Source organism: Prionailurus viverrinus, chromosome D3, assembly GCF_022837055.1.
Source record: "Prionailurus viverrinus isolate Anna chromosome D3, UM_Priviv_1.0, whole genome shotgun sequence".
NCBI lineage: Eukaryota > Metazoa > Chordata > Mammalia > Carnivora > Felidae > Prionailurus > Prionailurus viverrinus.
This window is the reverse complement of record NC_062572.1, coordinates 27,383,496-27,634,892: the sequence shown is the minus strand read 5'-3', so window position 1 is coordinate 27,634,892 and position 251,397 is coordinate 27,383,496. Positions and strand designations below refer to the sequence as shown.

The 251,397-nt window shown below is 50.9% G+C and overlaps 1 protein-coding gene across 1 annotated transcript; it reads left to right on the top strand.

Annotated features, from left to right (window-relative positions):
• Positions 1–8,463: 8,463 nt before the first annotated feature.
• MYO18B (myosin XVIIIB) lies at positions 8,464–251,106 on the top strand. Its single transcript, XM_047828294.1, has 44 exons — positions 8,464–8,579; positions 8,835–9,054; positions 14,530–15,780; positions 16,287–16,353; positions 16,640–16,752; positions 18,043–18,219; positions 22,471–22,669; positions 24,680–24,822; positions 25,619–25,719; positions 26,051–26,114; positions 36,292–36,436; positions 59,406–59,579; positions 62,534–62,624; positions 63,746–63,938; positions 67,357–67,437; positions 69,435–69,582; positions 76,639–76,798; positions 79,747–79,930; positions 80,765–80,987; positions 85,159–85,268; positions 96,090–96,155; positions 101,055–101,183; positions 103,171–103,314; positions 104,276–104,365; positions 118,949–119,068; positions 119,382–119,490; positions 123,618–123,742; positions 128,387–128,541; positions 132,691–132,814; positions 133,609–133,809; positions 138,258–138,368; positions 143,046–143,150; positions 150,469–150,621; positions 170,851–170,964; positions 171,870–171,950; positions 172,251–172,367; positions 175,091–175,174; positions 176,244–176,381; positions 179,139–179,324; positions 212,924–213,054; positions 222,668–222,712; positions 224,087–224,224; positions 247,225–248,473; positions 250,926–251,106. The coding sequence occupies exons 1-43, from the start codon at positions 8,464–8,466 to the stop codon at positions 248,459–248,461; spliced, it is 7,863 nt and encodes a 2,620-aa protein (XP_047684250.1). The 3' UTR covers positions 248,462–248,473; positions 250,926–251,106.
• The last annotated feature ends 291 nt before the right edge of the window (positions 251,107–251,397 follow it).

Below are 251,397 nucleotides of genomic sequence, written 5' to 3'. Positions count from 1 at the left end.
TTCTCTTTCTCCCTCTCTCTCTCTCTCTCAAAAATAAAAAAAACATTGAAAAATGAAAAAAAAAATTTAAAAGTAGATAGCAAAGGTGCACCATTCCACCTTCCATGCCCAGGGCAGACATTAATAATCAATCAGAGCATTCTTTTCCACTGAGCCCAGGTAAAAGTTCAGAGTCCTTCCCATATATCACTCCGGGCAGAAACTAACCATCTGTCAGAGGTGATAGTGAGCAAGTGATACTTGCCCCCCTGGCCGTATTGGCCAGGGTCTTACCAGGAGACCGCATACCCAGCTGGTGAATTGGAGAGCCTTTTGAATGAAGGAACTCTTCCGAGAGTGGGTGCAGCGTTAAGGAAACCAACAAAGCGTGCTGAAGCATCCAGAGAGGACAGTGGTGGGCTATTAGCCTTGGGCCTGATGCAAGGCACGGAAGGTTAATAGAGGAGCCTGGGGGGTAACTGCAGTCTGTCCATGGAGAGGGACCTCTCCAAGGGGCTTGTGGCCGTAGATAGAGAAACACAGCCTTTCCCCAAACTAGGGGCCAGGGAAGCAGGGCCAGCAAGGGGATAAATACTCTACCGTTTGTGGTTCCCATATGCAGGTCTCATTCCAGAGCCTTCCACTGACCAAACTCAACAGGAGGCCAGAAAGCCAGGGAACCCTGGGGGCTGCAACCCTAGTGGTCAGCACCCCAGAGGACAGAGCGGTCTAAAGATGGGAGTGGGGTGTTATGAGACACAGAAAGATGAACCAAGCGTCCACTCTTCCCTCCCCCAACAGCTTTCATAGACTTGAGGCCCTTCCCTTTGGGAAATGGCCCCAGACCTGGCTGCCTGGCAAGCAGAGCCTGAAGAGGTCGTCAAACTCAGCAAGCAGCATGGATGTTGGTAGCCTTGACCTTGTCCTTCCAGATTTGGCCAGGGCCACATCCAGCTCTTGGCCCCGTTTAAAGAATAAAGTTGCACTGACACAGCCACGCCCGTTCATTTACATATCACCCAGGGCTGCCTCAGCAATGCAAAGGCAGAGCTGAGTAGTGGAGGGAGAACCTGTGCCCTCAGTGCTTGAAGGACTTACTATCCCGTCCTTTGCAAGAAAATTTGCTGACCTCTCCCGGGTGCAGCATGCCGGGACCAGCCGCAGGAGGAGCTGCTATTTCCTCCAGGACCAAGGAGGCAGGGGAGGGACCCGCCACCAGAGCAGGAGTGGGTAGCCAGAGGAAGGGGCGGCCCGAGGGGAGGGTGCCTTCCGCTGGAGGGAGGCAGCCAACCCGTGGCCCCCAAGCAGGGAGGGCGCGGGTGCCCTCTGATCTCTGCCAGCGGGGGGATTGCCGTGACCTTGAACCCACTTGGAAGCTGGAAGGTTGTGGAAGATGTGTCTAAGGGGCAAATGGAAGGCACCCACCTCAGGGGCATCTTCCTCTCCCCACGGTCTTCTGATCCTGGCATGCCCGGCCTCCCGTGTGACCGTCAGACCAGATGTCGAGCACCCTAGCCTCGCCCTGGCTCTCACAGCAGCCAACACCTCTGCCTGCCTCCAGGCGCCTGGTGAGCTAGCTGGGGCGTAAATACACTCACCAGTCACACTGTGGGCAAGACCGATTCCAAATGGAAGTCAAAACGAAGAAAGACCCTGTGGTGACATAAGGTGTGTGGCCAGTGGAGCGAAGGGCAGGGTGATGGGGGTGATTGGGTGGAGCGGGCAGGAGGCTGTGACCGCTGGGAGGGTGGCATGGGCTGGCACGGTCAGGAAGGCAGCCTGGAGGAGGTGGCCCAACGCGCTAGTGAAAGACGGAGGCTAGGAGAAAGGAACAAGAAGCTGCTGTGGGCCAGACACAGGGATGGAGAACCTGGAAACCCCCGGGTGCTATAGCGACCGTGGGCTCTGAAGTCAGACCGTCTGGGTCCATCAGGCAGCTTCGCCGCTTCCTGGCTGGGAGCAAGGCACGTCCCCTCCCTCTGACACGGGGTCACTCACAGAATCCACCTTATAATCCGGTGGCTCGTGACCATAAAAGACGTGAACGCTTGAGTTCTCAGCACCGAGCAGCGCCCAGATCTTAGTGGCACTGTCATCAACGGTCTTGCTTGCGTTGCCTCCCTTCTGGGGTCAGGGGGCAGAGACCTCAGGGTGGACGGAAGGAGGAGGGATTTAGGCAACTGGGTCATCCCCACTCCTTCCCGTGTGGCCTCGAGCGAATTTGTTAACCCCCTCGATTCTCAAGCTATGACAGACCTGGTGCCGGGACTAACACCCAACAGGTGCCAACCAAATAGCAGAGCACACACAGTGCTACCCCCGGATGTACCTACTTGAGCCAACTTCCTGGGGTTCCACAACGTGCCGCCAGGACATAGGGTGCCTCTGAGCCCCAACCTGGCGGCCCCAGGTTGGCCCCCACTTATCACGGCCAGTGTGAGGCTGAGATGAGAGTGGGGCACGGGTAGGAGGAGAGGGACACATCCTGGGGAGCAGGTCTCAGCTTGACGTTTTAGCTGGGTGACCCTGGGCAAGTGCCTCAACCTCTCTGAGTCACTGTCTGCTCTATGGGAGAGATGCCAACCGCCTTGTGCCGCGGTGGGGGTGAATGAGATAACAGCTCTTAAGATAAAGAAATTCCAGGTCCGGCAGGAATTTAAGGGGGGGCCGGGGGGCAGTGGATGCTGGGTTCCCCAGGCCAGCTTTGACCCGTGGAGTGAAATAAAAATGAAAATATGATCGACAGCAGTTACTGGGGATCGGGCATGTGCGTGGTGTGGGCGTGGCTTATTTTACCGCTGAGAAAACAGGCTCAGAGAATTTCCTGGGGTCCCGCCTTGTGATGGTGGTGGCAGAGCCATGATATCATGCCGCCCGCCCTCCCCTCCCCTCCCCTGCCCCGTGGATGCCGACAGCACAGGAGGGATGTCAGGAGTCCCTGCCACAGGCTTGCTTGCTGAGGGCCCGCTCCGTCCCTCGTGCGCTTTACTCCTGATCGTTACCCACCCCTGCATTCAGTCACTCATTCTCACACATTCACGGAGAGCTAAGCGCGTGCCAGGCACTGTTCTAGGCACTGGGGCTACATAAGGGGACAGAACACACGGAGCTTCAGGCCCTCACAGGACCATGTTCTGCAGGGTGAGTCAGAAGCTAAACAAAAAATACACAGCATGATGGACAGTGATAGCAGTAAATGCTGTGGGAAAGAAAGGACGGGATAAAATGATGGGTGGTGCCGGGATGCGGGGGTGGGGGGGCGGCTATGCCTCCATTTAAATAGGGAAGGGAGTCTCATTGATGAGGTGACGCTGAGCAACGGCTTGAAGGAGGTGATGGTGTGAGCCACACAGAGGGACAAGCATTTGAAGCAGAGGGAACAGAATGTGCAAAGGCCCTGAGGCGGCAATCTGCGCAGAAGGTGCCTCCAGAAGGTCGGTGTGCCTGGAAAGGAGGAGCGAGCGGGAGAGGCTTTAGGGCAGTTGGTTGTGAGGGCCACGTAGGCGTCTCTAAAGACTTGGGAACTTGTGTTTTGAGACAGGGGAAGTCACCGGAGTCCTGGCCGCTGTGTCAGGACTGGACATTTGGGGAGGTGAGAGGGAAGGCCTTGAGGGCCCCGTGGGGCCACTCAGATCCAACATGTGTTCAGGAAAAACTGTCTCAAGCTGTCCCTGGCTTTGGGGATCACCTTTCCCTTCACCAGCCTCTCCCACCCCTAAGGGGGAGACTCAAGACGTTAATACCATGAATTCTGAGCATCTGGGGCCTCCTCATGGGCTTAAAACAGAAGCTGATGAGGCAGGTGTGAGTTTTAGACCTGGAAGGGAACGTGGTGATAAGAACACTTACTTAAATTAAGGCTTGACAAAGCCTTCCCAGGAGCACTGGCTCCTGGCCCTGGGTCACTGGGACTGGCCTGATGCCTCCGAGGGGCAGGACGCGGAGAGTGATGGCTTTCTCACTGTCCCCCTATGCTGTGGGCCTCTGGGCAGGCCAGCAGCCCCGGCTGAGGACAACCCATACTGACAGCCAGGATTCTCCCTGGAGTCTTGAAGCCGAGGGTGATCCTTGGGAAGCCGCCACTGGCCTGGCCAGGCCTCGGCTGGATGGGGAGCCGGCGGCTGGGGGGGGCGGGGTTGGTGGCCAGGCTACCTCACGTCAGGCCTATTCATAACCTGGGCTCTGCTTCCCAGGCGCATAGAAGAGCGGAGTCTGGCTATGAGTCACTCGGGGGCCTCCCCAGGGTCTCCCCTCCCCTTCCCCTGCCCCTCTCCCCAGAGATCTGATCTTGTGCCCATTCTCCATCCCATCGTGTGCCTTTGCAAGCTGGAGAGGCCACGCTGTGAGGAACTTTCTTCTCAAGGCAAAGACTGGGCCGTCTGCCCCGGGACATGTTTCCGGGGTCTCCCTGTGGGCTCATGACCTCATCAGAGCTGCAAGGTCCCTTCTTGGATCTTTGGATCTCGAGATTTCCTTTTAGCCAGGCCCCACAGGGGCCCCGGGGTCTCATCCAGGGATGTGCTGGTAAACGTTTAATGGCCAGCTCCCGGAACAAAAGCCCTGATCTGACGCATTTGCCCATTTCTGGGGTGTAAATACTCCCATAGCCAATTTCAAGCCCTTCAGGTGACGTCACGGAACACGGAGTTGGAAAGAGGTGGCCACAGGGGGCCCCTGTGAGATGATGGGAGCCGGTTTCAGCCCAGCCCGGTCCGCCTCACCAGCTTCCAGGACGTACGGCATCCTGACAGACAGACAGCTGTCTGTGTGACACGCGGGATCACCTTGAACTCTGTGCGAACCATCTTCTTATGGACAAGTCACTGAAAGAGGCTTCCCACAGACCGACCATGAACACTCTGGCTTTCAATGGTGATGGCGGTTCTGACAGCTGGGAAGGGGGGCATCTTCCAGAAGGGACTGGGAGGGAGGGGCGGTGTGGGGGGACACTGCTCCGAGGGCAACGCCCAGCACAGATGTGCCGAAAGTCGGAGGGAGGAGAAGACGCCCACTCCTTCACTCCTGACCACTTCCTTGAAGACCTTGGTGTACTTCCTTCCACTCTTGGCTTTCTGTGGAGTGCTTTGGGTTTTGCCCCTTTGGGAGAGTTTAGTGTGTGCAATGCTGAGCTCTGCCTTCCAATCTCTACGAGGGAACACAGACACCTTCCAGTATCACTGTGTTATGGAGCACGCATCCCGATCGAGCCTCACACACTGCGGGTGGCCCACGGGGGACAGTGTAGCCACTTGGGAAAACAGCCTGGCCGGGGCTTAAACAGTCAAACAAAGCGTCACCCTGTAGGCTTAGCACTGCGACCCTCAGGGATCTACCCAAGAGAAATGGAAACGTAGGCGCGCGATGATTTACGTGGCTGTTCAGAGCAGCGCCATTCATCCTGACCCCATAAATGAGAGCTGATAGTTAGCTCGTCTGCACAACAGTGCGGACGAACCTCGAAGACATTATGCAGAGCGAAAGAAGCACAAAGGACCGCATGTGCTAGGGTTCCATTTATAGAGAATGTCCAGAAAAGGCGATCAATTTAGCCATAGACAGAGACGTAGTGGTGGCCTGGGGCTGAGGGTGCACACAGCTAGTGGCTGCAAATGGCCTTTTTCTTCTTTTTAAAGTTTACTTATTTTGAGAGAGAGACAGAGAGAGTGAGCAGGGGAGGGATAGAGAGAGAGAGACAGAGAGAGAGAATCCCAAGCAGGCTCTGCACGGTCAGGACAGAGCCCGGCATGGGGCTTGAACTCACGAACCATGAGATCACGACCTGAGCCGAAACCAAGAGTCGGACGCCAACTGAGCCGCCCAGGCACCCTGCAGCGGGTCTTGGAAGGGTCTTTTGGGGGTGATGGGACTGAGGTTCTGGTGGCAAAACTCTAAAACTTTTCAGAGATCATCACTGCATGTTTACAAATGGGCGAGTCTTCTGTCTAGCATAGAAATGATGCCTCCGTGAAGCAGTTTCTAAAATGCTGCCTACGTACCCTTCTCAATGGATTCATGGCATATTCCTTCAAGTCAGACGGGCTCTAGTCTACTCGACCTCCTCTAGTTCCTGGCCACGCGGGCTGTGTCTCTGGGGTTGGGGGCTACCAGCCCCCCAGTGATGAACTTCTCTGCTTTAGAATCACTTGCTCGAGCTTGTTATCCACAAGGGGCCTTGCTAGGTCAAAAGTCGTGAACATTTGGCAAGCCTCTCAATCAGATGCTGAATATACTAAATCGTCTCCCCCAAAGCACCAGCCCAATGAATACTTTTGGTTCCCTGTCCTTTCCTAACACGCGTGATCCAATTATGGAGCCCGCGGCGCCCTCACAAAAGAAAAACACACTATTCTATGGTGTTACAAGTCAGGAGAGTGGTTGCCCTGAGGGGGGGGATGGGGGGGGAGAGTAACTTTAGACGGGGGTGTGAGGGAGGGTCAGGGGGGCTGTAATGTTTTCCAGTACAGAGCCCAACGCGGGTCTCGATCTCACAAACGTAGGTCATGACCCGAGCCCAACTTAAGAGTCAGACGCTCGACTGGCTGAGCCCCCCAGGCTCGCCTTTCATTCTTTTTTTTTTTTTTAAGTTTATTTATTTACTTTGATTTTTTTTTTTTTATTTGAGGGAGAGAGAGAGAGAGAGGGAGTGTGTATGAGTTGAGAGGAGGGAGCAGAGGGAACCTTAAGTAGGCTCTGCTCTCAGTGCTCAGCACAGAGCCCGACGCGGGTCTCCATCCTGCAACCCTGGGATCGTGACCTGAGCCGAAATCGAGAGTTGGGCGTTGGGCCGACTGAGCCGCTCGGGTGTCCCTGTTTCGTTTATTTTTGAATTGAGACAGGATTGACATCCAGCGAGTGAGTTGTACAGCTGGATGAATTCTTTCATACGACGCACTCGTGTGGCCCCCTCCCGGGTCAAGATACAGAACAGTTCCATCACCCCAGGAAGTTCCCTCCTGCCCCTTTCCAGCCAAAAGCTAACAGGTCCTCCGACCTTCATCACTATAGATTAGATGTGCTTGTCCTCGAACTTGTAACAAATAAAATAAGATGTTTTAATCTTCATCAGGGTGCTGGTTAAATAGGTCTATTCTTTAGGGGAGAATAGCCGCTTAGCTGTATGCTTAGGTCCTCTTCTGATATATGTTATGTCCCAATGACAAGTTAAAGTGCGGGGTTAAGGGTAAAGGATCTGGGGGGCGCTGTCCGCTCCATGGCCAGGGGCCTCCATGCTGGTCGTGGTCCTTTCAGTGGGCCGTGCCCAGCCACGTGACCTTGGTTCTTGGCGTTGGCGGGGGCGGGAGCAGGGCTGTGTCCAAGAGCTAACCTGTATCTCTCTTCTCTCCACCCCTCCCCGTGTCTCCGTGTGTCAGTCTTGTGTCTGTTCACCTCACGTGCCCTGTGTGTCCATAAAGCCACATTTCGTGCTGTCTGCGGAGAGCCCCGCGTCATCTCATCTCAGCCTTGACACTGTCTCAGCATGGCCATCTCATCACGCCTCGCCCTGTGGGAGCAGAAGGAAAGTAACACTCAGGGCCCAGGCTGGATCCTCAGGGCCGACTTGACCCTCGGAGGGCAAGTCAACGTGGGTGGCCCAGGCTGCTCCCTGTGGCACCTTCCATTTCCCCTGAGCCGGCTCGGTTAGCCGCGGCCCCCCTAACCCAGTCCGTGAACTCCTTGAACTCCTCTCACGACTGCCGGGTCTTTTCCTGTTCCTCAGTAGGCCGTGGGGGCAATGAGGGTAGACCAGCTGTCCCATCTGGATCGTCACGGCAGTTCTGATGAGTGCTGGGACAGAGGCAGAGCTCTTGGCTGCCAGACTTGTGCCGTGGGGATGGCTTTCTGGGGTCCCTGCCTCCTGTCACCATGGAGAACTGGAATCAGGCCCTTCTTCCGAGTTATTCATTTCCCTTTTGTTGTTTCCCACGAGATACCATGAAGGGCTGTTTCTTTCTCTGACGCCTGCTATCTCCTTTACCCCGCATCCCACCATTCATCCCCTTTACCCCACCGTCTCCCATTCATCAAATCGTGCATGATTTGATGAATTGGAAGGCTGAGGAGTGGGGTGGTCGAGAAGCTTCTCCCCGGCTGCCTCCTGGTTGCCTTTGCCCCTCCCACACTGATCTGGTTTATCGCACGAGGACAGCATCTGCTGAGCGGGCCTTAAGACTCCCCTCTCTCTCATGACATGGCTTCAGCCTCCATCGAGAGAGAGAGGCGTGGGGTCAACCAGCCCCTCAACTTCCCTGCTTTTCTCTCCCCGGACGGAGGTCTGCACCAACTTACCTTATCCCCTGGCCTCCGCTTTGTCTCCTCGTCTTTCCTACCTCCTTTGGATTCCCCTTTACTCAGCCGGGCTGGGGCGATCAGGTCCTTGCCAGCCACCCACCGAGGACCTTGATAAGGAGCTTATTTAAACCAGGGTATAGCTCTTCCATAGAAAGCGCTATACGTTTTCACTCCCCTCCGTGAGTAGTCACGGTGATGCCGGTTAAAGATGTACACCCCGGTCGGCCAGAGCGGGTGGGCTTGCATCAGTCCCCAAGGTCGCTGCGGTTCGCAGAGGAGTCTCTGCTGCCCCCTGACCCCAGCTGGCTCGGGTCTAGGCTCTGCTTCTGGTGTAGAATGCCAGCGTCCAGCCCCTGGCGGCCTGGGTCCTGGTTTAAGGGCCATCAGGAAGCCACAGCCCTGGGTCAGTGGAGTGGGCTATAGCCACAGGGTTGGATTTTTACAGAAACCCCCCAGAGCCCCGCCGAACCTCATCCGCTTTGCCACTGCCGCTCACGCATGCGCTTGAGTCATGTATGTCCTCCCTGGGGTCCCCTCCCCCGGGTTCCACTGTGAGCATCTTAAAGGGCCACTTGCTTCCACTGGTTCACTCACGGAGCTGTCTCCTTCTTTGCTTCTGCAAAACAGATTCGGGAGGAGGACAAGAGCCCTCCACCTTCCTCGCCCCCTCCCCTGTTCTCTGTCATCCCAGGAGGCTTCATTAGGCAACTGGTCCGGGAGACTGAGAAAGAGTCCAAGGAAGCAAGACTGAGGAAACAGGCAGCGCTTGGCTCTCCTGAACAAGAGGTAAGTGGTCCCACGGGAAGGGGGACGAGGTGCCTGTCGATACCCATCGTCCTGTCCTATGAGATTCCCCAGCCACTTGTCATCCTGCCTTTATTCCTGTTCTCCCCGCTTTGAGGAACATCCTTTCTTCAGTTGATCGATGGAACTCTTACGCATCCTTCAAAACCCAGCTCAAATGGGACCTCTCTGGAACATCCCTGGAAAGCTCTCCCGTTGCCCTCTTTCCTCCGATTCCCCCAGCACCCTCTGTGTTTGTCTTCACTGTGGTCGACATAGTTAAATATTTGATCGTGGGGCTTATCAGACTAGCAGTTCCTTAAGCGCAATAGTTCTCTCTCCCCGTCCACTCTGTATTGAGAACCTCTCGTAGAACTTGGCCCATAGCGAGTACTCAGCAAATGTTTAATGAATGAATGAAGGATATTGGCTGATGTACGATGGTGGGGATCGTTTTACCCCTCTTTTTGCAGAAAGGGAAACCTAGATGTTACCTAAGGATGTGTAGTTGGCTTACTTTAAGCGGAAAAGATATCCAGTTACTGGTTATAGGTGTACCGGTTGTTAAAATCCTGAAACCTCTCCACACCGTGTGGTAAACGGCCACGGCCCCGGCCAACCCCCGCTCCGGTGCCCTCCGGCTTCCCCTCCCCTGAATGCCTTGGAATGGCCACATGGCAATAATCAAAGGGTTAGTGCTTGGCCCAAGAAGGGACCTCAGTCCCTCGGTGCAGCTGACGTTCTTTCTGATTGGTTGGTGTCCACTAAATCCCTTCATTATTCTGAATAGCTCTGCTGGATTGAAGCAGTCATTGGACACGATGCAGTCCCTGTGCTTTAAGACCTTGCAGAGTTATCCCTGACGGCGGCCAGAGCTGCCTCCCTCCTTGTCCCCAGCCGCTCAGCCGGGGACCCCAGGCAGGATGGACGAGGCTGGACACCAGGCAGGTGGGCTTGGAGTGCACCGTGGGCGGATCGCTGTCAGGCAGACAGGCCATGGCTTCGGGTCTCTCTGGCGCCCCCTTGAGGTGGGGTGAATACCGCAGGGGTTGGGCTGAGAGATCTGGTCGCCTCCCGGCCGGGAGTCAGCTCCAATCCAGTGACAACCTCAGCTCCACCTCCCACCCCCCTTCAGCTGTTGTTTGCCTGTCCGATCCCCCACGTGCCCGCACCTGTCCAATTACAATGACTTAGCTGCCTCAGAGAAGTTCTCTGGCAGCTGAACGGCAGCAGCTGTTGAACACATCCCCGCCACGTCTTTGTGGGGGAGGATGACAGGGAGGACGGGCTCGGCCCCCACCCCTCCCTGACCCAGGCATAAGCGAGGGCCAAAGTCAACCTCCGTAGGCTGCTGTTGGATCACGATGCAAAGTGACTGGAGGCCGTTCATCACTAGACAAGGTTCACTCTGCCTCTCCTGGGCTCCTTTGATCCCCGCCCTCCCCCGCCACCCCGCGGCAATGGGGTGGATCAGATGATACCCACTTAGCAGAGGTGGAGACTGAAGTTCAGAGGGGTCGAGCAACTTGCTCAAGGTCATGAGACCAGATAGCGGCAGAGCGAGGGCAAGAGTCTGTGTGCTCACTGCACTGGCGAGCTGCCTGGGAAAGGGCTAGTCTGGGGAGCAAGGTGGCCGATGTGGCCACAGAGGCCTGGGAAGGAAAATGTTCCATGAGGCCGCAGGCCGTGCTGGCATCACCGCGCACAAGTTAAGAAGCAGAGCCGAGCATAGGATGGGGACAAACTGTCGCCCCAGGGCCTAGGCAGAGCCTCAGAGCCAAGATGCAGGATGGACAGGCCTCAGAGCACAACAGGTGTCTGGACCTTGGGCCAAGATGTTCCTGGGGCTGGAGCACGGCCGCCCCGGGACATGTTTCTGCGACACAGCAAGCTCTGGCTGGTTCTTGCCAATTTGATTTTCTCGTCCCGATTGGTAAATAACCAGACTCTTTCTCCTTACCCCAGCACAACTGCTTTATTTGGCCCCCATCTAATCCTTGCACGGAGCCGTTAGACTCCACCACCAGTTTGCAGGGATGTAAAACGAAGCTCAGAGAGGCGGCTTGGATTTCCAAAGGCCCCCGAGCCAGCGAGAGACCGGAAGAGGCTGGAATCACACGGGGCAGAAAGAGACCCACGTCAAATGTCGGGAGAACTGGGCTCTCGCTCTGACCCCACCGCTCTGTGTGGTCCAGGCCAAAGCCCTTCCCCTCTTTTGGCCTCAGCTTGCCCATCTGTAAAATGGATGCGCTGTGAGTTTCCTCTTGGCCCCAGTGATTCTACAGGCACCTCCTCCCCGTATACTGAGAAGGCTTCAGAGCGGACTGAGGGCTTTGGTGACTGAGAAAATCCAAAGGATTTGGGTGAGGGAGGGTAGGGCCGGTTACCTCGTGTGGCTCAAATTCATGTCACTGTTTCTGCTGTGGTGGTTTGGTTAGAAAATAAGGCACTGACTCACTTTTTAAAATGGTATAGACAGTGGAGAGATGTGCTAAGTGCAGCCAATCCTCTTTCCAAGGCTGTGTCCTGCCTGGCCCCGAGAAGGTCAGACTGAGCCACTAGGCCATGGGCACCGGAGCAGGTTTTCTCAGTCCTAGCTACACTCTGGAATCACTGGGGCAGCCACAGCCCAGGCCAACTCCATCTGACTGTCTGCGATTGGGGCCAAAGCATCGTTCTTCTTCTTCTTCTTCTTCAGATAGACAGAACATGAGGAGTGGGAGAAGGAGACAGAGGGAGAGAGAAAAAATCACAAGCAGAGAGAATCTCAGTGCAGAGCCTGACTCCACAACCCTGGGGGTCATGACGTGAGCCAAAATCGAGAGTCAGATGCTCAACTGACTAAGCCACCTAGGCACCCCAGAATCACTGTTTTCTTAAAGCTCCCAGGAGATTCTAGGGGCGCCTGGGTGGCTCAGTCGGTGAAACGTCTGACTTCGGCTCAGGTCATGATCTCAAGGATTGTGGAGCCCCGCGTTGGGCTCTGTGCTGACAGCTCAGAGCCTGGACCCTGCTCTGGATTCTGTGTCTCCTTCTCTCTCTGCCCCTCCCCTGCTTGCACTCTGTCTCTCCCTGCCTCTCAAAAATAAATAAATGTAAAAAAAAAAAAAAAAAAAAGGAAAAGAAAAAAGGTCCCAGGAGATTCTAGTGAGTCCTGGGGACAAGTAAGGCTGTGACTATGCTTCAATTAAGGGCACTGACTTTAGACTCCCAGAGGCCTGTATGACTTTCCATTCCGGCTTTGTCTCTCAGGCCACCTGATAGCCTTGTGTTCACTTCTTTATCCATAGAATGGGGGCGGAGTTCAGAACCTACTTCGGTGGGTTCTTACGAGGGTTAAATAGGGTGTGATGGTCCTGTAGGACCCACTGCAAAGTGATCTGTGCATGATGGTTGTTATAATTACCATCAGCATCATCATCGTGACAAAGCCGTGGAGACCGTGCCCTTGAGGCCTCCACCACCTGAAACGGGGCAGAGACACAAGTCAAAGCCAGACTGGGGTGCAGAATGTGGTCATTGCTGCTGATGGTGCACCTGCACAGTGCCCTGGGACCTCATGGGTGCGTGAGACAGGTTCTGAGCGAGGCCTGCAGGCACAGATTTGCAGAGGGGTGGCATTTGAGCTGGGTATAGAAAGATGAGTACAACATCGACAAGCGAAGAGGGGGAAAGAACATTCCGGGCAGCGAGCTGATGTGGACAGAAGCATGGAAGCAGAGAAGCATCAGATGTGGTAAGAGATGCCCCTGCGTGGCTCAGGCATGGGGACACACAGGGACTATAAGGCCAGAATGGAGGGTGGTGACTCCTCATTGAGGGTTTTGAATGGCAGGTGATGGCAGGGAATGACTTTCCCATAGGCTGGGGGCCACTGCCAAAATCTTTTGATCAGGTTTCAAATGACTGTGGCAGCAGATTCAAAGGCCACCAGTTCGGGGACTGTGACTGTGGCCCAAATGAACGCAGACCCGGGCTTGGGAAGGGAGACAAAAGTGTGACGCCGGGCAGGTGGAATCGACATGATCTGGGGGCTGGTTTGGGTGCAAGAAGAAGGTGAGAAACTGAGTCCTGGGCCCAGGTGTGTGGGGAGGAGGCCAACATGGTCCCAGATGCAGAACCCAGACCTGGGCAGGCGGAGAAGCCAGGCATCAGGATGGACCTCCCACCTGCACCCCCCAGCTCTCTTTCTGTAGAAGCAGCGGCCCAGGTGGCCCTGTGAGCAGTTCAGGCCACAGCCAGGCTGGTTTGAGGACAAAACTCGGGGTGGGGCTGACGCCACAAGGCAGCAGAAGAGCCTGGGAGAGGAGCCTGCAGGGGGCGTCGGAGATCAGATGTCCAGGCCAGGCGAGGGGGTGGGGTGGGGGGTAGGTGGGCTGGGAGGACTTCGGCCAGGAGTAGGGGTGGGGGGAGGACCACCGAGGGGGGCAGGGTCCGGGGAAGACCGTGGGGGACATGCCAGGGCTCTCACCTGGCATGGGGAGTGCATCCGGACGGCAAAAGTCGCAACAACTCCGTTCAGCTCTCTGCCACTTCCAAAGCGCTTTTCCACATCTCACTCCACCAAAACTCTGGATGGTCAGGTGACCCTGGCCTTGCATGGAGGGAAAACCGAGGCTCAGAGAGGTTAGGTGGTGTCGTTCACCGTCACCCAGCTGGAAAGCGTCCCAGCCAAGACTAGAACAGGTCCTCTGCTCTAGTCCCCAAGCCCCTTCCCTCTTCTTGGCCCAGCAGGAAGACTCAAGGCAGAAATAATAGTAATAATAGCAGTGACACAGCAAAAGTACCAATGACAGCAGAGGGAGCTACTGTTACCAAGGACGAATTCTGCACTGGGCTCAGTTTCTGTGCATTATCACGAACCCTAACGCTCTCTCTGTGACGTAGGCCATTATGAAACTCATTTTATTGTTTTTTTTTAAACATTTTTCTAACGTTTATTTATTTTTGAGACAGAGAGAGACAGAGCTTGAACAGGGGAGGGTCAGAGAGAGAGGGAGACACAGAATCTGAAACAGGCTCCAGGCTCTGAGCTGTCAGCACAGAGCCCGACGCGGGGCTCGAACTCACAGACCACGAGATCATGACCTGAGCCGAAGTCGGACGCTTAACCGACTGAGCCACCCAGGCGCCCCGAAACTCATTTTATTGTTAAGGAAATAGGCTCAGAGAGGGGAAGCCATTTACCCAAGGCCACACAGCTGGCGAATGGCAGAGTGAGAAGCTGAACTTGGGTCTGTCGGGCTCCAAAGTCGACTCTCTTTCCACTCCTTCGCTTGGTTTTGAGGTGCTGGGCCAAGGTCCAGGGTGTTGGGGTTCAGTTCACTGCCTGGCACAGGGCCTGTCCAGTCCTGTGTCCCATCGGTGCCTGGGGGTCTCTGGATGGGTGAATGGCTGGGTGCATGAGTGAGTGAGTGACTGAGTGACAAGGCTGTCTGGTCAGCGAGCAGCTAAGTGTGGCTGTGGCCTCTCTCCTAGACCCCAGAAACTTCTGCTGGCCAACCCAAGGGCAAGTCCAACAGTGGCACCAAATCTGGAAACCAGCAAATCCCCCAAGGCAGCCAGTCAGGCTCTCCGCAGAACTCAAACATTCCGGGCAAGGAGAGCCAGGAGGCCGGCCCCACAGACCCCGTGCTGATGACCAGCATCAATGGTGAGAAGCCCCAGGAGCCGGGCCCCAGTGGGACCCCAGCCAGAAAACCCCTGCCCTTCAAGAGAGGTGTGAGGAGGGGTGACGTGCTGCTGATGGTGGCCAAGCTGGACCCGGACTCAGCCAAGCCGGAGCAGAGGACCCAGCCCCATGACGCCCCCACCTGTAAGACCCCACCCCCAGCCACAGACCCTGGAGGGGAACAGAAGGGGGGGACTCCAGGGACTCATGGCACTAAGGACACAGCCCCGAAGGCTGAGAAGACCCAGACCGAGGGCGTTGTGGACCCAGGAACGCAAGGCGTGGTGGGGAAAGGGGGCAGGGACCCCCAGACCAAAGGGCTGAAAGGGGGTGAACTCCAGGGCAGAGAGGGGCCAGGCGAAGGGGGACGGTCAGCTACAGCAGAGAAGGGGGCAGGGGACCCCCCAAACAAGATGGCAAAGGGGAACCTCTCCAAGGATTTGGGGGGCAACGGCAAGCCCGCTGGGGCCCAGATCCAGGTGAGAAAGTGGGGAGTCTCCCTGGGCAGCAGGAGCAAATGGGATGGTCCCCGGAGTAAGAAGGATAAAGAAGGTTCGCTGCTGAGTAAGGCAGAGAAGACAGAGGAGCCTCAGGTCAAGGCAGAGAAGATGAGCAAGGTTCAGGGGAAGCCCGGGAAGGTGGGGGGAGCTCCCGGAGGGGTGGAGAAAGCAGGCCAGCCTCTGAGAAGGACAGAGAAGGCAGGGGAGCCCCAGACCAAGGTAGGAGAGGAAGGGCGGCCTCAGAGTGAGCCCGGGGAGGCAGGTAGAGCCGGGGGGGAGAGAGAGAAGGGCTGTGAAACCCCCAAGGAGGTGGGTGCATGCAGGGAGAACCCAGCGGCGGCTGGGAAGGAGGGCCGGCCAGAGAGCAGAGGACAGAATGCCCGGGAGCCCCGTGCGGGAATGGATGACGCGACAGAGACCCTGGAGACGGAGCTGGAAAGGGCCGGACCACCTGCTCTGGAGGGCCATGCAGACAGTCCTCAGGATCGGAAGGAGGGTGAAGAGGGGCTGGCCCTGCCGGAGGGGAGCAGAGGAGGACAGAGCAGAGACTTGGATCAGGTGAGGGGCTCCAGCCCCCGGAGTGGGGGAGGGGCAGGAGGGAGCCTTCCGAGGTTGGGGGGATGGGCAAGAGTTGCTCCTGGGGGCATCCTCCTTGATGCGTAGGGATCTTGGGGCCCCCACTGCACCGATCCTGGGGTAAGAGTCTCCACGGCATGACGGAGGTCCCAAGACGGAGATGTCCTGTCATGGCTGAGCTTACTCACAGAGTTCTCAAACTCGGGGCTGCGTAAATAGCAGATTGCTCAGAATGCAGATTCCCGGGCCCTGTCTTAGCGGTTCCACTCCAGGGGCCAGGGGTGGGGCCGAGGCATCTGCCTGTAAATAATCGCCACCCCACTTGCCCTCCCTTGGGGGAGATTCTGACTTCAGTGGGCCCAGATCACACCGTGAGAAACTCCCATGTGAAGGGTTCACTCCGGACAAGGGGGTGGGGTGGGGGTGGTGGGGGCGGAGGGAGGGCAGCGTCCCCCTGGTCACCTGATTCATGTGATCTTTGCTGTCAGGCTCCTGAGGACAGATGGTACGAGGCAGAGAAAGTGTGGCTGGTTCAGAAGGATGGATTTACTCTTGGTAATTAGGGGTGTTAGCCCATCTGGGAGGGTCTAAGTCTTTTCTTCCTGCACCCCCTCTGTTGCTGGCCGTATTTGCCAGATCAGAGTCTGGGGGGAAGGGTGAGGGGCATGCCGCGTCCATGGGGCACTTGGGTGGCTCATTTGGTTAAACGTCTGACTTTGGCTCAAATCACGATCTCACAGTGCATGGGTTCGAGCCCCATGTTGGACTCTGTTCTGACAGCTCAGCTTCAGATTCTGGGTCTCTCTCTCTCTCTCTCTCTGTCTCTCGGGGCTATCATCAGCAACTGTCCTGAAGCCGGATGAGGGAACAGCCGACCTGCCGGCAGGAAGGGTGCGAGTTTGCATCGATGCTGACAAAACCGTGACTGAGGTGGACGAGGAGTGTGTTCATAGGGTGAGCCCCCCGTCTCTCTCCCCGCCTGCCCCGCACCGTCTTTCCCCACCCTTGCAAGAGATTTCCTTGCACTTGACTGCACAGGCTGCTTTGGCTTGATGCCCTGGAGGGAGTTGTAAGGAAGGCCATCTTGGAACTCACTGCTCTGCTGGAGGCGTATCGTCAGGAGGTCATTTCTCTCTCTCGGGGTTCTCTTGATACAGACACATTCACAAACATGTTTGTCGTTCTGCCCGATCCAGGAATGTGACCGCTTTTCATTTTACGGACATTGCAGATCATGCCACAGGGTGGGTTTCCCTTTTCACCCTGGCTGCCAGGGGATTCAGAGCCAAATTTGCAGCTTGTCATCAACTGTAGCCGAGGTTTCGATGGACTATTGTTTGGGGTTTTATTGCGGTGGGCTTGTGTCCTTGACAAAAAGGCTGACCCACGAGAGAGCTCAGGCTTGGCCCAAACCCCAGAGCAGTAGGCCCTGAAAACTCCTTGAGGCTGGAAAGAATGGTAGGAAGGCTTTTAGAAGGGACGTCCCAAGGAGAAGCTGCAATCATTCCTCGCTTCTGGAAGAGTTTGGGCATATTTCCAAGGGATCAGTGCACGATGGGCTGTCAGAGAAATGGGGCTGTTTGGCCATTGGCCTTCACCCTCGAGGGTCACAGAACACGTGTAGAGCTCCCTGGCAAGACCCAGAGAGGAGGCAACAGCCACTCTAGAACACCACCCTTCTCATAGTGTTTGAGAAGGCTCTCTGAATCTTGCTGTGTCCGTCTCAGGAATCTGTCCCCTCCTGGGGCAGTGAGTTCAGGAGGGAGGACCGGTGTGAAGAGACAGGTGGCAGGGGCGCCTGGGTGGCTCAGTCAGTCAAGCGTCTGACTCTTGGTTTCGGCTCAGGTCATGATCTCACGGTTTGTGAGATTGAGCCCTGCGTCGGGCTCTGTGCTGACGTCATGGAGCCTGCTTGGGATTCTCTCCCTCCCTCTCTTTCTCCTCCTCCCCTCTTCTCTCTCTCTCTCTCTCTCCAAATAAATTAATGAGAGAGAGAGAGAGAGAGAGAGAGAGAGACAGGTGGCTCTCAGGCTATGCAAAGGGCAAACGAGTTTTATACGGATTTGTTTCTCTCTCTCCAGAGTCTTTGTGTTCTGTCCTGGTCTGTGGCAAATAGCTCTCCCAAAAGAGGTCACTGGGGCTGTGTGTGTGTGTGTGTGTGTGTGCGTGTGTGTGCGCGTACGGGTGGTGGTGCTGGTATGGAGGCCCAGGAGGCCAGAGGACACTTTGTGTGATGCTTCACAGGCCAACCCCCCCGAGCTGGACCAGGCTGAGGACCTGGCCTCCCTGGTCAGTGTCAACGAATCAAGTGTCCTGAACACGCTTCTGCACCGCTACCGGGCTCAGCTGCCCCACACCTTCACCGGGCCAGACCTGATCGCCCTCCAGCCCCGGAGGCCCCCGGCGCCCTCTGCAGGCAAGGTGAGGGGGACCATGGGAACATGTGCTCGCCGCGGCGGTGGGGCGTCCCCTGTGCCTCTCAGGGGAGAGCAGGGCAGCCAAAGCCCCCTGCAAACCTGTCTGTGAGTAGCATCCTGCCAGATAAAAAGGTCTGGGGTATTGTGGGCATCGCGGGGGCATCGAGGACCACGTGATTCCCCCCTCCATCGAGGGGGACCTTGAGTCATGGATAGAAATAACAGGGGCGTTACACACAATAATAATGAGAAGATATTGAGCAAATATCATTTCTGCACCAGCCACTGCTTCTAGCACCTTACATATCATCTCAACTAATGCTCACACCCACCTGGAAAGATCGGGCCCTCTCCTAGCCCCGTTTTACAGATGAGGTGTTCTGGGGCCAGCCCTTGTGTTCAGCAAGGGGGACAGCGGGGGTAAAACCCAGGCCACCAGCCTTTCTGTGCTCTGAACCCCATACTGCCTACTCGAGAGTCCCAGACACCCACATACCTCGGGAAACAGAAGCCTCCCTTCTGTTTAATTTTTTTTCCCTGCCAAGTGTGGAAATGGCCAGTTTGTGTCAAGACAAAGCAAAGGAGATCTCTCAGCGCCACCTGGTGGCGGGTCCTGCAGCCACGACTGAGCCGTTCGAGCTGGATTCTCTCTTTGATCCCATTCATTGGTCCCATTGATTGAGATACTGACAAGAGGGTCTCCTCTATGCCCCGCATGGAGGAAAGAGCAGGGAGGAAGACCGATAAGCCTGCCCCGGTGGGCGTTCCATTCTCGAGGGGGAAGACAGGCCCCCAGTAATAAAGATAACAGTGGGGAGAGCAGCTGGTGTGGAGGAGGAGACAGTGAGGAGGCCAGGACAAGTGGGGTCTGGATCGCAGCAGGTCTTCTATGTGGTCATGATGTTCCCGGCTGTTGCTCCGAGCATGATGCCAGCTTGGGGGATCTTCGGCAGAGGGGTGAGATGGTCTGACGTGTGCTGGAAAGGGCTCCCCTGGGCTCCTGGGTGGATAGGGGAAAGCGGGCAAAAGAGGAGGCAGGGAGGCCTGACGGAGGTGCTGCTGGGAGGACTGGGGAAGTCGCAGGCCTTTGGAGCCGCTGCCGATGCCCCTCGAGTGCCTTGGAAAGACCACGACACCTCTCTGGCCTCAGCGTTCTCATCCGCCAATTGGGGATGAAAAGCTGCATCTCGCCCTCTGGAGTACCATGGGGCAAACCCATCCGTAGCCCCCAAATGAGGCTAAGGTCCATTTAGAAAGGGACAGTGGCTCTGAGTCTGCCTCTAAGACTTCTCTTCTCCAGGACACTCCCCTCCCCCGTTGCTTCCTGCCCAACCTGGCTGTCCATAAGGGCACCTGCTCTCGCCCCTCCCTTGCTGTGAGGGCTACATTCGGGCTACTGCAGCCCAAGGCCGCTGAGCCTTCCAAGATGCCGGGTCACTTGTCTTGCTCCTTCAAAGCCCCCGGGGAGGGAGATTTAGCACAGACTCCTACGGTAAGGCCGGCTTCTCACCGGCCATCCTGGATCGAGGCATCCGTTGCAGAGCCTGGGATGTCCAGTAGCTGGAATACGCCCTGTAACAAAGAATTTGAGTGAGGTGATCCCCCAAGCCCCCTGTAACCCCTCAAAGCATCCAGCTTCCCACACCCAAACCCGAAACCACCTTCTATACGCTTTGGCTGAGTCACGTCTGGCTCCTCAAATGGCCACCAGGTGGGAGCATAGACCTGCGATGGCATCTTGAAGCCGGACTTGGTGGGACCTGGGGCTGGGCTGGGGGCTTCTCTCACTGGGAGCCTGGCCCACCTGGCGGCGGCTGGGAGCTGGGTGTGTGCCTGGGGGTGCAGGTCTGCGTGGCTGTGAGCACGGGTGTGAATGTGTGGGGTATAGACAGGTACAGCTCTGAGTCGCTGGGGCCTCTGCGACTCTTGGGTGCGTGCCCGTGAGCACGCGTGTGTGCGTACAAGCAAGGCACGTGTGCACGCATGCACCTGTATGTGTGCACAGGGGCCTGGGTTTGAAGGATTCCCCTTTTCCCTTCCGGCCCGCTGGGGAGATTGACAGATGGGACGGCCTGTCCCCTGGACCTCAGTGTTCCCAGAGTGGGAGGTGGCTCCAGGGCTCAGACCCCAGGACCCTCTGCCTCTGCTGCATGCCCTAAGGCTGTGTCCAGCCAGCGTGGGGGCTGGTCCCACTTTGACCAGCTTTGGGGTCCTCCCGAGCCCTGGAACCTTGTGTTTTGTGTCAGGACAGGGATTCATTATTGTTGCGGGACGTCTCGGGCAGGAAGGGCGGCCCTGAGCCCCAGGCAGGAGGTGCAGGCTGGGGGAAAAGCCGCCATTCTGAGGTTTGTGCCCCTGGCCCTGCTAAGGCACGGAATAGGGCAGGTGGGGCCTTTCTGGGCCCAGTCGTCGCCTGCTTATCACTCCAGGACATTTGGATGTCCTCGTCTGGCCGGGCCGGCTACCCTGCCCACCTTGGTGCCCCTCCACTGACCACTCTGTCTCCAGGTGCCCTCCTCCCTTCTACCCCAAGGCCACGCTAAGCAGACTTTCGTCAAGGTCACCGGTGGTTTCCACGCTGCCAAACTCATTTGTCAAATGTTCAAGTCTCTGATTTCCCCTGACTTGACCCTCAGTATAGCGTTTGGTGTGGCCAAGCTCCTCCTGCAAATGCTCCCAGGACTCCCTGTCCTGCTTTTCCGTCTGTCCCACTGGCCTCTCCTCCTCAGCCTCCTTTGCGGGTCTCCCTGACCTCTCCAAGGCGGTTGCCCTGCCCCCCCATACCTCTTCCCTCCTCTTTAAATACCCCCTTCCTTGGTGATCTCATTCAGGCTTTAAAATGTCTCCGGATAGTTTCATTCTTTCGTTTGCTTCTCATCTGTCTCTTCGCAACAGAAAGCAGGCTCGACTCCGTAGGCAGGGCTGTTTTAAGGCAGAGTTATTAAGGTATGATTTGCAGTTGGTTCGATTCACCCCTTTTAGCGGACAGTCCTGTAAGTTTCTGACAAACGCGTACCGTTATGCAACACCTTCCACCGTGAATTACAGGACTGTTCCCATGCCATTGCCCCCTAGAAGTTCTCTGGAACCTTGGTTGTCACCCCGCCCGCCTCCCGGGTCCTGCCCTTGGCAGCCACTGATCTGTTCTTTTTGTCCCTATACTTTGGCCTTTTCTGAAAAAGTCACGTAATTGGAATCATACGGCAGGTAACCTTTGAATCGGCTTCTTCCACTTGCCACGATGCGTTCGTTCGACACTCACCCCTATTACAGCAGCGATTGGCCATTTATTGTATGCGGCGTGCCCTGGTTTATGCATTCAGTAGGGTGACCAGTTGTCCCAGTTTTCCCAGTTAGAGGGGTTTCCCGGGATATGGGACCTACAGTGCTAAAACCACGGTGTTTGGTTACCGTCGTTCACTAGTTACAAGGCATTTGGGTTGTTTCTAGTTTTCGATGACTTTGAATATATATTTAATAGGACCAGTGACATTGAAGGTTGTTTTTTGTGTGTGTGTGTGTGTGGACATAACGGCTCATTTCTCTTGGGTAAATACCTAAGAATGGGATTGCCAGGTTGTATGATGAATGTACCTCTCACTGTTTCCCAGAGCGACTGTGTCATTTGTCCTTCTTACCAGCATTGCATGGGCATTCCAGTCACTCTGTGCCTTCGCCACACCTTGGTAGTGAGTGTTACAAAAATTTAAAACCTGTTTTTAGCCATCTAATATGTATAAAATGGTATCTCCTCATGGTTGGTAGGGATTCCCTTTATCCGTTTTGGGTAGCGCTGTGCCCGCAATAATATTTTGTGTATTGAATGAAGAATAAATGAATGGATGAATGGAGTGGAAGTCCTCAGGTATTACCTAAAACTGTCATGGCCAATGCATGGCATATGTACCACCATCTACCCTGTGCTTCGTTCTGTTTCCATGGCAGACATCACTAATCAATCTTGCCAGTCTATCCAGCTGCCTCATTCCGGGCAAGTACTATCCAATAATGAGCTAACACAAGCCTCTTAAGGGTTAAAGAGGAGACCCAGGTTCAGAGTAGACCCAGAGGTGGTCCAAGGGCTCACGGTGAGCCAGGGGCAGGAGTAGACCCCAAGGCTGGGCTTTTCCCAGTAAAATTCGACTTGTCTGATAAGGTTGGGGTAGGATGACAGGCAGGGGTGGGCTGGGCTCGAGGCTGGGGTGGGACACCGCCTTGGGTGGGAAGACCGATGTCGAGGATCGTCTTCCTGTAGGTGCCCAGGCGCCGCCGGGATGGCCTGCCGGCTCACGTTGGCTCCCTGGCCCAGCGGGCATACTGGGCGCTGCTGAGCCAGCGGAGGGACCAGAGCATCGTGGCCCTGGGGCGCAGCGGTGCTGGGAAGACCGCCTGTTGCGAGCAGGTCCTGGAGCACCTGGTGGCGATGGCAGGCAGTGTGGATGGCAGGGTCTCAGGTACAGTGGTCTCCAGGTGGCATGTGTTGGGGGCGGGCTGTGGGGGAGGGTGGGGAGAGTTGGAGGGGACGCTGGGTTGCTTCTCCTTGTACCCATTCAGCTAGCATTCACTGAGCACCCATGTGCAGACTCTGTGCTTGCTTCTTTCTAGGCAGGGCCACCCATAGTTCATTGCATGCCTCTGTGCAAGTTAGAAAAAGGTACTCCTTCCTCAAGACATCCACAGCTGCCTGCAGAGCAATCATCATGCACTGACATTGTCAGAACCATACCCTTGACCACCATGTTCTGGGAAACCGTCCTGACAGATATACAAACCTGTACTTGTATGATGTAAACAGCGTGTCCCTTCGACATGGTGTCCTTGTGCGGTGCACAACCTGCTGCACCGTACAGAGGACCCAGTAGGTAAAGACAGAAGGGCAGGGCCTATGCTCATGAGGAGTCGACAGCCAGAAGGGAAACTGAACTTCACATATGTGCCAAACTCCAGTGCTCTGCACAAAGGGCTGGCAGAGCTGGTTAGGAGAGAGTCACGGGGAGCTCGGAGGAGAGGAGTTCAGGGGGCTTCCTCGAAGACGTGATGTCTGCCTGGGTGGCTCAGTTGGTTAAACGTCCGACTCTTGATTTCAGCTCAGGTCATGATCTCGCCACTCATGAGTTCAAGCCCTGCCTCGGGCTCCGTCCATGCTTACGGAGCAGAGCAGGCTTGGGATTCTCTCCCTTCCTCTTTCTCCCTGCCCCTCTCCTGCTCATGCTCTTCCCCACCGCCCCCAAGGTAAATAAATAAGACTTAAAAAACTTAAAAAAAAAGGAAATGATGTTTGAACTAGGCTTTAAAACGTGCCAATTAATAATAATAATAATAACCATAGTAAACATTTGCTGAGGACTTACATGCTGAGCCCTATTCCAAGCATATTAACTCATTTATTATTTAAAACAGTTCTATAAGGTAGATATTATTATTCAAACGTTATAGATGAGGACATTAAGACTCAGGTTAACTCGCTTGCCCTAGGCCACACAACTAAAACATCCTAGAGCTGAGAGTCCAACCCAGACAGTCTGGCTTTGGAGCTATAACCCCTGGGCCCGTGTTCTTAATGCTTCTTTCACTTTTGCCCCCCTAAGGAGCTTTCTCAGACACCCCCCACCCCCCAATCATCCCCCACTGTGAAATTTTACTGCCATAGATATACCATGATCTCTTCATGCAGTTTATGCACATCTGTCCTTTATACATAAGAAAACAAAATCCCCCCTACCCACAAGAATCAGCTTTTGCCCTCTTGGGGGCAATACATAGCCTAGGCCATGAGAGGTTAACTGATTTGCCCCAAATGAGCTAACTAGCAAAGGCAGAGCCCATGTTCAAATTCCCTTAACCACCGTGTGTGCTGCTGCTTTGCTGGGGTTATTCTAGAGCTTTATTGATCACCTACTCTCCACCTAACCCCCGGGAGGGCCTGGGGATACAGCGGGGAGAGGCACCAGTCTTGGCTCTCCCCAAATGTAGCTCTGCCGTGAGTGCGTGTACTTGAGGGTGGGAGTCAGGAAAGGCTGTATCCAGCACCTAGCACAGTGCCTGGCGCATAGTAGGTGCCTAAGAAATAACTGTGGCGAGCATGCAGGGCTTTTCAAGGCTGTGGCTACTCTGTGAGCTCCCTCAGAGCAGGTCTGAGAATGTTAAGGCCCTGTCTTCCTTCATCAGGCCCTGGAGGCCCCTGTCACTGGACTGTAGCTATCCTGACCCTGTGTCTCGACTCAGTCTTCTTGACTCAGTCTTCTTCCCCCTGCACTCTGCTTGCAGTACACAGCCAGGGCAGCAGTGAAATGTGTGTGGTCTAGTGCAGAGTTGGGGGTGGGGGTGGCGGGGAGCCTGCTGGGGGTGTTGGGAACAGATGGGCTTGGACCAGTGCAGGTGCCAGTGGGGAAGGTGGTCCTGTGAGAGGTGGGGGTGGCAGCTCCAGGGCCATGGGTGACTCGCTGCCCCGTGCCCCCCAACAGTGGAGAAGATCCGAGCTACCTTCACCGTCCTCCGGGCTTTTGGCTCTGTGCCCACCGGCCATAGCTGCAACGCCACCCGGTTTGCCATGGTGATGTCGCTCGATTTCAATGCCACGGGGAAAGTCACGGCCGCTCAGCTCCAGGTGAGTGCTCTGGGAGGACGTGCTGCAGCGTCCCCAGGTCCACTCAGCAGAGGCCGCATATTCCCCCGGGACCCTGGAATGTGTCTAAGTGGTTGTGGCTCCCCCGGCGGTGGCCACCTCCTCCCCGACGCACTCAGCGCCCCGGACCATCGCCAGCCTGTCTGCACCTCGGAATGTCACGGGGATGAACTATTCATGAGTAAATACATACCTCAGCCGCTCATTAGCTGGGTGTTAAAAGCATAAGCTGAAATCAAACAGACGCTCGCTGGCCTTCCGCGAACGTCCGCGTGTAACCAACACATGGCTTGTTTGTTCCTATCTCCACAATCACCCGTGCCGATTCCCTGAACCTCAAACAGGCTGTTTAGGCAGAAAATAGGATTAGGTTGTTAGAAGGGTCGTTTGTACATTGAGCCGGGATGACGTCCAGGCTCCAGGAAAACTCCTCGGTGCCCAGAAGTCCCTCTTCTGTCCCGGCCCTGCAATTCTACCATCAATCACCACTTGGGGCAGCTTAGTAAGCTTCTGTTAAATAAGAATATGTTGGAGAGTGGCTCTGGTTGATTGTGATTACCTTCGGATGCTTTCATCGGAATGAGTCTGTTGTGTCAGTTGAGTCCCTGGATGGGCTCTGGATCAGCGAGATAAATGAGCAGTTTCGATGCGGACGTGTCTGGCAGAGCGTGGACCTGAGCCGTGGCCCCAAAGAGTGCATCGGGGCGGGGGACACCCCAACAGGCCCTCTGGGTAGCTGGCCACCCGGCTGACCGTGTCCCGTCCACTCCCATTGCAGACGATGCTCTTGGAGAAGAGCCACGTGGCCCGACAGCCAGAAGGGGAAGGCAATTTTGAGGTTTTCTCCCAGATGCTAGCTGGGTTAGACCTGGATCTCAGGTGAGTGACGGAGACCTCAGCAGACGGCAAGGACTCATTCAGACTGACTGTTCTAATATTACCCAGGAGCGAGTTCACACAGCCCATTAGCAGAAAACCTGGAGGCAGACCCACTCCCCTGGGTTTAGTTTGTGATTCTTTGTGCCAGAAAACACTTAGGAAAGAGCCATGGACGGGCAGTGAGTGAGGGATATTCCAGAAACGGGCCTGGGGCCGGCAATGGGACTGTCCGGGCCACGGGGTGGAGCCCTGTGTCACGATGTCCCCTCGATCTGCCAGGTCGCTGATGTGGGCGGTCCTTCCCTTACTTCTGTCCCTTCTCTGCTTCCAGGACAGAGCTATACCTACACCAGACGGCAGACAGCAGCTCCTTCGGCATGGGCGTGTGGCCTAAGGTAAGGAGAAGGTCCTTCTGGGCTGTGTGTGGATGTGACCAGGGGACAGAGGATGCGAGGGTGATGCAGGGTTCCCTGTGCAACTCTTTTCCTTTACCAGTGAGGTTGCTGGCTGGCAAGGACTGGCCATGGGGGCGGGCCTGGGCTTGTAGGGTGTCTGAGACTCGCACACATAAAGGGAAGCAGGAGGTGGGACGCAGAGAGGTAAGAGTGTGGGCTCTTGCCTCAAATCCTGGCCCTGATATTTACTAGACACGTGATCCCAGGCCGTATTATTGGTGATTCAGGTGGGTAGGTGCGGTCAGGGGTGGCTTTCCCGGAAGACGTGGTCTGTGAGCAGACTTTGAGAGATGGAGTCCACTTCAAAAAGGCCAGGTGTTTGCTTGTTTGTTTACTCTTTTATTCTTTTGTTTATACCTCAACAATTGTTTTCTGAGTCACTCCCCACCCCACTACACCCACCACCAGCTCCCGTGCCAGGCCTGTGCCAAGTGCTGGGGTTATGGCCTCCATCCGTGGGGTTTTACTCCATCAGGAGAGACGATATGGGCATTAACGCAGTCATGTGGGCTATAAATGTGGCAGGGGTTGCACAAGATGCCGTGGGCACAAAGGACAGTTGAAAGAGCTACTTGGTCTCAGACAGAGAAGGCTTCCTAGCTAGGGTGACATTTGACTGGGTTTTGAGGAATGAATAGGAGTTCACCATGTAAGGGAGGGGCGATGATTTCCACACCCAAGCCTTTCAACAAACATATGATCCGGGAAAGAAAGAGTGCTGGAATTATGGGGTATCTTCAGGTCCAGAATGAATTGCAATAGACAACCTCGCACCAGACAGAAATTAACAAAGAATGGAGTATAGGCCCAAATGTAAAACCTAAAACCATGAAATTTCTACAAGAAAACAAGGGGAAAATTTCTCCAACTTTGTTTTAGGTGAAGGTTTTTCAGATGTGACGCCAAATGCACAGGTTATAAGAGGACAAATAGAGAAATTGCATTTCATCAAAATTAAAAAACTTCTGCTTTTTTTAAAAAAAAGTTTATTTATTTATTTTGAGAGAGAGAGAGAGAGTGAGTGTGAGCAGGGGAGGGGCAGAGACAGAAGGAGAGAGAATCCCAAGCAGGCTCCTTACTGTCAGCGTAGAGCCCAATGTGGGGCTCGAACCCAGGAACCGTGAGATCATGACCTGAGCCAAAATCAAGATTTGGACGCTTAACCGACTGAGCCACCCAGGTGCCCCAAGAACTTCCGCTCTTTGAAAGGCACCGTTAATATGAAAATACAAGCCACAGACTGGGGAAAAAATATTTTCAAATCACCTATCTGATGAAGTTTTGAATCCAGACTATATAGACGACTCTCTAAACTCATAAATGCAACCTGACAAAGAAGGTGGGCAAAAGATTCCAACATACACTTTGCCAAAGAAGACACGTGCATGGTCGATAACGTACACAAAAACATGCTCCACATCATTAAAGAAATTCCAAGTAAAACACAGCACCCTGCCACTACACAATCACCGAATTATCTGCAGTTGAAAAGATTGGTCACACCACGTGCTGGTGAGAACTGGGGCCGCTGGAGCTCTCACACCTGGCTGGTGGGGATGTGAGACAGCACACCTGTTTGGGAAAACAGTTTCTTACAAAAGGTACATGTTCACCTTCTCTATAATACGCTAGTCTACTCTGGGCTTTTGATGCAGGAAAATAAAGGTGCATGTTCAGACAAAGGTGTTTATGTGACAGTTCGTAGTTTCATTTGTAATAACAGGGGCATGGATGTAGAGTACCCATAAAGGTGGCATGATAGCCGTGAAAGTGAACGAGAGGCTGGCGTATACAAGGGGGCGATGGCTCAAAATCATTACGCTGAGTGAAAGCTCTCAGATGAAAGAGAGACTAACTGTATGAGCCCACGTATGTGACGCTCGAGGAATTGCAAACTAACCCACAGTGGCAGAAAACAGGGCAATGGTTGCCTGGGCATTGGGTGTGGGCAGGAGGAGGGGAGAGAGGATTTATAAAAGGAAACTTCTGGACCGTGGTATGGATGTTGTCTTCATTGTGGCAATAGTTTCATATGTGTACACATCAAAGCTTATCAAGTTTATTTATTTTTTAATTTTTATTTAAAAAAGTTTTAACGTTTACTTATTTTTGAGAGACAGACGGACAGAGAATGGGTGGGGGAGGGGGAGAGAGAGAGAGAGAGAGAGAGAGAGACAGAATCCGAAGCAGGCTCCAGGTTCTGAGCTGTCAGCACAGAACCTGATGCGGGGCTTGAACCCACGAACCGCGAGATCATGACCTGAGCCGAAGTCGGTTGCTCAAATGACTGAGCCACCAGGGCGCCCCCAAGGTGCCTCTGTACCTTTTAAAGAGGAATAGTTTATTCTTTGTCAATTATACCTTGATAAAGCTGTTCACACACACACACACACACACACACACACACACACTGCTAGGGACCCTCCACAGAGCTGCTGATTCAGCAGGTCTGGGGCAGGTCCTGGGAGTCTGCATTCCTCAGAAGCTCCCAGGTGATGTTGATGTTGCTGGTCCAGGGACCGCACCCCTGCTCTAAGAACCACTGACATAGAGTTTATTTCTGCAGTAGGAGTAAGATGATACGGCTATTCCCTCTTTGTTTTTTTTTTTTAAGTTGATTTATTTATTTTGAGAGAGAGAGCGGGGGAGAGAGAGAGATGAGGGGAGGGGCAGAGACGGAGAGGGAGAGAGAGAATCCCAAGCAGGCTTTGTGCTGTCAGTGCAGAGACTGATGCGGGGCCAGAACTCACGAACCATGAGATCGCGACCTGAGCCGAGATCAAGAGCTGGATGTGTAGCTCAGTGAACAACTCAGGAGCCGCACAGCGATTCCATCCTTACGTTCTGGGGGCTAATCCACTCTTCTTCTGACACCCCGTGTCACTGGCGGGCACCCGCGGTATGGCTTTCTTTCATCCCCCGTGACTGGGGACTATTAGGATCCCAGCCCTTGACCGTGACAGCACAGGATGAGAGTCTCATCCAGCCCTGCGTCTTCCCGTCTGTTTAAATGAAATCTGGCCAAGTGGATCCATGGGAGTCTGCAAGAAGGTTGTTGTTTTGGAGGAGAAGGGCCCCAGCGGGGTCCCTGTGAGCTCTCCCCAGCCTGAATTTTTGTTAACAGTCCGCACACACGAGAATGGGTCACAGCGGGGAATCCGTGTCAGGGAGGCTTTTGAAGTAGTTTTCTTCTTTTGTGTTTCTGGGGGGTGTTTTTGTTTTTGTTTTTTTTTTAGTCCAGTTGATTTGTGGGAACGGGTGGGGGCAGCCTTTGTTCTCTCCCCGCTACCTGGCAGGTATCCAGGGAAGGTTTTCTCAGTGTGCTAAGAGCAAAAATAAAGTCTGAAAAGTCACCGGTCCTCCATGCCAGCCTGGGCGAGTTATCTGGGGTTGGGTGGTCCCGGGACTGCCTCCGTAAGGGAACTTGGTGGTCGGGAAGTCCCCCCAAGCATGGGAGTTGCTACGTACAAGCTCCCAAAGCTGCCAGACGGAGCTAATAGAAATGCAGCATGCCTAGAACTTCTGTATCTCAAAACGGACCCAATGTACAGCAAGGTGACTGTAGGTAAAGACAGTGTTTGTTCTGTACGTCAGATTTCTTAGGAGAGTGGATCTTACGTGTTCTCACCACACGCAAAAAACGGTAACTAGGTGGAGTGATGGATGCATTAATTAACTTCATTGTGGCCATCATTTCAGAACATGCTTCTATCAAATCATCACATTGCACACCTAACAAGGTGTCATTTTTATCTGTCATTAGAACTCAGTGAAACTTAAAAAAAAAAAAAAAACAACCCACAGGTTGTCCAGTGAAGTCTGAATTTCAGATAAAAGTGGAATAATTTGTTTAGTATAATTCTGCCCCAAATACTGCGTGGGCAGGCCTGGAGGGTTGGGGTCATATCAGAGAGGGCTGCCTGGAGGAGGTGAGCCCAGAGAGTGCCCAGTGAGGATGGACAGGGGTAGTGAGTCCCGCATCCCTGCTCCGCCAGACGTTGTAGGGAAATGTACTTATACTAGAACAGTACCCATCGTTCATCAGAGATTCCAGTTGAACTATGTGTCCTGCCTTTCACCTGGCAGCTCTAGAGCCCAGTTCATCCCTGGCCGAGCCTTCCTCCTCCTCCTCCTCGCCAGTCTTGTTGCTCTGATCAGGCATGCTTCGTCTTTATCTGTAACCGTCGCTTTCGTTGTCCCCTGAGAATTCATTGATGACAACGGTTAAGAAATGGGTTCTGGAGTCTGACAAATCCAGGTGCGAACCCCAGCAGCCGTCGGGTGGCCTTATGGAAGGTGACTCCATTTCCGTGGGCCTCAATTTCCTAACTGGTAAAACTGGGATGCTGATATTCCCCCTGGCTCCCAGGTTAAATGAGATACAGCCTACCAAGTGCTCGGACTCTTAGCTTTTATGATTATGATTTATTGGCATTCTTCACTGTTACCTTGTATGGCAGCGCTGGACCAGTTGGGGGAGGCAAGGCCTCAGTGGCCTGCGAGCCCCCCAATCCATGCTTCTTAGCAGTACACCCCATGTTTTTTTTGTCTCATTGGCCTTATGTCTATTCCCTGGTGTATGTATGTGTGTGTGTGTGTGTGTATTAAATTTTTTTAATGTTTATTTATTTTTGAGAGACAGAGAGAGAAAAGTGGGGGATGGGCAGAGAGAGAGGGAGAGATAATCCCAACTGGGCTCTATGCTGACAGCAGACAGCCTGACTCAGGGCTTGAACTCATGAACTGTGAGATCATGGCCTGAGCTGAAGTCAGATGCTTAACTGACTGAGCCACCCAGGCGCCCCCTTGGTCTACATTTTTAATACGACATTATTTTTAGGGGCACCTGCCTGGCTCAGTCTGTCTTCTATGAATATTTTGTACAGTTCGTAACAAACTGGAGGTCATTAACACTTTCACGAACAATGCTTTTCATGACCAGATGTTCAGAGTGGAGTCATGATTCCCCAAACTGTTTCTCGAATGTTGTCCATTTACTGAAAAGGTTCTCAACTCTTTTGGTAGCTCTCAATAAGGAGATGATAAACACCTTTGTGCATCTATCCTGGGCTTTTGTGCCAGCGTGAGTGTCCCCAGCTTCCCAGTCCTCTGTCCAGGGAGAGACCTCCTTTTAATGTGTGTGTGTGTGTGTGTGTGTGTGTGTGTGGTCTTGATAACAATCTCTCATTGTCTTTGACACTCTTTGTTTGCTTATTATCGATCTGCCTACCACCCTAAGGTCCAAGAAGATGAGGGTCTTCTGTGTCCTGTTCACTGCTCGTGTATTTCACAATGCCTAACGCTGAGCCAGGCACACAGCAAGTGCTCCACAAATGTTTGTTGAGTGAATAAATGAACGAGCGGACCCCACTCACCTCAACTTGGCTAAACTTTTCTCAATTTTCCTGCCGCAGTAGCAGAACTGCATTAATTACACTTGAATTTAGCCCGCCGTGTCTTTAAAGGCATGGGCTGTGGAGACCTTGTATGTTTCCTTGGCTCCATTGCCTGGATCCTGGGAGCTGGGGTCGTTTGCTGGGAGGCACAGAGTACCCCAGAGAAGGGAATTCGCGAGTTTGAGGCTCTCCTTCCTCAGCCAGCCTGGCCTCTGGGGTCCTTGAATATGGGATTAGCAGCGCCGTGGGCCTGGCTCAGTAGGTGGACAAACTCAACCTCGGCATCAATGGCCCTCATTCAGGGACAGTAACTGGCAGCTTATTGACATTCACTCCTCAATGGATATTTACTGATCTCGTTACATCCCAGGCACCGGCACAGAGAGATAACTCAGCTGGGTCTCAGGCACAAGGAGCCCATATGTTAGGAGGCAGGTGGGGGCTGCCACGGCCATATTGCAGACCATTCGAAGCCAGAATGATAGGTGCTTGAATAGAGGTGTGTGTGGGCTGAGACCAGGCTGCAGGGGTAGAGGCATATCAAGGAAGGCTGCCCAGAGGAGGTGAGAGGGAAGTCGGGCAGGTGCACTGAGGCCAGCGTTCCTGCTCCAGGGAGCACCTGATGCAAAGGTGAAGGTGGAGAGACCTCAAACAGTGCAGGTGAAGAGTACAGGATGAGGTGCAGGGGGAAGGGGGGCAGTCGGCTGGAGCAGGTGCTCAGGGGGGAAAGCGCCGAGACCCGCGGGTGGTGCCGGCCCTCGGTGGCGCCTCCGCTCGCTGTCAGTGTCCACCCCCTGGTCCCTGCACTGTGCCCTTGCTGCCTGCCACTTTCAGCTTTTAAATGGAACTTATTTGAGATCAGTCAGGGCACCAGGACCCATTTGAAATCACAAAGCTTTCATATTATTCTCTTCTTCTCTGTAATTTATTTTTTTGCAACGTAGCCTGATTTTTTTTTTTTTTAAAAGTGCCCAGCAGCAGTGATAATAATAATAATCTTTGCCTCCCAGCAGTTGGCTTCTGGCTGTTACCTTCTGGGCTTTGGCCCGAGGCACATTTATTTTTTTATGACCCGGTTGTCAACTGTGGAGGAATGGTCTCCAAACAGAAATGGGGGATTGTGCGCTCTTGCCGGGGGCTCTGCCCAGAGCCTCCACTTCCTTAATCCTCCTAATGGTCCTTTGAGGTGAGGGATTATTATCACATCTGATTTCAGGAGTAGTAACCAGGCTCAGAGAGGTGAGGTTACTTGCCTAAGAGCACACAGCTTGTAAATGTCAACCCTGTGTCGTGGCTGAAGATCCTGTGCCCTGGGTTCTGACCCGCTGTGCCCTCCTGGGTCATTTATGTCCTCTCAGCCTCGGGTTTTGCAACTGTGGAATGGGCAGAGCCATACCCAGCTTCTTGGTCTGCTCCTAGGACTGGAGGCTTGGAATTCTTCCTGCCCCACCCCAGTACTCACATCACCTCACTCATTCTGTTTGCTTCACGCACCACTACTTTCTGGAAGCCTCTGACCCTCCCCAGAGTCTCCCAGCCCGCTCCCCCTCACCCCTGTCTCCAGGACAGCGCCACGCCTGGTTCACTTTCCGTGGAGCGTTGGGCATGCACTTGGGCAGCAGTGGGGAAAGGTGTCCCGGAAAGCGGAACAGTCTGGACAAAGGCATGGCCAGAGAGACGCAGTGGTGTGTGGGAACCAGCATTTATTTGGCACCATTGCGTGCAGGGCTGGGTGCTCCATACACGACTCATTCATTCCTCACAATGGCCCTCGGAGGAAGGTAGGCTACGATTTCTGTTCTACAGAAGCAGAAACTGAGCCCCAGTGCAAGGGCAGGAGATCTGTACAAAGTCACCCTGCTGGGGAGCATTGAGTCATGGAAACGTCCAGTTCTGTCTGACTCCAAATCCAAACCTGGCCTCTCTCTCTCTCTGCACTGTAGGGATCTCCTGGGTGCTCTAAGCACAGCCCAGTCTAATGTGGAGAGAACATTTTGGATTTTTTTCCCCCACTAAATTACCTGCAGTCTTTGGTTGACCTTGAGTCTTTGCATCAGATAAACCCTGGGCGTCTTGTGAGTTGATTTTTTTTCCCATTAATTTTTTTTTTAATTGTGGTGAGACAACTAATTTTAAGCCTCCAACTCAGTGATGAATATATTCTTTATTTTTTTGTCGTTTATTTATTTGAGAGAGAGAGAGAAAGAGAGAGAGAATGAGCAGGGGAGGGGCAGAGAGAGAGAGGGAGACAGAGGATCTGAAGCAGGCTCTACAGTGACGTGGGGCTCGAACTCACACACTGCGAGATCATAACCTGAGCTGAAGTCAGACACTTAACCGACTGAGCCACCCAGGCTCCCCCCAGTGATGACTATATTCTCAAATGCACCCGTAGCCACACCCCAGATCAACACCTGGAACATTTGTGACGAAGGCTCCCTTGAGTCTCTTTCCGATCAGGGCCGTCCCTCCTGTCCCAGCATTACCAAAATGACTTTTCTTACTGTAGGTTGGCTCGGCTCATGCTTGAACCTCACGGAGAGGGAGTCATACAGTGCAGAGTCTTTGGTTCTCTGGCTCACGTGGTCTGTGGGATTCGTGCCCGTGGATGCACGGATCTGTGGCTCGTTCTTTTTCATTCCCTTGTAGCACTCCACCGCAGTTCCCTGCGACACTGCCCTTTAGTGTACTCAGTCTCCTGTTGATAGACATTTGGGCTGCGGGCTGATCTCCACATTCACGATCTTGCTGGAAGGGGTGGCTTTCGTGACAGCATTAGGCAGAGGTGTTTGGCTCCCTGGAAATTTAAGCAACTATAAACATCTTCCTGATCCTAATTGTTTGGATCAGAAACATATACATTTGCCTCTCTCTATTTTCTGTTGCAACAGAGACGTGGGCGGTGGAGGGGGAGGCGGTGGGGAGGGAGGGGAAGAGAAACAGATTAAGCTTTGGGGAAAGTTTCTCCTTCTTTTCGCATGAGCTAAGTGGCAGATGATGGAGTCCGCCTGTAATTTAAATTCAAATGCTCAGAGCTGACAGTGGGAGCCATAATAAATGTGTTGCCACTGTCCTTTCGGTGTCCTTTCTGTGCCGCTTTGAAATCTCATAAATAACCGAGAACATGTTGGTAAGATGCCTTCCTTCCCTCCGTGTGCTCCAGTGGAGCAGCTGCGGTTGCTAGGTTGAGCTCCTGGTTGCTAGGGATTTTGTGGTCCTGTGGTGGCCCAGAAATATGATGGATCAGTGGAACATGCTTTTGCTATTAATTGAAATATTTTCACAGCGAATCTCTCAATGTCACTGCATGCTTTGACGTCGGCCCGGTTGGTTGCTGATTCTCGCAGCCTTCTTTGCTAGTTAGACGTAGCTGGAGTGGAGGGGACAAGCGGCCTGGACAGGGAGTCAGAAAAGCCTGATCCTAGTTCTGTATCGGATGCTAATTTGCTGTGTGACCTAGGGCAAGTGTTATCCCCTCTCTGGGCGTTGGATTCCACAAAATTTAAGAACCTGCCAGCTTTACCAGCCTACAGTTCATCACCCACGCTCTGTAAGAGGGCCAAGTGCAAATCAGTTCCTCATTATCTGCTGGTGGATTAGTGACAAAAGAATTCTTGTCCCTAGCTCACTTTCTCTCAACCCATCAGGTTTCTGGGCTGAGTCTCCTCGGCCAGATGGTGTGTGTGTGCACGCAGGAGTTTCAGGCTAATTTTAATATTCAATCAAACATAATTGGGATCATAAATCTGAAAAAGAAAAAAACAACACCCTACAACCCATAAACATCTGATCATGTCACTTTCTCTTTCCTCCTGCTTAAAATCCTTGGGCAGTTTCCCATCCCTTGCCCTGGTGAGATCATACAGATTTCACTTCCTGTTGTTGAGGCAGATCAGTTGGTGGCGGCTGCAGGGGGTGGGGTCCTGGAAACAGTGGGGACTCGCTGGCTTGCTGTGGCATCTCGATCGATTAATGATGTCTGCCACAGGTCCAGGAGTATAGACAGGCGTGTGTATTTGCCAGGCCTGGCTGGAATCCAGAGCCCGTGCCTCTAACATCATACGTGAGGCCATCCCAAGTGACACCTGCCAGCTTCTCAAGCTTTCTCTCTTCTCTGTCAGCCCCACCTCCAAAAATACCTGCTTCTGTGCCCGCATTCAGTTGACCACCTGTTGTCCCCCGAGATCTCCTTTGGTCACGTTGTTCCCTCTGCTTGTAGGGACTTACTGCATTAAATTGGTCAGTGACGCCTATGCCTCTTCCAAACTCCAACCTCAGTGTTGTCTCGCCTTCTAGGACAACCTCTATGACAATTTTGAGGGGGATTCATTGACGCCTTCCTGCCTCTGCCCAGACCCCGCCACTTAGCCTGCGTCACACTAAGTTTTATGTCTCTTTCCACGGCTAACCTCGAGAGGCCCTCCAAAGTCAAGTTCTGGGGTTCCTCGGCTTTGCGCCCTCTGGGCCCCGTACACAGCAGACCCTCAAAAACTCTACCCAGGGAACCCACGGGTGAATGAGAATCACAGTGCATTCCAGAGACAGATAGGAACGACTTACTTTCCCCGCAGTCTGACTCTGGGCGTCAACACTCCACAGCCTAATTGTGGGTAATTTACTGTGGTTACAAAGCGACCGCATTGTTCCCCCCACCGCCCCCGAGTCTAAGCTTTTCATTCTCGCCACCCTGACGGCCTCTTCCTCTCTCCCTTTGCTCGCAGCCCGAAGACAAGCAGAAGGCGGCAGCCGCCTTTGCCCATCTCCAGAGCGCCATGGAGACACTGGGCATCTCGGAGGGCGAGCAGCGAGCCATTTGGCGGGTGCTGGCAGCCATCTACCACCTCGGCGTAGCGGGAGCCTGCAAAGGTGAGTCCTTCCTGCCGAGCTCACCTGCACCGCCAGCTGTCTGCCTTGGCAGGTGCCTGACGAGCCCCTTCTCTCCATGAGGCGGGACAGGATCAATCTGTCATCCTCTGTGTCTCCGGGACCGGTGTCTGGGAGGCCGCCGGACCAGGCGCCGTGAGATGGAAACAGGCCTGGGTTTTTCAAGCAAACCTCGTAGACCGGCGGCGGTGCCCCCCGGAGCTCTCCGTGATGATGGAGATGTTCTCCATCCGTGCGGTCCAGACCCAGCCCCTCGCTGCGGGTGGCCGTTGAGGACTTGACATGCAGCTAGTGCACCTGAGGAATTAAAGTTTTAATTGCATTACATTTTAATTAACATAAATTTAAATAGCTATATGTGACGAGCAGCCAGTGTCCTGAGCGCAGAAGGTCTCGGACATTTGAGAGAGAGTTGGGTCCAAGCAATAAAGGTGCTGTGTTTTGATCTCGACATCTTGGAGATGCTCCCCACCATATGTGGTGAAGCTCACCCAGCCATCCTTGTCCTCCTGAGTCTGTCCCTGCTCTTAATGGTCTGTTTACTGATCATCCTTACTTCACCTTGTTTCCCCAAGGTGGTTCTGGTCTTCTCTCTGGCCCTTGCCCCTCCCTAGCCAATCTTTATTCACCTTGCCCTGTAGATGATCTCTGTGACAGCATTTCTGTCTGTGTTTCTCTATTCCTACTGTTTGCCAGTCTTTTTCTTTTCTTTTTCTTTTTTTTTTAAATTGTTGCTCGGACGATTGCAGTAGTCTCATTGCTAATGACTACCTTCCTCCCTCTGTCCATCCTCATTGTGACCTTTGGGGTCTTTTCTAAAAAAACCACAAGCCTATTGTGTGCCATTCCCCTGCTTAGAATCCTCCCAAGTTTCTCCCTTGCCTGCTAAATCAAGTAAACTTCGTTGACTTGGCATTCAAGGCTCCTCCCTTCTCTAACCAATTTCTTTGATTTCTTTTGACATTGTAAAAGGTCCTGGGGAGAGTAGGGATCAAGATCAGTGTGGTTCCTGCCTTCTTGAGGATTATGGTGTCTTGTATTGTGATTGTGTCCTTGTCTAGCTCTTTCTAGTAGGGAGTGACTTCCTTGGGGCCCAGGACATAGAGCTGGGATTTACTTGTTGAATGAATACATGTGAATTGAAGGCTGTCCTCTGAGGGCTATGTACTGACTCTGGATGACATTCTGGGTCATTTGTCTGTGGGCAGCAGACTTCTGGAATATTCTGGCATGTCATTCCTGCCATCCCCACACTCCTGGGCCTTGGGGCTCATTCTGTTGATTCTCATACACGTGAGCTGCATATATTTGGCCCACTGATTTGATTTTGGAAGTTTCTAGGAGTTATGCTGAGTCAGAAATAAGTAAGGTGGGGACTCCACAGTTAGTCCAAACCAAGGACAGACATGGTGAAAAATCAAATGCCACTCGCCTTTCCGAAACTCAGTCGTGGGCCATGCTTGACCCCTTGGCCATTGGGGCACCACCATCCTTTTGTCCACGGGACTGTAATGTGTCCCAGCCTCCTCGCCACTGAGACCAGCCTGAGTCACGCACACCATGGTGTGAGAACGTGGCCCCATCTCTGACCTGGGCTGCATTTCTTTTCCTGCAAAGCTCTAATCATCTGGTAAAATCCCCACCTCTGTATCTGACTCTGTCATCCCGAGGGTCAGCAAAGCATAGCTTGTGGGCTAAATCCCGTCGGCTGTGTTTCTGGATAACAGCAGGCTAAAAATGGTTTTTGTACTTCAATTAGATGAAGATCTATCTATCTATGTGTAATATTTTGGGATGTATGAACATTTATTTTTTTAATGTTTACTATTTATTTTGAGAGAGAGAGAGAGCAAGCAGGGGAGGGGACAGAGAGAGAGGGAGTCAGAGAATCCGAAGCAGGCTTCACACAGTCAGTGCAGAGCCCGATGTGGGGCTTGAACTCACGAACTGTGAGGTCATGACCTGCGCTGAAGCCAAGAGTCGGCTGTTTAACCGACTGAGCCACCCAGGGGCCCCAGGATGTGTGCGAATTGTATGGCGTTGAAATGATGGCATCCGTAATTAAAGTTTTATTGGAACATGGTCGTGCCCCTTCATTCACATGCCCGTGGCTGCGTTCCTGCCACAGTGGCAGAGTTGAGTAGTTGAGGCAAAGATTGTGTGGCCTGCAAAGCTCCAACTAATTGTTATACAGCCCTTTACAGAAAAAGCTGGCCCCTCGTCACGGAACGTCATAGCAAGGGGGGATCTTCGTGCCTCTGCAGGGCCTGTTTATGCTGTGAGAAAACTCCTCGGTCCTCTTTAGACCCAAGCCAAGCCAGAGAGAGGATGTTAGGAATCTGGCTCTGCCCTCAACCGGACGTGTGACCTTGAACAAGTTCCCCTGTCTCTCTCTGGTCACCGTTTTGTCAGATGTGAAATTCTGCGGTCGGGCCAGATTACAGGTTCTTAATCTTGGGAGCTTGTTTCCTGACGGTTCTGGAGGCTAGAAGCTCAGGTTCAAGGTCAAGGTGCCTGGCAGGGTTGGTTTCTCCTGAGGCCTCTCTCCTACGCTAGGAGAGGGCTGCCTTCCTGCCACGTCCTCACATGGCCTGCCCTCCATTCATGGGTCTGTCTGTGTCCTGACCTCCTCTTCTTGTAGGACACCAATCACACTGGATCAGGGCCCACCCAGATGACCTCATGTTACCTTAATTATCTCGTTAAAGCCTCAGTCAACAAATACAGTCACAATTTAAAGTACCAGGCATTAGTACTTTAACATACGAATTTGGGGAGGACGTAATTCAGCCCACAATACATGCCAGTCCCTGAGATGAGCCAACGTCTACCCTGTGCCCGGGCCTGGCAGGGGGAGGGATGCGGGGGGCTATGAGACTACTGTCCCGTCTTGAGAATTTATCATCTTATTAGGAGACACGAGACTTCCAAACTGGGACCAGCTTTGTGAACAGGTTGGGCTGAGGGAAGGATTGCAGAGGTCAGACCAGGAAAGCCCTGAAGGTTCAGAGTCGGGGCGCCTGTGGTTGGGGAAGAGCCAAAGGAAGCAAGCCTATTGTACAGAACGGAAAACCGAGGCTCTTGGTGCAATTAACCAGGATCGAGAACCAGACTTGTCTGAGCTTTGGTGGTCTCCTCTTTGATGGGCAGAACATGGGGTTGATGCGTGGATTAAACGGAATTTGGAAGAGGAAGCTGAACGGGGCTGGGTTCCACAAAGCAGACGCTGAGACAAAGATTTGGGTGCACGTGGCTCTTCTGGGAGGGGATCGCCCGTAGGGGAGGGAGACAGGGAAGGGAAGATGGGTGACAGTGATACTACGTACTTTAACGAGCACGTCACCTGTGGGCAACTGGAACCAGTTTCACTGGGAACCTCTGGGCGACTCTGAGGACCATGGCTCCCAGTGGTATTGCCTGGAGACAAAGGAGCTGGAATATTTACCCACTACCTCCTGCTTCTCCATGGTTGGAGGTTGCATGAACACCTGCCCTTCCAGACTGTGCTGGGCTTGAGCGAAGCATGTGCCTGCAGCCAGCGACAGCAGAGAGGCACAGTCAGGTGCCGCAGTGACAGACCAGGGACACGTATGGGATAGGAGGTATGGGATGGCCGGGGCAAGGGCTGGTGCACAGGTCCTCGGTAGCAGCCAGCTCGAGGCAATCCTTCAGTAAAAGGCAAGTCTAGGATTTTGTTGTTGATCCCAGCCTAGGTGACCCTCCCAAGGTGGCCCAGCCGGTTGCCTCTTGGCTGCACTTAGCTGACACAGGATCGCTCCCACCAAGGCACTCTATAAGCCCTGCAGACAGGTGGGACCTGCCTCCCGATTTCCACAGTCAACGTCAGCCCTCTCTGCCTCCAGTGTGACAAAACAGAGGCTGACAGAGCCCTCTGATCTGTTGACCTGTCACCAGAGGAGTTTGGTGGTGGAATTTCTCTTCTGGGGGCATGTGGGATCCCCCCTCTGATGTGGGCCCCGGGGACCTGACCCACACCTGTCGCTGCCTGTAATGATAAAAGGAAAAGTCACATTTATAAATATTTTATTAATACATGATTATGGCAATAATTTCTCCCAGCCTTCCTCCCCCCCTCCCCCCCCCCCACCCACACCTTATAAATTATTTTAAGAGGAGCTGCCGTCAGTCAGCCCGGGAGGCCCTGCCCGATGATTTACTTACTATATATGCTGCTTTAGAAGATTTCATAATAGGTTGCTCTAAAATCAGCTATTAAGAATTTCAAAGTCATATATAAATGTCTTTGCTTTGTGTCATAACAGATCATTTTGAAATATATTAAGAATCATTTCCATTAATCAGGATTTTTTTTATTAAAATGATGATCTCCTCCCAGCGCGCCTGGCTTCCGTAATTTATTTTGAGGGTCCTGATCTTTTTTTTTTCTTTTTAGTTTTTTTTATGTTGTATTTATTTTTTAGAGAGAGAGAGAGAGGGAGAGCGAGCACAGGAGGGACAGAGAGAGAGAGGGAGACACAGAATCCGAAGACAGGCTCCAGACTCTGAGCTAGCTGTCAGCACAGAGCTTGACGCGGGGCTCGACCCCACAAACCGTGAAATCATGACCTGAGCCGAAGTCGGACGCTTAACCGACTGAGCCACCCAGGCGCCCCTGCCGTGATCGTATTTTAAAGACCAAGATCAGTCCCTAAAGGAACATTTTGGGCCTTATAACCGGACTCAGGGTGTCTAAACCTTTACGATGATAACAACCACCACCAAGGGATTGGCTTCGGGTTTGACAGTTTCAAAAGCAACTTGTGCTGCGGTCACGCCTCTTGATCTGATTCGATTCAGGCGGTCATCTGGTGAGGACTCAAGAGTCGGCCTGCTGGGTGCGAGCTTTGACTTGGCCACGTTGAGCCTCGGTTTTCTCCTCTATAAAATGGAGCGGCTAATGGCACCCATCTTGCAGACTCATTGTGAGGATCCACTGAGTCAGTGCCCAAGAGTGTGGAGCACAGGACTTCGCTCATAAAGTGTCGGTTCAGAAGTATTTGCTTTCGTTCATCACCGTCTGATAGATGAAAAAACAGAGACTTAGATTAAGTACATGATGTACCCGATGTCACACAGCTAGTATGTTCCAGAGTGAGATTTGGAAGCTCAGTTGGTCTCCCTACAAATACCCCTCCGCTGTCCTTCCTTGGCAACAGGCTGTTGCCATCTCCTAATGGGGAATCGGCTTGTTTTTCTGGGCCCTGGGCTGAGTGGTTGTGGATACAGTGATGTCATTGCAGCCTTAGGCCAGCCTGGGAGGAGTGAGGTCTATTACGATGCCCATTTTATAGATACGGAAACTGAGGCTCGCCGGAGAACTTCATCCATCTCCCTCATGGCGCATAACTAAAGTCAGAGGTGGGATTTGGACCCAGGGCCTCCCAAGCTCCGAGCCCAAACTTGGGGGCCACACGTCCCGCCTCTCTTGCCCCGCGAGCTCCCACTTCTGTCCTCACAGGCTCCCGGAGGGCTGACAAAGTCACTTTCTCGTCAGTGCACTTTCCAATACCAAATGCGTGGGTTTTCCTGACACCAACCAGTTTTCTGATTCTCCAGGCACCAATGGGGGGGTCCAATTCAGTTCAGCTCAATTCAGACACTGGAGTTCAAACAGACCCCACGGGTTAAGGGCTCGGTCCCACAAGACTGTCCGACCTCAGATACCAGCCATCCATTTGGGCCACCTGTACTTCTGACCGACCGGTTGCAAAGTTGGTAATTTTCCAGAAAAGCTCACGGGACCCAGAAAGGCACTTTAGTTACTATTATCCCAGGGGCGCCTGGGTGGCTCAGTCGGTTAAGTGTTTGACTTCAGCTCAGGTCATGATGTCTGTGTTCCCGGAATTTGAGCCTCACATCAGGCTCTGTGCTGACAGCTCGGATTCTGTGTCTCCCTCTCTCTCTGCCTCGCCCCTGCTCATGCTATGTGTGCGTGCGTGTGTGTGTGTGTGTGTCAAGACAATAAGCATTAAAAAAATAAGAATAAAGGATACAGCTCAGGAACAGCCAAATGGAAGAGACGTGTAGTGCAAGGCATGGGGAAGGGACTTCCCTGCCCTCTCTGGTCCGACCGTCCCAGCACCTTGATGTGTTTACTGACCCGGAAGCTCTCCGTGTTCTGTAGTTTAGGGCTTTTAAGGCAGCGGGTGATTAATCAACCTCCAGCCCCTCTCCCCTCCCCGGAGGTCAGGGGGTGAGGCTGAAAGTTCTAAGCTTCTAATCATGCCTTGGTCTTTCTGGCCATCAGCCCCTGTCCTGAAGCTATAGAGCACCACCCCCCCCCCCCCCGCCCCCCGCAGGAAGCCGGTCATTCATTAGTGAACAAAAGACCCTCCTCACTTCAGAGATGCCAAGGGTTTTGGGAGTTGTGGACCAGGGACCGGGGACAAAGACCAAATGTGTGCTTATCACAGGTGCCAAGCTTTGAGCAGGAAGCCCACTGGGCGCATGTGGGTGGTTCCAGGCGGATGGCACCCCAGGTTCTCAGCTCACTATGGGGTCCCAGTGTGCTCATGGCCCCTGCTTCGTTTGAGCCTTCTGCGCCTACATCATACACGGCCGCAGCATAACTCCTTGGGGCTGCTCTGAGCCGCCTCCTTTGGGGGGCTCATATCCTATGCAGGTCCCCGCTGACCCCTGAGTTCCTGCAGGGAAGTATGCCTCCTCCCCACACCCTTCTCAATCCCATTGGCCCCTGTGACATGGTGGCCTTTATCCCAGGAAGCTGGCTGCCTGTGGGGAGGAGGGGGGCGGGCTGCCCTGTCATGAGCTCTGCCTGCCCCCCCCTCCCCCCGTCAGTCGCAAAGTCAGAGGCATGCCAGGACGTGGAGGGGAAAGGACATGGAAGTTTTGCAGTCAGCCGGTTCAGATTTCAGCCTGGCCTTTTATCAGCGGGCTGTGACCTTGGCCAAGTTATGGAAGCTGCCTGAGCCTCAGGTGGGGGAGGAGGGGTGGAGGGGGGACAAAGGATGTCTTAGAGCTATCTGGAGACTCCCCCAAGGTTGCAATGCTAATAACGCTCTGACTCTGGGCCACTTCCCATGCACAGGCAAGGTGACTCCTGGCTCGGTTGGTTCATTAGATAGTGACTTGTTCTGGGGCGCGTGGGTGGCTCAGTCAGTTAAGCCTCCGACTTCGGCTCAGGTCATGATCTCGCGGTTCGTGGGTTTCAGCCCCAAGTTGGGCTCTGTGCTGACAGCTCAGAGCCTGGAGCCTGCTTTGGATTCTGTGTCTCCCTCTCTCTCTCTGCCCCTCCCCCGTTCACTCTCTGTCTCTCTCTCTGTCTCAAAAAATGAAAAAACGTTTAAAAAAAATTTTTTTTAAAGTGACTTGTTTGAAGAGGTCAGCCATAACTGGCTGTTGGGTCTTAGGGAATGTGTTCTAATGGTGGCAGGAGGGTCCAGAACTTTCCCTCCTTTGCACCGTGGTTCCGCCTCCCTTCTGTCTCTCAGACTTGCTGTCCCAGACTGGTCCCTTGGGAAGCCGGGGGGAGGACGCTCTGGAGGCTGGCTCCACTTGGCAGGCAGAAAACCCTGGGTGATTTGACATCGAGGTTGGTTTGCTGTTGACCAAGGCTCGTGGCCCGGGCCATCCCTCAGGAGCCATCAGGGAACCATTCATCCAACCTTGTGGTTCTTTCCTTTGGCAAAGGTGGCCCCTAGAACAATTAGCTGGTGGCTGTGTGTATGTTTTTTTCCCTTTTATTTATTTATTTATTTATTTATTTTGATGTTTGTTTAATTTTGAGAAAGAGGTACAGAGAGACAGAGCATGAGGAGGGGAGGGGCAGAGAGAGAGAGGGAGACACAGAATCCGAAGCAGGCTCCAGGCTCCGAGCTGTCAGCACAGAGCCTGACGCGGGGCTCGAACTCATGAACTGCAAGACCGTGACCTGAGCTGAAGTCGGACGCTTAACCGACTGAGCCACCTAGGCGCCCTCCTGTGTGTTTCAAAGGCAGCAAATGGATGCTCTCTGGAACTCACTTGATAAGGCGAGAGAGGGGGAGAAGGAAATAGCAGGGGCTCTGGTATTTGAACCCAGGCTCCCCCCCGCCCCCTCCTGACTGTGTGATTTAACTTGTGGACAGTGATTTCCCCTCTCTGGACTCAGCTTCGGTGTCTGTGAAATGGCCATAAATCTGCCTACCTTCTCCGAGCATTTGATAGAGAGACTGGATGCGTGACACCTGGCACATAGGAGGTATTCAGCAAGCCGTGACTTCCTGCTCTGTGCAAAGTACTTTTGTTGCGGGTGGTTTCTGTCGGTGTTAAAGCCCGCCCATGAGGGGGGCTGGGTGGTAAGTTGAAAGCCCGTTGGGTAGGTGGGTGAAGAACCCAGGCCTCTAAATGGAGACGCTCCTCTCCGAAGGGCGCACTGTGAGACTTCTGTACTAACGAATGGCCGGTTCCGAACCAGAATCCAGCTCTGGACTCACAGTCCAGTGCTCTGTCCACAGCTTAGCAGAAGGTCCCCAGGGCCAAGGACAGTGCAGGGCAGTACTGAGAGCAGCCAGGAGTGACACAGACCTGGGCTCACGTCGACGCGAGGACTCGAACAACTTGCCAGCTTTGGGACTGGTCAGGTGACCGTGCTGCGTAACACGCCAGCCCCAACCCCCCCGTGCCTTGCACGACAGTCGTTTCATTATCTCCTGGAAGGGCTCCCTTCCCTGTCCCCTTGGAAGGGCTCAGCTGGCGGTTCGGGTTGGAGGCTTGTCCTACGGTCGCAGTCACATGGTGGAAGCAGGTGGAGGAGGCTGGGGCTGGCTGGGCATCTTTCTGTCCCGCGCGGTCTGTGGCCTCCCCGCGTGAGCTTCTTTGGGTGGCTTCTCGGCGTGGCGGCTTCAAGTGCAACCTGCAAGCTGTGTCCCCTTTTCTGAGCTGGCTTCGGATATCATGCAGCGTCCCTCCTGCCATCTTCTACTGGTGATGAGCCTTTGACAGCTTTGAGGCCCAGGGGAACCAGACTCCATCCCCAGAGGGGGCAGCAAGAAGGTTCTAGAACACGGGGGCTGAGAGATAACTGGGTTGGCCATGTGTAGCCACAGTGGCTTTGAGCAAGTCACTTAAGCTTTCTGAGGCTTAGTGTTCTGGCCTGTACAATGGGACCGAGAAGGGCAGTGACTTCACATGTCCGCTGTACGGATGAACCAAGAAGCCGTATGTCAGGGGCCGAGCACAGAGCCAGGCACATGGTAAGTTCTGGCGTTTGGAAGGTACGATGGCATAAAGCTTGTCAAATTCCACAGCCAAGGCTTCCCTGCTCCCTGCTGACGTGGCAAGAAGACACTTCTGCTCCCTGCTTTTATTACCAGGGCTTTCCCTGTTCCCCGCCACTGTCCTGTGATGTCCCCTAAGGACCCCCTTCCCACAGGAGAGTAAATGAAGGATGAACTCAGTGCCCTCTTTGCGGCGAGAAACCATTTCTGTGTCTTGGGTCCCCCTGTCTGTGGGACAGTAGAACCAGACGCAACGGTCTGCCCGGGAATGATCTCCATGCACAAAACCCTCTCAGAGTCCCCTGTTCTCCACCTCAGCCCAGGACCGGGGGACCCCTTCACCTGCGCTCTCGCTTTGAATCCTCCCAGCACCCATAACAGATAGGGAAGGAATTCCCATTTTGCAGTTGAGGAATGCAGAGGCTCAGAGAGGCTATGTGACCTTGCCAAAGTCACACAGCATCACGTGGTGGATCCAAGATTAGAGTCATTGCCTGCCTGCCTCCCGGATCCCTGCCCTTCGCTATTTTCTCTGCCACCCAGCTGGCCTAATCCTCGTGTGCATTCTGGGCGCCCGGATGGTCGTCTCTCCCCTAAGAGCTTCTCCGCTCCGCCTAATCTCCATCCGTGGCTGTGTCCACTCTCCAATCCCTATTCCCCCATCTGGAAGGTTATGCCGTTAAGCAGAATTAAGGTTGGAGAGCTCACGAAAGGCATGGGTTCTGGGACCAGGCTGATCCGCGTTCAATCCCTGTTCTCCTGCGTGATCTTGGGGACTCCTTTGACCTCTTGAGACTCGGTGTCCTCATCTGTAAGATGGGAATAACAATAGTGCCTGCCTCCTAGGGTTCTCGTGAGGCTCACGTCATTTAATCTGAGTATGAAAAACTTTGTCATTGTGGTTATTTTATCGCTGTATTATTATTAACGGAAAGTCTGTCCACCTCCAGGGAGCATTCCCCTGCAAAGGTGGAGTTCCCGAGGCTGATGCGGGCTGGTCTTTCAGCCTCTCCGACCCCTGTGGTCCTGTCGCTACAAGAGAAAGCCCGAGACTGTCAGTCTGCCTGCTCTCTCTCGTTATTTCAGAGCGATGACAATAATGTCCGGAATCCAAAATAGCCACAGGACGAGTGATGCCTGTCTGGATGGCCGCATTGCTTCGTTTTCCTTTTTCTCTGAAGGCCAATGGGAGGGTTAATTTACTATTCTTTCACTAAATTTGCCAGTCTACTTGCTGCTGACCCCATGGCCTAATAGATGACACTACCAGGCCCATATATAACCCAAGGGGGGGTCTCATAATGGGGTGATGAAGGGAGGTTGCCAATCAGCTGCTAACTCCCCAGACGCTATAATAAAGATGTCAGTCCCTGAATGGATGAGGTCGTAACTTGGGGCGCCCGGGGGTGGGGGGGCGGGGCCTGCGGGAAGGAGAGAGGCCCAGCACCCCCACCCCCACCCCCCACAGCCCCGCCTTCTCCTGCGACGCCCTGACTTCCAGTGGCCAGATCCAAGGACAGGAGGAGGTGACCAGACGTGCCCCTGGCCAGGGCGAGACCCTGCGCGCAGAAGGCCGGTGACCCCACCAGCACAAAGCACCTTGTGAAGTGCTTTACTCTTTCTGTTTCAAAACCACTCTGCACACGTAATACCGTAGAGTCGTCTTCCTGTCGAAAGCGGAAACCATACAGAAGACGGTGGAGTAACAAAGGGTCCCTCCCTGCCCCGTCAGACCCCTCGGCCCTCCAAGGGGATCGTTGTTAAGGGCGTAAAGGAGCAGTGATTGCAAGCGATGAGCCCACGCGGACACGTTGCGATCAACTAAAGTCCGCCGTCTCCATTCGGGCTCACCCTTGGAGTTGTCCATCCCGTGGGTTTTGACAAATGCGCACTGTCACATTCCACTGTGACCGTGTCATACAGGATAGGTCACTGCCCTACAGCCTGGGTTTTTGTTTTTGCTTTTTTTTTCCTCTCTTAACTTTTCGGTTTGAAGTCATTGTAGACTCATAGGAGGTCGGAGCACCTATGCAGCCCCATGAACCCTCTCCAAGCGTGGCTGGTCCGCAGCAGCGGTGACTGACGTGGGTGTTTTACTGCCACCTAAACCACCAGCCGTAGGGTCAGGCCCTTACACACTGCGCATTTAGCAGCATCTCTGCGTGTAACAAATATACAGGCGGGCGGTTTGCTTGGATGTTGTTTGAATATCACCTCAACTCTGTCTGCGCCTGTAAGGAGCCGGCCCGTGTCCTTGACCTCTTTTTTTATTTTAATTTTTTTAATGTTTATTTATTTTTGAGAGAGAGAGACAGAGCGTGAGCAGGGGAGGGGCAGAGAGCGAGGGAGACACAGAATCTGAAACAGGCTCCAGGCTCCGAGCTGTCAGCACAGAGCCCGACGCGGGGCTCGAACTCACGGACCGTGAGATCATGACCTGAGCCGAAGTCGGCCGCTCGACCAACTGAACCACCCAGTGACCCTGTCCTTGATCTCTTTGCGCGCTGAGTCATAGGGGTGACCCTAATCTTCTCTGTTGACCGCAGGGACCTGCCCATTATGGGGGGAGGGGAGGGGCTCTGTATCTGTAGCCGCGTTCCTGCAGGCCATTCGGGTTGTTTTCGGGTTTTGGGGGGCCTAGACAACACCGCCCTGAACACCCGTGTAGGAATGAGCATTTTGGAGGCATGGTTTCCTGAACACATATCTGCTGGGTCAAAGAGCGTGTTCTAGGCCTGACGTCTCGATGCACCCGGCCTGGTTCGCATCCCCGGGGTGTTACATGGGTTGGCTCACTGAACCCTCACTAGACTGTGGGGCAGGTACTGATGTTGTTTCCACTTGGAGGCGGGAAGCCTAGGCTCTGAGGGGTGAAGTCACGAGAGCTCAGGGTCACACAGCTCTAAGTGGCACAAAGCTGGACCTCCTGTCTGCTGGGCACTCTGTCCGTCGGGGGCAGAGGGAGGCCTGGAGTTTCAGAATGGATCCACTGTCCCCGCTTTGGGGACGCCCCCTCTGCCCGCCACTCCTGTCCTCTCCTCACTTGTCCGCGCTCACTTCTGTTTCCATAGGGGAAGCATGCAGGCCCCCAGGTGCCTCGCTCCCCTGCCCCGAGAGGGGTTCCTACCTGCGCGTCTCCCTGTCCCCGAGGACACAAGCTGCACATTTGCAGCAAGGTGTTTAGAGCCCAGCGTACCCGCACCTCCTTTGTATTTCCCCCCAAAGTGCTGATTAGGGTTGGCATCCGGGCCCCAGCTGGCGGGGGCCGGGGTCGTTCACTCCTCCGGGCTCTGGACGAGGGGACATCACGAGTCACCGAGTCGGGCCCGCTAGAGTCTGGGCCTGCATGGTTTCTCCTTGCCTCAGATGGCAAGTTCAGTCTCTCACAGCCTGGACCCACCTGCCTGGCTCTGTGAACACCCTGGGCTGGGGAGGACAGAGAACCACCTGCCTCGAAGGGACTAAGATCACGCCAGGCCCAAGCCCCTATTTGTACCGGGTGGGGGCAGAGGATCAGAGAGGGGAAGGGCCTTGCTCAGGGTCACACAGCAAGGCTGTGGGGGAGGTGGGACTAGAGCCCGAGTGTCTGGGCTCCTGGGCCATTTCTGTGTTCATTTTGCTCAGCCCTTCCTTTCCTCTCCGCTCCCTCCTCCTCTTCCTCCTTCTCTCCTCCTTTCCTGTCTTCTCCACTGTGCCTTGGCTGCCCAGGGACACCATCCTTACTTTCCAAGACAAAATTTCAGTCCGATCAAGGGAGATAGACCCAGATCAGGGCATGGAGGAAGCCCGGAGAATACTGTAGGCAGGAGACACTCTGAATTCAAAGTGGTCAGCCCCATCCAAGGGGCCTACCATCCTAGGGGACCCTTGAGGTGAATCTCCAAAGCTGAGAAGAAATTGGAAAGGGTGCTTCAGGGAGAGGAGCCTCCCCGAGCAACGGTATGGTGGTTTCAGCAAAGCCTCCGTGTTCCCATCTGCAAGGTGCCAACCTAAGGGGTGATGCTGGGTCGAAACGGGGCTCTGACGAAGAGATTGCCACGTGGCCCTACAACCTAGAGATGGCGCTGAAGTGTCCTTGGACCCAGCATCCCCGAGGCCCGTCCCCCTCCTGGGACCCGTCCCACCCGCCTGCCTTTGTGTAGACACAGACCCCGCATCCTCAGCCCTGCCCCAGCTGGTGGCTTGGCTCCTTGCCCGACAGCTGGTGCAGCCGGGCCTATTCTGGGCCACAGGCAAGGATTTATTCTGCGTTTTCTGAGCATATTGAATTCATTCATTAAGCCGAAATGGCTGCTCGGGGATGTAAACAATTATATTTTTAAAAAGCCCACAAAACCCTGAAGTGGCCGACGCTAGAAGGCATCGCTTGCGGGCAGCCCCACGCCGTGGGAGGGCGGGGTGGGGAGGCTGAGACCCCCCCCCCCGGGCCAGCAGGTTTCACATAGGGTGAGCTACTCCCTTGCCGGATAGCCCTGTCAAGGCCCCTTCCAGCTTCGTAGCCTCAGTTTCCCATAAATGATAACAGGAGCTGATATCTTTCCAGTGTTTACTATGTACCAGGCACTATTCTAAGAGCTTTGGCCACTTCTTATCCCATTTTACAGATGAGGAAACTGAGGCTCAGAGAGCAGAAAGGCTTACCTAATGGGGGTGGACCAGAGGCCCTCAGGGCTCTCTATAAGCCTTGATCACCAGAGCCCCTACTAACCTATAGCTGGAGGTGGGGAGATGTAAGAGGTAAGGTAAGTTATGTAAGGTCATGGACGTGGGAAGCGGAGGAGCCCAATTTTGGGTTGTAGAGTTCCATCCTTAAAGATTTCCCTCCTATTCATTTTTTTAAAGTTTATTTGTTTTGAGAGAGAGAGAGAGAGAGAGAGAGGAGAGACAGAGGGAGAGAAAGAATCCCAAGCAGGCTCTGCACTCTTGGCACAGAGCCAGACTCGGGGCTCGATCCCACGAACTGTGAGATGATGACCTGAGCTGAGCCCAGGAGTCGGACCCTCAACCCACTGAGCCCCCCCAGGCGCCCCTAAAGCCTTCTGTCCTATTCTTTATGCCACGTTATGTCGTAGGGTCCGGGCGCCATCATTAAATGCAAGCAGTAATGAGACCTTTTCACATGGCTACAGTAATGGCAACAGTAATGAGACCTTTTCACATGGGGAGACCAGGTGTGGATTTAGCACAAGGTCAGGCGTGTGGTGAGCATTCAGGAGACACCGCCTGCTGGCTGGGCTTTCCTCGGGACCCAGGAAGCAGCTCCAAAGGGAGCAGCATGATAGGCTGAGGGACGCCGGAAGGGGGCTGCTCCAGTCCTGGCTTCTGCCTCACTAGCTGTGCAGCCTCAGGCAAGTCTCACACCTGCTGCTGGCCCTGCCCCTGAGCCCTTGCTCCTGGAGTGCCCTGGAGGGAGCAGAGTAATGTGGCAAGTCTCCCCTTCCACCGGCTCCTCAGCAAAGATCACCAGCTCTGCGGGCTTCACATCCAATGTCTCATTTCATCCTTCCTTCAAACAACCCTCTGGGAGAAGAGCCACCCATCTCACGGATTTGGAAACTGATGCTCAGAGAGGGGACATCTCCTGCTGGAGATCTCGCCGCCAGGCCAGTCTGCCTTTGGATGTCCAGCCTCCGCTTTCTTTCCCTAGTTGCCACCGCCCCAAAGATGCCACGTCTGCCTTTTCCCTCCAGCCTCGTGATGGAGTTAGCTCGGGAGACTCCTCCTCCGGCTCCCCTTCTCTTGTAAATTCCTGATGCTCGTTGGTATACTCGAGGCTCTGAGAAGTCCTGCACGAAAGCGGCCATTTTCCTTGGTTTACTCTGATGCTGCCCCAACTGATTTGTCTAGTGAGACTTCTTTTTTTCCCCCAAACACCTGCTCATACTCCCCAGAGCGCTGGGAGTGGTCTGTACATTGCCTTCTAGGCAATGTGAGCTGCGATCCAGTTGGGTTATAGATGGCTTATTGACCAGGCCTTACAGGGAGCACTGACTGTGCATACGCAGAAAGGTGCTGGGGCAGACGGCAACTTTGTCCGAAGCCGGACAGGTGGGACAGTATGTCCAGGTGTGTAGGGCTGTCTGGCACCTGGGGCAGCAGGGACATACAGTAGCAGCGATAAGAAGCAGGCAGAACTTTGAAGTTCTAGCCCGTAAGAGGGTTGCCTTTTCCATGGTCCCAACACTAGAACCTTGCTGGTCACCCCTGCGCAGAAAGCCACAGCTGCCTGAATTGAGTTGGTTCCCGGGGTTTCTCTTTCTGACCCATCCGTCCCCTGGAAGGGCAGAAATCTCAGAGCGTGATCATAATCGTAGGAGCTGACATTCACAGGACGGACCCTGTACTAAACGATCTGCACAGATAACCTCACTGAGGCTCCCCAAGTGCTTCATGGGGGTAGATTCCCACTTTACAGAAGAGGAAATGGAGGCTCTAGGAGGTGACAGGACCTCCCCCACACCACGGGGCTTTAGGCGGGAGAGGTGGGATTCGAACCCAGGCAGCCTGTCTGTGGAGTGACACTGCCTCGTCTTCTAGCATCTCTAGACTTTCAGGCTTATCTCTTCCCTGCAGGTCACATCCTTCCTCGCAGGGCTCTGGATTGTGAACCGCTGTGTGAGATGTGACCCAGATGCACTAGCGTTATAAATAAGTCACATAATGCTTGGTAATTCAGCGACAGCACGGCTATTGTTGGAAGTTGTTGGAAGGAGAAGTAACTTGGTTATTAATAAATGCAGGAGGCCTCAGTAATTGATAGCAATTGAACTCCTGGTGCACAGGGGAAAGCTGTTGTGTTATTATTTCATCTCTCTCTCTCTCTCTTTTTTGGATCGAACATAAAGGGAAAAACCTGCTTTTGCAGGTGGATTTGAGCCTCTCAGAAACTGTAGTCCGTTTACATTTCCTTGGTCCTTCCTTTTTTTCTGGCTCTCGTTTTCGTCCTTTCTATTCAAATCCCAACCTGCCTCTTACCAGCATAGTGACCTTGGTAGGTGATTCAGGTAAGGCAATTTGTCCAGGGTCACCTGGTTAATTGAAGGGTCTTTCTGCTAAATCAGTGTTTCCTAAACTAGTGTCTCATGGGACATCAGACCTGCAAGGTGCTCCTAAAAGTATTCTCAGGCCTAATATTTCTGAACAGAATGTCCTCTTCTTGGAGATTCATAAGATATACTTTAAAGGCTCTGAGAAGTCCCGCAGTTTAAGAAACTTGTTTCACCAAGCAATGATCAGCTTGATATGATACAGGATTCATTTCTTCCCAGTGACACTGATGAACGACATGGAATGACAGCTATGAGGAACGCCTTTGGGGGAACTGAGCCCCCAGCTGTCTGGCTGCTCTGCCCTGTTCCATACCGCTCTGCCACATGGGGAGTTTCTGACTCAGCCCTGCCCTTGGTGGCACACTGGCTGGAGCTGGGCCTCACCCCGGAAGTTGCAAATGGCTTCAGAGGAACAAAGACACAAAGAAATAGCAGCCTACCAAACCTTGGGTCTCTTTCAGGCCCAATTCTTGGCCTCAATAATTGAAGGGGAATGCAAACCAAACCTTGCTAAGTGTGACCAGCCTCGAAGGCCGTCTTGGAGTCTTAGCACCTGACGTGGGTACAGCTGCTGATGCAGGCATTCAAGGGCAAGATGGTTCACGTGGGAGGTGATCCCAGGATGTACTGTGGGGAAGGAAGGCAGCCTTGAAGGGTGTGTTAGCAAGCCAGCTATCGCTGTGCGCAACTGGGGTTCAGTCCCGCTAGAGACCTCTGGGGGGCAGCATAGAGCACACACACACGGAGTTAACTCACTCAGAGGGCATCACCTTCCGTCATTGGTTGAGAGCTGAGGATTTCAATTCCATGGCACTTCCAGCTCCCCTGGCATGAGCAAGTGCCACTGGGAGAGACCGCCCTCAGCAGGAGGGAGCACAGCAAGCCCCCCGGGGGGTGGGGGTGGAGCTCTGACGGCCCCCTTGCAGGTCCCCCCCACCCCCATGTTGCCAGGAGAAGTCTGTCCCTGTTTCCTTTTGACTTGACCTACGTACAGCCCACGTGTATGTTCAAACTCAGCCTAAAACGGGATGCAGGGAGGTACCAGAACCGCCGCTAATCAGGGGTCAGGGACCTGGACTCAAGTTCTAGCTTGGCCACTTACATGCTGGGTGACTTAGGGCAGGGCAATATCCCCTCCTGTGTCTCAGCAGCTTGTACCGTAAAATCAGGCTTAAACAACACTCAGCCTGCAGGCCCTGCAAGGCAGTTGGGAGCTCGGCCAAGGTCACACAACTGTCCTCTCCCTCAGTGTAGACACACTCAGTGTTCATCCTTCAGGCCATGGCGAGGCGCACGGACCCTTTGTCACTAAGGCTAAGAGAAGAATTGGTCCTTGCAAAAAATCTTTAGAACAGATCCACGGGTGGGTGGTTCCTATGACACGTGCGTTGTATTTATGCAAATCCCGCCATACATGCAAGGCAAACACAAAGCTAGGGGTTACAGGTGCGCGTCTTTTCAAAAGTCCTGGCCGCTAGAGGCAAGCCATCCATTGTGTGTGTGTGTGTGTTCTGTTGGAGGCAAAGCCTTCTGTGTTGGACTTGTAGAGAGGAGAAGCCATTTACGGGCCATTTGAGATTCTCCAGGGCAATCTTAAGGGCACTTGACTTTAGACTGAGACTCACTGTGAGGCGAGGCCCCTCTGCACCAGCGCCATGGTTAGGATATTGAGTGCTGGAGTCAGGAGGCCTGGATTCAAATCCTACCTCTGCCCCTTCCCAGCCGCGTGGCCTTGGAAGGCCACCCTGTGGTCCGGTGTTTTCCTAAGCCAAGTGGTGATGTTACGGTTGGCCCCTGGGGCCGCGGGGAGGATTCAATGAGGCAGCAGCAGTGTTTGGTGCTGAGTCCAGCGCCTGGCGTGGGAAGGTGCATGGCACGTGCTGCTGGCTGAAGTTAGGATATTCAGGTGGCCTTTGTGATATCGTCAAACATTGGCCTTCTGGTTTCTTCTTCTTGGGTGAGCGAGACAGAGGAGGAGTGACAGGTGGGCCACCAGGGAGCATTTCCTGCTTACAGCTCAGCATCACGTGTCCTGTGCGACGCTTGCAGAAGAGGGAGCAGGTCCCTGCATGGTGTGTGCAGAAGCCAGACTGCGGTCCTACCTGCCACGGGGCCCTGTGTCCCGCCAGGGACCGGCAGAAGGGCTGACAGCCAAGTGCACTGGCCTGAGATGATCTCTGCGTGTGGCTTTGGCGTTATTCTGGGCACAGGCTCCTTGCCTCCTGGTGGGTGGGGAGAAAGCACCTGGGTTGAGTCGCATGACCCCCTTTGGAGGGGGCTAGAGGCAGGGAGGAATCCACAAACCCGCCCCACAAAGAGTCCCCTCCGAGGAGCTGGCTCCATCCTGTCTGTCCGTCTCACTTCTGTGTTGTCTTTTATTTGATCTTCCCTGTTAGAAAAGGCGGTCTCTAAGGTTCAGATGGCGGGTTCCGTGGGGGAGAGGAGAACACAGAGACTCTCCCTCCCCAGTCTTGGAGAAGCGGCGAGGGAAAGCAGGTGGGGCTGGCCGTCATCGAGAAGCGTGCATTCCACTCTCCACTCCTTCCGCCATGTAATTACCCACTTTACAAATGTTTGTTGAGCACTTCCTGGTGCCAGCTCTGATCGGGATAGAGCAGCGGCCATACAGACTCTGCCCGAGCACACCAGCAGGTGGCTTCTGCGCCCTCTGCAATCCGCACACAAGGGTGGGAATCCCGCTCTGCCACTCACTCCCTGGACCAGAAACTAGACCTTGCCGGGTCTGTTCCACATCTTTGAATTACCTCAGAGGCTTTTTATGAGCGCAAAGAAGAGGGTGAGGAAACACATCGCACAGTGCCCGGCACATGCCGATGCTTGATGGCTGTCCTTGTTCAGTAAGTGATGGCTTTTCAGGAGAAGGAAACATCGCATAAATGAACATCACTTGGGTGGGAATCTCCAGCCCCGGTGGCATTCCGAGGACAGCTTTGTGCTTGGCTTTGGGGTCGGTTGGTAGGAGGTGCTGAGCCCATGTGTGTCTGCCTTTCCGTGGAAGAGAAATGACCTCAGTTGGCTCAGAATTTCTGGGGCGTGGCCCAAATCTGAAGGGCGCCGATTCATTATCCATCCCCCAAATCCTCTCCTGAAGCCAGAGACAGATCTGCAGGAGGAGTCCCTGCAGCCGCCAGGACGGAACAATCCCGGTCGGGTGAGTGGTGCCCTCTTTGATTTCACAGGTGGAGAAGGGAATAGACATTTATTGAACACCTTCTCAGGGCCAGACGCTCTGTTGGGTATCTCCCGCGTAAGTGTAACCATCTCACCCAGTCCTTGCAGCCCTGTGACGAAGTGCTTGGGGTTTTATGACTCCATTTTACAGATGAGGAAACTGAGGCTCAAAAAGGCTGTGCACCTCACCCAAAGACCGGCAGCTGAGAATGGCAGAAGCGGGGATAAGGACCCAGATCCTGTCTGGTCCAGTGTCCATGTTCCTGTCTCTGCCTCGGGTGCCCCCCAGTTCTCTGTCTTCCACCCATGTCTGAACAAATATAGGGGAACCCATGGGGTTGGATCTTGTGCACCAACCAGTCTTTAGGGAACTGGAAGCAAAACACGCATTTTCCTGGCAAAGCTCCCTGTGTGTCCCCCCCCACCCCCACCCCCACCCCCTGGATGCTGCCACCAGCAGGATGCTGCACTGGGCCCTGGGAAATATCCCCCTTGTCAGGCAGGATTTAGAGTCAGATCGAGCCTGTTCACTGCTCCTCTTTTCAGAAAGAGCCATGGCTGATTCCCCTCCTGACTCAGCGAGGTACCGAAGGTCACTGCAGGCAGAGTGTAGGGGAATATTTTGGAGAGTGGCAGAGGAGGGTTGACAGGGCAGGAGAGAGACAGGACATCGCCTACCTAGAACATTATCTCCTATTTAATTGCCTTTCAACCCCCAACACAGGGGGAAAGAAGACTCACTCGGGGCTAACAGCCTTTAAAATCTCTAACCGTCACTAATCTTCCATTTTGACACAGAGCAGACCTCCGGCTCCCAGGTAACTGTGTCTAATTAGCATCTATTGATACTTTTGTGCTCATATTGTGTTTATTTCTGCTATCTGTTTGTGACAAGTGATAATGGTGTTGGTTTGCAAACTGGCCCCAGCTCACCCAGGGCACAGGGAGACCAAAGACAGAAACAGATCACTCCAGATTGGTAGCCAGCAGGTGTAATAAGCAAGGGAATTTACATAGGAGCCTTGTCTCTGCTGGCCAGCCCTGTACATCCCTGCACCCACCCACCTGAATCTTAAAAGTGTATACAGCATATTCAATCCAGATGGTCTAAACAACACCCTACTCACTCAAGGCTAAGTCCTTGAAGACAGCTCCCCCACCCGCTATGGGAACGTGGGCAGAATGTACGTTTCACAGAGAGGGGAGGGGGGTGAGGAGCCCAGGGCCAACTCCAGGGTCAATGGGCGGTCACATCCTCTCGATGGCCTCCTCCAACAAGTGGGTTTTCGTTTAAGATGAGGCTGTAATATTTCTCCTCACAACATATTTAGTTAAGTGAAAAAGATAAATGAGTCCGTGTTAAGGAAAGTCTCACCTAGGGTCCCAAGGATACGGCAAATTTCTTAAAAGTGGGTATCTGAGGGACTGATTTTGGTGAAATGGTAGTTCTTGTATTTAGTGTCCATCTGATTTCTGGTGGCTTCTCTGAATCAGCTTTTTCATCTGTAAAATGGGCTGAGTAGCTGGCATGGAGGAGGATGCCAATGAGCAGGGGCTATTGTGGCCCCTCGGTGACCTGGGGGCAGGGCTCCTTCCCTTGGGTGGCACCCAAGTATCACATAAAATCTTTTTCCGAATTTCCACCAGACTGATTCTTCGAGACGTCTTCTTGAAGCCCTGTGATCTCTTTCTGATGGATTGAGAAACCTAGGGCAACTGTGTTTTTTATTTCAAAGAGGGAAACACTTATGGGAAGATAAGTAATGGAAGAAATTATTTAAGGATGGCACTCGTATTTGTTTTCATCAGCCATTAATTTTTTATTCGGATTATAAAATTAGTACACAAGCACCATAGAAAATTTAGAAAATACAAAATCCCCTTACCCAGCTATGACTGCTAATATTTGGACATATTTCCTTTTTACTATTTTTAAATTTTTAAAAATGTTTGTATTTATTTTTTGAGAGAGAGACAGGACACAAGTGGGCGAGGGGCAGAGAGAGAGAGAGAGGGAGACACAGAATCAGAAGCAGACTCCGCGTTGTCAGCACAGAGTCCGACGCGGGGCTTGAACTCGCGAACTGCGAGATCGTGACCTGAGCCGAAGTCGGACGCTCACTGACTGAGCCACCCACGCGCCCTGCTTTTTACTATTGTTGTTTTTTTACAGCACTTTAGAATGATTTACACAGTTGACATCATACTCTGGTACAGTTCTCTAATTTGCTTTTTACTTAATGTTTGGCTGTAAGCATTGTTTGTGTTGTACGGTCTTTGTTGTTGATCCTAAATGGCCTTATAATAGGTCATAGTGTGGTTCCCCATTGCTCCTTCAACCTCATTTGGCTCCTCCTCATCCCCCTCCCCCGCCTTACCTTCCAGCCACCTGGCCTTCTTGGCATTTCTCTAATACACTATGCTTATTTCTGCCTCAGGACCTTTGCACAGTCGCCTCCTCCCCTCTCTAAAGCTCTTTCCTACTTCTTTTTTTTTTTTTTAATTTTTTTTTCAACGTTTATTTATTTTTGGGACAGAGAGAGACAGAGCATGAACGGGGGAGGGGCAGAGAGAGAGGGAGACACAGAATCGGAAACAGGCTCCAGGCTCTGAGCCATCAGCCCAGAGCCCGACGCGGGGCTCGAACTCACGGAGTGCGAGATCGTGACCTGGCTGAAGTCGGACGCTTAACCGACTGTGCCACCCAGGCGCCCCATCTTTCCTACTTCTTTAGGAAGCCACTTCCTTCTCACCTTTTATAACCCAGCTCAGACATCACATCCTCAGACAGAGCCCTCTCTGACTACTATGGATCCACAGGGATGCTCTTAGTTTCTCTTGATCTCATCTCTTGGCTTTATTTTCTCCTTAAAGGGGAATCACTTTATAATTCTATCAACTGAAGTTATCTTGTTCATCTATTTGTTTTCTTATTTATTGTCTAATTCCCTCAATAGATTGTAGGCTCCACGAGGACAGGCACCTTGTCTGTCGTGCCCATCATTGATTTCTCTGTGGCAGACACAGTGCCTGTCACGTAGTAGGATCTCAATACGTGTGTTTTGAATAAACGGATGGATAGTCAGGTGGTCGGATGTGTGGCTGGGTGGGTAGTTGAATGGATGGGTAGGTGGGTGGCAGGGGGCAGTGGGTGGGTGGATGGATAGGTAAGTGGATACATAGGTGGACAACTCATACTTTTTTTACTATCAATTCCCCAATTCCACATTTAGAATGTCCACATGATCATTGTAATTGCTTTGAAAAAGTGAACAATGCAAATGCAAGGAAGCAGGAAAAGCATATGTCTTGGGAAACCTGACCCCTGCCTGGGGCGGTTGTTGGGGTTCCCCACTGAGGGCGGGTGGCCCAGCGGGTGGGAGGTGGCGAGATCCCTGAGGTCCTCTTGGGAGCCCACACACTCCATGCCCAGGGGTTCACCACCGTCCTTCTGCTTTGTCCCTCTTGCAGTTGGCCGGAAGCAGTTCATGCGGTTCGAGTGGGCAAACCACGCAGCGGAGGCCCTGGGCTGCGAGTATGAGGAGCTGAACACGGCCACCTTCAAGCACCACTTGCGACAGATCATCGAGCAAGTGACGTCTGGGCCGGGCCGACGGAGACCTGAGGGCGAGGAGACCAGCTCAGGTGCCGCACTGCTGCCTCTCTGGGTGGGCCAGCCCCTGGGGACACTACAACACACGTTCACCTGCTCATCAGGACACACTATATGCAGATCTTCCAGGTGCAAGGGAAGCCCTTGTGGGCGGAAGTGGACATGGGTCCCACCTGCAAGGTGCTTCTGGCCAAGTAGCGCTGTCCAGGGTCCTGAAGTCTCTGCCGCAACCCAGCAGGACGCCCTGGGCTATGGAGGGGGGATGCTGTGAGTTCTGCCAAGGGACCAACACTTTTCCATTGGCTATTACGTTTGTTGAGCCCCTACCTGTCGGGGGAAGCCTGGCCTTCCAGTGTGAGGAACCAAAATAAGGCCGGGATGGCAAAAGGGACTGGGAGAATAGTAGATGAGGCTGAAGAGCTGGGGTGGGAGGTGGTCAGCTCACATAAGACTCTATTTTTTGTTTTTTGTTTTTACGCTCAGGCCCATGAGAAGCCTTGCAGGGGCACAGGCGGGGAATGCCATGATGTGACTTGTTCTTCAAATGGCTCAGCCGGTGGAGGGGGGAAGACAGGGGAATGGGTGGGAGAAGGGAGGACACACAGGAACTTACACAGTCACTTAGTGAGATGATGGTGGTTGCACAAGGGAGGCAATGGTAGACATGTTCAAGGTCTACTCTTGTACAAATAGAGATGATAACATGGGCCCTAGTGGAGAAGCAAGGGATTGGGATGGCTTCTAGGATTTTGGCCTGAGTGGTTGGAGGAGCAGAGGTGCCTCGGACTGATGTGGGGGGTGGGGGGAAGCTGAAGGGCTTCGTATGGCACCTGCTGGAGTGTGATCGGCTGGGTCCCAGATCTGCAGCCTCCACCAGCCAGATGCTTTGGCTGCAGAAAGTGAGGACAGAGGGACCTCCTGGAGCCCCAGGAGTCTCTGAGAACTAAGAGTGGTTGTCTCAGAGACTGCAGAGTCCGGCATCAGTGGGTAGCACTGTTTCGAATTGTGGTATGGGGACCCATCTCTTCGAGGCCCCTCAGATCCTCAGAGCTGCCGCACCTCTAAGGACTTCTGCTTGATGACTAATGTCACCTGGATGCCACTAGCCTTTTGTCTGCTTCTGGGTCCAGGTGTGAGCTGTAGTCTGCTTGTGGTCACTCCTCCTCTCTGAAACGCACACACGCGCCCCACAGTCACACACATGCATGTGCACACACACACCACAGGCCCACAGACTCACACTACACACGCACATGCACAGGTGCACAGACATTCACCACACACACGCACAGGCACGCAGAAAACACACCAGTGTGCACAGACACATGAGCATATGTGCACACACATTCCGACATCAGCGCTAATTACATCTCAGGCCAAGGTATCAAGAGTAGATGTGAAGCAGACAGGGGACCAGCAAGCTTTGGAGAGATGTGGAGAGGCTGTGGGTTGCCTAGCAACAGCCCAGGTTGGGAGTGGAGCTGCAGGAGGGTTGGGAAGTGCCTTGGGGCTGCACTGGGGCTGCCTGGAATGTACAAACAGAATTGTATCTCCAGGCACAGCACAGATTTGAAAATCGTGTTTCCGATTCTGCGGATGGACCTGAAACCTGAGGGTCAAGATTTACAATCTGACCCTCCCGTTGCAAATTCTCACTCTGCTTCATTCAAGGCACCCTAATCAGGGCTAACTATTTTAATGGGACGTGTGTGTGTGTGTGTGTGTGTGTGTGTGTGTTTAAACAAAATTGAGACCGTGACTGTATTAATAGTTTGCTAAGCCTTTTCATTCCTCCTAACATCACAAGTAGGCACTTTTCCATCTCTCTCCAAATTCATCTCTGCCTGACTTCAAGCACTCCTTTGCACAGACTACAAATTATCTAACCCCATTTGCTACTGTTGGATATCCAAGTTGCTTCAAAAAAGTGATTTTCATCCAATGTAATCAACAATCAGGAGAACATATGTACCCAGAGATCTTTGTTCCTCTGAATATTTCATTAGGATTAAAAGCCCAGGAGTGAAATTATTAAGTCCAAGTGTACGAACATTTTATGGCCTCTGCCACAGGATTGCCAAAGTTCCCTCCAGAAAGAGGGAACAACAAAAATTTACTGAGTGCCTACTATGCGTCAGGCACTGTGGATCTGGGAGCCAAGACACCCAGAGACGGTCCCCATCCTCTGGTCACTCCCGGCCTGCTGCCGGGCACGGGCGTGGGGGGAGGTTGTTAATAAAATAACTACACAGTAAAGATATACTGAGCTCAGTGCTCTAAGAGCAGGGTACCTTTGTCCTTCTGTGTCTGGCCTATTTCACGTAGCATAATGTCCTCTGGGTTCATCCGTGTTGTAGTGAGTGACTGGATTTCCTTTTTTTACAACTGAATGACACACTTCACGTTCCCAATTATAGGTGGACTCTAACACAGTCACACTCATAGAAGCAGAGAGTAGGGTGGGGGTTACCCGGGGCTGGGGGGAGGGGAAATGGGAGAGAATGAGTGAAGGGTATACAGTTTCATTCGTGCAAGATGAGAAAAGCCTAGAGCCCAGACAAATAAATGGATGGACACAATGACCAGCAGACAGATATGTCCACTGTGCAGCCTAAGAACCTGTGGCTACCAATGCTGTCTTGTATACTAACAGTTCTCTTGAGGGGGTAGATTGCCTGAGAATTGGCTTAACACAGTGGTGGTCAAGGCAGGCTGCCCTGGGAGGTGACACTGAGTTGATCCCAAGCGATGAGAAGGAGCGCTCATTAGAGAAGACGTAGGGCAGGTTACTCAGAACCCCGTAAGTCCCGATAAGACACTTGGACTTAGTCCTAAGAGTGTGGGTACACAATTTCGGCAGTGGAGGGAGGTATGTGAGTGGAGTAGGGGTTCTCGAAGGCCAGCAGTGATGCCTGTGGAGTGTGGTCCTTGGCCCCAGGCAAGGTCCTGACCACGGATGTCTGCCTTTGCCTCTTTTCCACTCCAGGGCTCAAGATGACGGGCGTGGAGTGCGTGGAGGGGATGGCCTCGGGCCTGTACCAAGAGCTCTTTGCGGCTGTGGTCTCACTCATCAACAGGTAACAGCGGCCTCTTTGCAGGCACACAGATGAGCCCAAGCAGGGGGCGCTTTAGCAGTTTTGTTTGTTTGTTTGTTTGTTTTTTGTTTGTTTTGTTTGTTTCTTAGCAAGAGAAGAGTGAGTTTTTGAGCCGGGCAGTGCTGGGTTTGAATTCCACCTTGGCCACCCAAGGCATAGCTGTTCATCTCTCGGACCTCCCCTCTGCACCTGCGAAATAGCTCTGTCCCCCAGGGTCATTGTGAGGACTAAAAGAAAGAATGTATTTAAGCAATTCTTACTAATGGTGATCATAAGATACCAGCAATAAAAATTAACAATTTGGGGGGACCCGCTAAGTCAGGACAAGGGCCTGTGCTAATTGGTTCCCTCGCCTTGTGACATTTAAAATATATTTTTTAAGCTTTTAAAATTCATTTATTTTGAGAGAGACAGAGCGAGCAGGGGAGGGACAGAGAGAGAGAGACAGAGACAGACAGACAGAAGATCCAAAGCAGGCTCTGTGATGACAGCAGTGAGCATGATGAGGGAATCGAACTCACAAACCGTGAGATCATGACCTGAGCCAGTTGGCCACTCAACCGAATGAGCACCCAGGCACCCCTTTGAAAGGGCTTGTTTTTAAAATTTTTTAAAAATGTTTATTCATTTTTGAGAGACGGAGACAGAGCATGAGTGGGGGAGGGGCGGAGAGAGAGGGAGACACAGAATCGGAAGCAGGCTCCAGGCTCTGAGCTGTCGGCACAGAGCCCAACGCGGGGCTCGAACTCACCGACTGCAAGATCATGACCTGAGCTGAAGTCGGACACTCAACCGACTGAGCCACCCAGGTGCTCCTGACTCCCTTGATCCTTACTGTATCCCCTGGGATCATCTTATTCATCCTACTGTCATTTAAGAGTTGGGGAAACCTTAGCTCAGAGAGGTTAATTAACCTGCCTCAGGTCACACACCCTGGAATCGGTATTGAGCCTCGTTTTGGCGCTAGATCGGCTGGATCCCCATATCCACCCAGCATGCTGCCTCAGTTTCTCCACGTTTGTGATGGGGGGAGTGGGAGAGACTTGGACCAGCAGGGCCGGAAGGTTCCATGTGGCCTCGGGGCCTCGCCCCTCTCTCCCCAGGTCCTTCTCTTCCTGCCACCTCTCCATGGCCTCCATCATGGTGGTGGACCCCCCGGGCTTTCAGAACCCGAGGCACCAGTGCAAGGACCGGGCGGCCACCTTCGAGGAGCTGTGCCGCAATTATGCCCATGAGCGATTACAGCTGCTTTTCTACCAGCGGACCTTCGTCTCTGCGCTGGAGCGATACCGACAGGTGTGACAGGCCTTCCGCGGGGCTTAGCGGCGGGTGTGAGGCCAGCCGGGGCTGGGGGTGGGGGAGGGGGAATGGTCTGGTCCTTCGGTAACCCTTGGTTTCATCCTGTTTGGCCCGCCACCGAACAAAGCCCTAATTCCAGACCCCGGTTCCCCGGGGCCTCTGCTGCCTCCCCATCTCCATGCACGGCCCCCCATGCCCTCCCGTCCACAGACACCAGGGAACTCGGGGCTCCCCAGGCCTTGCTCCCCTGGCTGTCCCTTCATTGCTGTGACCTGTTCCTCTTGCATTTTCCCGGTGGAAAGCCCTTTGTGCTCAGTGGGTGGGTGAAAACACTGGACGTAAGGAGACACACAGCCCTTTGGATCCTAGCGTGGTAATATCTAAGAAAGCCCAAGGTGCACTTCTCTAGGGGCATGAACCAGGAAACATGTACAGGTACTTTCCTTGCCAGCCCTTCTCTTCTTGCTTTTTTTTTTTTTTTTTAAAAAGCAGCTTAAATTGAAATATAACATTCACACAGAAAATGCATAAAGCAGGGGAGTCCAGCTCAGTGAATTTATCCCAATGAACATACTCATGCATGTGTCACCCAAGGCGAAAGGGGCACACTGCCAGCACCCAGGACGCCCCCGGCCTATCCACCCCCTCCTTCCTCCCTGAAGGGGACCGCGTCGACTCCAGCAAGTGCTAGTGGCGAAATGTTAGAAATGATCATCTTGCGTATCAGTAGGATAACGGGCGTTGAAATTATGGTTTGTTTTTTGTTGTTTTGCTTTTGGTTGATTTTTGTTTTTTGTTGTTTTTGGCTGGAGCCTGGACAGCAATGAACATGAAAGCATCAGCATGGATAAATCTCAAATGCGTGACGCTGATGATAAGCCCTGGCATCTGACTCTAACTCTGTCACTTATTGGCTGTGCGGCCTTAGGAGAGGCACGTGCCCTCTCTGATCCTTGGTTCCGTCACATGTAAACTAGAAATAGCAATATTCCTGTATCAGTTATCAACTGCCACAATAGTGCTACATAATAAAGTGCCCCCAGAATCTAGTGGCTTTAAAAAATTACCTCTTGTTATTGCCTATAAGTCTCTGGATTGCCTGGGCAGTTCTCTGGTCTTGGCTGAGCCAGCTCCTGTGTCTGTGGGCAGATGCAGGGTGGGTGGGTGGCTCTGATGGTCCTGGCTGGTGCTTTCCTGTGTCTGGGGGTCAGATGGCCGTGAGCTGATCCGGGCAGGCCTTGGCTGGGATCACTCCTCTGTGAGCCAGGAATGGAATGTCCTATCCTCCGGCAGGCTAGCCCAGGCTGCTCTCATGGCACTGGGCAGGGTTCCAAGAGATGAGCACGCATGTGCTGGGCCCCTCGAGTCCTCAACTTGGACCTGGCAATGTCCCTTATGTATTCAGTTGGTCACGGCGGGTCCGGGGCTAAGCCCTGACTCAAGGGGTGGGGAAATAGGTTCCCCTTCTTGATGGCAGAAACTGCAAGAGCGAGAGACACAGAAGGGGAGACAACAGGGGCTATTTTTAAAATCATTTTTACCACACCACCTGAAAGGGCTGCTTTGAGTATCTTATGAAGTAGGATAGAAAACGTCCAGGCTGTATTAGGTATTCAGTACATGACAGCAGCTCCCACAATATCTCAAGTTATTTCTGATGATCAAAGCAATACGTGTTCTTTATTCAAAAACTGGAAAGCACATAGAAGTGTCTGTAAGCAGAAAACCTAATCTCCTTTAGCCCCACCGGCCACAGGCGACCATTGTGACTGCTGTCTGTATTTTATACCACTTATTTTCCATTTATCGTCTTCTCTGCAGATTTCTGATCCTTCCCTGTACAGGATGTCGTTGTCTGCTGGTTTCCGCCCACCAACATGCTATTCACGTGTCTTCCTTCCATGTGCAGCTTTTAGTAATCTTGCATTTCAGTGGTTAGGTCCAATTCTGTCTCCACCCTCCTTTGCACGTCTGGCTGTTTTCCACGATTAAGCTATTGTAAACAGCACTGCGATGAACATCGTGGTGCATAGCCGTGCCCGCACATTTCTGGTGACTTTTGTATTGCAGGCGACTGTCATTAGCCCTAGTTTACGCTTGCTCCCTCGGGCACCCAGTGTTCAGCCCAGCGCTCATTAGCTACTCGGTAAATCCTAGAAAAGTTTGGATTGAATGACCAGCTCCTGATAAAGCTGTCACCACGATTGCTGACAGCCCGCCAGGATGAACAAGGTCAGGATGTTATTGGAATGTCGGTCTCCAACCCTTCTTCTCATACAAAGGCCATGGGGTGTTGAGAGACACATACGGACGACCCGCTTGAAAAAAGGGCAAAGGATTTGAACAGATACTTTTCCAAAAAAGATATACAAATGGCCGATAAGCCCATGAAATTTAGGGAAGTGCAAAGCAAAACATTGAGATATCACTTAATACCCAGTAGTGTGGTTACTATCAAAACATAAACGAAACCAAAAACAGAACACAGCAAATGTTGGTGAAGATGTGGAGAAATGGGAACCTGTGTGTTGCTGGTGAGAATCTAAAACGGTGCAGCTGTTGTGAAAAACAGGACGCTGGTTTTGGAAAAAATAAAAAAAAAAAAATAGAATTACCATGTGACCCAGCAATTCTCCCTCTGGGTATCTACCCGCAAAGAATTGAAAGCAAGGTCTCGAAGAGATATTTGCACCCATGTGCACAGCAGCATTATTCGTAATGGCTAAAAGTTAGAAGCAACCCACGTGTCCGTCAGCGGATGGTGAATTCCTGCGTAAATAAGTGTCCACACAATAGGCCGTTATTCAACCATAGAAAGGAGGGAAGTTCTGATCCTTTGCAACGTGGATGAACCCTGAGGACATTATACTGAGTGCAAAATAAGCCAGTCACCAAGGGACAGATCCCGTATGACTCTGCTCATGTGAGATGCTCACGAGAAGTCAAATTCCTAGAGACAGAAAGTGGAACAGTGGTTGCCAGGGGCTGGCGGCGGAGGAGGGGGGACGGGGAGCCTGTGTTTACTGGGGACAGAGTTTCTGTTTTGCAAGATGACAAAGTCCAGGAGGTGGGGGGTCGTGACGGTTGCACAACCTGTGAGTCTACTTAATGCCTCTAGCTCTACACTTAAAAAGGTAGATTTTTATGCCGTGTGTATTTTACCACAATTAAGAAAACGATAATAGGAAGGAGCCTGGCTTGCCCGGTCAGTGGAGCACGTGACTCTTGATCTCAGGGTTGTGAGTTCAAGCCCCATGTTGGGTGTAGAGATTACTTTAAAAAACTATTTTAAAAATGATAATAAGAAAAAAGTTAAGGAAAGGCAAAAGGCTTCACTTCTCTTTTCTCCTCTAGAAGTTTTCCACCCCGGTCAGCTCACGGAAGGAACTAATGTTGACCTTTTGTGACTTTGCAGGAAGGTATTCCCGTGCCCTTTGACCTCCCGGAGCCTTCCCCAGGGACCACGGTGGCTGTCGTGGACCAGAATCTTTCCCAGGTAACGCGGGGCCCAGCCGACTGAGGCTCTGAGATGCCACGGAGGTTTTAATTGAAATACTAGATGACTCGAGTCTTGAAGCCACTGGTTCTCAATGCTGTCTGTCCCTGGAATGGCCCAGGGGTTGTTAAAGACACTGAAGCTGGTGACCCACTCCCAGACTGATCCGAGGGTATGGCCCCGGGGCAACGAATCTTCAAATCCCCTCAGGTTGAGGACCACCCCTCTACTTGATGTCTGAATCTGTGCTCGGTGCTAAGCTGAGCGGGGCTCAGGTCCAGTGCCCAGTGGATGGATGCTCTTCTGGAAAGGTCAGGAGCTCAGACTCAAGTGCAAAGTCCAGAAGACACAGGAAGAATAGGGGCCACTGGGGGATGAGAGTGGGGGCAATGGTGGGTCCAGGCATCAATGGCCTTCAGTTTGGGGGATACCTGAGTCTTCACTTTTCTCTCCTATCCCAAGAGCCCGCGTGGCTGGCCCCAGACCTGCATACCTCTGCTCAACCCCCTCTCAGAACTCCTCTGGGCCATTTCACTCAACTTGCCAGATTCGGGGCCGATCCTGGTGACCTTGATCATATCCCATCGCCTCTCTGGGCTCAGTTTTCTCATCTCCAAAATGGGAACGGTGGTCTCCCCTGGGGCGGCTGTGAATGTTGATGAGATCCGGCATCTAAAGTGGCTGGCAGGCTGCTGGGTGCATGCGAGGTGGCCTGCAGGTCACATGTTTCTCCTGCCGGGTGATACCACAGGCGGCCACTTTTCTCATTCTTTGTCTCCTGCCGGCCCGGGGTGGGTTCCAAGCCTTTTCTTGGCTCATAGTGGCCTGCACCTGTCCCCGCAAAGCTGCCTTGTCCGTGAGCCCTACCGGCCATTGCCTGTTTATGCTTCCTGTTGGCCCCTCTTGGGCTGATCCCCCTTCACTTTCATGCTTCCTGGCCTGGAGGGATGACCCAGGCAGGGTGAGGAGGGAGGGGCGGTGGGGTCCCCTGGACGCCTGTACAGCGGCTGGGAATAGCTACCTTCCCAGCTGAGGATGGGCTGGCTGTCACTTTCAACCCCCATAAAGAAAGGCGAGGTGAAGGCTTGGGATAGCTGGGATCCAGCTCTGGTTCTGCCCCGGTGCCGCTCCGTGTGACCCTGGGTGTGTGTCCCTTCCCCTCTCTGGCCCTCCGAGCGGGGTGGGTGGGGCACCCAACCATCCTGGTTTTCTGGCTTCAGCGCTGAAATGCTCATGTCCTGGGAGGTGCCGCAGTCCCAGTCACCAGGGGACATCTGGTCACCGCACGCGTCACATTTCCACCATAAGCACTTGGGGCCAGTTCGGTGGTGTCCACTCACTGTGGGCCCTCAGATAAGCAGCTTAGACTCTCCAGGTCTCTCTCTGTCATTGTGAACGAAACTTCAGAGTTACCTAGATGGCTTCTGAAGCTCGTGGCTCGATTTAAAATTCCGTGCTGTGCTATGAAGCCAAGTTCACCTTCTCCTCTAGAACATTCTCCGGGCGCTCCCCTCCCCCTCTTAAGAGTTTAGTTTAAAAAAACGCAGATTTCTAAGAGAAAGCGATATGAATGGGATTAATCCTTTGATGTGTGGCTGTGCACAAATACACCCAGCTGCCTGTTTGCCTCTGGAATGTGTAATTTACAGAGTGCTCTCCCTTGTTAATTCCTCACTGCAGCCCTCTGAGGAAGGTATTGCCAGTCTCTAGTTTCCATAAAAGGAAATGAGGCTCAGAGTGGTGCAGTAAGTTACCCAAGGTCACACAGGAAGTGAGGACAGAGGCCGGAATGTACCTCCTGAAACTGAGAGCTTGTTAAGGTTTGAGGTTCCCACACTGAGCATCTGGGGGTGGGAGGGATCATGGCTCCGGGCCAGCATGTCTGAGCCATGATGCCTGGGACTCAGATCCCCCGACTCCTGTAGGTAGGAAAAGAAGCCTAGGACTGACCTCTGTCAGGGATCAGGGCTCCTCGGTGATCCTGGGTTTTCCGCCAGGTCCGCTTACCAGCTGTTGGAGGTGCTGAGGACTCCAGGGGCCTTTTCTGGCTCTTGGATGAGGAATTCCGGATGGAGGGCTCCAGTGACAGCATGGTGCTCGAGCGTCTCTGTGCAGCCTTTGAGAAGAAAGGGGCTGAGGCCGAAGGTAAGGGAGTAGGGTGAAAGATGAAGGGAGAAGGGTGCTGAGTCCAGCCTGGGACTTGGAATCTGTCCTTGTCTGCTGCAGGAAAAGCCCTGACAAGGCCTGCATGAGGCGGGGTGGGGGTGGGGGTCTGAGCGCCCAGATGTCTGTGCACATGCCTGCGTGTGCTTTGATTCATTTACGTGTTCATTCGTTCGTGTAGTCAACAAATACATTGAGTGGCTACCTTTTTTAAAAATATTTTTAACGTTTATTCATTTTGAGAGACAGAGAGACACAGAGTGCAAACTGGAGTGGGGCAGAGAGAGAGGGAGACACAGAATCCAAAGCAGGCTCCAGGCTCTGAGCGGTCAGCACAGAGCCCGACGCGGGGCTCGAACTCACAGACCGTGAGATCGTGACCCGAGCTGAAGTCAGATGCTCAACCGACTGAGCCACCCAGGCGCCCCTTTGAGTGGCTACCTTGTTCTGAGAGCCATGCTATGCAACGATGCGCCAGCCTGGTGTGGCCTGTGTCGTCGTAGGGAGGACGTGGGTAGAGACTGTGGACAAGCTAACAGATAAGCACATCATCTGGTGAACCTAGGAGGACAGACCCGCTTGATGGTGTGCGTCAGGCGGACCTAATTCTTCCGCGATCCAGGGAGTCAGGACAAGGTTGGAGATGTCATCTGGGCTCAGACTGCCAGAGGCTCTTGTGGCCCCCCCCCCCAAAACATTAGTCTCAACCCCAGAACTATGAGAAGCCATGAAGCATTCTAGGCAGCAGGAGGTAAGGTCAGATTCAAGTTCTGGAAAGTTCGTGGAAGGCGGCCAGGGCGGTGAGAGAGAAGGTGGGCAAGCTATGGAGGTATTCAGCAGGCAGAACACACAGCGTTTGGTGATGGGCTGGGTTGGTGGGGGAGAGAGAATCAAGAGGAGAGATTGAGACATCCAGAAGGAACCATGAGGTCGGAGGTCATGGGCCTTGGCTTCATTCAGCCCCAGGTTCCAGTCCGGCTGTCCGTGCTTCGGCAGGGCGACTCTGAGCAGACCTCAAATAACCCCGGGTGGGGTGTTCACACAGTAAGAATAGGGGTCACCCCTGCCTCTCTCTCACCAGAATTTCTGCTACAGTGATTGGGTCAGAGACGTAGCAGCTTTGTTACGGGCAGCTGAGGGTCACAAGTACTGATCAACAAGGACAGGGCTGTTGATGGCCATGAAGAATGGGACTCCCGTCTTCTAAGGGGTTGGAGAAATCTGTCATGTATCTGGTGGTTGGTATTCTTACCCTCCAAGCTGAGGACTCTCAGCTCCAGACAGATGCTGGTAGAGGTGTCTAAGATCGCCCAGAGTGTGAGTGTCAGAAGGCAGATGGCAAATGCTCTCTGTCCGGATCAAAATCTCTTGCGACGCGCCCCCCTCCACCTGGATGCCCTCAGGCTTTTACAAAGGCAGATCCGCTTTGAGATCTTACAGTTCCCGCTGGCATGGCGGGAGGGCCCGGGGCTCATTCCTTCAACAACATTTATGGAGCACCTCCTACGTGGCAGCCATGTCCTAGGCTGGGAGACCCATCCCCGAACAAGACAAATGTCTCCGCCGCCATGGGGCTGACATTCTAGCAGAGGATGATAAAGCGAGTAAATGTGTAAGAAGACTGAGGACCACGCTTCTGGGTCCGATCACCAAGGGAATCCAGGCTGGCAGAGAAGATGGCAGAGCCAATGTCAAGGCCCAGGGTCAAGGCCAGTCACCGGCAAATGCAACAGGAGGGGTGGCCAGGGAGGTAGGAAGGAAGCCGGGAGAATGTGGCACTCTGGACGCCACCGGAGGAGGGAAGGTGCTGACCTCATCTTAGAGGTCAGGTGAGGCATGGCTGAGGATGGCCATCGATGTGGCCACGTGGAGGTCCCTGGCAACGGAGACCCGTGCCATTTCGATGGAATGTTTGGGGTGGACGCCCACCTGGAGTAGTTTACAGGAAATTGGGAGGACATTTGGAGAAAGACGTTATGACAGCTCTCATCGCAGTCATCCGCTGGGCTGGCGATGGCAGAAGCCTGCCCCACGGGGACCAGCTGAGGCCTCTGTCCCGGACATTCACGGAACGTTCCTGTACTCGCCATCGGGACAAGATTTTCTGAGCAGAAGCAGCAGCGGCATGTGATGGCTCCGGCAGCCCTCCCTGGCCCAAGCTCGGAGCATCAGGACCCAAATGAGTCCCAGAGGATTTAGCTCCTCAGTGACCAGCCCGGGTCAGCTTCCCCAGACACAGTGCTTTTAGGGGCCCACGCAGATGTTTTAATTTCTGTTAAAGGCAGAAGAAAAAAAATGAACTATATGATATACGTGGGGACGCCCGGGTGGCTTAGTCAGGTAAGCGTCCAACTTCGGCTCAGGTCATGATCTCACAGTTCGTGAGTTTGGGCCCCGCGTCGGGTTCTCAGCCTTCAGTGCACAGCCTGCTTCGAATCCTATGTCTCCTTCTCTCTACCCCTCCCCCGCTCTCTCTCTCAAAAATAAACATTTAAAAATAGGTTATACATGTATTTGTATGTATGTTTAAACATTTTTTTTTTTACCGTTTATTTATTTTTGAGAGAGAGAGAGAGAGAGAGCGTGAGTGGAGGAAGGACAGAGAGGGAGACACAGAATCTCAAGCAGGCTCCAGGCTCCGAGCTGTCAGCACAGAGCCCGACGCAGGGCTCGAACTCACGAACCATGAGATCATAAGCTGAGCCAAAGTCAGACGCTAACTGACTGAGCCTCCCAGGAGGCCCTGTATGCCTGTAAGTTATGAGCTGACTTGTATCCCACCGCACATTCACGTGTTGAAGTCCTAGCTTCCAGGAGTTCCGAATGTGCTGTATTTGCTGTATTTAGGGAGAAGGTTTTTAAAACGGTCATTAGGGTTAACTGGGGTCATTGCTGTGGGTCCTAATTTCATATGGCTGGTGGCCTGACAAGAAGAGATTAGGACTCAGATGTGCACAGAGCAAAGATGGCCGGCTACAAGCCCAGGAGAGAGGCCTCAGGGGAAACCAGCCCTGCCCACACCTTGACCTTGGACTTCCAGCTCCAGGACTTTGAGTAAAACACATGTCCGTTGTTTAAACCCCACAGCTATGGTACTTTGTTATGGTAGCCACAGCAAACTGATACAGTGTGCTTATATATTATTAATACTATTTGCCCTTGTACCAACATAGCCATGAATATAATCATATAAATATATATAATAGCAGAAGGGGTCTGTGAAAACAAAAGTGCCGAGTGAGGGCCCAGGACGGGCAGGATGCAACCCTGGACAGCCTTCGCCCTGCAGGGTCCTAGTGCTTGCCTGACTCCTGGCAGTGATTACCTCTGTTGTCCCAGGGTCATCTGTGTTCTCTAAAGTACTTCTGCCCCTTGGCCAGCTGGTGGACAAGGACGGAGGGGCAGAGGGAACGGTTATTTGTGGAGCCTGGGACTGTGGGTTCTATTACCTCCCACCTATGGCGGGGTCAGTGAGGCCTCAGAGAGGCCAGGTGGCTTCCGGGGCCCTGTAGGCACCTGAGAGCAGAGACAGGGCTGAGCCTGGGAGTCCTCTCCCCAGAGGCCAGGCAGACCCCCATCCCTTGTCTGGGCTCCGAAGGTGGCCCCTGTGTTCAGGGAACGGCCCCAGGGCTTGGGAGTGGTTTTGTGGGGTGGAGGGAGACCCTCTCTCAGATCCACAGGAAAATGGACGCAGAGCTCTTAAAAGCTCACCCAGGCTTTGCACCCCCGAGATTTGGGCTGGATCCTGGCTCCACCGCTAAACTGCAATGTGTGTGACTTGTGCAAAGTCACTTCCCCCGTCTGTCAGGGGGCTCGTGTGAGGACGGATGAGCTAAGGTGTGCAAGAGATTTCTACATCTTCCTCCCTCGCCTTTGTGCCTTGTCCTCCTCAGAGACCTTCTGGACCCCTGTCTGAAGCTGTCCCCTCTGCAGCCCCTCTGACCCACCCTGACCTCCTGGTTATTTCCTTCAGGGGCCTCTCTAGGTTCTGGAATGTTTGCTTCTTCCCTGGCTTCTCCTCCGTCCCCCAACTACCCTGTATGATCGATGAGGGTGCAGGGCGCCCCTCTGTCTTGTTCTCGGCTATCTCTCTTATGCCTGGGACCCAGCAAGCCCTCCGTGGACATCTGCCATTTTCCCTTCCCCTCTCCTCCATCGCTCTGTTCCAGTCACTGTTCCAGTCACACCACGCTCTCGGCTGCTTCTGAAACACCCCAAGCACACTCCCGCCTCAGGGCCTTTGCACTGGCAGTTCCCTCTGCCTAGAATGCTTCCCGTTCTCTGTTTTTCCCTTCTCCCTTGCAGCCCTCCCACTGGACATCACGCATCTGTCCTCATGGGAATGTCAGGCTCGAGAGGACAGGGGCTGGGTGGTCACCTCTGCCTGCGTCAGCCAGGATGATGCCGGCCCAAAGACTACAATGAATCCTTGATACAGAATGGATGTATATGTGAAAACCCAATGATCCGGAGTCGAATGAAATGGATTCCTCGAATGGAATGTTTTCTGGATCCTGACTTTTAGGCGAATGACACCCGAGTCGGGTCGGAGGGATAAGGTGCCATGTAGGGCATGGCTAGGGCAGGAGGGGATTCAGGGACATCTGTGGCACCTGCTCCTTCTCCCATGAGGTCTGACGTGCCGATCCCAGACACCCCGAGCAGGCTGTCCTGAGGCTTGTCAGTTTCCAAGGGAGACAATGTTCCAGTCCTGGCCCGACCGAGATAGACCCATTAATTCAGATATTTTGGTGACAAATAAAAAGGTCTTTTGTCTCTAGGGCTTTCTGGGGAGCTCAGAGTTAATGAGAATGTTCAATCAGGCAGAACACGTGGGGCTTTCTGGCTAACACGGTGCTTTTGCTGTTACTTCTCAACGAAGGTGTCTTTGCCGTGCCAGCAGGCAGCCCCCACGGAGCCCAGGCCGGCAGACAGGCGACAGGCATTCACAGTGCAGACATAGAGGGTGGCTGCTGGGATCGCAGGGGCCCGAGAGTCCCCTACCCCAGTCTGGGGGCTCGGGCTTCTGGGAGAGACATGAGGGAGGTGCACCGAGTCAGGTTCTGTCTTACAGCCGTTTCCTTGGGGCTCCTGAAAGCGAGAGCAGCCCCCGCAGTGCTTGGATGGACAACACTGTGGTTGAAATCACCTCTGAAGAAGGGGGAAGGTGAGAGGACCCAGCGGGCCCCCTGGGAGCCTGGGAGTGGCTTCCCGGGGCTGTGATGCCTCCACGTACCCATCCACCACCCGGATGAACACAGGCTTTGGGCCAGCAGACCCGTATCCTCCCCCCAGCTCTGCCCACACGCGCTATGCAACTTCAGCCGAGCTGTCTCATCTCTGGACCTCCCTGTCACCTTCTTGAAAACCAGCCCAGCGATGTTCACTTGACAGACCTGAGCGGGATCGAGGGACATCATGCACATAGTATGTGCAGCAGAAGCTGGCTGGGGCTTAGCAAACACGAACGTCCTTTCTTCTCTCTTGCCTTTGCTTCCTCCTCCTCCCCCAATGGTCTTGGGGTCCTCATTCAGAGCCCAGCTCTGTGCTGGCTGCTAGACATAACTGTGGATGAACGTGGTCCCTGCCCTCAAGCTGCTTCCAGTCAAGATGCTTTGTCATTGCTTTCATTGGAAGGTGACCCCTTGAGGGCAGGGACTGCATGGCCCTGGAGGCCTCACAGGAAGCACTTGAGGAAGAAAGACTTGACTTCATCACAAGTGCCCTTTGCTGGTGACCTCGGTCAGCCCTGGGGTATTGAACACAAAGGGCCTCTCAGAAGCCACACACGAATGCAGAAGCCACGTCCCCTCCTCATCTGCAGACCCTCAGAGTCTGTTGACTGCATACAGAATTCCGGGAAATGCAGGTTTCCTGTTTCCTAGCTCACGGCAGCCGAGCGGTGGAAAATCAGCCTTTGAGGGAAGGACTCAGGACCCTGGGACAGTAGGAGGAAGGGAACTCACAGAAATTCGGAATACGTGGAAGAACCAAAACAATACTACCGCTCCTGATGGTAATTGGTCCGGGTCCGGTCCATTTCTCAACCTGAGAGCTCACCGCAGTCAGAGTGACGTGATTGACTCATGACTAGGATTCGCTCATTCATTTCTTCCACAAGCACTTCCGGGCTCCATTCGCGTCTACCAGGCACCAGACGCCGAATATTGGGAATACGGAGATAAATGCTTTGTGGCTCCAGAACATCCGCACAAGGTCAACTGCAGGAAGTGGCTGGGACGCCCACTACGGCTTACTGAGCAACTACTGTGTGCCAGGCACACTGCCAACATGCTTTACGCACGTTATCTCTTTTAAGATTTATGTCACCCCGGGAGGTATGTATAATTTGCATTTCACGGAGGAAGAGACAGAGGGTCAGAGACTTAAGAGGTTTGGCCCCTGACACACGGTAGTAGCAGGAAGAGTCAGGATTTGAACGCAGACCTTCTCTCGAAGCTCCAAGCGCCTCGGGCTCCCCCGCGCTGCCCCTTGTGACCAAGTGCCAGTCAGCGTCTCCCAAGTGTAGGCTGTGCACTTATTTGGTTGATGCCATTTCAAAATGATTTTCAAAATACTTAATAATTATGTATCTATTTCCACGAGTATTAGAAAATATAGCATGGGGTGCCGGGTGGCTCAGTCGGTTGAGCGTCTTGACTCTTGGTTTTGGCTCAGGTCACGATCTCAAGGTCCGTGAGTCCCAGCCCTGCGTCGGGCTCTGTGCCGACAGCTCGGAGCCCGGAGCCTGCATCGGATTCTGTGTCTCCCTCTCTCTCTCTGCCCCTGCCCTGCTCACCTTCTGTCTCTCTCTCAAAAATAAATAAACATTAAAAAATTGTTTTTAGAAAGGCAATAACGCGCAGACGTACATCCGTACCTACGTATAGCAGGCGAGATGTTGGTGCCCAGCACCGGTAGCTTAGCTGTCTGGAAACATAGTTACATGGAGAAAGTGTGTTCTGGGGGATGTCAAGCACCTCCCAAGTGTCCTCCCTGCCTGAGCCCCCAACGCTCACGTGCTCTGTCTGCTTTCAGGGACCTCTGCCCTTCGGGCCTGTGAGCAGCCCCTCCAGTTCGAGATTTTCCACCAGCTGGGACAGGACCCCGTGCGCTATGACCTCACGGGCTGGCTGCATAGAGGCAAACCCAACCTCTCGGCCCTGGACGCCCCTTCGGTGCTGCAGCAGTCAAAGAGGTGAGCCTGGCGGGGATCGGAGCCAGCCAGAGGCATTCGGTGCCCTGCGGTTCCCTCCTCCCCCGGGGCCATGCAGTGGCCACAACCCAGTGAGTGAGGGAACCCCATCCCTCCGGGGTAGTGTGTCCCTGGGACCAGCGTGAGTCTAGCCAAAGAGAAAAGCTAGCTTCTGGGGCAGGTGGCACAAAAGCAGAAAAAAAAAAAAAAAAGAGGCAGAGACTTCTTATTTTGGCCTTGTGCCTTTCATTAAGTATCTGGGAGATGCTGTGACTGGAACGATTTTATGAACATCCTAGGACTCGGGGGTCATAAAACTGAAGTGATAACGTTTTGTGGTGTTAGAAAAGGAAAGCGGCCCATTGCAATCCCTGACGGCTCTGCTCAGGAGTGCTGACAGCCACGGCTGCTTGCAGCCCGCCGTTACTGGAAAATGCTGCCCTGTGCCTGTGCGCGCACGCACGCAAATATGCATCCCGATCCTCCCTGCTCCACCGCTCCCGCCCTGTGGGGGCAGGGCTCGGACACAGAAGAGAAGCTGAGAGAACCAGAGGGGTGCTGGGGGCGTGGGGATGGGGAGGAGACACTTAGGGACCACCCGCTGTGCACCCTGCATCAGGATAAACGGTTGATAAGCCTCTGGTTACTCCTGGCAACCACACTGCCTCCTTAGCCCCATTTCACAGATGAGAAAACCGAGGCCCCAGTCAGTGAACGGCCCCCCTGTGATCACACAGCAAAAGAGTGGCAGAGCTGGGACACGCTCGGGGTCTAGATCGTCCCTGTAGAAGTTCTATGCACATTATGGTCCCAGTTGACTGGAAAGCCCAGTGTGCTTGCAGGTTCAAGGGCACACAGGTCCTGAAAGGAGATCAAGTCAGGGAGTAGGGGCACAAGGAAGGTCAGTGAGCACACAGAGGACAGCATGGAGGACCAGGGGGCCAGGGTCAGGTCCTAGCCCTGCCCTCCCCACCGGGGTGACCGTGGGCAGTCACTTTCTCTCCCTTGGGTCTATTTGTTTGTTTGTTTGTTTGTTTTGTTTCCTCTTCCATAAAATAAGTGTTTATTGGACGAGGCTGCAAGATCCGTGGATATTGCACAGATTTGAGGTCAGGCAAATGTTCAAATTCTGCTTTCACCTCGTTTAGGCTGCATGACGTGGGCCTCAGTTCCATACTCCAAGAAGTGGGAGCGATAGGGCCAGGCTTACGTGTTTGACGTGACACTTTGGTGGCATAGCATCACGGATGGCTCATTAAGGAGCCTGGTTCGTAGCAGGCCCTCAACACGCATCTGTGGCCCCTGTGTCACTTCTTGCTCTAATATCCCGTGGCTCTGGTCCCCTAGAAAGAGGGAAGCCAGATTTTGTTGGCCTGATGGCCTGGCGAGGGAGGGACACTGTGGGAAGAAGGAACAGTGTGTATAAGGCCGTGGCCCTTGGGGGCGGAGAAAGACAGCAACTTCGAGGATAAGTGCCGTTAGGGTGTCTTGTGTGTTTGAAAGCCAAGCATTGGTGGTTTTTGAGAGCAAACAGTGCTTTTTTTAGAGTGTGCTTCCGCCCCCAAGAGTGTCAGATTTACCGGATTCACTGCTGGTCTAACATTCCGATTCCTGGGCCCCACTTGATCTCTCTGGGGACTTGTTTTGCTGACAAGCACACTCAAGTTTCACTGCTGCGGTCAAAGCATTTTGTTCCATATATATATTGATCTCCAGCTGTGGCCCAAAGCAGACATGACCTGCCCAAGGGCACACCTCCCGTTGAACACCAGAAGTCAGATCTACTAGCCCCAGAGATGGGGCAATCCACATACGGGGGGGGGGCAGGGTCATGGGCACAGCCTCTTCTCCCTGTACCGGGGGGGGGGGTGGTGGTGCCCACATGCCCCAGGGCCCTGACCTCTCCTCGCGGGGCTCCTGCTTCCAGTAGGAGGGGCTCATACAGCTTCCTCCCCCAGATTTTTATTTCAACACCAGGATAGTGAAGCCGGTGTTAATCTTTGTGCTCTGCCAGGCACTTAACCACTTGAAATACCTTTGGATCGTTTGGACAAGACGGTTCCTTAATAGTTTGGATAGTTCGGTGAGGCACGGAGGGAGGGAGGTAATGTGGCTTCAGGGCTGGGGCTGGCATGCAGCCTGGACTTGCAGAGAGCGACAGAAATTGCCTGCGTCCTTTGACTGGAAGGGATGGGGCAGAGGGGATGCGGGAGGCCAGAGGCTCCCTCTGGGTCCCAGCCTCCTCCGAGGGCACAGCAGGGTGTGCCCAGCCTTCCTAGTCCTTATTGGCCCCGACAAGAAGGCAGGGCCGTTCAGGTTTATCAGAGCAGACGCTTAAGGAGTCCTGGGCCTGCACCTGAGTGTTACAGGAGTGCCGAGGAGGACACTGTCCTCTGCTGGCCATTGGGTGGGACATTTCACCCACGGGACCTCGCAGGTCCAGAAACTGCCTGCTGAGCCCGTCAGTTACTCATTCTGGCATGAATTGTATCCTCAGCACCCGCTATGAGCTGGGCCTGTTCTAGGGAGAACCAAGATGACTTCGCTAAGAAAAGCACAGGCAGGGTGCCTGGGTGGCTCTGTCTGGATTTCGGCTCGGGTCATGATCTCGCGGTTTGTGGGTTCGAGCCCCGCGTCGGGCACCGGGCTGACGGTGTGGAGCCTGCTTGGGATTCTCTCTCTGTCCCTCTGAAAGTGCAGGCTCAGTGGGATCCCTGCAGGTGTATCAGTGACAAGACCGTCCGTTAGATCTTCCTGTTGCTATGGAGAAAGAAGCTGGCGTTTGCCACGAAGCGAAGGCTCGCCTGGCAGGAGGCCCCGTGGATGAAAGCATAGCAGCTAGGATGTGTGATTCAAGGGGATGGTTCGGGAAGCAGATTAGCAAGAAGCAAGGTGGGCCCATCCCCCACGAGCCCCTAAAGTCCCTCTCTCTTTTGCCTCCTGCCCGCCAGGGAGGATCTGAGGAGTCTGTTCCAGGCCCGGGCCAAGCTGCCCCCCGTGTGCCGGGCCGTGGCCGGCCTGGAGGGCACCTCCCAGCAGGCCCTACAGAGGAGCTGCACGGTGAGGAAGGCGTTTGCCAGCAGCTTCGCCGCGGTCAAGAGGAAAGCGCCGTGCTCCCAGATCAAGCTGCAGATGGTGAGCGGCAGCCCTGTCCCCACGGAGCCTGGGCCTCCACTGCCACGTTCCCTGCCCTCCTCCGGGATGAATTGTCGACCCGAATCACCTCTAGCCAACTCTGCAAGCCTGGAGGGGCAGGCGTCCCCCTGCGCTCCACAGAAGGGGAAGCTGAGGCTCAGAGCACCGAAGGAACATCTGCCGTCACATCCCTGGGGCCGGGGGTGATCTGTCCAAGTCTGAGGCCAAAGCCTGGCCTACTTGGGGTTGCCTTGAGCAGCTCTGGGAAGTTCCCAGGGACCAGGAATACCCTCTTGACCAGAGTGACAAATATCACAGCCAGACCAGCCCCGCCTCCCAAATGCTTATGTTTTCACCACGTGGCTCTCCCTGGGGGAGGGCTGCAGGATCTCGCACTGGCTGGAAATACGGGACCTAGATACACGAATCCGACAGCAGACGAGAGCACTTCGATTGGTCAGTGGCCAGACTGAGTCCAGAAAGTGGGATGTGGAAGGACAAGTTCTGGAAAAATCCTCGTGGCAGATTATACAGGAAAAGCCTGTAGGAGTAGGTCCTGGGTTCTAGCCCGCCTCTTCTGCTAGTGGTCTGTGTGACCTGGGGCCGTCTTGTGTTTGCCTTCTGTATGCCTCAGTTTCCCCATCGGTTATAGGGGCTGTGATAAAGTTCCCCTATTTCTCATGAGTGAATCAGGCCATAAATAGGAGGTCCTTGGTGTAGGACACAGGGACCCCCAAAGGTGCCCAGGCTAGGCTGAATGTATGTTGGGGGAGCGTCCCTGTCCATCTTACCCTGAGACAGCAGGCCTTTAACCCCCTATCCTCTTGTTCTTAGGATGCACTAACCAGCATGATCAGACGGTCTCAGATACACTTCATCCACTGCCTTGTGCCGGGCCCCATAGGGGAGAGCAGAGGCGGGCAGGGGTCTCTGACCCCACCGCAGCCTGGTGGAGATAAGCCCGGAACAGGCGGACCTCTGCCCTTGGACATCCCTGCGCTGAGGGTGCAGCTTGCGGGGTCCTGCGTCCTGGAGGCACTGCGTCTGCACAGGGCAGGTAAGAGACGGCCAGGGAGCAAGCACCTTATGTCTGACCTCTCAGACGTGCCAACTAACTGGTGGCAGCCAAGGAACTCCCAGGAGCACCAACAATGTGCCAGAACTTTCCATACAGCATCCCTTTTATTCTGTGAAATAATAAGTCTGTGAAAGGGGAGTTATGATTTCAGATGGAAAAACGGAAGCTCCGAGAGGTGGGGGACTTGCTCAGGGTCACATAGTTGGGTCAAGGCAGAGCCTCGATCGGACCTAGATCTTGAATCCGAAGCCTGTCTTATTTCCTGAATGGCGTGTGCACCCCTGGAAGGCTGGGGCTGTGACCTGCTCATCTTCCTTTCTAGAGCAAATGTCCAGGGAGCTTCTGTCTAGGAATAGAAAATGAAATTCCCACAATGAGCAATACCTTGGTCTTCAAGATGCTCAGCGTGGTTTGGGAGGTCAGAGTGGGGACATGTGACGGGGGCCTGCATTGTCACATGGGGATGCAGGAGGTACCAGATGTATAGAAGAGGGAGCCCTGTGCTCTCATTGGAGAGACTGGGTAAACCTCTGGAAGAGGTAACATCTTACTTGGGTCTCAATGGAAAGCAAGCAGCTCATGTCTGGAGTGGAATGCTAGGCAGACAGATCAGCATATGCAAAGGTCCTGAGCCAGGGAAGAGCCTGGATTTTCAGGGACTGGGGTTCAAAATGAGTGGGGCGGTCATGGCTGATGAGGCAGGTTGTTCACTTTTGGAGGTCTGGCTTTCCCTGGATCGAGCTGAAGAGATAAGGAGGTGGCAAGGAGAAGACGAGGGTTCAATCAGAGGAATGAACTCTTTAGGTCTATATTACAGAAGGCAACCCTGCGCCCAAGGTCTCCACATAGCTCATCTTAGGAGTCGAGTTCTCTCTGAATCCTTCTGATTCTTTTCACCCTCTCGGACCCCAGCGGCCGCTGCATGGATCCCCATCCCTGACATTTGAAACGGCTCACGCATGGTCATTGTCTCTGCAGAGGATGGGGTGATGGGCCAGTGGGGAGGCTGGCTTGGCCGGCCCCTGCTCGTTAAACCTCTGTGGTCGCTGACACCTGGCTTGTGGCCACGGCCCCATCTCCTCCTGCCGTGTTAGTAACCCCACCCCGGGCACCAGACATTTGACAGAATGGCTGGAAGCAGCTGGAAGCAAAGACGAGACCCTCACTTCTCTGAGCGCCTCATTGATTTTTCCTCCTGCCCGCGCAACCACAGTCGAGGGGTGACAGATAATGTCACAGGGGAAGCGCAAAATGGTCACAGTGGTGGCCGATCGATTCTGGCTGGCTGGCTGGCAGGGGGTTCTGGGCCTTTGAAGACACCCTGGTCCGCCCATTTGAACCCCTGCGTGCCTGCTTAGCTCAGCCGTCCCCGTCCTCGACCTTGGGTCTCACTGTGGTGGGCTTCTGCCCTCTTCATTCTTGGTGTGGCCTGCCTGGGGCAGGACGAATTTTCCAACTAAGTAAAGATTTGAGGTCTCGTGATAAAACCGTTCAGTTTCTGCCTCCCAGGCTTGGTCATTTCCTCTTTTTTTTTTTTTTTTTTTTTTTTTTCTGCTCAAACTGGCTTCTGTCTCTCTTACACCATAGAAGAAATATTTGCGTGCACACATGGATGCATACACATGTCAAATATTTATGATTTCAAATTCATGCACATATAATTCATGCATGCATATGCGTGCACACATAATACACACAAATGTATGCAATGTATGCAAGATATTGAGTACCTATGACGTGCTGGCATTGTGTCATTATACATACCAACTGACGTCATTCTTTTTTTTTTTTTTCTTAATGTTTATTATTTGAGAAAGAGACCGAGAACAAGCAGGGGAGGGGCAGAGAGAGAGGGAGACACAGAATCGGAAGCAGGCTGCAGGCTCTGAGCTGTCAGCACAAAGCCCGATGTGGGGCTCAAACTCACAGACCGCGAGATCAGGACCTGAGCTGAAGTCGGCCGCCCAACCGACTGAGCCACCCAGGCGCCCCACTAACTGACATCATTCTTACCAAGCTCTTAGCACAGCGCCTGGCATATAATAAATGCTCATTAAACCTTACATATTGTACAGCTTGGTGGGCGTGGCTCAGGCCCTGGAGGCGGCTGGCCTGCCCTTGACTGTGGCCAACAGCAGGCAAGTCCCTAGATCATGTCCCTCTTTCCTCTGCCTTAATAGCTCAGGTGTCAGAGAGCTGATGAGCAGTGTGTGAGTTAATAAGAGGCTAGCACCTAGAAGAGTTGCCTGGATATGGAACAGCATCAATCCGTGTTAGTATCTGTTACTCTGTCAGTCATCTGTTTCAATCCTTAGAGTGACCCCTTGCCCAGAACTTGTTATCCTCACCTGACAAATGAAGAACTTGAATCTCAAAGAGATGGGGTCACTTGATGAGGGCAGAAATGGGATGTGAACCCAGATCATTCTGTCTCGAAAGGGCACGCGTGTAACCTCGTATCTCTGTGCAGTCAGCATCCTGGGAACCTGGCCTGACATATCCTCTTCCCCCAGGAAGGCACCCTGGATTCATCACATGTACCTACCACCATCACCCTTCTTCGTGGTTCGTGCATTTGTGGAGTCTTAGAGTGGAGTCAGATTTCACCAGACCTTCACTCATCTGGCCAGTGAAGGGGTCTTTTTGAGGCAACCAAGGGTCCACCATGCCCCTTGTCTTCAGGACGAAGTCCAAACCTTGAGGCCTGCAATTTGACTTCAAGTCCCTCTGGGATCTGGTCCCCGCTCATCTTTGACCTCACTATTGGCTACTGCCCCCTGGATTGGTTATAGTCTCTGTCCGGGTCTGAATCCCAGATGGGAGAGTTACTATCCATGCTGCTTTGGGCTAGGCAACTTGAACTCTTTGAGCCTCATTCTCCACATCTATAAAATGGGCATAATGATAGAGGCCCCTGACTGCCTATAACACAAGGAAGTTGTTAATCTAGTGTCTTGTGCTCAGCAAATGCTGGTTTCTGCTATGACCGAGGAGCCAGCCTTGGGTCACCCCTCTCTGGCTCCCTCTGCCCAGACTCCCCTTCCACACCCAATCCTGTGACAAACTCTTACGGCTCCTGCAGAGGCCGTCTGTAATGTCACCTTCTCTCGGGAGCTTTCCAGAGAACTTTCCAGCAAACTCTCGGGAGTTTCCACACAGAGGGGTACTCCTGTGTCCATCCTGCATGTTAGATTTTTTTAAAAAAACCCTTAGAAAATACTCAATGCAGCATTTCCCACAAGTGGGGTGGGCATAAGTATTGGACAAAAAACATTTTTTTCCCCTGTGGTCAAGTAGGTTCTAAGCGAAACCGATCCCACATCTTCCTGCGGTGGTTCACAGAGCCTTGGGCATTGATGCTGGCCCACAATGTGACCCAGAGGGCAGATCACAGTGCTGCTTTTCCATATGTTCAGTGGAACACTTTTTAAAATTTTTTTAACGTTTTATATATATATATATTTTTTTAATTTTTTTTAATGTTTATTTATTTTTGAAAGAAAGAGAGAGAGACAGTGTGAATGGGGGAGGAGGGGCAGAGAGAGAGGGAGACACAGAATCTGAAGCAGGCTCCAGGTTTTTGAGCTGTCAGCACAGAGCCCAATGCAGGGCTCAAACTCATGACCTGTGAGATCATGACTTGAGCTGAAGTCGGACGCTCAACCGACTAAGCCACCCAGGCACCCTGGGAGGATTCAGTGGAACACTTTTTAAAAAAAAGTTTATTTATTTACTTTGAGAGAGAGAGAGAGCATGAGTGGGGAAGGGGCAGAAGAGAGAGGGAGAGAGAGAATCTCAAGCAGGATCCGTGCTGTCAGAGCAGAGGCAGACACGGGTCTCAAACCCGCGAACCCTGCGATCAAGTCCTGAGCATGAAAACAAGATTCAGACACTTAACCAACAGAACCAAGCCCCCAGGTGCCCTTCAGTGGAGCACTTTATAGGGTTGGTGTTCTAGGGAACATATTTGAGAAATGCTGATTGAATTCGATCTCTTAACAAATGGGGAAACTGAGGCCCCAGAAGGGAGTTTGCCCAGCAAAAGAGCCGCAAGGCTGGGAGCAGGGCGGGGGCTGCCTGTGAATCCAGGCCCCGGGCTGCCCTTCTCACCTGGACTTCACGTTCTGCTTGCTCCCTACCCCACCCCCAGGCTATGCTGACCATGTGGGGCTCGCTCAATTCCGCCGGAGATTCCAGGTGCTGGACCCTGTCCTCATGAAGAAGCTCACGTCGGCCTCCGAGGGCATAGACGAGAGGAAGGTATGTGGGGCAGTGGGGGAGGCGAGGAGGGGGGATCTGGACCCGTGGGCATCTGAGGCCCGGGCCCTGGGGGCAAAGATGAGGGCCAAGTGAGCTTTTTTTTTTTTTAAGTTTATTTATTTATTTTGAGAGGGAGAGCATGCACAGGGGAGGGGCAGAGAGAGAGAGAGAGAGGGAGAGAGACAGAGAATCTCAAGCAGGCTCCACACGGTTAGCACAGAGCCTGAAGTGGGGCTCGAGCCCACGAACCGTGAGATCATGGCCTGAGCCAAAACTAAGAGTCGAGCACTTAACCGACTGAGCCACCCAGGCGCCCCGAGGGCGGTGTGAGGTTTGTCTCAGACCTCTGCTCCCGACTGCCCCCCCCCCCCCCCCACCGCCCTGTCACTTAGGAATGGCCCTCCTGAAGCCCTGCATGACGGACTGCAGGAAAAGAACGCGGGCATGTGCCACTAGGAGGGCCCCTAGGAAGGTGCGAAGCCATCATTTTCAAAAGGAGTTCCAACTCAGCGCTGGCACTGTTCCCAGAGTAGTCCATGAAAGGAGAGCTTCATGGTCCCCAATATTCAGGACGTGTTTCATACCGGAGCCCATACTTCTTTTTTTTTTTTTTTTTAATTTTTTTTTTCAACATTTATTTATTTTTGGGACAGAGAGAGACAGAGCATGAATGGGGGAGGGGCAGAGAGAGAGGGAGACACAGAATCGGAAACAGGCTCCAGGCTCTGAGCCGTCAGCCCAGAGCCTGACGCGGGGCTCGAACTCACAGACCGCGAGATCGTGACCTGGCTGAAGTCGGATGCTCAACCGACTGTGCCACCCAGGCGCCCCATGGAGCCCATACTTCTTAGGGAATCGCCGTGAACACCACCTCAGGGCCTTTGCACTGGCTGTTCACGCTGCCTGGAGCACACTTCCCTCAGTGTTTTGTGTGGCTAGTGTCATCTTGCTTTTCAGATGCCGGCTCAGAGCTTAGCCTCGTGATATCATCCTGTTCTAATGTGTGTGTAGTACTTCCCTTGTCTGAAATTATTTACCTGTCTTATGCGTTTTCTGGGTCTTAGCAAGGGCTCAGTCCATTGTTGGATGAATGCATGAATGAATGCATGAATGAATGAATGAAAACAAATGCCTAACCTTGTATTTCTGCTCCTGTGTATCTCCTGTCTGCACTTCCACCATAAACTCCTATTCCCCTGTGGCTGGGACCTTGTCTTTACCCCAGTGTCAAACCATCAATAAATATTTCCACTGAGAACGGCCACTGGCCTATCAACGGTTACAGAGCCCTTTAGAATCTGCAAAGCCCTGTGTCCTCCCAGTAGCCCTGCAAAGTGAGCGCTATTGTATCCTTTTTTGCAGATGAGAAAGTGATTTTCTCAGAGAGATGAATGGATTCCCCTGAGGCCACACAGCCAAGTGTTGTTGTGGGTTTTGTCCTTGAACCTGAGTTTCTGGCTTCCAGGGAGGGCAGTTGAGAAAGCACGGCTCCAGAGTCAAACAGACCTGCAGGTGACTCCTAGCTGGGGCCGTGTGCATGTAAGCAAGCGACATCATCTTTCTGCCTCGGTTATGGCATCTGTGAGGTGGGCACGACATCAGTGGCCACATGCAGAAGGTGTTGGAGGATCACACGCAATAGTGGAGTTCACATGCTTGACACAGGGCCGGGTTCAGAGTGAGGGCTCCGTGTATGTAAACTACTGATGACAGTTTGAGTATCAGCATCAGTTTGAGTATCAGCATCCTCTTAAGGCCAGAGCAATGGTATCCAAGACACCCAGACTCCATGTTCACAACCGCGTTGAGACTCCGCCTCCAGGCGAGTGTGCCCGTGCGTGTCCGAGATCATCAGCACGGGGATCTTCCATCAGGGAGTCATGAGGAAAGAAGGGTAAACAAAGTCACAGTTCTTAGGCCCCTTTTTGGCTCTTCTCTGCAGTGAGGACCAGGGCACGGGTCACCTCCTGCAGACAGGGCAGTACCTTCTATGTAGACCTCCTCACCCACCATGGGTGGGTGGGGGGGCATCAGACCCAGCTCGTATGCTGCTGCAGGGGCATCCTCTCCCTTGGTGGCAGCCCAGTCTGGAAGTCATGAGACTGCCTGGCTCGATGCCACTGTCCAGTCTGGACCAGTCTTCATTCGGGGTTCCTTATCCTGGCTCACCCCAAACTTGATCTCTGTTCAGAGCATCTGGAGGGAAGCTACGGAAAGGGTCTGGGGCTCGTCTGCCATCCAAAACAGCACAGAAGTGGGGTGTGGGGGAGTTTTCTGCGGGGGCAATAGGTACAGCATATGGGACGATTCTATTCTGGACGACTCAGCAGTTCTCTCCTGTAGCCAAACTGAAACCACCTCCATACACATGCTGGAGGGCCTCGGAAAATGGAAAATTACAAGTGGAATGGACTTGGCTGGGAGTTTTCGCTCCTTCTTATTCTCTTTTTATTTGCTCACAAATTTCATTTGCTACAGCATAGAATTTTGGTAGCAACAAAAGGAAACACCATCCTGCCTCTTATGAAAAAGCTGATAAATATTCATTTGCCAGGCAACGTGATACACCATGAATTATACATGAACACGTGCTTGGGTGGCCCAACTGTCAGCCTCTGTGTGCAAAGCAGTTAAGACCTCAGGATTTAAGACCACGAGTTTGACAGCCAGAGAAGGTCAATATGGTCATGAGACACTAGATGGCAGCAGAGAGAATTGATTGTCAGGGTGTAAGCCGGGCCTTGATGAAGTCCCCTGTGTGCCTAATACGTGCCTCTCGTTGACCCAAGGGTGCCGTCTTTCCTAATGAGGTACGCTCATTAGGTGGGCACCCGCTGGATACTTTGTGCCTTTTATGTGCCAACTCTGATCACAGAGCAGGCACGATGTGAAAAAGTTCCAGATCCTTCACCTGAAACGGACCTCAAAAGATAAAGCCTTCCCACTCTGGGAATTAGCCCCATTTTATAGCGGAGGCGACTGAGGCCGTCGCCGCCCAGCCAGGTTCTGGTGGAGCTGGGATTCGAACTCAGGCTCTCGGATTCTGCACGCAGGGCTTTTGCGCTATTCGTTGTGGTGGAATATACCCAGCCTAACATTTATCATCTTAACCGTTCTTAAGCGCAGAGTTCAGCAGCATGGAGTAGCATGATTGATCCCTCATTGAACAGGAGCCTTGCGAGGATAGGCAAGGTATCTGGTGAATTTCTGTACCGAATGTGCCTTCCGTGATGTTAATTTAAAGTCGTTATCCTTGATTCCACCGAGCTTTGACCAAGTGGCTGCTTTGCACCAGGCTCTGTGCTGGGTGCCAGAGATACAGGGATGGACAGAAGACAGTCTCGCTGGGTGAGGGAAAGGCTAAAACAGGCAATTTCCATACAGAGGGATGGCTTTGGGACACCCCAGGGAACACCTCACTAAAACATTTGGGGTGAGAGTGTAGCATTCATGGAAGACACCTCAGAGGAGGTGACGATTGAATTGAACCCTATGGGACGATTTGGAGGTATTAGGTGAGAGAAAGAGCGAAGGGCAACCCGTGCTGGGTACAGCACGTGCAGAGATCAGTAACGAGGTTGCATGGGTAGTTTAGCGTGGCTGGAGCACAAAAGATGCCGAGCGTCATGAACAGGGGCTGAGGATGTTGGCAGAGGCCAGGCCACGGGTCACTGTTGGCAGAACAAGAGAGTCTGGGCTTTAACAGGTGGTCGGTGACGGTCAACTGAGAAGTCATTGGCAGGGGTGTGGCATGGAAAGCCGACCTTCATTACTTGAACTGGCTTAAGCAAGATCACGAAGGAAGTCCAGTCTGCTTTGTCCTTCCGTGGTCTTCTCCAGGGCGCAGTATCCTCACCCCCATCGCCAGCTGTTCAAGACGCCCTTCTAGACACCCAGGCACGTGCTCCGGTCTCCAGAATAACCCCGTCCCCAGCTCTGATCACTGGGTCCCGTTCTTCTGTCCCCGCTTATCCCGTCTGGCTAAGACTGTGCATGCACCTGCACGGAAGCCCACCCAGAGTGACTATAATGGTGGAATTTCAGGCAGGTCCGCTCACCTTGGCCATGTCTCAGATTCTGGTCTCTTCAATCTCTCTGCTGCTCAGGCAGGACTTGCCAAGTCTCCCCGATCGATGCGAGGAAACCCTAGGGCCTGCCCTCTTCGCAGAGTGCCTACAGCACTGATTGATTTGAGCCAACAAAATCTCTGTCCCTGGGGACTCGATCTGAAGAACACAATCAAGGGATGTCAATCTATCTTCTTGAAGGCCCCTCTTGTTCCATCTCAGACCCTTGTGGATACCCCCCGTCGCCCGTGAATCTGTCCAAGCCCCTTTCCTCCGGGGAGGGGCCCCTAGGAGCCCACGGCTGGGAGGGGGAGCTGTCCACTCGCAGCGTGCTGACTCATGATTCAGGGGTTCCCGTGGCCTTAGCCTCCGCAATGTATTTACCATCCTTTTCTTCCTCCCTTCAGTGTCTTCCTCCAGTTCAGGTTTACTGCCCTAATAATTGTACACGTTTTACATTCAGTGTTGACCAACCCAATTGCGTGTGTGTGTGTGTGTGTGTGTGTGTGTGTGTGCATTCTATTTACAGTTCTGAGCATATGGAGTTAAACCTCACTGACATAGTCCCACCCTTAAGGGAGAGCTTCAGTGGCTGAAAGCATGTGGGTTCGAGTCAGACAGACTTATATTCCAATCCTCCTTTCTGCCATCTCTCTTTCCACTCACCCACACCCCTTGATATTCAATAGCTACGCGACCACAGGCAACCTGTAACAGGGCATAACAAAGCGCTCGGCACATGGCAGGTATGCGACAAATGGCAGCCATTGGGCCGTGGTGGCCTTTGGGTCATGGTGTGGGTTTCAGGGAGGAGGTGCCATGCTCACAGCAGCCACGTGGTCCTCTGGGTAAGCATTCAGTTCCACACACACGGATGCTTTTCCCCACACCACTCACCTAGGAGCGAGTTGGAGAAGAATTCCCAGCTGCGGGTCTCCATTATTCCTGGAGTCTCTCACTGACTGCTTGAGATGTGAGACCACATCCTTGTTGAACATTGAAGAGGGAGCTCTTTGCAAAATTCTAGGACCCAGAGGGGCTCTGTCAGTGGGGGCATGAGCTGGGCTTCTCCCACATGCAGTCAAGGAGCCTAGAGGGGTGGAGGCGAGGGGTGCGTTATCACTGCAGTGCCCAAGGGGGCCTCATAACCTCAGACCCCCCCCACCACTTATTAGTACTTACTGAAACGTAGCAGGCGCTGGGCATGACAGTGAGCATTGTGCGTGCAATGTGATAGCTGCTTGACTATCTGTGTTAAGTCCACGCGTAAGCCCACAAAGGGTTTCTAGTGACTGATTCACTTGTTCGTTTCCTTGAGGGTACGTCACACTTTCCAGTTTCTTTGTATGCCTGTGTGTGCGTGTGTGTGTGTGTGTGTGTGTGTGTGTGTATTGCTGAAAACTGGACACTATCGATAATATATCATAGAATCTCCAGATTCTAATCTTTCCCCCAATTATTTAGCCACTTATCTGGACTAGATGTATAGTCTGTCTCCTCCGCAGTAAGAGATTACTGATGTCTCCACTCGGGTTTTTCATTCCTGTCTTTATTATAAATCCTGGATTCTCAAGGGTTTCCTTTTGTTAGCATGGCTTAGCGGTCAGCACAGCACCTTGAATTTTCGAGCCTTTACCTAATTCAAATGGAGCTACATGCGGGTTGGGAAATGTCATCTGATCGGACACTTACACTTGTGCCCCAGATTTTACTCTTTGGCTTCTCATAGATGTTCCGCCCATGTATGTGGCCTTACCTTTATTTATTTATTAATTTTTTAGGTTTTTTTTTAATTTATGTTTGAGAGAAAGAGAAAGAGTACTAGCAGAGGAGAGGCAGAGAGAGAGGGAGACCCAGAGTCCGAAGCAGGCTCCAGGCTCTGAGCTGCCAGCACAGAGCCCTACACGGGGCTCGAACCCCCGAGCTATGAAATCATGGCCTGAGCCAAAGTCAGACGCTTAACCGATTGAGCCACCCAGGCGCCCGGGCCTTATGTTTGAATAGAGACGTCTAGATAGCTAAGGGCTCGGTCAGTGTCTCCTGTCCTGCGTGGAGCCCCGAGCACGTGTGTTTCCCTCCAGATTGCCCAAGAGTATGTGGGGGCTTATCAAGGCCCACATGACTGTCCATTCCCTGTATCTCCTCGTCAAGTTTCTGGCTGGTCAATGCCCATTTCCGGCCCCAATCCTGATGATAATATCAGGCTAGCTGTGCCACTGACCTTCTCCGTTTCCTTGCTGCCAAGATCACCACTGTTTCTAACAACGATCCTGGGTGTGGGACTTGCCCGTACGTCCCTCTATGCAAGTGGGCCCCTTCTGAGAGCAAAGTCACTGGTTTTCACAGCTTGCCTCCTCCTGGTGGGATTACCACACTGCCAGAGTTTGATGGGGACCGGAGCAGCCCAGGTCAAGGTTGTCACAGTCTCTGACTGCTCTTACCGGAGATTCGATAGTTTCTCTTGCACAAATGCTTCCCTGTTGTATGCCCTTGCTCAATTTCCAGAGTATGGAACTTGTTGTTTCTGAAGATTGTATCCATTTTTATCACTATTTTTTTTTTGGTGGGGCGGGGGGCAGAGAATTTATCAAGTTCCTTCCTTCACCATTCCGTAAATCTTACGCCTACATGCTACCTTTGTGACCTTAAATCTCCACTCCATCCTTGGAGGATAGGGATAGGCATGATTACCCCATATCCTAGAAGAGGGTACGGAGGAGCAGAGAGCAGGTGTGGCTTGCTCAAGGCCACACAGCCACTGAGTAGTGGAGCTGGACAGGATCGTAGCATCAGAGGGCCGAGAACAAACTCAAGAATCTGATTCCCTGGAGTTGTGTCTCCCTCCACCATTTCCTAGTGCGTAATTTTTGGCGGGTCACTTCATTCAACTGGACCTCGCTCTCCTTGTCTGTAAAACGAGCATGAATTTGTACCTGTCGCAGACGTTTGAAAATAAAATGAGGTGTGTGTAAAGCACTGAGAGCCATGCTCAGGCTCAAAAGCACAAGAGGAAACCATTTAACTGTTTCCTCGGGACAGGATGGCCAACATTGTAGGCAGCATTCCATATGGGGAGGGGCAGACCTCAAATATCTGAACAATTAGGGTAGGATCGCTGATTCCAGAAAGATGTGGGACCAGGGAGAGGTTTGTCACAGTAATCCGAATTCTTGCCCTGTCTTCCACCAACTGGCTGTTGGACAATGATTTACATTATGTAGAAACAAATGCAATCGCTGATAATTGACCTACATATGTGCCCATTTCATAAAGTTCCATCTGAGAGTAATACTCATTAGGATAACAATAACAGCAATTAAGTGCAACATCGCTTACAAAGACCTTTACGCATATTCTCAATGAATTGTCCCAACACCGTAACGTCTAGGCAGGGAACCTTATTGCCATATTGCAGGAAAATGAGGGTCAGAAGCATTGTTCAATGACTGCAGCCACCCGGGGGCTCTATCACTTGGGACGTAAGCTTTCTTACCTGTAATATCAGGTCAGTGGAACAGAATGTCTTTGTTAGGCCTGATCTTCTTGGCTTTGCCATCTACAGGGCTCTAAGAAAGAGAGGGTACAGGCAAGAATCCTCGGATATTGGATGGCTGGGTGTGTGTTTTGGCAGTGTTTGGGTGTGCCCGAGAAATAGAAGCTTGGTTTATGTTCCATAGCACCTCTACCAAGTTTTGACCAAGACGGAGCCAGTGGGACTAGCTCAAGGTCATTAGGACTAGCTCATCATGTTTACTGAGCACTTACTATACGGTATGGAGCTCGCTGCAGGAGCAGCCACAGAATCTTCTGAAGCAGATGTGATCATTTCTTCCCCATCGTTCTGAAGAGAGACCCAGAGCTCCAAGTAAAGTGCTTATCCAAGGTCGCACAGTTCATGAGTGGTAAAACCAGGATCTCAGCCAAGGTGGATCTCCCTACAGGTCCTGAGTGTTCCCCCTCCCCAAACATCTACTCTGGATGCTACGTCCAAGGTCAACTTAGAAAAATTTCAGAAATTCACTGGCTGTAGCTTTCATTTAGTTTTCCTCCATCTGTCTTGTTTTCAGTCAATTTTTATTTTGTTTTGCTCTTGTGCAGAGAGGAAAGATGCTGTGTTTTGGATATATTGGTTTTTATGCATTTTGCTGCCTATAGCTCCCTTGGAACACTTTTTGGCTAACATGTCATAAGTGAAACCACTGAATTTTGGAAGGAGCATTATGGAATGTTCTTCCAGGAGGTCAGAGGAGGAAAATTGCTCCTAGATTATAGTCTTGGACCAGACTTTTAATATGCTTTTTTTTTAAGCATCTTAGGAAATTTTCTGTGATGCTGACGACCCACGGAATTGAAACTCATCTACTAAATTACACCAGGCCCATAATACCTTTTGTTTCCTGAGTGTGGCAATTACTTTCCTGACAGTTTGTTCTGAAAATAGACTGATTTTCAGCGAATGGAAGGTCCATGAGGGGTGGTGTGGAGGTGGACTAGGAGGGGAATCGGAGGCCCAAAGGAACCAGGTGTGACCCGCATTTTTCTGAGGGCACAAATCTCCCCCCAGCGTTGTTTCAGACCCCGCAGACCTTGATGACAAAGGAAAATCCCATTAAGTGGCTGTGCTGTGGCCGATGCCATATTCAGGAAATCTCCCCCCGGTTGAATTTGTTTCTCCTGTGTGGGTCTGCCCTTCCCCCTCCATCCCGCACCCCTTCCACCTCTGCGGGATCCCTCGTTTGTTTGCTCACTCAGCGATCGTATTCATTGAGCTCCTGCTGTATGCATAGACCGGTACCAGGTGCAGCAGAGGGAAATAAGGGATGAAGTGCAGGCTTCCCCCTAGACTCAAGGTCAGGCACGCGAGGTTAACAGCCATGTCATTTATTCAGCTGATATCTGTGAACGTGAGGCAGAGTCTTGGGCAAGAACAGCGAGGAAGGGACAGAGTGCTGGGGAGGCTGCTGCAGCCAACCTCAGTGACACAGCGCGTGAAGTTCCTAGTGTCCCTCTGAAGTTCCTGGGGTCCCTCTGGAGCCACCCTGGGCGTGTGAAGGGGTGATGTCATTGAGGTTGCCATGTGGCTCTACTGACCTTGATTCCAATCTGGCTCTGCCCGCATGTGACTTATAACCTTGGGGAAATGCCTTCGTGTTTTTTTTTTTTTAATTTTTTAAGTTTACTTATTTGTTTATTTTGAGAGAGATGGAGACAGCGTGAGTGGGGGAGGCGCAGGGAGAGAAGGAGAGAGAGAATGCCAGGCGCTCTCCGTGCTGTCAGCGCAGAGCCCGACGTGGGACTTGAACTCACAAAACTGCGAGATCACGCCCTGAGCTAAAACCAAGAGTCGCACGCTCACCCGGCTGAGCCATCCGGCGCCCCATCATTTTTTTTAATTTATTTATTTATTTTGAGAGAGGGAGAGAGACCGTGCGCGTGAGCAAGTGGGGGCAGGCAGAGAGAGAGGGAGAGAGAATCCCGAGCAGACTCTGAGCTGTCAGTACAGAGCCCGACGCGGGGCTCGAACCCACAAACCACGAGATCATGACCTGAGCCGAAATCGGATGCTTAACCGACCGAGCCACCCAGGCGTCCCTGCCTTCGTGTTTTAAAAATTGTGGTAAAATTTACATAACATGAAATGTGTCGTTTTAACTATTCTGAAATGTGCAGTTCGGGGGTATCAGGTACATTCACAGTGTTTGCACCCAGCACTATGGTCCACCTCCATGACACCTCATCTCGCAAGACTGGAACTCTGTCCCAGTAAACACTAACTCCCCACTCCCCCTCCCCAGCCCGTGGCACCAGCGTTCTACTTTCTGTGTCCGTGAGTTTGATTAGCTAGGCACCTCGTGTAATGGGATCATCTGTCTTTGTTTGACTGGCTTATTTCAGTTAGCATCCTGCCCTCAGGGTTCATCCATGTTGCAGCAGGTGACAGAATCTCCTTCCCATTTAAAGCTGATTAATACCCCATTGGGTGTATATCCCACATTGTGTGAATCCATTCGCCTGTGGATGGACACTGGGTTACTTTCACCTTTTGGCTGTTGTGCATAACTCTGCCATGAACGCGGGTGTATCTGTTCAAGTCCCTGTTTTCACTCTTCTTGGGTATATACTCAGAAGGGGAATTGTTGGATCCCACTATAATTCTAGGTGTAATTAAAAATTTTTTTTAATGTGTATCATTTATTTTTGAGAGAGAGAGAGAGCACGAGAAGGGGAGGGATAGAGAGATAGAGAGAGAGGGAGACACAGATTCTGAAGCAGGCTCCAGGCTCTGAGCGGTCAGCACAGAACCCAACGCGGGGATAGAACTCACAGACCGTGAGATCATGACCTGAGCCGAAGTCAGACGCTTAACCAGCTGAGCTCCCCCAGGTGCCCCTCGAGGTTTAGTTTTTAGAGGAACTGCCATACCATCTTCCATAGCAGACACATCCTTCATTTATTCTTGTGTCTTTGGTTTTTTTCCTCTGTACGCGGGCACAGTAGTATGAGGACCCACCTCGGGTTGCTAGGGAGATGCCAGGAGATGGTATCCATGGTGTCCCAGCATGGGAGTGGATGGCATACAGTAGGCACTCAATACATGCTCATCTTTTGTCCTTGCCCGGGTGAGGTGGGGCTCAGTTGCTCAGACTCAAAGACACGTGGAGCCGTCCTCTTTCCCAAGGCACCAGCCATCCAGCCAACCTGACTCCCACTTTGGGAGCCTGCCTCATTCTGTCCGTCTAACTTTTCTCCCCAGGCTGTGGACGAGCTCCTACAGACCCTGGATCTGGAGAAGAAGGCGGTGGTTGTTGGGCACAGCCAGGTGAGTAGAGCTTCCTTTTTATGTCACTCTGCTCATCCCATCAGGGACCCAGGTGAACCCCGATTCTGGTCCTACTGCATCATCCACTACCTGTGTGGGCCTCCTTTTCACCCAACTGACGACAGGGCTAGCGACTTTCTGCCCTGCCCGTCTTACAAGGCCAGGAAGATAAAGTGGTATTACGTGGGAGGCAACAACATTGGGGAATATCATTTGTTAGAGGTTACACTCCCAGGGACCTCAGCAGTCTGGAAGAGTTCACATCCTGGACCTCAGCAGGGATTTCTGAGCCTTAGAAAGAGCTGCCGTAAAAGCCGAGAAGAAGCACTCACCTTCACCCGGAGCCTGGTTAACTTTTACTTGGCAACCGACAGTACCCCAGCGAATAGTCCCAGCTGATTAGCAGCAGTAAGTGAAAAGTTAGGGCTCCACGAGAAGGCACATGACATTAACGTTGAGAGAAATAACTTTCTTCAAACTGGTGTTGAGCCCAAGGCTTTTCCAATAACGCTTCAACATTTAGAGAAGAGGTTCACAGAGTCCGGATGTGCCTGTATAGCCTCCAAGTTTTCAAGCGGGAAAATATTGTATTTAGGGCTTCCCAAGGGGGGTCCCATCCTTTTGTGTTTGTGGAAGATCCCTTACCAGCTCCTGGAGCTAGTGTCCCATGGGCTCTGCTTTGGGAAGTAAACTCAAGGACCATGCGGCAGGCAGGGAGAATCGCAAAGTATAGAAACAGAAACTGGGGAGAAAACTGACCAAAGGGAAAATTGCCCTCCCACCCTCATCCCCTGATTGACTAACATCAACCAATAAACCTTTGTCGATCTCCTGCCACCTCCAGGCGCGAGGTGCTGGGGAAGGGCCCCGGTTCTCCGGAAACCCACCATGGTGGCATCATTGACCATTAGTCATTCTGGGGCCCCTGAGTAGCGTGTCCCATTGCACCTGCCTTGGCGAGCTCACGGGTTTTCATATAGTCATTGCCCCATAGACACGCAAGCCTCTTAGTCTACTGGCGTCTCAACCTGATTTATTCCACCCGGAGCTGGCAGCGACTGGGACTTCGCAGACCTTTCCAGTAGAAGGAAGGAACCTGTCAGTTGCTGGGCTTCCGCTTCACACATTGTTCCTCCTTTCCCTCAAAAGCTCCTGGGAGATAATTAGTAAATCCCTTCTTTCCAGGAGGGGAAGGTGCACCTCTGGGAAGTAAGCCCCCTTTCAAGGCCTTACGCTTATCTAGAAGACCAGTTACAGCTCCCATGAAAGCCCGTATGGCCCTGGATCCATACACTCAAACACACACTCTTTACACACACTCTTTACACACACTCTTTACACACACGTCGGTATGGCCCAGATTCAGAGGCCTTGTCCTTCAGCTCCAAGAACTTTATCCACGTAGACCAGCCGTTCTCAAAATACAGTCTCTAGACCAGCAGGATCCCCTGAGAGCTTGCTAGAAGCATAAACATTCAGCTACCCCCAGCGCAGACCTAGTGAATCTGAAACTCTGGGGGTAGGACCCAGAAGTCTGGGTTGCAGCAAACCCTCCCCGGGACTCCAGCACATGTTCAAGTTTGACAACCACTGGTCTAGATAACGACTCCGTTATTTCATGAATACAAAAATCAGTCTCTATGAGCCCGGCCGCTATTGTAGAGCAAGGAAGAAAACAGAGTCAAGAGAAGTCTTTGTACATACTTTCACAGAGTGAGGGCAAGAAAATTAGAAGCCGAAACATCCCAATTACAAACAAAACCAACACTGTTGTTCTCAAGTAATGCTCGGTGTTCATTAAAACAGCAGTTGAGAGCAAATTAAAGTCAGCGTATCCTTTGGAAGCTAGGCTATTTTGCAATCTTTCAGGGCAGAGGAGGCACGGCAGGACTGGGCACTTCTTTTTTCTTTTCAAATATGTATTTATTTTGAGAGAGAAGAGAGAGCACCGGTGGGGAATGGGCTGACAGAGAATCCCAAGCACAGAGCCTGATGCTGGGCTTAAACTCACGAACCGTGAGATCATGACCTGAGCTGAAACCGAGAGTCGGACACTTAACTGCCTGGGCCACCCACCTGCCCCTCTGCTCCCCCGCTTTCTAATTATGAATCTCTAGGGACTGATTTAGCCTCTCTGAGCTCTGTTCCCTCATCTGTAAAATGGAGCCACTGCTCCCCACCCCCCAGGTTGGCTGTGGGAAAGCAGTCTGTTGTCATCTACGTGTTGAATGCGTTTGTCACTGGGACAAGACGCCTATCAAATAGGATAAGATTTGAATGTTTCGAGAAGGAAACCCCTCTAATCCGGAAAATTACTAGGACAAAAACTAATTCCTCAGCAGTCCCAGATATGGGAGCTTCTGCCATATCAGAATTTTGAACCTTGGTCCTCAGTGTTTTTAGAGGAAAAACAGTTTGCATCGCGGTGGCCCCCGTAGATTTCCTTAAATGTGAGGATGTTGAGATGTTACACTCTGCTTGCGTCTGATAAGCCGCCGGACCCACGAAAGGCGAATAATTTAGACTTTTCTTTGTGATTCTCAGCCCCTGGTGCCTTATCGAGGCCTGTGCTGAGGGCCATGACATTTATGAAAAAGGTGGAATCCCACATGCAGTTGGCCTTCTGGTTGGCAATATGCTCTTTAAAGGGAAAAAAAAATCAAGATAAGATTCTGCAGAGCCGATGACTTATTCCCATTGTGTGTATGGTCGCTTCCAATTATCTTTTTAATGAAAGCTTCATACTTAATCAATAGTGGTTTTGGAAGCACCCGCCGCCTTTTGTAATATACGAACTAGGGCTGTCATCATTTTGATCATTGATTTTTTTTTTATAGCAGCTTTTGGGACTCACTAGCTTGTGAAATTAATACAGTCATTATTGAGACAATCTGATAGGTAATGAGTCAGTCGTGTCTTTATTTCAGTGAGGCTAATTGTCTCGGTGGCTCTGGCTGATAGGAAGTGTCCTGTAAAGCCAGGGAAGGTTGCAAAACAGAGTTGGCACCGACTGGGCGTGCAGATTCTCATCCTCGCCTTGAGGAAGGGCTCTCTGTGGGACGGGCGGGGTGGCTGCCATTACAGCAAATAGGTTTAAGGGAATGGACAATCGATTGAGACCCTTTGTGCACCTGGAATCAAATTGCAATTCAACCCCAAACTTCAGGCATTTGTACGATAGCCAGTGAAGAAACGAAGCCTCGTGTTGACGTTGAGAATGGGTGCTGGAGGTGAACTTGGCTTTGTTGATCGCCTGCTGGGTGAACTTGAGTCAGTTACATAATCTCCCTGGGCCAATAGATTCCTCATAAGGTTGTTTTTATTATAATGGGACAGAGGAGAAAGAGCTTTGAAAAATCTAGATGCCATGCAAATGTTAATTGTATTCAGTGATAACTATAGTCCCGTCTGGAGTCAGACGGAGGGAAACATTTCTGCTGTTTCCGCTTGCTAGGGGAGGGTCATGGGGGAAATGCCATTGTCAGCCTTAGTCTTTCCTTCCATAAAATGGGGGGATCTCAATAACTACCCTACAGGATGATGTACATTCAGTATCCCCATCTGCACATATCAGGTGAAGTGGTTGGTTCCGATCTGCAACACTGATTGATAACGTCCCCAATTACTTGATAATATCACTAAGATGCAGCCATCCAGTGCCCCTAGAAAATTGCACATCTTTGGGGTGAGAAGCCACGTTTGGCAGAGAAACACGGCAGGCTGGTCATAGACATTAGCTTGACGAGGGCATGTGAAAAGCGTCCCCTGCCCCCGTCACCGACTCAAGTCCCAAGCTGCTAGGGCATCTTTCCTTTGACTCCGGGGAGGTAAGACTGACAGTAACCACCCTACCAGGTGGGCAGAGCAGGCCTGGCCCCAAAGCGTTAGGTTCTCAGAAAATCCTTCTGTGTGCCCCGCAGTATGTTGAAGGCGGCCCTGCGGGGTGTCAAGGAGGCATTGATCACTTTGCTGCGGAAGGCCTCCATCCATTATGCATGAGCAGAGGCCTGGAAATCGTGGACCGCAAGCTGTTTTCCGTTAGGATGCCTGACCACCTTCTGTGGGTGGCACCAGCCTGACCCCCTCCTCCCCTGGCCGAGGAGGGCCACCCTCACTCCCTCCACATTCTCCGCCCCTCCTTATAAGGCAGGACCGAATATTTCCAGGGCACTGCTTCTCTCAGGGGGCCAGCGACACTTATCGGAAAGAACGTACAATCGCAGGCCTGCCACTAAATCCACGGATTCAGCCTTTCCTGGGGTGAAGCCTGGGAATCTGCATCTTCCACTGTCTGCAAAGCAATTCTGGTGCAGAGATGTTTAGGCAGGTCCCTCCTGACAGTGGTTTTGAAATGAAGGTGTGCATGGTTCCCCTGAGGGTCACATTACAGTGTCGCTCTGATTCAGCAGGTGGGGTCCCAGATTCAGCATTTCTAACAAGCTCCCCGGTGGTGACAATGCCACTCCTGGGGACCGTGCTCTGAGCACCCAAGGGCTAGAAGAAGGAAAAGAGGACTCTTGAGGAGATAAGATGTTTTGACAATTTATGTTTTTGTTTTATTTTTGAGAGAGACAGAGCACAAGTGGGGGAGGGGTAGAGAGAGAGGGAGACACAGAATCCAAAGCAGGCTCCAGGCCCCGAGCTGTCAGCACAGAGCCTGACGCAGGGCTCGAACTCACAGAGTGCGAGATCATAACCTGAGCCGAAAGGACGCCCGAACAACTGAGCCACCCGGGGACCCCTGTTTTGACAATTTAGACCCTAAGTTGCAGGCAGCTGCTAACAAATATCTCGGTGGGGGAGGGGCGCAAGAAAACTGGGTTGAGTGGCAACCCCCTCTCTCTTCAGACCATCTGATTCAGCCGCACAGGAGTCACCGGTCACCTTTTGTGCCTCCAGGTTTTCCTCAAGGCAGGCGTGGTCTCCAGGCTTGAGAAGCAGCGGGAGAAGCTGGCGTCTCACAGCATCATTTTATTCCAGGCAGCTTGTAAGGGCTTTCTGTCCCGGCAGGAATTCAAGAAGCTGAAGGTATGGCACCCAGTGAGCCTCGTCACCCCTGCAGAGGTGTGAGATCCCAGAAAAGCAGCATCCGAGCTGATCTGGGTGCGGTAACCTCGTGCTTCGCACACTCACGCTTGGGCATGAAACCCTGTGGGATATTTCAGCATGCAGTTCCAGATCCAGTGGGTCTGGGGTGACCATGGGGCGGGGGAGGGGTGGTGGTCTGCAGGTCTCCCATGATGGTGCCAGTGCTGTCGGTCCATAGGCTCACCCCGAATGGGAGGACTTTAAAGTGACATTTTGCAAGATGTGATGATTGTTTCTAGGACGTTGACATCAAATGACCAATGATGTCAGACTTGATCTAGGTATCATGGGGGTGTCCAAGCCCTCCCGGGTCCGTTATGGTTTCAACCTGTTCCATCTCTGGAGAACTTGGCTCTCATGGGCCAGCAGACAGGACATGACAGGACCTGGCCATTGAGGCTTTCAGGACTGAAGAGGCAGCTCAGAGTCCGCAGTCCTGAGCCACCCTGGAGACTGCATTTCCTTCCTCCCTGTAGCTTGTGCAGTAGAGAAATGTGTGCATGGTTCCCCTGAGCATCACATTATAGAGCACAGCTCTGGAGACGAACAGTGGAGACCCACCCCTTAGGAGCTGGGTCAAGGTGAAATGAGGTCATGCGTTCCGAGTCTAGTCCGTGCCCCAGACTGGCACACTGTTCAACAAATGCCAGCTCCTGTTACCTCCAGGTCCTCATTATTAAGTACTACCACTAGCATGGGGTCTCATTACATGTGCCCCCAGTTGATGCGAATTCATAAATTCAAGTACACGCGCTTGGCAAAAGCAGAAAAAGGCGAGAACGTTAATAATTAAAATATTGTGGGCAACCCCACTGGCCCACTGCCTTCCAGTAGCTTATGCCTCAGAATGATTTAGAAGACAGGTTCATTAATGCCCTGGATTCTGTCTGCATCCAGACTTGCGGGGTTTCAAATCCCAACCCCACCACCGGGAAGCTGTGTGATATTGAGCAGGTGACTGGGGTTGGGGGGAAGGGGCGTCTCTGTGGCTCAGTTTCCCCATCTGTACCGGTGGTTCTCAAAGTATGGTCCCCAGACCAACAGCATCCACGCCAACTGGGCACTCGTTAGCCGTGCAAATTCTCCGGCCCCACCCCGACTTCCTGAATCAGACCGTCTGGGGGGTGGGGCCCAGCACTGGAGCTTTATTAAGCGCTCACTCAGGCTTGAGCAGCATGGGGTTCGTATTTAAATAACACTTAAAGTGATACCTGTCCCCTAAATATCAACCGGCAACACAATCATGGCCTTTGGATCTTGCGGGCAATTTCAGGGATTTTCAAGGATCGTTTATTTATTTATTTTTTGTCTTTCGCGGTGATTTTGCGTCTGATGCCCTTACGAGAGGTGACCCTATTCCCTCCACCTCCGCTTCTCCTTCTTCTTAGGTCATGCAAGATTACGTTGTGGTATAATGTCTGAGGCCCAGAGCCCGATTCCATTGAAAGCTCTCAAAAAATATTTTTAATTAAAAAAAAAAAGTGTGCATTTACTTGTTTTTTGAGTACAGTTGACACAATGTGACAGTTTCAGGGGCACAGCCTAGTGATTGGACAAGTCTACACGTGACGCTGTGCTCACATGGGCAGCTAGCTACTGGCCGTCACCAGATAATACTATTACAATACCATTGCAAAGAAGCTTCTTTTTTATCTTTTATATTAAATATAATTTATTGTCGAATTGGTTTCCATACAACACCCAGTGCTCGTCCCAACAGGTGCCCTCCTCCCTGCCCATCGCCCACTTTCCCCTCCCCCCCACCCCCCGTCAAAGAAGCTTTTTAAATGTGTGAGTTACCCAACCTCTTCCGTTAAGATATGGAACTCGCTTTTTCCAACCCCTTTCCCACCCCCTTTGCTCTCTTTCCTTTGCCTTTACCGGGTTGGGAAGGACCCCTCAAGTTTCTGGTTTCCCTTCCCCACAGATTCGCCGCCTGGCTGCGCGGTGCATCCAGAAGAACGTGGCTGTGTTCCTGGCGGTCAAGGACTGGTCCTGGTGGCGGCTCCTCGGTTCCCTCCGGCCCCTGCTGAGTGCCACCATTGGGGATGAGCAGCTCCGCACCAAGGAGGTTGGTCCATGTGGCAGGCAAGACGCGGGGTGGCCCCGTCCTCACACCCCCATAGTAACGCTTGCTTCCAGACTCAGTGCCTCCACTCTGCGGATTCGTGATCCAGAAACGCTCTGCTCGGAAGCCTTGCTGCCGCCTTCCAGATACCACTCTGCTGTCATTAACACAGACATAGACCACCCTCCGTCCCACGTCCAGCTCTACACTGGGCTTGTGGGTGCTGGTCAGATACCCCATCACTACCCAGGGGCACACGAGCACTGACCGTGATGCTGGTCGTCCCAGGGAGACGTGGTGGTGGCATCTTGAGCCTTTTAACTTCTTACCTCTCCGAGAGGTGCTGACTGTCCCTTCCACCCCGGTGGCGCCCGCCTTCTGCAGGGAAACCGTTTTAATCGGTTTCTGGTTTATCCTGGCTGTTGTCTATTCTTGCAAAATTAGCCACTTCACACACATGCGCACAATGGCTTTGCACAGAGGTCTTCCTGATTCTCTTTCCGTGACAGCCTCCTACTCCTTTTTTTTGTGCGCATTCCATAGTTCATCCCAGGGGTCTGCTGTGGGGGAGGGGGGGCATTTAGGCTGTGCCTAACGACAGTACCGAAAGCATAACGCAGAGCCACTGGCAGAGTGGTGGTCTTGGGGAGGAGGAAGAGCCAAGCTCCCCATGCCGCTCAGGCATACGCAGTCTTGGGTCGAGTAATGGACTCATTCTGAGGATCTGCGTTCCACCCCTTGACTGGGATGCTCATGCAAGCCCGGTGGCCCCAGACTTGCACGAGCAGAGACGCTGATATTCCGAAATGGGGAAAGAAAAAGTCCCTTGTGGGAACTTAGCATCTGGGCATCGTCACAGAGAGGCTGGCAGAATCCCTCGCTCTGTTCCCCCGGGACTCTTAACACATGCGGAAGCCCTGCCTCTGATCCAGGATGGCTTCTGTTAAGGTGTTTGCTTTTATAGGAGGAGCTCACAATGCTGAGACAGAAGCTAGAAAAATCGGAGAAGTCACGGAATGAACTCCGGCAGAATGCAGACCTGCTAGAGAGCAAGGTACCCTGTCCCTTCTGTGTGGGGTCCCCTGTGTGGGGTGACGTGTGTTGAAGGGGCAGATTATGATGTGCCTGACACTGTGCTAAGTGCTTTACAAAATAGCCTCAAATAAAGGGTTTACAAATAACCCCTCAAAATAACCCTGTGGGGGCATACTGTCCTTGTCCCCATTTTACAGAGGAGGAGACTGAGGCTCTGGGATATTAAGTATCTCCCCAAGACCACACAACTAGCATGCATAGTACTGAGATTCAAACCCATATCATCTGACTCCAAAGGGAAGAATTTCTGGCATAAGTCACAAAAGCACAAATGGCGAGGAGAAAAAATGATACATTTGACTATATTAAAGTAATCAACTTCTGTTTATCCAAGCATAAAGGGAAGACACACTACATACTGGGCAGGGAAATTTACAACATGTGTAACCGGCAAAGGGTATTTGGACATATAAAGAGCTTTCTTAAATCAACTGGAAAAAGAGAAACACTCCAGTAGAAAAAAAAAAAAATGGGCAAAAAGAGGAATTGGCAACTCCCAAGAGGAGAACTCTTATTTCAAGAGTTCAAATGTTCTGGGCACCTGGGTGGCTCAGTCTGTTGAGCATCTGACTTCAGCTCAGGTCATGATTTCACAGTTTGTGGATTCAACCCCTGCATCGGCTCTGTGTAAACAGCTCAGAGCCTGGAGCCTGCTTCGGATTCTGTGTCTCCCTCTCTCTCTGCCCACACTCTCCCTCTCTCTATCAAAAATAAGTAAACATTAAAAAAAAAAAGAGTTCAAATGTTCAGGAATCCAAATGGCCAATAGACTCATGAGCAGATGTTCAACCTAATTACCAATCAGGAAATGCAAATTAACACCACCCTAGGTACGGTTTTGCACCTAGGATTGGCAAAATCGAAGTCTGATGTAGCCACGTATCGGCAAGGACGTGTAGCAGCAGGAAACCATATGCTGCCGTGGGAGTGTAATTCGATATTTGATCTCTTCACCCTTGAACAACTTAGGCTTGTCTCTGAAAGCTGACCCTGTCCATACTGTGTGCTCCAGCAATTCTGTGTGGAATATATTCTCACATATGTAAGAAAAGCCAAGAAGTATACAGGAACAGCATTGTCGTGTTGAAGAAATCTGAACCCCCAAATGGGAGTCTATCAATAAGAGAATGAATGAACCCATGTTGTTGTATTAAAGATTGAGCTGCCAAATAAACTCGAATAAAGAGGCAGGAAAACAATGGCCCAGGAGGCAGACCCAGTTTTCCACCTTTTTCTTTGTAAATAAAGTTTTATTGGCATACGGCCGCGCCCACCCATTCGTGTGCAGTCTCCGGCAGCTTTCATGCTACGATGGCAGAGCTGAGTAGCTGTGACAGAGGCTCTGTGATGTACAAAGCCCAGAAGTATCGAACTCTTTATGGAAAAAGTTTCCTGACCCCTCAGCTAGAGATAGGTGACTCTACGTGGATTGCCCTCAAAAACATAACGCTGGAGAAAGATTATTTAAGTCAGGAAAGAATATTTGAAACATGATATCAAACATAATAATTTTTTAAAAATGCAGGCTGATACTGTATATTGCGTGGGGCATATACCGTATGATTGTAGTGTAAAGATATTTCCATGGGAATAATAACACCAGCTTTGGAGTAGTGGTCGCCTCTCGTGGGTGGAGAGGAACATGTGATTGGAGATTACATCGGTGGGGATGGGGGTGTGATCACCGTGCTGAGGTCTTATTGTCTTTAGTTGGGTGTTGAGTTCACAGACTGGGGATGAGGACGGGAGCCAGAGAGTCCCTGCCCCCAGGGGACTACTGCAAATTTCAGATTCCTAAGCAAATTCATGCAGTGTAATGTGAGATGTGGTCGGGGAGCTGTGGGTAGATCACGGAAGAGCTGTGCACGGTAACTTGCTGTTCCGCTTAGTTTTTCAGGGCCAGGACTCTAGTAAGTCACTCGCCTGGGGCATGAAATTTAAAGGGGTGCCAGAAACTCAGCAAGAGAAATCATATTTCAATGCAGTGTCTTTTAAAATGTAAATGAATGCAAAAAAAAAAAAAATCCACGATGAGCCAAATACCAAAATTTCAAATAAAGGAAGGACTGGTGGGCCGGGATTAAGGTGAGGGGTAAGTGAGAGAGTATGCACAGTGGGATCCTGTCTTCATTTAAATTTTTGATGTTTTATTCATCGCGGATTTTTGGCATGAATTTTGACTTTCTTAAATATTGCATTAGAATGCTATTTAATCTTGGTTTCTGGGTTTCTTGGCACTCCCTGAAATTCCGCACCCTGGGTGAGGGCTTTGCCCGTCTCGTCCTTAGTCTCAGCTGACTTTTGAAGCCCTGGGCACCTCACAGGGTCCTGCTGAAGCTCAACTGTAGTCCAGTTTTATTCGCCTATTCAGCAAATGAGTATGAGCATCTCCCAGGCAGCAAGCATTCAGCTGGCCACCTCAAATGCAGCTAGGCAGAAGGCAAAGTCCCTGTCCTCATGAGGTCTCCAGGCCAATCGAGGGAGACAGACCACAGTTAATAAAAAAGCAAGCTGCTTTTTGATGGTCAAGTGCTACAGATAATAAGCAGAGGGAGGTGACAGTGAGGGGGCTATTTTTGCCTGAGCGGTCTGAGAAAGCTTCCACGGATTGAGTCTAGGTCTGAGTCATCTGGCACAGTCATCTATGCGCAGATCTAGGGAATCGAGTCGAAATGGCAAATGCAAAGGTCCTGAGGCAGCATGGGATAATATTTGTCAGTTTGGAGCAAAACTAGAGCTTTCCACACCTGCGAACCCGTGGTGCTATCGTGACTGATAACATTGCTTGGTTTGCTAGACGGACGGTGGGGGCTATAATTGGGTTCATGATCAAGCCAATGGAACACATTCTGCTTCCTGTATTGACAGCCCAAGTTGAGCCTGGCTGGCTCCCGTGGGGACATGGAATGAAGTTTGGGGTAGGGGCTATCTCTTTTCCACCTCTTCTCATTCTCCTTGTCATCGTGTCCACTCTCTCCACCAAGGGTTCTCTGTCTCACTCCCACAGACAAGGAAGAGTCAGAGGCTCCTGGAAGGGGACAGTCACGTCACATAGAGTTAGGAGAGTCAGGGTGGAAAAGGCTCCACCATGGGCCTCTGCCCTCTTATAGAAAATACCATAAGGAGGAGAAGAAATGACACCCAAGTGTCATTCAAGGCTCTAGAGAGCACCCAGCCTGACCTCTCCCACAGGAAGTAGCAATGACAGAGCAGCAGAAGCGAGCAATCAGAGAGCCATGCGTGGGCTGGGAATATCGGTGACTCCCCTGCAGAAACTCCTTCCCGCTGAGCTGACATTTGATACAGTAATTCATCACACACTGTCGAGTAGGACGTGGTCACTTGGGGTGCCTCAGCGGCCGGGGGAGCCGGGGAGACAGTGAGGAGGGGAACATCATTAGCATCTGGCTATACAGCTCACGCCGCACTGGGAGAAGGAAGAGAAGGGGCCAGGCTGCTGAGACCTGGACCAGGCGTTCAAGCGTCCGCACCTCCGAAAAGACGTCCGGGGCCTGGAAAAAAAAATAAGACAAAATTTCAAAGCTAAGAAAGGCAGAACAACGGGAAATAAGAGGTTGAAGAGTGTACCAAAGGGGGGAGGGTGAGAATTAGAAATAGAGATTTACCGTGAGCCTTGGACTCGCTCTCACTTCAGACTTTGCATCTGCTGTTGCCTCTGCCTGGAGTATTTCCCTCCACCCTCCTCAGCTGGTTAATGCCTGGTCGTCCCTTGTCACCCAGTTCCGGTGGTACTTCTTCCAAGAAGCCTTTGTTAACCTTTTAGGGATGGGTTGGGCCCCTACAGTTGGCGATCCTGGGCCCTGAGCTTCCTGTTACTGCATTGATGGAGGTGTTCTCACCCCCTCTGGCACGCCTGTGCCCTGGCTTGGTGAGGCCCCAAGGGCAGGGAGGATGTCTTGCCCATCACGTTGGCCGAGCCCCTGGTACAGAATAGACATCCAATGGACCAATGATGCCATGAAAGGTCAGCTGAAATGTTGACACTGAGCTTCCTAGCAACCAAAGCAAAGAGGGAAGCAAGAGATTACATGGACTTGTCCCCAGCTTAAACACACACGCACACCTGTTGCTTGAGATAATACTCATTCTTCCAAGTATTGAGCTATCAGAGAAGTTTCTTCCATGAGTCCTCGTGAAAAGGGGCACCAAGTAACGTGGCAAAGTACAACCTCAGTAATATTCGTCCAGGAAGTAGAAGAGGTGACCTCTAGGAGGGCTTTGGCGGGCCTCGTCCTGAACTGCAAGACAAGGGCAAGACATCAATTCCCTAAAAAACTCAGTTAGGAGGCAAAGCAGAGCTTTATCCAGGAAGCACGTTCAGGTGACTGAGTGCTGTGATTTCTTTCCCCTCCCCCTCCCCCCTCTCCTCCTCTTCCTCCACTTCCTCCTTTTTAAACTTTATAGCAAGGTCCAACATACAAAAAAGTGCACAGGTTGTTAAGTATATACGTCTTCATGAATTTTCACAAACTGAACGCACCAAGGCATGAACACTCATATGGAGACACAGAACATTCCCAGATTCCCCCCAAGTCCCCCTCATGGCCCTTTCAGCCATGACCTTCCAAGGGTAACCATAAACTGACCTCTAGCACTATAGATTGGGTTCCCCCCCCCCATTTTTTAACTTTACCGAAATGCAATCAAATGCCTTTCATATGACATTGTGACATTCCTCCGTGTTGGGGGCGGCTGTGGCCCATCCGTTGTCATTGCTGTGTAGTTTTCCATCATGGGTACAGAGCACTCTATTCATTCTACTCTACATGAGAATTTGGTTGTTTCCAGCTTTAACCTGTGATGAATGTGCCTGCTGTGAACATCCTTCCATATGTCTTTTGGTACAGGTATCATACATTTCCATTAGGAATGCACTGGGAATGGAATTGCTGGGTTCCAAGTTCTCTCTGTGTTGGGTTTTAATGGATACAAACAGCTTGCTCAAGTGATCGAATCAGTTTACCCTCCTACAGCAGTCCACCCCCTTACCAGCGCTTGATATTGTCCTTTCCATTTATTGATTGTTTTGGGCGCCCTGTGATCCCACACCGTTATTTTAATTTGCGCCTTTTCTCGTGTTGTTGGCTGTTATTCTCTTTGGCGAAGCGGTCTTTCAAGTCCCTTGGCCACTTACTACTGCTTTCTTATTGGTTTGTAGCAACTCTTTATATACCGTGGATTTAAGTTCAGTTGTTGGATATATGTGGCACAGATCTCTTCCTCCAATCTGTGGCTTTCCCTTTTCTTTAAAAAAAAATTTTTTTTCAATGTTTATTTATTTTTGGGACAGAGAGAGACAGAGCATGAACGGGGGAAGGGCAGAGAGAGAGGGAGACACAGAATCGGAAACAGGCTCCAGGCTCTGAGCCATCAGCCCAGAGCCCGATGCGGGGCTCGAACTCACGGACCGCGAGATCGTGACCTGGCTGAAGTCGGACGCTTAACCGACTGCGCCACCCAGGCGCCCCGGCTTTCCCTTTTCGATGAAGTAATTGGAAGTATTTTCTGAAGCTCCGAGTCTCTTCAGACCTGCCCAGGGGCTAGGAAGAGGTCAAAGGGCTCCAGAATCCCCCAACCTGTATCAGTGGCCATAGATGCCCTTCTTTAGTTTCATTCTGTATTTGATTGATTTTTTTGGACTCCCATTATTTTCCACCTTTCTGCGTCTCTGGAATTGCACTGCGTTCCACAATCACGCGTCTTACACTAAAAAATGACAGCACTTTCTTTTCTTTTGTTCCATAATGGTGCAGCTTATAATCAGAGGCAGCTCAGATTTGGTGAAACGTAGTATCCTGGGGCCCAAGTAAGATTTTATTTGAAGACAGGTCTCTAATTCTTTCCCCTCCACCAAAAAGCCACTTTGATTTTTTTTTTCTGGTTGCTTTTATACTTCACGGAACATCAGGATCACCTGGGGGAGCTGTGTCCCCTGTAGCTTCCCCATCCCATCTCCCGAGGATTCGACCCAGGAGGGAATCTCGGGGAGGGGAACTCTTCCCTGCTTCTTTTAACAAGCCCCAAGGTGAACCTGAACGCAGCATCGTGCCATGTGAGACTCGTGGTTCTCGTGCTCGAAAGCGTGTCAAAATCCCCGGGAGGATGTGTTAGAATATAGCGGGCTGGTCCCCAGCCCTAGAGATTCTGAGTCAGGAGGCTTGGGGCAGCCCTGGAGAATCTGCATTCCCCACGAGCTGTGTCAGGTGATGCCGAACCCGCTGGTCTGGGGTCCACGCTTTGAGGAACAGATAGAAGGGACCCCCTTCTATGCAGTTCTCTTTTCTTAGAAGAGTTTCTGCCAACAGTTGGGAGGCAGACACTCCCACGGGCCATGCATCACGCAGACACTCCTGGCCCCGGTTCGTGGCCTCTGCACCCCGCCCGCTTGTCTCGGTTGGTGGGGAAGCAACGGATAGAAATGTTGCTAAAACATGTTGTGCCTCATCAGTGAAAACTCCATTTGACTAGGCTTATTAAAAAGACAACATTATTGCAAAATGATTTAAGTGCTTCATTTGCGAAGGAGCAGAAGAGGAGATGAGACGCCTCCAGGAAGCTGGCTATAAATATTCCTCAAGCGTGCAAAATCTGCCTTGATGCAAAGTGGGGTTTTTTATTTTCACGAGAAGGCAGGGCTTGTCCTCTTATAGGGACTTCCTATATGGCTGCGGGAGCACATGGGGGGTAAAAATGACAAGGGGGTGTTTTCTTCCCTCCGTGGCATGTCATCTAGGTTTTTCCCAAGAATTTAGTCATCGCGGGCCCCGGGCACTCTGGATGTCTGGCCTCATCGGCATGACAAGTTTTCACTTTTTGGTAAGGGACGGCCGAGAAGACAGAACCCACCAGCCTGGGGCGGGAACCGGAGATTCAGGTCAGAAAGTCCGTTTGCAAAGTGCTGGGGTGTTTGGCCCGGGACGTTATGATGTGTGGCCGGCCACTGATCTCTGGAGGGAAGGGAAGCGACTTTCCAAGGGCTGTGTGGCCTAGTGGTGACTGAGTCTGGAACATATACCGGGCCTCCTGACTGCTACCACGGTACCACGGCACCGTGCCTCTGGAGACTGGATGTGGTATGTCCATGACCCATCCCCAAGAGAGTAAGACAGACTGATTGCCTAACTAACTCAGGGTGTCAGGGTCTCTTGGGTCTCAGCTGCTGGGGCATGGTGGGGAGAGTGCCCCTCCGGCAGAAAGCTGACTGCAGAGGTTCTATGGCCATCGTGTGGGCGTGCTCACAGATGACCACAGCTAAGGCCCCCCAGAGGAGTGCACAGCTGGAATGTTCTGCATGCCTCAGTTTCCCCGTATGAAAATCCAGGCCATAATGCCTTCTGTACCTACTTTGTAACGCCCATGAGGAAGCTGGGGACTGTGCAAGGGATGGGTATGACAGCCCGACCCGGGATGTCTGGTCCAGGAGCAGAGAGGGTGAGTCAGGACGGTTGGCTCTGGGTCCTCATTGCAGTGGGACCGTGGGCAACTCCTTCCAGGCTCTGAGCCTTTGTGTGGTTGTTGGCAGAATGGTGACAGTGGTGGTTCCACATTCCTCTCTACAGGGGCGCCTGGGTGGCTCAGTCGGTCGAGCGTCCGACTTCGGCTCAGGTCATGATCTCATGGCTCGTGGGTTCGAGCCCCGCGTCAGGCTCTCTGCTGTCAGTGCAGAGCCCGTTTCGGATCCTCTGTCCCCCTCTCTCCCTGCCCCTCCCCAGCTCATGCTCCCTCTCTCTCAGAAACAAATGAACATTTTTTAAAAAAGGAAAGTAATTATTACACTGGTTCTTACAGAGTCTTTCCGCATCTCCGCTGTTGCTAACATATATGTGATTACATCTTGGCTATTCCTACACCCCTCAGAGCACTCAGTGCCAACTGCATGAGTAAAGGCGATAATGTTGAATTTAGTAATTCAAGTAATATTTAACGAGCGACGTGTCTGTGCTGGCTGCCGTGACACATCCTTCGCCTGCTTTATCTCGTTTTACCTTCAAATCAAACTGTGAGGACGGTGTCATTCATACCCCAAGTTCTAGATGAAGACAGTGAAGACCAGAGAGGTGGAGCGATTTGTCCAATATCACACAGCCGGCGAGTAGCAGAGCTGGGCTTTGACCCGGCGTCTGGCTGACTCCAAACAGGCTGTGAAAGAGGAGGCTGGAGTGGCTCATCCTTTAAGACGACCCGGAGCTAGCCAGGTGACAAGGTGGGGAGGCTGTGCGTTCCAGGTAGAGGGCACAGCAAGAACAGAGAGAGAGACCGGGGACCTGGGCTGGCACCCACAGTCCTCGCCGTTGGAAGGTCTCATGCGTGTGGGGAGATTTTGGGGTAGGGTCAGTCGCCGAGGCTGGGCCAGATCCCAGGGGCTGTGAGAACCACGTGAGAGGTTTGAACTCCGTCCTGAAGGTGGGGGCCAGAGAGAGAGAGAGAGAGAGAGAGAGAGAGAGAGAGAGAAAGTGTGCCCATGAGCTCAAGTGAGCCAGGGGAGGGGCAGAGAGGGAGAGAGAGACAGAGAGAATCCCGTGCAGACTCCCAACGTGGGCTCAAACTCCCGCGACCTGAGTCGAGATCAAGAGTCAGACGCTTTACCCACTGAGCCACCCGCGTGCCCCTAAAAACCATTTTCAAGGTGGGATATGTGGGTGACAGCATCAGAGGGGTTATTTCCTCTTTAGGGGGGTGCTGTGGGACCTTGAAGACCGCTTCTAAAGCTCACGAAAGTCCATAGCTTCTGCTTCTCCCACCCAAGGCCAGTCGGTGATGTGTTGTCCTGTGTGTCCCTCTCTGATGCATGACATATGTCCCAGCACACCTGCAAGTGTGGTCCCCATTCCCGCCAACCTGCCGGAAGCTGTGGATCCCTCCCTCCCTCCTTGGCTCCCGGATACATTATTAATTCACTTGGCGTATATTCTTGGAGCCCCCAAGAGGCAGTTTGAAGGTATGGCTACGAGTAAAGGCTCTGGAGCCAGGCTGCCTTGATTTGCATCCAGCTCCGCCACTGGCCGGCTGTGTGTCCTTGGGCGAATGTCCACACCCCAGTGCCTCAGGTCCCCATCTGCAACGCAGAGGTATCAGTCCCCAGCTCTCAGTGTCTCTGTGAAGGTTCTGTGGGTTACCCTGTGCCGGACCCATGGTAAGCACCCTCTGTGATAGTGATTATTATTTTTTATTAAATTTATTTATGTTATTTTGTGTGTGTGTGTGTGAGAGAGAGAGAGAGAGAGAGAGAGCAGGAAAGAGGCAGAGAGAAAGGGAGAGTGGGAATCCCAAGCAGGCTCCATGCTGTCAGCAAAGAGCCTGACTTGGGGCTCGATCCCACAGACCGTGAGATCCTGACCTGAGCTGAAGTCAAGAGTTGGAGCCTCAACCGACTGAGCCACCCAGACGCTCCTGTGGTCATGATTATTATTAAGGGAACTATTACCATCACTTAGTAGCAGCTGGGAAGAGAAGTACACAGGGCGGTCCCTGAACGGGTGCCCAGAGTGAGTCTCTGGAGCCCTGGAGCCCGCCAGTAAGCTAGAGATTTGTTCTGAATTTCCCCTCATGACCCAGGCAGCTTCGAGGGAAGATACCGTGAGATTGAAGCCCAAAGCGGCCAGCTGGCTCTGCAGCTGGACAGACCCTCTGCCTATTGATTTATTTTCTCCCCATCCCCTCTTTTTCTGCTTTCATTTTCCATCTTTTCTCTTAATTGCTCAGGTTGACAGGGGTGGGGCTTCACTTCCGCGGGGGCTCCATAAAGCTCCCTTTGGTCATGGCCCCTCGGGGGTGGGTGGCCTTGCCTTTGAACCACACCCAGCTGTCTGTTTCGCCTCCTTTCCCCCACCCACTACCTCCCGGTCTGCCCCAGGTACACCAAGGCTCCTGTACTGCTGACCCCCAGCGTTGAGTCAGGTGGCAGATGTGGGACAGGATGGCCCTGAAATTACGAGTCAGGACCTGGGATTCAGGCTGCTCAGCTGGACTCCCCCGTGTGACTTATCAGCCATGACGTTGAACAAATCATTTCACCGCTCAATGCCTCAGTTTTCCGTTCTGTGGAAAGGAAATAAAAATCCTCTCCTTATAAGGCACTTGACAGGCACACAGCAAGAGATTAGCACATGTCTCTCCCTAGCATCCGATGAGTATGAGCTATTTCTCCTGCAAGGGCTTCTAAGGAACCAATGCTTTTCCTTACATTGAAAAGTGCACAGTGAAAGGCCACTGCTTGCTCTCTGTAGACCAGACAATTTGGGGAGTTTTGAGAACTCTTGAATATAAGAGCCAAGGACAGGGTTGGGCTCAGACATGTGGGTTTATCTCCCCAGCTCAACAGAAAGATCCTTGAAGGCAGGGCCTGGCACACAGTCGGTGCTCATATAATGAATGATAAGCGGCAGTGACACTGACAGCCCAAAGGGTCGCACATGTGCTCAGCATTTAATGCCCATCAAATGTTTTGTTGCCATCTCCCTCAGGCTGCCGTGATGCCAGGGCACGGGATATGGAGTATTTCTATTTGACTCTATGCCACATGTACGGCACATTTATTTGTTTCTGTCCCCTTCTCTCCGGCAGACTTTTGGAGTCATGGTCCCTGAGTAGAAAGAGAGTTTCTGATGATTTGGCTTAAGTGGTGGATCCAGGGAGGTTTTCAGAATAATTTCTAGTTAATTGGTGCCTGAGTAATCGGCAAGGACCCTTCTGGGTTTGCAAACCAGGCTCTTCCCTCATTAAACCGGTTTTCATTTTGCACTCACCTAATAACTCTGGGCATGGTGCCCACCTCTCACCTCTGTGAATAAAGCCCTTGGACCCTGAAATGTGGGAAGGGAGAGGGATTTGTGGGGCTAGGGGAAGGCCGGGGGCTACTCGTCTCTGGGAAAAGCGTCTGTCATTTCCCTAATCTGAGAGGACTAATTGTCCTTTGGACTCCAGACTTGGATTGTGTAGAACTCAAAATTAATGCATTAAATTAATGTTGTGCTCCCTTTGCTCAGGCTGATTAGCACAAATGAAATTTCGTACTAATTGTCTAAGGCGGAGAGAACACGATCCGGGTGTTTAGGATCGATGCTGGTGGTGGGGATGGGAAGGCGGGGATCAGGGACATGATCTGGGCATTCCTGGATCGTACCAGCCTGTGTTCAGAGCCAAGTGCAAACGATCGCTCCCCCAGTGCCGGTGCTGTTGTGTGCCCGTAAGGAAATCTAACCCATCTAAAGCCAGGTGTGAGGCCAAGATTAGGAAGAGATTCTGGCAATTTCTATGCCAGCAGTTCTTTTTTCAAAGTTTACTTACTTATTAAATTTTTTTTTGAGAGAGAGAGAGAGAGAGAATCCCAAGCAGGCTCCAGCTCTCAGCACGGAGCCCAACGCGGGGCTCGAACCCACGAACCTCAAGATCAAGACCTGAGCCGAAACCAAGAGTTGGCCACTTAATTGACTGAGCCACCCAGGGCCTCTATGGCAGTAATTCTTAAGCTTGGTTGTGCTTAAGGACAACCATGGAGTGTGTTGAACTTCAGATCCCTGGGTCCCACCACAGAGGTTACGGTGTGGGCGTTCTGGGAATACTGAGGAATATACTGGGAATATTTTAACAGCCATCCCAGGGGACTGCAGCGCAAATGTTTCCGCCAGATCACTTTAAAGATGACAGTGGGAGGAACAGCAAATGGAATCCCCACCCCAGAGACAGCCCGGTGCACCCTGGGAGAGCCCCTGGCTTGTTAAGTGGCGGTTACTTGGACCAGAGGGATCTGGGCTCCCGTCCCAGCTCTGCCACTCACTTGCTGTGTGACTTCAGAATGCTCCCCCTAAGCCTCTCCCCCCCCCCAATTTCTATAAAAGGCACATGTAGGTCTGAGCAGCTACTGGTGTGGTCACCAAGACGGGAAGCCAATGGGCAGGTGGAGGGGAGAAAAAGGGGGGCAGCATAGAACGTGCAGAGCAGCAGCTCTGGTTTATTTGTTTGCAGCTCAATTTGGGGGGACTATTTTTTTTAAGATATTTGTTTTGCGCTCTTCTGATTATCAGCAGTGCAGAGATGCATCGTAAAGAAACCGGAGTCCCCTGTGAGCCCACACCCTTCTAGGAAAACAAGAAAAACATCCCTATTAACAGTTCGAGAGTGCCTTTTTCTGTACAAGTAGAAAGAAAACAAAAACGAGCACAGGCCAAACGTCCTATTCTGCCACTTTGCTTTTCTCCCCCACCGTTGGCCATGTATCTTGTTTTTGCTTTTGTTTTTCATGTCGAAACATACAGATCTTCATCTGCCTTCTTCATGGGGCGGAGGAATGAGTTTTGAGACCACCTATGAGCTGATGGTATTGATGGGAACTAGCTTGGGGGGCGGGGCAGGTGGATTCCACGCCGGAAGGGCCCCTTGGTGTCTGTGACAACACCCCACAGCCGCTCCTTGGTGCCACACACAGGGTCTCATGGGAGAGTGAAGCGTGTAGACATCTTCAGTCATGACAGTTGTGGCATCGGATGGGAATGCCAGCAGGACAATGGATATTCCTTAATGCAGGGCGTTTCACAGCTCAAGAGAAGGGATTTGTCCAAGGTCACGCAGTGTGTCTGGACTTGAACCCCATGCCTTACTTCTATTGTTTTCTTTTCCTTCCTTGTCTTGACTTTGACCACTGCCCCCATAGAGGGAGTCTCCGTTTCCTGAGCGACCCTGCTGCGTAAGGTCATTTCTAAGCCTCTTGGTCATAAAAGTCCACTTCCCGGGTTCTTGCCTCATTTGCTTTGGCAAAGCCTTGAACCTGGAAGGCTGCACTTTGGGACAATAATAACACAGAAGCCTTGACCCATTTGGCATCTGTAGTTGGTCACTGATGGGGGGAAAAGTCAGTGCAAGTTGGATTTCATTAAGATATAAACATTTTTATTTTTGCCCCTGAACGTGACTACAACTCACGCTATTTCTGGACCACAGCCTTCAGAGTATGAGCACCTGACTTGAGACATTCTTCCTTTCTTAAACCATGCCCCTAACACGTGACCGTGTGATTTCCAGCTTTGATATCATTAAAGCAGAGCAAATGGAAAAGTAGTTTGAATGCATAAGCCGAATTTTTTAATTTCCTTTTTTAAAAATAAGTTTGGCACCTGAAACTGTTTGACGAGACACATGCATTTTAAAAATTAGAATTTTAAGAGTTTGGGGGCACCTGGGTGGCTCATGTCGGTTGAGTGTCCGACTCTTGATATCTGTTCCGGTCTGGTCTTGTGGTCTTGAGATTGAGCCCTGTGTTGGGGTCTGTGCTGAGCGTGGAACCTGCTTGGGATTCTCTCTCTCCCTCTCTCTCTGCCCCTCTTCCACTTGCACTCTGTCTCCATTCTCTCAAGAAAAAATAAACATTAAAAAAACAAATTTTAAGAGTTTTTTTAATTTTTTTTTTTTTTTTAGACAGAGAGAGGAGGAGGAGGAGGAGGAGGAGGGAGAGAGAGAGAGAGAGAGAGAGAGAGGGAGACGGGATCTGAAGCGGGTTCTGTGCTGATAGCAGGGATCTGGATGCGGAGCTCGAACTCATGAACCGTGAGAGCATGACCGGAGCTGAAGTTGAAAGCTTAACCGACTGAGCCACCCAGGTGCCCCACAGATTTTAAGAGTTTTGAGAAACAACTCGTATTATTTCTTCCAACGCGTTCCATTTAGTTTTCGTGGAAACTCCTGGCCTGGTCGTGTTTTATAGGTATATACAAGAGCTAATTGAATCGGTAATTACAGCAGAAATGTGACAGGCATAAATGGGTGGGGAACACGCACAACCAGTACTGGGTGTGCATGGCTGTCCCCTGGTGGAGGCAGGTAGATCACGGGGAGCCACAGAGAGGTTTCCTAGCTGAGGGTGTTCTTGTGTGGTGAGCACCTGCATGTCTTACCAAGGGGAGCCCATTGATCCGTCCAGCAAAATGGCTCGCTGAAGGATGGGTAAGGAGAGCTTCTGCTAGAATAACTTTTTTTTTTTTTAACTTCTATTTTTCTTAAGAGAGAGAGCAAGCAGGGGGAGGGACAGAGGGAGAGAGAGAATATTAAGCAGGCTCCCCACTCAGCGTGGAGCCCCGTGTGGGGCTCAATCCCACCACCCTGGGATCATGACCTGAGCTGAAATCAAGGGTTGGACGCCCAGCCGACTGAGCCACCCAGGATAACTTCCTTTAATTGAACATTTACTACGTGCCAGCACTGCGCTAACTTTATGTGGATTATCTCACTTACTTGTCAAGACAATTCTCTAAGTCATGCCCCACCCCTTAAAGCTGAGGAAACCGAGAATCAGACAGGCATCCTGCGTGGGGCAGTCACACAGCTAGTGAGCATTGGGCCAAGAATTCTAACACATTGGGACCAATAACATTCTGACCATCACACCCCGAACCGCCTCATTACACGGAGATGCCCTTTTGCCACAAGAGCCCGTGATTTGTCCAGGCTGGTCCTGTGGAGGGTGCCCGGGGGGAGAAGAGTTGACGTCCCCTCAACCACGAGTGACTCTGCTGTAACCCTCCTATTCCAGGTTGCTGAACTGACCGCGGAGCTGGCTGATGAGCACTTCAGGGGGGACGTGGCCTGCCAGGTGCTAGAGAGTGAGCGGGCAGAGCGGCTGCGGGCCTTCCGGGAGGTCCAGGAGCTGAAGGTGGGTGCCCCAGGGGTGGTGGCGGGTGTGGCTGAGCAGGGTGGCTGGGAGCCTTTGGGTCTACCCGCCTCCTTGTCTGCTCACATGTGGGAGCCGGAAGCCTATAAGCAAGAGGCAGTGGCTTACTGACTCTCATGTTCAAGGTCCTGGAGGACATTTGTGTCTTCCTAAGCCTTTACCTTGGAGGTGCCTTGGATGAGGACTATGTAAAGGGTAGACAGTCCTTGGTTACCAAGCCACCATGGGGGGTGGGGGATGGCCAGGCCCAGGCTGCACTGGGCTCCAGTTTGACACCCTGGGGCCTTTCTTCCAGAGCAAGTATGAGCAAGTCCAGAAGAATTTGGGAGAAGTGCAGAAGCAGTTGGGAGAAGCGCAGCAGAAAATTCAGTTGGGTGACTTGGAAAGGAGCCACACAGGAGGAGGTAAGCAAACCGGGACTCTCGGAATTAGACAGGGGTGAAAAACATGCCGTCCTTTTGTTCCATTCATTCGTTTGTTCATGCAGTCGTTCGCCCTGAGCACTTAGTATGCCCCAGAGGCTGCATCAGGGGCTGTCATTTTGTCAGAGCAAACGGCCACAGCCCTGCCCTCCTGGAGCTTCCGGTCTGGTGCAGACATTAAACAGAGAACCCAACAATATCCCAGATAGTCCTTTATCAAGGTGACAGGTACAGGTCAGTAATAACACAAAGAACGACCCAAACAACAGTGACTCTATGGCAAGGCCCCTTTACAATTACATGAATAGTTTTGATATAGACGACGTGGATTTTAGGTTAAGGCATTTTGGTGGTTACACGCAGCCATCTGTGAAATGGCATTTCTGGATTTGAATCTGGACTTGAATCTCTTTGAGGTGGGTGGCTTTTGGGCAGAGAAATGTGTGCTTTGGCTCCCTCGTCTTTCAGATGGATGGATTGATAGGAAAGACGGTTGATGGAAAGTGGTTAACGCCACGTGCATGGCGACTTTATTTACTGCTAATGCTGTAGTGGGGTCATCATCCATCCGTGTTCGTAGGCTGTGGCACAGAAACTACTACCCTCCCCATTTTGAAAAATGTTTATTTATTTTTGAGAGAGAGAGAGAGAGCAGGGGAGGGGCAGAGACAGAAAGAGAGAGAGAATCTCAAGCAGGCTCCTCACCGTTAGCGCAGAGCCCAACGCGGGGCTCGAATTCAGGAACCGTGAGATCATGACCTGGGCCAAAATCAAGACTGAGCCACCCACGTGCCCCATACCATCCCCATTTGAGAGCGGTGCCAGGCGCTCAGCAGTTACTGGATGGAGAGAAGGCGAGGCCCCTGAATTACCCAGAGGTTAGGTGTGCTCAGCAGAGCCGGGGTTTTCTGGTGGAGCCGGGCTTCTGGAGTTGCCTGGGGGCTCACATCTCATGGTTCAACGGGCATGGTGACATCTCCGTCAGCTCCTCTCCCCAGCCTAAATGAGTCAGGGGACAAGGATGCCTGGTGTGTCTGTCAGCTTTTATAAAACGTTGACATTCTTTCTTCCATGCCCCCAGAGGATGTCTGCCCTAGAAACGTCAGGGACGCTCAGAGGAACGGAGGTCAGGAGGCGGTGAAGAGGCAAAGTGTGTTTGCTTTTCACTCCCCTCTTGCTTCCTGTCTTCCTGCCCCCCACCCCCACCCCCAGGGCAGGCATCTACAGAGGAGTTTCGGGGTTCTCTGGCACACGACACTCAGTACAAGCAGGGAGAGAGGAAATGGGTTTTTACAGAACCAGGAGGTAGGACAGCAAAGTTTCCCCCAGAAGAGCATGGCCCCAGTTCCATCCCAACTGGGACTGAGACCCCCCATGCTAGTCCCCAGTTCGTTTTTCTCTGGGAAGATCTGGGAACTGGATGGGAGGGGGAGGTGTGCTTAGCTCACGAGCACATTCGTCATGATGCTATAGAGGCTCTCAGCCCTAGAGGCTCATTCCAGGAAGCCAATCCACAAATATTTTGTTTTCCATTAGGAAAGCAATACATGCTCATTACAGGAAAAAATGTTAAATATAGGAAAGTCAAAAGGAGCAATAAAACACTTTAATCACACCCGAGCAATGCCACCACAGCTCCTCAATGGATGGAGCTGGAGTATCAATTATGAAAAACGTAGCTGGTTTCCCACCATGCATGGTGGGGTATCTGAAGAGGCCCTTTTATGGTGTCTCCGACTCTTGATGTCGACTCAGGTCATGATCTCATGGTCTGTGGGCTCGAAGTCCCACCGGGGACCCTACACTGACTGCGAGGGGCCTGCTTGGGAATCTCTCTCCCTCTTTCTCTGCCCTTCTTCCCCTGCTCATGTGCTCTCTCTCTCTCAAAATAAATAAATAAACATTAAAAAATTATTTTAAAGAAAAGAATGCACCCCCCCTGCCCCCAGGGAGGGACGTTGGCAGGAGAAAGCAGCGTTGAAGAATGGAGAATGGTTTTCCCCTCTGCTCATGTTGACAACTCCTACCACCTGCTCTGTAGCACATCTTAGCGCAGAACACATGCACAGGTGCGGAAATGCTTTCTGCTTTCTCCTCCTTTTGCAGCTATCTGCTGTTTCAGTTTTTTTTTAATCCTGGTCGGGAGACAGGATACTTTTCCACCATGATATTATTTACCTTAGTGGAAACTTGAACAAGCTCTAACTCCTTACAACTATATCATCCTGGTTGGGTTACTTATGTGGGAGTCCCTATTGGGGTCACCTCTTCTAAGACCTCAGTCCTACCATCTATCCAAGAGTCTTTCCTTCCTTCCTTCCTTCCTTCCATCTGTCCATCCCAGTACTGACCTATCCATCCACCCTAATATCCATCACCTATCCAGTGAAAGTTATGAGGCATTTATGATATGCTAGGCATTGTAGTAAGTCCTGTGGACACAATGATGAACAAAAACATTTGCTGCTTTAATAAGTTTGAATTCTCTTCTGGAGTTCCCTAAGCTTGCCTTACGAGAGCTCTGATCATTCTAGATTGCAGCTGTCTTTTTGTATGTTGTCTCCCCCACTAGATTTCTGCTGGAAGATACAGTGGTTTCTTATTTGTTTCATTATCCTTTGTGCCTGGTATGAAGTAGTGTTGCTCAGTGGGCATTTCAGTGCATGGTAAATTGAATAATGTATGATGGATGGATGATGGACAGGTGATGGATGGATGGATGGATGGATGGATGGATGGATGAAGAGATGGATGGATGGACAGGTGGATGGATGGAGAGATGGATAGATGGATGGATGGATGGATGGATGGTGAGAGGAATGCATGGATGGACAGGTGGATGGATGGATGGATGGATGGATGAAGAGATGGGTGGATGGAGAGATGGGATGGATGGATGGATGGATGGATGGATGGATGGGATGGATGGGATGGATGGATGGATGGATGGGATGGATGGGATGGATGAATGGAGAGATGGATGGATGGATGGATGGATGGATGAATGGAGAGATGGATGGATGGAGAGATGGGATGGATGGATGATGGATGGATGGATGAATGGATAGATGGTGAGAGGAATGGGTGGATGGATGGATGGAAGATGGTATGGATGGATGGATGGATGGATGGGATGGATGAATGGAAAGATGGATGGATGGATGGATGGATGGGTGGATGGATGGGATGGATGGGATGGATGGATGGATGGGATGGATGGGATGGATGAATGGAGAGATGGATGGATGGATGGATGGATGGATGATGGATGGATGGATGAATGGATAGATGGTGAGAGGAATGGGTGGATGGATGGATGGAAGAAGGTATGGATGGATGGAGAGATGGATGGGTGGACGGATAAAAAGATGAATGAAGTAGTCTCTATCTTCAGCTGTCCACATATGGAATGTCTCCCACAGCTCCATTACCTTAAGGGGCATTACTCTATTACTCAGAAAATCCAAAGACATCCTAACCTGGTCTATCCCATTCTATTCATGCAAACAGTTTTCATCACTTCAGCAAGTGATTTTTTTTTAACTAAATCAAGGGATTGTTCTCTTATAGAGGCAACTTGGGACCAATGCCTCTGTTGCTATGTATTCAGTAGATTCCTTAATTATTATTAAATGTTTATTTATTAAATAATTTAACCAAAAGTCACTGCGTATGTACTATCCCATCCAAGGTGGTTGGCCAGTAAGGTGATTCCAGTTGGTGAACTTGTATCATCACATATGGGGAAATATTCTGTGTGGGTAGGGGACACTCTTAGAGGGTGTTGAGGATCTATACATGACTAAAACATCTCTCCGGTCCTTGAAGGTCATGGGATTTCCTTGGAAGAAGGAAAGTATATGTATGCTTGTAGGGGAATTGAACGGTATGACTTTAGACAACCAGAAGTGGTCAGGACAGGCTTCCTGGAAGAAGTGTTTTTTAAAAAAAAAACTTGGACTTAAAGCAGAATTTCTTAACCTAAAGTCCAAGATCAAGCCTCAGGAACTCTATACTGTGAAATTATGATCAAAGAGCTAAGAGAGTGTGAGAGAACCACCCTGATTCACCTAGCCTCCCATCCTGGCCTCCCTGACTTTGTCAAATAGCAGATGAATGGATGATGCGGTTCGACTGTGCTCAGATGGAGAACAACTTCCTGCGGAAGCGTCTACAGCAATTTGAGGAGAGGCTGGACTCCGAGTTGACATCCAGGAAAGAGCTGGAGCAGAAGGTAAGAGGTCATAGCTAGTCTGGGTCCCAAGAATGTCAGATTGGGCAGGTTCCTACCTCCACCGTTCAAGGTATTGGCTGAACCTGGGGAGGGAGAAAGAGAGCACCCCCATTTCATGTTTTGGCACCTCCACTGTTGTTACAAATGCGATTGCTGTGGGAGGTGGGAAATACTTTGTCTACGTGTGCGTGTTCTGCATGGGGAAAGAATACTCTGGAATAAAGAACCTCAGATCTTGGGCCTCAGATCTTCTCTTCTATAAAATGATTTTAATAAGCCCTTAGAATAGTCAAATCTTATCCATTCCCTTTGCGTCAATCTGCCACCTCCATCTCTCATCTAGACCAGAGCAACAGCCTCCTGCTTGGTCTCCTTGCCTCCAGCCTCTCCCCTCAACCACCTGCCACACTGCGGCCAAGAGATCTTTCAGAGTCTCTTTCAGACTGTTCTGTCTTTGCAAATTACGCTGACTCTCAGGGTGGATCGTTTTCTTGAGTGTTTTGTCAGTTTTGATTGTGAGCTCATCTTCAACATGCCCCTCTACTCCTGCCACGGGAACCCCAGGTGGTCCGCATGGTGGAATGTTCCTTTTGCTTCCTGTCTTACGGTGAATTGTGCGTGTGTGTGTGTGTGTGTGTGTGTTTCATTATTTTGTATTGTCAGTTGGTCTTACTTTGAAATTTTTAAAAACTTTTTACTGCTTTTCATGGCAGTTCTGTTTACAGGGTTGTGGGTGTCTCTCTCGAGACGGGACACTTTTGCCTTGTCTTCTACAGCAGCCCCTGAGACTATGTGACATTCTCTCCATTTCAGACTGTTGCAACTTGTGCCAGGTGCCACTTGGAGCTTTAAACGCCCCTGAGGCACAGATCTGGGGTTTGGATTTCTAAGGGGAATACTTTCTCCCCCACTCAGAGCCAGAGTGCACCAGGTTTTCTGACCACCTTCCAGGCCAGTGGGTGGATCATTTCCTGTCCCCTTGCCCCAAGGCCCAGGTCTTTGAGGGTCCTGAATGAATGCAGGGGTATTCATTCCAACTTTTCATCTTCTGTGCCCCCGAGGCTTTGTCTCTCGTCCCTGTCTGGCCATTCAAACACAGCCATTATCTTCAGTGTTATTTCTGGATCTTTCCGCTGCTCGTCTTCTCCTCCACCCTGTCTGCCAGAGTATCAGCATCTACGATTACTGCTTTCGTTTTGTGTCCTTTGCATTTTGGATATCCCCAAATTTTCCTTTCTTTCTTGAATGTGCAGCTGGATGTTACAAATATAGTGTATTTGTCCCTCGTGTTCTCTAGGTGAATGGAGGGATAGTTTGACCTCTTTGCCTGTGTTGCATTGTCTCCAACTACCCCTATTTGTACATTCTGACCAGTCTACCCTTCAACTAGCGGTGTGCTGGCAACTGGCCCTCTGAAAATAAACACCCCGATGGGTAGCATTTGCCAATTTCCAATGTCCATGGCATAAATATTCCCACAGGGGACAGTTTCCACCTACCATTGTGATATCACTGGGTGTGGAACTTGGAGGAGAATCCACTCTCCTAAGTGGGTATACCAGCCCTAGCGCACCAGGTCCAACCACACTCACGTGTTTAAAGCTCATAGCCAAATAGAGTGGAAGGTACTTTCCCATGATTCCCCTTTATAGCCTCCTGCATGGTCAACATCCCCCACCAGAGTGGTCCACTTGATACAATGGATGAACCTACATTAACACATCATCATCACCCAAAGTCCATAGTTTACGTTGGGTTCCCTCCTGTCGTATGTTCTGTGGGTTTAGACAAATGTATAATGGCATGTATCCACCATCGTAGCTTTATAGAGTATTTTCACTACCATAAAAATCCTCTCTGCTTTATCAGTACACCCCTCTACCAATTAATCCCTCCATACTTTTGCCTTTTCCAGAACGTCCTAAAGTTGGAATCCTACAGCATGTAAACTTTTTAGACTGGCTCCTTTCACTTAGTAATGTGCATTTAAGTTGCCTCCACGTCCTTCCGTGGCTTGATGGCTCATTTAAAAAAAATTTTTTTTGAGAGTGAGAGCAGGGGAGAAGGGCAGAGAGAGAGAGAGAGAGAGAGAGAATCCCAAGCAGGTTCCATGCTTAGTGCAGAGCCCCATGCGGGGCTCGATCCCAGGATCGTGAGCTGAGCCTAAATCGAGTTGGATGCTCAACCAACGGAGCCACCTAGGCACCCCGATAGCTCATTTCTTTCTACCGCTAAGATCTTTGTCCCATTTTAAAAATTGAGTTGTTTTCTTGTTGGATTTAAGTGTTCTTTGTATAATTCGGATAACAATCCTCTATCTGACGGGCTTTTTTGCAAATATTTTCTCCCAGTCTGTGGCTTGTCTTTTCATTTTCTTGATTGTGTCTTTTGCAGCATGGAATTTTTTTTAAATTTTAATGAAGTCCAGCTTATAAACTTTCTTTCATGGGTCATGGCTTTTGTGCATTTCTAAAAAGTCACTGCCAGGGGTGCCTGGGTGGCTCAGTCGGTTAAGCATCCAACTTCAACTCAGGTCATGATCTCGAACTCCATGAGTTCAAGCCCTGTGTCAGGCTCTGTGCTGACAGATCAGAGCCTGGAGACTGCTTCAGATTCTTTCTCTCTCTCTCTCTCTCTCTCTCTCTGCCCTTCCACTGCTCATGCTCTGTGTCTGTCACTCAAAAATAAACATTAAAAATGTTTTTTAAGTCATTGCCAAACCTAAGGTCATAAAGGTTTTCTTCTACATTATCTTCTGGGAACTTCAAGGTTTTGCATTTTACATTTAGGTCTATGATCCATTTTGAGTTAATTTTTGTGAAGGGTGTGAGATCTGTGTTAAGATTCTTTTTTTTGCATGTGGATGACCAAGTTGTCCCAGTATCGTTTGTTGAAAAGACTGTTTGGCTCATTGTATCAGCTTTACCCCTTTGTGAAAGACCACTTGTCTAGATTTCTCTGAGTCTATTTCTGGGCTGTCTATCCTGTTCCATTGCACTGCCTTGTTCTTCCTCACCTCTGGGCCTTTGCACATGCTGTTTCCTTTTCCTAGAATATTCTCTCTCCCCTACCTGGATACTTTCAACTATCTTTAAGATCTGAGCTTACATGTCCTTCCTGCCAGAAAGTCTCCCCTGATACGGATTGTTTGGGTGCCTCTGAATTGGGTCCCCAAGTATAAACCTCATCATGGTGTATTGTAATTATCTGCTTACTTCTTGGTCCCTCCCCACCTTTAGTGGTAAGTGCCTTGAAAATGGAGGCCATATTTGCCTGTCTTGCCATTATCTGTATCTATATCTAATCTATATCTATCTCCTCAGTGTGAGAGAAAAGCGTTGTGTAATCACCTGCAGAGGTGGGCCAGGGTGAGATCACATGGGATTTGATAAATAATGGCAGTGAAATTCAGGATCCTCCATGGTGTTGATGGTTTTAGTGGTCACTTCCCAGAAGGGCATTATGTCTACTCCCCAAGAACATCCTGAGCTGTGGCTAAACCCAACTACAGGAAAATAGCACAGTTCTTTAATAACAAATTATAAAGGCGGGTCAGGTTCCCCAAGGAATGGGGGGGGGGGCGGGCTATTCATGCTGCATTAAAAAGTAATAAAGCTGCAACCTTTCCTGAGCAGCAGAATATAAGAAAACATTCCATTTGCCATCAAATACTGAATTTAGAATTACAGGCTTCATTAACTCAGAGTTTTGCTTATTTAAAGAAATTCTTTAATGAGGCCATTTCTTCAAAGCGAGTGTGCTGAGTTGTCCTCTCTCCCAGATTCAAACGAGAACATTTGGGGGGGGGGTTCCTTGAGAAAGATGCAAGAGGCTTTGCTTTTCTGTTTGTTCACGGTCATGTGTATCCCCGTGTAATTCAGCCCGTCGGAAGGGCCATTTACTGCTCTAACCTTCAGAGCCCATCTCTCAGGTTTCCTGGCCAGATCTTCTACGGCCGCCATTTTGGCTGCTCCATGGCTAATCCCCACATGGGCTCTGGGATGATGCCGGCTGATGGGGTTATTAGGTATACAGTCCTCAGTCTTCTTGTGGAGGCAGGGCTTGTAAAGACTCTATGGGGCACCTTGGCAGGAAGATTATTGAGTAAAATTAAAAACAACCTTGAGAGACTGATGGAATCATCCTCCCCCCCGCCCCCATTCTCACCTCTTGAGCAGACGGGGTCAGAGAAGTAGCTTCCTTCCTGGGAAACAGGCAGAAAGTGGTCAAGACAGGGTCTCTCCAACCCTAGTACCTTTCTCTTTCCCACTGTGCTCACCTCAGAAATGGCAGCTGCCTGAAATAAGAAGTAGACAAGGGAAGGGAAACAAAAATAATATAAAAACAGGGAGGGGGACAAAACAGAAGAGGCTCATACATATGGAGAACAAACTGAGGGTTGCTGGAGGGATAGTGGGAGGGGGGATGGGCTAAACGGGCAAGGGGCACTAAGGAATCTACTCCTGAAATCATTATGGCACTAGATGCTAACTAATTTGGATGTAAATTTTAAAAAATAAAAAATGAAATTAAACATAAATAAATAAAAACGCTGTTGTGATTAAAGAAAAGAAGAAGAAGAAGAGGAAAGCCCGTCCAGTGCGGGCGGAGAGGGGTAGCTCATTCTGTGACTCACTCCCACAGCTCGGGGAGCTGCAGAGCGCTTATGAGGGGGCCAAGAAAATGGCTCACCAGCTAAAGAGGAAGTGCCACCATCTGACCTGTGACCTGGAGGACACCCGCCTCCAGCTGGAGGACCAGCAAAGCCGAAGTCACGAGCTCGAGAAGAAGCAGAAGAAGTGAGTTACGTTTCACGCCGTCGCTGGGCTCCAGGGTGGGCTGCGTCAATGCTGAGGCCTCCTGGGGGTCTCCAGGTTCTCCTCCTCAGCCCCCTCACTCCTGTCGGGGCTCCTCATCCACAAGGTGGAACCCCTCACCCCTCGTTCTGCTCCCATTTTCCTCCCCACCCCTCACACTTACTCCTGTAGGCTTCTCCCAAGCATGCAGCAAAAAGCCATTCTTTTCTGTTCCCCAGTCTCGCTCTACAACCAATCTACCGTGTGACCTTGGGGAGCTTTCTTGGCCTCTCTGGGCCTCAGCACCCCCCTTTGACAAGTGAAGAGATGGCCGTGGAGGGCGAGGACACCCGAGCACGGTGGGCGGGAGAGCAAGGGCTGATGTCAGACCACCCCAGTTCAAGTCCGAGCTGTGCCTCTCTCTAGTTGTATGACCTTGGAGAAGTCATCCAACCCCCTCAGCCTCAGTTCCTTACCCTTAGGTGGGGGATGGCAATACCCCATTGTAGCGAGGACTAAGTGATGGGGTTGGTAGGCTCGACAGACTGAATCCCGGCTCCTAGCCCCGTGGCGGAAAATGGGGCCAGAGAATGGGGGAGGCCCCAAATCGACTCACTTCCCTTTTCAGTCGGCACTTAGGCTCTCCAATCACATGAGCACTTCTGGCGTAGGCAGGGCCCTGTGCATGAACGAGATGCCAGCCTTGAAGCTGCACCCTGCACTCTGGTTCCCACGCTTGCTTTCCCGTCGGGATGTGGTCATAGCTCAGCAAATGGTTGAGCCTAGATTGGCACCCATGAGTTTGCACATGTGAAACCTCAGTGCCTGTGCTCATCTAATCCCTGGACACCCTGGCTGTGCCTGAGTTCTGCAGCTTTGCTGGTGAGGGTGATGGTGTGCAGGGAGGGGTCCCGTCTGGAGTCAGACCACCTCTAATGATAGACGAGACACAGTCTCTTTCAGACAGTCTGGACTAAAAATACTGGAAAATGTGACTGGGATGTGGTTTTGCTCAAGGCACTTCTTTTCCAAGAGGTGGCACGCTGAATTATATTTTCATGGGAGGGGCACGGATTTTGAACTTGGGTCTGCATAATTAAATATTCTTCCTGTATGGGGCGCCTGGGTGGCTCAGCCGGTTGAGCGTCCGACTTCGGCTTGGGTCATGATCTCGAGGTCTGGGAGTTCGAGCCCCGCGTCGGGCTCTGTGCTGACAGCTGGGAGCCTGCTTCTGATTCTGTGTCTCCCTCTCTCTCTGCCCCTCCCCCGCTCACGCTCTGTCTCTCTCTCTCCTTCAAAAATAAATAAACATTAAAAAAATTTTTTTAAATATTCTTTCTCTCACTCTGAGCTTTTCTTTTTTCTTTTTTTTAAAGTTCATTTATTTTGAGAGAGAGAGAGCACGAGCAGGGGAGGACAGAGAGAGGGAGAGAGAATCCCAAGCAGGCTCCGAACTCTCAGTGCTAACCCAGGCACGGGGCTAAGACCCACAGACTACAAGATCATGACCTGAGCCGAAACTGAGAGTCAGATGCTTAACTGACTGAGCCACCCAGGTGCCCTATCACTTTGATCTTTTCTGAGCTGACTTCTTCATGTGAAAACAAAAAGTTTTGGGGGAGTTGTTAGCATGCCCCCCTCAAATGAGAGAGGTTATTTAATCTTTTATTGATAATCTGACTCTGTTTCCTTTTCCACCTGCCTGGGTATTCTGGCTGAACCTTGTCCTTGCAGTGGGGAAAATGGCTTTGTCTTTCCTTGGCCAGTTCCTGTGTGACCTTGTCAAATGATACCACCTCTCTGGGCCAGAGAGACTGATGTTTCAGAGGAGTCCTTGACTTAAGCAGGCCACCTGTTGCTGAATAATAGCTCCGACAGACCCTATCTGCAAACTGAGAGGTGGGGGCTCTAACATCCCCTGAGTTTCTGCCAGCTGTGACAACATTGGCTTTCATCTGTGGCTTCTGTTCCTGTTCTGAGAGGCTCTAGGTAGGGTTTCTGCTCTCTGAGGGGCCCGGGGGCTCTCTGTGGAGGTTATGCAGCCAGAAAATTCCGTCTCTCTGGTCATTCCCGACCCCCTGGGTCAGAATCTTTCATTCCAGGCTCTCAAGAACCTCCCCATGGGGCCCTCCTGGGAAAGATCCCATTTCTTCCTTCCAAGACTTACCTGTCCTGTGATGTTTCCCTACCCCTCTACCATCCCCTGGCAGAAGTTAATTCATGTTTTGACCCTCGTTGCAAATGGGAGCCATTTTCCTTCTAGGTGGTCCAGCAATATAGCAGGGAGGCTAGAGGCCTAAGTAGGAATCCGGGCAAAATAACCATAGGGAGGGAAAGATCTAGAAGTCAGCAATACTTCTTCATAATCTCTCCAACTTTAATCAAATCGTAGAGGTAGCCGCCTCCTTAGTTTGCTGAGCCCTGGATGGACTGATGTCTCCATGCAGGGGAGTTCCCTGTCCCCAGCGTGGTTTCCAAGTTCAGAGTGGCCCAAAGTGGCTCCATCTGGGATCGTTGCCACGGTTACCCCATGGGTCACAGAGCTCGGTTCCGAGGGCCGATGGAGTTCCGAGCCTGTCTCCTTGGGGTGGGGCCTGCGCTAGGCTCACCAACTCCCACACATACTGGAAGTTAGACCCCAGGCCTGCTTCTAGTGGGGTGAGGCATGTGTGTGAATCCCTCTGGCCTTAGGCAGGCGGTCTTTCGGTGTGTTCCAGAAGCTGGAGTCCATAGGAGCCATTCTTTGGCATTGGGTGGCCTGTTAAGTCAAGGTCTCCTCTGAAACATCGGTCACTGTCTGGCCCCCACTGCCTCATCCCACCTGCCCCAGTTAGATGGGGGACTAGCTGAGACAGTAGAGAAGCTGGGCTCAAGCCCACCTCGGCCACTTTGGAATTTAGGGGCGAATCACTCTGCCTCTCTGAACTTCAGTTTCCTCTTCTATAAAATGGATATCATTACATGTTTCTTGCTGAATTGTTATAAAGACCACATGGACCCCAGCCCAGAGCCCGGCACCTTGGGACTCCTGGGTCATTATCACCATCACAATGTTTCCATTCACAGGGGCGGCCGGGGGCGCCTCTTGAATGATGTCACCAACGGCCAATCAGAAAACTCCTGGGCTCTTCCAACAGGAGGACCCCATCCTGTGACCCATGATCGGCTTTCTCAGGAGTCTGAGGCTTTGAATGACCATCTAGCTTTAAGATACATTGGATAATCTTGTAACAAGGGGGACTTTCTTCTCACTAAGACCCCAACCCCATGCCCAGTTTAACCCTTCTGGCCATACCAAGGTCCCTGGAGCAGTGGCACTTTCTGTGTGGGCCAAGGGCAGGTGACCAAGATCACATCTTATTGAGGCTTGCCAAAGCCTCCTGTACTGATCTCCTCATCTGTGATAGGGATATAGGGCCAAGGAAACTGCATGGAATGATATCGAATCCAGGAAGTTCTTCTCACCTAGTGGTCACCATCCTGGAGGGGCAGGGAGGCCCCAAATGAGGCATTTCCTAATTCCCTGGCCAGCCCCCAAGAGGACAGGCTTGTCTTTGTGTTTTTTTTTTTCTGAGATGACAAATGAGGACCACACCGAATGTATTAATGTCCAACCTTTTATCAGTAATTACGGTGCTCTAATGCAACGTATGCGTGCCTAAACCAGATGATATAGAGGGGGTGAAATGTAAAATATCTCTTGTTTGTGCAGATATATGCATTCACTCCTTCACGGGTCAATGAGTGCGAGACCCACCCCCCCCCCCAACCTAGGTCTTGTAGATTTAACTATTTCCTGGCATATATGGGCAAACCAGATAGGTGCAATTTTTCTATCGCTCTGTAAGTTTTTTTTTTAACTCTTTTCCCGTATCTGTATATACTTTTATTCTATTATTTTTACTTATGCATGTTGTGTTTTATGTAAGTCTCCACTACTTTTGCCGAAACTCCACGTGAACCCTAAAAGTTGCTCTCTGGCGTTGCAAATTTCAACCGCACGTCCGCAACCTTACGCAAAAGCACAGAGCAAAACCTCCCGTCGTCTGGGGCCCCCTCTCTCTGCCTCACGGTTCTCAGCAAGCTAACCACCTCTCTCCAGCCCTCCTCGTCCTCCGCCCCAGTGCCATGACATCTGCTCTGCTTGAACAGGTTTGACATGCAGCTGGCCCAGGCCCTGGGTGAGTCTGTGTTTGAGAAGGGTCTTCGAGAAAAAGTGACCCAGGAGAACACCAGTGTCCGATGGGAACTGGGCCAGCTTCAGCAGCAGTTGAAGGTAAGGGATGGGGTGGAGTTGGCGGGGGGGGGCACATGGAGCCATCTTGGCTCTTAGTTGCTGGCTTCCGGGAACCTCCCCTGCCCCCGCCATTCCCTGCCATGCACCTGCAGTAAATAGTGACGGGGGGGTATGCTGGTCTGCCCGCCAGCTGGGGTCATGGATCCCAGGGTGCCCTAACACAACAAAAAGTAGTTGAGATATTGATAATGAGATCTCCCTAGCACTCTCAAGGTGCCCACCTGGCAGGAGGGAGAAGCTGGGCAAAGAAGGAGGTCGTTGTCGCCCCACCCAGGGGCACGATGCAGGCTTCCAGCACAGAGGGGTTTTATTAAAGTACAACACAGGCACCTTACTCATTTGTTCCTCACCCTTCTGTGGCTCCCTGATACCCCTAAAAGAGCTCTCAGCCTGGAATTCAGCTCCCTCTTGATCTAGCCCAAAGTTCTTTGGCCTCGGAGCTGACTTTCTAACCTGAACGAGTCATTTCTGGACACCTTGCCTCTCTGCCCCTATGTCTGCATCCCAGCCTCGGCAGATACCCAGCTTACAAATGTACAAACACTCCCTTTATGTGCTTTGAGGCCCAACTCTGGGGGGGTGGTAACTGCTCCCCCAAAAAGCCTCCACCCGTGGTGTGTGAGCTGTCCCAGGGAGTAGCCCTTGGTGTCCCATGGCGGGGCGGGGGGGGGCGCTGCTGGGGCTGCTAGGCCAAGGTAGGGATGTCAGGCGGTTTCCTGGTGGATGGGGCGTGTGGTCACATGACTCTAGATCTCTGCCCCCTTGGTCTCCAGCAAAAAGAGCAGGAAACCTCGCAGCTGAAGCAGGAGGTGGAGACGTTGCAGGCCCATAAGCGGGAGCTCTTGGGGTTGTCCTCTCTGGGAGAAAACTGTGTCGCTGGCTTGAAGGAGAGGCTCTGGAATCTGGAATCCAGCGCCCTGGAGCATGAGAAAATCCAGAGTCAGCAAGAAAACACCATCAAGCAGCTGGAGCAGGTAGGAAAGCCCTGTCCCAGGCCGATGCCCTGTCCCATGCTGGCTCCTGTGCAGTAGGGGGTTGTTGGAAGGCAACACCAACGCCTCACCTCATTCAGCTGCTCCTCATTCTTCTATGGCTCCCGATTACCCCCGAGACTCTCTCAACCTCCAAGTTTGGCATTCGGGTCCTCCATGATGTAGCCCACTCCTCCTATCCTGCAAAGCGTCAAGGTCAACTCAGAGAAGCTTGCCCTGATCACCTTCTTGAAAGCAGCCCCACCCCCACCCCATGTCCACTTCCCATGCCCTTAGCTGCTGTCTTCTCCTTTACAGTATCTGTCATCTTCTTCGATAGTATTTAAAAAAAAATTCCTCCATGCTGCTCTCCCCCATTAGAATGTTTCATGAAGGCGGGGTGCTTTGTTGATGTTACTGATCAGGCTTCCCCAGAGCCTAGAATGAGCCCAGGTACTTAGCTGGTGCTCAAGAAATAACTGTTGGCCTGGTATCTGAGGCTTACTAAGTGCCGTCTGCACACCAGACTCAGCCCTTGGCTCATATCTCAGGAATCTCCCCCAGAACCTTAGATGGTCAGATGTCAGTATATCCCCACTTCACAGATGTGGAAGCTGAGGCTCAGAGACAGAGAGAGAGGGTGCCAGGGAACTGGGGCCTGTGCCCTATGACTCCGTTGCACCCAGAACACCTGTTACGTGCACAGCCTCAAGGAAGATTGGAGCACTAGCTCTTTGGGAACCACAAAATAACTAAGGGGAAGTAGGCAGAAATATCAAGTACTCTATCTAGTTCCAGCACCCTTTGTGAGGTGAGGATTTTATTTGTTGGCTTGTCTGTTGATATGCCCACCCCATTCCACAAAGGAACTGATTCAAGCAGCATATAGAATGTCTGCATAATAAAACAGAAACATTATATACATTTTTCATGTTTATTTATTTTTGAGAGAGAGAGACAGAGCATGAGCAGGCGGAAGGGAGAGAGAGAGGGGGAGACACAGAATCCGAATCAGGCTCCAGGCTCTGAGCTGTCAGCACAGAGCCTGGGGCAGGGCTGGAACCCATGAACCCCAAGATCATGGCCTGAGCCGAAGTCGGATGCTCAACCGACTGAGCCACCCGGGCACCCCTAAAACAGAAACATTATAAATAAAGCAATCCAAGCCAGAGAAACACACACTAAAGCAGACACTAAGGAGTTTGGGGGACAGCAAATGCATAAACAGAACCACAAAGCATACGATCTTACAGCCTTCATGTTTCCTGCTCTAAAATTCCTGGTGGCCAGAGAGAAAAAGGAAATGTGAGCTGCCTGCTCTTTATTACCCCAAGGCAGAAACAAACCAGCTTTTCAAGGGGGAAGCAAAGCTGTTTCCTGATGCTTCTCTGGGAAGCGATGTCTCCTGGGGCATTTCTCAGGCTGCCGTGATTTCAAAGTGGTTATAAGTTGGGGACCCCCTTTTCAAGAAAGTGTGACTAGGTAGCATGAATATATACTTTTTTGAAACGTTTATTTACTTATTTTTGATGCCGGGGGTGGGGGGGGGAGGGCGAGGGAGGGGCAGAGAGAGGGAGAGAGAGAGAGAATCCCAAGCAGGCTCCATGCTGTCAGCACAGAACCCGATGCGGGGCTTGAACTCACAAACTATGAGATCATGACCCGAGCTGAAATCAAGAGTTGGACACTTAGCTGCTGAGCTGCCCAGGGGCCCCAGGTATAGCATGAATATGTAAAGCAGATGAAGCCTGAGCAGCTCTGGGTAAGTGAGGAACAGGAGTGGTGGTTCGGGGGGCAAGGAGGAGAGGGAGCACCGGGGCGCGTACCCTTGCTTCTCACTTACCCTCACTCCCTTGGCGTGGAGCCCAGGCTTGTGGTGGGCATGGAGGGACAGAGTCCGAAGCAATTCAGGAAGCAGAGTCCCTTCACTCACTCAGCCAGCAGGAATTTATCAAGCGCCTACTTTGCATCATGCGATGTAGCTGTAGACAAGACAGATGTGGTCTCTGCCTTCTGGAAGTTTGGAGTCGTGCTGAGTGTTAAGAGGAAGTTTAACTTGCCATCTGGTTTTGGGAGCGGGGGTGGGGTGGGGGAGGAACAATCAGGGAAGACTTCCTGGAGGAAGTGGCATTTACCGGAGGAAGTGACATTTATGGAAGGGTGAGTGCAAGTTGGCACGGAGAGAGTTCCGGGCAGGAGGAACAGCCAGTACAAAAGCCTAGAGGCAGGAAAGGTCTGTGGCTGAAGTATGGTCGCATCCACATGGGGTCCTCAAGGCAGCTCAGTCGATGTGACCTTAGGCAAGCCCCCTGTTTTCTCTAGACTTCAGTCTCCTCATCTGTACCCCGAAACGGGAGGCTTTTCAACCCCCTGGCTTTCCCCAGCTCCAGCGAGGAATCCATGGAGGTGCACGAAGGAGGTGGGATGTCTGTGTAGATTGTTAAGGGATATGGAAGATCGCGCAGCTCCCATAGCCACCCAGCGTCAGGAATAAAGTGGGCACTTTGGAAAATTGTGTCGGTTCTTTAAGATGTCACCGGCACCCCTCGGCGCTCAGCAGCGGAAATGTGCTCCTGTGACCGCAGGGACCCGAAAGTTAATGCAACTTTCCTAATTCGCCACCCTCAACCTACACAGGAGGCAAGGCTGACTCAACACTTCCATCCGTCTTTAGCTTCGCCCAGAACCCCACGCGGTGTTGTGCCCTTGCAGACATCCAGGAGATATTTATGGATTACAATATAGCACTTTCCCCGGGGAATTTTATGTTCACTCATATAGCCTTGACATAAATGGTATTGCAGATGTCAGGAGTGTCCAAGAGGCTAGGGGAAAAAAAAGAAAAGGAAATATTATATTTACTTGCTTAAGCTCCTCGTTTTGGATTATCTCCCCATAACCTGTCATTTTAAAAGGAGGCGAGGAAGGAGGTTGACATTTAATGTGAGCTTACTTTATGCCAGGAGCTGTAATAAGGGCTCTGTGGTACACTATCCTTTTGCCTCACCACCACAGTAGAGAAAGGTGGAAAGTATAGATTCTTGGAGCCTGGACCCTGGAGATTCTGATGCGGTAGGTCAAGGGGGAAGCCCTAAAGATGCAAATTTTTTTTACAAATTGCATTGTTCAATTCTAACACACCATAGAATTTGAGGAGCAGGGGCTTGGGTCAATCCCTCATGGATCAAAGATCAAAAAAGGAAAATCTCGAACTGCAACAGGAACCTGTGATGGCTGCTTCCAATTCTAGAACCTTCTAGACAGCACCATACAGCTTAGACATCATGCGCCGCAGCTCTTTGTCGGCTGCGAGCAAGTTTTGGAGGCTCTTATTGAAAAGACTCACCTCCTTCGCGGGACACAGCTGTTCGTTACGTCTTCCAGGAGGGAGGGGGGCCGTCCTCTGTGTTTTCAAAAGACAAAGTCAGATTCGTGCACCAGGCGATGTGCTAGGTGCTTTACGCGGGCCATCTCACTGAATTCTCATAACGCATTTTAAGGTGATTGTTTTCCGCAGAGAAGAGTGATCAGAGGCAAAGTGAATTGTCCAAGGTGACATTCTGGGCAAGTGATCTCCCCCTGGAGGCTTTCGTACCTTCATACATAAACTCGTTTTATCATCCAGCCGCCCACCTACCCACTCATTCAAAACACCATCACGGATGCTTACTCCAGGGAGGACACATATGCTTCATTTTTTTTTTTTTTTTTACTTTTTTATGTTATTTTATTTTTGAGAGAGAGAGACAGAGCATGAGTGGGGGAGGGCCAGAAAGAGGGCGAGGCACAGAATCCGAAGCAGCTTCCAGGCTCCAAGCCGTCAGCACAGAGCCGGGCGGGGGGCTCGAACTCCCGAACCCTGAGATCATGACTTGAGCCGAAGTCAGACACCTAACAGACTGAGTCACCCAGGTGCCCCCCCCACCCCCGTTTAAAATTTTTTTATGATATCTGCCTCATGTTAAAAGTGTTGAGAAGCAGGTTCTTAGGTGGCTCAGTCAGTTAAGCATCTGACGCTTGATTTCGGCTCAGATCGTGACCTCACGGTGTGTGGGATCGAGCCCCACCCAAGGCTCTGGGCCGATGGTGCGGAATCTGCTCCGGATTCTCTCTCTCCGTCTCTCTCTGCCCTTCCCCTGCTTGCGCTTTCTCTCTCTTTCTCTCAAAATAAGTAAACAAACTTAAACAATTGTCGAGAAGGATTCCGAAGCATTCTTCCATCTAAACTCGGCAGAAAGTAGCCTGACAGATTAGTGATGTTTGTAGTGACCACAGGAGGGGATAGAGGCGGCATGTGGGCTATTTATCTACCGTTTCTGACCTCCCTGGGGACCTGTGGGGGGCTACTAGACTCTCACCCCTGCATCCCAGAAAGGAAGAATGCAGCTGGAGTACCACAGATGACATGGTTGGTGTGGGTCACCCTCATGTGCTGTCCTTGCTGTCCCCAGCTCCGCCAGCGGTTTGAGCTGGAGATCGAGCGGATGAAACAGATGCACCAGAAGGACCGTGAGGACCAGGAGGAGGAGCTGGAAGATGTCCGCCAGTCCTGCCAGAAGCGGGTAAGTGCCCTTTGGGCCCTGGCAGGTCCAGTCTTGGGTGCCATTTTCCTTTGAGTGGGGGGGGGGGCAGTGCACTCCAGAGCCTGGGGACCGACTTTTTGTATCCACCTAAGGCCTTAGCTGTCAAGGCTGCTAGAGCAGAAGTACCTCTCTTAAATATGGTTCTGGAGCTTCCAGAAGCCTCTGGAACTGTCAAACATAATCACCCCCAGATTTCTGCCCAAAGCCCACAGTTCCATGTGACTTAGGCCTTGGGGAAGGCCTTCCATGTTTCAAGAAGGGGACCAGTCCTTTCTGGCTGTTTCCTTTGCAGACAATTTCCTAACGCGTCATCCGAGCTCCTGCAGACCTTTCAAACAGTGGATAAGAAAGCAATAAACCCTTGAAATCTTACCATCCAAAAACCATCATTACCACTATTTTACAAGCCAATTCGTATCTCTCTGTCATGGGACACACACACGTAACATATTTGTTGAGATACCGTTTCACCCGAATGGGGCCATGCTTTCTTGAAGCCTTTCACAAGCGTTTTGTCCTTGGCCTCTTTCCTCTTTCCATGTCAGTAAATACCGGTCTGATGTACATAGTTAAGAGCTTCAAAGCAGTCCATGTTAGGCACGTGCTGTAATTTGTTCAACAAGCCTCCTGGGGCTGGGCATTCAGGATTTTCAGATCTTCTGTTATTATAACCAGTGCTGAGATACACACCCTTACAGATGCATTGACTGACGTGAATGTAAGAGGAGTCCTTTCAGTGGAGTGGCTGGAAAGCTGTGGGGTATGGCTCAGTTAATAGGTTTTCTCGCTGCGGGACCCTTGCAGATCTTTCACGGCTTTGTGTACATTTGACTCTCCAAGAAAGGGCTGAGGAGCATTTCCTAAAACTGACTCCTGCTATTAGCTCCCAGGGCGGTCTGTCTATGGAGACCTCCAGACTGTAGGGCTTGAGGGTCTGGGTGTTGGAATTTGCAGACTCTTTGTCTGAATCTTTGCTTTTCCACCTTAACAACTGTGCCATCTTAGGAAAGTGATTTAAAAGCTTCAACTATTACTAAAATCCACGCTATTCCCTGACTCCTTGCTCTGTATCCAGCGCTGGTCACTCAAGGCCAGTTTATAAGACGCACAAGAAAGCCAATGTCGCTGCTTTCCTTGGAGTCATGGAGGCTTGGGTCAAGTCCCAACGTCATCAACTACCGAGTGTGGGGCATTGGAGAAACCCTGTAACCTTGCTAGGAAGCGTCACTGTCCTCATCTGTAAAACAGGAGACTATGGCTGCTTGTAGGATCACCGTGAAGGCTCAGGGAGATCTCAGATGGGGAAGTGTTGCATGATTTGGTAATGTGATCCTTGTAATGGACTCTTAACAAGCAATACTGGTGAGTGTGGATTTCTAGGCAGTGGCCCTTTGGAGGAGCCCATGAACCAGCCAGGTGGTTGACTTGCTCCTGGGTGTGATTAATCCATCCAAGAGAAGCAGGGGGTGGGGACTTGGCATCCCACAGAGCTCACAGCTAAGCGCATCGCCCGGGGCAGGGCTGAAGGGCGCCTCAGTGATTGGCAGAGCTTTGGTAGGAGACGGGAGGCTAGCTGAGCACATCCTTGGGCGGATCTGACCGCCGTGGTGCCCTGCCCTTACTCCAGGGGGGTGTTTGAGAACTGAGCCCATTCTTCACCCCCAGTGGGTGATGTTACTGTATCTGCTGCCTGTCTTTGTCTCCAAATATGCTTTTTGTGGGTCTCGTGAAAGCTCAGTCCCTCTGGGGGTTCACATCTAGAGGAACCAAGTGCATTCCTTCCCAAACTCCCCAGGGCTGGAAAGAGTCCAATGATTTTGGACTCCTCCGGACCTCGATGTCCCATAACCTCCCTGAGACTCAGTTTTCTCATCTGTAAAATCAGAGCAACGATAGAAAATGTTCTACCTTCCTGTGCTATTGTGAAGAAGAGAGAAAAGAATGAGAAGTACCCTGCAAACTGGAAAGTGCTGGGGGTTCGCATTGAGGGACCAGTTTTTCCTCCTTTTCCATGATCCACATATCTGGGAGAAACGGATGGGAGTCTTTGAACACCCAGTGGGTGCCACACGCCAGGCTGGGTTCTTTATGCCCCACTTCTTTGCCCCTCTCTAGGGCTCTGTAACATCGATTGTCCTGGTTTGCAGATGAGGAAACCAGAGTTCACGAAGGTGAAGTGCGTTGCCCAAAGTTACCCAGCCGGGAAGTAGCCCAGCTAGGACCTGTCTCCTGCCAAAGCCCAGTCTCTTAACCAAAATGCTAGATTTGAATTTTTTTTTCTTTTGCAAACATTTGGACCCTGGAAGGCCATTTTAGGAAGCATTGATAGAAGGTAGCCTTGGGCAATGCTGCTGCCTCTATTAGAGCTTCCTGCACACAAACTTGCCAAAGGCTCTGATAAGTCTTGCACTGAAGAAATGATACACTCAGTGATTCTGGCGTGGACTTTCCTCCGTCCTCCACCTACATACCCATCACACTTGTGAATGCCAAGGGGAAGCATCCCACAGAGCACACTCCAGGAAACTTGGCCTTGCTTGATATATAGTTCTTATTATTTTGTGTATTTTTCTTTTTTCTTTATTTTTTATTAAAATTTACAAAAATGTAATGCTTTGTTATTCTTGAGAGAGAGAGAGATACAGAGCACGGGTAGGGGAGGGGCAGAGAGAGACATGGAATCAGAAGCAGGTTCCAGGCTCTGAGCTGTCAGCACACAGCCTGATGCAGGACCTCGAACCCACGGGTTGCGAGATCATGACCTGAGCCAAAGTTGGAGGCCCAAGCGACTGAGCCACCCTGGCGCCCCTCTTTTGTGTATTTTTCAAATATGAATTTTTCAAAATGAGTTTTAGCTTTGCCTGTCTTCCCTCTACAAGCAGATACAAACAGAGTGCCTTGTTTCTCTCACTGTTAAAAGAAAGTTCTGAAATGAACTTGCTTTCTACGTAAGTGACCATCAATCAGTGCTTTTTCCCCTCCGTGGGTCAGGAGATGGAAACCCTCAGTCCCTTCCCATGCGCCCTCAGGTGAAGGTTGCACAATTTCTGGCGCATTCTAAAAGTGTTGCAAAGCATCACGGGTGCCCTGACCCGGGGCCCCAGTGAGGCAGAGATGTGACCCAGACCCTCCTGAGGCTTTTCCGTGGATAGATTTATAAAGGGAGAGGGTGAGGTCAGAGAAAGGTGTTTTTATCCTTATGACAGGCACTCACATGGACTTCACGTGTAGGGCCTGCTCTGTCTCTCTCACCATGGCAGGAAATCAATCGTTTTAGCGACCCACGTGGGAAAGCTGAAGGCTGTCTGGGGTGGCAGAAAAGCTGGGGCCAGAAGATAGAACACTAACTGCTCTCAGCAGCAACTGACTTAGGAGCATGCGCCTCACAGCTTCTCTCTGACTCAGTTTACCCAGCTGTGAAGTAGGGTCACTGACAGCATGGAAAGGAAGGACGAAGGGAAGGGTGAGACAACATGTAGGACAGAGGCTGGTAGGGAAGAAGGTGTGCAAAGCGGTTGCCGTGGGGTATTCACTTCGGCGGGGAGCACCTGCCTTTGCGGGGGGATTAGGGAAGTCCGAGCCAACTGTAAATTGAATGAGTTGCTTGCAGCCAGATGTCTTAGTCCATTTGGACTAGTATAACAGAATACCATAGACTGCGGGCTGACAACAAGATTTACTTGTCATGGTTCTGGAGGTTGGGAAGTCCAAGATCAAGGTGCCAGCAGATTGGGCGTCGGGGGAGGACCCTCTTCCAGGCTTACGGACAATGGGACAATGGTCTTCTTGCCGTGTCCTCACGCGGTGGAGGGAGAGGAAGCAGGCTCTCTGCTGTCTCTTCTTATTTTTTTAATGTTTATTTATTTATTTTTGAGAGAGAGCACGCATGTGCTAGTGGGGGAGGGACAGTGAGAGGGGGACAGAGGATCCGAGGTGGGCTCTGAGCTGACAGCAGAGAGCCGACACGGGGCTCGAACTCGCGAGCTGTGAGATCATGACCTGAGCCGAAGTCAGACGCTTAACCGACTGAGCCAGCCAGGCACTCCTCTGCTGTCTTTCCTTATAAAGGGCACCAATCCCAGCATGGGGGCTCCGCCTTCATGACCTTGGTCTAAACCTAATTATCTCCCAAAGGCCACGTCTTCAACGAGCACTGCACCAGGGCATTAGGATTTCAACATAGGAAGTTTGGAGAGACACGAACTTGTAGTCCAAACTTCTTTTTACAAGAACGGATTCCCAGCCTATTTGATAAAGAAGGTGGATACATTTCAATACATCAGACATAATGTTGTACAGAGGCCTTAAAATCCGAATGCCGAGATCTGTGAACATTCGAGCAAGGTCATGGCATAGGAGGAAGCACCTGTTAAGGAGTGGGCAGGGAACTGGGGGTAGTGGCTTCACATCAAGGGGCAGGGGGTTTCCCATAAGCGGCCAGCTCGCCCCATAACTGTCAGGCTCCCAAGCTCCTAGGCTGCTGGGTTCTCTGACAGGGACGCGCCCTCCTGATGGCCAGGGCAGCCTTTGTGGAACCGGACGGTGGCCGTGCACTTGACATTCCTCCCCTCCTCCGGGTGGGGGTCCCTGCCTCGTGAGCTTGGTCTGGATGGAGCTCATTTATCCCATGTGTGTATCCGCCCTTCGTGTCCACAGCTCCGCCAGCTGGAAATGCAGCTGGAACAAGAATACGAGGAGAAGCAGGTAGCCCTTCATGAGAAGCAGGATTTGGAAGGCTTGATTGGAACCCTCTGCGATCAGGTAAGGGGGAAACACCCGCAAACAAAACGTGTTTGAGGCAACACATTCCCTGCCCTCCGGGCCCTATTAGAGAGGTGGATTCAGGGGCAGGGACAGCTCAGTAGTCTTCAGGAAAAGCCAGACCCTAGTCATTTCAGCCAGCCTCCCCCGATCCTCCCAAGCGCCCTCTTGCCCATCAGTTCAGGCCCTGTCCACACTCACCGGCTCTTCAAAGGACAGCTTCTGGGGTCCACACGCAGCAGAGTTCTTGGAAGAACCATAAGAATACATGGAGTGGGCCCGGCCAGAAGTGACAGATGAGGTGGCCTTGCCTTCAGCAGGCTGTCGGGGAGACGGGGGAGGCAGGCCTTGCTTCAGTGGGGTGGACGAGAACGGTCACTGTGTTCACAGCCGGCCTCGTGAGGACGAGACTTTTGCCAGAGGCAGCAGGCTCCGAGTCGGGCAAATGTAGCTTTAAACCCTAGCTGGGCCACTTCTGTCTGCCTGGCTTTGGGTGAGCTGATTAACCGCTACTGAAAGGCAGAGCCTTGTGCGCATGTTGCCACAGTTGGACATCAAGGTTCTCGGCTGTAGCGCTGTGGACGTTTCAAGCCACATCAGCCTTTGTCGCAGGTGAGGCTGTCACGCGCGTCGTAGGATGTGGAACAGCATCCCTTGGCCTCCACCTGCTGAACGACGGCAGCCTCCCATCCCCCCTCCCTTGTGACAACCAGAAATGTCTATACACCTTACCAAATGTCCCTTGAGCACCAAGTCGGAAAACCACAGCTGTAAACAAAGCAGGCAGGGCCCTGCACCAGCTCCCTGATTTCCCAGCTGGGAAGCATCTTCCTGTCTGTACCGCTGCTGAGTGAAACCTCAGCATTGGAGGGGGATGCCTGTGGCTTCTATGATGTCTTTGAAAGTATCACAGGAGTGGGTTTTAATGGATTTGCTTAATACGCATTCATTGCCTTTTAATTAGTGATGCTCTCGCCGTCAATCACCAGAGTTTCCCTTTCTGTTCACGAAGGAATGCAGGCCGGTCTCCAAATGGCCCACTACGGCATCCAGGCCTTAGACAAATAGGAGCTCGTTGGGTATTTTAAAAAAAATTGATTAAATGAGTGAATCCTAGCGCAGGATCACCATAGCATTGAGCATCCGGGTGGGGAGCTGAAGGAGGCAACAGGAAAGCTTCATCATCGTCCTTCTCTGCATTTTCTAGTTTCTCAGCCGAGCAAACTGGGGCCATTGAGTGCAGAGCCATCGGGGTTACTCTTTCGTTAGCATTAGTGCCAGAGTGCCCAGCCCAGTATTTGATTCTAGAACGAGAGTGGGAAATCGCCGGGAGAAGGCGGCGTTCTATTCAGCAGGGTCCACTGGAGCTGACAAAGTAGGTAAACCAGGAAGGAAAGATTTTTATAGATATTGCTGAAATGAAACATTTTCTGTGCAAAGGGAAGGTGATTTGAGATGAATAAAATGCTAATTTTGTGTGAGTCACCACGCTGGGACCTCTAAATAAATGATCACATTTGGTAATCTTTAATGTTTTATTAAGACACTTGCCAAACACATGGAAAAAAGTAGAATGAATAATAGAATTCATGCTCATGCACCAAGCACCCACGGTTCACATAAATTAAAATTTTGCTGTATTACATTCAGATATTTTTAAGGACAGGAAACCCACGCCAAAAACAGCTGGTGGCCCCTTGGTTTCCATTCCCAAAGTCCCGCCCCTCCCACCTTCCTTCTTCCTTGCCTCCCAGAGGAAACCATCATCCTGAGGCTGGAATGTAGAATTCCACTGTATGTGTATTTAAACTTAACCACAGGGGCGCCTGGGTGGCTCAGTTGGCTCAGGTCATGATCTTGTGATTCGTGGGTTTGAGCACCACGTCGGGCTCTGTGCTGCCAGCTCAGAGCCTGGAGCCTGCTTCAGAATCTGTGTCTCCCTCTTTCTCTGCCCCTCCCCCGCTCATTCTCTCTCTCTCTCTCTCTCTCTCTCTCTCTCTCTCTCTGTCTCTCTCACTAATAAATAGACATTAAATTTTTTTTAAAAAGTTAACCACACACAGTACATACGATTTTGCATTTTACTTTGTTGCCTTCTTTTATGAGATCAGTCTATGATGATCCATGTAGCTCTAATTCATTTATCTTAACTGCTACCCCATATTTTTTTTATTTTTAATTCTATTCTTCTGCTGGTGGGTATGTAGTTGTTTTCATACAAAGACACAAAACTTCAGTGCCTAGTCTTATATCTGTCTTGCTGTGCACGTGGGCAAGAGTTTCTCCAGGGTATGCCTATATTTTGAGATTACGTTTTTAGGTGCATCTCAGCTTATTGTTTTCTTTCCTTAGCAGATTGTTTTGATTATTAAATGGTCCCTCTTTCCTCAATCAATGGGTTTTGCCTTATGTTATTTTGCTTGATTTCTTTTAGTTAGCCTGCAAGACCGTTTTTTTTTTCATCCCTTCAGGTTCACCCTTTCCAAATGTGTATGTGAATGTGTTTTGTTTTCAGTGTTTTTAGTCTCAAACTTTTTATACGAGAATCTAATTCATTTACATCTATTGGAATAACTAATATATATGAAGTTACTTCTATTCTCCTATTTTGTGTTTAACATTTGTTGGCTTTTTGTCCCCTTCATTGCTTCTTCCTTTTTGAAAAAAAAATTTTAAATGTCTGTTTATTTTTGAGAGAGAGAGAGAGAGAGAGAGAGAGAGAGAGAGGCAGGGCAGAGTGGAGGAGGGCAGAGAGAGACACACACACAGAATCCAAAGCATGGTCCAGGCTCTGAGCTGTCAGCACAGAGCCTGACGTGGTGTTTTAACTCCTGAACCATGAGATCATGACCTGAGCTGAAGTCGGATGCTTAACCGACTGAGCCACACAGGTGCCCCTCTTTGCTTCTTCTTATATTCTTTTCCTGCTCTTGGATACATTGGTAATGTTTTCTATGATCCCTTTTGTTCTAATGTTTGTTCTAAAGCTACAAACCATATTTCTATTCTTGTGGTAGATAACTAGTCATAATTTTTTCTAACATATGGTATTTGATTTTTACAACAATGCTGTGGGATAGGTTATTAGTTCCTTCTTATAAATGATAGAAGTGAGGCTTAAAAACTAAAGGAAATTTCCCAAGATCATATAGCTTGTTAGTGGCCTAAGTGGGTTTGAAATGGGATCCATATTATTTGAAAGCCCTGTATTTTTGAAACCTAGTGCTATACTGCTTAAAAATGATTAAGGTCCAGGGGTGCCTGGGTGGCTCAGTCAGTCAAGCGTCCAACTTCAGCTCAGGTCGTGATCTCAGAGCTTATGAGTTCGAGCCCTGCATCAGGCTCTGTGCTGACAGCTCAGAGCCTGGAGCCTGCTTCAGATTCTGTGTCCCCCTCTTTCTCTGCCCCTCCCCTGCTCATGCCCTCTCTCTCTCTCTCCTCTCTCTCTCTCTCTCTCTCTCTCTCTCAAAAATACATTAACATTAAAATAGTTAAAAATGATGAAGGTCCAAAAAAATGATAAATATCCAGTTAATTAGAATCATACTTTTGTTGACCATATTGATTTTTTTTAGAATGTTATTCATTCTCTCTCCTAGTCTCAATTTCCCCTTCTGTAAAGTGGCTTCCATTATCTCCAATGGCATTTACAGATTGCATTTTAAAGGACTCAGGGATCTTTGTCAATAGACATTCTTTTCAAATGTTTATTTATTTTTGAGAGAGAGAAAGAGTGAGCAGGGGAGGGGTAGAGAGAGAGGGGGACAGAGGATCTGAATTGGGCTCTGCACTGACAGCAGAGAGCCCGATGCGGGGCTCGAACTCACGAACTGTGAGACCATGACCTGAGCCGAAGTCGAATGCTTAACCGACTGAGCCACCCAGGTGTCCCGACAACAGACATTTAACAACAGCCCCAGACAATTTGGCGTTATGATAAATGTTGAAACAGTTGAGGTTTGAATATAGTTTCCCAAAACAACACTAAACATCATTTAGATTTATTGGTTAATTATTCACCAGCTTTATCCAAATTTGAATCTTTGTGCTACAGAATGCAAACTTGCCGAATGACATTTATTTCCCATTAACCTAATGAGCTTTCTCTCTCTCTCTCTCTCTCTCTCTCTCTCTCTCTCTTGCCCTCCTCTCTTGTAACGATTCATTATGAAGAGGAGGGTGACTTGGTCTGAGATTTTGTTGTAAGTTTTGTTTGCAAAGACCCCTCTGCAAAGGAGATGGGGTGGTCGCATTTTCAGGGTCTTCAGTAAGTTGATAGACTCTGAGCCGTGGTCAGCGCCAACATTAGGGAGTGTCCCTGACGCCAACCTGCTCCACAGGCAAATGAATGCTCTTTATACTCTTGGGATGTATAAAGATCAAGAACAGACATAGAGATAAGAAAGATGCTAATATGCTGCTTGAATGCAATCATAGTAATGAACCTGGGCTCGAGTTAGTGATTCAGGACTCAGGTTCCCCTAGGCTCTGCTGTGCAGTGGTTAGAGACTTGCAGTCTAATAGTGAGCTGTCCAGGGTCCTGCACAGCCACTCGTGACCTTGGGGAGAGCAATTACTCTCTCTATGTCAGTTTCACCCGCTGTACCTCCATTTTCCCGAGACGGTACATACTTAAAGAGTCCCCACCGCTCACAAGACATGAGCTGGCCCCAGGCCCCCTGCCCCACCTCCGTGTTTTACACCCTCATGCTAATCACTCAGAACCAGATATACAAGACTTTCTCAGCCCTCTGTCTTTGCTCATGGCATGGCTTCTTCCTGAAATGCCCTTCCCACAGCTCACCTGGCTCCCACTTACCTAAGACTCTTGCGGATCCCCTCCCAGCCTGAGCTGGGCGATGCTCCTCCCAAGCACGCTTTCCCTTAAATTAAAAAGCAGAACACATCTCTTGTATCGTACATTTCCCTACAATTACCCCTTTCTGGCCAGGACAGCTGGATTCCTATCCAAACTTCCATTTCATAGCTGTGTGACCTTGGGCTGGTTACTTCCCCCTCTGTAGGCATCAGCTTCATCATCTGTCAAATGGGACTCCTAATACTACATACCTCATAGATGCTTCATGAAGACCAAACGTGTTAATTTCCCTAAAGGGTTTCGAACCGGGTCTGACACTTAGCTCCCTTTAAACGTAAGCTATTGGGGCGCCTGGGTGGCGCAGTCAGTTAAGCGTCTGACTTCAGCCAGGTCACGATCTCGCGGTCCATGAGTTCGAGCCCTGCGTCGGGCTCTGGGCTGATGGCTCAGAGCCTGGAGCCTGTTTCCGATTCTGTGTCTCCCTCTCTCTCTGCCCCTCCCCCGTTCATGCTCTGTCTCTCTCTGTCCCAAAAATAAATAAACGTTGAAAAAAAAATTAAAAAAAAAAACACGTAAGCTATTACTGCATTTTATAAAGGCAATAATAATAACGTCTATTTTTAAGAGATTGTCACAGGAGTTAGATGCAGTAACATGTGACAAAGGGCCTGGCACAATGCCCCGTCCTGATCTCAGCTCAGCAGGTGAGATTATATAACATATATATATATATATATATATGTATATACACACACACACACACACACACACACACACACATTAGACTAGCACTTAAAACTTAACAAAGCAATACATCTGAGAACAAAGAGGCTATATTCGAAGAACCAACTCATTTTTCAAAGAATTCAAAGCTAGTTGCCGAGAAATAGTAATGCGTAATCTAGAGGAGTGCATTCTAGGTCATCAGAGAATACTCATAATTCTTTATATTTGTAAAGCACTTGACAGCATGCAAAGTGCTTTCTGATCCATTATCATGCCTGATCCTTGTCTTATCTCAACATGGAGGGTAGAGATTATTTTTTTCACCTTATTTTTACAGACAAGGAGATTCGGGTTCAGAGAGGTCGTATGATTCAGCCATCCTTCCCAATGTCAGCAAATGGCGAGCCAGGGTTTAAAACCGGGGCCACCCCATTCTCAACCCCACCTTCTTTCTAGAATATTCTGGGGCATTCTGAGCATCCCAGGAAATGGTTGTTGAGAGGCACAGGTATCCAGGTGGGTAGAAATTGGGTCCCACGGCTGAAACACACTTACACCCCATTTTCTTGAAAACTCCCCATCTGATAGATGGTGCTGTGTTCTTTCCGCTGGTCTCTGGAGAGTCCGAGAAGGGAGCTGTTAGTTTCTTTTTCTTTTTTTTAATTATTTATTTTGAGAGAGAGAGCACTAGCAGGGGAGGGGCAGAGAGAGAGAGGGAGAAAGAAAGAATCCCAAGCAGGCTCTGCACAGGCAGTGCAGAGCTCAGCATGGGGCTTGAACTCATGAACCGTGAGCCGAAACCAAGAGTCGGAGGCTTAACCGATGGAGCCACCCAGGCACCCCAAGGGGCTGTTAATTTCTTCTAGAGTTTCAGAGGTGCTCCCCTAGTGTTTTTCCAGTAGGCACTGTTCGTAGGTGAGACTGTGGACTGTCGCTGTTTCATGCCGGTCCTCTGGGGAACCCTGTGCCTCTCTCTGTTTGTTGGCCGCTGGGAGTTGTCACCCTCCTGGTGCCGAGTCCAGGAACGTGGCTTCTGCAGGGGCCACTGGACAGCTGCCCGCTCAGAGGGCCTACAAGTTCAGGGATTTGGGGGAAGGAATGTGCTCACTTCTTGGGTAACAACTTTTTGCAGAAAATGACCTCATGCCTTAACCTGGCAGAAGGGACCAGCTCGAGGGACAGCAAAACTTGACTTAGATCTCCAAAAACAGCACAGCTATATTAAGCACCATTTACTGAAGCATAACATATAGGCAGAGAAGCATACCGGACCCCTCCCGTACAGCTCAATGCATTTTCATAAACTCAGAGAAGTACCACCCACATGAATAGCATTAAGGGGCTCCCGAGTTCTGCCCTATCTAGTCCCTGCCCCTGCAGGGAAACTGCTGTCCTCACTTCTGTCACCAGAGGGCCTCCCCTGCCCTGTAGGCTCTCACAAGGTGGGGAGAGGCCATATTGATGGCTTTGGTGCCAACCACGAGACATAGTGACTTTGGATCCTTACAGGCTGTGATGGCAGCTTTGGGAACAGCTTATTAGGCATTTGGCTAAACACCTTTCTAATTCCCACAACAGCCCCGTGCGGTTGATGTCGTTCCCATTTTGCAGATGTGGAAACTGAGGTTCGGGGAGGAGAAGGGTCTTGTCCAAGGTCCCACAGTGGGAGAGGCAGAGGCAAGATTTAAACCCAGGGAGTCTGGTTCTGGAGAACTTGGACCCTGGCCACTGCTTTGCCATCTTAGCTCACGAGAGCCTTCCCTTGGCTTCCAGATCGGCCATCGGGACTTTGACGTGGAGAAGCGTCTCCGGAGGGACCTCAAAAGGACTCACGCACTACTGTCTGACGTGCAGCTCCTTCTGGGGAGCATGGAGGATAGCAAGACGTCGGTCAGCAAGGAGGAGCTGGAGAAAGTGCACAGCCAGGTGGGTGTCGTGGGTCCCCTCAGGACCAGGCTGGGGAGGGTGCTGCAGCCAGCCAGGGCATGGGGATGGGGGTGGCCACTGCACTGACGTCCGACCTTCACAGACCTGCATGAAGAAGGGGGCCACCGAGGAGCTGAGCATGCCACATGGAGGTGGCTTATAAGTGAGAAGGAGGGGTTTATAAATGACCAAGAAGTCCAGTTTCCTTCTTCAGGGTGGAGGCAGAAGGCAGCCCGAGGGCACGGGCAGATCGGGGGCCCGTGGCAGAATGGCCGAGGGCAGCGCGCGTGCGCATGTGTGGTGGCCAGGTGGTGCCCACCCAGGCTGGGTATGAAACAACGGGTAGTCGTGTTGATAAAGCAAAGCCTAAACCGCCACCACCACCACCAATAGCCATTTGCCAGTTAGAATTGTAATGATGCGGATCTCTGGCCGTCTCACCTTCTGGAGCGCCCACCATGTAGCGCTTACTTTGTATGGGATGGGGCACCGAGTTCTGTACCAAGGTCTCCAGGATTCTCATCTCCATTTTCCAAGGGAGGGGACTGGGAGACAAGGAGGGCAGGAGACCCACCCCAAGGCAGCTAGAAAGTGTCAGAGCCAGGATTCGAACTCAGGACTCCACCCTCCCTGGCTGCCCCCGGGGAGGAGTGGAGGCAGATGGGAGGTGAGACCAGGCAGGAGCCATGGACCTGGGGAGATGGGACGACGGGCTTGGGTGCTGCCCAGTGCAGACAGTGCAGCCCATGGAGGCAGGTGTTGAGAGGCGTGAGGTGTTCAGATTCCGCGGGGTGGGGTGGGGGGAGGTTGGTGGACTTGGGGAGAGAGGTCCCAAGGCGGAATATCACAGCAGGGACACGGGACTTGCTACCTGACCCATGCAGGGACAGGGACCGGGGGAGTGAGCTGGAAATAACGCAGGGGAGCTGAGAGCCCCGCTGGGGGTGTGATGCCCTTGCATTTGGTGTCACTTCTAAGCCCATCGTTTCCTGCTAATAAACGGCATGTGCTGAATCCAGGTGTGGAGAGACGGAAGGCATTTCCATGCTGCCCTCACCACCTCACCTTCTCAGAGTGTTGCCCTCTGTTCTTTCTCCTTCTCTGGCCTTCTATCACGTAGCCTCAGTGCTGCCACATGGCTGCGGGCTACTCTATCTCCACAGAATATCCCCAGAAACTTAGATGGGTTATCTGTACTTTTCGGACCCTCAGGCAAAACGATACACTTCCGGAGGGCAAGGCTCTGCTTTAACCATGTCTGGTGGTACCTGTCCAGTCCATTGCCCATAATAAATACTGAATAAATGCCTGCCTGTTGAATTCAGTGGGGTCCTCTGCCTCATTTGACAAGTGAGGAAACTAGGGAACAGAGAGGGTGAGGGATTTGCCTGAGGTCACACAGCCAGTCAAAGGCAAAGCTGGGCCTTGAACCCGCTTTCCCTGACTCCAAAACCACTGACTGCTCTTCTCTCTTCCTTCTGGAGGAGCTCAAGAAGGTCAGCAGGTCCCCAGGAAGGCAGCGGGAGGCAGCAGAGTCTAGCTCCAGGTGGTAGAAACCGGATCCAGATCTTTCTCTGCTTCCTGTCTCCGGTGTCAGTTTCCTGTCTATAAAATGAAAGGTTTCGGGTAGCAATTGGTTAGCTAAGGGAGAAAACCTTGTTTTCCTTTTAAACAAAATTCCAGCCTCGATTCAGATTTCACGAGTTTCCCCGTTCATTCTTGGATTCCGTGCATTCCCGTTCCAGGATCCAACCAACCCAGGGCACGACACTGTGTTGGGTGGTCTGGCCTGCCCAGTGTCCTCTGGTCTGGGACAGGTTCCCAGTCTTGCCTTGCTTCTCATGACCTTGACAGTTTTGAGGAGGACTGGCCAGGTATTCTGTAAAGTGTCCCCCCAGTCTGGCTTTGTGTGATGCTTTTGTCATGATTGGACCAGGTTGGTAGGTTTGGGGAGAGACCTCCCCGGAGGTGCAGTGCTGTGAAACCTGAAGACGCTGAAGGGCCTCCTCTCTTAATAATCCTATTAATTAATGCTCTGCTGTATCTGCTAATGCTCTTTCAGGGTGACCAACCACCCTGGCTTGTCCTGGACTGTCCTGCTTTTAAGGCAAACCCTATTCTCCGCATGGCCGTGTCAGAAAACTAGAATCCCCTGGGCTTAAGTGCACCCTTGTACTCAATCTCATTACCCTTCTTACTCCCTGGGGAAGGGAAGTGACCTTGCGCCCATTTTACAGGTGGGGAAGTCCTGTCCGGAGATGGGAAGTGACGTGTCCGGCAGCTAAGTGGCAGAGCTGGGATTCATATCCAGGGCTCGTGATTCTAACTGCAGAATCTAGGGGTTCCTTGACCTTTCTCTTTGGCTGGCCACGTGGGTGGAAGACGCTTAGCCTTTTGACTTGCCTCAAGTGGGCAGAGATGTCTGAGCACTTGGTCAGGATCCAGGCATGTCAGGCTCCTGCAGCCCCCTTGGCAGGGGGCCAGCTGCTCTTCCTGCCTCCCACCAAAATATTCCTGATGCCACAGCATCCAAATGTCCCCGTCCCCACAGGTGATTGTTCTCAAAAAGGAACCATGATGGTTTTGTTCGTTCTTTTCCTTCCTTTTTAAAGTATTCATGAGCAACCTTCCTCGGCAGGGTTAAAATGTGTGTTCTTGACAAATGGTGGTATTTAATGAAGGCGCCTCAAGCTGAATCAAAGAGCTTCATTCTTCTGAAAGTCCTTCTTCCCCATCTCTGCATCCGGCTCCTATCAAAGGGAATTCACAGCCTTGGCTTTCTGTTGCTGTTGTCATGGAAATCGTTATAAGGATGGTTTCGCGTGGACCAGAGGTCAGGGTACAGTTGCTTTGGTTCCCAGCACACGTGTCCCGGATGCCGGAGTCAGAGCTAATCAAATAAAGCAGTGATGACATTGGGCATCACTGTGTTTCCTCTCCGAGGGAAGGTATTTGTCCTTTACCTGAAGGCTCCAGGGACCGAGGCAGAGAGAGCAGAGAGGAGGGGGAAGAGAGAGGGAGCTAACTTTGCTACTGACTGTGCCATAAGTGCTGGGTATGGCACTGAACGACTTCCTTCCTTCCTTCCTTCCTTCCTTCCTTCATGATCTATGCAGCACCTACTGTGAGTCAGGTGATATGCTCCATCTAGGCGGATAATGGTTAGTAAGGCAGGTACCCTCTGTCGTGAAACTCACATCTGATGGAAAAGGAGGCAAGCAAACAATGATAGAAATAAGTAGAAACATCTCCCACCTTGATATGGGGACTAAAGGCAATAAATGGAGTTCTGGAATAGGCAATTGCAAGGGGTCCCGTTGAGCCTGGGTGGTCGGCTCAACTACCCTGGGAGAAGGAGGAGCAGACAGGGACCTGAACACGCAGGACCTGGAAGGCTTGGGTTTTACACGAAGGGTCGTGCAAAGCCATTGGGAGGTTTTGAGCAGAGAGTGACATAATCCGATTCGCGGTTGAGAGGCTCGCTCTTCTGTGCGGAGACTAGACGTGAAGAGGATGGCAATGCCGTTAGGAGGCTAGAATACCCTTCCAGGCCGGAGGAGATGGTCATCTGGGCTAAGTGGTGACAGAGCTGGCTAGAAGGGACAAACCTGGGGCTGGTTTGAAAGTTAGGGGGCTCGTAGACTTTCTGGTGGCAGCAGTAAGTGTGCTATTTAGATAATCCTTACTGTAACCACAGGAGGTGGGTACTTCTATTATTGACCTGTTTAACAAAGATACAATCTCTGAGAGGTTGAGTAACTTACCCAAGGGCACACAGCAATATATGTCCGAAAGCTGTGAATGCCACCAGTTCTGTGTCCGTGCAACTTGGCTGGTATAGTATGGGTCCTATTAACATTGAGCACCTACTATGTACTAGGCTTTTCTGTGGTGTCTTGGGGTCCCCAAACTTGGCCGCACATCAGAGAACTTAAGCACTGTTTAAAAATCACAGATTCTGGATCCCACCCCCAGGTAGTCTTTTCTTTGTCTTTCTTCATTAAGTCTGGGTTGGCACCCAGTATCTACATTTTTTAGGACTGGCATCTGGGAATCGTGGGCCTCATTTATCTCTCAAAACACCCTTTCCAATTCCGTGGCGACACGTCCATTTCGTAGACGAGAAAACTGATGGCGAGGTTACCTTAGTGGGACAGACCTTCATTCGGCCGTCTCAACATTAATTAAATTTGAGTCAAGAGGACTGAATCTGGCAGCTGCTAAACTCGTGACGTTCAACGCGCAGCGTGACCTCCCAGAGACTTTTTCCCAAAGTGGAGAGTTCGCGTCGCTTGATGGCCCAGAGCTTGTGGGGGGCTGATGAGGTCAAAGCCGCAAGGTTCTCAGGGGGCTGATGAGGTCCAAGCAGCAAGGTTCTCAGAAACATGACCAGGCCCTGCTGCCCTTCTAGCTCAGTAACTGTGGCGTGGAAGAGCCCAGAGAAAGGTTTACTCTGTCAGGGCACGGACAAGGGAATTGCTTGAATGCACCTATTAAAAAACTCATGCATTCAGCAAATATTGATGTGGTCTGAACTCTGGGACCCATGGGAGGCCAGGCTGCAGGGATAAGGAGGAGACAGCATGGGGGGGTATGTTGATAGTTGGGTTTAGTGAGCGTGGCTAAGGGGTTTGGGTTTTATCCCAAAGGTGATGGGGAGCCATAGAGAGTTACAGAGTAGAGATGGGCATGGTCAGATGGGCGTGGGGATTCCAGGCCCCAGCTGAAGCTCTGATGTGCGGCGTGCCAGGCCTAACCAGCAGCATGGGAGAGTTCCCTTAGGGCATCTTCCAGAATCTCTGGATTCTGCCCTTAGTGGACAGGCATCCCCTCGGCCCATTGCCCCGGCGTCTAGGACCCCGAGAAAATTATTTGGCTCTTTTCACCCAGTTTCCTTCCACTGGGAGCCTTGGATATATCTCTGATAATACCGTGGTTTAAGACCCTTGTGATAAATCATGGAAGAGTCCTAGAACTTTTGGCGTTCAAATCCTGCCTCTGCTGCCTAATTAGCTGTATGATTTGGGGTGAGATATCCTGTGTTGCAGCCTCCTTTTCCTCATGTACAAAGGGACATGAGGGACGCCTGGCTGCCTCAGTCACTTAGGCATAAGACTTCAGCTCAGGTCACAATCTCCGGTTTGTGGGTTTGAACCCCATGTCGGGCTCTGTGCTGACAGCTCAGAGCCTGGAACCTGCTTCGGATTCTGTCTCCCTCGCTCTCTGCCCCTCCCCCACTCTCACCTTGTCTCTCTCTCCCTCTCTCTCAAAACATTAATAAAAAGTCTTTTGAAATAAAAAGGGGCATGATATTCCCAGGCCTGGGGCTGGTTTAAAGAACGCTATGACTGTGCATTTGCAAGAATTCTCTAAAATAAAAACTTGAAGACCATGATTTTTAAAACGTAGAGCTCCCCGCTGGCTCCCTCGTCCGAGTCACAGGGGTTGACTGCCGGAAGACTTTGGTTTCTGGGCAAACGATTTTACAAGACCTCGTAGCACAGACTAGGCAGGGCGATGTGTGGGGATGATCTAAAGACACCTGTTCTTTAGGAGCAATTACTAATTAATTCCCATGGAATGTTTCCACTGGAAACAAACTAATCTGGAGACAGAAGCAATCCCAACAACCAAGATACGTAATTGAGATCATCGCCGTGCGTAAATAACATCTGTGAGAAGCAGATGCTGGCACCTGGCTCCCACAAGACCCTGGAAGAGGACGTTTTCTCCAGGACACTGGTTGCTTACATTTTTTTTCCCATTCAATTCACGCCTTTGACCTTTGTCTCTTCCCCCAAAGGGAATACGGTATTTGCTTTTTGCAAAATGGAGACCCCCCAAGTTCTTTCCTTTACTTCATTCATACTGGGGACCGTGTTCCCCCTCTTCGTGCTGAGTGCAAAGCTGTCACCAAGTCTCAGTCATTGTACCCCCAAATGGCCCTTCAATCCTTCCCCTTTGACACCCCCCCGCCCCGCCCACTGATCACCCACCATCAGTATTTCTTTTTTTTCTTTTTTTTTTAATTTTTTTTAACGTGTATTTATTTTTTTTTTTTTTTTTTTTTTTTTAAATTTTTTTTTCAACGTTTATTTATTTTTGGGACAGAGAGAGACAGAGCATGAACGGGGGAGGGGCAGAGAGAGAGGGAGACACAGAATCGGAAACAGGCTCCAGGCTCTGAGCCATCAGCCCAGAGCCCGACGTGGGGCTCGAACTCACGGACCGCGAGATCGTGACCTGGCTGAAGTCGGACGCTTAACCGACTGCGCCACCCAGGCGCCCCTGCGTGTATTTATTTTTGAAGGAGACAGAGACAGTGTGAGTGGGGGAGGGGCAGAGAGAGAGAGAGAGAGAGAGGCACAGAATCTGAAGCAGGCTCCAGGCTCTGGGCTGTCAGCACAGAGCCCAATGCGGGGCCAGAACTCACAAACCGTGAGATCATGACCTGAACCGAAGTCGGACACTTAACCGACTGAGCCACCCAGGTGCCCCCCACCATCAGTATTTCTCATGCTGGCCCCTGGTCTGGTCCAAACAATCTTTCTGCCACCCGATCTTCGGAGGAAGAATTTTAAAATTTACATACAGTCTTGGCTTTTTGTGTTCAAGATCCGTCACTGGCTTCCATCGTCCTCAGAATACAATGCAGGTTCTCCAACGTGACCTTTACGGGTGCCAAGTCTGGGTCCCGTGCTCCTGACATGTCTGACCAGCAGCTTAGGGACAGCTTGGGGTCGCTCACACCTGTCTCATCACCTTCCGGCCTTTGCCCAGGCTGTGCCTTTGGCCAGACTCCTGCTTCTCTCTTCTGAAGCCTGTTTGCCTGGTGACCATCTAGTTCTCTTCCTTTTGTTTTTGTGTTTTTTTAATGTTTATTTATTTTTGAGAGACAGAGGGGGAGAGAGAGACAGAGTGCGAATGGAAGAGGAGCAGAGTGAGAGAGAGAGAGAGAGAGAATCCAAAGCAGGCTCCAGGCACAGAGCCCAACCTGGGGCTCGAACTCACGGACTGTGAGATCATGACCTGAACCGAAGTCAGACGCTTAACCCAGTGAGCCAGCCAGATGCCCCCGTCTAGTTCTCTTCTGAGCTTGGGTGTGGGCATCATTTCTGGGAGCCATCTCTGACCCCCATGAGCTGGCTGAGGGCCCACCCTTCTGGGCTCTCTCTGTCTGCTGGGTTTACCTCTGGGGTGGCACATTCTCTCGCAGTGTATTCCGAGGACAATGGAAGCCACTGATAGACCTTGGACACAAAAAGCCGAGACTGTATATAAATTTTAAAATTCTGTCTCTGAAGATCAGGTGGCAGGAGGATTGCTTGGACCAGGCCAGGGGCCAGCAGACATGAGAACCTCGCATGAGAAATACAGGGGGTGGGTGATAAGTAGGGCAGTGAAGGGGGAAGGATTGAAGGGCCTTTGGGGGGTACAATGACTGAGACTTGGTGACATTCTCTCACAGTCACCACTTTGCTTGCTTGTGTCCCCCCTTTACCATCCAGCTCCTTCAAGGGAGACACTGGGCGAATAAGTAAACATACCAAGAGACTGGTCCAAAGTCACAAAGGTAGTAAGAGATGAAGCTGGGATTTGAACCCACGGACATCAACAAAAGGGAGTTTAAAGCTGCTACTACCCACCCCCCCCCCCATGAATGTATCTCCTGTCGGCCCTCTGCCATCTCCGGGTCCTCACGTCCCTGCGGGAATCCCGGGGTGCTCCTACAGGCCCTCCCACCGGGGGAGTCCAGCTCAGTTTCTGTCCCTTCGGGGGGGCCCCTTGAGCCTGGTGTATCTTCTATGTGAACTCCCAGCCACGGCTAGGCAACATCCTTAGCACCCCCCCCCGACCCCCACCACTAGTGTGCAGAAGACCGATAACCCTTGATTTATCCCCAGTGCCCTTAGGCAGGATGTTTGTCACCATGTGTCACCCATGCTTCCACGAGACATTGAAAATAATTAATAAGCTCTGGGAAGATGAGTCTGATGGGAATCTTTCGTGTGAGTGAGCACCTTCCTCCCCAGCCAGGAACCACGAGACAGGTGGCCTGGGTATTTTATTCAAAGAGACAAAAAAAATTTTTTTTTTCCTTTTTAAAGATGATGTTGGAGTGAATTGACTCAATATTAACATAACCTCCTGTCAGAGGAGATAAAAACCAAATTGTAATTGGGTGAAAACATGGTTATCGCGGCCCGTTCGCCCCACAAATATTGACACTTCCAATGCTGTTACAAATGGAGAAAGGCTGGTTTTATGATAGGCCGGGGGTGCTGTCTACGCATCTCCCCAAAAGGACCCGTGACAGTTGAGAGCTGTGGAGGGCCAGGCCCCCGGAGCAACCGGCCATCCCCCAGCATCATCACAGACGTCTTCACAGTCATGATATTGGTGGCAGGCATGCGGCTGGTTCGGGACCAAGCGTGGGACCAAGCGCTTAGATGCCATGACTTAATTTGCACCCCCCCCACCAACCCACTTGAGTGTAGTGAACGCCATGTGAGCAGGACCTCTTCTGTTGGGGACCAGAGTGTAGGAGTGCGTCCGCACACCCCAGATGCTCTGTGGATCAGTGGGGACTCCCAGGATGGGCCGTGAGTTTTGGTGGGAAGCAGCCCCCTCATTTCAGGTAGGAGGGAGCCCAGCATATAGGAGACTTGCCCAAAGCCACAGAGTTTGGGGGGAAGTGGGATTTCTTTTTTAAATAACGTATTTTGAAGGAATTTCAAGCTTAAAGTGGCAAGAATAGTTAAGAGGATGCCTGTTTATCCTTCATTTAGATTCATCAATTTGTGGGGCACCTGGGTGGCTCGGTTGGTTAAGCGTCCAAGTCTTGGTTTCTGCTCAGGTCATGATCTCACGGTTCGAGAGTCCAAGCCCCGCATCAGGCTCTGGGAAAAGCCTGCTTGGGATTCTCTCTCCCCCCCTCTCTCTCTGACCCTCCCCTGCTCTCTGTGTCTCTAGGTAAATAAATAAACTTTAAAAAAGATTCATCAGTTTGTAACATTCTACCACATTTGCTTTCTCATTTTTTCTCGTTCTGAATCATCGAAAAACCAGTTACAAACACAATGCCCCTTTGTTCCGCTCAAAACGGAAAATTTCACGTTGATAAAATACTGTTTTCTAATCCAGAGGGTCAACGAACTATGACCCACAGGCCAAATCCAGCTCAAATCCAACTGCCTATTTCTTGTTGTTGTTGTGTCTGGTTTGTTTGTTTGTTTGGTTGGTTTTTGATTTTTCTTTTTGCCACAGCCTGAGAGCTGAGAATGGTTTTCATGTGTGTGTGTGTGTGTTTTTAATTATTTATTTACTTTGAGAAGGAGAGAGACAGAGAGAGAGAGAGAGAGAGAGAGAGAGAGAGCACAAGTGGAGAAGGGACAGAGAGAGCGGGGGAGAGAGAGAGAATCCCAAGCAGGCTATGCACTGTCAGCACAGAGCCCAACGCAGGGCTCAGAGTCACGAACCATGAGATCATGACCTGAACTGAAGTTGGGTGCTCAACCGACTGAGCCACCCAGGTGCCCCTGGTTTTCATGTTTTTCAATGGCTACATTAAAGTAGTTAGATAAGTGGGGTGCCTGGGTGGCTCAGTCAGGTGAGTGTCCAGCTCAGGTTATGATCTCATGGCTCGTGAGTTCAAGCCCCGCGTTGGGCTCTGTGCTGACAGCTCAGAGCCTGGAACCTGCTTCGGATTCTGTGTCCCCCTCTCTCTCTGCCCCTCTCTGACTTGTGCTTGGTTTCAGTCTCTCAAAAATAAATAAACCCTAAGAAAATTTTTAAAAGAAAAGCAGTTAGGTAAGTATGGTACCTACATACAGATATCTATATCTATATCTATATCTATATCTATATCTATATCTATCTAATCTATCATCCATCGTCTATCTATGTACCATTCATTTTTGCCTCTTTGCCTGCAAAGCCAAACATATTTACTATCTGGTCCTTGAACAGAAAGTTTGCCAGCCCCCAATATTATCTGCTGACGATTCAGATTTTGTCCATTGCCCTCATCAATGTTCTTCATAACAAGTTTTCTCCGTGTTCAGGATCCAACACAGGATGCAGAAGTGTTTGTGCTTCGTTTTCATGATGTTATGGCCCCTCAGTCTTTCCGTCTCTGTCTTTCCTGATGCTGGCACTTTGGGAGGGGTTCACGCCAGCCGTGTTCACCCTTCCATTCGGGTGAACTGGAATTTGAGCCCCTGTATTTGTAATGTCGGAGCCTTTGGGTTTTGTGCAGGTTTGAGGGTGTTCTTGGGGCATGGGACTTCTGATTTTAAAACCAGAAACGTCCCCGGCAAACAGGGGTGAGTTGCCCATCCTAGGGCCGGCATATCCAGCACCGAGGAATTGTGAGGAAGATAAAGGAAGGTACCCGTGGGTTTCGGGGAGGGGGGGATGAGCCAGATGCCCTCTTGAGTGCCTTTTCTCGATTATCTGCTCATTGTTGCTCTTTGGATGGATTCCTACCGTCCACATGTGTTGGCCGGTGTCTTGCTTTTTTTGCTCCATTTATGCGTGCAAGATTTACGGGTATTATCGTATGTCGCAGTTGGTTCATTCTCCTTGCTATTTCTGAGACTATATCACAATCTAGCCATTGTGCTGTTGATGGGCATGTAGGTTGCATCCAGATTTTGGTGATTAAGAATACAGCCTCTGTGGGCATTTCTTCCCCGTGTTATTTTATTCGGGAGGCAGGCGGGTGTGTGTGTGCATCTCTGTAGGGTGTAGACCTAAAAGTGTAGAATCTCTGGGTCACAGTACACCTGTTTCTTTAACTGCGGTCGATGTAGCCAAATGGTTCTCCCGAGTGTCCGTAGACACGTTTACTCCGGCCAGCCGGATATGACAGTCCCACCGGTGTCCCTTGTGGTCAACACCTGCTTTTGTTAGTTATTCACATCCTAGCCGTTCTGAGGGAGGAGGTGTTCCGTGGGTCTGTTTTGCATTTCCCCGATGAGTAACGAGGTGGATCACCTTGTCGAAGTAGATGGACCATTTGGATGGCTACTTCTGTCCTGTTCAAGCCGCACGTGCCTCTTTCAAACTACTGGCTCTTTTTCTTAGTGATTTGTGAGATATGCTGGATGTAAAACTCTTTGCTCGTAATGTATATTGCGAATAGTGTCTCCCACTTTGCAGACAAACTCGGGGCATACTGCTGCATTCTCTTAGCTTTGCCGTTTTACGAACAGAAGCTCTTCATTGCCAGGTAACCCAACTGGTCAATCTTAGGTATCTTGGAATCCAAATTTAAAACAACTTGGTCAAGCACAGGGTGTTCTGGTTAGCCGAATGTTCTGGCTAAGTGAGCGTGGTGGTGCAGGGTGGCCGGAAGCCCACCACCCTCTACCCGGGTCTCTAGCCTGGACTCAGGATCCAGCCCTGGAGGTTTGCTGGACACGTCTGTGGTCACTCTCTATGCAGGACATTTCCTCCTGCAGGGGAGGGTCCTGCCCACACAGCCTGCCCCTTGTCCTTTGTGTGGAGCTGGCTGTCTGGACTCCGGCCGGTGTCTGGGTCAGAGACCTGTGCTCGGGAGGAACTGGGAGCGGCCAGGCAGCAGGTGGCTTCCCAAGGGGGTGTTCAGGACTGGCTCAGGCAGCAGGGGCAGTGGGCAGCTCGGGCTGCAGACACAGGCGGCCCCGCCCCTCTCCGGACCGGGACAGATTAGTGATGCACTGAGCTGACCTCTTTCCTTGGCTCCCTCAGCACATGTGGGTGCAGCCCCTACCGTGTGGGGACCCAGAGGGGAGCGAGCCCCAGGTGGCCTCCAGGAGCCCATTATCTAGTGGGAACACGGGGAGGTACTCAGACAATAACACTATTTAGGGGAGCAATGGGGTGCTGGGACAATGGGGTGCTGAAAATATAATAAAAATAAGGGCATGATAGGATGGGGGCAGGGGAGGCGTTTTATGTGTACCTTATCCTGCTTTTCCAAGGTTTTCTTTTTTTTGGAGAACATCAAGGTACGCGAAAGCCACTGCAACCAGAGGTGAAGGCAAGAAGGAAATTCGTAAAGTCTGTTTAATCATATAGTACCTGAGCAGTCCTTAGATCCTATAATGCAAAATTAGGAAGGACTCTTTTTTTTTCATTTTAATTTTTACTGAAGGATAGTTGGAGTACAATATTATATTAGCTTCAGGTGTACAACCTAGTGATCCGACCATTATATGCGTTATGAGATGCTCACTGCCGTAAGTGTCGTTACCTTCTGTTACCGAGGAAGGACTCTCAAACCCTCAAAGAAATAGACTCCAAACAAGTGAAAGGAGGTCTGTTTTACTCAGCAGGGGGGAAGCCTGGGCCACAGGGCTTACAAGAAAAGGCTGTGGGTTTAAAATTCAGGTCCGGTCCTGGCCTCATTCACCACTTACAAGCTGTGTGATCTTGACAAGTTAACTAACCTCTCTGAGCCTCAGTTTCTTCATCTATACAATGGTGGTGAAAGTCCCTACCTCAAAGAGTTGTTACGAGTTGCAAATAACATATTCATGGTAAGCATTCAGAGACTGGTTATGATTAGTCCACTACTAACAATGATTATTTTTACTCTGAGGAGGATGGAAACCAGAAAGCATTTCGATGCATCAATAAATAATGATGCACAGGGTAAGCAAGACGATGGAACGTTTAATATGTGCTCAAGTTGTTTGACCAAGGACACAGAGAGTAACCACCAGATGGTTTTAGGAAGTTTCCCCTTGGGGCCCCAGTCATCAGACTTCTGAGCCGGATAGACCATTGGTGGACCTGGCCTGACATTTTTAATATGTTTGCATTTAATAAATTTGTTCGATATCAGGGCTGTCTATAGTTTGAGATGCCGCTAATTCCCTTCGGGGGAAAGCCTTCCTACGGAAGGTTAATTCTTCCGAGCGCCCTGACGGGATGTCAAGGCCTGGGATGTGTCGAGATCAGCCCGCCAGAGACACCGTTTCTTAGAACGCTTGCCCGTGGCATTTGCGATGCAGGATTCTTAAATCCTCCGAGTTGCTCGGCCAGACCCAGAAATCCAAGTTCTAACAGCTCTGCCAAAACATCAGCATTTTCCCCTCTCCCCGCCTCATTCCATATGTCTGGCCCACTCATCTCGTGGCTTAATAAGTCCAAAGCAAACATTTTCGCCAGGTATTTAAAGCCGGCAGATGGCTTTGCATAGGCAAGTAATATGCTATTCATCGGGTTGTAGTTGATGTATATGTGATGGGAATCTCAATCGCCCTCCCAGGGAGTGCAGGGAGGGGAGGAGGGAGATGTTGCAGAGAGCACGCTGCAGATGAAGTCAGCAGTAGGGAAAGGCTCCTTGCGGCGGCGTGGGCTGTGTGGTGGCCCAGGAAGAGCAGGGGCTTGGAGTCCCATTGGCTCGGATCTGATCCCGGACAAGTCACTTCCCCTGCCCGGGGTTACCGTTTCCCCATTTGTGGGCTGAGGCCTGCCTCGCAGGGCAGCTGTGGGCCGTAGTGGTAAAATGAACAGCGAGGGCCCCCACGGTGCCTAATAGAGTCGGTGTTGGAGAAATCTCCTTCCCTCGTCTTTTTCCCACTGAACAATCAGGAAGGGGGGATATTTATCCCCCTGTGAGGAGGGATCTGTACACAGAATAGGCAGACAACGAATGATTGTTATCCTTCCCCAAGGTTTGGATCGAGCTACTTTGGTCCAACACTTTTAGCAGATCAGTCAGCAAACACTATCACCAAAGGTTTGTTTTTTTTTTTTTTTTTTAATTTTTTTAATGTTTATTTTATTTATTTTGTGAGAGAGAGAGAGAGAGAGAGAGAGAGGATCCCAAGCGGGCTCTGAGCTAACAGCGCAGAGCCCGATGTGGGGCTCGAACTCGCAAACCGTGAGATCATGACCTGAGCCAAAATCAAGTGTCGGAGGCTTAACGGAGGAGTCACCCAGGTGCCCCTGCCACCAGTGGCTTTGAGTGTTGACTCTGTGGCTGACAGCGCCTTCCGGGCTTGGCCGGATCTAGATTCCCCAACCACGTCATTGCGAATGTGTTTCCTGCCTCAGCACCATTGATGTCACTTTATATTCTCAGGCCGTCCCTTCTTTCCTGCTGGGAAGGACTGCCAGACACTCCGACCTCACATCCTGCATCACAAAGGACCAACTTCGTTCCTATAGTCTCCCCAAAATCCCGGCGTCTTCTAGGCTCTTACCCCACAGCTAAGCGCTGGCGAACGGGAAGTGGTGTTCTGATTGGCTGGGCGGAGTCACATGCCCTTCTCAGAGCTTGCTGGGGGGGGGTCAAATCTATCAGATACACTTGGACATCTGGGGGATGGGTATTTTTTTTTTTTTTTGGCAGGGGAGATGGGGTGCTGCTATCAAAAGAAGGGAGATTGGGGCACCTGGGTGGCTCAGTCGGTTAAGCGTCCGACTTGAGCTCAGGTCATGATCTCGGGGTCCGTGAGTTCGAGCCCCGCGTTGGGCGCTGTGCTGACCGCTCGGAGCCTGGAGCCTGCTTCCGATTCTGTGTCTCCTTCTCTCTCTGCCCCTCCCCCGCTCATGCTCTGTCTCCGTCTCAAAAATAAATAAACATTAAGAAAAAAAATTTTTTTTAAAAGAAGGGAGATTAAATGCTGTGCAGACGCATCGCAGAATTTCCCCTGTAAAACATCCGTCATGGGCACCACTGTTACTGGAGGAATGCAGTGCAATGGCTCAGACTGGGTGTCATATTCCAGGTCTGCCACTTAGCACTTGTGAGACCTTCAGTAAGTCCTTGACCTCTCTATCCTAAGTTTCCTCGACTGTAAGAACAAGAATGGTTATTGACCCTACTTCAGAGTGTCATTGTGAAGGATAAATGAGTTCATACAGTAAAAGTTCTCAGAGCAGTGCCTGGCACAGGTAAGGGCTCATCTTCATAATCCATGTGCATGGCAGCCCCTAGGCTTGTGCAGTGCACAACGAATACAACTGTACTCAGCAGTCCTGCTCAATGAAAATACGGACCATTATTTTCCCCATTTTGTGAATGGGAAAATGAAAGTTCAGAGAGGCTAAGTCACTTGCTGAAGGTCGTAGGCTCATAGATAGAAATTTGGGATTGGACCCCGATTCTGCCTGACCATTGGGTGTGTTCTTAACCACCAGGCAATGCTGTGGTAACGATGAATGTCCCACCTTGTGGTGGATGAGAGGCCATATTGGGAGAATGCACTGCCAGCCCCGTCTTTTGGTGAAAAGTGCTCAGAGCAGTGCCTGGCACAGAGTAAGAGTTGGTCATAACCAACGTCCATGACATCCCTTGTCCAGATTCATGCAGTGCTTTGATCTGTCATTTCCTCTTGCCTGGGAGAGCACCAGGCTTCAAGGACATTCGGGGCTCTCCCACAATCCCTGGAGAGTCAGGACCTCACCAGAACAAAGCTAGGAAGCCCTTAGTTCATGCACAAGGTCAGGAAGCACGTTCCCACCTGTAGCTATAGCATAGAGAAGACTCCTAGGTCAAGGGGCCGGGGCAGAAATGACACCCTGCCTGGATGCCCGCCTTTCTGAATTCGAGCAGATTCCAGGGAAGGGTGCTCGATTGAATGACACCGTGTGCAGGAGGAAGAGAAGCTTCCAGTCATGGAAGGCGTTGGGTGCTTTGTTCCATATACCTTCAGTACTGTCGTGTTGGTTTTACGAAAAACTAGATTTGGAGGAGAAAAGAAAACATGAACGTGTACGAAAATCAAGTCCGTTGTCTCATTGGGAGCATGTTGGGGACCCAGCCCCAAGACAGGTCTGGAGAGAGATGATTGTCCCCTGAACCCTCTCCACCCTGCATCTTGGAGGTCTGGCAGGGAACCAACCCAGAGGGCTCGTCCACGCAGAAGATGGTGACGCAGAGCCGAAAGGTGTGAGGTGTCCCCTGCCCCCTGGGATCCTCAGTGCTTACACTGGCTACGAGGACAGGAGAGTGGACCCCCATAACCCTTCCTGAGGGGAGTCCTGGCTGCCCAACTCCCTTCTGCTCTCTGACTGCTCCTCCTGGAGTGCCTCCCGGGAAGGGAGGGCGTTTTCCAAGCAGCGTTGGGCTGTGTCACTCCCCCGAAAGGTCTGATCTCAGCCCCAGCATGACTTGCCACCCGACTTCATAAAAACGTCACTCAAACAGCCCCCATATGGAAATAACGTGCGGTGAGTTATTCTTACACCGGGTCATCCATAATGGAAAATCAGCCCGAGATGGCCCTGTATTTCTTCCCGCTCCCTAAAGTGTAATAAATTGACATTTTTAAAGCTCGGCATTTAGATGGCTTGTCAGCGGCAGCCCGGAGCCTGCCCGGTGGGGGCCTCGGGCTGGCAGGCGGCTCTGGTTTTGCCCCTCCAGATCCTACTGGCTTGTGTGCCTCTGGTGGGCCCCCTCCCTCCTCTCTCCCTGGTCTGCCAGGAAGCCTGAAGTTCCTCCCTGCGATGGTGGGAGCCGAGGCCCTGCCTCACCCTGGTGGCAGGAACCTGACATTCTTTCTGTCATTCTCCTTGCCTCCAAAACGGGGTTAAAAACACCCATTTCAGGGCACCTGGCTGGCTCAGTCAGTTACGCGTCCAACCCTTGATTTCGGCTCAGGTCATGATCTCACGGTTTGTGGGATCGAGCCCCGTTTCAGGCTCTGCGCTGACAGTGCGGAGCCTGCTTGGGGTTCTCTCTCTCCCTCTCTCTCTCTCTGCCCCTCCCCTGCTTGTGCGTGCACGCACTCTCTCTCAAAATAAATAAATTAAAAAAAAAAAAAACTTTCTTAGGCTGTTAAAGGGAATGAAAGGGGCAAACAAGAGTGACAACTGTCATTACTATTTTAGGGTTTTCTCGCTGCCAGACACGGTGCTAAGCACTCCCAGGGTCTCACTCACTCACTGCGCAGGACTCCGTAGTGATACGGCTCTGCCCAGTTTACAGGTGAGGAAACTGAGGCACGAGGTCACGTGACCAAGTGAGAGAGGCCGATCCTCCAGACCTGGCTCTATGCCCAAGCTCTGACCCCCACACGTGGTGGGAGCTGGCACTTCGCAAGCGCCCGGAAGTGTTGGTTTCGTTCCTCGTCCCTCGGGGATGAACGTGTTTATCTCCGGGAGGCTCCTCGGTGCCAGGAGGCTCCGGGGATGATGCGTGTTTCCTCGGTCCCACTGACCGCAGGGATTCAACCCCCGAGTTCTGTTCCATTGTCTCTGACTGATCCAGCCCCCGGCCTGGTCCAGGCCGTCATGACACTGCCCGGGGGGTTCCCATTGGAACACCAAGCCACTGGGTCAACCATTCACTCTGCAACCGAGCTTTCTCTTTCTCTTAATCCGCCCTCCCCGCGCGGTCCAGACTTTCCAGAGAGTTCTTTTCATGAGGGGCGGTGGAGCCCAGCAATGAAGAACTTGGACTCTGGAGTCAGACGCACCAGGCTTCTCCGCTGACCGGCTGCGTGACCGCTGGGCAAGGCCTCTCCGCTCTGTGAGCGTCGGTGTCCTCATATATCAGCCAGTCCTAATGGAGGTACCCTGCTCTCAAGAGCTCTTACGGGGCTTTTCTGAAGCAAGACGGAGAAAGCACAGCGCCCTGGAAATGGTCCCCAGACAACGGTAGCAGGTGCAGCTGTTCATGCCAAAACCCATCGGGGCCAAGATGATCCTATCCCAAACCCAGCAGGAGCTAAGAATAACCCCAATAGCCATGCCCGTCTCTGTCCGGGGAGGCTCTGAGGGCCAGGGCACCGTGCTGCCAAAACCCTCAGCCCAGGTCGGGAACTGCTGTCCTTGTCTTTGGAACCACACTGTTCCGTTCCTGACAGTGGCTGTGGCTCGCCTCTTGGCCCCGGGCCACGCAACTTGGCCTGGCAACAGGGCCCTGTGTGATTCCTCCCTCCCTTCCGCTGTTAGTTATCTGACGTCATCTCCCAGGACGGCCTACCAGCTCCTGCCCGCCCAGACCTTTTCTTCTTGGCACATACCACAGTGTGTCCTCATCGGCTGCCCTCCTTCCAGTTGTGTCCGCTAAAGCCCATCCTGCCCACAGCAGCCAGGGGTAGATCATGCCACCCTCCTCCTCCCGCTCCACCAGAGGTTTCCCTACTGACTGAGGTCGGTTCACTAGCTTCACCAATGTGCCCTTTGCCCCATCTGCTACTTCAGCACCCCGTCCCCCTCCTCCCCGTACAGCTGTCCAGCCACACTGGCTCCCTTTCTGTCCCTCAGCACCGCTTCCGCTTTTGTTCTTGTTCCTACCTCAGGACCTTTGCACCAGCTACTTCCTCCACTCAGGGCACTCTTCTTCTTAGATATGTACATGGCTGCATCTTTCAGGTCTTAGCTTAAATGCTTCTCCTTAGTGAGGCCTCCGACTCCTGCGAGAACCAGGGCCTGGCCTTGCTCTGCCACCTCTGTGCCTTGCCCAGAGGCCCCTGGAGCCTCCTGCGGGAAGATAAGACGTCTCACCTCCTCTGTCGATGATGCTCTAACAATGCCTCCACATCACACACCATGCACCTCAGCTGTCCCACCCAGGGAAACGGGCTGTCCCCCACCGAGCCCACTGCAGGAATACATTGTTCTTGGGGTTTTGGAAAATGGGAGTTTTGTGGATGGTGGCTGCCGGCAGTGGGGTGGGGCTAGAACTAGAGGTGCCAGTGTGAGAAAGCTCAGGGCCTCGATTTCCCCACGTGTATAATGGGATAATAGCCATGCACACCTCACAGATGAGGATTACGAGGGAAAATGAGAGTAGTACCTTTCCCAGAGCACTTGACCGGAGATGTGCGAATCATTGGTGACCTCCATTGTCCCCGCCTTCCGTTGCCATTAGCATCATTCTAACATCTGGGCTGAGCTCCGGATATCCTGAGGAAGATATTCTCTGCCCAGTTGGGAAGGAGATAAAAATGATCCCGGACGGGCTCTTGGCCAGTTGTCCTGGGGTGGCCTCCACCTTGGCTCAGCTGTTTTCCTTTTACAGATCAATGGGGCCCCTTCACTTACTCAGTGGCCTCAGGGATCAGAGATTGTATGCATGTCATTTCATGAGGACTCCAGCTTGCTTTTTTGTTCTGTCTTGTGAGCACGCACCTTAATATTATTAACTGTTTTGGAGGGACTGTGGCTTGGCAGTGAGAAAATCTGTGAGTCTGGACAATATCGAGTGGCGTCTTCACTCCTTGCAGCTGTGTGACCTCAGGCAAGGCACTGTCCCTCTCTGAGCCCTGAGTGTTTTCCTCGGGCGATCTCTAAGGGTGTTTTCTGCTCAGAGATTCTAGGGTTCGGAAATCAAGGGGAAACTGACAGGTGCAGAATGGACTTAGGGTTTGTGCCCGGATGTGGTTTTCTCCAACAGGGAAAGTCTGTCTTCTGGGGCCATGGAAGATAGTTGTACCTATTTTGATGGCCCCACTTTGCTAAAATAAGAGGCCTACTGTGTGCCAGTGGGTGAACATCAGATGAGACAGAAAAGGGTGAGAAAGAGAAACTTTGTTTAGGTCAGTGGCTCTTAACCTTCAAGAACCCAGGAAAAATGCTTACATGGCAAATATGTTGCATACCATTTAGAGGGGGTTTACAATTCTGAAACCTGGTTAAGAAACATCTACTTGGCAAGTTCCCACTGACTTTTGAGCACCTCCTCCAGAAGGCCTTCCCCGGTTTCATCCTGTGTTCCCAGTGTCTCCATGGCTTTCTTCCTGTGCTCCTCAGGGAGGCTGTCCCTGCCTGTCTTCCCCACAGCGGGTGGGAAGGGCCCAGGCTGACTGCTCTCTGCCTGCACTAAGTGGGTGTCAGCAAATATTTGTTGAGCAGAGCTGGGGACCAGCTACTGTCACTGAAGCGGGCTAGCCTGATTTCATGGGACAGTGCCCGTTCAATTTTGAGTATCTCAGAGCCTGGCCATCTCAGATGCAAACACGTTCTCCTCCCCTCATTGTGGGTTGATGAATAGCTGTGAAGACAGACGGGAGGAGAAGATCATCTGTAAATTATTCTGCCACTTGGGAGGGGCTGGGCTGGGCTGGAGGGGAAGGACATTCAAGGAGGTGGCATCATGAGGCTTTTCCCTTCTCTTCCCTCCCATTCTCTTCCCTTCCCTTCCCTCCCCTCCCCTCCCCTCCTCTCCTGTCCCCTCCCCTCCCCTCCCCTCCCCTCCCCTCTCCTCCCCTCCCCTCCCTTGTCCTCCGTTCCCTTCCCTTCCCCTCCCCTCCCCTTCCCTTCTCATTCCCCTGCCTGGTGCAGCTGGAGCAGAGTGAAGCCAAGTGTGAGGATGCTTTGAAGACCCAGAAGGCGCTGACTGCGGACCTGGAGAGTATGCACAGCGAGCTGGAGAACATGACCCGGAATAAGAGCCTGGTACCTGCCCCTTCCTAGAGTTGCGGGGACCTGGGGCCAGCATAGGGCTCTGGGAACTAGCATGGGACCACTGTGTACTCAGCACTACCAGAGGGGCCGAGGGCACTTACTGAAGACTTGCCGGGTCAACACTCTGAGAGAGCAGGCATCCTATTATGAGCTGAGCACTATAAAGCTATAAGGGCATATGTGAGGATCAACTATGTGTTCATCTCCCCAAAGGTAGTCAAGGAAACTTGTTGTAGACCGACTGTGTGCTCAGCACTGTGGGGATGCATTCATTGTGAGCCTACTGTTTGCTCAGTACCCTGGCTGGGAACAAAACTGTCTGTGGTGTGCCCATAGTGTGCTCACCACGTGAGTGGTCCCAGGCCCCTGTTGTAGCCCTACTGTGTGCTCACCATCATAACAGGGGACTTGGGCATTACATTTGGGTTACTGCATATTCATTCTTACACGTGGAGACAAGGGCATCCCTCATGGGCCCTCTTAGGCTCACTCCTCTAAGGTACCCAGCCATCTATTAGGAACCTACTATGTGCTCACCACTGAATGGGGGAAATGAACATATATTATGAATCTAATATATGGGTGAAAATTGGGTGTGCATTTCTAAGTGCCCTGTCTGGGTGTACAAGGTTGACTTAAATTTTTACTCCGCATCTAAAATCCCGAAGTTTAGGTATAGCCACAGATTCATAGGCAAAAGCTTGTCTCCAGATCCCTGTTGGACCCTTTAAGGGGAACTTACCACAAACATTCACACACACACACACACACACACACACACACACACGAATGTACACACTTACCTACAAAATCGCCAGACACGCACACAAAATAAATGCCCTCATAGGTAAAATATGCGTCTAATTTTATCCATCTGCCCAATTATCTATTTACAGAGCACCTGCTGTATGCAGGCCGAGTGCTGGGGATGTCTCTGTGAACAGAACAAAGTCCCGGTTCTCGTGGAGATTACAGGGGTTTGCACTCACACTGTGTCCCAGGCGCACTTAAAATGGACATAACATGTAATCCCGTGTGGGCTTACATGGACACACGTCCATCCACATAGACACACGCTGCCCTGTTACACATGCACATGCATGCACACACACCCAGAGCTGTCACTGACACCCCCACGGCCAGCCTCTCAGGTGGACGGTCACTCCTCTGATGCACGCACAGGCGAGCCCCCGCACTTTGCTCCTCGTCAGGCCCCTGCTGTCACCTTCCCACCCACCCTTCTACCTCCACCCCACCACTGTCCTGCCTCCCGCCAGGTGGATGAGCAGCTATGCCGGCTGCAGTTTGAGAGGGCTGACCTGCTGAAGCGCCTCGATGAGGACCAGGACGACCTGAACGACCTCATGCAGAAGCACAAGGACCTCATTGCTCAGGTAGCGACGGAAAGTGGAAGGAGGCTTGGTGGCCTTGGGCCGGGGAGGCGGGAGATATTGCCAGGGGGATGTGGTTGGGCCCCTCCTCTCTGGTCTGAGGACCTTGGAGGGGTAAATGCCACAAGGATAAATAGGGATTGTGAAATTTTGTGGGGTCCTGATAGAGGAGGATGTCACCCTCAGATGGGCATGCATTATTGGAAGACATCTCCACCAAGAAAAGTTTTGATTTATTTATACACCTATCTACACATTCACCCACCCGCATGCCCTTTTTATATATCCATCAAAATATTCATCCATCCACCATTCTTCTGCTCATTGGTCCACTCATCCACTTATCCCCAATTTTTATCCACCCATCTACCATCCACCCACCTATTTACCCATCCATCCAGCTACTCACCTATCCATCCCTCCATCCCTCCCTCCCTCCATCCATCCATCCATCCATCCACCCATCCATCCATCAATCCATCCATCATCCACCCATCCATCCAGCCACTCATCCATCCATGCATCCATCCAGCCAGCCAGCCAGCCATCAATCCATCCATCCATCCACCCACCCACCCACCCATTTACCCACTCATTGATGCCTCCATCCACCCATCCATCCAGCCGCTCACCTATCCATCCCTCCATCCATCCATCTATCCATTCATCCATCCACCCATCCATCCACCCATCCATCCAGCCACTCACTTATCCATCCCTCCATCCGTCCATCCATCCATCCATCATCCACCCATCCATCCGTCCATCCATCCATCCATCCATCCATCTCTCCACCCACTTACCCATTCATCACCCATCCACCTATCCTCATTTTATCCACCCATCTACCCATCCACCCATCTACCCGCCCATCTGTCCACGCACCCACCCAGCCACTCACCTGTCCCTCTATCCATCCATCCATCCCTCCCTCCACCCACTTACCCATTCATCACCCATCTACCTATCCATTCACCCTTCCATCTATTCATCTACCACTCCATACATCTATTGAGATATCCGTTCATTTATCTAATATTTACTGTGCCCCCCATCATGTGTTAGGTACCATGTCAAATGCCAAGGATGCCACGTTGGGCAAAAGCATATCCCATTCCTGCGTGCATGTGGCTCCCAGTTTCATGAGCTGGGCAGACCTTCTCACATAATCACCCAGAACAGAGGGAATGTTTGCAAACTGAGCTGACAGTCCAGAAAGGAAATGAACATGGTTCTGGGACTCCTGACTGAGGTTAGAGGTCAAGGAAGCCTTCCCTGAGGAGGTGGCCCTCAGATGGAGATCCAAATGAGGAACAGGAGTCAGTGAGGTTGAATGGCATAGTGAGGGGTGTGGGAAATGTTCCAGGCAGAAGGAACAGCACATGCAAAGGGCTGGGATGGTGCATTTGAGAGCCTGGCAGGAGGCCAGCGAGGGGAGTGTGGTGCAAGATGAGTTTGGCAAGGCCAGCAGAGCAGGGGCTTGGGGGCCGAGATGAGTTTGGATTTTACTCTCTGTGTGATGGGAATCATTGGCAAGTTTTTTCAGGGGCACGAGCAGGAGAGAGAGGATCAGCCAGGATGCCACGCCTGGACGTACTTGTCTTGTCCTACGCTGGATCCCAGAGTCTAGAAAGAGTGCCTGGTGTGGAATAGGGCACCCAGTAAACAGCTGGTGAATGAATGAAGACTGTGGCTGGCTTGTACTGGGGAGGCAGAGTGGACATGGGCGAGGGATGGACCCAGGAGGCAATCAGGAGGCATAGTGGCAGGCTGGGGCACGGCAGAGGCTTGGGGGTGGAGCTGACAGATGAGTGAGGGCATCCCTGGCAGATTTCTGATCTGCATAACGGGGAAGATAGCCCCTCCAGGAGTAATGAGCATTATCCCCACATTGTACCCCAGAGGGGACCCGTGGTACAGTGCCTACCAGGCTTCAGGTGCATCCTACCAAGATGGGATCCGTGGGAATTTCTGCTAAACAAGGAATAACGGTAACAAAAATAACCACTGATATATTTCATCAACATTAAAACAGCCATCACCAAAATAGCCTATGCCATCTTCTACCTTTGTGAATCACACCTATTTGGGGTCAGAAGGGAAATTTCTTCATTTGATCAGTTACAAAAGCAGTGTACTCCTATGCGCATTATAAATAATTTACAAAATACATAACATGCAGGAAATAGAAAGTGAGGGGTCTGCCTTCCCCCTGGAATCCCTCTCTTTGGAGATAATCATGCTTAACAGTTTGGTTCTACTTTTTTTTTTTAAAGGATCTTTATAGTCTCCACTGCATTTAATCTCTGAACAAACCCTACATGGAGGAGCTAAGCAGAGACTATCAGCCCATTTTATAGATGGGGATACTGAGGTGCAGAGAGGGCAAGGCCAAGTCTAGAATCCCAGTCACTTGACATGCAAGAGTTCTCTTCCCTCAGTATCTGGCCCTACCGCTGTGGCCAGCCCATTTCTATCTGGGCTCTCAAGGGTATAGAACAGCATGCCGGCAGTTGACCAAAGCCATCAGCTTATATAACGGGAGTGACTCAGCGGACATTGAGACGAACAATGTCGGAAGGATGTGAGCAGTAACTTTCTGGAACGAGCCATTGTGTCACAGGTTCTGAGAGTCTTAGACATCTGGGGGTGGGGAGAAGGGATTTCCAGCAGTAGTTTCCCCGCAAAGCCTCAAGGTGACATTTTTTTTTTTTTTGTCTCACCAGTCTGCTACTGACATTGGGCAGATCCAAGACCTACAGCTGCAGCTGGAGGAAGCCAAGAAGGAGAAACAGAAACTTCAAGAACAAGTATGTGCTCAGAGCCGCCACAGTGCGGAGACGAAAGGAAGGGTTCCCTCTGGGACCTCCCAGTTTGGATCCCAGAAACTGTCACTCACTCATTCATTCATCCACTCAACTTCAGTTGTGCACCAAAGGAGTTGAGAACGATCCCAGCAGACACACACACACACACACACACACGCTGACTTTTGCTCATGCCAGTGTGACATCCAAAGACGCCCTGTGCAGTGAAACTCATCAGCCATTCAGTGCAAGAGTTTCCCCCTCTGAGAAATGGTTCCAAGGGGAAAGGGATGGTCTGTGCAAGACAGGACCATTGTCCTTTGTGAAATCTTCCTTTGAAGCCATATTTCCTCCAAACGCCCCTGAATTTCACTCATTAGCTAGGGCTGCTATCATCCATGGGATTCTCAAAGCGCTTCTAAGGTCTGTCGCCTGTGCCTGCTTAGAGTTTCTGTCGAAATGACAGAACCTCAAGCAAATGTCCATGGGGATGAGTAATACCAAATACCACAAAAATAATAGCAGCAGTAGGCATCTGTTGGGTATTAATCATATACCAGGCGCTAATCGCCTTCAATCCTCAGACAAAAAAAAGGAAAGAAAGAAAGGAAAAAAAGAAAAAGAAAAAGAAAAAGAAAGAAAGAATGAGCTCATGGAAGGGACCCGGCCTGCCCAGATGCATCCGGCTGGAGAGTGGCAGAGCCTGGCTTTGAAGTCTGGTATATATGCTTGGCTCCCAAGCCCACTTTTGGTTGCATCCTTGGGTGCCGAAGCTCGCGGCTCACACGCTGGCTTTGCCCCCTTAGCAGAGCAGGGAAAGGAGGTAAGCAAAGGACTGACTGAGTCTTGTGTTGGACATGGAAGACACGGGAAACATCACCTCCAGCATCTGAGATGCAGGGGCAGGGTTTGGCATGAGGGGATCGGCAGTTGGCACTTGTGTCTTTAACATGTATCACCAGAGCCAGGAAGGAGGCCGTGGCAATGGGCCTGGGGCTGAGTCCTGCATATGTCTCCATTCTGGGACTCAGGGCCAGCAGGTGGCCAATGGATCTTTTGGGCTCGTTCCCAGCTGCAGGTGGCCCAGATGCGCATCGAGTACCTGGAACAGTCCACCGTGGATCGAGCCATTGTCAGCAGGCAGGAGGCAGTCATCTGTGACCTGGAGAACAAGACGGAGTTCCAGAAAGTGCAGATTAAGAGATTTGAGGTATGCGTGGACATGTAAACATTGCTCGTGCCTAGAGCCGTGGGGCTTTCGTGTAAGCTCCGTCCGTCCTCTGACCGTCCCTCCATCCACGCATGCCTTTCTCTGGATACACATTCCTCACCCGTCTCTCATCCGTGTTGCTTCCCCCATTCCCTCTTTTCTGCCTTCCTTCAACCACGCGGTCCCACAGATAACTATCCATCCAGCCTACCCACCTCTATGTATCTCCATCCACGTCCATATGCCATCATTCCATCCATCACCCTCCTTATGTCTTTTCTTCCTTCCTTTCTCCATGCTTTCTTCTCTCCCTCTGTTCTTTCCCTTTCTTCAGACCTTGACCCCTCTGTCCGTGTTTTTATCCATCGGTCCCGTTCTGCCTGTCCCCATCTGACCACTCATGCACTTATGCACCCGACACTCACTTTGAGCAGAAATTTATTTTGCACCTAGCGTGTACCAGGCTCTGTTTTAGGCACATGAAAGACAGATGTACAAAGCAGATTCTGCTTTTCAGAAACATGGGAGTTTTGTAGGAGATGTGAGTAAAATAGGTACATAAATACCCATAATATGGACAGAGGGCTGTGAGGTTTGGGGGGCAAGGAGGTCTTTTTAAGCTGAGGAATCAGGGAGGCCTCCAGGAGGAGGTGACATTGATGCTGGATCTTGAGCAGGGCAGGTAAGACGTGGATGGGCTGGGGTGAGATTCAGTGACAACATTCACATTTAGCTCTGCAGGCCAGAGACATGGACGTCACCACTGTCAAAGTTGTTTGTCATTAGCCACTCCCCTGATGTTCACCGCAGCCCTGTAGGGAAGGTAGGATAGGCCTCACCGAATGAACTACAAGGTGTCGGCAGAGAGGTCGAGGGACCTGTTCAAGATAAAGCCGTTTAGTGTCAGTGACAGGAGTAGATGGACCGGGGATCATCACTCTCCCCTGGTCCCAGGCTGTAATTTCTCCGCAGTCAGCTGGCTTAGCCACTGGACGATGGTCCATCTAGAAATGCGAGGCTGAGGCTGCGTTCCTCACTTTGAGCCATTCTTCCAATCCCCCGTTGGGCACTTTGTCTCTAAGAAGGCTGTGTGCGATATATGAAGAATGGAGAAAGATCCTTCTTTGCCTTGACCCTCAGAGCTTCTCGGAGCTGCTCAAGGGATCCCTCGAGGCATAATTGTCTCTGCAGATCACCATGGAACTTTGATCTACTACACTTTAAGTTTATATAATGTCAGGCTATATCCGTTTGCTTGAATCTAGCATAGTCAAGCGATAGCAGAAAATAAAATAAAACTATGATTTTAAAAAACCCTTTATGTGGCAGATTCCATATCCAAATTCCCTTTCCCCTCTGCTGTTGTGACTTGAATTTAGCAGAATTCCAGGCCTCAGGGACATCTTTTGAGAACTATTCTTCTTCCTTTTAACACCCCCCCCCCCACCCTTTGAATTGTTACCAAACTCCATTTGAAAGGCGAAGGGCAATTGAATTGTAACGCTTTTCTTCTAAACCATGATTCAGTCTCAGATCTGGAGAGGGGCTCAGCGTCTTGCTCAAGGACCTGAAATATTCATGTGGGCTCCCTTTTAGGTCAACACTAGAGTATTTGCCCATCAGAATCGATTGGCTGCAGGCATGTTGGCCAACTAATGAATTCTGCAAAACAGCACTTGGGTTTGTTTTCTGTAGCACTGGTGATGCCCACAGCTCTCTTCTCTCTATTTTTTCATTGTGTCCTCTTGGCTTTTCCCCCTGGAAAGGGAAAAATGCCATAAAACATTAGAGCTGAGGCTCAAAGGACCTTATCTGACCAAAACCTCCTCAGTTTACAAATTGGGAGACCAAAATCCATACTGGGGAAGGGGTTTTGATTTCCCAGCATAGTGTTCTCCCCACTGCACGTCTTTGTAAAATGATGAGGGCTGCTGTAAATAGTAATAATTCCCAACTTTTGGGGCGCCTGGGTGGCTCAGTCGGTTGAGCTTCCCACTTCGGCTCAGGTCATATCTCGCGGTCCGTGAGTTCGAGCCCCGTGTCGGGCTCTGTGCTGACAGCTCGGAGCCTGGAACCCGCTTTGGATTCTGTGTCTCCCTCTCTTTCCGCCCCTCCCCCACTCACACTCTGTCTCTCTCTCCTTCAAAAATAAATAAACATTAAAAAATTTTTTAAATAATCCTCAAGTCTTATCTAGAATGTTCTATGTGCCAGGCACTGAACTAAGCCTTCTGCAGAACTTAAACGTTTTCAAGTCTGACGTGATCCCTAGGACATAAATACTGTCATCATCTCTATCTCTCAGAGAGGTTAAATAACCTGCCTAAGGTCACACAGCCAGGAAGAGGCAGTTGGGGGATTGAACCTAGGGCATATTCAAAGCCAGGGTGCTCAGCTGTATGCTAGGCTGCCTCTCTGAATAGCAATTATCATTTGCTAGGTTTTTTTTTAAGTTTATTTATTTATTTTGAGAGAGAGAGAGCACAAGCAGGAGAGGGAGAAAGAGAATCCCATGACCCGAGCCGAAAATCAAGAGTCAGTCACTCAACCAGCTGAGCCACCCAGGCGCCCCTCGTTTGCTAGGTTTTTAAAATAAATTCTTTGTTTCGGTATCAGAACTCGGGATTGTCGTCCTGATTACCTTATACAAGGGCAGGGAGACTCAGCAAAGGATTTCTCTTGCCGGAGCCCCCTGTCTCGGGCGCCTGGCCTCTAACTCCACGGTGCATGTGTGCTCTCCACACCACCTGCCTCCAGGTCCTGGTGATCCGGCTTCGGGACAGCCTGATCAAGATGGGCGAGGAGCTCACGCAGGCGGCCAAGTCTGAGTCCCAGCAGCGGGAGAGCAGCCAGTATTACCAGCGGCGCCTGGAGGAGCTGAAGGCGGACATGGAAGAGCTGGTGCGGCGGGAAGCGGAGGCCAGCCGCAGGTGCATGGAGCTGGTGAGTGCCCAACGCTGGCTCTCCTGCGATGGAGGGTTTCGGGCGCAGGCAGGCGTGCCCGCTGCCTGCTGAATCGGAGCCCCCTGGGGCAGGTCTGGGCCTTTGGGAAGCAGGGAGACACGGGAAGGGGCCGGGCGGAGGATCCACACTGCTATTGGCTGCAGAGCCTGGGGAAGGCCCCAAGTGGGCCAATGGCATTCACTGCTGCTGGATGGGCCGCCCAGCACGTGTACATGTCAGATTCCAGCCTTTCTTTTCCTGCCTCGTGCGTTCCACTCCAAAGGCAGGAAAGCCTCGTGGGAAGAGGAAGGAATCAACATTGACTAAATGCCCAGCTTGCATCGCGTCTTAACACCCATATCGTAAAATCCTCATAACAGCCCTGTGAAGTCAGAATTATTGTCCCCATTTTACAGATGAGGAAACTGAGGCTCCAAAGGGGTGAGATAACTAGTCTAATGTCACATCTAAGAACTGTCAGAGCTGTTTCTGGGCTAATAACAGCAACAGCAAAGATAAAAGTACTTCCAGGTAGGTACTATTCTTATCTCCACTTAGCAGCTGGGGAAACTGAGGCAAGGGGACAGCAGCACGCCAAATGGAGGCTCAGAGTGGTACATACACTTACCCAAGGCTACACACACGCTAGTAAGAATTCGAACCCAGGCTTGTCCAACTCTGTAGTCTGTGTTCTTATTGACTAAACCGTGCTCTGCTCCCTGGTGTGATTTAAAAATTTTTCTCCTATCCTGACAAAAAAAAAAAAAAGGAAGAAAGTAAAATAATAAAAAAAATAAAAATAAATAAAATGTAGAGTTTGGCATTTTACTAAATTTCATAGGGAGATAAAAGGGGAAAAAAGGTAAGAATTTGTTTCTTGCCCCATGGGAAGGTTTCTCCCTTCATGCACTGTATTTTTCTAAGAATGGTTCCCTGCATGGATCACAGAGCATCTCAGAGAGCTGGCTTCTCCTTTTCCCCACGAGGTCTGATGTCCCTAGAACTCCAGGTTTCTGCTTCTGTGACCCGGGAGACATCTGGCACCCCCTTTGCCTGCCACCATAGAGCCTTCACTGAGACAACCCACCACCTGCCAAGGCTTGGCCAGAAGGTCCCTAAATCACGGTCTTTATCTCTTCCCGCCCCGTCCATTCTGGTTTTGTGACAGGTCTTGCCCACTTGTCCGCCTGCAGCGAGTATATTTCTCGGGCCACTGCCTGCCACGGCTGGTGTCACTCTCATAAGCTTTGCCCTTGACAAGCCATCAGGCAGGCTGTTGTGTGGGGGGAGGTGAGGCTCCGCACAGAGACCCAGGTTCCCAGACAAACCCCAAGCCCCATAACTGGCAGTTTCCCCGCCTCCCATGGCCAGGGAGAGAGAAAGGCTCTTTCCTCCAGTTGACAGAATGACTTCCTCATTCACCAGCCCTGTTTCTCATGCAGCTGAGTTCCCCACCTGCCATGTCTGGCTGGAAGCGAGAGAACATCCCAGCCCATCTTCTCTGATGTCTTCTTTAACCGGCCAGACCCCCAGGCGTGCCAGCCAGATCAGATAGTGGCTGTCTTCCCCTTCTCTCTGCTCTCCTGTTCTCCCTCTCACTCCTTTCCCTCCTTCTCTTCTCGCTTTCCTGTCTCTATCCCCATTTCCAGGGACAAGATAGAGACAGGAAAGTGAGAAGAGAAGGAGGGAAAGGAGTGAGAGGGAGAACAGGAGACACAGAGAGAGTGAGAGCAGGGAAGGGGCAGAGACAGAGGGAGACACAGAATCCGAAGCAGGCTCCAGCTCTGCGCTAACATGCTGACAGCAATGAGCCTGATGTGGGGCTCGAGCCCACGAACCGTGAGATCATGACCTGAGCCGAATGTGGATGCTTAACCAGCTGAACCACCCAGGCACCCCAGCTAAGATCTTTAAAGGCCCTGAAATGCTGAAAAGATTATAGTGCACTCCCCACACCCCCCCCCAATATAGGAACCAAAATAAAAACAAACAAACAAAAAACTGTAAAACACAAAGCTTGTGTGTTTGCCAAAATGAGACCTGTATGGTTCTCCGCTTTCCGATTGCAAGATGCTACATAAATTTGCCAAGACTGAATTCTGCTCTTTGTTTTGGTGTGTCTGTGGTTGGGCAGTGTATTTTCTGGGTCTGCCTTAGCAAAGTACCAAAAATTCAGTGGCTTCAAACAACAGGAGTTTAGCACCATCCCGAAAGTCAAAGGCCTGAAATGAAAGTATTAGGAGCACCAACACTCCCACTGAATGTTGTGGAGGAGAATTCTTCTCTGTCCTTCCAAATTCTCGTGGCTCCAGGCATTCCTGGGCTTGTGGCCACATCTCTCCAGTATTTGCCTTCTTCGTGGATGTGTGTCTCAAATATTCTTCTGCCTTTTTTCTTCTAAGGACACCTGCAATTGGCTTTAGGGCTCATCCCTAAATCTAGGTGGATTTTATCTTGAGATCCTTACCTTAATTATACCTACGAAGAGACTTTTTCCAAATAAGGTCACATTGCCGGGTTCTAGGAGGCTTTCCGGGTTTCGGGGGCCACCCTTCAACCCACCCCGGGAAAGGAGGGCGTGTTCCTGCTTAGCCGGTGTGTTCTTACCATGACCCCGCACAGCTTGTTTCTTTCGTGACTTTGTGGATTAGCAAGGCTCAAAGGACAGTGTCAGGCTGGCAGACGCTTCCTAACAGTGGACGTCCCAAACTCACTAACTTACTTGCCTTCAAATACGCTCCCTGCCTGTGGGCCCTGGGATATTTCCACTGGGCGAGGAGAGGATGTCGTAATTTCTTGTTACCATTTATTCACCAACATCTGTCTATCCAGCACCAACTGTGGGCGTGGCACCAACTGTGGGCGTGGCACGGGGGGTGGGCATCGGTGGGGAGCCGGGAGAATCGGAAAGCCTCTGCTTTGTAGACGCTCACAGTGCCGACCAAATGCATCTCGGGGGGTGGGGGGGAGGGCGCCCTGATGCTAAGCACCCCAATCCCTCCGGCCCGCCGCATCAGTGTGGTGTCCTGGTGCGTCCCCAGGCTTCTTGGCTGTGACCTCACCTCTCCAGGTTCATGCGCGTGCCTTCCTCCGTCCCCTCCCTGTGAGACGAGGGGACGGCTGCTCCACGTCATGTGTTGCCTAACCAACTTCACCAAAAGTTTGCAAGGCAGTCACGGTTCCGGTTCTTTCCTTCATGCAAGAGGTACGCTTAGTTTTTCGCATGGGCTGTAGGGAACAAGGCACACTTTTGCCCGTAAGGAGCTCACACGGACTAGAGAGAGATCGCAAAGGCCGTTATTCATGTATTTCATGTATCCCTCTGTGATGGGCCCTCAGAGCTTTTACAGGCAAAGCAAGGTGTCTGTGCACTGGGGTTTGGGGGGATTCTTAGAAGGCCAGCTGACACCATGGCCATTGTCACTGCCAGCCATTTCTTTGAGTAAAGCATTGCTCCTTTCGCTTTCCATGTTTTAAGTTCAAATCTCCCTGGGAGAGATAGAATGAATTTTCTTTTTTATTTTTTTAACTTTTTGAAAAAAATTGTTAATGTTTATTTTTATTTTTGAGAGAGAGAGAGAGAGAGAGAGAGAGAGAGAGAGGGAGCGGGGGAGGGGCAGAGAGAGAGGGAGACACGGAGTCTGAAACAGGCTCCAGGCTCCGAGCTATCAGTGCAGAGCCCGATGGGGGGGGGGGGGGGGGGGGACTCAAACTCACGAACCATGAGATCGTGACCTGAGCTGAAGTCAGACACTCAATCGACTGAGCCACCCAGGCGCCCCTAGGATGAATTTTTCTAACTCCCCAGACCAAGCATGCGTGCATTCATTCATTCACTGGACATTCTGTGCTTAGACCCTTTGCAGACATGGTTTTTTTTCATGTACATGTCAAGTCCAGCAGGTGGAGAGGTGGAGGGGCACACATGTGCGGGGCTTTGTCCAGGGCTGCAGAGTTGGGAGTGACAGAGGTAGGATGGGTGTCCCCGTGTGTCCAGCTCTAAAGCTGTCACCATGACACAACCCTGCCCTTTCAGCCCAATCTTGCTGAAAAATCCTGCTCTGCTGGGGGACACCCCCCAAAAGATCCCACCTTCTGGGCCCTGGGGAGAAGTGGGAAGGATGTTGATGGATCTCCCGTTCGTGTTCCCTTCCGCCTGTCCCAGCCTGCTCCATTTGTCACTGTTGGTGTTGGTTTAAAGGGCTGTGAGTTTGTTTCATGTGAATGATTTACACCCCTGGCTGGCACACCGGCACGTCCAGATCAGGATCAATTACCCCGCCGATGGAACTTCTCTTCCCGGAAAAAAGAAAAATGAGGTTTTGCCATTAATTTTAGTAAATGTACTATTCCTGGCGACTCCAGGAGCCATTATGGAGAAAAAGAATATTCTGGCTCCAAATCATTCAAGTCCCTTTGTCATGGAAGTGATGAGACAGCTCATCCGAGGATTTATGTCCTGCTGTTTTTCAATAGTTACAGAGCCCAGGGGAAACCACCTCAGCCCCAGGACAGGGTTACCAAGGGAGGTCAAGGGCAGCTGGAAAGGCTCCTGGTGACAGGGAGCCCTGCTCTCTGCCTGTTTTGCAGCACGTGCTTCTGTTTTGGAGGCCGCACCTGTTGGGCTTACCCCCTAGCACCTTGGCCTGACTCCTACCCTGAACTTTCCCTTGAGTCAACGGTCTTTTTCAAAAGTTCCCTAGGTCTGGAAAAACATAGGTTGGACTTCTGCTTACTTTCCCCAGTGACCCACGCTAGAAATCCCAGTGGCCTGTCTCTCTCTCTGGCTCACACAGTTTAGCGGCCAGGCCTGCTGTTTTAATTTACTTGGCTATTTACAAAAACATCCATCCCTTCCAGTCCTGTCCTTGCTCCCTCTGTCTTTATTTAAGCCCCATTCCCTCTGGTCTGGGGCTCCACAGTTACCTTCCAACTTGTCTCCCCACTTTCCCTCCACCCTCACTCATCCCTGCGGAAGATCTTTCCAGAAGGAACACGTCTTACTGGGTTACTCTTCTTGCTGAGAAATCTTCCACGGCTCTCCCCTGGCTTCAGGACCAAATCCCAGCTCCTTCCCAGAGCCTCTGTAGATCCTTCTGCCTTTGGTCATCTGCCTCTTAGCACCTCGAGCGTTCTACTCCGGCATGAAAGGACCCAACGTCGTGTTGTTTCTTGACCTGAGTGCCAGCCACAAAATCCCTTCCTCCCACCCTGAACCTGCTCTCCTCTACAGCTGCCCTTGCTCTTCTTCGGCTCCTACCTGTCGGCCACCTGCATAGGGCAGACACATTGCCTCTCTCTCTCTTTCTCATTCCCTCAAATAATTGCTTTAACTCGTGTGAATGCGTATTAGCTTCTTAGAGCTTCTGTAACGAATTACCCAAAACCCGTTGTCTCAAAACAGTGGAAATTTATGATCTCACCATTCTGGAGGCCAGAGTCTAAAATCAAGGTGTTGGCAGGGTCGCAGTCCCCCTGAAGGCGTTAGGGGAGAATCCTTTCTTCCTCTTACAATTTCTGGCAGCTCTGGGTGTTCTTTGGCCATGGCAACATGACATTAACCTCTGCCTCTGTGTTCACATGACCTTCTTCTCCTCTCTCCCTCCATGTCCTCTCCTCTTCTTATAAGAACGCTAGTCCGTTGGGGGGCACCTGGGTGGCTCAATCAGTTAAGCAGCCAACACTTGATTTCAGCTCAGGTCATGATCATACTGTCGTGGGATCAAACCCTGCACCAAGCTCTGTGCACTGACATCACAAAGCCTGCCTGAGATTCTGTCTCTTTCCCTCTCCCTCTGTTCCTCCCCTGCTCATATTCTCTCTCTCTCTCTCTTCTCTTCCTCTCCAAATAATTAAATACACTCCAAAAAAAAGAACACTAGTCATTGGATTTAAGACCCACCCTAATCCCATATGACCTAGTCTTGACTAATTACATATGTAAAGATGTGTTTCCAAAGAGGTCACACTCTGAGGTTCCCAGTGGATATGAGTTTTGGGGAGACACCCTTCAGCTTGCTGCAAGGTGGGAAAGAGAACCGGATTGGAGTCAGAGAGCTTGGGCAGCTAGGTTAACATTATAGGACCTCAGTTTCCCCATCTGTAAAATGGGGAAGGGAGATATGATGCAGCCAATCTCATTGGGTGGCAGTGAGGCTTAAATGAGATGATTTATGTAAAAGGGCCCAATGATAGCACACGGTACGGTTTTAGCAGATGTCACACTGTTTTCTTTCTCCTTTCTTCTCCTACCCCTCCCCTGACTCTGATTCTCCATCTACTTAAACTTTATCATAAATCTGCTGACTCTCCCTCCCATCCCATGCCCATGATGGTTGATGGTCGTGATGTTGGTGGGAGCTATTGATTGTTCATCACTCACTGCATGCTGGGCACAGGGCTAAGCACTTACACGAGTTCTCTCATTTAAACCTCCCCTCTTGAGCAAAATATCCCTATTTTACTAGTAAAGGAACAAGAGCCAAAGAGCTGAAGCACCTTGTCCAAAGTCACCTTCCCAGCAATGACAGAATCAGAATTTGAACCCAGGTCTGACCAACTCAAACCCATTCTCCTACTCAGTAAGTTTAGACACATTGTATTTACTCATTTGAGTACATTTGTTAAAAACAAAAACAAAAACAAAAACAAAAACAAAAACCTGAGGGGCACCTGGGTGGCTCAGTCAGTTGAGCGTCTGACTTCAGCTCAGGTCATGATCTGGCTGGATTTGTGAATTCGAGCCCCGCATCGGGCTCTCTGCTGACAGCTCAGAGCCTGGAGCCTCCTCCAGATTCTGTGTCTCCTTCTGTCTCTGCCTCTCCCATGCTCATGCTCTGTCTCTCTCTGTCTCTCAATAATAAATAAATGTTAAAAAATTAAAAAAAAAAAACCCTGAGGTATAAAAAGTCATATTGGTTTTGATTCTGTCATCTAGGCTTCATTGACTTTTGGGATTGGATAACTGTCTCTTGGGGGCACTTTCTTGTGCCTCGTAAGATATTTAGGTGCCTCCCCAGCCTCTATCCACTAGAGGCCAGTGGCATCCTCCACCCCAAGTAGTCACAATCAGAAATATCTCCAGACATTGCCAAATGTGCCCTTGGGAACAGAAGCGCCCCCAACTAAGATCACTGCCCTCACATCACCCTTACAATAACTCTGAAGGCAATGCTCATGAACTCCCCACTCATTGATCCCACTGATCAAACAGGTTTAGGGGTGTAATGTGATGTACCCAAGGTCACAAACACACGGGAGAAGGAGAGGAATTCAGGGCAGGAGGAGGAAGCAGCTTAACTCCCTACCCTCGGAAGAAAAAGACAGGAGGGAGTCCAGGAAAACCCAATCCCAACTTTTCCTGGCCCCAGTGGCAACTTCACAGCACAACCCAATTCTGGGTGGAATGAAAGATATTGCTGTAGACTGTGTACTTTTAATAATGTTTAAATAAAACATGGGGGGAGCATGGGTGTGATCTCCTCACTGAGCCTGGCTTGTCAGCCACCCGGGCAAAATCATTAATAGTTAATGGGCAACCACTTACGGCTCTCCTTTTGTTAAATCCAGCATCAATTATATATGGCCCATGAATTATTTATTTGGTGTGACTTGGGGGTATATTTTCCACCTTTGGGGTGGCGGAGGAGAAAGAATGTGAGGCCTAAGACAGATTATGGGCTAGCCGTGAGGGTCTTGTCTCCCTTCTGAACTGGGGGGTTTCCCTACCCCCTGTTAGGAGAAGAGTTCCCACTGATGTGAGCGGCAGGTTGCGATGAATGTGGATCTGGGAAGGCACTGGCAGGAGAAAAGCTTGGAGCCGCCATGTGCTAGTAAGCGTGTTAACAACCAGCTCTCCAGAGCAGGTGAATCCTGGTAGTGTTTTCAAATCTCCCCCTAGAGCTGACTTCAAGCCAACAATATGACGTCACTGAACGCGGAAATGGGGAGCCGCCCTACACACAGGCTAGAGATGAGACACTTCAAAATCATTGGCCAAGAGTAAAATGTTGCTGCAATTATTAGGAAGCAATGCATTTTGAGGCTCTGTTCCTTTTTTTTTTTTGTTCTTCATGATTTATTTGATTGTAAATTTACACTCATTGTGTTTTAATGGCAGTTGTGTTTGACAACTGGCCTGCAAAGTGCTCGAACATTTAGCAATAAGCTTTGCAAGCTGATAGGAGACGTTGCCAGGGGCTTGGAGTCTCCTTGGGGTGGGGTGGCCAGGGTTAGGAGGATTTGTAGGTTTGGGGTCCTAGGCTCTTAAATCAAATCTCATCATTCGCTGACAATTTTTAAAAATTTTTATGTATTTATTTTGAGAGAGAGAGAGAGAGCAGGGGAGGGGCAGAGAGAGAGAGAGAGGGAGACAGAGAATCCCAAGCAGGTTCCGCATTATCAGTGCGGAGCCTAATGCAGGGCTTGATTCCATGAACCATGAGATCATGACCTGAGCCAAAATCAAGAATTGGATGCTTAACCAACTGAGCCACCCAGGTGCCCCACATTCACTTTTTTTGTTTTTAAAGTGGAACTACTTCACCATCAGAAGTAGGACTTCACCATAAGAAGAAGGTCTTCTTTGGCCTCGTGTGTCAAATGGGTACGATCGATCCCATCTGCTCAGAAAGACTAGAGCAAGCAGTTCACGCCATGTCCTAACTCTGCCTGTCACGTCCGCCCCTCCTACTCTCCCTCTTGTCCACTTCCTCCTGTCTTCTGAGAACCTGGCCACACCTGGTGAGGGCCTTGGTTTTCACATTTGTTCTCGTTTTTTCTCGTCTTTTTTTTTCGTGGTCACCCAAGGACCCATGTTTCCAACCTGTGTTGAGAATGCAGCCCCCTCCCACCACTTTGCTTGGAGGCATTCACCAAACCCAGAGTTAAGGGTTTCGTTTAAGAAACACACACACACACACACACACACACACACACACACACACAAACACACACACCTCTCTATGTTTTCCTCCCGCAGATGACTATGAACTTCAGAGCATAAAGATGAATTATTTTGGCTGGGAACTGAAGTATTTAAAAAGGCATTCCATATGGAGGGCATTTGGGGCCATGAGCAGGGTATAAATAATACCTTTTATGGTTCTCCTGATGGGGAGAGAGCTCTCCTAATTACAGCCCCGTTATCTCAGTGTGATCCAAAATGACCCAACACGTTTATAAACTCACTGTTCACACTGCTTCACTCCCCACCCATTCTGGCCTCCTGCATTCTCAGTGAGCTGACAGGGGAAAATGTGGATATTTATATCACTACCCCCTTCTGGGCACCGCAGGCTCCTGTCTGTCTCCCCACAAAGGTTTCTCTACAAAAGAAACTTGGTCCTAAAGGGGACAGGGGACCCCATGCCCACAGCCCCAGACTCGTTTCTGGGACGGAATTCTTCCAACCTGCCTTTATCCCAAACTGTGAATGTGTTTGTCTCCATTCAAGAGGTGGTATCGTCTGATGAAATGGGTTTCTTTGCGTCTGCCTCTGAGATGAGCTATCTTGATAATAAAATCTATTACGGAGAGCCAACCTGGGAATAATTGGGTCTATTATTCCCCGACTTGTGGCTTTGTTTCTGCATCGAGAACAGGCTCTCCTGTAATTAATCAGAATTTAAAGTCGCTAATACCAATTACAAATAATGCATGGAGTCTTGAGATGGTGAACAGAAGAGCAGATACTAATCTTGTCCCCCGAGACTTCACCAATTGAACTTTTGTCACTTCAGACTTGCTGGAAATTAGAGTAACTTAACTCTACAAAGTTAATTATTTTAAAAAGGCAAGGGGGGAGCAGATATTGATTGAATGTTGCAGGTGTACATTAAATTATTCAAATAGATCCAATTCAAATTGTTTAGATGCGATTATGCTTCCCTTAATTGCATGTCAGAGAGGCTCGGGAAGGTTAATCTTCATGATCGAAAGCACCGTCACTGGCACGATTAGACATCTCCAGAAGATAGTGGTCCCAGGGAAGTCTAGGGGGCCCCAAATCAGACTCGATGTTCTGAATTCGTTCCCAAACTGTGACTTAGTTGGAAGGGTAATTCATCTCTTTCTGGTGCCCATTTTTATTTTGGCTGAGCTTAAACAATGAGAAGTCAGGAGACCTCAGACCAAGAAGTGGGAAAGAAAATGGTTTTTACTGGGAGAATTGGCTGGTTTGGAACTGCCAGTGTAATGTAACAGGAAAGGGTGAGCGAACTGGTCTAAATTACGGCCCTTTTGGTTGTAAGTGGCAGACAAAATTCAAATTGGCTTAAGCAAAAGGGAATGTGTCGGTTCATCTAATGGAAAAGTCTAGTGACCTCTGATTTCAGGTCCAGTGGAATGCAGGGACACAAAAGATACTGACAGGCTGAAGGCACTGTGTTGGGACCAGAGCAAATTGTGAACATCCTTTCCTAACTGTGTGTTCAAGGGCATCAGGTTGGTAGGTTGACGTTAGCCATTGAAGGAGAATTTATACCGTGGAAATAGGCAAATGCTCCAAACCTCGGCTTCTCCCAACCCCATTGAGCCAGCTTTTAAATATTCACCAGGATACCAGGGGCTGAACCCTTCCTTCCATCCCCGTTCTCAGGTAGGCTTTTCCTTCCCAAGCGGCAACAAACAGTCAGGCTGAAAAACTGATCAGCAAATCAACCTCCGTGATAAGACACAGTGCTTTGCACCCAACAACTTAGATGGAGGACCAAAAATGGATTCTCGCTGACTCTGACTGGCCTGGTTTGAATTTCATGCACGTCCCTAAAGCGAGCACCAGTGCCAAAAGGGCACAGTCTCTGGCCGGATAGTTCTGGGAGACGTGCCCAGGCCCGAATCCAGGGGTGGAGTCAGCCCTATCCTAACCACGTAGATGGAGAGTAAGGGAAGAAGTCCTCCCCCAAGCAAACCCAGAAGGCCTGGGAATGGATTCCAGAGAGGAGACGCCCTCAGATGTCCACTGCAGAGGCTGTGTCTGTGTATCTTGACCCTGGCTGGCTTTCCTCTGCTCTGCCCAGGTTCCTTTTATGTTTTGTCTTCTCTACTTATTCTCTTGTCTTTCACTTGACTTCCCTCCTGTTTTACTTCTTTTCTGTTACTCCTGGAGCTGGGAGGTCCCATAAGTAGGACGGATCAAAGAAAGGGGAAGGGAGGCCAGAAGGGGGTAGCCTGATTCTCCTTCGCGTCTTCGCAAGGGAGTGGCTCCTGTAATGGGAGGAACCTGCCTGGAAGCCAGGGGGCCTGGATTGGAGCCCCGCTTCTGCCTCGTGCTGGCTGTGGGACCTAGGGCATGCCTCTCCCTGAGTGGGACTCATTTTCTCCCTCTCTGTAAAATGGATTGGATCACCTCTAAGGCCCTTGTTGCTGGGATGGTATGTGAGGCTAGAATTGGGTGATCATGGAGCTGGGGGCTTTGAGTGTGTCTCAAACAGCCCACAGGTCACGGTGGCAGCCTCCTCCTGGAAGGAGCCCGTCCCTACACCCCAAGACCTCTGTGCAGAGTCACAGAATCTGAAACCTGAAGCTGTGTAGGCTCCTCCATCCCATCTGATGCCTTCTCCAGCCTCAGACCGGTGGAAACCCCACCTCTGGTTAAGCAGCTGCAGTGCTGGAGAAATCCCTACCTTTGCAGGCGACAAAACCCCTGTAGTTACCTGCCTTTCTCCACTGCATTCCAGGTGGATTCTATACTGACCCCAGATTCCAGATGTGAATTCCAGATGTGTCACCTTATCTCTGGGGAGATGGGAGGTACCCTCTTGCTTCTTTCACCTGAGAGAGAGCCAGGAGTTATCCAGAGAGGACCGTGTTGTTTTTTTTAAGCAGCCACCCCCCACTTTTAAATCCATAGTTAATGCACATTTATGGGAAATCAAGCAGAGCCCTCCATCAGCTTCACCCATTTTTCCCCTGGCCCCTGAGGCAACACCCACAAAACACAGCTTGATATCCCATCACCTAGACCTGAGGTCAGCAAACTGCAGTCCGTGGGCCAAATCTGGCCTGTCCTCTGTGTGTTTTTGTTTGTTTTTGTAAATAAAGTTTTATTAGAACATAGTCACAACTATTTATGTATATTCTATGGCTGCTTTCAAACTGCAATGGCAGAGGTGACTGTGACAGGGACCACTTAGTCCATGATATCTAAAATATTTATTATCTGGCCCTTTACAGGAAAAAAAAATGTGCTTACCTTTGCCCTAGAACATTTCTGGGTGCATACAAGGCATGAAAAAAAAATGCACCTTGAGTGAAGAAAGAGCTTGACAGAAGGGCAAGATAGGGAAGTAAGGAGACCTTGGTGCAAATCTTTGTTCCCTCACTTCCCTCCTGTGTGACTTTGGCCACGACACTCACCTTCTCTGTGTCTCTGTCATCTTATAAAATGGGGATAATCACTGCAATTCCCTCACAACATTGTGGGGAAGATTTAATGAGAACATGTCATGGTAGCTGGTGCAAAGCAAACTTACCTATCATCATCATGAACATCGTCTTAGTCCGTTTGGCCTACTATCACAAAATAGTACAGACTAGGTGATGTTTAGCCAACAGAAATTTACTGATGATGGTGCTGGAGGCTGGGAAGTTCAAGACCAAGGCATCAGCATGGTCGTGTTTTAGTAATGGCCCTCTTCCTAGTTTGTAGCTGGCACCTTCTTGTTGTGTCCTCACATGGCAGAAGGGGCTAGAGAGCCCCCTGGAGCCTCTTTCATTAAAGCACTAACTCCATTCATGAGGGTTCCACCCTCATGACCTAATCACCTCCTGAAGCCCCACCTGCTAATACCTTCACCTTGGGGGGTTAGGATTTCATCATAAAAATTTGGGGTGGGGGGACACAAACATTCAGACCATAGCAATCGTCATCACTCTTACCATCATCACCATCATTTTCATCATAATCATCATCGTCTTCACTGTCATTTTCCATCCCACCATCACCTCATCATCATTACCACTAATACCACCCCCCCATCGTCATCAACATCACCACTGCCACCATCATTACCATTAATTACCATCATGATCCTCATCACCTCCACCACCACCGTCATCATCATGCTCACCACCATCATCATCATCATCATCATCACCATCACGACCACTACCATAACCACCACCACCACCCCCATCATCACCGCCATCATCATCACCACCATCACCACCAATACCTCCATTATTATCATCACCACCATCATGATGACCACCTCCTCATCATCATCATCACCATCATGACCACCACCATAACCACCACCACCCCCATCATCACCGCCATCACCACCAACACCACCATTATTATCATCACCACCATCGTGATGACCACCACCACCATCATCATCATCATCACCATCATGACCACCACTATAACCACTACCACCACCCCTATCATCACCACCATCATCAACACCAACACCACCACCATGAACACTACCACCACCACCATCATTATTATCACCACCATTATGATGACCACCACCATCGTGACCACTATCATAACCACCACCACCACCACCCCTATCATCACCACCATCATCATCACCACCATCACCACCAACACCACCACCATGAACACTACCACCACCACCACCATTATTATCATCACCACCATCATGATGACCACCATGACCACTACCACTACCACCACCACCACCAGCACTATCATTATACCACCATCATCACCATCACCACCACTATGACTATTAGCATGACCATCACCACCACCACCATCATCATCACTATTATCATCAACACAAGAGTCAGACCCAGAGCAGAGAGCACCTCAGAGCCCCTTTGAGAGCAGGCAAACTCTGAGCTTCAGAGCAGAGATAGAAGAAGTGGTTGGATCTTTTCCAGTTTGACAATTCTGGGAATCTTGTCCCCCGTGTGCTGTCCTCCCTCGTAACGGGTGGGTTCGTAGATGCCTCCTTATTTGTGCATAGTGTCCTGGGCACTGGCTTCATTGGAATTCTGCCCTTTCCCCAGCCTTGCCTTGGCTGCATGCCAGGTAAATGACGCGGAGCCCATCCTGCCTCTAGTCACTCTGCCACCCGCTCAGATAATTAGAATCAACACATCCATTTCCCTAATGGCATTCTCATCTTCCTCCCCGAAAAGTTTTCAAATAGAAAAAGAAAGGCAAAAACAAGCTACAACTGTCCTTGTTTGGGCAATTTGCAGCTCTCCACAGCTGACATCCACCCAGCTTTGTGGCGGAGCAGAGCTAGGTGGGAGATGATGTGGTCGGTGCTGTTATTAAGTTTGGCAGCGATTTGGAGACAAAGCGTCCTGCTGGAGAGAGGCTTATAAACAAATACTCAAGGGGAATCCTTTAGACTCCAGCCTTTGTGAGCTCATTGCTGGTGGGTGGGGAGAAAAAAAAGAAGCCTAATGTCACTTCTCAGCAAACAAAAGGAAAGGAACTCAGGAAATAAGATGGGTTTCACTTCTTCCCAAGAGCCTGCCCAAACGTCCTGTATTGTGCCCAGGTAGCAATTGGATGCTTTTCACCAGGGATCAGCAAATGTTTTCTGTAAAGGGTCAGGGCGTAAATATTTTAGACTTTGCAGCCTATACAATTTGTCACAAAACGCTGCACATTGTTGTGCGAAAGAAGCCGTAAACAATACACAAATGAATGGGCATGTGTCTTCCAATAAAACTTTATTTACAAAACAAACCAACAAAACCACAGGCTGTGCCTTGTTGACTCCTGTTCTAAGCTCTAGTGGAAGGAAAAATAGAATAGGAGACAGACCACAGAGCTAGATTTAAATCCTGGTTCCAGCCTTTCCAGACTGTGTGTCCGGGGCAAGTCCACCTGTCTTTTCTGAGCCTCAGTTTCCTCATCTTTAAAATGTGTTATAACATAGTCAGGTGATTTAAAAGTGATTGGCACATTTTAAAGGTCAAAAAATAATAAGTGTCCCTACCTACCCCATGTTCATTATAGAGCACTGCCTCAGCTGGAAAACCCCCAGGACACAAATCAGCAGTCTGTATACACACTTCTGTTGTGAGAGTGAACAGTAGGTTGTGGGTTAATGTCAGGCCATCATGAGACACTGAGAGTCAAGGACACTGCGCTGTTCCGAGCCTAATAATTATGTTTGCATTTTAACTGGAATGGCTTTCAGAAGGGATCTTTGGGAGAATTCTGACTTTTGTGAGATGATGCTAATAGTTAAAGCATACTTAACCAGAGAGGGGGAAGGGACTCCTTTTCATAGAAAAAGTATAAAAAGAACCTTGATTTGTGATCCCATGGTTGGTTGGTCGGTTGGTTTCCATTATGGATTTTAGCTGGAGGTTGATTTTAAGTTGAGTTGTATATAGTTTATATTTACTTGGTTTTTTTTTAACTGCTGTTATTTATATAACAGCTTGCCATTTATGCCAGGCATGTTTTATGCCTTATATTATTTCTCCCAAATCCCCTGGGACCTACTGCCTGCTTTTCAAAGTGTGGCTCACAGATGAGCGGTCATAGCTACAGAAATGCAGAATCCCAGGCCCCACGCCACACCTTTGCGCATTTTAACAAGACCCTCAGTGGTGCACGTAGACACAAGGAATCCTAATACAGATACTGCATCATGCTTATATTACAGATCGGGAGACAGAGGCTGAGAGAGGTGACAGACAGAGCTTCCCCCCCTCCAGACCCTGACCACACAGTCGACTACCCTATTTAGCTTATGGTTCCTGCCTCTGTATTAGTGATATGGTTATTTTGCTTCTCTAACCTTTCCGCCCAGCTAACCGTGTACTTCCTGTTATTAGGCATCCCTTTCTTCTTGACTCTTCCATTGTGGGGGTCCAAAAGTTAACCACACACCCAGTAGGTGCTCAAATATCTGCTGTCTGGTTGAGTGACTCCATCAAACATTTGCATATGCAAAACTGAAAGCCTGCTATTTAAAAAAAATGGGGTTGGGGGCTGCCAGTTGTAATCAGTAGGGTTTCCTGGGCACATGTGCCTTTCAGTGCTGAGTCTTTAGAATATAGAATAATAACCTCTCTTGGAGGGTTAGAAGCATAAACACCTTGACCCCAAGGGCTCTAAGAAGCTTCAGGTTTCTCTAGTTTTGTCTTCTGGAGTGATAACTTCAGCAATCAGGACAGGTGAGGCACAGTGATTTCCCCAGTGTTTAGATTATTCTATTTTAGTTTTTAATTTTAAAGTAATCTCTATGCCCAGTGTGGGGCTTCGAACTCATGGCCCTGAGATTAAGAGTCCCATGCTCCATCAACTGAGCCAGCAAGGCTCCCCTAGGTTCTTTTCTATCTCACTAGAACGTATGCGAATCCCCTAGAGAGGTGGTGTCCAAATATGTCAGCCAGCAGCCTCATGGAGCTATTTAAATTTACGTTAATTAAAATTAAATACGATTAGGACACAGCTGTTGACTTGCACAGGCCACGTATCAAACACTCAGTAGCCACCTGTGGCCAGCAGGCATAATCTGGCACCAACATAACCTTTTGGCATGTAATCTGAATTCTTCCCCTTTGTTCTAGTCTTATTCGCGGTTTCTCCCTGACCTCTTCCCGGGGTGAAGCCAGCCAGGCCACATGCACTTCCTTTCCAATTCCCTCTTTGGGCCACTTATGGCTCTTCTCATGGCCAGAAGGAGGGGGACTTGGTTTTGGAGCAAGAAGTACAAGGCTATGCTCAAGATAGCCTCACTGAGCCGTCAACTCCTTTAGGTTAAACCCCACTTGTGCCTTGGGCCACCCTGGTCTTGGGATGGCAAGGACACCGACATTGTCATCTAGTCTCTGTATTTCATCCATTTTTCCACAGGGCGCCACCGCCCTGCATTTTTTGAAAAATAAGTTTTACAGCTAAACTCTTTTATGCCTGTAAGTTAACTTTCAAACCTTCCTCTCCTCTGATATGACTTCCTAACAACATGGTTGCTCAACATTTAGACCTGTAGAATCTTAGCATTTGGAATGATAGCATCCTAGAGATACTATGGTATCTAAGACCTTAGAATCTTCAAGGTAGAAAATCTTAGGACTCATAGAAGCTTGAATCATTAGACATACATAATAGTAAAATCTTATTAGGTTGAACCATACAAAATTTCCATTTGTATATAAAACGGGTTGACTATAGTTGATTTCACACGGTTCAGCCTAATAAAAGTATGGACTGTTGAAAGTCATACATTCTTAGAATTATTCACTCCCAAAAGCTACTGAATTTTAGAACCCTAAGATTTTAGAACAGGGACCAGTAAATTTTTCCCCCCAAGGTCCAGAGGGTAAATATTTTCAGCTTTGTGCACCACAGACTCTCTCTCAACCTCTGAATCCTGACAGCATCCACACAGACAATACATAAATGAATGTGTGGTTGTGTTCCGATAAAACTTTATTTACAAAGACAGGCACAGGCCAGATTGGAATTGCAGGCCATAGTTTACTGCCCCTGTTTTGGAACATAAAAGCTGAAAGGGTTCCATCAAGCACTTGGATTTGCACAGGAAACTCCTAGATCTACTTTCAGAGGTCCTGAAGGGCCTCATTCAAATGTGGAGACATTTTTTATCTTTGAGAGAGAGAGTGAGCAGGGGATGGGCAGAGAGAGAGGGAGACAGAGGATCCCAAGCAGGCTCTGTGAGAACAGCAGAGAGTCTGATGTGGGGCTCAAACCCATGAACCGTGAGATCATGACCTGAGCCAAAGTCGGACACTCAACCAACTGAGCCCCCGAGGCAGCCCCAAACGTGGAGACATTTTAAGGAATTGTTGCTTAGTTCAGACCACTGTCTCTCCCGGGGCAGCATGTGGCCTCCAGAGAGGGAATGAGGAGAGGGAGGAGCCTCTGGAGCCTGTTGCTAACATGTTCCCCAGCCCTGGGAGGGAGTCAAAGCCATGTGTCTACCCTGAGGGGAATGAACGAGGCCTGCTTTCCAGCAGCCCCAGCCCCTCTGAGGCCAGCAGCCCCTCTGAGCCAAGCCCCTCAATGAGAAGGTCCAGATGACCCTGCGTGCTGGAGAGGGCAGGATGGATAGAGCTGGCAAGAGCCAGGGTGGGGGGAGGGTGGGATGGAGGGCAGCAACGAGGTGGATTTGATGAGGCTGTTCGTCCAGGTGGCATGGGCCACAACCTCGATATATGGAGGAGAAAAGAGAGATCGCACACTGCTTAGTGATCGTTTCTTTCCCGCTGAGTCAATAAATGAATAAATGGACCACGAGTGGCCAAGAGGCTGATATAATTTTAGACTCCATCAAAAGGAAGATCACAGAAGTGTATGGAGGGAGCTTCCACGTCTCTGTGTCCCCCCGCGGGGAGCCTGGGCTTCCTAATGTTACAGTCTGGGAGGCATCTCAAAGGAGGACAGGGCAATCTGGGGACATTTACTGCCTGTCTGCTACATGGCTGACACAGTGCAAAGTGCTTTCCACGCTTCCCACAATTTGTCTCATGAAATCGGCACTTCCAACCTCATGAGCCAGGTAATATTTTTTTTTCCCCTCTATTTTACACAATTTTTTTTAAAAAAGTGTTTAAAAAGACGAAGTGACTTGCCCAAGGCTAAATAAGTAGGAAAGATTAGTGCCGGGACATGGAATTGGTCTCCTGGACTTCGAAACCTTCGCACCCAATCAAGATGTTGCTATTTCGTGAAGGAACATCATGATGCATGTGGATCACCTCGGGGTACTGTTAAGATGCAGAGCCTACGTCAGCACATCTGGGGCAGGGCCTGAGAATCTGCATTCCTAACCAGGAACCAGGTGATGCCGCTGGCCCAGGGGCCTCCCTGGGAGTGGCTGGCACTGTATCATGCTCTCTCCTTATTCCAGACCCCCTGAAGCCATGGAAGGGGAAAGCTGATTTCTTTTAAGATGAGGTCACACAGCAAGAAGTGGTTTACCAGTTCAGGATTCAAATTCGCATCTGTCTGATCCAGAGTCTGTGTCTACTGCCCCCCCTTCTGCCTTTAGCTTGGCTTTCGACCACATTGGATTTTGCCACTCAGGGAATATTTTGCAACATCTGGAGACATCACTGATGGTCACAATGTGAGGGCAAGCGTGCTGCTGGTTATCTACTGGGTCGAGGTCAAGGACACTGCTAATGATCCTGAAATGCATAGAACAGCCAGCTTCCCGGCACCCCCAGCAAAGAATAATCTCCCTCCCCAGGGCACCTGGGTGGCTTAGTCAGTGAACTGTCCGACTCTTGATTTTGGCTGATCAGGTCATGATCTCACGGTTCCTGAGTTCGAGCCCTGTGTCAGGCTCTGTGCTGTTGGCAGGCTGTTAGCACAGAGCCTGCTTGGGATTCTCTCTCTCCCTCTCTCTCCTTTCCCATTCAGTGTCTCTGTCTCTCTCTCTCAAAATAAATAAACTTAAAAAAATGATCTCCCTCCCCTGTCAATGTCAATCGATGTCAATACATCAATAGTGTCGATAATGTCAGTAACACTGAAATTGAGAAATCCTCCTTTCTAACAGATTCTCCTTCTATCCAGAAAATAAAAATCCACCCAGAACCCCTGTCTGGAGGCCACATAGTGCTCTTGAATTAGAGGAGTTAGTGAGCATTTGAAACTATGCTCCCACAAAAAAAGTAGCATGAATAAAAATGACAGTCATAACTACTGACAAAAGCCCATTTCCCAGTCAATAAGTGGAACTTTCCACTGCTTCGAGATGAAGCCAGGGTGTTTGTGTCTCTGGAACATCCTCTTGCCTCAGCAGATGGAAGTCAATCAAGTCCAGAAATCATTGTCTTAATCTCCGGTCATTATCACGCCTGGCCGCACGCTGTTTATCGGCGTCTTTAGCTGTTAATGTCGCACGCACTGTTTTCTCTGACAACAGCTCCTATTTCCACCCATTTCTCAGCCAGACGGCATTGACCGTGGTCCAAGCACAAGAAAAGCTGGGATCTGGCATTGATTGCCAGGACCCACAGCTCCGGTCCACGTCCTGGCTGATCACTTCCGGCAAGGGGACGTATCTAGTAACACAAGACTATTAATGAAGGTTGATGGACCTGGGAGGGTTTGTTTCCGTTCACTCGAGCTCATTCGTGATGGTTCTTTGGCTTGTTGGGACCGCCGGCTGGGGCTTCAGTCATGATAAGACAACTGTGTGTGCCTGAAGCAAAGTGGATCTCTGGAGAGGGACGCAGCCATATGACAATGGTCTTGTACGCATTCAGGTCTTCACAGTTTACAAAGCACGTGGACGTGACCTGGGCTTTGCAGACAGGGAGAGAATGGATGGCTAACGTGGAGTTGAGAGGGCAGACTCTCGCATGTGTCCCTGGTGCTGGGGAGTCGGGGCAGGGGCGGGCCCCATATCCGGGGCTTGGGTCTGGTGCCTTTTCTCAATCTCACCGCTGCGCTGTCTCTCCCTGGCTGTGCATATTCCTCGACTTCTAGGGAGTATCTGTGGTCCTGCACCACGCCTCTCCTGGAACTCTCTGAACACAGAAGGATGCTAACAAGGACGAGATCTCACCTGACCATGGGCACAGTGGGGGTTAGCACATTGGCAATAATGATTTTCTCCGATTCTTGGACACGTTTGCATGACTTGTGACTGGGAAGTGAGGAAGTTGGGAGAGATGGGAGTGTGTTTTGGTGGAGAGGGGACAGGAAGGATCTGGGGCATTGAAATAGTACAGCCAGGGCGGATGCAGGGTTGAGTGGCCCAGCTGCCTAAATAAGGAGCATGAGAGGGCCAGGGGACATGGGGGGAACGTGAGAAAATGTCACAATAGAGGACCCCCCGTCAACTTGCCACACTTTACAAGCTGTCACCCGGTTGCTCCGGGAACAGGAAAGAGGGCTGTTTATGGAGCACCTGCTGTGTTGTATGCGGTATATCAAGCACCTTCCACCCAGGAGCCCACATCTGTGGGCTCTTGTACAATCCCACAGCACAGCCATGCTGAGGTCATTCCCACTTTACAGTTTAGGGAAACTGAGGGTCAGGTAGGTGGGTGACAAGACGGGACTGGCGTCAGACTGGACGCAATGGAGAAGGCATCATCGTGGAAGAAGGCATCATGGAGAAAATGATTATGAAATGGGTCTTGAAGGATGAGTAGGAGTTCACTCAGCAGGGAAGAGCATTCCAGGTAGAGGAACAGTAGGCACAAAGGCACAGGGGCAGGAAGGAGCGCAGCCTGTTTGGGAGCTGGTGAAGACCATGGGAATTACCAATGAGTGCGGTGCAGAGGGTGGGCACTGGAAGGAGAAGAATGTCAGAAGGTGGGCGGGCGGGGGACCGTGAAGCCTCACCAGGCTTAGCCACACAGTTTGGACTGTGAGAAATGAGGGGGAACTAGGGCCTCTTCAACGTTTATTTTTTTGGGACAGAGAGAGACAGAGCATGAACGAGGGAGGGGCAGAGAGAGAGGGAGACACAGAATCGGAAACAGGCTCCAGGCTCTGAGCCATCAGCCCAGAGCCCGACGCGGGGCTCGAACTCACGGACTGCGAGATCGTGACCTGGCTGAAGTCGGACGCTTAACCGACTGCGCCACCCAGGCGCCCCGGAACTAGGGCCTCTTAAGTGGGAGAGGACGTGATCACATTACAGAGATTCTCCGTTGGGCGATTTACGAGATGCAGCACGGAAAGGGGGCTAGGCGGAAGAGAGGGACAGCAGCTGAAGACGGCAAGAGCACCCTTAGGGGAGGATGATGGACCCTCTATGATCATGAACAGAGGGCAGGAGAAAAATGCAAGAGACCAGCCCCATTGTACTGAGGAGACCCTTGAAGCCCAGAGTAGGGACCGGGGGGGGGGGGGCGGGTAGAGGGGTGTGGAATAAATGGTGTTCGCGTTACCTTCTTTGGGTGCAGGACCCAGGGGACACTTGAGAAGTTTCAAAGTCCAGCTTCCCTATTTCTGCAATCACATGGACTAGTGGGCTGAGAAGACATATGAGCTTCATTTCCATTTAAATTGAAATAAGACATGTCAAAGGTGACTCAATAATTACTGCCTGGAACAATGGCCCTCTGATGCGGGAAGTGTAGTGTCAGTATATGTGGTACAGATAATTTTTGCATTTGAGACTTAATTATGTTGATATAATTATTCCTCTGTCAGGAGAAATTGGGTGGCACAGATACGTCATATTTGCATCTGAGTAGAAAAATGAAATGCCTTCCTTCTTCTTTTTTTTTTTTTTTTTTTTTTTTGCAGGAAGCAACTGGGTGGGCGACTCTGGGGAGTCAGGAATGGGGTGTTTGGAAGTTCACTCCCAGTCAGGATGGCTGTCTGTGGCTGGCGGGGCTTTGTGACAGCCTGCAGGTGTCCCCTTGGGAGGGCTGGACTCCACCCACAGTCCTTCTTTGCCCCTTTCTGAAGATGCTGCATCAGAAGTCACAGCCTGGGGCCAGTTTTAGGGCTGAGAAAGCTGTGAGCTCTGAGTAGCTAGAGCTGTAAGGAATTTTTAGAGAGTTGGGTTTATTTTATTTTATTTTATTTTATTTTATTTTATTTTATACTACTCTGTTCTATATTAAATTAAATTAATTAATTAATTAATTAATTTAATTTAATTTAATTCACAAAGCTTGTGATTCAAAGACTCACGAAGCCTGATCACTTCCCTCCTGGCTGTCCCCACCCCACTGGTCTTTTGTGAGGGTCTGGTGCCAGTGAAAGGAGTCTGTGCCCTCCACCACCCCCCACCCATCCGGAGAAACTTGGGACCCCCCAGAATCCAGTACAAAGCCCCCTCCTCACCATTGGAACCCCAGTCCGTGGCACCATTATTGCCCAGGGGTGGGGCCCAGTGTTTAAGCAAAAATGGCTCATAGTCCAAAGTGGGGGAAAGAGAAAACGTAGAGGGAGGAGCTCACTTCCTTTTTAAAAAAATGTTTATTTATTTATTTATTTTAAATGTCTTATTTATTTTTGAGAGACCACAAGTGGGGGAGGGGCAGAGAGGATCCGACTGGAAGAGGGTTCTGCACTGACAGCAGTGAGCCCGATGTGGGGCTTGAACTCACAAACCATGAGATCGTGACCTGGGCTGAAGTCAGATGCTCAACCGACTGAGCCACCCAGGTGCCCCAATGGTCATTTATTTCTGAGAGAGGGAGAGAGATAGAGCGTGAGTGGGGGAGGGGCAGAGAGAGAGGGAGACACAGAATCTGAAGCAGGCTCCAGGCTCTGAGACGTCAGCACAGAGCCCGACATGGGGCTCGAACCCACGAACCATAAAATCATGACTTGAGCCGAAGTCAGACGCTTAACCCACCCCAACGCCCCGGGGGGAGCTCACTGTCTAACAGAGAGAGGACCTAGGTTCTAGCTCTACCTCGGCCACCCAGGGGGTGGTTCAGCAACCTTGGCCAGGTGTCCTCCTGCTCAGAGCCTCAGCTTTGGGGCCTGGCAGATGCTGTGTGTGTCCACAGATGCATCTGTGACGTATGCATGCATATCGTACACACAGCTTACACCTTTTGCAGGCCAGGTCCTCATCATCTAGATGTTTAACAGCCCAAGCTGTCATCTTCCGGAATTCTATAAAGGCCTTCAGGCAGTAGCTGGGGGCATTTTGAAACAATCAGTTAGGAAAATGAGCAGGGAGAAGGAGGGCTGCAAGCAGGTGCCTGGAATCCCAAGCCCTTCTGTCTCGAGGTGACGGGGAATCCTGGTGGGGCAAGCTGGAGGGGCGGGGTGGGGGTTCCAAGGCTCCCTGATTGTCTGCATGGCTAACTCCATTCTGCCTTTCACATAAAACCATTTTACCCAAGTATCTATATGCACGGGCGGAAATGAACACAGGATGGAAAGACACCGTCTTAGTCCTTAAGAGGGGTTGTCCCCAAGTAACAGACATTTTTAAAGGTTTTTTTTGCCACTTTATTTTCTAAATTCTCTATAGGGAGCCCTGTGGGAACCAGAAAAGAGAAGAAATGGTGTTTAAAAGACAAATAAAGGATCACAGGGCATTATACAAGTATGCTAGGGCTGCTGTAGCAAAGTGCTACAGACTGAGTGGCTTGGACAAACAGAAATGTCTCAAGGTCTAGAGGCCAGAAGCCTGAAATCATGGTGTCGGCAGAGCTGTGCTCCCCCTATATGGGCTAGAGAGGGAAGTGCTCCGTGCTTCTCTCCTAGCTTCTGGTGGTTTGCTGGCCGTCTTTTATGTTCCTTGGCTTGTAGATGCATCCTTGGGATCTCCTGTTGACACATGGAGCCCTCCCTGTGTGTCTTCACATCATCTCCCCTCTGTGTGTGTCTGTCCCTTTCCAAATGTCTCTCTTCTTATAAGGACACTGGTCATACTGGATGTGGGTCAGCTCATGTTAACTTTATTACCTCTGTACAGACCCTGTCTCCAAACACAGCTGTATTCTGAGGTACCGGGCATTAGGATTTCAACCTATTTTGGGGTCGGGGGACATAATTCAACCTATAAACAGATATGTTTCTAGAAACGAGAAGAAGTGCAGGATGGCTATGGTGTTTTCCTTTGTGGGTGGTGGATGGAGTCCATTGAGATGGAGCTTATATGTGAAGAACGTCTAGTGTTACCATGTTGGTCAACTTCCAAGATGGTGCCCCATGATCCCAACCTCTGGCATTCACACCCCCGCGTAGTCTCCTCCCATATTGTGCCAGAGTTGGTCTGTGTGATCAAGAGATGGTCAGTAGTGATGACACCTTGTCACTCCCGAGGCTAGGTTATCCAAGGCATTTGGCATTTGCCCTCCTCTGTCTTGGATCATGTGCCCTGGGACCCCCAACCACCACGTCCTAAGGACACTCAAGCAGCTCAGTGAAGTCCCTTGTGGCAGAGAACCGAAGGCTCCAGCCAACAGCCATGTCAGTGAGCCCTTCTTGGAAGGGACCCTCCAGCTTCAGTCAAGCCTTTGGACAACCATGCCCTGGCTGACATCTTCACTAATACAGATTCTGGATTAGTTTTCTTTTGCGGCTGCCATAAATTACCCCGAACTTAGCAGCTTAGGATAATGCAATTTATCCTCTTACTGACTTGGAGGTCAGATGTTTAAAATAAGTCTTAAGGGGTTAAAATCAAGGGGCAAACAGGACTGGTTCCTTCTGGAGGCCCCCAGAACAACTCATGCCTTGCCTCTCTCAGCTTGTGGAAGCAGCCAGAAATTCTTGGCTCCTGGCTGCCTCACTCCAGTACGATGCCACCATCACTTTATTGCCTTCTTCCCCACTGACCCTCCCGCCTTCTTCTTATGAGGACCCTTCTGATGACATCCAGGGATCACCCAGATACTCCAGGATAACCTCCCCATCTCAAGATCCTTAATTTAATCACACCTGCAAAATTCCTCTTGCCATCTAAGTTAGCATAGTCACATGTAGCAGGGATTAGGATGTGGACGTCTTCGGAGGCTGTTATTCATTCTGCTATAGACTCTGAGCCAGATAAGCCACTCCTGAGTTCCTGACCCACAGGAGACACTGAGAGAGATAGTGAATGATCTTTCGTATTTCAAAACACTAGGTATTGAGGCAACCTGTTATGTAACAATAAATAACTAATACAGATTAGGGGGTTGTAATCCAACATTTGGTTCTGTAACACTTGAAAATTGTAATTCTGGATTTCTTAGGACTTTTTCCTTGAAATATATATATATATATATATATATATATATATACACACATATATACACACGCATCTATCTATCTACTATATATTTACATCTATATAAAATATAAATATTTATAAATATAGGTATGGATGGAGAGAGAGAGAGAGAGAAAGAGAGGAAAGTGTGCAGATCTTGCAAACATACAGTTGGATGACTTTCTATAAACTGAGAACACCCTGTCTTTCATAATGAAGCCTCGGTTGAGCCTGGATATGTCTGTGCTCTGTGCCCGTGATTCTCCTCTTTTCCTCTCAGATACATTCCCGCTCCTTCTCTTCTAGACTTTACGTTGTAGGAAACTAGGGGCACCTGGGGGGCTCAGTCGGTTAAGCGTCCAACTTCGGCTCAGGTCATGATCTCAAGGTCCATGAGTTCAAACCCCGTGGTGGGCTTTGTGCTGATGGCTCAGAGCCTGGAGCCTGCTCCGGATTCTGTCTCTCCCCCTCTCTCTGCCCCTCCCCTGCTCATGCTCTGTCTCTCTGTTTCTGTCTCTGTCTCTCTCAAAAATAAACATTAAAAAAATAAAAATAAATTGTAGGAAACTCTGTTTTCTCATTTCCTTGCCTTTCATTGGTCAACCAATGAAAGGCGGCAATGGACAATGAGCAGGAGAGGGAGAGAAGCCAGGATATTTCTCCCTCTCTTGCACTACCTTGGGGGTGCATCCCCGGCAGCAGCTGAGGCAGCCTCCCATTGGATGGCCTCCCATCCACCAGGCAGCCTCCCATTGGATGGCCCAACATTCTGATTTGTCCTTCGAGCTCTAGGTCAGCAGTGCCGTCCTGCCATTGCTAATCTATCCTGGCTTCTCACCTTTTTCTGTCATCTGAATAACCAATTCCCTGTATTAAATTCTTTTGTTTGAATGATCTAGAGCTATTTCTATTTTCTCAACTGATAAAGGCTACTTTGAGGCACTGTATTAAATCCTTCCAGTTTCAACAACAACAAAAAAGCAACAGGCTTATAAAACTACATTTTCTGAAAAATGAGGCTGTCCTTGCTATGTGATACCTGCAGGCTTCATACTTTCTGAGTCTTTTCATAGAAAGAAGGACATTTTGTTACATATCAAGTGTGTGCCCACATATTAGGTAGACCAGATGTACACCACCATACATTATTTCGTTTGTTTCTTGCCATGATCTTTTGTCTGGAAATCATACTTGAATTTTGCCAGATGAGGGACTGGAAGGAAGGAAGGATTAAGAATTCTTCAAAATTCACATAAGCATTTCATTTCTCCTGCTGTTCCCATATTGTTGTTAGCCCCCCACCGCCCCCAACCGGGGTCTCTCAATTCCACAGAGCACTTACCAGTTTTCAAGGAGACCTGGCCCTCTCGCCTGCCAACCAACGAACTAATATCAGTATCTTCTTTGAGGATTCAGGATGCATTTCCAGGAAGATGGAGTTCTTTTAGGGTGTGGCACGATTGGGAGTTCCGGCTGACGCTCGTAGATGGGCCACTGGATGAAGTGCTTAGCTTGGTGGTTCATAGAGGGGACTCTGGCCCTAGATTGCCTGGGTGTATGCAGGGATCGATTGGACATGCCTGCTGCAGGTGCAGAAAAGGGTGGGAGGAGTTGTTAGGTATTTACTGACCCTTTGGAAACAGGCAGCCCTGAGCTTGAATCTGTGTGTCACTTTCTAGCTGTGTGACTTCGGGGTCTTTGATGAGTCTCTCTGTGTCTATTACCACATGATAAACACAGAATCAAATAATTAATTTGCAGGAAGATTGTGAAGAAAGGGACTTTGCGTAGTGATGACCACCTTATCCTTAACCCCTCTTGTTGCTGGAGGTTGGGCGCTAAGTAAGAGAATCTGGTGCTTCCTTTGGGGGTTTCTACTGGGTACCCCAAGAGTTTCCTTTCCCACATTGAGACTCAAAGCTCCATGCTAATGCTTGTTCCATTGCCAATATGACCCTGGAACTCTAGCCAGGACACCGTTGACAGGGCTTTTATTTTGCCTCGCAGCCTCATTTCTCCCAGGCCAGGGACCCTGGGACAATTTGAATGAAACAATGGAAATTCCCCATCATCTCATCACTTCTTTCAGAGAAGACTCCCCCCACCTCTGGAGACACAAATATCCTTGGGTAAAGCAGGAGCAAAGGGGACAAGAGCCATGGGCTGGGGTCAGGACACCGGGGTCCAGCTGTAGATCACTGTGTCTTGGGTGCACGACCTTGGGTGGATGATTTCACCTTTCTGAGGCTCAGTCTGCTCATCTGTAAAATGGGGATAATGAGGCCAGCGTGGGAGGCACTGAGCGGGTGGTCCGGCGGATTGTTCCTCGCAGCATAGACAGAAATAAAATCTTATATAGTTTTTAACTTTCTGATAAGAAAAGTCATCCATATTCTTTGCAGAAAGTCTGGAGAAGTATAGAAAGGAAAACAAAAGTCACCTGACCTCTCACCGCTTGAGATAATAACTCTGCCATTACTTTGTCATCATGTCCTCAAGTTACTTCTTATGTGCTTGTGTTGCACTTGACTTTGAGGGCTCTCATAAAAATTATGTGAGATGTGGCATTTCATACATTTAGCAGGGGACCTGCCCATGTGAGAAAATAGAAATAAATATACTCACATAATAATGAATTAAACAAATATTTATTAAGTATGTGCTATGTGTCAGACTGGGAATGTTCACGCAGGTGCATCTGAATATATGCACGTACACGTGTGTTCATGCGTATTTATATGTATTTGTAATAGCATATATATTTGTGTGTAATGTTTTTTTGGTGGGGAGGCAGGCTCTGTAACATAACATTTCTATTTGTCTTTAGCGCATCAGAAGAAAACAAAGTGAGTTTTCATTATGTTCAGGAGGTGTTTTGAGATGGCCTGATCTACAATATAAACTAGGAGAAATGAACTTTGCAGTGGGATACCTTGAAAGGATGTAGAGGCAACCTCTCGAGCCGCAGAAACTGATGCGTGAGTCCTGCGCATTTGCAGACAGGAGGCCGTCTGCTAAAGATGCCCTGGGCAGAGAAAACAAACAACGGTTTTAAATATTAGCCTCCAATGGAATGTCACAGGAGGAGATGATTTTAATTGCAGCTACTAATTATCGTATGAACGACCTCCCACACGGGCAGCTCTGTGTGGCATGTTCCAGGGGGAGTAGCCTGGAAGTTTAACAAGGGTTAATGATTCTCTTAAGCGATGCTGGGGAGGTCAGCACATACACACAGTACTGTATTTATCTCTGTGTGCGTGGAAGTACGTATGCATAATGAATTCCCAGGCCCCTCCCCCTTCATTCACCACTTAGAGTCATGCTATAACACCATTCATGCGATCCCCAAACATACACTGAGCGCCTGCTATGTTCTGAACACCAGCAGTACAGATAGATGAGGTCCCTGCGAGAATGTTGAACTCCGTAGAAGTCAGGACTTAGCCTGCATCGCTTGTACGTAGATCAGGGCTGGCACACAGTAGGTGTTCGATAAATGTTTATTGAATGAATGAAAGGTATATAAACATACATATACATACATGTAACGAATATATCATACATGTATATAATATCTATGTTGTGTGTTATTACAGTGTGTATATGGCTCGATTGCAGCCATAGATGAACGTGGGCATATTTGCTAGTGGGTTTCTGCCGTATACGTCTAACTATCTGAATAGTTCCATATCCTAATTCCTCCCCCAACTTCTTCACGCTTCAAGCCTCCAAAGAGAGATGAAAACAGAGAAGACCGGCTTCACGCTTGGCCTCCAAACGCAACCCCATGTGCACGTGGCGGTCCCAGTCCAATCCCAAGCACTGTTAGTCAGATGTTGTAGAGAATGGAAGAAGGTCCCAGGCTCCCAGACGCGAGACAGGGTGCCTCCCCTGTGCCCCCTTCTTGTGTGTCCCCTGTATGTCTCCCGAGGGGTCTCCGGCGGGGGCATTGTTTTGTCTGCCCCAGGGACGCTGTTTGGGGCACCGCATCCATTCTCCTAATGAGTTGGTCTCCGCAATCAGCAGACACTATTTGTCCTCCAAGTTGAAGCAGGAAAGGTTTGCTGATTACTGATGGCACATACTCTAGACTTCCCCAAACCGTCTCCATGGGGTGTTCCCGCTGAGTCTGATGTGACTCCCCCGGGCCCCGTCCTTGGTCCACAGATACCCTTATCTACGGAGGGTTTTCTTTCATTGTTGTTGTTTTATTATTGGAGAGAGACAGAGGCGGCACAAGCAGGGGAGGGGCAGGGAGAGACAGGGAGAGAGAACCCCAAGCAGGATCCACGCTGCTGGTGCAGAGCCCGACGCGGGGCCCGAACCCATGAAACTGTGAGGTCATGACCTGAGCAGAAAGTCGGACACTTAATGGACTGAGCCACCCCAGGCATCCCTATGGATGGTTTTGCTCACAGCTCTCCTCACTCTGTCTGGTTACATCATCCCCTCCACTGCCCTTGCTTTTCACCCACATCCTTCCTCTGCAGGGCACTGAAAATGCCTTGGAGCCAGAGTCCTTGCTCGCCCGTGACCTTGGCAAACCTCAGCAATGCTCCCCCCCTCCGGTCACTCCTCGTTCTCCTCTAAGACTTAAATGATAGCAGTGCCAGCGTTGGCCAAGCCTTTCCTCTCTGGAGATCAGAGAGGTTGAGTAACATGCCCCAGGTCACACAGCCAGTGAATGGCAGAGCTGGGATTTGAACCCCGGCACCCTGGGTCCAGAGGCCACTTTGTCTTTCATGATATTACACATTTGCTTCATCTCAGCGCCTCCTCTCCTCTGCCCCCCTGCTTAGTCCCAGTCCAGAGTCACCCACCCCTGAGATGACAGTGCCTGTCCCTGGTGGCCCCGTCCTCTGCCCACCAGGAGGCTCCGGGAGGGTTCCGTGTGACATTGCATGGGCACAGCTGACCCAGCCACAGCTGGGAGGGGACCTCTGTGCTCCCTTCTCATCCCTGAGGCTCATGAGGCATAAAGAGCTGTTACTGAGAAACCCAAGACCTGGCCGCCCATCTCGGCTTTGTCCTCTCCCGGCTGCATGGCCATTCCACTGCTCCCGCCTCACTTTCCCAATCTCCCAAATAAACATTCACCACATGCCTAAAACGGCCCAGCCATGGCCCTTGCGCAGCCTCTCCGTGTCTTACAAAGACACAGGTGCCCCGTCGCCTGGGAGAAGGTGGTCGATTCTGTCGCCCCCAAGAAGGGGCTGAGCTCGGAAGCCACAGGGACTTCGCGCCCAGCCAGTTCTCTGGGTGCCGTTAGGAGCTGACGTGTGGGCGTCCAGAGGCAGGTACCTCCTCAGCCATCCCACGCTGTGTGTAATGTCCTCTGACAGCCCACTGGCCTCCTGCCTGGTGGGGGACGGGGGTGCCCTGCCTCGGACCGTCTCTCACCTTGTCAGCACCAAGATGGGGATTTCACAGCTGGCAGCTTCGATCAACTGCAATGCATTTCCAGCTCCTTGTCACCCCCCCGACCGCCTCTCTCCACGCCGCTTCTCCTCTGCTCAGCCCTTGGGCTTCTCAGTTTTTGCCTTTTCTCTGTCTGTCTGTCTGTCTCTCTCTCGTTAAAATGGGAAAACCTCAGAATCGGATGAAAGGCACAGACTCACAATAAGCAGAAATGGCTGAGCCGCTCTGCAAAGGAGAGCTGTGCATGTCCCCATAATTGGGGAGCAGCCCCCGCTCCTCCCTGACTTTCGCCGGGAGTGTGCACAGGTAGCCCCAGAAAGATCATTGGCCTGGGAGCAGGGGCAAGAGCAGTCTTTAAATCCAGGCTCTGTACCTTACTGATGCCTTCACTGGCCTCCATTTCTTCATCTACGAAACAAAGGCAACAATCCCAGGCTCAGAGAGGGGCTGTAAACTGTTTGAGGTTGCACAGCTAGTGAGTTAAATGGGCAGCCGGGGACTGTGCTTAGGTCTGACCCTAAGTCTTTATATTTTGCCCCCTTCCACACCCTCAGCGGTTGGTATAGATGTGTTCCTTAAAACAACAGTCGACAAGGGACACCTGGGTGGCTCAGTCGGTTAGGTGTCTGACTTCGTCTCAGGTCATGATCCCAGGGTCCACGAGTTTGAGCCCCGCATCGGGCTCTGTGCTGACAGCTCGGAGCCTGGAGCCTGCTTCGGATTCGCTGTCTCCCCCTCTCTGCCCCTCCCCTGCTCACACTCTTAATGTCTCAAAAATAAACAAACGTTAATGTGAAAAAATTTCTTAAAGTCGGCAAATAATCCTTAAATAATATTAGAACAGCTTAAAAGAAACATTTTATCTATAATACCCACTCCCTTCATCCTCATCTTATAAATGCTACCAACTTCCTAAGTGTTTTTCCAACTGCGCGCGCGTTATTTGCAGACTGCTAGGGACACAATATTCCTCCATTCTATTCCGTTTGCGTGCCTTCATTCTGCAGAAGCATTCCATGCTGCCACAGCCCTTATTTCCAACAGGATGTCTAAGAGCGCCAAAGTGGTACACCATGACCCCCCTACCGATCCCCAGTTGTTGGCTGATGAGGCTGCTTTCAGCTTCTCCCCATCCTCAACACCACCGCTCGAAGCATCCTCCCCTACAGACCTCCCTCTGCCTTTGATTGATTCCCCCTGGGCTTACCTGCTGGCAGGTGAGATTCTGGGTTTGACCCGAGGTTTCTCAGGGACACTGTGGACATTTGGGCGAGGTAATGCTCTGTGGAGGCAGCAGTCCTGTGGATTATAGGATGTTGGGCATTATCCCTGCAAGGTGCCAGTGACACACACACACACACACACACACACACACACACACCAAGGTGTGACAGCCAAAAATGTCTCTAGGCATTGCTCAGTGAGTGTCCCCTGGGGGGAGCGCAAAATCACCCTCAGTTGCTAATCATTGCAATTAAAGGGTAGGGGTGGGTGAAATCTGTGGGTGAAACCTGTTGCCAATGGAAGTCAGAGGTTTTCCCAAGTCTGGACAGAATCCGATTAGGGCAGGGTCAGAGGGGGAAGAGATGAGCCCACAGAGGAGAGGCAGATGCGCGGAGCTGGAGTTCCAGCACTGCCATTAAGCCTTTGCTTCCCCGGGCCTCAGTTTCTCATCTGCGAAATGGGAGCAATGATAGCCATCCGCCAGGCTTCTGAGCAGGGACGGAGGTCCTGAGGGTAAGACGCTCAGCACAGTGCCAGGCACAGAAGGATCTTAGTAAACGGCAGTGGGGTGCTCTGGGACGAGCCCCGTTGGCTTGTCAATTTTTGTCTTTGCACCCTCTGAGGACGGCACGGCAGAGTGGAAGGGGAACCATTCTTTTTTAAAAAGTGTATTTATTTTGAGAGAGAGAGAGAGAGAGCACACTCGAGTGGGGTAGGGGCAGAGAGAGTGAGAGAACCCCAAGCAGGCTTTGCCCTGGCAGCACAGAGCCTGACCTGGGGCTGGACCTCACGAACCATGAGATCATGACCTGAGCCGAGATCAAGAGTTGGATGCTTAACCGCCTGAGCCACCCAGGCACCCCGCGAACCATTCTTGTCTGCTCCCCAGCCGACCCCCATCTCCCACTCCAGACCCATCCCTGAGGCAGACTCAGCTTCCTGAACCAGCTTCGGTGACTGGTCTGTGAAACATTAATTGGTTCATACATTTGCTCATCCATCCAGGGTGTAGTGCCTGGTGCAAAGTGGGTGGTGCAGGTTCCGAGCGTGGCTCTGGGGTCGGACACGCTGGGCTCAGAACCCCAGCATGGATGAGTGAGCGCTGTCCATGGGCCACGCCCCGGTGGCCCCCCAAACGCCCCTGCCCTCTATAAAATTCAAAGCATCTCTCTGAGGGTCCATAAGCCCATCTGTGCAGAGAGCGTGCCTCAAGGGGTGCCCACCAAGTACTAGGTGCTCAGTGAACACTTGACTCAGCCCAGCGTGTGTCTCCTCCCCAGAAGCTCTGGCAGGTGTGTGGGTTCTTGCCGAAGGCCAACGTGCGCTTGTGGTCTCTGCCTCCAGGAGAAGCACGTGGAGGACCTCTCGGCAGTGAGACAGACCCTCCAGACAGACCTGGAGACGTCCATCCGGCGGATTGCTGACCTGCAGGCAGCCTTGGAGGAGCTGGCATCCAGCGACAGTGACACGGAGAGGTAACCTACGGGGGGTGTGGGACAGGCGCAGCAGGGTGCAGCAGGTGGCCTGGGGCCCTGGGGTGCCCTGTAGCCTTCGGTAGACGGAACTCCTTGTCTCAGGTCCTCCGGGGGCCGCATCTGCGGGGACACCCGGATGCATCTCATGGTGGGAGGGATGACCGGCTGGCTCCCGTGAGGAGAGGCAGGACACTTGCTTCCCCTCCAGCATCTCCTTGTTGCCACCGAAACCGCCTGGCCCAGCTCTCCAAGACTTGGGGGAGGTGACCCTGGGACGTGTCTGCCGAGTGGGCTCCAGTTTGTCATCATGGCCAGTGACGCGTCCAAGCTGGGCCCAGTCCCCTCACGTGTCAAGTGGACGTAATACTTTGAACCGACCACATGAAATGGCCAGGTGTTGACCACTCTTGACCTGCAGATTGGCATTCCGTGGACTCAGCCCTCTGCCTACCTGGTAGGATTATCAGAGTCAAATGAGGTACCAGATGGACATCGCTTAGAGCCAGGCACGCAGGTTGTAAGGGTGTGTACTGTGTTTGTGCCCAGAAATGGGCATCACTTCACAAAGGCAACGACTGATTCGAGGATGCAAAATTAGCCAGCAGGTGATAGGCAAGGCCTCTCAAGTTCAGTGTCGGGGTTTCTCTCCTTTCTCCAAAGACAGGTTGCTTCTTACCATCTCCACTCAAGTCTCGAGCTGCCGCAGGCCAGGGGTGCCCCGGGTGGCCACATGGGCCCGGGCTGTTGAGCCCCTGCAGGAGGCCCATAGCGTCCTGTCCCCCAAAGCTGCCTTTCCAAGCTTGGCATTGTCACCTCTCTGGAACCCACAGCTGCCTGGCTGGCTGCAGCCTCTCTGTCCCCATCCCAGCCTCTGTCGCAAAGCCTGGGCAGCAGGGAGAGACATCTTCTTTGCGATTGCTTTGGGAAGAAACAGGATGCCTTAACCTAACCTTCAGAGGCGGTGCCCTCCTTACACACCCCTGTGTGGGCTGCATCGGCCCCTGGTCCCTCTTGGACTTTGTCTCTGTGGGGGATGGCATGCGTTGCAGCCACAACAATCAACGATCAGACCATGGAGTGCAACCCTCTCCACTCTCGCAAGGACGCTGGGGAAGGTCAGGGTCGCACAGCAAATTAGGTGCTGCAAAACCCGGGGCTGCTGAGTTTCCCATCCTAGACCTTTGCCTGTCACACCCCTCTTAATAAGGTGAAGCAGGAGCCAGCTGCTGACCTGCAGGAGGTGTGGGCATGAGCTGGGCAGTGAGGGAAGGAAGCAGTGGCATGAGTCAGCTGCGGTCTAGCCAGTGGGGAGAGCCCGTAGAGCTGACCCTGCCTCGTTAAGGGGGAAAAGAAAGCCCAGAAGGAAGCACACCAACATTCTGGTGGAAGGCATTGCTGGTGACCTAAATTTTTGTTTGTTTCAAGCGTATTTACATATTCTAAAGTTTCTGCAGTGAACAGACCCAGTCCTCACTGTACTAGGTAGGTTCCTCTTTGAGGAGATTTTGCTCCTATAAGTTACAGACTTGATACGCCTGATTTTATTTATTTATTTGTTTGTTTATTATTATTTTTAACGTTTATTTATTTTTGAGAGGCCGAGAGAGAGAGAGAGAGAGAGAGAGAGAGAGAGCGTGTGAACAGGGGAGGGGCAGGGAGAGAGGGAGACACAGATGCCCAAGCAGGCTCCAGGCTCTGAGCTGTCAGCACAGAGCCCGACACGGGGCTCGAACCCACAGACCGTGAGATCATGACCTGAGCCGAAGTCGGCCGCTTAGCCGACTGAGCCACCCAGGCGCCCCACAAGTTTTCGTTTTAATTTCAGGATAGTTAGCATACGGTGGTAGGTTAGTTTCAGGTGTACCATATAGTGATTCCACAATTCCATACATTACTCCGTGTTCGTCATGGCAAGTGTGCTCTTGATCCCCATCACCTGTTTCCCCCATCCCCCCCCCACCCCCCTGCCCTCCGGCACTCGCCAGTTTGTTCCCCATATTTCAGCATCTGTCTTTTGGTTTGTGTGTGTCCCTTCCCCCCCCCCCACCGCCTTTGCTCATTTGTTTTGGTTTTTCAGTTCCACAGATGAGTGAAATCTGCCGGACTGACTTCACTTTGCATGATACTCTCTAGCACCATCCGTGTCATTGCAAATGGCAAGATTTCATTCTTTTTTTATGGCTGAGGAATAGTCCACTGTGTATATATGCCACTTCTTCTTTCCCCATTTATCAATCGATGGACACTCGGGCCACTTCGATAATTTGGCGGTTACAGATAATGCTGCTGTGAATACATGTATCCTTTCAAATTAACGTTTTCGTATTCTTTGGGTATATACCCAGTAGTGCGATTCCTGGATCGTAGGGTAGTTGATTTTTAAGTTTCTGAGGATTTTTAAGTTTCCGTTTTCCAAGGTGGCTGCACCAGTTTGCATTCCCGCCCACAGTGCAAGAGGGGTCCTTTTTCTCCAACATCCTCTCCAACCTTTGTTTGTGTCTGTGATTTTGGCCATTCTGACAGGGGTGAGGTGATCCCTCGCTGTGGTTTTGATTTGCATTGCCCCGATGATCAGTGATGTTAAGCATCTTTTCATGTGGCTGTTGGCCATCTGTAGGTCTTCTTTTTTTTTTAATTTTTTAAAATGTTTTTATTTATTTTTGAGACAGGGAGAGACAGAGCATGAGCAGGGAAGGGGCAGAGAGAGGGGGAGACACAGAATCCGAAGCAGGCTCCAGGCTCCGAGCTGTCAGCACAGAGCCCGACACGGGGCTCGAACTCAGGGAGTGTGAGATCATGACCTGAGCTGAAGTTGGACGCTCAACCGACTGAGCCACCCAGGTGCCCCTGTAGGTCTTCTTTAGAGAAATGTCTGCGAACATCTTCTGCCCACTTTTAATTGGATTAGTTGGGTTTGGGGTGTTAAGATAGCTTTTCTAATAAATGAAAGCTATCAGCAGAACAAATGAAAGTTATAAAAATAACCAAATTGGAAAGAGGCACAGGGTGTGGGCGCTTGCAGGTGTGGGTACAGGCTGGGCAGAAGTATGACAGGAAGCAAGGAGCCTGGGAAGCGAGATCCTGGTGGCAAGGTCATAGAGGGTCACAGACATCACTCCAGTCTCAGCTTAGAGAGGATCCTTCAGAGCCTTAAAGGGACCCTGCCCTCACCCTCATCTTGATAGGGAGCATGCTTATCTCTTTCTGTTCCAGGTGAAAAGCCTCATGCTCACCTTCTGTCCCAATCCTACTTTTCTGAGGTCCCCAGGAATCCCATCTGAACCCCAGCTTCCTGTCTGCATTTTCATGGCCTTGGGTCTCAGCGAGACTCCATCCTGACTCTCTGCCCCATTAACTTGGAATTGAACTAGACACAGAGCAGAGATCTGACCAGTGGCACAAGAATGGGGGGGGGGGACACTGGAGGGAAATTGCCCACAAAGAAGTCTCAACACATTTCGAAGAATTAATATGGCACAAACCTTGTTCTCTGGTCACACTGCCATTGAAATGATTATCGGCAGTGAACGGCAGTCTGTGCCTTGCCAGGCTGCAGAGCCAACATCCGGAGGAAAGCCCCAGCTCCTACCTGGGTGCCAGCCTCTCCTCCTGTTCCCCCATCCTGACGGCTCCACGGTGTACTTCCTTCTTAATTGTCTCATCTCCCGGGGTACGAGGTTTGGATGGGAGCCCGAGGGATTCGTCGAAGTACCTCTCCAAACTGAGCTCTCAATTAGGATTCACACCCACCGGGCGGAGAGAGAGAAACAGCGTGTGTGTGTGTGTGTGTGTGTGTGTGTGTGTGGTGCTTCTGCTGGAGGTAAGGTTCTTTAAGAGACTTGTTCAAATTATGAAAAGTCACATTTCCCCGTGTTGGGAATTCAATCCGAGCGTAACAGGCCTTCCAGGCTGGAAACGTGGTTACGTGCTCGGAAAGCCAGGCAGCCCATGTGGCAGCGTTGACTCCCCGTGCCTTCCTGCACTCGGGCTCTGCCTTGCGACTTCAGCGGTGGCGTCAGCCTTCTCGGATGAATGAGGGAAATGCTTTAAGCTGTTCTCCCCGCAGCCTGGGGCAAGCTGACTACTCCTGGAGGGAGAGATGTGTCAGCTGACGGCCCCATCTATTCCTGGAGCTATCCCAGGGTCTGTAGCTACTCACCTTTCTGGGGGCTCGGCGGGGGGGGGGGGGGGGGAGAAGTGTGGCGAGGTCGATGGATGACCTCTGACTCCTAGGTCAGCTGAGAGTGTGTCAATTCCAGTTGGCCCAGTCGGAGACCAGTGCTCTAGAAAGGTGCCTTCCATTGCTGTGTTGTGTGTGACTTGTATGTTTCTCAGCCTGGGTAAAATTAGACTGCAGTGAGAAAAGTGGGAAGATGTGGGTCGCACCAAAGATTGCAGCTTCTGCCACGGGCACAATTTTGAGTTAATTTATTTATTAGGGGTCCCGGGCTCCAGCCAGACTGTTAAAAAGATGCAGACTCAGAGCCTCTCTCCATTATTCTGAGAAGGTTGATGCCCGATTCCCAAGCACAGCGTGGCTCCCTAATGCAGGATAGCACACGTTTAAATGATGCCACGGAGGCCATCTGGCTTTCCGAGCATCCTTCTAGCTTGGGAGGACTGGGTCCCCCCGCCAGGCGGGTACTCTTTGCTGAGGACCCGCTTTGTGTCAGGCTGCACAACCTACTTGTTTTGTAGACATTGTCTCCCAACTTTTGAGGCTGGTACCCAGTTTGTGGATGAGGACACTGGCATTTGAGAAGTCGAGGAGCCGGCTTGGGCTCAGGCAGCAAGTGCAGGGGCCACGATGATTTCCAGGCGGACCCCACCCCCCACACTCCTGATAAGCAAACTCTGCTGTCGTGTTCAACAGACCCCTTCTTCCCCCTTTCTCTTGTCACAGTCCTTGTTCTCCACCCAGTAACTGGCCTGTCACTCTGGTGGATGCGTGTCTGTGTCACTGGGACCTGGGGCCAACGCATTCACGCGTTACTTCCCAGGCAGTGTGTGCGTTTAGACTGGAGTTGTCTGATGGAGACTCTCGCTGAAGGACCACAACAGAAGACATCTAATTAATTATCTTGCTTAGCAGCAAGCCCCTGTCCGCAAACGCTCGGCACAAGTTCTTTAAAAGTCACGTGCGCCAACATGAGAGAAAGAGCCACTGATGAGTCAGGAGACAGGGTTCTGTCCGGGCTGCACCGCCAAATAGATGCGGACCAGGTCTCCTGCCCTTCCTGGGCCTCTGCTTGCCTAGCCAACACGTTAAAATCATCATCATCACCACCAGCAGCAATATTCACCTTCTACGTTAAGATAGGAGGTACGTTGGGATGCGTGGGTGGCTCCGTCTGCTGGGCGTCCGACTCTCGATTGGGGCTCGGGTCATGATCTCAGAGTTTGTGGGTTCGAACCCTGCAGTGGGTTCTGCGCTGACAGTACGGGGAGCTTGCTTGGGATTCTCCCTCTCTCCCTCTCTTTCTGCCCCTCCCCACTCATGCTCACTCTCGCTCTCTCAAAACAAATAAACATTAAAAAAAAAAAAAGACAGGAGGTGCAGTAAAAAATACAGTTCCATTTTGGAACTTGGAGCACAGAGACTCTTTCTTCATACTCTTTTATTTTGTATACCAACACAAAGTCCTGGAGAAAATTCTAACTTAGGATGGAGTGCAGAAAGAAATGAAGGTTCGGGGTCAAGCCTCCCTACTTGGTCTCTCTCCCTGACCCCTTAGACGTCCCTGTGAGGCCTCCAAGAATGCAGAGGCTCTGTAGACTGTGGTGTACAAACTCCAGTATCTACCAGGACCAATAAACCACGGCTTATAAAAAGTCAACCTGGTGGCGATTTCTACCCATCTGGTTCAATGAGTCTCAGGATCACGCAGAACAAAATAGCCTGCTTCAGCCTGAAAGCCTTTCCCCTCCCCCTCCTTCCAAGCTGCAGACCACCTCAGAACGAAGCTGTTAAGTGCCTTCCGCAGTTTCTCAGACCATAAGGTGTGAGGTGGCTTCCAGAAGCCCGTCTCCACCCCGCCTCTTTATTTCAGACATACTCCATTTTGTCAAGACCTTCAAAAATGGCGGGTAGCGTGGGGTCCAGCCTGGACACCACGCTTGGCCTGGATGGTAATTCATCAGGAAGTCGACAGGCAGAATGGCCAGCAGACCTTGACTTTAACCTCAGTTCTGTGAAAGTGCAGTGACATGAGTTCACAGGCAAAAGCAACCAGTGCACAGATGAAAATTTCTATAGAAACGTAAGATTATTTTCCGTAAGCATCCATACCTGTGTCTTTTTATTTCTCGCGGCTGGTTCTTTTCCAGAGTCACAGGGCTTCGAAGGCACTAATAATGACCACTGATAATCTTACGCTCTTACAAGATTGCTTCTTAAGATTCTTCACCATTTTTTTCCCTGCATGGTGATACAGGGTGCAACAGTCATTGATACAGCAGTGATGGGTCACGCCTGCTGCCTGCTGATTTCTCACCGAGAATATTGGCTTAGAAAACCCGGTTCTTTCTGTTAAGGCAGAAGTGGGCCCTGGGATTAGCTCTTGTGATGGCCAGAGTCTGGCAGGAGCCAGAGGCTTACCCCAAACGAGGGAAATTGAGATCACAAGCAGGGAAGAGAGTAGACCCGGGCCACACAGCGAGGCCCCTAGGCTTTGGTCGCCTTTTCTCTCAGTGTCTTATTCTTTCTACAACCCTAACCCAGCAGAGACATGGAAAGACCCAGAGCAGCAGCAGGATCAGAGTCGGATCTACTCACATTGACCACTTCAGGGTGGAGAGAGAGGGGGGCAGGGAATCCCAAGCAGGTTCTGTGCTGTCCAGCCATTCAGACACTTAACCCGCTGAATCATCCAGGCACTCCCCACAAAGTGGGTTTTTTTTTAAGTATTTTCAATAGTTTGTTAAAAAGTTACATCAAGGGGCACGTGGGTGGCTCTGTCGGTTAAGCATCTGGCTATGGATTTCAGCTCAGGGCATGATTTTTGTTTGTGAACTGGAGCCCTGAGTTGGGTTCTGCACTGTCATTGCAAAGCCTGCTTAGGATCCTCTGTTCCTCTCTCTCAAAATAAATCAGTAAGCATTTAAAGAAAACTTTGTCATCAAAACTTTGTCTATAGATCCTCAAGAAGATTCAGGGTCACCCAGCAAAGACAGTTTTGTTCTACTGCAGGGTTGTTTTTTTTTGTTTTGTTTTGTTTTTTTGTGCTGTAGCAAATTAACACAAATTTAGTGGCTTAAACCAACACGAGATTTATTATCTTACAGTTCTGTTGTTTAGAAGCCGAACGAGGACTGGGGCATGTGGGTGGCCCAGTCGGTTGAGCATCCAACTTCAGCTCGGGTCATGATCTCAGGGTTCGCGAGCTTGAGCCCCTCATCGGGCTCCCTGCTGTCAGCACAGAGCCCCCCTCAGATCATCTGCTACCCTCTGTCTGCCCCTGCCCTCCTCATGCTCGCTCTCACTCTCTCTCTCTCTCTCAAAAATAAATAAACATTTTTTTTAAAAGCCCAGCAAGGATCTCTCTGGCCTAATAAAGGTATCAAAGGGGCTGTGTTCCTTCTGGAGACTCTAGGGGAGAATGCATTTCCTTACCTTTTCCAGGTTGTAGAAGATACCAAAACACCTTGTGACACTTATATCTCTAGAGCCAGCAATATTGCCTCTCAGCCAGCCTTCCATAGCCACATCTCCCTCTGACCATATCTGGGGAAAGTTCCCTGCTTTGAAGGATGTGAGGGCTTAGGTTGGGCCCACCCAGATAATCCAGGGTAACCTCCCCATCTCAGGATGCTTAACCTTAACCACATCTGCAGAGTCCCTTCTACCGTGTCAGGAAATGTAGCTCCAGGTTCTTGGGATTAAGGATTAGGACATGGGCATCTCTGGGGTTCGTTCTTCTTCTCTCCCAGGGTCATTCACAAAGGTTGCTTTTGTTATGGTGGAGAGGTCACAGCAAACCTTTCTTTAAAAGGCTAGACAGTGGGGCTCCTGGGTGGCTCAGTCGGTTAAGCGTCTGACTTCGGCTCGGGTCATGACCTCGGGGTCCATGAGTTCGAGCCCCACGTCGGGCCCTGTGCTGACAGCTCAGAGCCTGGAGCCTGCTTTGGATTCTGTGTCTCCCTCTCTCTCTACCCCTCCCCTGCTCGTGCTCTGTCTTTCTCTTTCAAAAATAAATAAACATTTTTAAAAAACGATAAAAGAGGGGCGCCTGGGTGGCGCAGTCGGTTAAGCGTCCGACTTCAGCCAGGTCACGATCTCGCACTCCGTGAGTTCGAGCCCCGCGTCAGGCTCTGGGCTGATGGCTCGGAGCCTGGAGCCTGTTTCCGATTCTGTGTCTCCCTCTCTCTCTGCCCCTCCCCCATTCATGCTCTGTCTCTCTCTGTCCCAAAAAATAAATAAAAAACTTTGAAAAAAAAAATTTAAAAAAAAAAAAAAAAAAAAAAAAAACGATAAAAGATAAAGCACTAGATAGTAAATATGTTAGGCTGTGGGGGCCACATGATCTTTCTTGCAACTACTCTGCTACGGTAGAATAAAAGCAGTGATGCGCAACATGGGAATGAGTTAGTGTGGCTGTGTTTTAATAAAACTTTATTTATAAAAAACGTTTGTAGGTTGGACTTAGCCCATGGCTGGAGCTCATTGGATTCACAAAGCATTGTCTGAAAGAACTTCTGGTCTGGCCTGAGCCCTGGGGCTAAAGATATGAATAAAACACGTTCTTGGATCATGAGGGGCTCTTGCAGTCTGGTGGGGACAGATAGATATGAATAGGAGCCCCAAGACTGACGGATCCTTGAGGATAGGGACCAAGGAACCACAGGTACATCCCTTGGAGAACAACCAGGTTTTCTAAGGAAGGAATTCCCCAGATTCCATGTGAAGAACAAAGGGGGAGGCCCTGGCTTGTGAAGCCAGGATTCAGATGAGGTCTCCGGTGTCCGAGGGTGTGGTCTGGTTGTCCACACCCGCATGCGGGACAACTGGTAAAGAGAATGAGGTTAATAGCTCTTACAGACCTGGGATGGGTTCAAAGCTATGTGACCTTACAAGGGTGTCCCTTTCCTCATTCACTAAATGGAGATAGGCGGGATGGTTAGATGAGATCACAGGTAGAGCATCTTTGTTGAATGAAGGGATGCTCCCTAAGGAACAGCTACCACTGTAATTAGTCTCGGAGTTTCCCAGAACGCCCTGGAAAGCTGGCCACCTGCCCTCTTGTCTGATTCACTCGCACTCACAAAGAACATAAAGCAAACGTGTTGCTTGTTGACAATAATGACGCTGTTAATAACAGCAGTACTGGTTGTACTAAAACAAGAGCAGGATAATGGTTGTTGCCTTTTAATCAACACTATTTATTTGTCAGGAACCAGGCCGTGACGTTTACAAGGGTTATCTCGCTTAGTCTGCCCCACAACCAAACCCCATTCGTCACCGCGTTTTACAAAGGAGCCCAGGAGGGTCAGAGAAGGAGGGTGACTTGCCTGAGATCACACAGGGGCAAAGGTTGGAAGTTTGTCTAACATCAAAGACCATGTTCTTCCCCTGGAAGCACAAGGGGGACAGACTCATTCTTGTGTCTCTTTCTAGTGTCCAGACGGCAGTGGACTGCACCAGCCGTGGCGGAAAAGAGACGTAAGTGAACCCCTGAGTGGAATTGAGCAGTTGACATTGAAGCCGAGGGCAAGCCCTTGGCTCTCCGGGTCCAGTCCGCAGAGGGAACATGCACGCCCGCTTGGAGAATTACTGGCAATGCCACGATAGCTCTGACTCCATGGTCACAACATATAGCACTGGGGACACATTATTGAACGGCCCAACTTCTTTTAGACAGAGAAGCCCATGACTTACCATACCACTGTCCCCACCAAATACTTTCAGTGGCTCCCTATTACCTCAGAATGACACACATACCTGACCCTACTTCCCTCTCTAACTGGGACTCCTATTTTGCATCTCACCCATGCCCTGCCCTTTTCCAACGTCCATACCTATGTGTATGCTGTTCCCTCCAGCTCAAAGTCCTTTCCCCAGGCCCTGCGTGGCCAACCCCCAGCCTTCAAACAAGTTGTGGCTGAGCTATCACTACTTGATGCCTTCCCTTATGCCTCCAAGAAGCAAATCAAGGCTCCCTCCTAATTCTCCTACTTTCTATCCCTCTCTATGGCCTTAATAATTTTCTCCTTTATTTTGTGGTTATCTCTATAGATGTCTACTCTGGTAAGATGGAGTCTTGAGGACAAGTTCAATGTTGGGTTCATGTTTATACATCCTTCCCATGGTGCCCAGCATGGAGCATGCTATAAACAAACAAATGAATTTATAGACAGATACAAATATAGGCATATATAAATACAGATACAGATATCAAAATAGATATATAGTTATAGATATAAAGATTGATATAAATATTGACAGATATAGTTGAGTGAGTATATCAACTAGAAAACAGAATAATCATTGAGTACCCAAATCAGTGACAGGCCCACATAGCCTCACCCTGTGCTGCTTTCAGAATTAGGGGACATAAAAGCAAAGGCTCTGTCTACAAAGACATTCTGGTTAAGGCAGGCAAGAAGTTAAGACCTTCACACTTGACATATTCCATGGGCTTATCACTTGGTATAAAATTCAATGCCAAATTTTACTTTAAAATCAGAATTGCCTCAATATCTATATTAGAGTGCTTATCTCCCCAAGGAAGAGCAGTAGTTAGTAGCAAGGGCATTAGAATCGGAGAAACCAGGGTTGGCATCTCAACTTTTTCACTAACTAGACGGATGACCTTGGCAAGACCCAAATTGGCCTCCTCAAATTCCGTTTACTCTCATCTATATAATGGGGACAGCACTGGCTCTCACGTCTCAGGGATGGTGTTGTGAGCACTGATTGACGTTATGGGAGTACAGCATGTAGCACATGCCTGGCTTATGCTTAGGGGTTAATATCTAGTTATTGCTGTTACCGTGGTTGTCATTGTGCTGACAGCATCCTGTCTTCTGGTTCTAGAGATAATGTCTCCATCCTCAGCTCCCAGCCAGAAGGCAGTCTGCAGTCCTGGCTGAGTTGTACTCTGTCCCTGGCCACAGATACCGTGAGGACCCCTTCTCGACAGTCAGTCATCAGCAGCCACATGCTCAGTCCCAGGTAAGAGTATCTCCCTGCTGTCTCTGGATGGCCAATAGCTTGAAAAATCTCATCCTTCAAAGGCTGTTGTTCATGTCTTCCACTTTCTCCAGCATAGGCATGGTCTTGGACAGTTTGAGCTATGACCCTGCCACTTCTTACCTGAAGGACTTTAGGCAGGTCGATTATCTTCTCTGAGCCTTCACTTCCTCATCTGTGCAACAGGAAATATAATTGTGTTTACTGCTCCAAACAGTTAAAATGATGAAGATCTAATGCAGCCCTCACTAAAGCACCATTTTCATGATGATTTTTTAAAAAGCATGTGGTGAACATTTTTTAAATAACTGTGGATTTATTATAGCTTCCTTCTATCTAAAGCAAGCCCTCCTTGTTTTCCATGTATGGATGGTTCTGGATTTAAATTTTTCTTTTGTAAACATATTCACTTAAGTGTTTCTGTATTTGAGTTTCTGGTTTTTTTTTTTTTAATGGCAAATCAGTATCATTGACAGTTAGGCTGGATAATTTCTCCCTCAGAGATTTTAGCTTTGTTCTGAATGTCAAGGTTTTATATTTTCCCCACCACAGAGGGTGATGGATTCAGTTACAGCCTGAGACGAAACTCTCGCAAATCTGTAGGATTGCCAACAATAGGTTCCTTCAATAAACGGGCCTCAGGATGCACCCTTAGTTTAGGGCTTAAATCCATCATCACCCTAGTTTTTCAGCCTCGTTTCTCTCAGCTCATTTGGTTTTCCTTTTCAAGGGCGGCCCTCTTATAATTAGGAGCTAACAGCCATAAATCAGAAATTATGGATTAAGCAGATGCGTAATTAAGATGAAATGCATACTCCTTTTGTGGTAACAGAAGACCCAACGTGAAAAGACAGAAAGAAAAGTCAGAGACTCAAGGAGCAAATACAGACAATCCCTTCCTGACTTGAAATGTGTTTGCTCTGAAGGAGGGGGCTGTCTCTACAAAAAGAAGGGGGTGGAAGTTCACGCTAACCTTTCAGGCATATTCAGCAAATGGCAAATGTCTGACGCATGCCTGCAGATAATCTTAGGCTGAAAAACTTGACATCGAAAATATCAGAGAGAGGCTCCTAGAGTGTGGATGCATCAGGGGAGTTAATTAAAGCAAGATCATCTGATTACTGCTCTTAATTAAAAACAAAGGCCTATATGGAGAAAAAGCCACCTCCTCTGTGAACCCCAAAGGTTGAGGACTTATTCTCTCCTGATAAGTAAACGCTCCTGTTTCTCCCCATCGGCCAGTGTATAAGGCAGTGAAGCAGAACTGGAGGCAGCCATAACAGCATGTGAATGCGCATTAACATAATATCCGAGCTTTGTAATTATAATCGCACCGGCATACGATTTTGTCGTGTTCGCTCTGTCGCACTGTCGGATATTGTGTTACTTACAAACTGGAGGTTTGTCAAGCAAGCCTATGGGTGCCATTTTTCCAACAGCATTTGATCTGTCTCTCTGTGTCACATTTTGGTGATTCTTGCAACATTTCCAACTTTCCCCTCATTATTTTATTTGCCATGGCCATCTGTGATCCGTGATCTCTGATGTTGCCATTGTAATTATCCTGGAGCGCCACAAAACACATCCATGTAAGATGGTGAACTTAGTCAGTAAGTGTTGTATATGTTCTGACAACCCTACTGATCCACCGTGTCCCAGCCCCTCTCCCTCTCCTTGGGCCTCCCTATTTCCTACGACACAGCGATATTAAAATTAGGCCAACGAATAACCCTCCAGTGGCCTCTAAGTGTGCATGTGAAAGGAAAAGTCGCACATCTCTCCCTTTAGATCAAAAGTTAGACACGATTCAGCTTAGTGAAGAAGGCACCTCGAAAGCTCAGAGAGGCCGAAAGCTGGGCCTCTTGTGCCAAACGCTTAGCTGACCGGTGGACACGAAGGAAAAGTTCTGGAGGAAAATGACAAGTGCTACTCCAGTGAGTTCACGAATGATAAGGAAAGAAACAGCCTTCCTGCTGATCTGGAGAAAGTTTCAGTGGTCTGGATGAGGATCAAACCCGGCACCACACTCCCTTAAGCCAAAGCCCAATCCAGAGCAAGGCCCGAACTCTCTTCCATTCCATGAGGGCTGAGAGAGGTGCGGAAGCCGCAGAAGAAACGTTCGAAGCTAGCAGAGATTGGGTCACGAGGTTTAAGGAAAGACGCCGCCCCCGGAACCCAAGAGTGCAGGGTGTGGAGCAGCAAGCACTCGTGTAGAAGCTGCAGCAAGTTATCCAGAAGATCTGGCTATGGTCATTCGTGAAGACAGCAGAGGCTCAGTGCAGACGGAAGCTCCCACTGTCGGAGGACTTTCGTAGCTAGAGAGGAGAAGCCAAGGCCCAACCTCAAAGCTTCCCAGGACAGGCTGACTCACGTGTTAGGGGCTAGTGCAGCTGATGTCTTTGAGTGGAAGCCAGGGTCCACTGACCAGTCTGAAAATCTGGGGCGCTCAAGCATTGTGCTAAGTCTGCTCTGCCTGTGCTCTGTAAGGTGAACAACAAAGCCTGGAGGGCAGCACATCTGCTCACAGCGTGGTTTCCTGAAGACTTCAAGCCTGCTGTTGAGACCTGCTGCTCGGAACGCAAAGACTCCTTTCCAAATATTCCTGTCCATCGGTAGCACACCCGGTCACCCAAGAGCTCCGATGGCGTGGGGATGTACGATGAGATTAATGCTGTTTTCAGGCCTGCTAACACAACATCCATGCTGCAGCCCACAGACCAAGGAGTAATTTCAACTTTCAGGTCTTAGGATGGAAGAAATGCATCCGAAAGCCTAGAGAGCCGCCATAGACAGGGAGTCCTCTGATGGATCCGGGCAAATTGGGAAGCTTCTGGAAAGCATTCACCATTCTGAAGAACATTAACAACGTTCTTGACTCACGGGAGAGGTCAAGATAACGACGTTAACAGGAGTGCGGACGAAGTGGATTCCATCCCGCATGGAAGGGTGGAGGAGTCTAGACTTGAGTGGGGGGGGGGGGTAGCTACAGATGGGGTGGAGACAGCAGGAGAGCAGGGACTGGAGGTGGAGCCTGAAAGGGGAACCGAATTGCTAGAAACCCGTGGTAAGCGTGAACAGAGGAGGAGTTGCTTCTCACGGATGAGCAAAGAGAGTGGTTCCTGGAGATGAACTGTGCTCCTGGTTGAGGATGCCGCGAAGACTGTTGACGTGACAAGAAGGCATTCAGAAGGTTCTACACACGTAGCTGAGAAAGCAGCAGTGGGGTTTGCAAGGACGGTCTCCAATTCTGAAAGAGGTTTCACTGTGGCTAAAATGCTATGAAACACCATCGCCCGCTGCAGAGGAATCATTCGTGAAAGGGAGAGTCAATTGATGGGGCACACAATATGTGGGCTTATTTTAAGAAACTGCCACAGCCACCCCAGCCTTCAGCGAACTTCACCCTGATCAGTCAGCAGCCATCACCACCGAGGCCAGACCCTCCACCAGCAAAACGATGATGGCTCACCAAAAACTCAGATGACGGTTCACATTTTTAGCAATAAAGGTTTAATTAAGGTATGGACTTGATTAGGCTTTTTTTTAATGTTTATTTTTGAGAGAGACAGAGTGTGAGCAGGGGAGGGGCAGAGAGAGAGGGAGACACAGAATCAGAAGCAGGCTCCAGGCTCCGAGCCGTCAGCACAGAGCCCGACGCGGGGCTCGAACTCACAGACCGCGAGATCGTGACCTGAACCGAAGTTAGAAGCCTGACAGACTAAACCGCCCAGGCGCCCCTTAAGTATGCTTTTAAAAAACATAATGCTGTTGCACACCTAATGGACTACGATGTAATAGTGTGGTGCAAACATAACTTTAATGTGCACTGGAAAACTAAAAAATTTACTTGACTTGCTTTATTGAAATCCTCACTTTACTGCGGTGGTCTGGAACGGGACCCATAATATCTCCAAGGTATGCCTGTAGTGACGTGCGTGATAAGGATCCTTAGCCCTTCGGTTACATCCTAAGTGGCCGAACACCCGTGTGAGTGGGAGGTGGGAGGCTGCCGTGGTTTGGGTGCACGGACGGAAATCACAGCATGTGGATTCCAACCCTCTATTTGCTCCTTTGCGGCAGCGAGATCTGGGGCAAGATCTTTCAACTTCTCTGTCCGTGTTTCTCTGTGAATAAATCTGGGTTGTTGTCAGGTTAATGAGATGATGCACACATTTGTCTTCATTCGGAGCCTGGCACCTAGAGAGAGCTCAAGAAAATTAGCTTTATTCGTGTCAGTATCTGCTGGATGCCCAGAGGAAGCCCAGGAGACAGACATTCCCCCCATGTGGCAGCAGAGGAATCTGAGGCCCAGAGACAGAGAGGAGACAACCGATTCAGGCACAGATAGTCTTACCCCGGCTTCTAGAGCTCTGCCTGAGGCAGAGTCTGCCTCCACATGCTCAGGCAGCTCTCACCAGGGCCTCACCCCCCTTTTTCTTCCCCTCTCCCCTTCCGAGTCCTCAGGCTTGTCCCAGGACAGCTCAGAGCAGTGGTGCTCCAGGGACAGTGAAAGGGCAGGAGGCAAGGAGGGACCATAAACTTCTTGTCTATTTTCCTTATATCTGTATCGCTGGGGCTGGCACACAGTAGGTGCTCAATGAATGTTTGTCGAGTGAGTAACTGACCGTAACATCCAGGCTGGAACAGAAATAGTAACCATACTTGGTCACAGCTCAGCCCTGACTGCGAGTCACAGAGAGTCGGTAATTGATCAGTATCCCATAGCAGCCAAGTGGAAGGGCGGGTATTGGAGCCCAGGTTTGAATCCCTCCAAAGCCTGTATTTGTATCTGCTTCCCTGCCATGGGCTCTCTGACATTTATCCAAGGCTGGGGATGCAGATTACTCACCTGCAGCATTTACTGGCATACAGCTGTTCTTACTATTAAAACTGCATAAAGATTATTACTCAACATTCAGCAGCCATCCGAAAGATACCTACTGAGTGCCAGATCCCCCAGATCAAGCCCTGAACATTTTGAGCACTGTCCTTGGAATACATTTCCAATTTAAAGCTGCAAGAACTTCTGAGTTGGAAAGAAGCCCTAGAATTATCTGATGTGATTTGTTCATTACACAGACGGGGCACATGGAGGTCTGGGGAGGGAAATACCTTACCCAAGCGTATAGTGACGTCCTGGCTTAGAGCTCAAGTGCCCTCCAGCTCTTCCTAATTGCACAAGTAATCTACAAATACTCCCTGCCCCCGCTCCCCGCCCTGTTCAGGAACTCAAAATAGAACAGATAAAGCTAAAACCCTCTTAACCACGGTGACCCCCCATCTCAGCTCCCTTCCCAAAGGTATCCACCATCAATGATAGGATGCTTTGTTATGTACATGATGGGGTACATAAATTCTTACAATGTCTTTCTCTCCTTCGACATTCCTCAGCAATATATTTTGGCGATCATTCCTTATCAGTATGCTTAGGTCTGTTACCATTCTTTTAATTCCTGCAAAAGATGTGCAAGCTAAGCCATGGATTCTTTAATTAAAGTCTTCTTGTTCCGCTTCTAGCTGTTTTCAAGGTATTTTCTCTGAGCTTGTAAGCCTTTAAAACACACACACATTCAGGGCGCCTGGGTGGCTTAGTCGGTGAAGCGTCCGACATGGGCTCAGGTGGTGATCTCGCGGTCGTAAGATCGAGCCCCACGTCGGGCTCGTGTGCTGAGTGTGGAGGCTGCTTGGAACTCTCTCTCTCTACCCCTCCCCTGCTCATGCATGCACTCTGTCTCTCTCTCTCTCTCTCTCTCTCTCTCTCTCTCCCCCCGTCTCTCAAAATAAATAAATAAAACTTTAAATTAAAAAAAAATAAAAACACACACATTCTCATCCACATGGGCAAACTATTCTCAGGGTCCAAGGGCATTTGCATTTTAAACTTGATTACATACTACTACCAGATATGGGTACCAGATCGTCCCAGTGTCCTTTCTGCCAGGAGACGGTAGGTAGTAGAGCCTGAGACACCTGTGTTCCCAGCCCCGTGTTACCTGGCACGTCGTAGGGCTCAATAGAGGAGACTCTTGGACGTTTCGAATTTGACTGAGAAAGAAGGTCACTTTAAAAACAGAGGAGAGAGAGAAAGCAGTCTTCTGCCAGAAAAATAAAAGCATTCACTGCATTATTTATAAGGGACGTCAGCCCAAGAGAAATACACCTAGAGCCTTATGATTTACAGACCAGGAACTGTGCAGCTGCTGCTGATAAATGCAAGCGCTTCTGGAGATGGAGACACTAAATTACCTTCGTGGCCCCCAGAGAGGAAGTTTATGGGTTTGGTGGTGGCAGGAACACTTGGCTCAGGAATCTCTCTTAACACCTGGCTGCAGGTGGTGCCAGGGCCATCCAGGGACAGTCAGCTCGGGCCCTGCCATGTGCCTGGCCTCTCTGGCCACTGCCCTGCTGGAAGAGTGTTAAAGCAGGGGACCTCTCCCCATCGTCCCTCTGGTCTCAGAAGATGAGATCCGGCCCTGCCGGCACCCCACACACCCCCCTCTCCTGCAGCCCTCCGGTCCACTTAGTGTCCCCTCTCTCTCCTGTCTGCTCAACTGCCCATTCCGGTCGTCCTTCTTCACGAGTGAGAAACACCTTGAGGTCCTCCCCATCCTGATGGTGTGCTCCCCCCCGTCACCCCGGAGTCCCACCGAAGTCCACCTTTTTCTCCTCTTTGGAGCCAGGCTTCTTCAGAGTGGGGGTCCGCACGTGCCATCTGCACTCATACGCCTCACGTTTGTGCCTCGTTCGTTGCCTACAACCTGGAGCCCGGCCCCCACCGCTCCCTGAAACCTGCCTCACCACGCCAGTAGATTCCCAAGGGACAAATCGGGGGATGTTCTCCAGTCTTGATCTTTTTTCTAGACGTATCCCTGCCCTTAGCAACTGCCGAACACTTCTCTGTTTACTTGACCTCTTAGACATTTCTGCACCTTGGAGCTCCTCAAACCCCTGGTCTTTTCCTTTTCACCCCCAGTCCCCAAATGTGTGTGGGTGGGGGGTTTCACGGGGCGCCTCCCTCATCTGGCTGTTTTGCTTTCCACCTGATCCCAGACGATCGTCTCGTGATTTTTAACACCCCTATCATAAGTGGGAAAACCCCCAGTCTAGACCTCCAACTCTTACATTCTCCCGGGTTTTAAATGTAGACATCATATCTCACTGCCTGTACCGAGAAGATCACCAACCACATCGCTAACCAGATGTCTTCACTCAGCATATCTGGGAGGAAACTCCTGCCTTCCCACCTACTCTGTGTTATCAGTGTCGAATTTGGTGGTTCTCTCATTCATAAAGCCTCCCGAGCTGGGTCGTCTCAGACTCTCATGTCTTCTCTTTCATCCTCATATTCACCGGACCCCCAAATCTTGTTTATTCTGCCCCGTCTCAACGTTCTTGGCTCTCTCTGCTTCTTTCCATCCTCACCACCAACACCTGTAAGTCAGGCTACCGTCATTTCTGTCCTAGGTGCTGGCAAAGAACTTCCAATATTGTCCTTCCTTCGTCCATTCTCTATACTTCAGCCAGGGTGACGCTTTTAAAATGAAAGTCTAGTTGGGCGCCTGGGTGGCTCAGTCAGTTGAGCGTCCGACTTCGGCTCAGGTCATGCTCACAGTTCGTGGGTTCGAGCCCCGTGTCAGGCTCTGGGCTGACAGCTCGGAGCCAGGAGCCTGCTTCGGATTCTGTGTCTCCCTCTCTCTCTCTGTCCCTCCCCCGCTCATGCTCTGTCTCTCTGCCTCTCCAAAATAAAGAAATGCAATAAAAAAAATTAAAACAAATTAAAATGAAAGTCTAGTTGCAGTGGCTTCTTGTCTCTTACTGCAAGAGTCAGCAAACTCCTGCTTGCAGGCCAAATTTGGCCCTCGACCTGATTTTATAAAGTTTTATTGGAACACAGCCTTGTTCACGTTTTTGTTTTTGATTTTACATATTGTTTATGACTATCTTTGCACTGTGATGGCAGAATTGAGTACTTGTAATGGAAATCAGATGGCTTTTAAGCTAAAAATAATTGCCATCTGCCCTTGACAGAAAACTTTGGTGATCTCTGCCCTCCTGGAATGAACAGGATTGAATTCAGACGCCTTAGCAGGCTTACGGCACCCTTCATGATCTGGCTTTTGCCTAACTTTCTGGTCTCATTACCCTCTCTGTCTTCTTCATATTTTGTGCCCCATATGGACTAGAGCTCTCCCCCATACATTATGTTCTTGGCCCCCCTCTTTGATCTTTTGTCCATGATATTCTCTCTGACTAGACACCCTTCTCTTGTTTCTGTGCTTAGCAGACTCTTACTCATTCTCCAAGACTCAGCTTGTGGGTTACCTGCCTTTGGAGGCTTCCTGATGCCCCTGGCTGGGTCAGGTGCATGACCACCACAGTCCTACAGGCCCCACACAGCCCTCTCCCATAGCACTTACCATATTATGTTGAGCTTATCTGTTTGGGTGTCTTTCTCCCTCATGGGGCAGTGAGCCTTTTAAGGAAACAAACTTCACCTTTTTCCTCTTGTACCTCAACACCTAGCACAGTGGCTGACACATAGTAGACATTCAATAAATATGCATGGAACAAATGAATGACAGTGGATAGAGAAGTAGGCTGGCCCCACATAAGAGTGATTTGATGGCTAATGCTGGTTATCAATACCAAGGGTGGACTTCCCAGGCTGGTTGACTGTCTCCAGTGTGGATGGAATGTAGAGGGGAATACTCAGGGTCTGGGCCTCAGCAACCCCAGAAGGCAGACCGGGGGCAGAGGTCAGTGGCGGGCACTGTGTTAAACTAGATGTGGCAGAGGTCTTGAAGACATGCTTCAAAAGAGGTAAGAGGAGATAACAGGCTTTGCAGTGTGGTAGACCTGGTTTCTAATCCAAACTTATCAGCCACTTGACCATGAGCTTGTTATAGTGTCTGAGTCACTACCTCGGAAAAAAGCCCGACTCAAACTGGCTTATGCAAAATGAAAAATACTATTATCTCATGCAGCTTAGAAACCAAAGGTAGGTCTAGTTTCAGGCATTACTGGATCCAGGGATTCAAAAGTGATCATGGGGATTTGATCCTTCAGCAACCTCTCTGCTCCACTCCTCTCGGCATTGGCTTTTTTCTGAGGTAGCAAGATGGCAGCCGAGATCTTCAAGCTCGTGCCTGTACCACTCAGAGTCCAAAAGTAAAGAGAAGTAACCTCTCTTCTAAACAGTTCCACAAAAATCCTGAGCTTGGCTTTCATTGGCCCAAAGGGAATCACATGTCTGTTCCAAACCAGACAGATAGATAAGGGGAATGAAGGAGCCTTTTACCTTAGGCTCAAGTTGGTGTTCTCACCTGGTTCTGGAATATGGGTTTTATTCCCACTCAAACCACAGAAACACTGGGGGAGGAAGGGTTTCCCCAAAGGACAACAGAATGCCTTACCTGGAGCAGAAAACTAATAGGGGGTGGATAAATTTAAAAAAAAAAATAAACAAAGCAGGGGCACCTGGGTGGCTCAGTCGGTTGAGCGTCCGACTTCAGCTCAGGTCATGATCTCACAGTCTGTGAGTTTGAGCCCCGCATCAGGCTCTGTGCTGACAGCTCAGAGCCTGGAGTCTGCTTTGGATTCTGTGTCTCCCTCTCTCTCTGCCCCTCCCCTGCTCATGCTCTGTCTCTCTCTGTCTCAAAAATAAATAAAAACATTAAAAAATTTTTAAAATAAGCAAAGCAAATGTTCTCCACCAAGGGGAAGGTTGCGTTATGTGAATGGACAAAATTATGCAGACAGAGCCGGGGGATGCGGGTTGGAGAAGGGACGAGAAGGGGTAGGAGAGGAGAGTGAGAACAGAGAAGACATATTCAAGTGTTTGAGGTCCAATTTGGTAGCCTTGGGAAGTCCACATAAAATTGTGTGTACCCTGGTCAGAGACTTTCTTTATCCCTAAGTTTCAGTGACCCATCTATCACCACATAATTAGTGACGCCGTGCTTTGAATTTATTACCAAACATGGCTCTCCACTGTTGCTATTGGACTTGTACCATATTGCAATGTGAGCATGGAGATTATTGTATAAATTATTCTCACTCACATAATCATCGTGATTTTAATTACTGTGTAATCTTCGCTAATTACTGTTGTATGTATCATTTGCTTTGGTGCCGATTTAACACAACCGCTGTTCGTTTGGCTAAACGATGGCATGACAACTTTTCCTTTTTCTGGGGAAAATTTGCTTTCTGTAAACATTTGCAGCCCTATACTTGCGGCTTGCAGCTCTCGGTTTAAAAAAGAACAAGATTGAGACACCAACTTCCTTTCGCCCCGTTGATTTTTACGTGGGATGAGGCTGGCTTGAATTAGTAAAAAGGTCTAAATTACAGGGTATTGTTTTTAAAATAAAGTCGTATGCCTTTCAGGGAAGTGCAATTACTCTACTACAGAAAGGAAGGCAAGGATGGGTCACACGAGGCCTGCTTAAATGATTAGATAAGATTCGTTTGTAATTAGTTCATTAATTATGTAAATGTGAATGGATGGTACTTAGCATTAAAAACAGCTTGTTCCCAAAGTAGGTTAAGCATCCACCGCTAATCTTATTTCAATAGTACATTTATTTACTGGTCTCTGCATTCTCAGAACCGGAGCTCAGAATCATTTTAATCCATCCTGAATATACTTCATGAAGAGGCCTCCCATGAATACGGTTTTATGTCTTCCTGGGACAAACGGGTTCTATTCCATTTTACCACTATTAGGAAGTTTAGTGGAAACTGAAACATTTTACCACATTTACCATGGACCCAAGGTCTGAGCAAGCAGAACCAGAAGTCCGGCTCTGCCCAGGATTCATCCTTGGAGCCAACAGGATTCTTGGACAGGTTTCCATGAGAAGGCGGGGGGGCGGCTATTTTCTATCTAAAACTCCAGGTCTTGAATGGTGGATCTGTGGACCTTTTGGGAATTTTGAGGCTCATCTAATTTAGCTGCAGGTTTGTGTAAAAACACTGGGATTCATCGGTGATGGTTCAGAACATTCTTTTGGAATCTGTGGCTCTCCCGTTGAGCTCTATGTCCGTGAAGTAGACCCATCATCGATATATACAACAAGAAAGTGCATCTGTATGAAATTTTCCAGAATTGGTCCTACCTGTGTCATGACAACCCAAATCAAAACCAGATCGTCCCAGGTGACCCTACAACCCTTCTCGGGTCTGTTCCAGTCATGACCTCCTCCTTCCTCACAGGTAACTACCACCCTGACTTCTAACACTATAAATTAGATAGGTTTTGAACTCAATATGAAAGGAAGCATCCAGTAGTAAGCGCTCTTTGGCCTCTGGCTTCTTTCTTTTAATATTACGTTTTTGAGTTTCCTTCGTACTGTTGTTACGTAACAACATGTTGTCCTGTTTTGTTTTCTTTGCTCTCTAGTCCAGAACTGCGGTTCTCAACTGGGGGCAGTTATGCACCCCCCCCCCCCTCTGCCAAGAGATAGTTGATCATGTCTGGAGACATTTTTGGTCGTCCTAGCAGAGAGGGGTGTTACTGTACAGCCCAGGATGCCTCCGAACATCCTATGATGCACAGGACTGGCCATGAAGAACTATCTGGTCTAAAACGTCAACTATGCCACCACTGAGAAACCCTAGTCTATAATATTCCATTGTAGAAATATGTAATAATGATTTATTCATTCTGTTAATAGACATTCAGGTTGTTTCTCGTTTAACACTGTTATGAATAGCACTACTGTGAGCAATCTTGTACAGATCTTTTGTTGCATCGATTGAGATTTCTGTTGGGTGTATACCCAGGAGTAAAATTGCTGAGAGGTGTATTTTCAACTTTAGTAATTGTTGTCAAGACAGTGGTAACAATTTACCTTCCCACCAGCAGGAAACAGGGGGTTCCATTTGCTCTGCATTGTTGCTAACACTTGGTCCTGTCATTTTTTTTAATGTTAGCTATCCTGGTGGACATGAGTTAGGGCCATGTTTTTGGTTTTAACTTGTACATTCCTGATAAATGAGCCTCTTCATGTGCTTATCTGTTCTTTGGGATATCCTCTTTGGTGAAATGTCTGATGAAGTCTTTTGCTCATTATGGTTTTTCTTTTGGGTTGTTTCTTCATTATTGATTTGTAGGAGTCTTAACTATATTCTACATGTAAGTCCTTTCTTTTTTTCTTATGTTTTTAAAGTTTATTTATTTTTGAAAGAGAGAGAGAGAGCACACAGGCGAGTGAGCAGGGGAGGGGAAGAGAGAGAGGGAGACACAGAATCCAAAGCAGCCTCCAGGCTCTGAGCTGTCAGCACAGAGCCCCACGTGGGGCTCAAACTCACAAACCGTGAGATCCTGACCTGAGCCGAAGTCGGAGGCTTAACAGACTGAACCACCCAAGCACCCCTACATGTAAGTCCTTTCTTGAGTATGAGGGTCTACTCCATTTGGTAGGATGCCTTTTTTACTCTCCTGTGGTTTATTTTGACAAACAGAAGTTATTCATTTTAGTATAACTGAATTCAGAGTATTTTCCCTTTATGGTTGGTGCTTTATATATCCCATCGAGGAGTTATTTGCCTATTCCCAATTTATGAAACTATCTCTCTGTGTTTTCTGGTAAATGCTGTATTGATATAACTTTTATATCTAGATATGCAATTCATCAGGAATTGATATTTATGTTGTGAGGTAAGGGTTAAGATTCATAGCCATGTAAATATGCAATTAGTCTTGTGTGTGTGTTTGAAAAGAAATCATATTTTCCACATTTTAAAACTGTATCATCTTCTATTAAAGCAACTGATTTTACATATATTCTAGACCCCGTTCTATTCCATGTTTCTACTTGTCTATCTTTGAGCTGATTTATCATTGCCTTAATTAATGTAGCTTTATATGTACGTCTTGATATCTGAATGTGTGTTCCTGAGATTAGTTCTTCTTCCTCAAGATCAGCAATTTTCTAGGGGAGAAGTGCCACAGAGCTGGGCTCACCTCAACATTCTTCCCTCTTTCCAGAACTTAATCCTTTAAGTCTCGGTGGCTTCGGTGCCCTCCGATGCCTGTAAATTTAAACTTAGCTTTTCTAGTTTTTCTAAGCACAGATCTTCTCTGATACAAGCTCATCTATCATATCTGGAAATTGAATGCTGAGCTAGCTTTTCTACTCCCTTTGCTCAGTAAACATTTCTTCTTTAGTTTCCATGCCTAAGACGATGTGAAGGTTCACTCGTATTTCCTTCCAGTCATAACGCGGTGAATCGACTTTCCCTTTTAGACTTTAAGATTCTGTACTGCGAGGGATCATGGATTCAGTAAAGGATGTATTATTACTGGATGGATGTAAGGAGGGCTGGCTGGCTGGCTGGTTGAATAATCTCCACTCACTTAAAACTGTGTTTTCATGAGGAACTGGGTACTTTTATGAATCTGTCTAAGATTTTTTTTTCTTGTGGTTATTGCCTTTGCACCATGTTTCGCTGCGGCAATGTCTATGAAAAGTGAAGGAAGGCACTGAACATGTATTTAAGTGTGTTGGACCCAAGTTGAATCTCCAATCCAATTAGAGATTTTAATGCCTTTACATATCCAGTTTGTCCTTTCAAAACACTGTGGAAATTGTATCAGAAGATCAAGAAGTATAGACCCAGAACTTCCACTGTCCCATCAGACTATGAGCTGAGATGTTCTCTTCCCTTCTCTGGTGTTCCGGGTGTAGGATGAGGTGCTCAAGCTCTTTCTATTCTGATATTCCAGAAGTTGACGAAACTCCGTAGCAGTGAAACCAGGCTTTTGGCTTGGGATTAGACCTGAAGCATGCCCTCCAGCCTGTGTATCAGATATTGGCTTTGAATCTACTCTCCTTAAGCTCAGAGCAGTGGGATTGGCTGGCTGAGAACAGCACTGCCGGGGTCTGAATTCATCAACGAGAGGAGCCCTTTTGTTCATTCTATCTACGTTTCCACATTCCCCTCTTTCCCTCTGCTCCTCCGTTTCTTCATTCTTTCCATTCCGTGAACTTCCCTTCAGACGCTCTTGAGATACCCAGGATTCATAGAAGAAAAATTCGATCTAGTTCATAGCAGTCTTGTTGGGAGTTATAAGTAAGTCAACAAGCAATTGCAGTACGGAGTGATGGGGGCAGGGCGCACAGGGGTTATGAGAGCCCAAAGAGGCACCTCTCCCAGCCTGGGAGGTGGGGGAAGGCTTTCTGGAGGAGGCTAACCTTGGGCTCAACATTGAAGGATGAGTAAAAATGTTTGCTGGGTTTTTTTGTTTTGTTTTTATTTTTGGGTTTTTTTTGGTAATATAGAGCAGTGGTTCTTCCAAATCACCTTCTTTCGTCTTCTTAATACTTTTCTACTGCAGAAGTACCTAAGCACCATCCACTCTAGTAGCCTTAATTTGACAATGACTGGAGTTTTGTATATCAGCTTCATTTCTGCCTTCACCTCCTTTGCTACCTTTGTCTGTATCTAAACACATTTTTTTTTGATGCTGAACAATGTGCAAGTAAGTGGAAAACATCAGGATGGTTTTCCTTAAAATAGTTTCCCATCTTCCTCCTTAGAGGAAGGACATTTCCCAAATATTACAGCACTCTTGTACCTAGGAAAATTAACAAACCCATAAGGTCATCCAAGATCCAAACATCCATATTACCCCCAATATCCTAAAATTGTCTGTATCACTGTACATTGTATTTGGTGGTTTTGTTTCTTTAATCTCTCTCTTTATTTTTTAAAAAAATTTTAACATTTACTCAGTTTTGAGAGACAGAGCATGAGCTGGGGAGGGACAGAGAGAGAGGGAGACACAGAATCCGAAGCAGGCTCCAGGCTCTAAGCTGTCGGCACACAGCCCGACACAGGGCTCGAACCCACGAACCGTGAGATCATGACCTGAGCTGAAGTCGGACGTTCAACCGACTGAGCCACCCAGGCGCCCCTAATCTCTCTCTTTAAAACAAAAAAATTGGTAGAATTTATTTGAGGGGGAAGTTTCAGAAGGATATAGAAAAATTAAGCAGGAGGTACAGAGAGTACCCAAATATCTCCTCTCTGCCCACACACAGTTTCCCCTCTTATTCACATCTTGGTTTTTAGCCTTTATCCCCTTTGAAACTGGAATGGTCCCCTCACTACTCCCCCATTGTGCTGAAATAATTTTCTTTTTTTTTTTTTTTTTTTTTTTTTGTATAGAGTTCCAGGGATGATTCTGATGGGCAACTGTGTTCAAAAACTGTTAATTGTAGTCCTTGTACGTAGTAACCACTAGAATGTATGGGTGAGGCCAAGGCAAAATCTGCAGATGCCCCGAAGGTATGCAGACAGGTATCTGCTGAGGGTGGGTCGCTGGATTGGTTTTGGCAAAGCGTCAAGGACTCAGCACCCACTTAAGATCGGAGGGAACAGCAAGGAAGCCTTGAGAGTTATCTTGGCCTCCTAGCATCCATTATATTATAAGAAATATAGGATATTAACAGAGTCTTTAATCTGACTTGAGTCATGGTACCATCAGGCCAGGAGGAACCAAGCTCACTGCAGCTGAACACGCCTCTTTGGTTCTCCCCTCCCATGGCTCCCTCCTTGCTTCGAGCCTTGCAGCTGGATGGCCTTTCTAAGCCTTGGTTGGTTTCCTTGCCTTGAGATTTAGATGAGGAGCCCTCACTTGTCAAGGGTTTTGCAGATTAAATAAGCTCACAAGTGGCAGTTGGGAGGTGGGGGGGACGGGAATCTCCTCCTGTTGCATGGCGTCTCTTTCTTACCGTCACCACCCAAACCCTACCCCGCTTCCAGAAGCCTCACTCAACCCCACCCACATCCTCCAGAAAGGCCATGCATGCAGGCTCCAGCACCTCTCTCCTTTGCCAACCTCTCGCTGCTCTTAGTCCGAGGCTCAATTTACCTGGAAATTTTGCCCTGCTGGCCCTTCTCATGGGCTTATCCAGCCTCCACTCTGCCATGTGCTCTGCAGGAGGGGAAGACAGCAGGCCAATCAGCTGCCATGAGCTCCGCCTAGCATTGTATACAGTCAGACAGAGACGAGAACCTGCTATTTCCTCAGCAAGCCCATGCGCCTCTCTGAGCCTCGGTTTCCTTGTCTGTACAATAGGACGATAAAGGAGAGCAGAGCAGTTAAGAGGCATGGGTCCCGGAGTTGGCTTGCCTCCGTGTTCTCTGATTTATTACGTGACAAATTACTCATCCTTCCTTTGTGACACAGGAAGGTGACGGCAGTGGATTATAACAGAGGGCCGTCGTGAAGATGACATCAAGTAACGCCCGTGAAGCCTAAAGACACAAGATACAACAGCCATTATTATGCAGAATTCAGCGGCACACTGTAGGGGCTTAATAAATGTCTCACGTTCCTATCCCATCATGCACAGTTGGTGGGCACCGCGTCAGCTTTTATTACAGGTTATCCGTCGTCGTGTTGGACGTGGTCACAAAACCTACAGGTCATCTAAAAAAGACATCTGGGGGCACCTGGGTGGCGCAGTCGGTTAAGCGTCCGACTTCAGCCAGGTCACGATCTCACGGTCCCTGAGTTCGAGCCCCGCGTCACTCTCTGGGCTGATGGCTCAGAGCCTGGAGCCTGTTTCCGATTCTGTGTCTCCCTCTCTCTCTGCCCCTCCCCCGTTCATGCTCTGTCTCTCTCTGTCCCAAAAATAAATAAACGTTGAAAATAAAATTTTTTTTAAAAAAGTTTAAAAAATAAAAAAGACATCTGGTTTCCCGTCCCAGGCCTCGCCAGTATTGGAACATCTATACATTTTTAATTTCCTCTTTAATTTCAGGGTGTGGATGAAGAATGGGGGCGACAGCATATCTTGGGGGATGATTCATGGTGTCATTAAGTCTGCCTTGAGTTTCCTGTGGCTCCTGTTGGTCCCGGCTCTGCCCAGACTCAGACCCAGGAATTATTTTTGCCGCGTGATTGCGTCTGATGCCGGTGAATCCCATGTCTCTCCTTGTCTCGGGCCTCACTTTTTTGGTTCATTTTGTGCCAGTGGAATTCGAAAAATATATACATGCAGCTATGGGCTCTACCGGTTGAGTTTTCCACTCGGCTTTCTGCCTGGAGGGCATGTGATGTCACAGAAGGAAAAAAGGGATGAGTTTCAGATCTGGCCAACCGGGGTTCACAATCAGGCCCAGCCACTTTGCCGCGCGACCTTGGGCGAATGGCTTCTCATCAGTGAGACTCAGGTTCCTTATCTGCAAGATGGGGCGATAATTCTGATCCTGACGAGATCACGCGTTCAAATTGCGGGCACGTACAGGTGCATTTTTCATTCTTCGCCTGACATCCATGAAGCATCTATTCATGTGGTGAAACAGTGGAGCCACGTTCACGGACATCCTGGCAGGGGAAGAGGCGTGGTTCGCGCTGGAGACACGGGTCTCAGCAGCTGGCTCATAATAATGTGGCCCAACAGACCACTTCAATATCCTTGTCCTTTTCTACTCAGAACAGGATCCTATAGAGCAACTGCTTATTCTTGAACATCTGCCCTCAGTCTGGGGCCTTCTCTCATCCTGATGGAAAGGGCCATTAAAGGAAAATGAACAAGCATTAAGATTTTGTTTTAATTTTTAAACATTTTTTATTTATTTTTGAGAGAAAGAGAGAGAGACAGGGTGCAAGGAGGGGAGGGGCAGAGAGAGAGGGAGACAGAATCCCAAGTAGGCTCCGGGCTCCGAGCTGTCAGCGCAGAGCCCGACGCGGGGCTCGAACTCACGGACCGCGAGATCACGACCTGAGCCGAAGTCGGCCGCCCAACCGACTGAGCCACCCAGGCGCCCCAAGATTTCTAAACATACATTTACTAGTAGCAACGTTTTGAAATGAATAAGTAATACGTGCACTTTGAAGGGCACCGCCCTTTGCCTTCATGGAGTGCTGGGGGCAGGTGGAGGTGGCCCCGGGCAACACTTCTGGGAACTGACTATCCCTATCGCCTAGGTCCTCTCTGATTCCGCACAGATCCCTGTGAGATAGGGCGCTGTGGTTCCCAGTCCTACAGTTGAGTCATCTCCGGTTCTACAAGAAACCTGGCTGGGACAGAAGACAGCCAGGATTTGAACCTGGACGTGTCTGTCTTCCTCTGAAGCCCATTTTCTTAGCCTTGGAGGTTAGAAAGTAGAAATTCCAGTACTTCTGGATCTTCTGTATTTCCTATCCTGATCTCCCTAATAGACCTTCGTGAGGCTAAGCCACCAGTACTTAGAGCACTTTCATGGATATTTTCTTCTTCCTCGGTTCACTTAATAAACCTGCGACGCGCCAGTCATCGCCGCTTCATGCGTTCATCGGCACACACTCGTTGAGTACCTACTAGGTGCCGCGGCATTGACACTTCATTCATTCATTCGGCACATGTTTGTGGAGCTGCTGTTCGGTGCTCTTGTCTCCACAACGTTGCAAAGTTGACCTGGTGCCCCCTGTTTCACAGCTGGGGACACTGAGGCTCAGTTAGGGGACTGTCCCCAAAGCCATGTGGCTGGTGAGTGGCAGAAGCAGAGTAAGCTGCCGGTGACAAATGCTATGTGGACATTGCAGGGCTCAGAGGAGGTTTAAGAGGACGGTGCTGCGGGCAGTGGGGTCGGCTATCCTGGGATTGCAACCCCACCTCTGTCACTGTAATCTGTGTATGCTTGTGGAGGTCACCCCACCTTGCCATGCTTGGAGGTCATGATTCCTATGTCCAGGTAAATACCTATGTTACAGGTAAAGACTGTGAATGAACGTGACCGTCAGCTCCGTGAGGGCAGGTGGCCCATCAGCTTGGTCTCCCTTGTGTGCATGGCACCCAGCACAGGGCCTGGCACACAGGGGGTGCCCATCCAGAGGTAGCTGTGCCAGTGACGCTTGACTACCCAGTTAGGGGACCCACCCAGCACTGTCGTGGCTAGATGCGCAGGGAGGCCCGCTGGCTCCTGACGGCAGGGATGCTTGAAATCTAGTCTTTTTTGGATAGACTAAAGGCCAGACAGCAGAAGTTCCCAAGATGCTCCTGGAGTCTCTCCTTAGAGAAGCACGGTATCCCCGCCTAGCATTTGTCCACACCTGTGTCCCAACCACTCGGAGAGCATCCCATCCGTTATCCCTCGCCCTGGCCAAGGTTGTGGGAGGCAGGCACAACGACGTCTTGATTATCTGCCATCCATCCGTCATGTGATGCTGATGGAAGAGGGTTTCATCTGTGCCCAGCTGTCCTCTACGGGCAAAAAATGAGTCTTCCCGGGCCCCTGGATGATGACAGCAGGCTGGTTCGAAACGCCCTAAGCCGGGTCAGACATGGAGAGGATCGTCCTGCCTCAAAAGGCAGAACGGGGACCCTCTCCCTGAAGCCTGCGAGAGGGCGTCTGCATTCATGTTCAATTCTGCAGTCTCCACCCGGAAAGGAGTGGATGCAAGGGGCTTTGTACTTTGGTAATGCAGATGGGAACTAGAGGCCGGCGTCGCAGAGATGTGGGTGGATTTCTGAACGGTAGACCCAGCCACCACTTCTTTCTCTCCTGCTGTCCCTCCCATCCCTTCCCCATGTCACCTGCCTACATCCCCCTCTTCCTCCTCCTCCTCCTCATCCATTCAGCGCCCCAGGAGTCTGCACAGCTTGGCTTGTGTTCCTGTTTCAAGCCTACCAGCTGAGGCTTTGAACGCACCAGGCAACTCCAAGAAGGCGGGACCCAGCCCACCCCACCCCCAGAACACCAGGCTCTTGGGGCCGAGCCCAGGGACCGCCTGGCTGGGGCCTGAGCCACTGTGCTAGGACGTTTCGGTTTGCACCTCTTATGGAAGGCACTGCACCTGGTGGGTCTTGGGGAAGGCGGTCCGATCTGGCCAGTCTGGTGGGGTCCCCGGGACTTGGGCCCAGTAAGCCTGTACCCTGTGTCCCGGGCACCAGCTCTCACAGCCTGGGGCCTCCAGACCCCCAGCCCTAGGCCGCTGACAGCTTGCCATGCCCCCAGCCCATCCCACTTGGTCAAAGAAGAGGAGGGCAGACCTTCCACTGCCAGCCTGCGCCCCTCCCACGTCCCCCCTCCCCTGTCTTTGCCCTCAGACACCCTCTTCCTTCCCCTCTCCATCAGCCGAGCTCTTTCCCCCTCCTCTCCGGACCCCCATCTCTCCTCACCGCAGGTGCTAGCTCGTCGGCTTCTTCTTCTTCCCGCTTCCCTCTGCCCCTCCTCCCCGTCTCCCGTTCTTCTGGGACCTCTTCCTCGTAGACTCTGTTTCCAAGGTAGACTTGATTCAGTTCAACAACATTTACTGAGCAGCTGCTCTGTGCTGGGCTCAGTGCCAAGTCAGAGTGTGCAGGGGTGACAGCCTGTGCGGTCCAGACAGCAGGGCTGGGGGCAGTGGGGCTTCCCCGCCTCCTCTCCGTCTGCCTTTCCCTCCTTCCTCTCCCTCCCCCCTCCTCCCGTTCCTCCTCCTCTTCTCCCTCCTCCTCCCCCTTTCTCCTGCCTCCTTCCTCCTCCTCTTCCCCTCCTTCTAACTTCTGTCCCCTCCCTGCCCCCATGCCCTGTCCCAGCATCCACAGCCAGCACTCCGGGTGGGAGCTGGGATGAGCAGGATAGCAACATCCCGGGAGACTCAGCAGCAGGTGCTCCCGACGCTGCCATCCCCACATGGCAGACGACGCTTGAGGCTGAGCTCCCCAGACACATTCATCACGCCCACTTCCCTTCAGGGCCAAGGCAGGACGGAAATGACTTTTGTCAGGCTCTTGCGGAAGCCCACTGCCCCCGGCAGCTCCCAGAGCTGTTTATTTTAAAAAAGCAAAGATAAAGAAAACAGCGAGAATGCTGTCCTGAGGCTTGCTCAGGGAGGGGACTCCACCCCGATGATACCGACAGCACACCTTCAGGTCCCCACAACAGGGGCCCTCCAGCCCGTGTCCAGCGGTGACACAGATGGAAGGTGACAGCCAAGAAATGGGAAAGGAGGCAGCCGCTCCAGGGAAATTGCGTGGCTTCTGTCTTAGCACAGTGGGATTGGAGGGGGGGCGGGAACCAAGCTTTCTCGGGCACCATGAGCCACAAGGTCACCTGTTCATTCATTCATCCTCTCATCCCTCCTGGAGCTTGAACTGAGGCTTTCATTGAGTCTAGCGGTGGGTGAGGCTTGAGACTCAGAGATTCTGGGAGAAATCGTGATCACCATTAACTGTTACTTGTTAATGATGCACAGTCTCTAGTTCCTGGTTATTCATTGTGCATCTTGCCGCTCTTATTTGAGGAGCCAGGGCCAGCTCTGTGTTCCTTCCTGTGACTTCCCCACGTGTCATATCAAGACAGGGTGCCTCCCTTTCAGACCAGATGCTGAAAATGGCTTGGCACCAGGAGACTGGTGTGGCTGGACCACAAGAGGGGGACTCAAGGCAGGAGGCTGGGAAGGGAGTAGGGAGCCTGATCCCGCAAGAGAAGGACTGAGGGTGGGGGGAGAGTTGGTGATGGAGACAGCTTACCCACACCACCTCAACCCCGTGGCCTCCCCACCACACCCCCCAACCATGACCTTGACCCTCCACCCAGCTGACCAAGGGAATAAGGAGATGAACACAGCCAGCCCTGTGCCCATCGCTCATGGAATCATTGCCATGGAGACCAACCACAGACCTGCGGTCTCGGGAGGCTCTTGCCAACCCCAAGAGAGAGAGACAGATAGGATGGTTAAAGCTTTGGCCTCAGGAACTCAGGAAGGCAGAATATAATCTGCCTAGAAAAGATCTTGATCCCCTTGCCCTGTCTGTACCCTCCTCCGCCCTCTGGGTATCTCCTCGGGGGGACCTTCGGTTTCGCTTCCCTCCCAGATCCAAGAGCCCTTTGGGACATTGTGGTCAGCTCATTTCCTTCTAAACCATCCTGTGTGATTGGGAGCGGAAATGGTGATACCACACAGCAGTGAGCAAGAAACCCTCTTCATCGTCTTGTAGCTGAATCCCAACCCTCCCCACCCCCGCCCCAGTGTGCAGGGGGCTGGATCCTATTGTCACAACCGGAACAGCCGTCTATAGAGAAGCAGAATAATGACTAGAGACCTGCATATACGTGGCCCGTGGCCGCCCTCAGGCCCCAGCCCCCGGCCCTGTCTGCTGTGCCAAAGCTCCGACATCCCTACCCCTTCCGCTTTTTCATAAATGTTGACTTTGCCGTGGGTGGGAAGGGGGTCGTTTCTCTTAGGGAGAGGGCAAATAGATTTTATTTATTACAGGAATGGCTGAGGGGACTCTGGTCTCTCTCCTGTAAAGATGCCCTTAATTTTATAGTCTATAATTTCGTCTCGCTGCGAGGTTCCCATTTTTCAGAGGGGGAGTGTTTCTGGCTCCGCCTGTTGTGAAAATGCCTCTGCATCAAAGCCAAGCCTGGTGTAGTCCCGGAATAGAAACCGTCTGTCCTCTCGTGTATAGACTCAGCTTCATGTGTCTTTTATGAAAGCCTTTCTCTTCTGGCGGGGGGCTGGGGGGGTGTTTTTCTTACCTCCACCCCGTAAAACAATCGAGGGGTGTCATGGAACATCCCACTAAGACATATTTGGGTCATTGATTCTCAAAAGCTCTGCTTGGTGGGACCTTCCTCTGGGCTTGGCCCTAAGTCAATAAATAAATACCCACCCCCCAACCACCACAGGACCCCCTCGAAGTCTCCAAGAAGCAAACGACTTATGTCACAGCGGGCCCTGGGGTGGTGGGTCCTATCATGTCAGATAGGATGGCTCATAAATCTAAGCCACTGTCCTCGCTGCCATTTTAATCTACTCACACGTAGTTAGCTGGGTTTAATTAGAGGCAGAAACTACATCTCAGAAAGCAGCAAGAAATCATTTGCGTGGCTTCAGTTTACGCTTGAAGTCATTCGGTTCATTTGAGAGCGCGGTTAGGGACGGCACGTCCAAAGAAAACTCATATTAGTGCCTGTGCATAGTGGCCCTCGTACCAACCACACAGACTGTATGAATCGCGTGGTTTCTACTGACCGCACTTGTCTTCTTGGCACAGGATCAACGAGGAGACCGGGGATGCAGAGAGGTCCCAGCCGGCGTCGGCCCTGAGCAGAGCCCGGACCATGCGGAGCCAGACCTCGGGGGACAAGTCTGTTTCACCCCTCTCCCTCCGGCGACAGAAGTACTACCACTTGGGGGACGGTGATGAGTGTGGCGGGCAGAAGCAGCCCACGGAGAGACTGGGAGCACGGTCTTCCTCCCCGGCTTCTCGGAGTCCAGACTCGTCCCCAGCGTCCAGGGAAAAGCTGCCCAGCCCCTCGGCGGCCCTGTCGGAGTTCGTGGAAGGTCTCCGGAGGAAGAGAGCTCAGAAGGGACAGGGCTCCACGCTGAGCCTGGAGGACTGGCCCACTCTACCCATTTACCAGACCACCGGGGCATCCACGCTGCGGAGGTCCAGGGCGGGCAGTGACGAGGGAGACCTCTCGCTGGGGTTTGGGGCACAATCGGCCCTGGAAAAGGAGGGCGCCTCCGGGACGTCGGCCGGGCTCCTGCGGTCCACCAGCCTGAAGTGCATCTCTTCCCCCAGCACAGAGGGTACCATGCTGCTGCCCAAGAAGCCGAAGACCAGGTTCAGCTCCTGCGATTCCCTCTTTGAATCAGGGCAGAGCTCAGGGAGAACACTGAGCTCCCCAAGCACATCCAGGGACCTGGTCTTGTCACCCACGCTGCGCCCGCGGAGGCGCTGTCTGGAGTCCTCACTGGACGAGGCGGGCTGTCCAGACCTCGGGAAGGAGCCTCTCGTCTTCCAGAACCGCCAATTCGCCCACCTCATGGGGGAACCTCTGGACAGTGATCCGTTCACCTGGAAGGTCCCAAGCCTCAACTACAAACGCAAGACCAAAGTGGATTTCGATGACTTCCTCCCAGCCATCCGGAAGCCTGAGACTCCTGTGTCCTTGGCCAGAGCGGCCAAAGAGGGTCAGGACAGTCCGCGGCATCCGCGCATCCACTTTGAGACAGAGGAGGCCGACCGGACCTTCCTCTCAGGGATCCAGACCATTTTGAAAAAGAGTCCGGAGTCCAAGGAGGACCCCGCTCACCTCTCTGACTCGTCCTCCTCCTCCAGCTCCATCGTGTCCTTCAAAAGCGCCGACAGCATCAAGAGCCGACCAAGAATCCCGCGGCTGGACGGTGACGGTGGCGAGCGAACATCCCCCGAGAGCAGAGAGCCGGGGGCAGGGAGAAAAGACGAGGATGTTGAGAGCATAATGAAGAAATATCTGCAGAAGTAGGAGCCAGTGCAGGTAAAAGAGGCAGGCGGGGACTGTTCTTGGGGAATGAAAACCAAATAGCCCACGCGGGTCTGGCGGCCTGGAGACAAACCTGTTGATGTCACTGCCTTCCACGCTGTGAGTGATTTCTCTAGAGACCACGGGTTTTAGAGATTTTTGCGGAAATAATGAGTTGCCGTTTGCAAAGCTGTCTGCTAGGTGCCACTGATCCCTTAGCACTTTAAGATGCGGACCCATCAGAAAGCCGGGAGGGTCCCGTGGGGCAACACTAAAGAAGGTTCTGGGCTTCTGGTTTCCCCACCCTTGCCTGGTAGTCTTTCCAGGGCTCCATCTACCTGGAGCTGGACGAGCCGAGATGGCGTCCTGTCCACCTGACGACGGCAGATCTGTGGGGGAGGGTCAGGCCAGGGTAGAAGGGGCTTTGAGAATAGTGGAGTGGAACTCTTTTTTTTTTTTTAAAGAGACAGAGAGCATGCAAGAGAGAGAGCAGGGGAGGGGCAGAGAGAGAGCGAGGGAGAGAGAGAACCTCAAGCAGGCTCTGGGCCCAGTGCAGAGTCCGACGCAGGGCTCGATCTCATGACCCTGAGAGCATGACGTGAACCAAAATCAAGAATCAGACGCTTAACCGACTGAGCCACCCAGGGGCCCCTGGAGTCTGACTCTTGCATTAAGTAGCCAGAGAGAAACTGAGGCCCCAGGTTGGGGGGAGGGGCAAGTACAAAGTTGCCCAGAGAAGCAGTGGGAGGAACAAGGCTTCCCTCTGCCTCCTCTCCTCCCCCAGTGCTAATCTTGCCACTTCTCCAGACTAAAGGTAAGAAGAGGGGTCCACTGCTCATAATGGCTTACAATTCATTGGCTGTGTATGTCAAGCAAGTCACTTAGTATCCACAGTAACCCCAAAAGGTGGTTAGTATGATTTATTCCCATTTTACAGGTTGGCAAGCAGAATCAAAGAAGTTAAGGCCCTTGTACGAAATCACCCAGGCAGAACTGGCACCCGTAACTCCGGAGACCCCACTTGTATCTGCAATACGTCTCCTCGGGTGCCTATTCCAAGCATGCACATGAATAAACTCAGAGCCTCCTTGAAGGAGCTGGATTTTATTAAAGAGGTCCACTGACCCCCCAAGCTGAGGCAGACATCAGAACCATCTAAACGTAAAGGGATGTTGGGACCCCCAGACCCCGACCCTCACTGGTGAACAAATGAGGGAAAACCCCAGATCGAGCCCCCCCTGCCCAGTGAGTCTGCCTCGAACCCAGCCACCTTGACTTCCATTTCAGTGCTCTCTGCCCAAGGCAGTCTAGCCCCTGACCCTGGGCACGTCTCAAGCCTTAGGGCACTTCACGGCTCCTGGCTGAAGTGCAAAGCCAGTTAGGGGAAACTTGGCATCAGAGGAGAAGGTGTAAGAACCTCCCTCTGGATTCAGACACCAGGCAAACCCCCTCCCTAGTAATAACCCGCGGCCTCCATAAATCTCTTAGTCACTGAACTTGAAACAGCTCAAGGCTCCAGTCTAACGGAGCGGTCACATGCAGGTGCTTCGCCGGTGCCTCGCCTCAGTCCCCAGCCCTCCTTCCAGAGGCCTCCTGGACCCAAACGAGCCACCTGGCCTCCACGTTCATAGATCTGCTACTTCGAGAGGCACCCTCAGCCCATCAAAAAGCCATTGCCCCTTCCTTGGAGATGGGCTTGGACTGTATCAGAGCAAATTAATTTGACTTAACATGGCCTTCTCTCTGCTCTCAATTACCGGGAAGAGATGTGATATTCATTTACATTATTATGCTCTCGGGGACACGGAAAGCAGTTTCAAAGGCCAAGTAAAGGGCACACGTCCATGAGGGGAACAGTTCTTAGCCGAAGTCATCACAGAACATCTTGTCTCTGCCATTTTTTTTTAAACTCAAGTCCTTCCCCCTCCCAGCAGCGCTCACCGTGGTAAAGGAGCATTTGCCAAAAAATATCCTCCACCCTGACATCCACGCTGGAGGCATGAACTGAACGATACAGCCCTGTCCCCCCTGAGCAAATGTATTGTGGGATTCAGAACCCAAGCAAGCCCCTCAACGCTCACTTCTTCCTTGTAGCTGGCTGCGACCCTGGGCACGTGATGTGACCTTGCCAGGCACCTGTGTCCGCAGCTCGAAAATGGGGCTACTAATAGTCACCCGAAGTAACACCATGTGTCCGGTGTGAATGCCAGAGACCCCTAGCCTAGGGCCCAGCACCTGCCGGAGGCAGTAAGGGTCAGGTTGTGCTGCTCTTGGACATTTTGGCCCTTCAGCAGCTCCGTCCCAAGTTTCTTTCCACTCATTTCCCTTTTGCTGCCTGCACTCCTTCATCCCTCTGGGTGGTGTCTCTGCAGGAATGTCCCCTGGGGACATGGGATCGCAGGACCTCCATCCCCAGAGCAGCCTTCCTGTATCCCATCCATCAGCTCTGACCTGCGTTTGTTTCCAGCTTCCTGAGATAGACTGCCCTCGAAGACTTCCTGACTCCACAACTGTCTGGAGAGAGACAGAGAGAGAGAAGAGAGAGAGAGAGAGAGAGAGACCAGCCAGACCTCCCCAGGGGCCCTGAGTCCAGAGCCGGCCAGCATGGCTGCACTCAAGAGGCAAGAAGACCCCAGCAGGAGACATATCCCTCAAGCATGGGGATCCCAGCGTGCTTGGTCTGTACAAAATAAAGTGATAGCTGCTTGGCATCTGTGCTTCCTCTCCGTTCTATAATCCTGTCCCCGGGGACTCTGGAGGTTCAACTGGGGGCAATCCGAGTAGAAAGTTTCCAAGGAATGGAATCAACCCAAACCGTATTTTCGAGTGCACACTTCTCTCCCCTCTACATGACTCCAGGCAATGGCCTTGCTCCTCCTCACCTGCCCAAGTCAAACTCAAGTGTCACCCCCTCCAGGAAGTCTCCCCTGGTACATCAA

Excerpts from the sequence above, each read along its gene's own strand:
- MYO18B (XM_047828294.1), top strand. The coding sequence starts at position 8,464 with ATGCCGGTTAAAGATGTACACCCCGGTCGGCCAGAGCGGGTGGGCTTG. Across the intron at positions 15,781-16,286 it reads AGAGCAGAGACTTGGATCAG|GCTCCTGAGGACAGATGGTA; the intron begins GTGAGGGGCTCC and ends CTTTGCTGTCAG. Across the intron at positions 79,931-80,764 it reads CCCAGATCAAGCTGCAGATG|GATGCACTAACCAGCATGAT; the intron begins GTGAGCGGCAGC and ends TCTTGTTCTTAG.